We start from the raw sequence: 282,272 nt of genomic DNA, 5'->3' as shown, positions 1-282,272 counted from the left end.
CCGTGAAGCAGTAATGTGTAAATATTACTGTGTTTTGGTCTGAAGGGCGCCGTAGCTAGTGAAATTACTGGACAAATGAGACTTAATATCTTACGTCTCAAGGTCACGAGCGCAATTGTACCGCCGCTCAGATTTTAATTGTTTTTCAAGAATCCTGAGCGGCACTGCATTGTAATGGGCAGGGCGTATCAATAACCATCAGCTGAACGTCCTGCTCGTCACTTCCCTTATTTTCATTAAAAAATTAAATATTCATTATTATTTTCATTAAAAAATTAAATATTTCTTTTTTTGCCATTATATCCTTACCAGGATAATTATAAAATTTTAAAGAAATTTCAACTTACGATACGAGGCGAAAATAAGACTTTGTTAAAAGTCAATGCACCATAGAAGTTTTAAAGAAAAAAAAAAGAAAAAATATATGTTTTAAGAAAAATTATACACGGGCTAGTTCATGACTACTTGTTTTCAGACTATTATATTATATTTCATTATGCTATAATTTTGTTCCTGTGTGAGTTTGATTACTTGAGAATACAGTTTCAATCTTAAATAACCAAGAGAGGTCAGTGTGAATTATATAGGTCAGGTAACTGTGTCATCGACCGTGAACGTAATTTCGTGTATAGGTCAGGCGACAGTTAAAAGGTTCATTGCTCTTTGGTATTGATTCTCACCGAGGTCAGATTAATTACCAACAGCCGACTTATTTGTTTGCCGCAATTTAAATTATAATTTTATCGATCAATGGATCGTTTTAGTGATGTTTAGGATATCATCCCCACCATCTGGATGTGGGGCGGTCCTCCACAGTACGGTTTTCAAGGAGCTTTCTTCCACGTACTCCAAAGCTGTGGAATGAGCTTCATTGTGCAGTGTTTCCGGGACGATACGACTTGAGTACCTTCAAAAAAAGCGCGTACACCTTCCTTAAAGGCCGGCAACGCTCCTGTGATTCCTCTGGTGTTGCAAGTGATTGTGGGCGGCAGTGATCACTTAACACCAGGTGACCCGTACGCTAGTTTGTCCTCCTATTCTATAAAAAAAATGTTTGTATTTTAAACTTATCTAGTAACATTAGGATTAAAAAAAAATATTGCGAATACGGGACGATACATGCAGGACGTTCAGCTGATGGTCATTCATACACCATGCCTATTACAATGCAGTCCCGATCAGGATTCCTGACAAACCCAAAAATTCTGAGCGCCACTACAATCACTCTGAGACATAAGATGTTAAGTCCCACTGGTAAAGTGAATAAACGTATTTGTCTGAATGTATATTTTTCGATATTGCCAAAACTATTTTATTAGGTTAACGTGTGTAACGCACATTTAAATCGCGTGTATATTAATTTAATTTTAATACTAAAAATGCAAAGTTAACTATTTAGTTGAAAGGGTGAAAATATAATTTAGGTTCAAATTAAATTTTCCCCAAAATATATTACATTAAGGTTAACTTATAAAATATGAAATACATTTTACATCTATTAGGCAACCAACAACGATAATTTTTTTTTATCACTAAGGAAATAACTAATTATAATAATGAAAACAGCTGATTCTCTTCAAGATATTATGTGATTAATACACTTTATCAAGGCGCTGTTAGTGATAAAATTTATTTAATCACTATTGTATTTTCTTACGCCAATATAAAAAAAAAAACAAATAAATTTAATTGCATATTTTTATTGATGCGTTTAGTTATTTATACATTATTTCATAACATCCCCCTTCATGAGAGAGTAAGCAAAGTGATAATTTGTATGATTTCTTGATCTATTTTACCTGGTCTGTGCTCTTGACCTTGTAACGCTCGGTTAGACAATTCTATTTCTAATTATTTTGCCTTAGATTTCAAACACTATTCCAAATAAAAAATTTCCCTCAAATGCTAAATAAAATATTAACAATTATTTAAACAAAAATAAATACCATTTGGTTAAGTCGAGTTACTAAGTCTTTTATGGGGCGATGTATGTGCTACTAAAACATCATCCCAGAAAAAGTACAAAACAAATTTGGAAAGTTAAAAAAAAGTTTGTGAGGTATTTTGGGGGAAAATAACGTAAATGATTTTCATAATAATACCACAGGCTACGAATGGAGTACACACCCTGAGGCTATTTAAATATAAATGTTTATTACGTACGATATTACACTGTAACTATATTTTTATGAAAAAAATCTTGTTGAGTTTCTTGGGCCCGTTCTTCTCAGATCTGAGGTATACTATTTTTAATGGGTGGTAGTTTTTGACGTTCAGTGAGTTATTTTAAATCCTATTTGAATGAAAATATTTGAATATATAAAGTCATATCAAGGGTTATATAATAATAATATTGACACACTTTTACTCAAATTATCTTGCCCCAAACTAGGCGTAGCCTATGGGTGCAACACAAAGATATCTATCTATCTTCTATATATATAAAAGAGAATGTATGTTTGTATGTTCCCTAATAACTCCTAAACTATTCGACCGATCTCAATGAAATCTTTTGTAATAGATTCGTTGAAGCTCAAGAAAGGTTTATATATATAATTTATATCAGCTAGTATTTAATACAATATACTTACTTAAGCATACATAAATACATATAAACATCCATGGCTCGGAAACAAACATTTATATTCATCATATAAATGATTGCACCTGAATTGAAATAGTAGTCAGAGTCACTAACTATTCAGCTATATGTCAAATACTCTATTTCTTATCTATTATTATCGGCTTTACTCAGGTTTTTGTCGGTACCGACTAGTTTCGGACCATTCGGAGGTCCTTTATCAGGGTGAGTGTGGTGGGTTCGCGATAACATCCCACTTCTTAAGGGTTAGTCGACACCGACAAAAACGTGAGTAAAGCCGTATTAATAGATAGTTTAATAATGACTCACGAAAGTTTTAATACTCTATTTCTTACTTAAATTGTATAACAACAAAATTTAAACATTAAATATATAATAATAATTATTGCTCCTAGTAACCTTTACAAAAGTTTTAAACAATTCTAGTAAATTTTCTAGTTTTCATGTTGAAAAAACATATACATCGCCTTATAACAGAGTTACAAGCTCCACTGAACCAAGTAGTATTTATAAGTAAATATTTAGTATATGGTGTAAATATTATTTTTATTACAGTTTCTATGAAATTTTGTTATGTCTCTATGTACGTATATAACATTACAAAGTATATATTGAGAGGTAAAAAAGATATGTATTTTTTAACTCGATTCTAAATTTATTCCCTTAGGGCCTTTGTTATAAATAGCCTCTTCCGCAACACAAGGATGGATTAATAGACCGATACCACAGTAGAGATACTATGAAAATAGCCAAACTCGGCGAGACATATCCATATCTGATAATTGATTTATCTTTTGAACACGCCAGAACTGTCTCTTAAACAATCCTTGGATGGATGATGGATTTTTTATTTATGGTATTATGTAATGTGAAATAATTAGTTTTTCTAAATGTAGTTTAAAATTTACAAATGAGCATAGCGCTGAATGTTTATATTGTATAAATAAGGACATATTTATATCAAGTAAGATGTAATTGAATCTACTAATCGCAAACGTTCTTATCTTTTAAGATTATCTCTTTAAAAACCCCAGTTGAAATGTGTATTACAGTATTGTGAATCGAAGTCTCGATAGAGTCTAGGTTGGAGTGATTGAAAATGTATTAGGAAAATTTAATTATCCTGTTTATGTAAGTACTAAAAGTCTGTTTGACAAACTATTAATTAAAGATCTTTTTATCTTGATAGAGCAGTTTGTTCCATTTAAGAAAGATAAGTGGTAAATAAATACGTTAGAAATTGTTATCATAAGATTCATTGCATTCATGCGAAATAGTTGCGTTTAATTAATTAATTTAATGATTTTGTGTTTCATTCATCGTTTTTGATAGAATTTTCTTTTCATTCGATATAATGTATATTGCCGTTGAGGATTTCATTTATGATGTATTAGAGAAATTTTGTGTTTGCAAATACGATTCCTTAATATTTATATATATATATTTTACAATGAATAGTTACTGATGCATTGTTAAGCATACAAATAAGTGAGTGAACTTAATAACTGAATGTTACTTAACTGAGTGAAATTAAGGTTAACTATGAACTTCAAAGTGCTTCCTTGAAGATGTTTTAGGCAATATTCTGTTATTTTGTATGTTTAATATTTTTTTCCGAAGCTTAGAATCCTTCGGAGATCACCACACGGCAACGTAAGCATACCTGACTTCAGTGTCTCGATCCGTGTTTCTGCCCCTTTACTAAACTGTTTTTAAACAAAATAGTTTTTTTATATAAGAGAGGCAATCTGACAAGAGGCTCGTGTGATGGGAAGTTCTCCTTAAGTCTATCGATTCGGAAAAACTGTAACCGATAACTGATTCCAGTGGTTGAGGGGGGCAAGAATTTCTTGCCCCCCTCACAAAGTATGCGGAAATTCGCTTTTCGATGTAATGTCAGGTGGTGTAACTTTGTTGCTTAAATTAACAACCTGAACAGCTCCTCGTGATATTTTAGTAGAGGATGTAGAAAGAATCCACAGCTCTACGCAACGCCAAAGAATCAAGCCGATCGGAGATGAGTTTATCCAAGAAGTAGATTTTTGGTAGTAGACATCATCTGCACAGTAAAAGCCTCCATCATGATGGTTGTGTTTAGTAGTATTACAAAGAGTAAGAGTAAGATTACATTTTTCCCACAACTGCAGAAGAATCAGTCCACTATTTCTTCTCAAGGGTTTTGTTTTACACTATTTATACGACCATCGTTAACGAATTGAGTGCCTCCATTAAGGTCGCTATCCCAAGAAATTGCCAAAATAGCGCATAATTGAAAACATTTAGTTACGGTTTATACAAAACTTAAATATTAAAAAAAAAAGTATATATCCAAACAATATGAGACGAAAATTAATTTTTTCTTTACATTTCTATTTTTATAGACAGTGTTAAAAATAATCACCAAACTACCCCTAACTTTTACAGTTGAAGCCATTCAATCTAGATAAAAATTCTACGAAAATTTATTAATTGTATACCAACACTATTTAAAATGAAATAGTTTTATTAGCTTTGTAAAGTAAATTGTTCTATGTATGTAATAAATAAACGATGCTTCTAACTCTGAATCAAAACTATGGCGATCTTGTGTGAGAGATGTCTTCTTTGAATTCATATAATGAATGCCACCATTCAAACTAATTTCTTATGTATGATAAGATTAAAATATTTTATTCGATTAAAGAGTGCTTAGTTTAAGCCTAATTGAGTACAGCTTATTTGATTTTGGCTTTGAATGTATCAATTCACAGTTCCTTATTCTTTCTGTTTAATTTTATGTCACCCATAAACTGACAAATACCATTATTTTAGGCACATTTCAATACCAAATCCAGTGAGTTCAGTGCATCCAGTGAACAAACAAAAAATAACCATCCGATTGAATAATATTAGTGGACTGTATCCATTATACTTTCCACGATGAATAAACAGTATAAACATTTTCATACAAAATTAATTTACACCATAATCGAGTAATTATCCAGTACAATTCAATTTAATCAAAACGCTACAACACACACATAAACGTAGACACACAAATAAATGATGAATAAACGATGGCAACAATATAATATTGCAATACAATTTTTGCAGGCGAGAAATGTGTAACGATAACATGACTTATTGCGATCGATGTAGAGTTGATTTTACGATGCATGTGTTAATGTTAGTGAATTATATACCTCCATGTCTAGGGTTCCTGGGATTGAGCTTTGAGGAGTTGCTATGGCAACGACTAGGATTAATTGCTCCCCCATTGCAGCCACCCTGCTCTACTCCCACCTGTCTGTGATGTTATACAACATGAGCTAACAGATGATAATTGATATTACATTCTGTGTTGAGTCTTTGTGCTAGGCACTCAAAGGCTTATAATTTTTTGTGGATTCGATTTCCACTGGAGATTTTTGCATGTTTTAATTATTAGATATTCCGAGGGTTGGGAATGGTGAGAAATATGACCGTGAAGTTTGGACGTAGTGACCCTATTTCGCCACTATTAGTTCTATACACCACAACTTCGGCCATATTTTGTGAATTTCCCTTTAGTTTGTGAGGATACAATTATAAAATCGATTGGCATCACATTGCCGTAAGGCACAGCATGTAGGTGAACAACATCATCAGCCTTAGCTCGGTCACTGATGACTGACAGGAAAAACGATAAGCTTTTATTAAAAAACTCGACGAAAAAGTATCTTAATATTTTTTATTTTAAGTCTTAAATCTTTTATTAATTCTAAATGTCTTTTTATAAACAAAAATGAATATTTTAATGATCAAGCTTCTTGTAAATAACAGTACTTGTAAATGAAACTTTACAACTTTTGACCGTATTTGAAAATTTGTGAAGCCAAAGCAGTCAGGTGTCAGTCCCGGCTGCAGTCAATTTATAGTAAAGATCTTGTGCAGTTATCGAATGTTATAGAATAATATCGAATGATTTATATGATTACTAATTGACCCAGCAAACGTTGTATTGCCATATAAAGTAAAAAAAAAAGAATTCCAATAATTAACATTTTTTGTGGTTTCAAAATAAATGGCGACCGATTCTCTACCTACGAAATATACCGTACAAAAAAATTATCGTACTACAATTATTGTATTCGATTGCTATCTTAAAACCCAAGTGCGGATCTGTGGATGGAACAAAATAATATAAAATCGTGATACAAAAATAGGTTGACTTAGGTGGTAAGAACGCTGGGGTGAGTTCGAGTCCCACATTGTCCATACACACTTTTGATACAAATTAAATTTGTAAATATAACATAATTGGCCTTGGTAAACTATTTATTATTAGATAAAATAGCACTGTGTAGATTATGCCCAGGGAAATAAGAATTCTTTGATTCTTATATTTCAGGCATAGTAAATTCTTTATATACATATTTTAAACTATTGTAGGTATATGGCATAGCCTAGTGTGTATATTATCATTAAGTTAGGACTTAAGCAAAAGAGTATTTTACTCACAGTTTAAAATATCATTATATCTTTGGATACATCAGAAAATCCATGTAAAAATGGAATCATAAAATATAGAAAAGTGGATGCTAAGTTAAGATACCATTTGTTTTGCCTATCACAACAATAACAAAGAGAGTGATTTTGTTTTTACATTTATTTTTGAAACGTAAACATTTGGAATCCATTATTGACGACTAAAAGCATTAAAATTACGCCATAGCATTTTAATTAAGATTTCCTTCAATTAAATACGTTTCACAGCGTTAATTAAAAATATTTTCAATACTTCAAATCAACAGTAAACAACTCATGCTAACAGTGGACGAATCTTTGTTATAATTAGGATTTCCTCGTACTGAGATAACTACAATTATGCTCTTGAATTGAACACTTCATTATTGTTAAGGTCGAGAATGTATGCACATACAAGTCTCGTATAAGTTGTGATTGCAAACACTTGAAATGATATATTATTATTTTTTATGATTATGAAAATAATTGTCAAAGTAATATTGATTTTAATGTGATTAAATTATTTCTAAGCTGAGTGAGGATTCTGTCTTGTGTCGAAATATCGAATATCGGGTTCAAATAAATAAAATATATATCGTACCCATAATAAAAAATAACGGGTTACACTCCGAGAGTGCCGGCAGTGAAAATTTGAACATTATCGTTTTGAATATTGTTGTTGAATATTTTTGAGTTTAATTTCATTATTTATCAGTGTAAAAGTATTATTAGTATTAGTATTACTAGTATTTAGGTGGTTAAATAAAACATTAATTTATTGAACTATCGTCCACAAAAATGACAATTTATATTACATACAAAATTTAACACTTCAGAAATATTACAATTTTTTACATTAAAAAGTTTATCTCTCAGAAAAATCATTTTTCATCCATAATTATAACACATGTTACGAATTTTCGACCAGTTCCGAGAGAAACACTTTGTGCCTTATACGATTGTAAGCCATCGATATATCCGAACAAACAAAGCCTTTTCACTACTTTTAATAGCTTCAACCGTCTATATGGTTGGTATACTAGAAGATCGCCTGCTAATTGACTATGGAGAAAGACGTACTGTTAGTTATTGATCATCTAACGTTTTTTCTGGATTGACAATCAAGAGTTGTCATTCTATTTGGGAAGCGAATGGGCACTAGTGGACTTCCATACATTAAAGCTAAAACTTCTTATTGATTAAGTCAAAGTACATAACAATAATAACGACTTTAAGGATAAGTTTCAGCATTTGCTGCCATTTATATACATGTGATACGAATATCAATCGCAGCAAATGCTATTATGTTTAAAATTCAAGCGTATTAATAAACATAATATCAATAATATAAGTATTAGCAAGTTTTAAAAGTTATACAGTTTGAAAAAAATAGAAATATGAAAGCGAAATCCCGAGGTGTGAATACCATGTTACATATTTTCTCAGTCTATTAAGAAATGAATCAACAGATGAGAAAGCGCCACCTTCTCATTCGTAAAGAAATTCATTATTAAAGTTATGACTGTATTTTGAGATTGACAGATTTTTCTTCAAATGGCATCTTGCATATCATTGTGCACTTCACTAGCTCATCTCACAATACTCTGTGATATTTCTTCTACTTTGAAGGTACGGTGTATTCGTAACGGCCCTAATTTAATTAAAAATCACCCCAATGTTTGTTTATAAATAAAGATTGCTCAGCAAATATATCTAAACAGTGTTAACGTACAACAAAACAGATTTGTTGTAACAACTTATTCCATTACTGTGAATATGTAATGTTATGTTATCGACCTCGGATTATGGTCAATTATTGTGAATTATTAACGAATAATCGATTATTGCATACAGTTAGTTACTTTTAATCGATTGGCCCCATTTTTCAAAAGAGCAGTATTTTACATGCTCTTAAAGATGTTGGAACTGTTTGGTAATCTGTTAAAATTAATTGTAACCTCAATAAGGCCAATGTCTATCGGCAGCTGGACTTTTTTTTTCAGAGGACCTACTTGACGTTAGTTTTTTTTTATAAAAGGCGGCAAAACAGGCAAAGGCCCACGTGATGGGAAATGGTGAGACAACGGCCCATGGACATCCACAACACCAAAGGTCAGGAGATGCAATGCCGGCCTTTACTCTTTTTAAAATTTAACACTTAAATGCCATAACACTCACATACTTAGTACTCATATACTTAGAATATACTAGCGTATAAACCACCTGACAATCCGAAAATGCGTGATCAATTTTGATTTGTCAATATGTGCGTTAGCTAGTGGTTTAATATTGACAATTTTAACCAGTGGGAGGCTCCTTTGCACAGGATGACGGCCAGATTATGGGTACCAAAACGGCGCCTATTTCTGCCATGAAGCAGTAATGTGTAAGCATTATTGTGTTTCGGTCTGAAGGGCGCCGTAGCTAGTGAAATTACTAGGAAAATGAGACTTAATATCATCGTAACGTTTACGTTTTGTGTAAACTTTAGTATATTGTAAGTCTATCCCTTAAAAGAATAATTATATAGTGGTGGTTGTTAGTTACTGTCTGAATAAATAAAATTATTATCAATCAATTTTTTCTGCGTACTCAGAGGCTATTGTCGCCACTCAAGCCGACTACCCGAACCATCCCGAATAAAGCCGAGCGTGATGGCTCAGTTAAGACCATATACTTACAATATACTAGCGTAAAGACAAAGAGTTTGAGAGAGAAGAACATCTCTACTTACTTTTACTGTAACCGATTTTCGGTCAGCCACTACTAACATTAGCTCCTTAATATTGTCAGTACTAAACCACTAACTAACGCACATATTGACAAATCAAAATTGATCACGCATTTTCGGATTGTCAGGTGGTTTATACGCTAGTATATCCTAAGTATGTTAGTGTTATGACATTTAATATACAATATCCGGACGACCGAGCCTTGCTCGGATTATTAAAATGTACAAAATTTGAACCAAAAAAAACTAATACCGCATCTGGATTCGAACCGGGGTCTTCTGCTTTCCTGATCACCCAATGTCCCATCTGAGCTATTACAGTCTTGTATATAGTGGCAAATTTACCATTGTATTCTAATGTTATTGTAGCTGTTTCTCATTAAAACACGGATAAAAGTACATTTTTTTAAATTGGAACCTAGCTAAATCGATTTATCGCCGGACGAGACGAGCAGGTCGTTCAGCTGACGGTATTTGATACGCGCTGCCCATTACAATGCAGTTCCGCTCAGGATTCTTGGTAAACCCAAAAATTCAGAGGGGCACTACAATTGCGCTCGTCACCTTTAGATATAAGATATTAAGTCTCATTTCCCTAGTAATTTCACTAGCTACGGCGCCATTCAGACCGAAACACAATAATGCTTACACATTACTGCTTCACGGCAGAAATAGGCGCCGTTGTAGTATTCATAATCTAGCCGGCATCCTGTGCAAAGGACCCTCCCACTGGTAAATCTGGTACTTACAATAAATTATAGTAGCAAAATAGATAAACAAAGTGTGCAAGAGAAAACAACATCTCTGACGGAGATACAGGACATATAGAGAAAAGGCAACCGAATCTATTGTTATTATAAGCAATTTTAATCTACAAGTCGTAATCAGTCAGCTGTGCTTGACGTTAGCTTCTTGTTATTTATATAATAAACTACTAGCTAAAGCACAGATTGACTATTATAATTGGTCACGGATCTGTCTATCTATCTATATTCTAAATCTGTGGTTGTACTACATAATATGATTATTATTTTGTTAACATTCAGGTTTTTCGGCATTCATTGATACTTATACAGTAATACAGCCTTTTACCATTGTAGAGATCTTTATCTATTGTAGATTATCAAATTCGTAAAGAAATGCGTTCCATCTAACTTCCTAATAATGAACCTTTCTATAGTGGAAAGAAGTAGGTAAACGAGTTCACAAAGAAACATAAAAAATCCTTATTGAAGTTATACTTCTTAAGGCGCATTACTCGTATAAAAAAATGATGAGAGTGAAATCTTACGATGCGCGCGCTTCATTGTAACACAAAAGTAACAGAGTGAAGTTGGTTCCTAAAATTTTCTGACGTTTGCGTCATTCGTTACTTTTTTTTGGTTTGTTCGTCCATTATTTGGACAGGCAAAGGATTCAAGCCCATACAGCCGTATTCATTATTTAATGATTAATTGTCAAAGCCAACTTTGCATGACTTTTACAAAATTGTTCTTTCTAAGAACGTAGAATAGCACGAGGAATAAATCATTTTAATGATTTTTGCTTCGTTAGGCCAAATAATTATAACTTCTTGCGTGCATACATAAGTACACACACACTTTTTATTAATATATTATGTTATGTTTTGTACTACGATATGCAGGACGCATCCAGATTCTAAAATATAATTTGCCATCTAATTATTACAAAAACGTTTAACACTTCTATCGGTAATCCCGTGCTACGGAAGCAGAGTAGGGTCATCGTAAGTGAGAATTTCTCATTTATAAATAAATTATTAAGAGTTACTGCTGTAATATACTTACAATAAATTTACTAGCAAAATAGACGAACAAAGCGTGAAAGAGCAACGCAAAGTGTAACGGAGAAAAAGAACATCTCTAACCGAGATACAGCAAGAGGGAAAAGGGATGTAAAACTAATGTTGCTTACTTAGATTAAGGAACGGTTTCCGCTGTGCTCCAACTAGATGCCGCACTACTTAAGAACAATAGCTTTTTTATTAAGGCAACTATTAGATGCTTGTGCGCGTGGCATCTTGACACTCAATGGCATCTTTCTAATTTTCTAACATACGCTTCATGTTATTTTACATTGAAATTAATAAAATACAAAATAATTACGTGATCCCCGTGTCTTTCTTATTTCTTGTAGTATTATTTTTACGAAGTTTTACTACGCAACCAATTTAGTTTCAACTATTAGCAAAGTTTAACAGAACATGTGGCACGTCAACGTCACACATTGACTTTGACATTGACGAGATTGGCTCGAGTATGCCCACTTGGGCGTAGTATTAGTTGCCGCAATTTGCGACTACGCCTGCGGTATCTAGTTGAAGTGCAGCGGAGACCAATCCTTAATCTAAGGTTACTTACATTGTTGGTCTAAATATGCGCTTTTGATTAACAAGTCGTAAGTGTCAGTAGTGCTTTAAATTACTTCCATAGTATTTTGTATATTATACCATTACAAAAGGCACAAATTGACTAATGAAAATTGGTAAAGCGACAAATAATGGAGGCTCTTCCACATTCGAATCCACACACAGTTGTTCTTGTTTGTATTTGGATGTTCTAGTTGGTACTGGCAAAACCTTTCTTGCAATTAGTTCAAATCCGGAAAGATTATCATTCGCTACATAGTACGAACAGCGCACTCAGTTCTCAATTCCCATTAAACTTAACTCATGAGGAAATGTCAGTTTGTAACATTAACAAGAGCAGTGAGCGCAGCAGTGCAAAGTGTTGGTTTAGGATAAACGTACAATATCCCATAAAAAGGCAATCGAAGCCCTAGATCACACAATGAAAGATAGCAAAAGTAACCAGGGTATCATGGGAGGAATTATTAAGATCAGGCTTTGACAAACCAATGGCCCTACGCACACATTTTAAAATCCAAAACGACTGTGAATCCCTGGGAGCGGGAAAAATTTGAATATTTTGATTTTGAACCAACATTTTATCTTAATTCTTATTCAAGATTAATTCGCCATTTGTACTTAGTTTTTATTGAAACGTACCTACGTGCCCGACTTGGAAAATCGTAACGAACATTTATTAATAAAATGGTCAATTGATGTAACAAAGGCATAAATATTAGGTATATCCTACAATACTTCACGTAGATACAACGCACTTACAGCGATGAGGTTGGTGTTTGATGAAATAACGAATTCGGTGAAAATTTAAGATATGTTTGTTCAACAGGTTGTTTTCCTTTGTTAAAATATAATTTAGTTTACATCAAGATGTTCGTATTATTAATTCAATTTCATGCATGTGTTCCAGAGCAGGAGTTGAGGAAAATGTTTCGCAGAATTGCGAATTACTCGCAGCGTAGACATATTCACTCCCCCCGTTTCTCCCCTCTCTATTGTGAATGAAATTATGTTCTCCTTTCCATGCATTTCGCCATCATAATAGAATATGATATCTAATCAAATAAGTCCGAGGGAGTTATTTCTGCCTCGGACTTATTTTATATGTATAAAATTTTCTTTAAATTATATTCGAACTCAAATCGATTGCTCCTGCAGCAATTTAAAACATTTCTTTAAATTCTATTTCAATTTATTTAAATCTAAATCTTTTAATATTAAATTTAGTTTTATACAGTAATTACTCTGACAAAATTGAATATTACATCGAATTTAAACAATTTTAATTTGTAGGTTCTTGATAGCTGGTTATTAAACTGCATACTCAGATAAGTTTTATTTTCAGGTCCATCTTTCGAGCTACAAAAATGCGTCGTACCTCGTGTCTGTGGGCGTGCTTTGCCTATTTGATATACACCATCTCAGCTATTGAGGATTTCAGTATGTACTCTTGTATTTTATTTATTTCGGCCAAAAATACTATAATAAAATTTATATTTACATAATACTTTTTGATTTATCGGAAATATCTAAATCTATTGGACGTTTTTATGTTTGGCGGGACGTTTTCAAAGACCGGGATGAATCCCGGTCTTTGAACAGGACAGGAGTCCATATCTACGTGCTGTTTCCAAAAGGACTGTGCCACGAAAACGTTGTTCTCTGGACAGATTTATTTAATATTAACGTATTGCTAAGAGAAGACAAGGGAGATATACCTTGACTACATATTTTAAAATAAAGTCTTCCACCTCGTCTGTCTGTTTGCAATAAACTCAAAAACTACTGCACCGATATTCATGCTGTTTTCACTAATAGCGTGGTTATCGAGGAAGGTAGTTATAGTAGGTTATAAATTGGATAGATTTTGTTTACGGTTTTGTATACATTAACGAGATTTGAAGGAGGTGTCTGAAAAGATTAGACATCTGGGACATTTGAACGAAAACTCTGGCTAAACCCTTTGAGATACAAAAAACAATGTATTGTGGAATCGGGTATCTTATATAGGTCTACGGTAGGGAGGGTATGTGTAACTTTTAAGTATAGCATAATACTTTCATTTTAATACTTACAAAAATTGGACTATAGAAAAAGTATAATAATATACTTTAGACTAATTATTCCCGAATACTTTATCATATTTTTTTTCTATACAGAACAGCGTGTGTCGGGTCAACTAGTATGTTTATAAAATTCTTTTGAGAAAGTTTACGCTAAAATTCCAACAAATATATTGCTGAGACGTGTCACACCACAATCAAAATTGCATTATGGTACTTTTTGGTCGAAATCTTAACAAAAACGAAACTTAATGACACTTGAATCAAAACATGACCAATGCAGAATGATGTCTGCGCTCATCCTGGCTATTTGCGAAGCTTCTTTGAGACTATAAAGATTATTTTTGCATTTTTTAGTGTTCTCCAGTTACGAATTTTTTAATGCGTATTTAAATCGATTATTTTTCTACCTTTTACCATTTGTAAAGTATTTAATCGATCGAATCGAATTCAGTATACTGCTACATTTTATTAGCACCGAGCCTAAGATTTTGTGTTATCATTGGCGAGACAGCCCTTGAAGGAATCGTAGTTTCTCGTGATATTTTTTGTTTTCTTAATCAGACAGACAGATCTTGACAGTATCAGTAACCTTTATAGTTATGTAGTTAGCCCTGGTCCTTTATGATCCACGACAGAGTATGTTTTAGTATAATTGTTGATAATACTAACACGAAACCTGTGACGAAACCATGTGATTTTATAATTTCCAAAAGAGTTTGATCGAAGTTCTTAAATTGTAATAGTATTTATGATCAGACTTTTCCATATCATTATAGTTAAGTCTCCATTAGCGTATTCATATATTTCTGTAGCAGGATTTGTTATGCTCAATAAAATATATAAAATCTTACGGCAGGGCTATAAGCTGGCGTGGGTTTGCTGATAAATGAACAGGTACTACTTTCCGTTCCAATTACGTTATTTTACGTCAAACCGCTCAGAGTTGTTGTATTACTTTGCAATTGCACTTAATACATTTTCTAGGCGTTTTAAGAGCTAATTAATACTTCTGAATAAATTTAACTATGTTTTATAATATTATTATTATATGAAAGGCAAACTGAATTAATTCAAACAAGTTATGTTTTTTTAAGGTTGTTGTAATTCTATATTGAAATTTCTTCTTTAAAACTAACGACATTCAATAAAAGTGACCTTGTTATATGACAAAAATAATTTATCTAATGGATAACGATGACATATTAGTCCAGGATCGATTGGAATTACTTTCGAACAGATAGATATCTGCTGCATATGATACAGTAGGTGCTTATGATAACATTTAGTTATCCGTTTCACGAACTAACAGGATTTGTAATATAAAATCCCATTTCCCGGGATCTTCAAAACAGAGTTCACGAGCAAGCGAAATATTTGTACGAATATTTGATAAAATCAATTTCGAATAAGCACAAAGTATTGCAACTCCAAAAGTTAAGACAGCGAAGTGAATAATTTTTTCTTGCCAAATACATCAACAGTTAAGTGAAATATAATTGTATATTATGTATAAGTGAGCATCAAATTATTATAAATTCAAAAAGAGTTATTTAGATAAAATAAAAGAAAAAGATTTACTTCATGTTCCAGTGTTTGTTTGACTCGAAGTGTGGGTGTAATGAAAATATTAAGCGAGTTATAAAGGTGTATATTTAAAGATATGATAACTATATAGATATTTATTTTTAAATCTTTAATATCCTATTTTTATTTGATTGTAATTTGTAAGTGCGAAAAAATCCATATTTCTTTTCTTATTAATAGTGTTTAAAATCAGGCAGTTCTGATTGTAATTGTAAGTCTGGGTTCTGGCAGTAGACTACTATATATTTCTTTTGTAATTACAAAATAAGACATTCATTCTTAAAATTTCTGTTTTAATAAATTAATTAATTTCTATATTTATTTTCTATGTATTATATTAAGTACATAGATGTCTGGCACTTATAGTAAAATCAAATACGATAAACTAGTTAAATTCATTGTACTAGTTTGAGGCTAGATAATTTGTGTGAAAGTCTACCCATAATAATTTTATTGTAAATAGTGGCAATACTAGGAACACTTAATTTATTATTTATGAGTAGCTGACCCGGCAGACTTCGTACTGCCTCCATGGATAAATAAAAGACCTAAACTTTTGCATAAAATAAAGTTCAAACAAACTGTATGACTGAAATTTCATTATTATTTTCTATTAATTACACATGATGTTGCTTACTTACAAAACAGAGTTTTCCTAAGATACTGGCTATTTATAAGGTTTCAATTTGATATTGACAGACACACAGAGTTATCATACAGTCTGTTAATCAATTTAAAGCTTTCTTATAAACTATTTTTTTTTTGGTACGGTTAGATTAAAATTTTTTATTTTTTTACAAAACTTAAGATTTATCATTCAACATAAAAATAATCTGATATATAGTTAACAACTGTAGTTAATCTACCTACTATAGTTACCTAAAATTAAGTTTATTTTTACCTCCTGAGAAAGTTAGAAAGATTAAAATTCTAATTAGTTATTCATTTCGAGCTATTATTTTAATTTGATTTCTGAACGACGGAGGCACATTAAAGGAAAATCAAAATCGTTGTTTTTATTTAATTCCGAGCATTTTCATATTTATTCTCCTTTAAAGCCTTCTCTGGAAGTTTCCACAATTAATTTAAGAACAAAGTTAGCCTATTTGGTCCAGCCGTTCTCAATTTTTTTTTATATATGTATATAGATGAAGCAAAATTTGACGTCTAATGATTACATTACTTTTTATAATACGTCTTTGTCAGTGAATAATAAAACAGTCTTTATCGGGTATGCATACACGTATGTGATATAGTTACGTCTCGATTCAAAATGCCCTGCTGCCTTTGTCTGTCTGTCTGTTCGCGATAAAGATTACTAACCTGATTTTAATGTAGAGTTATTCAATTGTGGATACAGTGATTTATAAGAAAGGTTTAAGAGTAAGTGTTAAATGATAAAGTTTTGTGTAAAATGCTCGAATTATTATTGGAAATCAATTAATTGGTTAGGAGAATTTATCTAAAACAAATAAATTGTTGTAGAGTGCAATTGTTACACTAGTTACTATAGTTGTCTAAGAAAGCCACAAAAACAACTTTTATGTATTAAAAAAGAATTAATAACGTTGGGTGATGTTTATCTGGGTATATTATCATCAATTATTAAATCTTATCAAAATATCGTTTATCGCCAGAATATTGTAATGTACTTGATATATTTTGTTCTTTACTGTATGTTATTTGATCGTGTGGTATATGTTATCATGATGTAAGTTACAAGCTCGTTAACGGCGCCGATGTTTAACTTGGCAGTATCATCATCAAACTAGATTTCTTTCGATAAAACTAATACATACTTCTGTAGAAACCAATTTTTGTAATAGTTATACTCTCTGCTCCCAGTGACTAGAGCCTGCATCTTTATTCATGATAATATTTAGCCAATACTTTTTCACGTCCTATTGTAAATATTCAGTATTTTTTGGGTATTTCCTGAACACACATACAAACAAACAGAAAAAATACAAAATTTTTGCGTAAGTGCTCTTTTGGATCCGGTATTGTTTATAGAATACAAATAAGAGTCTGTGTACTTTTATACGCATGCAATAAGTTATAGTTATAAAGAAAAACCCTTAATAAATTTTATTCCTGGTGATATTTGACCACAACGTTTCACAACACATTCAACCAAATGCGTACATGGAGACGCTCTTTCAACAACACCCATTGGATAAATATATCAGTGATAGTTTAGAGAGTCGAAAGAAGTTATTCCTACACTAACGCCCAAACTGACATGTCGAATAATCAGCCTAAACAGACATAATTTTTCTTGATTATATCAGGTAAACATTTCATTTCTTTTTACTGTCATATTTTAAAGTAGTTATGGGTCCTAAGAAATAGGAACGGAAAAAAGGAGTCCACTCCGAATAAATGCTGTTCAAACCTCTATTCCACGTTCTAGTTCTTGTGAAATATCGTGAACGTTTGTTAGTTATAATTGACAGGTAGACTAAAAACCACTCAATAATAATATATATTCAACGTTCAATAATATTTCGTAAGTTCCAAAAAAAGCCGTACACAAACGAAAATTAAATCATCCAAGTAAACAAGAATGTGCAAAGAATGAAAACTGCTGGGCTAAACTATGTTAAATTTTTGTGGGACAAATGGCAACTATTCCGCATTAATCTAAAGAAGAACCACGTAATTCAGATTAAAGATCTCAGCGTAATCGGCTTACATATATAACAAAAATATACCAATCAGACCTCTTCCTTTTTGAAGAGTTAAAATCTGATATAAAATATTTGTTCCTATTCTTTTTGATTTTATAAGCTGATGGTATCTTTTTTAAAATAAATAACTACAAAAGTATAAAGAAAGATACCATTAAAATTTAAGATAATATGATTACTATTGCAATAAGCCCCACCACATATCATACGAGAGAACTTGATTAAAGCAACGTTAAAAAAACAAGCACAACTATTTTCCGCTCTGACAGTTATATACTAAGCATTACAAAAGAACCATAACTTAAGAAAAACATCGCTAAAAGATGACCCGTTGTAGTTTCACTAAACCTTTACGTTATCGATCCATTGTATTCAACATAAGGCTTACAGTCGTAGGTAGTCAGATAAAAGTGGTTTTCAACTAATGGCTGTGACAATTATTCTCTATTTAAAATTAACGATATTTTACAATGGTTGGTTGAGGAAGTTTTCATTTGTAATGCTACGCTCTATAAAGAAGCATGAGTATAAAGTAAATATAAATATTTTTTTTTATTGTGTAGATTTCACGGACGCTGATACATACTTGTCGGTGGTTAACAAGAATGGTAAAGAGGTGTACGTGACAAGAAACCTTATGTATAAGCTCAACGAGGAAGATGGAACATGGCATTGGACGCCCTGGCTTCGGACAAGGACAGCTCTTCAAGATAATGTGCTAACGGAGCTGGCCTGTCCTGAAGGAAACTCTATTGATAGTTTCCCGGACGGGATATTTGATGGTATGTAATATTTTTCTAACAATAATTTCTACTTTAAGAGTTGTTGGGTTGATTGAAAAATTTATTATGCTATTTTTACGATAAGAGATGACGAGACTAGGGAGACGTTCATCTGATGGTGATACGCCCTGCCTACTCAGTTGTCACATACATTGAAGGTCCTTAAAGTTATGTGATATACACAAGTCCTCATAGCCCAGTAATTTTATGAGCTATCGCGCCTTTCGTACCGGAATACAATTATTTGTGCGTACAACATGTTAAGCTGTGTCCGCTACTTTACTTTCTTACAAAATTCATTACTGTAATAGGCTGCTACAAAACAAATTCTACGCGGACAAAGTAGCGGGCACAGCTATAGATGTTGTACCTATTTATTCGATTGCAATTGTTTGTTTTAGATGAGCAGCTTAGACAGGGTGGTTTCATTCTGTACGTTTTGTTTGGAGTCTATGCTTTCACGCTATTGGCAATAGTATGCAATGACTACTTCATTCCGTGTGTCGAACTGATATGTGAAGATTTAAAAATACCGCAGGTACTTAAATATTTTATCTATCGCAAATCAACGTAGATTAAGATATATTTGAATTCTTCTATGTATCTGAATAAAACTCGAGCCCAAACTTGCAAAATCTGAACTCGCCATTAGAGACATGACGTGCTAAGTATCAGTACATCACAGCATGGGACGCCCCCAGAGTTTTAAGGAACTCTCTTCTACATAGAATATAATTGTGTAATGAGCTTTCCACCGCCGTGTATCCATGTAGATTAAGTAATGAATACCTTGAAAATAACTCACCTAAAAGGCCAGCAATTATGGCGTGATTCTTACCCGTATGTTTATTTGTCGTACACTTCCATTAACCTAAGCGCAAACGTCACCTTGAGACATAAGATGTTAAGTCTCATTTGCCCAGTAATTTCACTAGCTACGGCGCCTTTAGACCGAAACACTGTAATGCTTACACATTACTGCTTCACGGCAGAAATCGGCGCCGTTGTGGTATCTATAATCTAGCCGGCAACGTGTGCACAGGAACCTCCAACTTTAAATTCCACTCTTCGTAAAACTAGTCTAAAGATCTTGTGTTTGTAATTTAGCTCTGATTTTACTGCATCCAGGGCTGCAAGTACTGTATAGTAATATAGTCGTGGCATTTTAATAGTTTATTCTCTATTGAATCGAGACATAACAAAAAATTATATTTAATTGCAGAATGTTGCGGCAGCTACCTTCATGTCAGTCGCGACCTCTTGTCCAGAGTTTTTCGTGAATGTGATATCAACATTTATCACGGAATCTGATATGGGTATTGGTACTATCGTGGGTTCCGCCATATTCAATATCTTGGGAGTAGCAGCGATAGGCGGGCTAGCAGCTATACGAGTGAGATATCTTTTCATACTCCATTCTATATAATTTACTTCTTTAAATAGTATTTAACAAACTAGCTTTCATCTTATTGTAAATCCACCTTTTTCTTGTAAGCAACGCAGTAGTTTTCGATGTAGTTCCACCATGATATTAAGATTTAGATCATATCATTTTTCTTAAGGTTTAATGTAAGCAGAAGAAACAAAGTTACCAACCAACTTAAGAAGTACATAAAAATGTAGTAGCTCAGAATTGCAAATCTTTTAAACCCTCGAGAAAACTGCAATAGCGTATCTCTATCCTATTACGGTTGATAAATAGTTTCTATTTCTTTAAATAAGACATGAATTGAAAATTATAATTACAATAAAACTATGCAAGGGCTACATGCAACGCCATTTACACTCGTATTCAGTATGAATTCTCATGTAATGAAATATTAGTGCACATTAAATAAATTTTTGTAAGCTTCTCGTACAGTATAGGATTCTAATGTATACTTTATGAGATATCCAAGATTAAAAAAAACCAGACATTTAACTTTACGGGCTTAAACGTAAGTGTTGAGTGTTTTCCCATAGGCAGCAACTAATAGATAGAATAACAGAGGTTAGGGAAAAACTTTCCTTGCAAACTCAATACATTTTTTTTCAAAGTTTATTTAGTGGGAGTGCCTTAATACCGTTGCTATAGAAATCTTGGGACTTCTGATCAAAAAAAGGAGAGAAGTAGTTTTGGCAGTCCTCTCTCTGATGTTAACTTGACATTGGCAAAATATCGTCGAAGAGGCCGAAAGGTAGAAAGATGAAGATGCAAGAACAAGGCTATATGGCAGGTGCATTTACAACTTCAAACCATACTCTCCTAATTTTGTGGTGAGTGGTCTAGCGATATTGTGATGAATCAATTCAGGCCACTTTCTCTCAACTTCTTTCTGTGATTTCATAAGCTAGTGGCAGAAGAAAACCAAAGCGATGGCTCTGCCCAGCGTTAGAAGCTCATAAAGAACAATGCCCTTCCGAACATGCCACACGGATAGAATCACCTTGTCGAGGAATTTGATAAATTTAAAATATATTTACAAAAAAATGAAAAATACAACACAACACTGACTGACCGTCAGGCTTCACAAACTGTGTTTGAAAGTGGTTGAAACAGAAAGGAAAACAATTGAAAAATTGCGTGAAACAACACTTTAATAATTTGTTTCTTTTTTGTTATGTAAACTTTTTTAATGTTATTAGAACCAGAAAACCAGCCAGACGCAAATAGCACATCTAAAGAGAATTTATTATATTTTTTTCCAAGAATTTTCCCCGACCTATTATGTACTTTCGCAAGTTGCTTTCAAACGAGCTTTGTTCTTATTGTGTATCAAAAGAAACACTTCACAGTTCTTTTCATTTCTAAAATAAACCCGTGTACAGTAATTATATTATAAGAATGAATAGTTTCAAATTAGTTTGGGTTTACATTAATAGAAATATGTATTTAACGACGTAAAATGGTATTCTTGTATATTGCTGATTACATAAAAGAAGTAATAGCAGGCTGACCTTTCAAGCGAGCACTTCGCAGCTATCGATCCACTCGCGATGTATTCCTTTATTTCCGAGCAATTTTTCCACTTTTATTGCATCTCTATATTTTACTCTCTGTAGTTGGAATTCTTTTTACGAGAGTGTAAGTGACGTATATTGACAGGAGAATTGAGATACCATTTACAATATAGCTATGAACTCACTTACCGCGTTTAAAGAGTTTCACTAGACAAATTATATTTTAACGTATTTGAATATTTAGTACTATAATAAGGTGTATTAAATTGGCTTTTAAATCTGAAAATAAAAACGATATTATTATTTTACACCAAAGCTGTAAATCAATGAAGATTTTTGGAGTGAAAACTTCATAAGGTGCAGAAGTAAAGTGTGAAGCATATTAAAGTAATCTATACACAATTATAATTATATGCATTGTAAATGTTATAACTGTATGAATATAGAAAGCACACGAATACCTTAATAATTTTGCAACCGAGATCAAAAGAATAGTCTTTGGAATTCTTATTTATTTGCCGGTGTCTCTGTTTATTCATGCATATTAATATCATTAACGGTACCGATATAAATGAAGTGTTGAATGATGTTGCTTCCCGTAATATTTAATTACGATACACAAATTGCTCTACGAATAAGATAATTCTCATTATTCATGACGTCGAGGTTTGATTTGCTATTAATCATTGTTAGAAACAATTTGAACTGTATATCGGAAACTCTACTGTATGTCCTATTTATATTCGTTTTCTTATCGTATCTGAATAGGTACAATTGATATATTTGTTATTATTTTTTTTATTCAAGAGGAGGCATACGGGTAAGAGGCTCACTTAGTCGTAAGGACCCATAGACATCCACAACAACAGGGTCAGGAGATGGGTTGCCGGCCCTTGAGGTGGGAGATAGCTAATCTTGAAGATATCTGAGTTGTATCAGCTTGGGAGATATTTTCATATATATTTCATAAATGTCACTACATCGCTGATTTGGTCCTGCAAAGGGATTAACTCCCAAAACGTAGTAGTTTTCCAGTTGTTTATTTGGGTTTTGTTTAAATTATTTTGTATTAATTAGTCAGAGAAGACAAGATACAACATATCTAATGAACTACGGGGTATGTCTCGGATCTTATTCGTTCATTAAGTACAAATCGAATAAGCCACTGAATAAATGTTGATGAGTTGTGTTATCTTTGTAGATAAAATTGGCCGCCAAATTGATATATTTTGTGGCCAATTACCGTGTGTCTATTAATATAATTCGAAAAAAATCAATATAATGTTATTATATCTAATCTTATCTCGTTGAAAAGCGTATATCATTATGTGAATGCGTAATCAAAATATCATTTATTGAGACTGATTTGAGTTATATTATCAGAAGTCGTTATTGATATTTATATTTATCTACAAACAACCTTAACCCGCGACTTCGCTCGCATTGATGTTTTTCAATAAGAGTAAAATATCATTGGAATGAAATTAAATTATCTTCATATTTTTTTCCTACTGACCTGTATCTCATGAACAGTCTAGAATGCAAAAATACAATTTAGATGTTAAAAATTTTTGCTGCTAGGGCCCTTAATGAATTTACTTTTGCGGTGCATTTCAAAGAAGACTAAGATGAAAAATAACTCACAACTGATTAAATAGATGTTGATACAACATAATCTCATAAACATATTGCTTAGTGGCGACAGAAAAATGAAAGTATAAGAAAAAGTGAAAAACAAACACATAAACACAACAAATAAAACGTTATCGATATTTTTTATAGAATACAACTCGTAATCAACCATTACATTCTCAAATTGTAAGTTGGGATTTAAAATGGCGGCAATATGTTATTTGTAATTATTAAAATTTCCTAAACTTCCAACGAATTAACATAAAAAAACTTTAAATTAACAAGATGATAAATGTATGACTAACTCCTAACAACTGCTTAGTATACTTCTATAGAATGATTTATAAATTTATCACAAAATGTTTATTTTTAATTTTAACTCACTCACACTGTATACATACTAATGATAATGTAAATACTAAATTTGATTCTTTTTGATAAGCTGTGTCCAACAAAAACATGAGTGTTAAACACAAAAAGGATCTTACGCTAGCCCTCAGACTTCAGCCTAAAGATTCTTTGATACTATTTTTCCTAGAAGCTGGTCTTCCCCGGAGTTCATTTATAACCTCTCCAACCGCAGGACTGATCTTATGAACTGTTTTTCCCAAATCAGAAATCCAATTAAAAAATTACTCAATTATTCAAATTTCGTTGTATTCATTTTACTTTATAAGTAGATAATGTTAAGGACTTATAATCGAATCCTGCGGTCTCTTATAGCATTATATGGTGTTTCTTCTGCTTCCATGCAAACTCTGCATAAAGTGCTATAGGTACCATCAAAAAAGCGCGCACTCAAACACTGTGAGTGTGTGATCACTCAAAATGTTCCTTTTTTGCCCCTCTTCCCTAAAAAAGTGCCATCTGTAACATCATTGCCTTATTGTAATATCTATAATTTTTCAACATATTTCATCCCTTTGTATTATGATCAGGTTACAATAAAACCGCTGTGACGCCCACGGAAATGTATTATTTGTCTCATTTACTATTCACCGTTCTATGAGGTAGCTTTACTTGATCTTTTTAAATTATATAACAAAATTCGAACTATAACCATTCAGCTATATACCTGATCTCAAATTATGCAAAAATATATTTCTTGAACAATTTATCCACGCTTTAAGCCTAATTGATGATAACGATAGCGACCACTATCTTGTTTCAGCCAATCAAAATTGAAGTACGACCTGTTACCAGAGATGCCTTGATATATATGATGAATGTTGGGGTATTAGTGGGTATTGTATGGGATGGCCAAGTCGACTGGTACGAAGCTCTGATCCTGGGGATTCTGTATATACTCTACTTCTTTATCATGTTCAATAGCATGAGATTGTTTGCTTTATATGACAGGATCGTGGCACGTTGCATTAAGCCAAAAAGTGAAGGTTCGTTACTTTATGCATATAAAACAGTAAGGAATATAATGAATATCAATTAGATTGAAATTTTATAGTAAATTAAGCAGTTAGTCCATTGAAATATTACAATAAAAGGAGGCAATTTTATTTTTTAACCCCAAGTTTGTGGGGTTGCCACCCTTGTCCCCCGGCCGCCAACTTGGTAAAAGGGGTGCAAACACCGTTTTCGCGACAGTTTAACTCCACAAACATGGAGTCAAGCTTATATTGACCCCCCACACATGTCCCAAAAATAAAATTGCGTCTTCTGTGAAATGTAAAAATCATGTAACATTTCAATGGACTAAGTTCCATTCAAATAAGTCTAAGATCATCGGTGACAATAATATTTATTATGCTGATTTGAGGGTCAAATTCATATGTTCAAATTTTATTTATGTAATATATTCTAATTTATTTGTTTGTTTTAGATATAGTTTCAGCGAATGGTAAACCTATAGAAGAGGGCATTGAGAACAAGGGTCATAATGTAGAGACACCTTCAAATGACACTTGTACAAAAACTACGGGGGAGATAGGTAAAGTGTGTAATGGAATTTCCTTTTTCCTATTTGCCTTGAGGATCATCCTCTTCATCTACTCTGCGATTGCGGCCCACTATTGCATAAGCGTAACACAATCTTTGGCGACAACACCTTGCTACCAGATGGTCTTTGTAACACTCGCGTCAAGAAGAAACTGCGGTTCGTAAAGGCTGCAGGGCTTGACGACGAGCTATAGTATCAGTGGCGAATACAATAGTTCAATTTTGGACGCGGTGTTACTAGGAATCACCAGGACTAGATAAATAGCAACCCTCTTCAAATATATAATAATATATAATAATAATAAAATGGAGTTTCCAGAAGCAAATAAATATTATAAATATTTATTATAATACGCTAGACGTTCTCAGAAAGCATCTTTGTATTGATGTAATACCTAGACGGCACGTGTGCCATGTTATTATGTTATGTCGGAAAATCCGTCTCCCACGTCTTATTTTATTCTTTATCTGGACGCTGATTGCTTTGATATACTGCGATACAGCCATATCATTATATTTATTTGAAATGCTTCAAATAGATGTTTGTATTTCATTTTGTAAAATTTGTGTTTCGTATATATTTTTCGTGTGGAAGAGGAGGGCAAAGCTTAGCCGATGATAAGTGATTCTACTAGGTATTTTATAAAGTATATAAAACTTGTTTGTGAAATACTTTTTACATAATCACTCAAAATATGTTAGTATAAATAACTGTTATGATTCATTCGCACGTTTCACATTGCACTCATTTCTGTTAATAAATATTTCAGAAGATGTTCTGAAACCAAAGAAAAGCATATTCCGTTTCCCAAAAGAAAACAGCCTCCTTTTTAGAATCTGGTGGGTTTACACATGGCCACTTCGAATAGTGTTGGGTTTCACAATACCGTCACCGGTTACTTACAGAAGATTTTATCCTGTTGCATTTATCATGTGTATAATTTGGATTGGCGCCAATTCTTATTTAGTGTCATGGAGCATGACTGTTATTGGTAAGTATCCCAATATTTGGATTAAGATCGTTTATTTGACCAAAACTATGACTAAATTTTTCTATAAAATTCACGGACTAGTAAAAAAAAATAAGGACTCCGTGTCACCTTACATAAAAGTGTAGCACCAAAACAAGCCGATTAACGTGTAAATAAATAGCTCCACACACTTACTTACACTACTACAGGCCGATAGGCGGCCATTATGAGAATTGTCATCGTCTGTAACAGATCAGTTTGCGTCTCAATAAGATATTTTAAAAATGCCGTCGTGCGTTGTGAAAAAGTGTAAAAACGATATTGTATAAGTATTTGCTATAAGTGATTATTTAAGGGAGAATAAATTGTGTAACTAGTATCCCCTTAACCGCACACACACTAGCATAACGATGCTTCACTTGCTAATATCACGGCACGGAGTCCTTCCTTTTTTACTCGTCTGTGATAAAATTCACTTTATTGAAATTTTCTAGTCTTGTTTAGTTTGTATAATATTCATTAAATAAATCTAGTTAAATCCCATTTCTGAGTGCCTTATAAGGGAAGCGTTGAGATAGTGTTGTACTCTCGACATGTCAAAAAATGCATTTTTCTCGAAACTGCAATTGGTTTTTATTATATCGCACTTACAGGTTAATTTGAATGCACTTGTATCAAATCAAATAATCTATGAGGTAAATAATATAAAGTTCAATGACGACTAGTCCGTTTAACACAGTAAATAATAACACTAAAAATAATCGTTTCTGGATAGGTAGTAGCAGGAAAAGTCGTCGAAAAAATTGTTGTACCGGGTTAATAATTATTTTATTGTCTAAGGTCACATACACACTGCGGTCTTTCTCAGTCAATTTCAAAGTACCGGAAGGCGTAGTGTTGGTAGGCCCCCCACAAGATAGACCGACGATCTAGTCAAGATCGCCGGAGTAGGTTGGATGAGGGCAGCGTAGGACCGATCGTCATGGCGGTATTTGGGGGAGGCCTTTGTCCAGCAGTCCGGCTGGAATGATGATGATGATTCAATTTAAAATACCATCCACTTAAACGGCAGTGACACCTTCTAAGGTCTTCAGGGAAAACAAGAGCTTTGGCACATGAGAACAAGTGCAGCTATGTACATTTTTTCAAATAATTGATTTTACTGTGAAAAATGAGATTATGAGGCGTCACTTTTGAATTTTCCAAACTATTTATTTTTATTTGCTAATTAACATACAATATGACGTACTAGATATTTTAATCCACCCTGGGTATCCATACGATACTCATGGGTATCAAATGACGGGTGAGCTAATTAAAATAAACAAGTAAATATAAAATAAAATTAATTTAAATGAAGCTGTTGATGTTCAATAGCTTCCAATATTATTATAAAAGCAAAAAAATGTTTAAATTAAAGTGTGTAAAGTGGTCAAAATATAGCAAATTCTTTGATTAGCATCACTCTTTCGTGTTTCAATAAAATACTTGTATTTGTAACTGTATTTTAAAATTAACAATGTAAAATACAGTTACAACTATACGCGTTCTAATCTTTGGCCATCATCATCAAGTACATTATCATTTGCTGATTTAATGTTAATTTTAGGTCACACCTTCTTCATCCGTGAATCAGTTATGGGAATGACTTTCCTAGCGTTTGGAGGGTGTTTACCTGAAGCCTGCTCAATATTTATCATGTCAAGACGAGGTAATTTGGATACATATATTATTTACGTAAATAATCTAATTTATGAGTTTTATCACATGATAAACTTTTGTTACTGTTAATATGTTGCATTGCGAATTATTATTTTTAACTTCTGGTTATTTTGGAATTGCATTGTTTCTAGTAATTTTATAATTATAATGTCCCATGTGACCCTATGGGATCCGAAACAATCTTGGATGATATCTTTGATTAATATTTTATGGGATTTTTAATGTATCCAGAATTAATTGTAAATGTTAACAATTATTATGAATTGCGAAATAATTCTAATGTGATTATAAATTTTTATCATCCCAATGTTTATCAATACTTACAAAATGACCAGCATGTCATTATAATACCAGTAATCTTATTATGCAAGCCTTATCACCTTTACGTAACTCCTTTTAATCCTAAATTTATGCAATGTTATTTGCGATTTACGCATTGCGAATTTATTATCGTCGTATAGGTATGTATCTTTGCTTTTCTGTTGTTATAAGAACGATATTTTTTACAGGTGAAGGTGGAATTGGTGTATCAAATGCGTTAGGTGCAAATTCCTTGGCAATTTTATTTGCTCTCGGCGTCCCGTGGCTGATCAAAACTTTAACATATCTCGGACAAGGTGCAGAAGTCACAGCAGTTTTCATCAACTCATCTGGAATCGATTTCGTCGTAGGTTCATTATTGTTAGCAGTAGTTTGTTTATACTTAACTCTAGTTATTGGCAGGTTTTATTTAAGAAGAACAGTTGGCGCCGCTTTGCTTGTTTTATACGTATGTTTCATCACATTTGCCATTCTTGTAGAGACTGGGGTCATTTTGCACATGTATATTGCTACTTGTTGAAATCCCAAATTTGTTACTGTGATTTTATATGGATTAAAAAGAAATATGGTTGACAAAAGTTAGTTGTGGAACATAACTGAATGTGCCAATAGCGAATACGTATTCTGTAATGCATCAGTAACAACAAGGCGAGAAATGAGGACTTATTTTAATTAAAGTGTTAAATTATTGTTTCTAAAAGTATTTAAATACAATATACGTACATAAAAAAGTCCAACTTTGAATTAATTTATTGTTATGTACCTATTTATGTAATGTTACATTTTTGATAAATATTGTTTAGAAATAAATAAATAAATAAATTATTAAAGATAATAATTACATGTCTGTGATGCTCTATTGTATTCATAAATATAAGTAGTTATAATTTAGTCTTATACGATGTTGCGACACAGGGAGAGCGGCTTTTGTTTGTAATAAATTAAAGTTGTGAAAATTAAATTGTTTACGTTTCTCTGTGATAAATTTGAAGGCAATATCTTGTAAATAGTACTTTTTATACTCGTAGTTATATTAATATTATTTAAATGTAAGTCGATATTATGAAAACGTAATAAATTATAATTATTAGTTTAAGATCTGAGTTGTTTGTGATTACATCTGATGTATGTAATGTATTCAGTACGGCATTGGGTAGGTGATATTGGCGTTTTATTTGAAACGTAAATATATAGTTCAAAGTCAGTAAGCCAACACGCATTCTGTAAGAGACTAATGCTCACTTAATATTTGATTAACTTTAAATGAACTGTTATTGGAAACTGTTAAACTTTATTTTTGATTAAATTATTAATTCTTGACAAATACATTTTTCTTCGCTTCGATTCATCCATCCATTTGTTGAGTTCATATCTATCATGAACAACACCTAAGTATTCACGTTATTTTAAAAATACTTTGAGTAAACTGAAGTTGTGTCGGTTTGTTTTCCATTTTATCTAGCCTCCTATTTAATTATGAATAACTACTATTACTATTAATACTACTACTGATTACTATTATTAATTATTATATTTTTTTTATATAATAGGGAGCAAACGGGCAAGAGGCTCCCGTGCCTATGGATAGCGGTGAGGCTACTGCTCATAGACATCTACAACAATAGGTGTCAAGAGACGCGTTGTCGGCCTTTAAGGTCCTAAGTCGTATCGGTTCGAGAAAACAGCAGAAAATTTGTTGTGATTGATGCGATAATGCTTTATATTTTCAAATGAATTTTGTCACGAAAATCATAAAAAGTATATTGTTTACCCCTTACGGAGTTTGACAAGCTGGTCCAAACGTCTACCAGCCTATCAGCCCAGCATACATTCGAATAGAGGACTTTTTAAGTTTGACTGGAAATCCATTCTCTGCTGGAATTATTGTTAGTTTGCGAATGCCAGTCTATGCAGGAGACCCAAGAGGCTGCAGCTTAGTGTGAAATCCGAACCGAAGAGAGTGCTCTTCTCTTACTGTTTACGTCCACTGATTACTGGAAGAATCGAGAGAGATAGCAAGTGGTAACTATTATGTGTGGGAGGTAGAACTGTATTTTGATAGTGGATTCATAAGAAACCTTAACCTTTTTATATTGAAATTAAATATTTTGAAAACTTTCTATATATTTCGTGTTATGTGTCTCCTACTCATATACATATGTTAGGCACTACATAATGTATTACAGTTAACTTTACTCATTTTATGGATACCTTTGTATTCTATAGTGGTCATGACGCTCTGAAAAAGATAATAACTGCGTTTTTATCGAAATAACCTTTGGAGTAGATCATACTAAAGCAGGCTTACTTTAACCCAATACTTTATTTAAATATAGAATATCTGGACGACCGAGCGTTGCTCGAATTTTTGAGAAAGTACAAAGCTTGAACAAAATAAAAACTAATTGGACATCTGGATTCTAACCGGGGTCTTCTGCTTTCCGGATCACCCAATGTCCGATCTGAGCTAATGTAGTCCGTACCTTTGTATTCTAATGTTATTGTAGCTGTTTCTCATTAAAACACGGATGAAACTATATTTTTTAAAATTGAAACCTAGCTAAATCGATTTCTCGCCCCAAAACTACTTGTATACTAAATTTCATTAAAATCGTTGGAGCCGTTTCCGAGTTTCAGATTATAAATATACAAGAATTGCTCGTTTTAAGTTATAAGATAACTGATAGGCGATCTATAAAAGGGTATAAATTCTCAATATCAGGTGTGAAGCACCTTATTATCTGTCACATGTTTCGACGCAAATCTTAAAACTAAATAATGGTCAAAATCGTGAACTATTTCTCATATCTTAAGTCCAAAATGGACACATGAAAATAGTCTTTATATTTGCCATGCCTAGCGAGTCAACAGCAAATGATATATTACCTATTTATATTCTGATATGGTTCATTTGCATGGCTTGGTTATTTAATTTGATTCCATTCAGTTATATTTATTTAACATAAACAGAGGAATAAATCAAACCAACAATTAAATCATTTAATCATTTATTTCATTCAATCTAAATATCGACTATATGCTGTGTTAGGATATTAATACTAACGACAAATATTCACCTTAAGGGTACTTACACACTATAAATAACTTTTATCGATTTCTTGTATGCAGAGTTACAATGACAATGTTATATAATTTATTTAATTTCATTGTCTAGGTACAAGATGGTTAAAAGTTCATATATATTTTATGGCAAGTTACATTAAAACAAGAATGTAACACAATATGCAAGGAATTACCAACTCGCAAATATTTGGCGTGCGGACGGTTATTGGCCCACTAGACGCAGCTAGTATGAGATTCGTCTACTTCAATATATATTATATTCAAATATTATCTTACTTACTATAATTATTATCAATGTTATTAAAATACTTTCTATAAATCAATTAATACTGTTTGGCGTAAATTATAATAGATTTTTCATGGCAAAGAAGGACAAACGGGCGTACGGGTCACCGGTGCTAAGTGATCATCGCCGCTCACATTCTCTTGCAACATCAGAGGTCTCACAGGACGTTGCCGGCCTTTAAAGAAGATGTAAAAGTTGTTTTTGGGTTGGTTTGGTTATTTATATTTTTTTGTTATTAATATATCAAATACACATTCATTGAAAGATAACTCTACAACTATCATAGTAAGTATTAAATTATATCCATAAGATAACGATGATATACATATACATATCATCAAGTTACAGACCTAAAAATACCTAAAAATTGACATATAATATCAAATTCATATTAATTAATTTTAAGATTATCATGGGTTTAAGCAGTGGTCAGTGATGAGGTGCCGTTAATCTTGAAGAACATCGCCGAAAAAAATACATCCTGCAACGTATAAAAATATCTGATATTAGACAAAAATAAGTCGATCAATAATATAAAATTAATTTCAAACACTTTAATTTTGAAAGAGATTTTGAGTACTCGATGTCATATAAAATAAAATCCCCTAGAACCGATGGAGCCGTTTATAGATCTCAAATACAATACAATCATTGAAGTTGATACCGGGGTGCTCCAGGCTAGAGATGAAAGTTATTACTAACCTCACTACCTTTATTTCTTTATTTAGATTAGGTAAATTATTTCACACCCAACTAATTATGTTGGTGTTTTCAGGCGTCGTTCTGATAAAAAAAAACTAACAAATTTATTATCTAACGGCTGTTCCCAATATACTATCTACAGATAGAGATAAATAACTACCTTCTACTGTCAGTAATTAGCTGTCAATAATCTGAAGCTGTCTCAATATAAGTCATTCTTATCGCCTTATATTGGGATGCGTGAATTGCAATTTCCATACAAAATTCTATCGCTGGTAAGCTATACGTCGTCCCATTAGCAGACAGCGTGTACGAATAAAGTGAATTACCGCCGATAAGTTGATTGGGACAGAAAAGTCAACGATATTTACGATTTTTATCTCCAGTAAGAGATAGACTGAATATTGGGAACGGCCGTAAACCTGGCGGTGTGCGATTTGCCTCTTCCTGCCAAACAACTGACATTTTTTTTTTCAAATAAAATCTGGTGCTAAGGTTACATAACAAAGTTTATAATAAAGGCAGTCGTTAAATTATTCATCTTAAACTCTGCGCAATTTTGTTTATATTTTAAAATAGAACATTAAAAAAAAGATGAATGGAATCGATAAGGCTGTTCTCAATCTATAGCGTGATAAGAAGAAATAGGTGTTCATTTTTATATACATTAACGGCCGTTCTACTGACAGTAATTAGCTGTAATCTGAAGCTGGTATCGCTGGTAAGCTATACGTTGTCCCATTGACAGACAGCGGATAAGGTGAGTTACCGTCGATAAGTTTATTGGGACAGAAAAGTCAACGATACTGTTACGATTTTTATCTCAAGTAAGAGATAGATTGGGAACGGCCGTAAATATGCGTGAAAATGTCTTGTACAGTAGGTAAAAAGGTTTAAATTGAAATGAATATAACATAATGTTGACTGTTGGTCACTTTGAAACATAATTTGTTGTATTGTGTAGCGAAAACATTTTATTTTAAAGAAATTCTATTATCTATAGGAAATGCAAACTTTTCCTTGATTAACGCGACAAAAACAAATTTAAATAAAACATTTTTTAACGGATAAATGTGTAATTGTTATTTATTTTTAATTTTTATTTGTATTTTACATTCGATTTTTACGTATAAGTTACATTTTTATTATTATTTTAGTTAACCCGACGTTTCGAGACCTTTCCAAATCACATTTTAAGGGGGACTGCGGTTAGAAACTTTCAATACACGTCCCAGGTATTATGATGAAATACTTACTTATTGGTCTCTAAGCCATGCATTCCACGTTAGATAAATAAAAACGAAGAGTCCGTATGCCAATATTCCGGATACAATATCATGACAGAATCGTATTATATGTCTCCAATCCAAGATTACCTGAAATAAATATGATGCATGTAATTTATAATATACTAGTGGTTGAAAAATCAGTTAATCGGTCCAGCCGTTAGGAGGATTTCAATAACATATACATGAGCATGAGAATTATATTATATGGACGGAGTTGAGAATCTAAACCATTCTCAAATTCACTGAACCACACAAAAAAATCATCAAAATCGGTCGAGCCGTTTAGGAGGTAGTTCAATTTTGAATCTAAGTCATTCTCGAACCCACCTGAAGACACACAGAACGTTTCATTAAAATCGTTCAAGCCGTTTAGAAAGAATTCAGTTACAACAGAGTTGTTTAGCCATAAAAATAATTTTTAGAGTTAGACCGTTTCTTGGACATTGCAACATTACTTTATGTTTCTAAAATTAACGTATCCTAAATTACTCCTTATTACATCAGCTACCTGCCAATAAAAGTCCCGTCAAAATATTTAGCCATTTCAGAGATTAGCCGAAAAAACAGACAGGCAGACAGACAGACAAAAATTGAAAAAAAATTTATTTTGGTGTATGTACCGTATTATTATTATTTACTATATTCATATACATATAGTAAAAATTATTATTTCAATATTACAAACAGACACTCCAATTTTATTAAATGTATTGATAAATATAAGTATACTAGCTGACCCAGCAAACGTTGTATTGCCGATATTAAAATTGCGATACAAAAGTACCTGTTGATCGTAGATGGGTGATAATTTTAAGTTGTATGAATTTTTTAATGCTGACTCATAATCAAACAAATAAAAAAAATGATTTAGGGGATGAAAAATAAGTGTTGTCCGATTCTCAGACCTACCCAATATGCACTCAAAATTTCATGAGAATCGGTCAAGCCGTTTCGGAGGAGTTCAAAGTTTAACACCATGACACGAGAATTTTAAATATTAGATATATGTATATATATATTAATATATATGTATTTATTAAAATATGGACGGAATTGAGTATCCAAACCCCTTGACTATTCACTGGACCACACAAAAAAATCATCAAAATTGGTCCAGACGCTTAGGAGGTAGTTCAATTGTGAATCTAAACCATTCTCGAATCCACCGATTTAAAAGAAAAATTACCCAAAGAGAACACTCATTCAAATAGAGTTTGGAATTCATCCTAGACGAAAATATATACACTCTGATTTAAATAGTGTTGTGAGAGAAGATGGGCGACCATTATTACTAGTAATAATGGTCGCCTAGTAGTAACTAGGTGACCCACATAGTTTGAATTGTATTCCATAAATGAAAATCATATTATGTTGTTAACAAATACCTCCCTTAATACCAACAGCTAAATAATTGTTGTAAATGCATACAGTTTGATGTGTTTGTTGTTATCACAGCATTAGATTTAATTGATGATACTTACTTGGAAACCCTGCATATCAATAGTTTCATAATATAATGCGTAGAAGAATAGAATAAAACAGCAGTTTGTGATAATTATATTCATTAATAAATCGCAGAGGTCGATGCGGAAACGAGAATCTCTTCCATTGTACATCATGACGGGATGTCTGAAAACATAAAAACTAAATTTGCCTGTACATACACATAAATAATTATACCTTTAATAAATGTTTCCCAAATAACATTTGAAAACAAAATTTAATGAACGATGCGGGACTTGAACCCACGACCTATGGCGTTCCGTGCCAGTGCTCTGCCAACTGAGCTAACCTTTCGAGTGACGTATCGTCATGAAATCTTGTATGTTTTGTTCAACTCTCAGGTTGTGGCAATTAATCCTATCCATAACAAATTGTAAAGTTTCCCAAACAAATTTTAAATTTTGTAAGTTTTCAAATTTAATTGTATATTTTCTTAATTTTTAGTAGTTTTATTTTTATGGTGTAAAGCTGTTTGTATGAAGATTATTTTAATGAGAATTTGTTATCCGTTTCATATAATTGGGCTTGAGCTAATAGTTACGAAATTTGTAGGTGCCTGAGTAAAGATAATACCTTCCATGCAAAATTTCGGGGATTGAGTAACAGTGTGAAGGGTATGGTGGGTGGCGTACGTACAGACACGTGGTGACGTACAAACGATCAAGAAGTGACGTCTTTCAATTATATCAGTTCCCGCTTTAAGGTCTCCTTTTGCTCTTAGGCCTGCTGGTGTTGTTGTACTAGCAGTCATTGATTTGAAATAAAAATAAAATATTTTTAAAAATCCTCTGCTGCAATGTCAGCACTAATTGAGCACTAACTTATTAGCTCATGCGAATTCCGCTGCAACTCTATTAGAACGCGGTCACGAACGGTACATTGTTAGCTTAATTAAAAGCTAGCAGTGTTCTCAATTTTGATCCACCTATCACAGCACTAAATATCTGTTTTCAGCTCCAAATTATCTATAAAAGAGCACTAAAAATTGATCTAAAAAACGAGTGATTCTGCCGACTTGACCTTTCAAGCTTTACAGATGAGATACTCATTGAAAAGTCGCAGTCGTCCGTTCGCCCGTCCCACTGCCAGCCAACGGACCGCACCATAATATCGCGCACTCGGTTGTTTATCGTCATGGTCATAACCATTCAAATATTTGTTCAAATAATGTAGTTTAATAGACAAAATACATGCACTAGTATTTGTGTGTATGTAGTAACAAACAAACATTTATACATTTTTAGAAACTTTCGCATATATAATATTAGTAAGATGTATATTTGTAACTCTTATACTTGTACAGTTATTTGCGGTGCACGCACGAATAGTTCGCAGATTGCAAATAAACAATTGAGAGAGTAGTGTTTCACTACAATCCATTCAGCACTTTTTGCGTGATAGAGTAACAAACATTTATCCAGACATTCTTACAAACTTTCGCATTTATTATATAAGTAGAAAATGACAGGTTCGCATCGCTTCACCTAAAAAAATTTACTAACGACTTAGAATATACTAATGTGTATATGACGAATTTTGAGTTGTGAATAACAGCGTAAATTAACGCCTTTATGAAATGCTGTGAGAGTTTTGGTAATATTTTCACTTCAATCTTCTTATTAATTGAATTGGATTTCTCAAAACCGGTTAACGTTAAACAATGATATTTAAATTGTAACATAAAATAATTTAACATTGCAATAGCACACTACATTACGATTACATCTGAAAGAAGCATAGCATGATACAATTATCGGCAGCGAAAAGAGATAAATGTAACTTGTTGATTGCTTCTTGGTTTAAATGAATCAATATAGAGTATTTAATGAGATATGACTTTTACCCGTACACAGTGATTTATGCCTAAAATACGAATCGTATTTTGAGTTAAATTAGGTCAATAAAGTGTCATTGATTTCATAAAAAAATATTTAATATTGATTATAATATACAGCCACATTGATGATATAAATTATTTCTACATAAAAAAAGGGTCTCATTTTTACAATTTTACTAACAACGGCTCCCAAAAATTTGTAAGTTTACAATTATTTTTTGTATCTTATATTATTTATGAATGTCTTTTTGTTCAGGTTTTATAACAATAAGATAAAGGGAGACGAAGAAAATGATCCATTGATTCTTCTTCAGTTAGCAAGGGATGTACCAAAAGGGTCAGTGTTACTAGAAAAACTCCTACGTAAGCAAATAGCACTCACAGTCTACGTCCCCTACCTACCCTAAAACTTGTTTTCGTAGGGATAGTTCAGCTACCTATATACGCACTTGTTTATTAAAAAATTATCACATTTCGTTTTAACATCATCACGCCTTTTTAACATCATTTTCTAAAATACAGCATCAATATTTCGTCATATCTGTACTTTAATCTATATTCGCACTCGAGACTCGAGTGGCGTTCGGCTTGGTGGCGACCGCGTTATTAACTGTGGTATGTAATTCTATAATTTTTTTTACTTTCATAATTAGTGCACCTTCCCATATCACAAGACGACATTTTAATGTTGTACCTATATCTAATTGTAAACATTCTGTCAACAACAAACGCGTGCATACCGTTTTCCTATCGAGAGAGCGACTACGACCAAAGGGACCAATTGTCTCCATTTAGGTGATTCATTTTCGGCGCGCTAGTGATATATCTACCTCTTTTAATATTATAATATCATTGACGTTAAAACTATATATATATATATATATATATATATATAAATATATATATATATATATAAATAAATATATATATATATATATATATATATATATATATATATATATATATATATATATATATATATATATATATAAATATATAAAGTTATATATAATTACTTTACCAAGACCAACAATATCACATAAGTAATAGAATAAAATAAAGATGAAAATTTCCAGGAATATAGAAAAGACACTCAAGTGAAATCGAAGATCTAAACTGAAAATATGGAACAGCGGCTACCCACGGTGTCACGGCGCGGTAACTATAAGCGCACAGGTGCTCTAATGTCCGTGGAATATATTTTTACCTTACAATATTAACACTATAGAAGTAGTCTCCGAGTGCACCTTTTAGATAGGAATAGTTTTGACTAGGAATAGTAGTATTCTTAGGTGTTATTATAATATAATGACTACACAATCGTACGACATAATGTCAGAAACTGAAAAGATGATTGGGAATGTAAATGAATTAAACATTAATGAAACGTATTTATTAATTTAAGTAATATTACAAAAGTAATTTATTATAAATCAAGATTGCCTATTTTAAATTTGGGAAATATTTGATGATGATTGTTGACAGGAAACGGCGACGCTTTTCAAGTTTATTTGCAAATCGCAATATTATTCAGAGCTTTACTGGACTTGCCAATATCAACATAACACGATCTGCACCTGAGCAGCTTTTTTAATATGTTAATTGATCAAGACTACGAGGTGGCAGATAGTTACCACAGCCAGAAGCTAATAAACAATTCGATCAATAGTCTTTTCATCTACACAAGTTTATTTCGCATCTACGGGCCCGTCTGTACGGCAGAACTATATAGAACCGCTTTGAAAAGTAAATTTATAAAGCTATTTAATTGTCCCCAGACTTTGAAAATTCAACGAATTCAATTTAATAAAGAACGCTATAAGTATTGATGGGTGCTAATTGGCTCTAGAAATACGAGCAAGGAATGTTCGCTTCACACGAAACCACTTAAGAAACTCCCACAAAAAATAACGCGTTTAATTAGATAAAATAGCTAAGATAGCAGTACATACAAATTCATATTGTTATTAATTTTTACGTTTCTCTTGCCAAAATTTATTCATCCAAATTCCCCATCTGGTTCTCTGCTCTTGGGTTCACAATATGAGCCCGTTGGAAAACTTACAAAATTCCACCCGATTATCAGGATTTTTTTACTATTACGCAAACGGATTAAATTGCTTCTTACATATCATAAGTGCATTAAAATCTCTTTAAACTGTACCGTGGAACAACATTGAATTGTCCTTGAAGTGTTATATAAAATCTGCCTAACTTTGGCTATCCTTGTATAATGTGGAATCAGGGTGTCCAATCTGATCATAATTATTGACCATATTATATTTCAAAGATCAATTTAAGATCATATTTGACTAATATACAATTTATAATTGCTGATAGGGTCTCTAAATGTTTTTTAGGCAACATTCATTCTTGGAAATGATTTCGTTCAAGCGTTTTTTCTATGCATTTGGACTACCACGAAAAGACCTTTTCTTTCCTTTTTCTGGTTAATAAATAGCTTACGACAATCACAAATAATGTTCAGGAGATCCAGAGATTACCCCTTGCAACCTCACAAAATTTACTTATTTACCCTTATAAGTATACTATGAGGGTTTAGAAGACTTACAATAAAGCTTTTAATATCTCAGAGCACATGTATGGAACTTATAAGATTGAGAAGGTATCATTTACAAGTATAAACGCATACAATAGAACATTTATCGATTGAAAACAGCAACTATTGCAACATAAATTAAACTTTGATAACTGCGTCGAGTTTCTTTGAAGAGCAGTACGCCAAGGTGACCCTATTACGCCGAAGATGTTCGCAGATTTATGAATGTAGATTGAAAAATTGCAACTATAAATAAATTTAGTTTTACACCTCGTTAACGTACATAATACGATTAATAAACTATTAGTAAAATACTTTTTATATTTTACTTAATATATTGTTTATTTTAACTGCCAAAGGTTTCGATTATTTTTTTGATGCATGCCTGCGACTTAAGCAGCTACAATTTTCCGTTAAAACTTTGTTTGCATTCGAAAAAAGATCCTTTTTTCATTGGTGTCGATGTCTTAGTAGCTCTAACCTATTTTATGTTGGATACCCAGATACTAACAGTAAACTAATATACAAAAATCAAAAATTTATTTCACAAGTCTACCATACACAGCTTTAATTTAAAATGTATATTAATATATACATATAAATGCGTTAGAATGGTAATTACAACGTACCTAAATCTGTCCCGACTAAGTCACAAGCTCGTTAAATACTTATAAAAAAATTGACTATTGATGAAGGTTCCAGCCTAAGAAAGCCGTTTTTATAGCTAGGAAACTGTGCATATTAATATTATATTTTTCTATATAATATTAAAACTTTGGATATAAACGTAACCCTATGAACTTTTCACTATTTACAATTTTTAAAAGGAACTAATAACTAGTGATATTTAATAAAAAAAAAGTAATAATAAATTATCAAATTAATGACTTACCGTATTCCTTCTTGAACTCTAGTTTACCACTGTGAAATCTTTACACTGCTAAAGCGTACCACGAAGGTATTAAATAATGAAAGAAGTATACAATATTATAGTTAAACAAACAAATAATAAATATTACGATTGACAACTTAAAACAGGGATGAATCGCGACTTGTTTCTCGGGACGTCCTAACAGGAGGGCGTTTGGAAACGATCTTTCTCGATCCCTGTGCCCGACGCGACGCTACCACCCAATACAAGTATGTATATACTCTGTGCATCAATATATTTATTGAACCTAACAAGATTGATATTAGTACCTAATATTTATTTTTCTACCCACTATTGTATCAGCTGTTAATTTAAAAAAGATTATCAATGATTATTGAACATTCTTTCTGTATTGGATTGTGTTGTATTTTATAAAAAAACTCCCAAATGATATTAAATATTACCTGTTAAAAAACTAAAATGTATCGTAAAAAATGAATTAAAATCTAAGGCCTATTATAATGTGAAAGATTATTTGAATGATAAAGATAGTTGGAATTAATGTTTCTTATTGTTATACTCATTTGAATATTAATGTAACTTATGTACTTTATTCTGACTTGCACTACATAACTTATAAAGTTTTACAGTGAATAAGGATTTTTTTAATTTGAATTTTGAATTTGATTCTGTATTTATTAATTCTAATGCCATGCTTGAACGTAGTGTTTAAATTCTCTTTGAGTATGATGGCATATGGAAACCATTATTTCATGTTTGAAGATAATAGATACAATTATATTTCGAGCTATTTCGTACTTATGTTGTTTAATTCTTAAAACGTTTTTTTAGATTACAGTGTCATCATTCTGTTTGTGAATTTTTACAATAATTATTGTTAAAAAATAAAAACGAAAATAATTTATTTCTTTGCGTTTCTTATCAGTTTTAATGCCATAATATGCCAAATAAAATTATATAATTCACCCTTGCATTTTGAATGGTATTATTTAATACAAATATTTTATTTTGTCTCAAAAGAAAACGTATTATACAGAAAGCCATGTACAAGTTACTACAAAGTTACATACTCATAATACCTACTACACAACATTATACATCACAACCATTAGGTACATACATTAAGAAGAAGTTTACATCGGTACTTAAGTTTGGTAAATGAATCTAGACAAGTAGGTGTTACTGCTAGTACTTTTTAAATAAACTAGGTACATACAGATAGTAGGTTTATGTAAAAGAGACATAAAAGCTTGTGCCTTTTTCCACAAAATATCTATTATGCTGTAGATTAGGTATGTAGTTTACATTATGACAACAATCTACTAGTACATGGCTGAGCTCTAACTCCTAACTAAGTTTCCCTGTGTGTAGGATATCAGTACTCCCCGTGTATCGGTCGGTTATTGGATAGTTCAAGAATGTGTTGGTTTGACAATTATAATGCACAATTTGAGTAGTAGTTTAAAAATTTAGAGAAGGAAAAACAAATAAATAAAATAATATATAGTATTCCATGTAAGTAGGTAAAATATGATGTAAAGGTATGAGTAGTAATGAGTAAATATGTAGGTAGGTAATTATACCATCAGATATTTATCTACATACTAGTGAAGGCTTATTATTGTATATTTTATTATAGGTGGGGAATATAGATAGATATAATATATTCTAAAGGAATATGTGATTATCTGCTGTTACGGAAGGTATCTAAATTATTACCTAGATTTAAATTAACAATGGTTAAATGTATCGGTATGCCTATTGAAATAAAAGTATTAATAATTAATATCGTAAAAGTAAATACATAAGTACCCATTGGTTCCTACTCGATTGTATTATTATTTATTATATACTTTTATTAATTTCTTATCCTGAATTACCAAGTCTATAACGATATATATGTGTCAGATGACGTCAAAGTCTTAAAACTGAATAAATTACATAAATGTTGCTTTAATAGACCAGTGTTGAAGCCCTTGAAAATGATACAAAGTGAAAAAAAGTAGAATGAAACCCTTTGGAAAAGGAAAGAATAACAAAAATGAAGGGGAAAATAAATTACGGACGATCTGAGGCCGGGATGTGAAAAAAGGGGGTGTTTACGGGCAAAAAACGGTTTATCTCGATTTCCGGCGAAACTACAAGTCCAATGGAAAAAAGTTGAATAACAAAGCTGTAGGTAATAAAAACATCTACAATTTTTGTTCTTACGCTTTTTTCACACAGCCTTAGAAAAAAAGAGGAAATCCAATTCCTAATTCAATTTAGTAAAATATAAAATCAACTTCTTTATTAAGATAAATTGCTTATTCTTAGATAGATTGTATTTAATTTTGCGAGGCATTTCCAAAAAGAAAAAAATAATAAAAAAAACTGAATAGGCAGAAGTTGATTTCTACTGATCAAGAAAGTTAAAGCATATTCACTCACTATGATTTACAGGCAATAGAAAAATGAAAATATAATGGAGAGTGAAAAATATGATTAAAATAAAAAAGGTCATCAATATCTATTTTGGATACCTTTGAATACCGTAAATTCCCTCTAGCTCTAGTCCCTTAATTAATAAAATTACTAGTTCTAAAAAAAATATAGTGTTTACAGATAGAGAGATACCATAAGTTGGATGGATACCTCGGATTAATATTGCTCTAAATAACATAATTTTTGTTTCCACAATGCAGAAAATAAAATTACATCGGGTGGGTATAAAAAATAATTCGGCCAAATGTGTCACACCAGCGACACTGCTGTTTTTTATTGTTCTTTCTCACTGCGATACACAGTTGGGATTACTCCTCCCAAGGCCATATATTATTCAATCATCACTGACTTACAGATGGACAATGCACATGACCTCGTTTGCGGGTCGCACTGGCATCCAGCTCAAGGACAAACACCATGACGCGTCCATATATGATTATGAGGGGAGACGTTTTGCGAAGGGCACGTCCAATTAATAAGTACCAAACATCATAAGGAAATCTCGTCCCTTTACCTTACTAAAGAGGAGCAAACTTATATTCTAATAACATAACTTGATGTTATAGTGTTATGACAACAACTTGTTAACATGTCTTTTACTCTATTGAAAATAGTTCGAGAAAATCTTTTTGAAAAACCACCTCGCACCCTATTGATACTCCTTTGGGATCAACTAGGAACTTAGCAATTGACTTGAGAATTCGATATAAAAACCAATACGACTGCAAGTGGGTTATAGTGATCATTATTATTGTAACTCACGTTAAGTGTTAAACTAGTGATTTACTCACATGAGTAATGGTATTTATGTATGTTTAAGTAAGTATATTATGGTATGAAATATGTCGTTGTCTTGCACCCATAGTACAGGCTATACCTAGTTTGGGGCAAGATAATTTGTGTAAGAGTGTGTCAGTATTATTATTATTCAGGAGAGGCCTTCGATACAGAAGTGTAATTTTAATAAAAATTCTTAAGCATTATTTTAGTAGAAAAATAAAAGCTGTTTCGTTAGTATCGCGTAAGCTAACTGCATATTTACGGTTTTCAGATTTTAGATCTCTTGCAATATTATATCCAAAAGTAGATGCAAGTATGTACTTAGATTTTCCAAACTATAACATACTTTTTTCTGATGTTGGTCATAAATTAAATTGTGAATGGAAAGTGGTCTTGAATGGTGGAGGAGTGGGAAGACAGACGATCATTCGGGTCACCTGATGGTAGGTAATCACTGTAACCCATACTCTCTTGTGAAGATGTAAGCGATGCCGAACTTAAAAATCTTCGAATAAACGTCCATTTGAACCGAAAACGGAAGCACATTGGAACGTGGCAGGTGAGAATCAAACCAGGGGGACTTCGTGTTGAGAGCCAACGGTTCAACCTATTGTGAAACCAATACCTACGGTATCTATATAAAATTAATGAATAATATATAACAACATACAATGCATTGATATATTTATTAAGATTCAATATCATACACTCGACTACATATAAAAATCTTATAAATTACACGAAATAGGCACAATTAAGGCTAATTTAAAAAAAAAAAGTTAAGGCATAACATTTTCATTTCATAACAACCTTTTTTACCGGTTAGGCTTGTTTATGCCATTTAATACATCTTTAAAAAATATACGAGATATTATTATTATAAAAAAGGTAATGCTCTTTCCAGTTATCGAATATTAAATAAAAATAAAGATCAAATATTTTCATTCAAAATGGGATTTAAAATAACTTATTGAACGTCAAAAACCTGAGAAGAAAGGGTGCAATAAACTGAGCGGGCTTTTTTAAATTTCGTTAACATATACAATAAATACAATATCGTACAATATAATTCAGTATTCAATGGTCTGCGGTCGTTCACTCCTATCCCAGTCTGTGTTAACATTAAGAAAGTTCTATATGTTATCGTAGTCTTTACCTACCACACAGAATTTTTAACAATTCCATTGAAATTTGTAACACATTTGTTATAACATCTTCTAGGATCATGTCATTAACGTACAATTAGCAACTAAACCTATCGCCTATTAAAAAGTCGTCGAAAATGTCCAAGGGGCGTTGTATATACGTATACACTTAAGTAAATAGATAACATTAAAACATTCATTCGAATAATACCTTATTTCATGACAGCATTATTCAAAGAATACGCCATTAGAATTGTACACGTCACGCTCGAGACGGACGCGAACATGAGGCAAGATCACTTCGTTTTAGCGATTGAAATGTAATAATTTAACAAAATGATTAAAAATTTCAAGTAAATTACACAATTTTGTTAATTTAAAGGAGCACTCACATGAAATACGACACTCCATCCTGTTTAAGTTTGGACTTTGGATATGCTGTTATTTAGACAGTTTTTCTCTAACAACTTTGTAAGTTCGAGGCGTTGTTTTTAATGCGCGTTCATAACACAACTGAACGAAAACTGCCCAATAGACGAGTTCAGCAGAACAGAGCAGAGTTTTGCTTTACAAAATTTGGTTATTGTGGTAGCCCCATACCGAGAGGATTTCCAGGAGATGAAATCGACCTTCTGAATTGTATTACATAATATTTTTTTGAAATTTACATTTGACATTTTTTTTTTATAATAAATACCCCAAAAATCAATTTAAACTAATTCAATGTCCTGATTGTTTTCTTCCTCTGATCTCCGGAGTTTTGATCGACAAGTACTCTTCTTCAGTTCTTCAGCTAAAAAAATATAATACTCAATTACTAAAATATATTATGTGAAATTACACTATTTGATAAGACATGGTATTTATAATTGTTATTTCTCACATAGTATTTACACATATTATTATTATGTCTGTGTCCCAGAGGAGTCGAGAAATATAACGTGCTCCATTAGCCCCTCTCCTGTAAGTATCCCATGGATCCTCCCACAAGCACTAACCCTTTCATACTAAATAAATTCTTGGTACTACCTAATCTAATCGTGGAACGAACCCGGTTCTACCTTTCCAAACACTTTCAATTTAAATCTATTTTCCTCCATTCACTCTCTATGACTAAATCACCCGAATATTTTGTAATCTTAGCTGCTACCACTTTTTCCTTTACTGCACGTAGCTGCATTATGTCAGCATTCACTATCATTAATAAACGTAGGAACCATTATGCCCTTGAGAAAAGACGTTATAAGCACGAGTAAGTTCTGGTCTCCTTTACTTTAGCTCTCCATTGAATGTTACGATTTCACTTTTCACGAATTAAAAAAAATGCAAGATATGCCAAACCTCCTTCAGTCATTCCACTTTAACCCACATTTTACTCTGAATACTCTGGTCTTGCGCACATTCAAAGTAATTCATTTCTTATTTTTTCAAATTCACAAGCAATGGTACCGCAGTCGGCACCTATGACATTTTTTCCAATAATCTTGTTTTTAAATGAGAAACATTTGTATATGTATATGTAAAATTTAGTTCATTATTCAGATAAATAAACTTTGCTTTATTAAAAAAAAATCCTATTGTACAGGAGGACAAACGAGTTTTTGGTTCAGCCGATGTTAAGGGATCATCGCCGCCCGCATTCTCCTGCAACACCAGAGGATCCGAAGAGTCCAACTTCAAGTGTGGCCGGACCTGTACATTGATACACAAGAACGCTAGAACTGGGCTGGTATTATGTGTTGCCCCGTTCTGTTTTCATCCCAGTATCCACTCTCGCTTTGCCTGCCAGGTGACCGCGGAATTGGCAAAAGGTATATTTTAGGGGTTTGTCCAAATTTCTATAAAAGCAGCAGAATCAAGCACTATGAACGATATATAACTTATCACAATAAACCCCTGATTTATTGGAACAAAACAGAAAATGGAAATAATTCCGTTGTTGTTCGCTAATAATAATACTATTAATAGTATCACCATATTTACTTACTAATTTACTTTTACCATATTTACTTCTATGAACGTGAATAATTTGTAATAAAAATGGATATATCTTGAAAAATGACATACCACATTATTGTTTAAATATATAATTTTATATCACTTATCTTTAGCGAGATGAATTCTCTTTAGCGACGAAATCAGTTCACAAAAAACAAACAAAAAAAAAATATTAATCAATTATAAACATATCAGAAACCTGAAAAGATACTCACTGATTTTGCGATTCAAGAAGAACACCTTGATGTTCCTGAATATCTTCTGTAAAATATCTTTGTGGTTGCCGAAGAACTGAGCCAAAAATATTAATCCCTGAAACAATGAAACTTTAATAATAAGATGTAAGTTGAAATCATAAAACACATATGTTATTGCGGGGTCGGTGATACAGAAACGGAGAAAGCGTACTTTTTATTCGGAAATTTTAAATGTATTTGGAAATTTGGGATCATTTTTTAATTGTAAGATAGCCACCGTACAACATTATTATAACAACAATATGGATATCGTCCAAAGGTTTTCGGGGTATTTAAGAACAAAGACATGAAGTAAGTTAATGCGAATAAATGTAATAAAAAATCAACCCATGAAAAGGTAACTTCGGTATGAATTTTGTTTTTAAATAGCAGCTGGTGACTTGTTTTGTTATTTTTATTAACATTTTTTGTAATGTAATCTGTTATTATTTTATTAGTAGCAAGTAGGTTAAATGTAATTTAATTTGTAAATATCCGTTTCTGTCTAATTACTTAAAAACTCCTTTTTTCATGGGAAAAATAGCACTTCTATTTTATAGTATGCAAAGCGTAGTCAATAATAAATAAAGATTTATTGTGCAACTAAGTCGAAATTCCATACGCACGTAGTCATTTTCATTTGGGGCCTTATTATAAATCCAAGATTTTAAAGGTTTTTATTATATATTTATATTTATGAAATATTTAATTAATTTTACTCGCAACGTGATTTGTATTAAAAAAAATCTGGTAGAGTATAGTGCTACATATAATGTTCCTAAGGGAATTTGTACACTTAACTCTGACGAAGGCTTACTAGAAATATACAAAGCGATCATTAACCTTAAGTTAACTTACTTCTGCCCAGCATGATATGTGTAGAATGTACCTGTTGGCATTTACTTTAAAGAAGGGCCCAGTCTCATTAAATTATGAAACATATTTTCATCCACAGTGAAAACACAAATGCCAGACATATTCAAATTCAAAAAAACTTTATTTGTCTGTAAAACTTTTTAAGTAATTTAGTGTAAGTCAGGATGATACAAAAGTTACTATAGCATTCAAATGAGTATAACAATATTTATTAACAATAAATTTAGAATCATTAGTCCTGGTCTTAGATGTTAATTATTTCTTATGATACATTAAATTTTTTTTATTGGTAATATTTTAATATAATTTTTTTTTGGAGTTTATTATAAAATATAACACAATCCATGTTAAATGATTTAGCAATTTTACGAGGCCTAGTAGATGGTATTGTGACATTATGTTTTTCAATTTCTTTGGGCTTCGGTTACTCGAAAACTCAAGTATCTGGGTGTCCATTCTCTCTAAACAAGGGATGCACTATCAAGTATAATGTATACCATTTCAAGGGCCGGCAATGCATGAGCTCTAAGACTATTGGTATTACAGATTGGCTTTGCATGGTGAGTTTCCTTTCCCATCAGGTGAGCCTGTTTGCCTCTTTTAACCCAACAACACTAGCCAGTATTATAAAAATATGATAAACAATTTCTAAAACAAATAAATAGTGGTTGGAGCATGGAATCCTGTGGTCAACTAAAAGCATGACGAAGTAGAAGTTGTTAATCAAGCATAACATGTGATAAAGATAATAATATATTTTAAAATACAACTTACCTGAATAAAAGAAAACACACACGCTATTATTTGGAAATTTTCATCCATACTACGAAATTTATTTGGAAGCGTGGGCAACATCATAAACTGTAACGCGACCTTCGTCATCTGCAATAAAAAGAAGTAAGAATAAAAATCTGTACACACCATGACAATATGAAAAAACTCTCAACAAGGTGAGCATAGTAAGTGTTAATAATATAAAATATTCTATTGTTTTTTTTTTGTATTGAAGTAAAACTTGCTTACGCGCGTTCGACCTGGGGAATAAGATGGTGTATGCGTGACGAAAGCGTTACGAAAAGTGTGATCGCAAGGCAAGTGGAACTTGAGATGGATAAGTAAGTTAATAATTATCAATATAACATATCATTATTTGTGAAATCTATATATGTATAATGTAAATGGTCTTTATTTGAGGCTCAATCTCTAGCCACTGATCGTGGTCGACTATTCGATGCGAAATTTATCCTAGATGGTTTATAGCTACTTATTTGGCGAATTCCAACTTTCCTTTCTTTTATAATTCGCCCAGCGAAGCAGGCAAGCACGGGTAGTATAGTAATAATAAATATAATTAAATCACTAATGAGTGTCGTAAACGTCAAAGAAGAAAGAAAGAAGAGAAACACTTCAATCGCGCGTAAAGATTACACGCACATAGTTTTATATTCATAGAGTAAATAATATAATTTTATGATTTCACTATTAAATTTTGCTCTGACTGATTCCACTCCCACTGTCGATCCGACCGAGCTTAACGCTATTACCAAGCATAGAGTCTCATTAAGAATCTAAACTGTACAGCGTGATGAATACGTAAAATATAAATGATTACCATGATGTTTAAAACTAAAAGAAGTTTCTTTCTGTCCTGTACTGTTACATTAAACCCCAAACAAAGCATATATTTAACTATAATCTTTGTCCATTCACGTGAGATTATATAAGAAACTAGCTGATCCAGCAAACGTTGTATTGCCGATATTAAAATCGCGATACAAAAGTAACTGTTGATCGTAGATGGGTGAAATTGTATGTATTTTTAATGCCACATTATAAAAAAATAAAAACAAAAAATTTCATCCAAAAATTAAAAAAAAAAAAATTAATGGTGAACAACCCTTATTACTTAGGGATATGAAAAATAGATGTTGGCCGATAAGAGATAAGATAGAATCCTATTTACTTCAACAAAACTTGATTGATTCGTGAATAACATGCCATTTAATATTTTTTCATACTTTATTTTTCATTTACTTTAGTGACTATCGTGTGCTAAGTAATATTATCACAAAAATACATACTTGATAGTTACATATATAGAGTATGATAGATTAAGTGGAACTTTTTCATGTTCATCTAAGTCCATAATGTGCAATCAATATTTTGTTTTAAAACATGAATATTATAATATATTTTGCTTCAACTTTTAATTTGAGGGAATCTGATACGGTGGCATTTTCTTTGATGACCTCGTTTTAATTTACAGCAGTAAGACTATAGCCTTGTGCCAATATAAAGTAAGAAAGTCTTATAGAGAGTTACAACTCTATAAAAGACTTTCTATAACCATAAGACTATAGACTATGTTAAGGTAGTGTAGGACCTTTTTATACATGTTGTTCATAGCATACAAATATTGGTACTTACCAATTTAACTAAATTTAATAATGTTTGGTTTATAATGGCACAGCAGGAGTGGTGGGTATCTCTACTCTTAAAGGCGGTGTAGCACACGTGGGCAGCTATCACTAGAAAAAAAACTGATTGAAACATTTCCACATTTACTTGTTAAATAGTTTACTAATACTGACTTCGTAAAAGTTGTGGAGAAAAAAATTCGATTCAGCCATATGAAAATAATATACATAGACACCAATTTAAATATTATTATTATTATTAACCAAATCTAATGTTACTTAAAGTTAATAAAATCATAATTTAAGTTTTAAGTTTTTAACCTTTAAGTTTCATAAAAAAAGTCTCTGGCAAAAAAATGCTTAGCACATTTCGCAAAAGACAAAAATTAAAGCGTAAGTGACAAACACTATATAAATATTATATAATACTCATAGTTAAATTGCATATGCAACACTACATATATGTTAACACAATGTTGTTTCAACACCAAAAGTCAAAATTACATCATTTCACAAAGCACAATAATCCCACGAACATAAAACATATAGACCACTATTTTTGTGGTAGTGAAGTTCGTTTTGACGCATCTCTGACTCATTTTTACTACAATTATGTAATAAACTTTTGAAACAATATTGAATCAACAACAACCGTCGCGGTAGTCTTTAACAACACAATTAATTATGAAATGAGCAAAATAATATTTAATGAAATTCGAAATATTGTATATTATGTCTAATCAGCGATACTTCATAATTAATTCACCTTGTGGATGTGTGAGCCAAGTACAGAACAGAGGGCCTACCATCAACTTTTAATAAGCGATGCGATTCCGATGCAGTGTAGTTTAGGTACCTAAACTGAATCACTAAAATTCGTACCATGAAGTGCCTTTGCCCTTGAATGGCGCTTGGATCGCTAGTGAAGAATGAACGAAATAAATTTTTCTTTGGTCCGCGGTGTGAGAAAAAGATGACGCTCTACAGCCCTTGTATAAGTTTGTCTCTCTTAGTCGAACCATATGCGTTGCGTTTCGAAACCTAAAATGATATGATTTTAGCGGTTTTTTTTGCGTAGAAAATACTAAAAATATATTTTATACCTAAATCTTTCATCAATAAAAAATTCCTTTTCTGTATGTTTTCACTATTTTTTAAAAGTCATTAACAACCCGATTCACTTTCCTCTAAGTTAATTTGAACTTTTTTCGAATTTTTTTATTTCACTTTGACACATAAGCTGTCCAGTTGAGGTTGAAATATCACCTCATGGTACGAATGAATACACGAACTAAATCAGTTTGCGATTCAATTGATATAATTTTTGACATTCAATTGACATTATTGCGATTTAATCAGTTGATTTGACGCCAACCTAAATTAGATAGCTCTAATCACGTCGTGGTACGAAATAGCAAATCAGTTCATTATAGGTTGTCAATTGAATCGCAATAATAGTTCATGGTAGGCCCGCAGGTAAAACCTATGATAAAGCCTATTGTACCCGTTCTGTGGGACCATTTATATTGGTATAGTGGCGGCATTTTCACGTTTTATATCTAGATCATCACATAACGTATATGTACAGCACTTTGAAAAATAAATATAAAATTATAATATATATATATATATATATATATATATATATATATATATATATATATATATTAATATTTTACAATACATACGATATAAGCTGAGTTTTTCCACTAATAACACCACCGTTATGAACTGAAGAGGCGGACATTTTACCATCCAATCTCTGAAAGCAAATAACAATTAATCATAGCAAATCAAAAAGTCAAAAAAAATGTTTTATTACACTATTATGTTATTTATTTTGTCTTTACAAGAAGTATTGATCGAAGAAGTAGGAATTTAAGATGTTTCTCGTTTAAATTTATGAGGCTAAGAGAAATAGGAAGTTGTTTCGTGTAGTAAAACCCTTTATTTTTAAATACCTACTCTACTTATAATTTAACCATTTTTCTTTTAGTATAATTCATAAATATAAATTTTATATTTTATAAAGAGTAATTAAACAGAGTTGTCCTGAAATACGATACAGTCTGTTAATCAATTTAAAGCTTTCTGATGAACAATTTTTTTGTTTTGTTTTGTGGTGAGGTTGGTTCAGAAATTTTATTTCTTGACAAAACTTAAGACTTAATAAATAATTTAATAAAAAGAATTATAAAAAAACTCAATCTAGAAAAAAATTATCTGAAAGATAGTTAGCAACTGTAGTTAATCTACCTACTATAGTTACCAAAAATTAGGTTTATTTTTTACCTCCTGAGAAAGTTAGAAATATATAAAAATTCTAATTAGTTATTCATTTTAAACTATTCTTTCAATTTGATTTCTCAACGACGAGGTTACGGGCGGTAATCAAAGGAAAAACAAAATTGTTGTTTCCATGTAATTCCGAGCATTTTCATATTTATTCAGATTTTAAACCTTCTCTGCACTTCCACAAATAATTCAAGAGCAAAATTAGCCAAATCGGTCCAGCCGTTCTCGAGTTTTAGCGAGACTAACAAACAGCAAATCATTTTTATATATATAGATAGATATTTTACATGAAAACAATCTAATTATTTATATATCAAGGGCTCTATTGCTAATAAATTAAATCATACTTATCCTGTTTTATATTATTATTTATTACTTACTCGTCTACGTCGCCGATAATATGTCTATAAAGACCATATCCAATTATTACCATTGCCGGGTATCCCCAGGCAATGCAATGCATGTATGCATTAAATTTGTTCCAGTCCATAATTTTCTGAAAAAAAAAAAATATTAGACAAATACTTTAGGAATACACTATCGAGTACTTTACATATATATCTTTATTATAACTATTTATTTGTTTATTTATAAATTGCGTTACTTGCGTCTGTGCTTAAATTAAGTGAATTATTCATTTATTATCAAAAAAATCATCCTGCCGTGACAGGTGCCACTTCCCCTAATTCCTCCTTAAATCTTGCCTTGGAGCCCCGGAAGAAGGTGGATACATACCCAAACAACGTGCGAATCATGAGGTTATGTTTTTACGGTTAAATGAAAATAGTCTTAGCTGGCGTACGATCTGTTGATTATTGATCTTTACCCCAAACAACAGTCTCCCCACGCCCTTAGCCGAGCGAGAAGACTTCGGGATATGTTTTTGATAATAAAATCGATACAGTCGTACCAATACAAAGTCGATTAAAATTCTACTTACTTTTGAGACCGCTAGCTCCATTTGGAGCATGTAGCAATAAGCCCATGCGTTGCTGTTGATCCCAAGGTAGTAATTGAGTATGTACAGGAAATTTCTCACAACCTACCAAGAAACCAAAATAAATGTAAGAATGTGTTATTTTAATAATAAATTTATATTTATTTGGTAAATTTACACTATGTACTATTCCCAAAGATATCACAATTCAATTAACAATTAGCTTCTAAATCCATCAAGCATTCAATGAATACCTACATTTTCCCTAAGGATTCTATGATATTCATAATTTAACTCAAATATTTTTTGACTCTAACCTGCCTTAACGGTATGATGTCGCACCAGAATAGCACCACCCCATCTCCTACCGCGGGTGTCGTAACGGGCGTCTAAGGGATACAAAGAACGGAGGAAGAAGGATAGACAGCAGCATCCTTCTGATAGAGCATCAAACTACTGTGATCGCCAATTCGCCTGCCGAGCGTGGCGATTAAGGCAAAACCCCGACACTGTGTGGCCCAGGGCCACAGGCCTTCAACGAAAAACTGGGCATACGTAGCGGCGATGAGTTGAGAGTGGGGCAATTTGGTTATGCAAATCGGTACACCGAGGACAGATGCTGGCTGACTTCATGGAGAAGGAGGATTTCTATATGATGAACTCCTTTTTCATGAATCCAGTACATCTCAAATGGAATTGGATCAGCCGCGATGGTGCCACCAATAATCACTATATTTTGTCGACCAAAAGTCAGATATCCATGATGACTCTATACATCAACTCTATGAAAACTGGCAGCTACATCCAGATCCAATACCCGGCAAACTTTCAACTCGAGTTGCAAAACCGATTCGAATGCCTCAGTGTCTACGTTAACGTGGATGAGTATAACAACAGGTTCGTGAAAGCTGTTCAATTGGCATCATCTAGGTTTTCAAGGCCAGCCGTTCAAAAAGAACGTTAAAAATCTAAGACTCTACCCTTAAATTGATGGATGTAAGAAGCCAAATGGTCCTCAAATCCCCGGATGAAGCTTACAATTATAGGCAGGCTATCTCCAAGTCATTGACTCGTGACATTCGCCAACCAATTACCGTACAAATTTGTCATAACTCATCTAATTTTAGAAATAACTCATTCTCTATAGCATCTGCACGTAATTTTAACAATTTAATTGATTTTCCTGACTTCGACTCGTTTGATGTATTTAGCTCTTAGCCTGACTCATTAATATATCATTACTTTCTGAATATTGATTTGGCCTAATTTTTTATGTAATAAATTTAATGTAAGTTTGAAGTAACTATAGTTCTGCCCCAATGTTCTGACCTTTGCTCTTACTTTATGATCTTTAGTAGTTTGGAGTAAGTAACCATATTTAATTAAGTATTTCTTTCAATAGATTTACCTCGATATTAGCTATTATAAAATTCTTTTAAGAAAATAATGTGTATTTTACTGGTTACTATATTTTACGTTACTGTATATTACAACCATTGCTATTGTTAATACACATAAGCGAAAATTGTATTGTTGTATTCTGTAAGTTTTCCGGAAAGACTAAAACAATATAAAGTAGATAACACAGGTTATATGAAGGCGGCCATAAAACGCTTATGAAGAACTTAAGACCCATATCAGTTCTGAGCTTGTTTTTAGATTCCGAACAAGCCGGATTCTAAAAAGGCTTTAGCACCATAGACCACATAGGTTATACAGAAGATAAAATATGCTTGGCGTTCGTGGATGGTGTATTGGAATATCGAAGCATTGAAATGGTTGAATGGAAATGCCATCATGTAGGTCCGACTCCAACATCAGATCTCGAAGTCTGTGAGTCAGACAAGGCGATGCCATATCGCCGAAGTTGTTCACCGTTGCGTTGGAAGATGTCTTTCTGGACTGGAACGGACTGAGCATCAATATCAACGGTGTATACATTACTCAACTTCGATTTGTAGACGATATCCAAATTGTGGCTGAGACCATGGAAGACTTAAACTATATTCTCGATGGCCTTAATACAGCTTCCCAAGGAGTAGTTCTTAAAATGAACATGGACAAGATGAAGATGTCAAATGTCCATGTCGCACCTACTCTCGTAGCAATTGGGAATTGCACTCTCGAAATTGTTGATGAGTACGTCTACCATGGACAAACAATCAATTTTTTTTTACCAATTTCACGAAATAGATCGTCGAACCCATCTCGGATGGGTAGCGTTGAGGAAGCTCCGTATTACCTTCTCGTCGCTAACTATGGGCTTGATGAGAAAGCTCATGGTCACTCAGAGGACAATGGAGAGGGCTATTATAAGAGTTTCCCTGCGGAATCAAATCAGAAATGAAGAGTAGGAAAACCAAAGTCACTGACACGTAGTTCGACTGACAGATGGCCGATGGGGCAGTAAAGTCCTCGGATAGTGACCACGTTCCGGAAGATGCACCACGTACCGGTAGGTAATAAATACATGATAATGAATGTACTTGTATTAGACATAATAATGAGAAAAATATAATTAATATGAACTAACCCTCAAATGGAATTTAATACTTACATAATATCTTTCTAAAATCGTTGTTTCGTTTTCTAAATAAAAGAATATGATCCACACGCAGTTTGAAAAAAATAAACTCCCCAAAAGATATAAGTCGATGGATATACGGTATTTTGATACATGTGACACCATACTAGGATAACTGAAAAATAAAAAAAGAGAGAAAATAATATTAATAATTTCTTAATATTAAGTTATTAAGAGATGAATTGTTGAGGTTTTTTGGCGTGGTCCATTCAATTTAAAAAAAGCCTTTTCTCGCTTATTGACGAAATTGAATACTTAATATTTCCTTTACTTAATCAATTAATAAAAGCACTGCTAACAAACGAGAGTACTTACAATTTTTTAAACAGCATGATTATAGGTAGAAGCATTAGTATACTTGATATTCCATTTCCAATAAGATAAATATTTTTCAACCGACTATAGCTCTGAAATAATAATCATTATTAAGTTTAAGTAATAAACTTACAAAACTAAAATAACTAACAAAACAGCAATAAAAATTCAATCAATCACTTTATGAATAAAAGTACGAAACGACGGTCTTAACTTTATATTAAGTTACATCGTATCAAAAAATATTTTTATTCATCAATATAAATACTTCATGCTTCATTAATTAGTTCTTATCTATAGAATAATTCCTTGTGGACAGGGCACTTGAGACAAACAATTTACGCATTTTGCAATCCTCGACATTAAAGGACCATTTGATGAAACACCCATAAAGGCTTTAGTTAAGGCTTTAGCCGATAAGACGGCCGACTCTACTACGATCAGATGGGTTGAGACAATGCCCTCGAGTATCTTTATGACATTCGACACTGAAGATTATAGTGACAATCTATTAATAATGATTCAAGAAAAAATAGTTTTATAAGGTCGGTCATTACATTTCTTTTGTCATTTAAATTTTTTTGTGAATCTGAAGGTCACTAAATAATTTGTCTTTCTGTCACTCGAGATATGTCAGTTCACTACTACATATATTACAAGATTCATGAAAAGAATCCATGTTATTAGAGCTATTGTTAAAGTAGCTATCAAAATAGATAAAATTGGTTGCAGTGAATCAGGACTGCACAAAAATGAACAAATACCACTTTACAAACCATAATCATAAAATACTTACATCCAGATTTGGTGTGGATAAATTTATATTCGTCCTGTTGCCGACGATCGGTTTATATCTACAACATGTAATGTAAATCAGTAGCTTAAATAACAATAAAAATAATTATATTTTTTAGAAGGAGATATCAGTAATTCTGTTAAGGTCCACCAAAGCAGTATACATATTTGTCAATTCTTGTAATTATATGCAATAATCCCGAAGTTACAAATGTACGGTATATAAAATACATAATAATTCAATACATAAAATGAAAATACATTTATTATACGCATTTTATATACTTGTACTATAGTAAGGGTTGTTGCAACACAACAATAATCACGGCGATTTCGCACCAGCGCCTTACAAGTTTTAAGTCTTGTTGCTGTTTTCAGAAAATAAACCGCCCGCAAATTGTATCCATACACATGTATTTAGTGTTATACAAATTGTGTGAAAGTTGTGAATTCAATCCTCTCAGCGAACATTAAAATAGATAATAAATAAAATGCAAAATAAATTAAAAAAATCACTGGTATGAATGGCCTTGAAAGTTTCCATTTGTATGTAGTGAACCATTATATATAATTGATTTTTCTGTCTTTATATCATGCATATTAAATGTAAAATCTCAACATTATAATTTTGCTTGCGATTCTAGCCACTTGGTAGCGATATCCATTATGTGATAGTGATCATGTTTGCAGTGGCTATCTTCAACATAAAAAACGAACCGAAAATCGTTCTCTACGATTCCGAGAAGGAAAAGATGATCTTAAAAATAATCCCAAATTGACTCTCTGCACCTCCGAAAATCTGGGACAAGGTTCTCGGGGGTTCACGGGGTGGACTCATATTTGTATTAAAAAATATAATAGCAAAAATTTTCAGTACTTACGTGGGATCTTCACAATCCATATTTGAAAATGTATAAAAGAGTCTAAGAAGTGCTTCACCGCTTGTTGATTTATAAGCACACATGATTTCACTGTCTGTCCCGAATCTGTTACACAAAAAATGTATAATTTAAATTTACTTTAAAATATTTTTTACTATTTATTATTAATATTAATAAATTAATATTATGGATAATCGGCAACAAGCGAAACTCTTCACCAAGTTATCACTTAATTAGTTGCATTTTCCAGCTAATACAAATTTGCTTCCATCTAGATAATTTAGCGTTAAATATAAAAAATAATAATTGATTCTTATTATACTGTTTCATTTTTGTAATTTGTTAATGTTGGTAATCAATCACAGCAACTTCAATGTTTTCTTATAACAGAATTTTCTTGTTTTCTTCTAATCTAATTTTACATGTTTTAATATGAATAGAAAGAAAAACTAAGAAGACATTAATATCTTAAATCATCTAACATTAACTTTCGAAACGAGGCATCTATTTAAGAGCTTTCTTAAACATTCTGGAATATTCTAGATCATTCTAGAAATTTATATTTCTGGGTCATTCTAGAATTTTTTCAAACATTTCAAATATGCTCGATCTATCAGAGCCTAAGAATATTTATTTTGGGATGTTCTAGAATCTAGATTATTCAAGAAAAATTCTGAATCATTCTAAAATTTTGTAGAACAATCCAAATCATTTCAGATTGATCATTATCACGAATTTTCTAGAGATAACATCATCAACTAGCACCATAGTGCACTATTGGGAGCCTTGTACCTATTCCGACATTGGTGGGTGGATGGATATAAATTCAAATCCAAATATTTGCCTTATTGAAAGTCAAAATCTATCACCCATAAGTTGTTTTATCAAAATAAGCCAGTATGCTAACGCGAGTACTTCAGTCTTCTAGCCTTCCTAACACACTAGTTATTTGATTTAATTTTATTAAAAAACAGTCATTAAATAAAAAGGAAAAAACAGATAAAAAGAATAACTAAAAAGGAGAGCAAATATTATCTGTGAATACCAGCTATTAATTATTGAGCATTCGATTAAGTTAAATAGGTTCATGTAACCGAATTAAATGACCATTTTTAATTTTTAATTTTTGTTTACACTGGTTTAATAATTAACTATGGTGCCAATGCTTATTTATATTAGTAAGGTATTATTTATTACAGTCTATCTATAGCTAGACTTAAATAAAACTAAATATTCAACATTTAATCTATGAGTAAGTATATAAGAATAACCTCACAATTTAACATTTAACCACTAAGCACCTTTGTAATTGATATCGCCGGCTGGACGAAAGATAAACAATTACTGTGCCACTCTATAGGAACACTGCACGTCATAATTATCGTAAGTTATATATAGCTCTATCTGAGATATCCCATTAGAAAAATTATTATACGAATATTTAATGTAGAATTTAAGACTGGATTGCATTCTATTCTTCCGTAAGAATAAGGGTTAATGTAAAGTCGTTCATCTATAACTTCAAAGAAAAAGTAAATCAACCATTAAAATTATCTTAATATTTACTTTAAAAATGAATGGTCACCAAAACTCAATATAAGCTTATAAATCACGAGCGAAAAAGTTAAAAACTGAAAGCTCAATTTAAGAGTAAAAGTACAAGTTACACTGGTGTAAAATTTAATATCTAATAGTAATATTATATATCTAATAAATACTACTCTTTTGTTACAAACTAATATATTTTAAATAGTCAAATTGAAAACTTACCCGTGAATAACACAAAACACAAGTTTCTCTCAGTAAATGCGGAGTACAAGACGCAATTACTTATTAAAAAAAAATATATTATTTAATAAAAGGGATAAGTAATATTCAGTACCGATGATTACTATCAGGATCGTAATTTTATTAGAAAAAATTCAGGTCTATTCAGTCCGGAGGCTGGACAAAAACTTCACGGAGTTCCCGAGTAATGCACTATATATACATGACGAGTATACCTACATAATAGGATAGTTACGATATTGCCATAGTAGAAAAAAAATCCCTAATGTTATATGATTAAAAAATATAGTACTCAAAAATGCTGGTAATTTATCTTTCATTTGCCAAACACCAGATCTTGTTTCATATGGCCCGACTGAAACACTACCATCAATGTTCATGAAATAATTAAAAAAAAAAAACGTATACGTGCGCTAAGTCACGTGGGAGTTCAACGTCAGAGGAATATACTAGAACTTCTTTCTCCCTTTAACTGAATGTTTCATCGCGCTCCGTTTTTGTTGCATCATCTTAGATTGTGCATCTTACATATTTAATTACTTTTAAATCAATACGTATACAAACACTTTCTTTGTAGGGAATGTATTTGATACTGATTTATGTGAGGTATTATTTATGAATTCTCACGTAAATTTTACACTTAAGGTTTTTAACGTATCCATCTATATCAGGATGTTATCCTATCTTATTTCCCTTGGCATCGCTTGAGACTTTGTTTGTTTTTATTGAAATATCAAAATTACATATTTTCATATCTTATATTGCTTATAATGTCGACAAAAGTGTTTTTTTTTTTATTTAATCACGAATTTGAAAAACGAATGCGTCATGTGACGTGACGCTGCAAATACATAATTGGCTAAGTAGTTCGTTCTAGCGTGGGCCAGGCCATCGGACGCCGATGCGCCTTGTTGCTTTATGAGCTAGCGGGAATATTTTACTGAACTGGAAATTTGGCGATTGTTATTGATTATTATAAACACAGTGACAACTGGATGAGATCACGTCATTCAGTTGGTATAGGTATTCCATTCGTAGTCTATTCATGCGTAAAAGGTGTTAATTTTCTCGAAATTGATTCCTTTAGGTGTTTTTCGTTCTACGGAGATTCTGTTTGATGTCATTTCTACTTATTAATACTACTACCGCTTCGGAAATAAATGGCACTCTGAGAGAGAAGAAGCGGCGCAAGAAATTCTTTTAATAAAATATACAATATTATACTGTTATTGTTCTTGCTATTAAATAATCATATTCTAGTCCCAGGTCCCCGTCCGATCACTTACATATTCAGCTGTGGAGTAGTAAGATTTACTAATGAGTCATATTTGATAATGCCTGAACAGTGGCTGGGACGTTATTATAAAAGTTTATAAAACTATATTTTATCTTATGAAGCCTACTAGAATTAGTTATAAGAAATCCCTTACTTCTAGTGTGATAATAATAAAAATCACTATTAAGAGCAAAAAGAAGATTTAATGGAGGTTAAAAAATTCCTTTTCAAAACTATTTAATCATTTAGCAGTATCGAAGTAGGCTGTTTATCATCATGAAGAAATAGGAAGCATTTTAAAATACATATCAAACCTCTTATTGTATATTTCTATGTGTAGTAGGTAATTACCGTCGCAAGATCGACTTAATTATTATTTTTTTCACCTATAAAAATTTAGTTGTAATGAGCATGCAGAAATGCATAATATATAACTTTTGTTCCATTTTTGTATTGAGATGAGATCTAATACACAAATAAAATTTGATAAACAAAGGAACGCCAGAGATCGTGGGTCAATAAAATCATAGAAGTGAGGGTTATCACTTTAAAAACATTACAAATTGGTTAGATTTAAAATGTCGCTCACATTTCAAGTCATTTTCCGAATATGCAAACATTGGAGTTGTGCAGATTGTCAGCTGTAAAGAAGATCCTGTACCTGAGAGTTGAACAAACCATACAAGATTTTATGACGATACGCCACTCGAACGGTTAGCTCAGTTAGTTAGAGCACTGGCACGGAACGCCAGAGGTCTTGGGTTCGAGTTTTTAAATTTTTATTTGTGTATTAAGGTTATCAATTTAAAAACATAACAAATTGATGAGATATTTTACATATGGAAGACAAACTAGCATACAAGTCACGGGTTTGAATTTGAAAATCGAACATTGGTACGTGGCAGGCAGGGATCGAACTGGGGACTTCGTGGTAAGAGTCAACGAGTTCAAACTATTGCGGCACCAACGGTGTGAGGACGACATGAAAGTGACATTAAAAATGCGATGATGAACGTTTTACTTTAAATTCTATTGATTATTAACTCAGATTTTAATTTATTTATTTTGTCTGGAGGCTCTCTGTCAAAATTGGTTGCGTTCAGTAGTTTTTGGTGATATGAAATTCCGTGACATATATTCGTTTTTATATATATCTATATAATTTTTCTAATATATATTTCTTGACTACACTTTTATCCCGAATTACGTATAGTTAATATATTATAAATAACACTAGATATAATTGATACTAAATAATTGAAATTAATAATAAATTAAAATTTTGTTACATATAGATATTAGTTTAATTTATTTAAGTATTAGATTTTTTATTGAAAATCTAAAAAAAAATGAGCAAGCAGTGCATATCACAAAGTTTTGTTTTATTTTTAATTTTATCAAATTATTTGTTTTTCTACTATTTTTTTGTTTTAGATTTGTGCATTTGCAAGCGACTACAACATTGTTTTATATCTGCTACGATCGCTACTGTAAGTACTACTCGGTGTGCTACGACGGCTGCTACATGGGTGGTACCATCACCGGTTCTAAAATAAAATCTTTAATAGTTTTGAAATAATTTGAGAATATTTACTTCACAAAACTGAACGTTATCGATGTAATGGTGACTTTCAAGGTTATAATACGAAGCTAGTTGAGTTAAAGACTAAAAAGGCTTGACGATGCATAGTATTATTATTTTCCTTTACTTATATTTGCTTAAGGTAGTAGAAATTAGTAATCGTTGAGTAATATGTAGTTTATAACATTGATTTGATTTCACGAGTTTAAGATCGGGTTTAATTAGAGTTCTCGGCATGAGGTAATAATAATTTGAGACTATTTATGGAAAAAGTTGGCTGCCGCGGAAAGTCCTAACTAATATTATAAATATCAGTCTTACAGTATGGATATCGTATTCAAGATTCTCAGGATTGCAGAGGAAGATTTTAGGATCATTTTTGAAATATGTTGGTTTAATGTATGGTTTCAACAATATGAGGCCATATGATTGGCCTTGGGTTGGAGATTTTATTCATTTCCAGTCTATAGACTACCATTAAAGCTGGCGGATAGTTATGCCAGTGGGAGGCTCCTTTCCACCGGATGCTGTCTAGATTATGGGTACCACAACGGCGCCTATTTCTACCGTGAAGCATTACATTACTGTTTTTCGGTCTGAAGGACGCCGTAGCTTGTGAAATTATGGGCAAATGAGACTTGACATCTCATGTCATAAGGTGACGAGTAAGTTTGAACAACATTTCATCGAAAATACTGTTAGATATTAGTGGTCTTCATAAGTTCCTCTTCAACAAATGTAAGTTTTAGTTATTTGGCATATTGATCTGGTTTTTTCTTCATCGTACTTTTCTTTTCTTGATGCTTATAACCTGGTCATATTTAATACGTCCCCGCCTTTATCGTGGAATTATAGAAGACAAATGTACCCACGATCACATCTTATATATTTAATTAAATTTTATTTATTATAATATATAAGTTCCAAATTATTTTAAATGTGGAAAGTGAAAACACATAGGACTATAAGTCTTATAGTTTAGATTCTAAGTTGAACTCCTATCTCCCAACTGTAGTTTTAAATTTTTACTAATAATTATTGCTGAACTATTTTTATACTACTAAATAAATTAGAATAAACGTATTTTGTATTATATGAATGTACCCTATCAGTACATCCATGATTTGATCATGAAATAAGAGTGTTTTATTAATACTCACTTCATAAATTAATACAGTCATTCATAGTCTCTGTTTAACAAAAAATCTGCATTTGCTCATTTTTACCCCATATTACTCTTATATTTCACCGTTTCTTCGATTATAGATATGGGTATTATGTATCTGTATAAAAATCCAAAACTACACAATATCTTAAAACAATATTTAATCTATTTTTAATACAATCTCTTTAACATCATCATGCATACATCCTTCAAAATTTCAAGTGTCACTTTTGTTTACAAAATAAATCATCATAATAATACAATTTAATTATTTTAAACTTATTTATTTTATAAAAAATAATAATAAAAATGTCGGCTTCACTTGATTCTTCTTTGGACCCTATGGAAGAGATACGGTTTCGTAAAAAACATGGAGCTATGTGGATGGAAATACAAAAGGACACACATTTTTCATTCGATGAACTTGAGCGTAAGTTATGTAAATGATTTTAGTGCCTATTACCGACGGATAGCTACTGTACTTCGTTTAAAAGGCTAATAATTAACATTTAATCCGTTGAGGTCGGTTAATGCATGCATGTGGTGATATGCATTAGTGTAGGGCAGTGACAATCAGTCGTGAGCAAGCACTAATTATTGTTGATTATATATATAACAAGCTGCCCCGATAGACGTTGTTCTGTAGATAATAAAAAGAAACACTGTTTTATAGAAATTTGCCAATAATATTTCAAAACACAAAGAATAATTTCGTAAAAAATGCTCCCTGGTGTTATAATGTAATTGTTTCACAGCGGAACTGTCAAACCGTGCGTCACTAAATTCTGTCATGGAAAATATGTCCATACAAAATAAATGTTGAAAATAAAAATACTTATGGGTTCCAAATCGAAATTAACTCTCTTATCTCTCAAGTTGGACCAAACTGCACTCCATGAAGTAATCCCCATTAAAATCCGTTCATTAGTATAATAGTCCATCGCGGACAAACAAAGTGTCACGTAATTTATAAATACTAAGATATTTTTACTTAATACTCAGGTAATGATTCTGGTTAAAACTTTGTATCCCTTAGCACGATGGGTGGGGGGGGAGGTAAGGCGATGGGGGGATAACCCCTTACCCCTGATACAACTCTCATTACAAGGTAATGGACCGTATCCGAGAAAAATACTATTTTAACCTAGCCTCAAGCTATGGGATTTTAAGTGTTGGGAAGGTCCCGCCCTCTCTAACTTGTAAATGGGGCGAAAAGAATGGGAAAGGGGGGGAAACGCCTACAATTTAGTTCTGGCTTTCGTTGTAACATATTGTGGTTCTTATACTTCTATAATTCTTTCCATATGTTTATATTTAGTGTATCCGTATATGCGTGAATTAGTTTTTCAATTGACTTCTAAAAAAAGTATTATTGTAGATTAAATATTAACTGATTATCATCGAAACCTAATAATGATTCGTTGATATAAAAAAAAAACAGATCGTAAGGGTGTAATTTATCATACTTACGAACGAAGAAGCCCATTTGGCGTTTCAAAATAACTTTCTTTTGAGATTATTTTTCTGATTTCTATAATACCCTATAAAACCCTATTCAGGTCATCGCATTATAGAACATACGATCTACGAAATTCTGAACATGTATTCTGTATAAGGCTTTAAAGTTTTTTTTTACATTTACCAGCAAAAACATTTGACATCAGTTAATTTATAATAGTCTCAATAAATTGATAATAATCAAATTCACATTATTATATATATAATATACTAGCTGACCCAGCAAACGTTGTATTGCCGATATTAAAATCGCGATACAAAAGTAGCCGTTGATCGTTGACGAAAAAAAAATTTGAAGTTGTATGTATTATTAATGCTGACTCATAATTAAACAAATTTAAAAAAAAAATGTCACAAACATTAAACAAAAATTGGCGTGGACCACCCTTAACATTTAGGGGGTTGAAAAATAGATGTTGTCCGATTCTCAGACCTACCCAATATGCACTCAAAATTTCATGCGAATCGGTCAAACCGTTTCGAAGGAGTTTAACTACAAACACCGCGACATGAGAATTTTATATATTAGATAATAATAGTTCTCCTTTTAATATAAGGTACTGAAGTGTACCTTCAATTTAACTGTATCGCTTCATTTACAAGTAAATGTTGCAAAATCTAAAGATATTAGCGACAATTTGCATATAGTTCAGTAATGTAGGCAGTAGACATTACAGTTTCCCTTTCAGATCATTTTGTAAAATTATATACGAGTACATCGCCTACATTACCGAGTAGTAGGCAAATTAAGCTTGTTTTTTCCTGTTGCTAACAATATGACTGTCACCATCTGAATCTTAAATTTTATCAAGAATATCTAGAGAGGCAACTATTAAAATGTTCATTTCTTAAAAAAATCTCTTAATGATTCTTTAGGTTACCTAACTATACATAGTGCCATTACTCTTTAGTTTTTATTATTGTTTTGATCTTTACTTTTATAAACCAGTGGGATGCTCCTTTGCACAGGATGCCGGCTAGATTAAATTACTGGGCAAATGAGACTTGACATCTTACGTCTCAAGATGACGAGCACAGTTGTAGTGGCGCTCATAATATCTGGGTTTTCAATAATCTTGTGCGGCACTGCATTGTAATGGGCAGGGCGTATCAATAACCATCAGCTGAACGTCCTGCTCGTCTCGTCCCTTCTTTAGTAAAAAAAAAGTATTGTTAGTTATGTTTTACATAGACAGCGCAAAAAAGAATGCTGGGAGAGTTTCTTGCGCCGCTTCTTCTGTCCTAGAGCGCTATTCGTTTCCGAAGCGGTAGTAGTATCTAGTATATTAGAAATGACATAAAAAAATTCTAAAGGAATCAATTTTGAGAAAATAAATGCCTTTTACGCCTTTCATATATTAACATTATTCTTCAAAGAGCAATTTTCGTCCTTGTTGATTCTTATCAACATAGTCAGCTTAACGGATGGGCGATTTATTAGCGGACTGATCCTTCTGTGCCTGTACTATTACATATTGTTTAATATTGGTACTGTTCACGATTTCCGCGTTATTTTTGTTCCGACATAAATAAATGATTGATTGTAATTACAATAATTTCATTTATTCCTACGTTTAACTGCCAACTAGAATTATGAATCGATAAAACGCCCCGTGACTATTCCAACAAACATTAAGCTGCTTATAGTGCTTTCTGATTGCTGCCTACATTACTGTTATATTTTTTAACCGACTTCAATAAAGGAGGAGGTTCTCAATTCGTCGGTATGTTCTTTTTTTTATGTTTGTTACCTCAAAACTTTCGACGGGGTGAACCGATTTTGATAATTCGTTTTTTATTTGAAAGCCGGTGCTTCCCGTGTTGGCTCATTGTAGTCAGTGTCATCCAAGATAGGTTTGTTACTACATACATAGTTATAGGTGAGATGTGCTTGAGTCGTGCGGAGGCGAGAGGCGAGAGCGGGTCGCGGCGGGAGGACACCGATTCCAAAAATAACAATAATCGTAACAAGAATTAGATATTTTAACTATATTGTATTAAAAATAACTAATTATTAGAATACTTTTTAGTGCATATTATATCTATTGATATTCTATTTGTCTATGTGAATCTCTGGAAGGTCTAAAATCACTTATAAGTGGTAAACCCAATATTCTAAGAATATACTAACGGCCGTTCCCAATATTCCAGTCTATCTCTTACTTGAGATAAAACTCGTAACTATCGTTGACTTTTCTGTCCCAATAAACTTATCCACGGTAACTCACCTTACCTGTACACGCGGTCTGTCAATGGGACGATGCATAGCAAACCAGCGATAGAAGTTTGTATGGAAATTACAATTGACGCGTCCCAATATAAGGCGATAAGAATGAATTATCGGGTATATTGCGACAGCTTTAGATTAAGACAGCTAATTACTGACAGTAGAAGGTAGTAATTTATCTCTATCTGTAGATGGTATATTGGGAACGGCCGTAAGACTTTTCAGTAGCAATATTGATTCTCTTTCCTTTTCTATCTTACTGTATTTCCAATAGAAATGTTTTTCTCTTCATTAGTATACTGTAAGTTTAGGGTTATAATAATAACGGTTGTGTTCAACGGTATAATATATAAATTTATTCAATATATTGTTTTACAGAAATCATGGTGATTTTTTTTAAGATTCAAAAACGTGATGAAAAGCCCGCTGCTTCTGATTTGATATCCAGGTAACAAAGATTACGCTAAAATTGTCATCATCATCATCAGCCGGAAGACGTCCACTGCTGGACAAAGGCCTCCCTCAAAGATTTCCACGACGATCGGTCCTGCGCTGCCCTCATCCAGCGTTTTACTATTAATATTAAAATTGTAATGCTACGAGTAGTACTAAAATTGTAGTGTGTTGAAATTTTAACACTACGCATTAGCTATGTTTTGTATTAGATCGGTTTCTGTTATGTTCAGTATTAGGTGGATCATTAATTGCTTCTTAAGAGCTTTAGAGTGTTTCTTTATGTCATAATAATAATAATAATCTTTATTGTCATTTAAATAAGGTCAGTTAACAATCGGTCTTATTTTGATTAATCTTAGTTTCTTTTATTCTACTTACGAGGCATGCAAATATATATCTAGTACTAACTCTGACCCAGCAAACGTTGTATTGCCATATAAAGTAATAAGTAACAAAATTCATAATTAAAGTTTTTGAGGTATAAAAATAGATGACGACCGATTCTCTACCAAATATATCGTACATAAAATGTATCGTACTACAATAATTATTAGATTCGATTGGCATCTTGCAACACTATTTCTGTGGATGGAACAGAATCATATAAAAATCGCGATACAATAATAGGTGTTGATCGACGGGGGACACATCAAAGGAAAAACCAAATTTTTGTATATATATATTATTTTCCGAGAATTTTCATATTTATTTACCTTTTAAACCTTATCTGGATTTCCACAAATAATTCAAGACCAAAATTAGCTAAATAGGTCCAGCCGTTCTCGAGTTTTAGCGAGACTAACGAACAGCAATTCATTTTTATATATATAGATAACATTTTCTTTTTCACAATATAAAACATAACCAATAAGTATTATAAACTTCTAAGCCATACAAAGCTCATATAAAATTGATTCCGAGGAATTTCCCCAAATGATGATTCTATAGCACAGTACGGATGACACATTTCCATGCTATTCACATCACGTGACTTATACTGATACTGCCCGTCTTATTAACCTAATGGCAAAAATAAACCGGTCCAATTTATTACAAATGTCTTCAATGTGTGGGTACTTTCCATTAAAGATTTTTATCAATTATTATGCCAAGGAATTCAGTATTATTTATGTTGTCAATTATAGTTCCATTGTATTTTATGTTCAAATTGTTTTTTAAGTCTGTTAGAATTAAAATGGATTATCTTAGTTTTTAATATGTTTAAGTTATTATTATGAAGCCTTTATAATGTAGTTGTATCTTTTTCTTTAATAATTAATGTGGTATCATCGGCAAATTGTTCACATTGATTATTTGTAGAGTCTGGGAAGTCATTGATATATGATAAAAATAAAAAAGGGCCGATAATGCTCCCTTGTGGACTAGCTCAACTTTGATTTTCCCTAAATTCCGAAGTGTCCGCTCACTGGTCTAGTGTAGTAGTTTGCTATTTCATGTTTTGAAAACATTTTGACTTATCCGAATATATCATAAATTATTGCTTAATTATTTTTTTAATACGACAGTTGAATTTTTTATCTCTTATCTGGGCTAAAGTGATTACGACAGGGCTAAGCCATGCCCATGAAGTTTCAATATTTTGCCCTTAACTCATAGACCAATTCGAAGTTTTATAAAAAGTTATGTTAGTTGGTCGCGGTATTATGGACGATAATTTCAAGACTATTCGATTTTTTGCATACTTGTCACACTAATCTTTTTTCAATCGATACTAGAATCACATAATTATAAAGCATAATATTGAGGGTATTGCAGATCCCATTTTAGAGATGTATTACATACCGGCCTAGGTATGACAGATGCCTATATGATGGAAAGGGTAATGGTGGCTTTGGATAGAGGAACCTCCCCTTACGTGACCATGGCAACATTTGCTAAAGCACTGTCCTTGTATCTGAGAGGTGATTTGGAGGAACGTATATCGTACGCATTTACTGTAAGCTTTTCTTTTTTATATATCACTCATATATCTTGTGGTTTTTTGAGGGTTCCATACCTATTAAATAAAACAGAAAAATATGAAAATGCTGTGAAAATGTAAGGCTAACCTACAATGTGTAGACACAGTCGTATCACTGTAGAGTCTCTACAGTTTCAGTCGTAATTTAAATCAATTTTGTTCCGCACTCTGTGTCAGTTTTTGTCTCATCCGTTGATCTATCATCATCATCATCGTCATCACTACCGTGGACCACATTTTCGGAAAGGAAAAAACCTGCACTCGAAGCTGCCATAAGCAGTAGCTTTTGATGAAGACACTCAGTTTCAAAGTAGACAAGGCAACCACCACTTTAAATACTACAGTATGATTACAGATTTATAAAATTTGTCCGATATCATTGTAAGGTTAAATGACTGGTCTTGCTTGTACCGAACCCACCCACAAGTGTGTTAATTTATAGGTTACATGTAAGTAATTAGTGCATTCAAAATATTTTGTACTAGTTGACCCGACAGACGTTGTTCTGTATATCTATACTTCTATTATAAAGAGGAAAGATTTGATTGTTTGTTTGTTTGCATTGAATAGGTTCCGCAACTACTTAACCGATTTGAATAATTCTTTCACTGTTGGGAAGCTACAGTATCCCCGAGTGTTAGGCTATATAATATTTTCAAAAAAATTAGGGATCCCTACTAAAAGTCCAGTAATGTAACCCAAGGTGTAAAAATACGTACGCGAACGACGTCGCGGGGTATCAGCAAGTAATAAATATTTTTTTTTTATGAGTTTGTCAAAAATATATCATAACATCAAGAATTATTTCGTAAAATATGCTCCCTGTTGTTGTAATGAAATTGTTTTACAGCAGAACTATCAAACCGTATGTCAATAAATTCTCTCATAGAAAATATGTCCATACATAACAAATATCGGACGAAGGAGGACACATCAAAGGAACACAAAATTGTTGTTTTTATTTAATTCCGAATACTTTCATATTTATTCACGTTTTAAACCTTCCCTGGAGTTCTACAAATATTTCAAGACCAAAATTAGCCAAATCGGTCCAGCCGTTCTCGAGTTTTAGCGAGACTAACGAACAGCAATTCATTTTTATATATATTTAGATGTATAATAAACCAAATGTTTTTTAACAGTGCTATGATTTACTGAGCGAAGGACATTTGAGAAGAGAAACAATGTATCAGTTGATGAAAAAGAGCTTAGCAAAGGCATCCAGAGATGACGATGTTGAAGAAGCTGTTAAGGTTGGCAAATGATTTGATATTAAAGTTATGTAATGTATTCTGTTTTAAAGGTGGTTTTAAAGAGATTCATCTCATACTTTGCATTGCATTCATTTTTAAAAAGGCCGGCATTGTAGCTGTAGTTATAGGATATACTGTAGGTACATAATATGTGTTAATAAGCGTGTTTTCAGAAATGTGTTTTTTTTTAATGTGATATATTTATATAAGTATATGGTCATACTAGCTTATTAGCTTGCTTTTAGAAAGTATAAGCTGGCAAAAGAAGAATGTATTTCAAATTCAAATATTTTGATTCAAAATAGTAATACCTATTGAAAACTATACTAAAACACTGACAAAAACTACCAACCATGCGAAAATTTTATGACTTAGTACGAAGAAGAATGTTCGCAAGACACTCAGCAGTCATTGTTTTTTATAAAATTTCATCACAGTATATATAACATCGTACAATAATATAAACAGCCTGAGGGCGGTCGATCCATTTCTAGACTTTGGAATCATTTAGAAAGTCATGTTAAAGCAATAAAGGAAAGTAATTTGTTATTTTACTTTTACCACACAAAATATGTTTTCTAGTAATTCTTTTGAATTTCGCAATACATTTATTTTGTACACTGTCTGAGATAGAATATACATCGCATTATCAAGAATAAATTGAGATGCAACAGTTACCATGTTTTTTCCTTAAACTTTTCTTTTAATGATTTCTTACGTTAGATATATCACTCTGAGATTAATGATCCGATTTACGTAATTCTTCTTTAGTTCGATGCGGAATAGATGCCATTTGGTCCCATAAAATTTTTATACAGTTTGGCCTCTTGGCCCAGTAGCTTTCATTTTATGTTCATTGGGATCATGTTGGTGATATAACTGTTTTTTGTGTACGATTTTTTAGGAGTTTTCGTTAAGGTTGATTATTTATTATTATTACTCTTGGTTCCAAATTATAATGGAGTCCCCATATTGTAGTATTGGCTAAGATATTTAGTTCTCGAATATATGCTGTTATAAAAAACAGCTAAGTTTAAAAAAAAACCAAATTCAAGAACTAGAAAATATCAAATAACTAAAAATTTAATATAATACACCTCTTATGCAAACCTTTAATATTAATAAAATACTATTATTTGTATGTGCTACATATTGATAGCTTTGAAGTCGGTGCCAAGCCAAAGGTACATACACTCGCGACGCGTGACTTTGAGCGTGATAGCTTCTTATAGCACAAACAACCCGACCGGACAGACACGTGCGGCCTTAATAATTACAGTAATCGTTTATAATATTAAGTTTTATTTTGTTTAGGGCTTGGCACCGAATTAAAACCTATCAATAGGTAGCACATATAAATAATAGTATTTTAATAATATTAAGGGTAAAGGTTTGCTTAAGAGGTGTATTAAATTACATTTATAGTTATTTGATACTTTTCAGTTTTTGAAGTCGGTGTTTTTCAACGTAGTTGTTTTTTATAACATTATATGTTCTAGAAATAAATTAACTACTCTTAGCCAATACTTCAATATGGGGACTCCATTATTGTAAGGAATCAAGAGTAATGCAATAAATGCACATTCACATACTCTCCATTAACATTTGCTATTTTATAATAGTTTAATGGCGCAAAACCTGTACATACCAGTGGGAGGCTCCTTAGCACAGGATGCCGGCTAGTTTATGGGTACCACAACGGCCCCTATTTCGGTCTGAAGGGCGTCGAAGCTAGTGAAATTACTGTGCAAATGAGACTTCACATCTTATGTCTCAAGGTGACGAGCGCATTTGTAGAGCCGCTCAGAATTTTAGGGTTTTTCAATAATCTTGAGCCGCGCTGCATTATAGGCAGGGCATATCAATTACCATCAGCTGAACGTCCTACTCGTCTCGTCCCTTATTTTCATTAAAAAAAAAACATTACATCAGATAGGACATTGTTTACTTCGTCATATAAATCTTGGCTTGTATTCTTTTTTATTTGAATATATGTGAAGACCCCCATATAGTCGGGGCTCTCAGGAGATATCTTGCTATTGACATCGACAATCGATTCATCCACACATCGATTTTATGAAGCAATCAATCAACAAGCTTATGAACATAAACATGTAATTTAAAAAATAAATATATTTTATACAAAATCATATATATTTAGTCTTAACGGAGTTGTGGGTCCAAATTGAATTAAGTAATGATACATTTTGAGTTTGATAAATTAAGTTCAATAGTTTCACTTGATGTTCACTTTGGAAACATACTTTTCTGATAATTTTTGGATTAAGTCTTGTCTTCAAAGATTAAAAGAAGTTCAAAAGGTTATAAGAAGAAGCTTAATGTTTTTTATGTTGGTGGTTTATGAATGGCTTTGGAGTTGGTCTGGTGAAATAATATAATATGCTCCGGTGATGTTGTATATCATAAAGTTTTTTTTTGTATTTTAGGCAACAGTCTAAATATTTCCATGTAAGAATTCATATTTAGTACACGGTATAAAAACCAGTAAAAATAATGCTTTTCATGAGTATCATATCAAAAACACGATGAAATGAATTTATGAAAGCAGTTCTCTCTTATTTTGTTTGATAACAGTTCCCGTTTACAAGATATTGCGTAAATATATATTTTGCAAAGTTTCAACGGCATTTTGCTCAATCAATCGGTATATTTGGGAATTCGTTAGAGGTCAAAAACAGAATGTTCATGGAAAAATCCATTTATAATCTCATAAAATTGCAATTTTATATTCCAGCGCCATCTGATGAATATACCGGATTAGATTTTGAAGAACCCTGGACATACACAAAAAATAATCAACTTATTATTCAATATAATTTAACTTGTATATATTTTTGTATAGTAGCTATTGACCTTGTTAGATTAAAAATCGCGTTTTTACAAATTAACAAATGAATTGATCGTTAATTTGATACACAGCCTTTTCAGATCAGCACCATCTGTCCAACTTAAGACGAACTATTATAATGAAATATCTCAACAGAATCGGGATGAATAGACATTCTTTAGCTGTGCAACAGATGGCACAAATCAAAAATTTGTACCCCCAAATGTACACCCATCTACGGTTATTTTCCTAATTTCGTACTATTTATTCTTATTCTTTAAAAGTATTAAAAAAAATTATATTAATATTGTTACAACAAAGTTACATTTACATGCGTTTTTTTTTATATACCTAGGTTTGAACATTATTTTCGTTTTTTTTTTGTTAAACCGAGCTACCCCAAACTCAAAATAATCACACAACTTTATACAGAGTTTTAATTTTATGAAATATAATATAGTCAACCTTTCTTTCTTATATTAGCACAAATACCATATGAGTCAGTCTGCAAGGCCTGGGAGTATGACGTGTATTGGAACTTAATTGGAATTCTAATCCTTTATCTTCCAGGAACTAGTTGATATAATGCTGAAGCGGATGGACGCAGATCTCGACGGAGTCATCAACTTTGAAGACTTTCACAAGTCAGTTACAAAAACGCCATCCCTTCTAGAAAGTCTTGGATATTGTCTCCCGGAAAGACCAGCTGTTTACTCATTTATAGCGACGTGGTGCCCGAACTGGGGCAAAATGTAACATAACGCAAACAAATAAAGACTAATATGATTATGATTTCCTTTTTAAAAACATTTCTAGTTGCAATAGAGTTATCTTACGATTCTATTGGTTGGCAAATGTATTTAGGTTTCGTGATACTTCACGTGTGACGTTTATCAGCGTGACGTTCACCAGTGGGAGGCTCCTTTGCACAGGATTTCGGCTAGATTATGGGTACCACACCGTGAAACAGTAATGTGTAAACATTATCGTGTTTCGGTCTGAAGGGCGCCGTATCTAGTGAAATTACTGGCCAATTGCGACTTAACTTCTTATGTCTCAAGGTTGACGAACACAATTAGAGTGCCGCTCAGAACTTTTGAGGTTTTACAAGAATCCTGCAGGGGGCATTGTAATGGGCAGGGCGTATCAATAACTATCAGCTGAACGTCTCGTCCCTTATTTTCATAAAAAAAAACTACACTGCAAATGTCATCTTACTCACTTATACACGCATATTATAAAACAAAGTCCTCCGCCGTGTCTGTCTGTTCGCGATAAAACTACTGAACAGATTTTCATGCTGTTACCACCAATAGATAGCGTGGTTCTTGAGGAAGGTTTTAGTATAGCATTTGTTATGATTTTGTTTTCATTTTCAAATCGGATCGATTTGGACCAATAGATTTTTAAGAAATTTCAAAAACAAATGTGGTGGTATAACTTTGGTAATAACTTTTAGACGACTTTACCGATCGATTCCAAAAATCAGGTCTTAACATCAAAAAATCTGGTTGATTGCTACCAAGCCGGTCAAAATTCGTTGATAGCTTCGTAAGTTATCGTTGACGAAAGAAAACCGAAATAAGTGTTTTTTCGGAATAACTTCGAAATTCCGAGATCGAGCGATCGAATTATCAGACTTGATTTTCAGAATTATTTTTTCAAATTACAACAACATTTATTCATAATTATCTGATGAAATGAATGTTCTGTGGTCTTATATTAAAGAGTAGAGTTCGAAGAGCTCAAAATCGTTATATTATGTACAATTTAAAGCATTGAGGTATGGAATTAGTGGGAAGTTGCAGGGATGGCCTTTAGGGTCAAACGTTTTGATATTTTTTTTATGGAAGAGAGGACAAACGAGCGTACATGTCACCTGATGTTCAGTGATCACCGCCTCCTACATTCTCACAACATTCTTATCACAAGAGCTTTGCTTTTAGCTTGCCCACTAAAAAAATCTTTATTCACTGTAAATTTAAAAGTAATTTAATGCAAGTCAGGATGAAGTACAAAAGTTACAATAGTATTTAAATGAGTATAACAATATTCATTAACAAAGTTTAGAAACATTAATTTCAACTATCTTTATCATTCAAATAATCTTTCACATTATAATAGGCCTCAGATGATTATTTTTTACGATACATTTAAATTTTGTTTTTCTTATAGCTTACTAGCTTATATAACTTTTATGATAAAATCTGGTCCTATTCTATCAGAATCTTTTGTGAGGATATTCGCAGTAGAACTACGGTAACATACACAGCGCAAAAGATTACTGATTTGAAGGGCAGAACCGATATTCGTTGGGTACGGATTAAAACTTGTGTTCATTAGAAAACTTTTATTAGAAGAATAAAAAATGTTAATTCGCTGTTTGTAAATGTATAAATATGTACTCTATTGGGTTTGAAGTTAATCAATAAAATAAAATAAAAAATCGCCCATTATTTCAATTCGAAAAATTGAGATAATTCAATGATAATTCAATAGTTTTTTTTTATAAAATATTTAATCTAAAAACTCCGAATAGCACGTATGCATAGTAGCTATTCCAGTACGTTTCTAACAATAACGTTTAAGTACAATGTTTTGATTGTTATTTACTAGTTGCTGCCTGCGATGTCGGCTGCGTGGACTCTCCAAAGCAGCTAAAATACTTTGAATGCATCAAACATGATATATGTACACAGTACCGACCTTTTTAATATTCATGCAATACTTGAATTAAATTTATTTAGCAGTTTTTGCGTTTTCATAACGTGAAAACATAAAATGAACATGAAAATTCTATAAGGTACTGTTTTGGCTCAGTTATTGTTTGTAAAGTACACACCAGGTAAAAATAAAAAATTCTTTACACTTGATATTTGAATTCAGTAAATATTTGTAATAAGTTGTTTAAATAAAGAGCCTAATGTTCACTCGAATGGAAGTCAGATAGTGTTATTTCATCGAGCAATTTTACTCCAGGTGAAATCATAAGATAACACCAATTTCTTGTTTGTTGGGGTTGTTTAGACGACGATAATGTTTGACAATATTTTTATTGTTTGAGGTCATGTGTTATTATCATCGTTATGAGACCGAGAATGTACTATTTTACTCAGTCAAGTAGGAGAGTTTATGGTTCAAAATGGTAACGGGTACACATAGTCTACGGATGGGCACGACTGGGACGCTAAATCAAGTACACGTGTTTCAAGATAAAAGGTTATTAACCAGTGCGTTTTGCAGTGGTAATATATGGTCATATACAGTGCGGTCATCATCATTATCATTTCAGTCGAGTAGACGTCCACTGTTGGAAAAAAAACCTCCATTACGATTGGTCCAATACGGCCCTCATCCAACCTATTCTGGCGGTCTTGACTATATCTATTTTATGGAGGGCTACCAACACTGCCTCTTCCAGTACATTGCCATACGAATATATAACTGCCCCAACAGCTATCAGTCCTTCGAGATGTGCCAAGCCCACTGCTTCTTGAGTTTCGCTCATCACATCATCTGGGCTATGTGAAGTACAATCTCGCAGGGAATCTCCAAGCATAGCCCTTTCCGTTGCACTCTGGGCGACCGTGAACTTTCTCATAAGACCTATAGGTTGCGACCACGTTTGCGTACCATATGTTATTACTGGCAACACGCACTGGTTAAAAACCTTTGCCTTGAGACACGTGTACTTGATTTACTTCCCGAGCGATGCCCATCCGAGTTGGATTCGAAGAATTACCTTTTTTGCAAAATTTGGCCTCAATATCTGAACGAATATTCAAGGTAAACGTACTCGTCGATAACATTGAGAGTAAAGTTCCCAAGTGTAACGGGAATAAGTGCGACATGGACATTATACGTGAATATTTCTTTATACTTCAAAAGACCTCCGCCTTTAGAAGCTTCCACTACAGCTGTATTGAGGCCATCGAGCATGTTAGGTCTTCCATGGTCTCATCCAAAGAAGTTGTTTGCAAATCAAAGGCGAGTTTTGTATTTTTTTATGGAAGAGAAAGACAAACATAATATTAAACGAGTGATCGCGTCACCTGGTATTAAGTCAACGCCGCCGCCCACTTATCTTGCAACACTTATGCGCTTTTTGAAGGTACCTATGTCGTATCGTCCTGGAAGCACCGCACAAGGAAGCTCATTCCACAATTTGGTTGAACGTTGATGAAATTTCCTTAACAGCTGCACTGTAAAGGAACGTCACACGTCCAGAACATGGAAAACTTTAACTCTAAGTAGAGGTTTTTTGTGAGCAACACATTAGATACATCTAGAGGCAGGCTTATTTATGGAAAAGAAGGACAAACAAGCGTACGGGTCATCTGGTGTTATGTTTACCGCCGCCTACTATCTCTTGTAACACAAAGGAACCATAGGAGCGATGCGTGTACGCGCTTCATTTAAAGGTACCCATGTCGTATCGTCCCGGAAACACCGCACAAGGAAGCTCATTCCACAGTTTTGTAGTACGGAGAAGAAACGTTCTTGAAAATCGCACTGTGGCGGACTGCCACACATCCAGATAGTGGATAATATGATATCCTAATTTGTGGAACACTCCCCGTGATTAATGCGGTAGAAGACACACAATGAATTGACAACGGCAACTTATCCAACAGTACACAGAGCGCTGGATCCTCGACAATTCAAGCTGCTCTACGTTGCACGCGGTCAAATGGATCGAGCTGATACTGGGGTGCACCAGAACAGAGATGACATCAATACGCTATGTGTGGATGAAGCTGCGCTTTGTAGAGCGCCAGAATGTGGGCCGGCTTGAAATATTGCCGTGGTCTATTTATGACGCCTAGTTTCTTCGAAGCCAATTTGGCTATGCCCTCCAGATGATCGCGGAATTGGCATTCGCTCGAGATTTTCTCAATATTTCCATTACTAGGCGAAGCTGTAAGGAAAGTATTGTCAAAGAGCGGTGATACGAGAAATGGGGTTCTGTCTTCTGGGAGTTAAATTCGACAAGGTTTAATTTACCCCATTCCACAACCTTTTAAAGAGAGGACTCGATAGAAGACGCACGTTTCTCCCGGCACTGGTTGACGATTTCCCGAGAGTGACCTGCATGGCCCGTGTATATGGCATCACCAGTGCTGTCGTCTGTATTTTATTATTTATTTATTTATACTATTAATCATTTACAGAAAGAATCTTAAAACCTAACATAGTCCCGCAAAACTGTTTGGACAATTTGTCTGCAGGTCAAGTCTCTTGTAATACATTAATGCTTAATTTATACTTATTGATTTTATACAACTGTAATTAACAAATATTGATAAAAAATATAATAAAAAATCTAATTTTCATTTTAAGGCAGTGTTGACAATAAATATTTCTTAAGTTTAGTTTTGAATTTTCTTTTACTGGTTTCTAGTCGGATGTCCTCAGGCAAGCTGTTTAATAGATAAGGTAGGCGTTTTTTCAAAGTCCTATCTCCGTAGTAGTTATTGATTCTAAGAACCTCGAACTTACCAGCAGACATCAACCGAGTATCGTGGTTGTGCATAGTATGTATAGCAAAGTATGTTGGAGGTGTCCAACAGTGTAGTACGAACTGTATGCTGCGCCCAATGAGGTTGTTGTGGGTACACTTTTATGTGTTCTGGGGACGCTCAAATAATTCAAGTCTTAAGAGAATCACCCTGTGCCATACACGATCAATGCCTTCGCTATATCCAGGCTAACTGTCAGGCCTTCCCCCTTGCTTTCGATAGCCGCCGCCCACCTATGTGTTAGGTATACCAGAAGATCACCTGCCGATCGACCATGGCGAAAGCCATACTGTCGGTCGTTGATCAACTGGTGAGGTATACCAAAAGCTGGCGGTTAATTATGCTCTCCATGATTTTGGAGAGCAGGCAGGTAATAGCTAGGCCTGTAGTTTGCCGGATCCGGACTGTCTCCTTTTTTTTAAATTGGAAAGAGAAGGGCTGACTTCATGAGGCATGACTACGCTTTTTGAATATGAGTGCCAGAATAAACGCGTTAGCACCGGATTCAACTCAGGGGCACTCCTTCTAAGGATGATTGGAGAAATGCCATCCGGCCCACTTGACTTCTTGACGTCCAATGAAAACAGAGCTTTGTAACACTTGCCAAAACATGCAAGCGGTGCTTTACTTAGCCGTTTATTTTGCAGACTCCAATGGGCAGGTTTTGGTATCGCTACTAATTAATCTTCGGACATTGAAGTATATTCTAGATTTAAGAAATGAGGGCTCATTAAAACAAAGATTTGTTTTTGTCATTTTATATTCGCTACTGTTTACATCAATATAACCATTCTAATAGAAATACAAGTAATACACTGACGTATACGATTTAATAACAGGTTAAATATAGTATAGTGTGAAAAGTCTGTCTAATGGTAAACTCAGTAGTTTACACAAATATTAATTCCATCCATTCGTATCACTGTTAAAAATAATAACGAAATACCATAAAATAAGGTTGTTTGTTTTTTTATTATTTGCATGTATACTTTGATGAATAATTAAAATATTTAAGATAAGTAAAGGTAATTTAATCATTTCACGCAACTTGTATCCTGTCGTGGCACTACTTAACTTGTTATTTGTAAGGTTGTTTTTGAAATTACAGCTTTTCAAAGAATAATTTTACAGATGAAAATATATAATTTTACAGAAATGTTAAATTAAAATTGAGATATAAATTAAAACGAATGATCCTTGTGGATGGAAACTATAAACATTCAAAATAGCTATAATCTACATGAGACGAGAGTATACATGTAGTAAGATAAATCTAACGATAACGTTGTTTTACACGAGTCTGCTCAAAGAGATGTTATTGGTTGGTTGGCCAGGGTTGGCATTAATATTAGCGTGAAGAAATGTACTTTACATGGATTGCAGAAAGATATTTTTTTAATTATCAGCATAAATGTTATAATAGGTAATAATAGAGTATATCCACATTATTCCAATATAGAGTTGCACGAAAGAAACTATTATAATATAACATCGATAAATAGTACCTCTATATAACATGTAATACACTAAATTTATTAATAAATTAAGGACCATCTCGCGTTATATGATAATTTTAGAAGATTCAGAAAAGAGATGGCCCCGTTTCTACTATTTTCAAACCCAAGACATTACTAACAATGATATAAAACAGTCAATCTAAGCACATTGCCGTCTTCACTGAAAAGTTATCATCATAAATCATTCATTATGCCTCCAAAACATCATTGGAAATAGTATTTGTCTTAGGTCAAACATTTAACAATAGATATGAAATAGCTCTAAGGAAGTCTCAATAGTTTAAGAAGTCTTATCACCTCTACATTTAATTTAAATAGACAATTAACAATTCAAAAACGCATCATATTATATATTATGTCAAATTATAATTTTATAAGAAGAGTATTTAATACGCTTGACAGAAATTACACGAAAACATTTGACCGCAACTGGTCTAGCTGAAGTATCAAAGAACTGAACCGTTGACACAACCTTTATAATACAAGTATAAAAGGGTTTGTATATAGTTGTATAATTCAAGTTATATGATATAGAGACAAGAAGAAGGTAAAAGATCTAGAAATACAATAGCATATTTAAGTCTTATAGTCCACACGAGAAGAAAAGGTTATGCTAGACTTAAAGCTACATTTAAACTCGAATTTTCAAGTAGACAAGAAGTTGAAATACGTACTTAAAAATTTCAGAAGTATTTCAGTTAGTATTTGTATTGTAAGCAAATGTTACATGTTCATTACAAATATGATTTATATTTCTAAACTATAAAGTGGGTATCGTCTAGGGTACCTCCGTGAAGAAATTATAGCCTCAAGTTGAGTATGAAATATTTTACTAAGCATTATGTACATATTGTATGATATGCACAATTTTCATACAATTATTTATAACTAATTATTACATAAGTATTATGATGTCCTGTGTCCACGATACGAGCAACAGTGTTCATATAACGAGAGAGAGAGGCAGAGTAATAAAAAATCATCTCCAAGAAGCTCCCAAGGATATAAATGTCTTTAAAAACCCATTCACACTGAATACGCATAAGCTCTCGATTAATATATTATTTATGAAGTAAATACAGAATAGTATGATAGTAGAGTATGAAGTAATAAGAATCATCTAAAAGTCTTAAACTACGACACAAATCGTTCAATCTTTCAACTGAGCAATTTGTTTTATTCGCAATTATCAAGCCTGTAAATAACAATAAATTAAGCTGTACAGCACCAGCTTGACTATTTAGCCTACGCGAGACAGACATGACTCAACATGTCTGTCTTGAAATGCAAATCAATAACTTTTAGCCATTTTATTTTATTTTAATCACTATCGCGTGTGTGGTTTAAAGTATTGTTTTAAAGGGAAAAAAATATATATGTTTATTTACGAAAACGCATTTAATCGAAATAACACGGATTGCGTTGCTTATGGCTGTGTAAGTCGTAACAGTGAGAAATCAGATAAAAACGGTATTTGTCATTTATGCGTATTATGTGTATTTAGCTATTTTTGATTTATGTGTTTTAAAATATTGGATTTTAAATTTAATATGTGCAATGCTTATGTTTATGCTTACCGTATTTAAACAAATAAACTCATATTTAAGCCATTTTTCTTAAATATGCTAAATATTGGTTTTTTATGTCATGAAGATATACTTTAAAATTCATAAATTTTTACACATTAAATATATTTGTATACCTATTATTTGCTTTAGAATTGCAGGAATCTTGAAAGGTAAACTGTTGTTTTAGGTGGCGACGAGCAGTCGGAATCTTCTGTATAGCAAAAATGATTCTTCAATAATTTTTTTTCTACGGTGGTTATCTAGAGGCTTAAGATCTTAATGTTTAGTTTTGAATGTTAAGTATTATATAGTTCAAATGTAAAATTTGAGAATTTATTAAGACAAATATCCAACAGAATGCATGTAAATAACTTCTGGTAATTTATTTTTTTTTATATAAGAGGGGGCAAACGGCCAATAGGCTTACGGGATGGGGTGAGGTGAGGCCACCCCCCGTGGACATCCGCAAAAACAGGTTTCAAGAAATGTGTTGTCGGCCTTGAAGGTGGTAGTACGCTTTTTTCATGAAGGTCCCTAAGTAGTATCTGTTTGTATTCATAATTGAAATGTATTTGTTGTGTATAGCTACTGTTACCATATCATATTTTAAAATGTGATAGTATGTTTCTTTGCCCTTTCACCTCAATCTGCATCGGCATGTATTTGTAAATTTTAAATGGAGACATTCAGAGGGCTGACGGATAAAGAGATACATTAATTTGACCCAACACCGTGTTTCTTTATTCACACTGTTTTATTTATCGATATTTTTTCGCTAATATAGTGACAGCCTTACTGGAATAAAAACGGCTACATATGAATTTGAATACCGACCGCATGTCGTCTCTTTCTATCGCACTGCTAGGTGTATTTGATGATAGAGTTCCACAACTAAGAAAATGTTCAATTAAATGCGTGTTCTGCAGGCTTGGTAATTGCTGTTATTTTTTATGTTATACTAAAGTTCATCTATCAAACAGACATAGAATTCTGCGAAATACTCAACGCGTTGTTGCGGTTGGAAGGACTTCGCGAATTCCATGTTCAATACAAGCGAACCGGTGTATAGAGATAAACATTCAAGCGGTACATATCTCCAGTCACACATTAAGCTATTTTTTTATTTATCCTTATTATATACAATGACAGATACAGGCACATACAAACGATATTTGACAAACCGAAAGCACAAAAAAAAATTAATATTGTTGATGATTTTGGGGATGGTTAATCGATTTACTATTATTGAATATAAGAAAAAACTAATGTTAGCCAAGGAAAATACCCACGCAGATGATTTTTAAATTAACATATTCGCAAACAGGAAACTCATTTTCAAAATATCGTAAGCAATTTGTATTGACTGAATTTTATGCAGTTTGCTACTTACTCGAGTATCCAAAGATCGTGAATACATTGCTCTGAACGTAAAAATTTAAAGAAGATATAAATTTAGCTTATTTTTATAATACTACATACAGAGAGTTATCGTTTTATTTAATACAGATCGATCTAAGATAGTTTTCTCTCAAAATTATTGTGACTAAGATTACAGTTGTACACACAACAACAAAAAATTCAGAGATTACAATCTACAACATCAATAACATATTTTTAAATCTATAGACATTATATTATGTAAACTATCAAGTACAGATTTAACTTGAAAAAGTACAGAAGTTAAACTAAATCAAGACGGGTACAAACATTTGCTCATTTATTAATTAATGTTCTTTACAATATTATGACAGAAATAAGCAAAAAAATTTTACCAAGCAATAGTATATTTAGTGAAAGTCGTTAAATTTTTAGGTCTGTTTTTAAATCGCAAAAAACTGCCCAGGAATTACACGTGAACGAGTTTTTACTTAATGAACATATTCATTTGCTTACAAAATACAATACTAGTGATATAGTAGAGCTAATAATAATAAGTTGTTACAGATTATTAAAAGATTTATATAGAACACATTTTTTGTGTTATAAGCTTATAGATTGTGTATATTAGATTTTAATGACGATATAGGTGAAAATAGAACAATAGGTCGTCTGCTATAAACTATGTTAACATTTAACATGACGTATTTAAAGACTTAAAACTATTTCTCACTTTCAAGACATTCATAACAGGTACTTAATAAGGACCTCCCATTACTTACATCACAATACATCAAAAGCAGTGAAATGACATAGAAAATTCCATCTTTAGTAACGTTCTGAAATCTATACAGTAAACATTCATGGTAAAATTCCTTCTTCAACGATATGATTATTGTTTTTACAATTTACTTTTATTATGTATGGTAAAAAAGAAATCTTATTTGGGACTGGTTAAGTTGCAGATGCAGATAAATCAATAATGGTTCATAACATTTATTTCCACAACAATTGTATGTGTGTATAATTTAATTTAATTTGTCACAGATACTACTGTGCTATGATGTTTGATTCAGCATTATTGCATTCATGCATTTGTGTTATTATTTCATAAAGTAATTGCCAATCAGTGAAGTAGTTATTGTGGGATGTACATATTATATATACCATAAATATAAAAATGTATTACTTTTAATATTTGGAAGAGAGGATCGTTATAGGTGCAAAATAAAGTTTATTTCTTAGTCTATAGATACAAAAATAAAGTCTTCATATTTTCAATTCAAAAATATTTATATAAACATCTCTTGGCATAAATATTTAAAATTTTACGAAATAGCCAAATCTTCTCTATATCTATATTAATACATTTTTTAAGAAAAATATGACTTTTAGTCCAGTTTAACCGTTTCTTTTTATATCATTTTTGAGGTTCGTTTATTTGAGGACGATTTGGAGTTTTATTAACCAATCTACTCAACGTTACTTGGCTTTACGAGTGCAATAAAAGTTAAAGATGTTATCTTTACTATGAAAATATGCTCTAACTTTATTATATATTGTATACTTAAGTATACATAATTTTGTTTCAAAATAAAATATTTTATGTAATTTATACAATATATCATATCCACTTACTAACTGCGCAAAAGCGCTCTTTATCATTATTACCCTTTTCAAATTCCTTTTTTATACCAAAATATTCATTTCAATAGTTATTTACACCTTAAGTTCAAATCAGATTTGAAAAAATTAGAACGGAAGTAGATAAGATCACAATCAGTGCGAAATGCGATGAAGGCGATGATAGAACACATCACACATAAACATGCATTATAACAATATAAATATACCTACTTTAAATATATATAAGAAAGACATTATTAGTATGCATAGTAGTAGTGTTAGTAGATGGAGAAATGATCCAGAAAATGTAGTTCTGTAGTTAATCATTTGTAGATAGTCGATCGCAAACCACCCCGAGGAAATAGCTCGATTATGATTACAGCACGTTATGTAAGTCCCGAGAAGAACTGGTGCTGTAAGTAACCATAAACATACGAGTATTAAATCTGTAACTGATACCCGATATATATAAGTAGCTAATGGGCAACAGTTACATCGAGAAGAAGACGAGAAGATATTTCGTAAGCTATTCTCTATTGAATAAAAATAAACCGCTTCTATCTAGGACTTGTGTAACTTACATGCCTAAGAATAAATTTATAAATATACATAAATCCTACACGTACTGCTGAAATATGTTCCATATATGCGACAACGAAAGTACTATTTTCTCTAAAGCAGAACACTTAACACCAAATCGCACGACTAAAAAGCAAAGTACACAAATACTGTTATAAAAAATGATTTATGGTAGAGTGAAAGATAGGAAAAACAAGACAATTCATGCCATAGAATATATACTAGGGAACATTTCTAATGGAGGTACAGCAAAATGGAAACGCTAAGTGAATCTATTGTCACTGTAACCGATTTTGATATGCAAGTCCTATACAGTCAACCACGCCTTGCATTAGCTAGTGAACGCACATACTGACAAACTAAAATTTGTCACGTATTGTGACGAGCTCACAGGTTTTCTATCCGTTAGTATATTGTAAGTGTATGGTTAATACAGAAGAAACAATTATGTAGTTTTAGTTTGTAGTCTAAGCACACTATCGATTATTTTCAATCTTTTTTTAAACAGGAAATTTGAACCCTTGTATCAATTACTAATGCACATGTTTATGTTTAAATGAATCCTATCCATTTATTTCCTTCAGGTACAAGATATAATATGAATAATAAATTGCGGCGTCGCACTTTTAACAATTATAACTGAGACATAGCAATCTGCTCTCTTTCTAAGAATTATTGACTACATGAGAGATACATTATTTGATTATATGTTATTTAAGATACATTTATACATTGTTAATTAATGTTTAAATAATACATTATGCAAGAAAAATTTAACGGCATCATAATTCGGACTTAAAATTTAAGTCTCTCATTTCAAACATTTATATTTTTTTGGTTAATCCCATGAAATTTCATTGGGTTATTAACGTGCCTATTATTTGTTTATTTATTATATCATATATGCTTCGAGCATACATTTATAGTATTTGGCACATATCATTATTGTAATTCCTCATAGCACTCACAACTTTCAATTCAATTAACAGCACACTTGTTCATTATCACAGATTCATTCCACAAAGTTAACAAAAAGATAAGATGATAAGTAATAGCTTAGAATAATTAATTTTAAATACTAAAACTTATCAAAAATAGGATAGAGACACGTCAGTAAACAATCTAATAGACAGCAAAATAAAATTTTAAGCTTATAATTTATGACTACATCAGTATTACGACATTGTTCTTAGGAAAACAACAAATAGTATTGGATAGGAATTATCGGTGATATTATAAACATGATGACTAATAAATCATTAAATACGTTATATAATTTATGACACTGATCTTAAAAAGCTACAAAGAGTTGTATCATAGTTACAATTATTATTATGATACATACTGTACTCAATGTTCAGATTTATAATTTAAACATTACAAGAGATAGTGATGTAAATCTGAACATATCAAGTAATTTTTGGAGACGTTATGTCTATTCATCAAAATAACCGAAGTAACCGCGGTAATTAATTTAAGGTTTATAACGTGAGAAATTCACATTAAGTGAAGGAAATTTGCTTTTAATCATGTCGGTTGTACGACGAATAGCTTCACTAGCATTGTCGATACTGTCCTGATACGTTTGGCGATGACGCCTTGGTGAGCTACCAGCAGATACAGAGCCGGCGGGAAGAAATCTTACCATTTGAGATAGTATTTTTGAGCTCCGCGAATCATCTTCAGCTGATGTACGACGAGGACGAGCGTTTATTGGTGTGGTTAAAAATGGAACGCTGTATGAGGTGTTTGGAACTGAGCCACCCTGGAAAATTAATAAACCGTTTTAGGAATCTTTTCACTAGTGTATGAAACTAAAAGTAGTTTTTGAGAATTATGTTAAGGTACATAGCCAAACAGAGCAATTACAAGAAATTAATAGGATCAAAGCGATTTAAATATTGTCACATGACTCTTTCCGGGGTAAAGTTTAATAATTTGTGTGACGTATTTGTGTCTGTTTGTGGTATTGTTGCTCCCAAACGAATGAAGCGATTTCATCTAGGTTTTTCCAAAGCTTATTTTGCTGGATATACTCAATATAATTGTGTCATCATCATCAGTTATGAGCAAATTAGTGAAAAGGATATTTTATAATTGAAGAGGAGGATCAACGGATCACTTGATGGAATGATCACCGCAGTCCATACTGTCTTATGAACTACATTTTCAACCAGTATAATAAAGTGATTTAAGTTTTAATTATATGACTCAGTGAAACAGAACAAAAAACAGTAGCTAAGACAAGTTTTTTAAAGTATTATTTATTTCATAAGATGCGTAGTTTTTGTTTAGAAATTATTAATAATTATACTATAGATATGATTTTTAAATCTATTTAAGCTAGAGAGACAGCTCCCATTCTACGAATGAAACAACCGAAAAGAACATTACAACAACGACAGATAGATATTCATCAGTTAATATAATATACGATTTTAATAGATCATAATTTATACTCACAGTCTTGCCCCTTCCAAGCTGCGAAAAAGAACAGGACTAAAAAATATGTGTGTAGAAGGGATTAAAACATTGTTAAAATAGTGATTAGGAAAGAGTTGAATTTAGAAGATTTTCAAATGACTTTATGAATTTTCAAGTTCATAACTTGAAAATTCATAAAGTCATTTAAAAATCTTTAAAAGCATTAGTAAATTTCAATGTAGAATATTTAAAGTATATATCGTGTATTGTTTGTGTTTCTGATAATCATTTGAATCAAAGAAATTTGGAATTTGAAACCCAGCGTGAACTGCCAATTATAGTATAATTTTACATAATTAACACAAATCAGACCGAATCAGATTATGAACGGAACTCATGATGGCTTTGAAGTTGATGGATAACCGATGAGGATCTAGTCTCCCAACGAATTCTTCGTGCACATTTTGAAACACGATCTCATGCAAAAGGAATATTTCGAACATCACATAGAGCGATTAAAATGAACGAAGACCATGATAATTGCCCAACGTACGTGCAGCGACAATGTGGATGATAATGAAGACAATTTAGTCGTCACGGTATTGACACAAAGAACTGCTGAGTGAGTGGTAAGCCATTCGACATTCCATGAGATATGGGTTATCTTGAAGAATTAGAAAAAAGATAACTTACACCAGCTCTTGACCTGGCTTGAACAAAAAGGCTTGAACGAGAGTTACGTCCTCCAACCGTTTGACCGCGCTAAAATAGAATGCTTCAATTAACTTTTACTTACAATAAATGGAGCGCAGTCGGTGTTTACGGTTGCTGATAACGTTGAAATGTTATCAGCAACCGGAAAAAAAACGAACGCTGATACCCGAAGGTCTACTCTCCTTCTTACACAGCGCAACTTCGTAAACGAAAGAAATTTAAACGAAGTTTTGGTAGTGTACTCCATTTTGTTTTCGAACACACCGACGAAGTTCGGAGCTATAGAAATTTATTCGTGAACCATTGTAAAGATTAAAACTGCGTGCTTGTTTTAGTTAGTGTTCATCCTCTGTCAATTCGGGAATATCAATACCACCACTTTATATATAACTCATAAAAAACACAGCAGGCTTATTATTTGTTTTAGTATTCTACAAAATCTGTGTCGGGAATTTCACTAATATTAAATTGATTGCACAGGCGGTGCCAGTTCTTTCTACGTTCTAAGCATTCTTCACATAGAGCAGCTTCGATTAAATGCATTTTCCACACTGACTAAATTCGTTGGTTTCGTCAATTTGAGGCTAACATTCCAAACAAACAGTTTTCATATTCAAAATTTTCGTTCACAACATAAATTAACTAGAGTAGGCAGAGAGTCAAAATGTCAAACAATAAAATTATCGTTCGAGACGAAACTTCGGAACGAATGGAACCGTAGTAGGAAACATGTGAAATTTTGATCGAAACGTCATTTTCCGTTGAATTGCTACTCTATTATCTATTGCTTCAAAAATATTTATGGATTATTAAATTTTTATACATATGTATAGTTCTATTACTGAAGGTTGACTGGTCAATGATACTGGCTTATGCGCTTGATGATAGCATTCATAGTCAATTTTATAGTATCATTAATTGAGTAAAAATTATTGTCTTATACTTTTATTTATACTTAAGTATTTCTATTACTTAAGGACATCTTACACAAGAAAATATACGCATGAATGAAATGAATGTATGTTTTATGCAGATGTGTAAAGGATATTTTGTAGGTACTTACAGGTGGTGACATGTTTACTTTCGAACTACGACGCTCCTGAGGACCAATGCTTGAGTGACGGCGACTTGCAGGGCCTGCGGTACCCGGAGTTCCACCAGGCGAAGAAGCAGAGGACGGTGCAACACTTATTTTAGGCGTCATTAAAGTGTTGTCAGATTGACGGCGATTTGGTAAAAATCCATACACGCTGTCTGTCAAATTCTTTGACCCAAATATAAATTGTCCCAATCCTGAACAAGAAATTAATTCATTCAATGTTTAGTATATTATTTATAAGCATATCTTTTTATATATAGTTCTTCTGTACGTGTGTTGAAAGTGAACTCGTCCGAAACGGCTGGACCGATTTGAATGAAATATTCTGTGTGTGTTCAAGTGGATTCGAGTAGAGTTTATATTCATAATTGAACTACCTCCTAAACGGCTGAACCGATTTTGATGTTTTTTTTAGAGTTTTCCACTCAATATGAGATTGGATTAGATTCTCCATAGACTCGACATATAATTCTCGTACGTATGTTAGTGGTCTCCGCCTGACTACTCCTATATATAACGTATTAATAATTATCAAAAAAAATACCCGTTAAAGAATTCAGCTAACAGATAGCAAAACAAGTGTGTTGGTAATGTTAAGTTACAAATTCGACGTAATTCCAGAAAAACGTTCCAAACCACAACCATGTCGAAATTGAGTTATGAACACAAAACTGGTCACGTGATTCATATTAACGGACTGACAAAAAATGGCAGCCCTACTCTTTAAATGTCATCATGACTTAGTAACCCAACCCACATGGAAAGTTTAATATTTATTAAACTTTAAACACGAATCCCTTAAAATGTGATGTATGTGGCTTGGAACGTTTTTCAGGAGCTACGTCCAATTATAAGTAGCAGCGATACTTGTATGATATAATTTCAATTGTGCACTTATGACCACTAACTACTTACTTACCGCTTTTCTAGGCATACTTACTATTACGTAAAGCGGTAATACTCTCAGAAATAGTAGGTGGCTGGGATGCCGACTGACTGGCTGCTGAATTCTTGCGAGCCATTTCTTCTGCACTTGTTGTGGTACGTTGGTTGACGCGTAGATTTGGAATAACAAATGGTGGAGCATTCTCAAGGTTCCTCTGCGAACGTTTCATTTGCAGATTATTGCTAGATGTTGATGCACCTTCTTCTAGCACTCGCTTACCCTGATTTAACTCGACGCTTGAAACCATATTGCGCAGAGCCTAAAACAAATATCTCATCTTTTCATTTCATCGTTTCAGTGCGGAGGTTAGATTCAAATATTTTTGTTGTACTTAATTTAATAATACTTCTTTTGTAACGAGCTTACGATCGTTCCCAATATACTATCTATAGATAGAGATAAATTACTACCTTCTACTATCAGTAATGAGTTGTCAATAATCTAAAGCTGTCCCAATATACCCGATAAGTCATTGTTATCGTCTTATATCGGGACGTGTGAATTGCAATTTCCAAACAAACTTCTATCGCTGGTAAGCTATACGTGGTCCAATTGACAGACAGCGTGTACGTATAAGGTTAGTTACTGTCGATAAGGTTATTGGAACATAAAAGTCAACGATAGTTACGATTTTTATCTCAAGTAGGAGATAGAGATAGGAGATAGTTAGTAACTCGATTGGTTCGTTTATTATATAAGTTCAAATGTTTACTCTATGGTGAGTATTTACAGGCACCAAAGTTTTAGTACGTTTTTCATGTTATATATGTTTTAATGTGATTTCTTAGTCTATATAAATAACTGGATATTGCATTGTTTAGTACTAAGGCCATTAAAAAAGTTACGCTAGTAAGAACAAAATATAATATTGCAATAGTGTTCGTGTTATAAATAAATTAAAATACTTGTAGTACTTGGGTCTGTTTATCGAATAACCGGTAACTCCTTGATCGGCTCCAGATGCTAAAACTTTTTTGTACATAGGTACTTTGTTCATTACATTTATTTGCTTTTTAATAAGAGTTAGTATCTTCTTTTTGTGAAACAATAAATAAATTTATAAAAAGTTTATACGAAGCCTCTTAAAGTTTGGCCTAAAGGATGAGAGTGAAATTATAAGATGCGTGCACATCATTGTAACACAAAAGTAACAGGGCGAAGTTGGTTCCTAAAGTTTTCGACATTTTAGTTTCTTCGTCCATTATTAGGATAGGAAAAGGGTTCAAGCCCGTACAGCCGTATTCGTTATTTAATAATTAATTTTTACAATATTGTTCTTTCTACAAACCTAGAATAGCACGATGAATAAATAATTTTAACGATTTTTGCTTTGTTAGGTCAAGCACACTTTTTTTATGTTTGTTACCACAGAACTTTCGACTGGGTTGAATCGATTAAATTAATACTTCTTTTATTTGAAAGCTGGTGCTTCCTGTTGGCTTTTATTTATAATTTGGTCCAGTTCTGATCTTGACATCCATGAGAAAACTGTGCTTTGGAAAGATAAAATCGCTTGGTAAAATCAAGTTACATCGCAATATCCTTATCATCATGCCGACCTTAGAAACTAAATGCACTTTTAAAAATATATTAAATATAAAAAGCAAGTATAACATTATAATTACTTCAATGAGACTTCTGAACTGGTTGATGTTGAGATTTTCATTTACTGAATGTGGTGCAATGAACGGTATCAAGTCCTTAGCTACCACAGTTGGACTTACATCATATTGACCGCCCATAACAATAGTATTTTCAAGGCCTGAAACAGAATAGAAGCTTTAGAAACACTACACATAAAACACATAATTGTAATAGAGAAATGTTTATATCAGCTGAACCAAGATCTTCTTTTCTATTCCATAAAATATGCTTTAAATATAAATTATGCAATTCTGGTTTATTAAGGTGTACGTCATTACATTTGCGCTTGGCAATGAAATTATTCAGTAGCGTTATATTTCAGAAATTATCTTCGTCATATTGAAGAACAATCATCACCACATAGGTAATTCGATTCCATCATCAAGTACATAACATATCATGTCATGTAAATCTGTATAGCATGTGCAGAAGAAATAAAGAAAATAACTTTTCAAGACATTTTTATTTTATTATTTACAAAATTCAAATGATGTGAGTTTTCTTTAGTGTTAATTCCGCCAATATTTGTCTTTAAACAAATCGACACGTGTTTCGCCTCTAAACGAGGCATCCTCTGGACGTGTTGTCTCGCCAAAATCTGGCACGAGACTGGTCTTATAAAAAAAAAATTGCACTATATTACCGTATGCTTAAAAATAAAGAAAACGATATCATATTATGCTATTAGCAATTACGTTATTGTAATAAGTTACAAATATCTTTTGTATTTGCATCATTTCCTTAACGCTTATCTACCTTACCATAGCACCTAACAAACTAATTTGATTTCTATATTACAGCCACTGTAAAATACTGTGTTTTATTGAATAGACTGGCCGTTGAGTTTCTTGCATGTTCTTCTCACGAGCTCGATTTTTTTTGAACATATGGTAAATTTAGTAATTTAATTTAAATAAATATTTCTAGTGAATTTGCAAAAGCGCTTACTTTAAGGCTAATTGAATAAAGTTTATTTGACTATGTTAGATACTTACTGCCAATGCGACAAATGATGTTTGGATCAGCAAAGTTCATCAACATGATAGTTGGTAGCACATAGTTTGTGATATCATTGCTATCAATGCGAGTAGCCATCTTCTCAAACACTCCAAGAATTAGATTGGTAACTTTGATGTCACCGCTATATTTTTCTTGAACTGACATCAATTTTTTCAAAATATTATCATGTATGACATCATCTGGAAGATACTGTGCCACATTTTGTAGAGCTTCCAATGCGGCCTTCTGTAATTAAATTATTATTAAAACTTTCGTGAGGTATTATTTTTATTTATTTTTATAAGCAAATTAAGGACAAAAGCACATTTACATTACAAAAACACAACTCTTGGACGATTTAACTACTGCACATGAAACCCTAGAAGAATATAACATGGATACACGACCAACCAACTTTTGCGGTATGAGGGGACTGCTTGTCAGATTATGATTTAAGTGGTATAAGCTATATATATAATACTAGCTGACCCAGCAAACGTTTTATTGCCATATAAAGTAATAAGAAAAAATCAACGATCAACAAAAAAGGCACATAACTTGAAATTTCACTATCACAACGGATAACACAAGTAAAGAAAGTTCTCGCGCACGTAGCAGTAATCGTCACCCACAAAGATAAAAGGATGCACTCTTTGTCAAAGGTATCAATCGACATAGACGACATATTGGTTGTCAAATGACAAATATTATGATTAGGTTCGGAAATTTAATTTGTGACAAAACTTATGATTTATTAATCTATATGAAAATAATCTGATAGATATTTAAAACTGTAGTTATTCTACCAACTATAGTTAGCTAAAATTAAGTTCTGAGAGATATAAAGATTCTAATTAGTTATTTATTTTTAACTATTCTTTCAAATTGATTTCTGACGGGGACACATCAAAGGAAGATCAAAATTTTTGTGTTTATTTATTTATTTCCGAGAATTTTCATATCTATTCCCCTTTTAAACCTTCCCTGGACTTTAATACGAATAATTCAAGACCAAAATTAGCCAAATCAGTCCGGCCGTTTACGAGTTTTAGCGAGACTAACGAATAGCAATTCATTTTTATATATATAGATAGATATAAAATTGTCTTGTCGCGGTGTTTGTAGTTAAACTCCTCCGAAACGGCTTGACTGGTTCTCGTGAAATTTTATGTGCATATTGATTAGGTCTGAGAATCAAACAACATCTGTTTTTCATCCCCCTAAATGTCAAAAATAGTCCACCCCAAATTTTTTTTTAATTGTTACATGAATTATTTATTTTTATTATTATTTTAATAATACAACACTAAAAAATACAAACAACCCCAAATATTCAACCCTCTACAATCAACACCTATTTTAGTATCGCGATTTTTATAATATTCTATTTCATCCACATATCCGCAATAAGGTTGCTAGATGGCAATCGAATACAATAATTGTAGTACGATAAATTTTATGTATCTACGATACGGCTGAACTGATTTGGCTAATTTTGGTCTTGAATTATTTGTGGAAGTCCAGGGAAGGTTTAAAAGGAAATTTAGAATAAACATGAAAATACTCGGATTTAAATAAAAACAACAATTTTGATTTTCCTTTGACGTGTCCCCCCTCGTTCAGCAATCTAATTAAAAGAATAGTTGAAAATGAATAACTAATTAGAATTTTTATATCTATATGTCCATTCATCCTCTATATCTACCGATACCTTAGACAAAGAGTGCATCCTTCTATCTTTGTCAGTGAAGATTACCGCTACGTGCGCGAGAACTTTCTTACTTCGGTGAGACATTTCAAGTTACATGCCCTTTTTTTTTGTTGTACTTTAGTGATAGTGACACTTTACTGCTAACTGCGCGAGAACTTTTCCCATTTTGATTAATTACAGTTAACGATGCCGAGGAAAAGACGACCTGAGTTAGGCTCGCAGTCAATCAAATATGCGAAGAGCTACCTCGCCTGCTAACCGCAATGATCACCAGAGAGAGACAGCTCAAGAAAATAGTCGCATTGATATGTCAGAATGTTTCTTTAGTGAGTGACAATGAAGTAGATAGGCTTAGAATGCAACGACTTCGTGCCCTGAACGTAGTGATTAAATTCTCTTTAGTGCACATCAAACACAACAACAGCGATTAATGATCCGGTAATACATTATTGACAAATCGGTAACAATTGGGCAAATGATAATTATTTTTAAATATTTTAAGGTGTTATAATACAGTGATGAATAAACTGGATTATGATGTGCTGGAGGGAAAGTAAAGTTGCCTCAATTGGTGCTACCACCAGATCCTTTACGCTGTTTATTTTCTGGGATAAGAAATTATTCTAAGCGCTTCTTGGCCAACATTCAGAAATATAACAGCTGTTTCCAGGGACATCGTTTGGCGCTACACATTATACAGGATAATTTTAAGCCCATTTTTAAGGCATTAAACGATAGTGCCTAATATGTAAATTTCCCGTGTCGCGGTGTTTGTTACCTTGTTGTCCTACGAAATGGCTGAGCCGATTTGTGTCTAATTTTGTGTGCATATTGGGTAGGTCTGAGAATTGGCCAACATCTATTTTTCATAATAATATCCCTAAATGATAAGGGTGACCCACCCCTAAATATATAGTTTTATTTTTATTTTTTGACAAGTTTTCTTCAACTTCAACAACTTCAAATTTTCATCCATCTACGATCAACACCTATTTTTGTATCGCGCTTTTTATATTATTCTGTTCCATCCACAGAAATAGGGTATATATCGAATATAATAATTATTGTAGTACGATACATATTATGTACGATTTAATAATAATTTTATAGGTCTGAGATTCGGTCGTCATCTATTTTTTATACCCCATAATTTTAATTATTGAATTTTTTCTTATTACTTTATATGACAATACAACGTTTGCTGGGTCAGCTAGTATGAAATAAAAATGACAAGTGAATAATTGAGTGATACAATAAATTACTCCAGTGAAAGAATCCAGTCAAATTACTTATGAAATATCTTCAAAGAATTACATGTAAATGCTCAATGAATAATGTTTAAAATAACGTACTCTCATAATATTTTAATTTTGTTAATATTTCCAATTTTTATTTTATTTTACGACAAAATACTATATTTATACAAAAAAAAAACACAATAGGCTGAATTTGTATATTTATTAAAAATGCAAAAGGGCGCGTTTGGCTTTTTTTGTGATTAGTATTCTCTTCGATGTCTCGCACTTTACTGAAAACACCATATTGCTTACTGAGGTCGCCTAGCAAGACACAGTACATGACTACAGAGGTTAGGGCGTGGACGCCCCTCATCCAGTGTCCAATGGTCAATTCCTCCAAGGAACTACTTTGTAACAGTTTTCCCAAAGATATCAAATAAGAAACCTCATATAACAATCACATGTTTATAAGAATATTAGTATATATAGTGAAAATAAGTTTTGTAAGATTTTGGCAGAATCACCAAGAAAATATTTTTAATTTCTTATTACATCTTCCGAGATAGACCTTCCTCCAGTTTTGAAGACGATCGAAAAAAATAACGAGAGCGTTTTGCGTAAAAAATATTACATCAAAGAAAAACTGCACATAATTTCATTTAGTTTCACAACTATCGACATGGCACTGAGTGATGATATTATGTTGATAAATTGATATTTATTAAGTAGTATTACTTATACTCACCTGAGTTTGTTGAAGACTACAATCTAGCGAGTAGATAAGCATTGGTACCAAGTCATTTTTTATCATTTCCGGGTTACTTTTCTCCATTAGAATTGGAAGATTCTCCAAAAGAAGCACGGTGAGGCGAGCCAATCTTGCCGAATAAATGACTCGTCTGGAATAAAACTTTTGTTCTAAGTTCTTGTAATTAACAATTATTTAGATTAACGTTAATATATTAAAGTAATCAGAAGATTACTCAATGTAACATAAGTAATAAGGAAATCACTGCAACCCAAATTAATGAGAGTTAATAATGATTGTGAAGGAAAATTCAAGGGCTTTAGATAAAAGAAAGAGAGAGAAGTATCAACTGTACCACAAGTTGATCCACAGCCAGGAAAACATCAAACGATATGCTCATCTAAGAAAAAAAAATCGATATATGTCTTCATAATCAGAGCGTCACTCCCGCTATTTTTCAACATCTTCAACAACAACAAAAAGCAGTGGCAACAATCGAACGGCGCTAGGAATCAGACACCTAATAAAAATATAACAATAAATCAATAGAACCAAACTTCCCTAAGCCGGCTGCTCCCCGTGGGGATAACGACCGCAAGTCCAGCAAACTAAAAATCGACTGAAATAAGAGAAGAAACATAAAAAAGTCTCAAGAATGGCATATTTAAAGTAATCATTGGCATCACAAACACACACTCACGCCTTTACCCCGTCAAGGTAGGCAGAAACAACAGACACTTGCTTCTATCCTTACAAACCTCACGCGCTTCTTCTCATTCATTACTCTTTTCAAACATGCTCCGGATCCTTTCCTTTTTCCCTCAAGACGTCCCCCATTAGGTCGACGAATGTTCTACCAGGCCTCCCGCAGCGGACTTGCCCACACACACTTGCCATATATATTTTATTTGTCATATTTTCTGCACTCATTCGCGCTCCACGTGTCCAAACCAATCCAACTTTCGCAACAACAACACAATTTATTGAACTGACATTATCTATGAACTATGCCATAAATTTTTATAAGCAATTATATGAAAAATTAACAAATGCAGTTCATTGCACTATTACAACCGATAACATAGCAGGAAACTTATATAGAGAGGGCTTGAAAAAGCTGGATGTATAAGCCTATACCCGAGAATGGGTTCAAAATAATAATGATGAAGTCAGTATAGTACATATCCAAAGCGATTAATACAAGTATTTTTTTATAAGGATGTAGATAAACATGATATATATGATAAATAAATATTTACATTATTTTATAAAATGGCGTCTATTTGTAGAATAATATTATTCCGTCAAGATAACTTTATGGTATTGGTATACTTTTATAGAAGTTGAAGTCATAAGAGACTTGGGTATTATGCTTGACAGGAAATTGACTTATCTTTACCCCATAGAAAGTGTAATAAGCAAAGCGTCAAAATTATTAGGTTTTATTATGCGACAAGGTCGAAATTTTAAAGAAGCCAAATCAAAAATCTATCTTTACAACAGCCTTGTCCGCAGTCATTTAGAGTACTGTAGCGTTGTTTAGCGTCCACATTATTCAACACTCTGGACTGGAGCATGACCAGAAAAGGTGCATGTGGCATCTATTATACTCAGTGAAGATTTACAAAACCTAAAAAAAGACTGAAAGACCTTAACATGATTACTCTTGAACAAAGAAGACAATTTTCGGACTTAAAGTTTTTATATAAATTGCCAAGAAACAATTTAGACTGCCCCAGTTTACTACATAAAATTAATTTCCGAGTACCATACAGATAAGGCGCCTATTTCTGCCGTGAAGCAGTAATGTGTTAGCATTACTATGTTTCGATCTGAAGGGCGCCGTAGCTAGCGTGAAAATACTATGCAAATGAGACTTAACATCTTATGTCTCAAAGTGACGAGCGCAGTTGAAGAGCTGCTCAGAATTTTTGGGGTTTGTCAAGAATCCTGAGCGGCACTGCATTGTAATGAGCAGGGCGCATCTAATCTGCTCGTCTCGTCCCTTATTTTCATAAAAAAAAAAATTAAAAATATAAGATCCATCCCCACAATATGGACCGACGATCTGGTCAAGATCACCGGAATACGTTAGATGAGGGCAGCGCAGGACCGGTCGTCGTGGAGATCTTTGGGGGAGGCCTTTGTCGAGCAGTGGACGTTTTCCAGCTGATGATGATGATGCAGATATCCCCGTACTGCAATTACTCCGGTCGTGCCTTCACGCAATAGAAGAGTCTTTGTCGCCAACTGCACTGACCCTCGCTTGTGCAAAGTAATAAATTCAGTTCGTTAATTGATATAAATATTCATTCCCCTAACACTAATCGTAAAGTAGTTATTAGTAACCTAGTCAGTCAGTAATGAGTGTTATAGATTACTTTGTGATGTTAGTTATAACATAACATATTTACTCACAACTTACCTTTTTATTTTATGATATATTTATTTAGATTTTTGTTATATTTAGTTGTAATTAAAACACTTATTATTTGTTTTCCTAGCTATCCGTAAAACAATTCTCATTTGGTTATTGTAGACTTTTAAATTATATTTGTATATTTTTTCAGGTTTTTTTTAACAGATAAGTGAAATTAAATCATTTTGCATACCCTGTGCATGTAATTTAAAGTGTTAAAAGTTTAAGAAATATTTTTATTAATATCGCTCGGTAGACCAATAAATAAACAAATAATTTAATTGTTATTATTATTGAATACAACGCAAAAATTTTAATGTAGTAAATTAAAATAAATTTAAATCGCGATATTGTTGTACTATCTACTAATTAATTATGAGTGAGGCACCTTACCTTAGAACAGGATAGATTTTTGATGAATATTCTTCATTGGTAGCATCCTTAACCAGCCAAAATATTGGATGAAGTACTGGCTCAATCATCACCTTTGACTCTGAATGTAGGACCGGCCAAACGTTAAACCATCGGAGTTTCTGAAAAATGTACTCGTATAAGGCCTAATATAGGGCAAACCCATCCTACCACTCCTTCTGATACAGTAAAAAAATTGTAACAGGCATTACTTTGAAAAAAAATGGGGGCATAACAGGCTCGTGGTCTAGTTGCCCGTTGGGAAGTAAAAAACTTTATCATACCTGGACATCCGCAATATAAGAGGTGAAGCAATACGTTGCCGCAACTATTTCTTAGTCGGATCCTCAAAGTGGCTGGCCTCAATGTATGATATTTACATTTGGGATATCTACATTTGGGATTCACGTCAGATCTCCTCACTTGATCTGTGGTTCGTGAGTTCTCGAGTAACTCACCACCGATCATTTGGAATGGTGATCCTTGAAATCGCCGAGAATTTCTACCTCTAATTTTTCTGAACGTATACTAGATCCAGTAAATCCAATTATTTTAATATTTTTAATGACGATTCAAAAGTGCGGGAAGGGGCGGGAGGTGGAGTTTACTCCTTAAGCACGATTATCAATATGAAAAATTAATATATATTTTATTCTCTGTTGCACCGAGAATTCTTAGAACGATATCCATATTGATGCAACTTACCTTGGCAACTATATCCACATATTAACAATGATACAGTGAGTGAAGTGAATGAGCGGGTGTACTCAATCTCCATAATTTTGAAGTAAAAAATGCAATATTCCTAGCGGAAATCGAACAGGCAACCCGTGGCTTTATATCACATTATACAGGAATATCACCAACTGTAGAAGCTCGTAATGTGCCATACAAGTGAGTCAAAATCGTCTGATGATATTGTTAAACAAAAGTGTATTAAGCAATATTGTTCCAAATTTATCAGACTTTTATCCGTGCTACGAGTAAAACATTACATCTATGATTAAACAAAACACATCTGATATCTAATATTTATCGAGAAATTCCAAGACACCGTGTTTCAAGAACTTCAAACAAGTTTACACAAAGTAATTGCTTTTGAAAACAGCTAAATAATATTATTTTTCCCGGGGCTCCTAAGTAAGTTGAAATTAATAATTTTACAGAAAAATAGTCATTTCTTGAAGTGAACATAATATTAAAAATATTTTCCTTTTGTTATTCAGTCTTTAGTAGCAATTTTATTTTCAACAGTACGGTTTCTGAATACTGTTTTACTGTAAAATGTAATGTAAAGAAAATTATTTTAGCGGAGCGATCGTTTCATGTTTTGCCACAATTGGGTTGCAATTAGTAAGCTTACAAATAAAGAATTACTATGAATAAGATCTAGTTTCATTGCAATATTAAAATGATAACAATATTATAACGATTTGTACGATCCGTCCGTACGATGTTGAACTATTAATTTTTACCAAAATCTGAGTTACTCTCAAGTCTCGCAAAAAGACGTTTTACTTCAATAATTTTATATATTTTGGTAACTCTATTTATATTTTGCTTCATATTTATAGAAATATTTTTTGATGAAATTTCTATTTTTCAGTGTTTCTCACTAAATAATTACACTTTTAATGCTTAATGGTTCCTTTTATCCCATACTGGAATTGATGCGAATTTTTTCAAATGGCATACAGAAATATTTTTTATGACAAAACGAATATTTATATTTTTACATTAATGATCATTTAAAGCTTAGTTAATCTTAAACGAATATAATAAAAAAACACGAAATCGTTCTAGACTTTCTTTTTTTGATTCTACGCAATCTTGGTAATAAATTAATTGATTCGTATGTATTTATACACAATATATCTATTTTATTCCAATAAACTGTAATTAAAATATATCTTATCACGCAACATTTATGTACAAAAAGAGAGTTTCCTATAGTGAGATTTCTGTTAAGAGCATGGGTTTTTCGTTAATAACATTGTATAGTTGCTATCGAACACCCATAACATCAGCGAGCTGATCGGAATTAGGGCTACATTTCACCGGGACACCACAACGGTCCGCTAGCTATCAAACACCACCACCAGACACCATACCGACACCAGGGTAGTGACGCGTCCGAGCTGGTCACGCCACCAAATTGGCTGACACTCTAGAGCTGTATACATTATTCTTGATAGCGGTAACTGGTTGCGCCCTGGTGATATATAGCCCTTCGAGTAAATCTCAATTATGGTTAGTTTTCGCATTGAATTATTTATGTACGATTAAAATAATTTCAAATCATTTGCTTTCCAATTCTGGCTCGAATTAAAGCAATGATCGATAGCAGCTATAAAGGATAAATGCTTATAGCGCTACTCGAAAAGATAATTTCATTTTCTTCCCTGTGTGATACTATGCCGTAAAAGTACCTAATTGAAAAGATAGCGAAAGCTATTAGTAAGATTATCTAGAGGGCAGTAGATTAATACAATGAATATTTTAACGACATCGACATTTTTTATGCAAGAAAGCATAAATACAGGCACTTAGTTAAATTTAAATTGTATAATAAATAATGTTTAAAACTGTTCGCTTAAGAAAACAACTCGTAAACTTAGTTTATAAGTAGTTGTTAAGTACTAAGTTTATGAATAATACCTATATAATATAGTGATAAGATTGTTTATGACCCCACTATCATTAGTAAGTAGAAGATAACGGGGTTGATGGTATAAATACCTAATTATTTTAACAACTAGTTATAAGTAACACTGTTTGTAACATTACATATTGTTCTTAATTAAATAAAATAAAATAATATAAAAAGATACCTACTTCAAATCACGTGAGTCTCCTGTTTGCCCCCTCGTATATATATTATATAAACGCATTTTGAATGTACCCATATGATATAGTGCCAATGAAAGGGAAAAATTCGACAACAATGACTACAAACAATAGATCCAAGTTGATGGATAAAATGTTCTTATCTACCACTATTATAAAGTTATCTAATGAAGGGCTTAATAAATAAGAATGCGAAAATAAATATAAACAAAAAGTTCAAGTTATTATCAAATAATTCCTCTACATAAAACAAATTAATGATTTGACACAAAGGAAATAACTTTACAATATTGTGAAGCCAAAAGAGCCTTCTTACGGTTTATAAGCTTTGCAAATTATTGGCTTGCAAAAAAACATAGTTATCATTTTTGTCAGTAAAAATCAGAACACTACAACAAAGTGTTTTGCCTATTACTAGAGACTAATATAAGTGACATTGGGACATTCTAAGTTAAATGATTAAGACTTAGTCATAATATAATTCCTAATTAATAATGATTAAGCCTGTTTGGGTATAATATGCTGTAATTTATTTGCTCCGTGCACCCACTTTAACATACTTATTGGACGCAAATTGTATTTCCACGATAAATTTGCAAACAAGGCTTCGCGATAATGTTATTATAGACTCACCCTTGGAATGTCGGGTAGCGTTTTCACGAGAGTTTCCACGTAATATTCTGCTCTAGCACTCGAATCTTTGTATAAAACCTTTTCAAAGTTCTCCAGAGCTTGGATAGTAGGTTCAGTGGCATTCCTGAAAAAAATTTAATAAAATCATGAAGTTACAAAATAATCAATGTTATGCAAATACTTTAATATAATATATTATATACAGCAATACAACATTTGCATTTGCACAATTTTGTAATAATTTTTCATTCCGAGATTTCGGGTCAACGCCATGTTGTCACAAGGCCAGGATCACCTTTTGCCGCTTCCTACATTATGTCCAGTTCCTGTAATAAGCAAAGGCTGATAGTATAAAAACTACGAACAATAATCAGCCTACCACGTACCACTCCTTATCTCAACATATTTTTCTGTACTACCTACGAGTGTCCGTATTTTATTTAGGTACTATTAAAATATTATACCTTTTTTAGTTTAAAATAGAGTAAGTATAAATTTTTGGGGTAAATTATTTAAAATCCGGTACTAAGGTATTTAATGCATTTAACTATGTACCAAATCAACGTTTATATTGTTGTTTATTTATGTGGGATATTTGACTATTCCCATTGCGCCAAGCAATGAACGGTTATTGAATGACAAGACGGCTGGTAATTTGTACAGACGGTAATTTTTTTATAGAAGTTGTAAAAACGTTCTTTCCACACAGATGTCTTACAGACAGTCATCGGTAGCCCTCTCATCTCTTGGCAATTATCCATCAGTAAAATGACATTACGTTTGGTATTTATAGAAACAGTCAAATACGTCGTAAATATTAATGGGTGTATCAAAAACTATCCGTTTCTTGTAAATAGGAACCGGGCATAAGACAATAACACTGACCTCGATACGCGTCCATAGTTTCTTTTCTAAAAATTGAGACGCTTTAGAAAACTGGCGTAAGACGGAGATCAATAGAGCGTATTTAGACTTTGCTCAGACTTATCCAGCAATATTAGTCGAAGTCCGTATTTAAAAATATTGCTTTGAGTGCGGACAACTCAGTCTTACTTACCACATAAGTCTACAACAATAACAATAACAATTCTTCAGCTCTGCTCAGTTTTACGTAGGTAAAGTCTGAGCAAAGTCTATAAAGACTCAGGTCATATCATCTCTGTCATAAGCAGAAGACGCCATAAACATATGCTACTTCAGGGGCCTAGTCGATTGTGTCACTCAAACATGCTTCTGTGATTGATGATTAGTAAGAACAAAAACAATTCATACATTTTTCTTAATAATTAACATAATACCTTTAAATGTATAATAGTTGACGTATTACTAATTATTGCTTCGAGATATTTACTTATATATGTCACATATCATAAAATATTATGTTATCAGGTGTACACACCTGTTTCCTAGATAGTTATTGCTATTAAATAAAAAAATTTTGAAATACTAACCGGAATAGTTTTATAAGCGGCAACATCGCTGTGGTCGGCCGGTTGTGTGCATCACGATCTAGGAGGCGAGGTAGCGCTTCTTCAAGACTAGTCGGTGCTCGATTTAACAAGGTCGCAACGCTGCGGTCCAGCTAATTAATAAAAATGTCCAATTAAAATTTGAGTGATCGGTCAAATACGGTTTGGTTCCATCGTAGAATATTAAAACCCTACATTATTATTTATTTACTTTTGTGATAGAAACATTATTGTTTTATATTTAAACTAGCCGTTCCCGCTCGCTGAACTGGGCGAATTTTAAAAGGAAATAAATTAATGAAGGAACTTAGCAATTCGATAAATAAACTATCAAGGATAAATTTTGCATTGAATGGTGGTAGGTTCATGTCGATACGATCATTGGTTTAGGCGTGATTGAACCTCAAACAAAGACCATTTTCATTACATATATATATATATATACTGATTCGAGTCGTTGACTGCGAAAAGTTTACTTATCGTACGCAAATGTTGTTTAATTGCGAAAAGTTTGCTTGTCGCACGCAAATTATACTTTGCACGTGCAAATTTCGAAATACCAAAAATGAACTGAGATTGACGCGTCTGGCAGTTCTATTTAATAAACAAAATTATAATTTAAATTACAAAAGTTTAAAAACGAATATGGAGTCGGAAATAATACATTAATCGTCGCATTTGAGCAACTCGTGCGACGTTGTCGATTGGTCATAAATGCGAAGTTGAACGCACGAGCGAACCGGTCATTCGTTTGAGTGCGCATGCGGGAAATGTAGTAACTTGTCGCAATTGTTGCACAATATACTATTTCAATACAGTTGTTATACTCGTATGGCGTATATCACAAACTATTATTATCTTTCATTTGCTAAATCAATCATTAATTTTGCAGTTTAGATTAAATTTATAATACAATTTAAAAAGATAAGTAGCGTGGACTTTTCATACATAGAATAAAATCGAATAGATTTAATACAAATAAAAATGCTTGAGTAGCTGTCTTAAGTATTGAATTATCAAAATACCTTTGAATGTTTTGTTTTGTCATAATTCGAATAGACTTACTAAAACTATGCGTACAACCCCATTGCCTAGATCCGTTTTTAAAATAAGTCCAGTCAAAAGGGGGCCATTTCCTGAAATATTCATATTTTGTATTATAAATAGCAACATTATTTGCTATTTTTCTGTTTATCTATGTACCTACGTATGTTTGTCGAAATAATCATATTTAACTCTTTGATTTGTTTGTCCTATTCCCCACAACTATTTCGTAAACGTCGTGTGATATAGTGACGGGTGTATAGGCCTTTGCTGTCACCGAGCCAAAGGCGCGGGGTTTTAAAGTAATGCGTTACTACTGGAACACTCTTATAGCACATGTCATATCCAATGTACCCAGTATTTTTATTAAAATGGCAGCCATTTTAGAACTTGCCTCCTTGCCTTTAATTATTTGTTATTATCACTATAGACAGACGGATTGATGGCTAGTGGAATCTCAGCAATATAGTTAGTTAGTTACCTTTAGGATCTAAACAATTTGTTATGTTTCTAAAGTGGTAACCCTCACTTCTAGGATTAATACACAAATTAAACTAAAACGTTATCGTTCATAAAATTATAAAACTAAATTTTATGAACGATACGGGACTCAAACCCTAACCTTGACAATAACCTTTGAGGGAGTTCAGATATATAAAAACCTGCCCACAGAAATAAGAAATGCCAAAACATTGACTTCTTTTAAAGCGAGCCTTCAAAGGCACATACTCAATAATTATGAAATTTTTCAATAACATATGTAGGTTGTTTTATGTCTTATTTGTTTGCCTAACATTGAATTGCATTCTGTACCCACCATAATCATTGTTTTACTTTACTTTGTAAAATATTAATTTCTCATGTAAGTGACAATAGGTCTTAATGAGAATAAAGTTATTTAAACCAAAAAAAAAAAACCTAACGGGACTAATCACCTCTAGCGTACCGTGCGAGTGCTCTACCAACTGAGCTAACCGTTCGAGTGACGTATTGTCATAAAATCTTGTATGCTTTGTTCAACTCTCAGGTTGGTTGGCTTCAACTTCATCTACAGGATCAGCTTAGAAATAAAATGGATATCGTATCCGAGGTACTCGAGAGTGCAGAGAACGAATTTGGGATCATTTTTGAAATCCAAGATGACCGCCGCGGAAATTTATGATTTCAACAATATGGATATCGTATCCTAGGTTCTCGAACACGAAACATAAGAAAATATCAGTATTTTGATGTGTTCTTCTTCACTGCATAATATTAATGCAGCTGCTCCATCTTCATGGACTGGTGATGCAAATTAGAACGAAAGTGTGAAGTGTTATATTATAGATAACTTAGAAGAAAAAGGAAGCTATAATGTCTCGTTTACTACATGATTCACAAAGCTTGTGCATATACATAGCAAATAGTTGGATATTTAGCTGGTTTTGTGGTCAGATTTCTATGTCACCACTATGGGCCATTTTTGGAATCGATGTCCTCTTACCGCGGCATCACGTCGCGCGTGTGACTCAAGCACATCTGACCAATAACTATGTTATAAACCTAGCTTGGCTGAGACGGCTTAGATTAATTAATTAGATTGGTTAAAAATACGCAATTATTTTTATACTTTTAGTGCATATTATATCTATGGTTTTAGAATAGTGTTCTTGAAGTCGGTTGTTTTATTTGTTATTTTTTTTTTTTTGATTTTAAGTGAATTTGAAGTACACAAATAATAAATTTCTCTAAATATGTCTTGATCTACTAAATTTAAAGCAATGCAGCAATGAATGTAAGCGCATAGCAATTCTGCCACAGATCGCACCCTTACTTTAAGTCGTTAAGTAGTTCCATTGGTCATCATATTTGACTACGACAATAACATTATCATAACGACGTTGCGGCAGGTGACTCAAATATCCGGATAGCATAAAAAAGATTCGACCGAGTATCGTTTATTTGCTCCTAAGAATAATTTAAGGGTTTCGTTACTTTGTATTGGATCCCATAATCAGAACTTAACCATACTCTTACCAAAGTACCTTTGAAGTATATCCTTTCAAATAAAAATAAAAATGGCGTGCGTACAAAGTACTCATGTCAGAAGTGAAACTTCTTTGGAAAACTAAATTTACAATCTCGTTTATATTAATTATCTGTTCTCTAAGCCAAATGTTTTCTGGCACGATACAACGCTAGTAGGGAAGATGTTCTACTTTTTCGCGGTCACGTGCTAAACCTGCATGATACAACGCTAGAAGGGAAGATGTTCTAGTTACTCGCGGCTGTGCGCTAAGCCTGCACGATACAACGCTAGCAGGGAAGATATTCTACTTATTCGCATCCGCGCGCTAAGCCCGCACAAGACAAATCTAGTAGGGAAAATGTTCTACTTACTTGCAGCCGCACGCTAGATCTGCATGATACAACGCTAGTAGCGAAGATTTTCTACTTACTAGCGGTGTGTGCCATGTCCTTTATGCACTGCGTTCGCTCACTCTATCTCAATTAGTCTCAATCTCCCTCTCCCTCTTCTTGGATAAAAACGTCCCGCACTTTCGTGACACTTTATTGGACACTGAATTTAAAGAATGATCCAAAATTCGTCCAAAACCCTCGAGAACCTCGGATACGATATCCATAATGTTGAAATCATAATTTTGCTCGGCGGCCATCTTGGATTTAAACAAGATTACGCGCGCTATTAGGGATGCAAGCTTTTTTCCAAACATCGATATATACGGCGTACCGTTGATATCGATATTTTTAGGTGCCGATATAATATAAATTAAATTGGTTTCCCGATATATCGTTGCAAGCCTACGCGTAACCGAAAATCGTGACGATTTGCTTATATAATTTCTCTCATACGTCGATAAAGAAGTTTCAATTTAATTAAAAAAAAGGATTATCAAAAAAGGTTCACGCGGTCGAAAGTTTTGAGGTAACAAACAAAAAAAAACATACCGACAAATTGAGAACCCTTGTTTGAAGTCGGTTAAAAAGAGTGGCCGTTTATGTTCTCACGAGCTCAACCTTTTCCGAACAAATTATAAATTCAGTAATTTAAAAGAAATATTCATAGTGACTATTCAAAGCGCTAAGTTTAAGCCTAATTGAATTTTGACTTTGAATCCTTACAACATCGTGTGGCGTCGTACATTATAGCCTCCTATCAATATCTACCAATAAACACAAAAAGCTGTCCCAGCGGAGGAACCCGGGGTATATAGTACTTTCATAGCTGGCAACATATTTTTTTAATGGCGTCTGTTTTGCTTACAAAATATATTGCTGTTTTGACGAATGTATTAGCTTAAATTATAAGTTGTGTAATAGTACTTAGGTGTGAAATGTGATTTTCTTATCATAATTTTTATTATAAGACGCTTTGTGACACCCTGCACAGCAAGTAATTTTTCAACTAAATTTCGCGCACTGATTGTCATGGAATTTGACAGCGTGACACTGACGCGGCGGGAAACGTATGTAGTCTTAAAAGAGCACATTGAAAATGCTTCATTTCGCTTGGGCCTACTCACGTTCTAAGATCCTGTAGATGAAACCACAACCTGAGAATTGAACAAAGCATATAAGATTTTATGACGATACGTCACTCGAGTGGTTAGCTCAATAGAGCAATCACACGGAACGCGAGATGTCATGGATTCGAGTGCTGCATCGTTCATAAAATTTTGTTTTCAAATATTATTTGTGTACCTTTAGTCACGAACGAGTAAAAAAATAAGGACTCCGTGTCACCTTACATAACAGTGACGCACCAAAACAAGCCGGTAAACGTGTAAATACATAGCCCCACGCATACACATAATAAAATAAAGTCGTATTTAAGGATATATGATTATTTAAGGGAGAAAAAATTGTGAAGTGAAAAGTAAAGTTAGAAATGGTATACCCCGTAACCGCACACACACTAGCATAAAGGTGCTTCACTTGCTAATATCATGGCGCGGAGTCCTTCTTTTTTTACTAGTCCGTGCCTACAGTATAAGGAATCCTACAAAGTCCTATCCTTATAACTATACTGCCACATTTGAATTTTCTATTTCAATCAAGCTCTTCTGGAAAGTAAAGATTACGGATCGGATCGCGACTGTTTGAGATTTTATTTCTCGAAATAGTTATTATATTATATTCTTCGAAAAATACTTAAACGTGGAACGTGATTTTTAATGTTATATCTCAGAAAACAGGTTTGATCTGAATTCTTAGTGTTATATTTATCTTTACAATCGTTTATATTATACCCGCATTTTACCTGAAACTGTATTCAATAAATTTTCTAAGTAACACATGTAGTCTTGATGTCTGAGTATGCATCACTTTACATTATTGTAATTAAAATGATTTTCTTCCTTGTTTTCTTGTTAACCGTCGAAAAAAGGGAGGAGGTTTTCAATTCATATTTTTTTATGAAAGACGTGGAACTTTTTACAGAGTTGTCAGATTGTGATAATTCTTTTTTTTTTTGGATAGTATTCCCCCAGGTTGGAAGGAATCCAACCCTTAGAGATATGAAAACAGGAGATGATAGATTGTTAGTATAATATCTATACACATAACTTTATACAGAATAGTCTGATTTTGATAATTTCTTTTTTTATTGGAAAATGTATACCTCGAAGTTGGTCGCAATAAATTTTGGTAAAAAATTGTAACGCACTAATGAAAATAAAATTACTCACACGGGGTTAAAAAACAGGAATGGTTTGTTGTTTACTCACTTATTGGAATGTATGACCACTCATAACTTTTACAGAATAGTCCAATTTTGATAATACTTTTATCGTTGGATAACCCAATTCTCAAAATTGCCTGCAAACTTGGTATTTCGAATGTAACCTACCTTCTAGGACATAGGTGTCAGCTAAGAAATGGATTTAAGAAACTCCTCCCCTATGGGGGTGAAAGGGGGTTGTGTGAAAGTCTTGTTTTCGAAGTTAGAGACGTGAAAATTGACGTTTAAATACTAAAAATCTGTATAATTCTTTTTGGAAAACCCCTTTTAAGGGTGGTAAAATAGGGGGGTAAAGTTTGTTTGGAAAAGTAGAAACTATAGTTATTTCAACTTGAAATTTGAAATTTAGGTGTATCTATAAAGAATAGAGGGCAAGTGCAAAAAAAAGGATGCTATGAAAATACCTTTGGTGGTATTGCGGTGTCGGGGTGAAATAGGGGTTGGAAGGTTGTATGAAAGTCCTATGTTTTTAAAGTTAAAGACGCAATAATCGTAATTTAGGTTACTCGCTATAATTAATGAAAATCTGTGCTTTTACGTTATTTTGGAAAATCTCCCCTTAAGGGTGGTTAAATAGGGGATGAAAGTTTGTATGGGGAAGTTTTAATTATTGTTAATTTGAAGTTTCGTTGGTCTTTTTAGGCAGTAGGTATCAGGTAAGAAAATATATAACGAAAACCCTCCTAAGGGGGTATATTGGGTTTCAAATGTTGGATGAAAGTCTTATGAGGTTCGGTCGTAGTGGTATTTTTTGTATAGGTACCTATATAATTAAAGTACCTTTGCCACCTACGCCTTTTGATAGTAAAATTATTAAATAAAAAAATTGGTAAACTTGGTCATTTAGATGACGCTTGATGGAGTCAAGGCGGCTCATTCGTGTTTCAAATTACTTTTGAACCTGAACACGTGCTTCGAGAAGCCAAAATTATTGTATGAGTGTACTATGGTCCATAAGAAAGGCATTGAAGCTGTTAATAGGACTCTCCAAGATATAAGGAATTGTTATTGGCCTAAGGGCGGAGTCACGATACTATTGGCTGGTGACTTCAGACAGACGTTGCCTGTTGTATCACGAGGGACACGTGCAGATGAAGTGAAGGCTTGCCTTAAGTCAACAGTTCTATGGCCTAAGTAAATATTTTGTCCTTAAAAGTAAATATGGGTGTCTTTAGTCCACATGATTCAAAGGCGGAGGAGTTCTCCAATTCGTTGCTAGACATTGGTGATAAAAACAGCTTGGAGGAGGGATGTATAATAAACATTTCCAGTAATCTTCGTCATGTTGTGAGAGATGACTAGCTTATCGGACAGAATCTACCCCAATCAGCCAACAGTATTAATAATTTTTTAGTTCAAATAAAATATGAATCTTTTGACAGTGTATTGGATGTCGATGATACTGTGCAATATCCTATAGAGTTTCTTCGCACTCGTGAGCCACCAGAAATACTACCTCACATCCTATATCTCAAAGTTGGTGCTCCAATTATTATAATGCTCAATCTAAACCCAAAACTTTGCAATGGGACCAGACTTCAGGTCAAGATCTTGCATAAACATGTGATCAAAGCCAACATTTTTACTGGCGTCAACCAAGGGGAGACAGTCTGTATCCCTAGGATTCCCATGACACCATCGGATTAACAGAGACTGACAGCAGTCTCTAAAATTCTCTATCGTTAGGTTTGTGAAACACCTTATTTGGCTCTATTTCCAAAAGAGCAATACCCTCAAGTATAAATACATAATTCAGTGCCCCTCAGATAGGTTAGCTATTCAAAAAGTAATAAGAAAATTAATCAATATTAATTAGCAGATTATGGCGCCAAACAAGCAGATTAATTAATTACGTAAAAAGAGATGCGTGCGGCACTGCGGTGCGACTTGAAACTGCGAGTACATAGGTACACTTACAAAGTTTAATAACTTACGGCCGTTCCCAATATTCAGTCTATATCTTACTGGAGATAAAAATCTTAAATATCGTTGACTTTTCTGTCCCAATAAACTTATAACGGTAACTCACCTTATCCGTGCACGCTGTCTGTCAAAGGGACTTTATAATATTTTTTATAATTTTTCAGTTTCAGTTGGTTCGGTGGTTTAATTTTGTATCAATCAGTTTTTGTGATACTATGTAGGTATAGAAAGTATTATTCTACTATTCAAAAATTATTTATTTATTTTTATTTCTAAAAATTCTAAGCGATAGTCAATTTTATCGGGGATAACTCCACGCAATTATACCTACCATTAAATAAGAAACCTTGTTAGTTAAAGAAGTGATAAAGTGAGACTAACTTGTATCTAACAATTCTATCTAATTCTAAGTTAAAACAACGAGATTAAATAGAAAGCCAACTTACAGTTATTCAGAAAAGTACAATTGCAAATGAAGTTAAGATGAAATAAAAAAGACAATTATTGTAAATCAGGCGCGTTGAATTAAGTGCCCTGAACAAAACGAAAGGAAGACTAGCGACAGCAATCGACATAATATATCGAGGAGAAGATCTGCTACGCTATATAATATAATAATAATAGACAAACCCTATGGGTAGGTACAAGACAAAGATAGACATAAACATATGAACATGTATGACTCCTAAATAAACATCCATATTCATAATTTAAATGATTCCGGGTTTCAAACCAGGGATCTCTAGCTCAGTGGTCAGAATAACCACAGTGCTGTATGGGTCATCATATAACAAGTATTATTTTTGAATGACTTGTATTAGCTTCATTTGTATCTATTTGAGTAAGGTAGTCTTAGAAAGTAATATTACCCACTTGAAAACGTCGACAAAGTGATTTAACCCACTCCAAAAGATTGACACATAAGATGATGTCTTATTAATCGGAAAATATTAAGAACACCACTGCCTTAAGGCTCACTTTGCGTCGATATGGTATCCAACTAGCTGGCACCCTCTCCCTAGTAATAATTTAGCAATAATAAATTGTTTTCGGATTTTAAACCTTCGGATACTATCCACTATTTTGATTCAAACTTGAATTAAGTGAAGCTTAGTTACTTAATTGGACTATGTAACTTGTAATTTGCGTAAATTAAACATTCCTGCTATTCATGAAAGCAAGATATCATTTATAGTATAGATACCGTCATGGAGAGCAGCCCTTAACGAAGATACGAAGACTTGAAGATTAAGCTCTTTTGTGAGCACATGCGGTATGTAAACAAAACTTGAATTATCATTCAATAATATTTAATTTCTGTTATTCCAATAAACAACTTAGCCTATTATAAAGTGAATTAAGAACAGCTAGTACAAGTAATAACACGTAGGCCTTTTGTTTTCCTCATTCCGTTACAAATGAGTAACTAAATAGTTATCAATTCATCATAGAAATGAATTTATTTATGTTCAAGACTTGCAATTACAGAATACCTTTACGGAATAATTACAAAAAATAATTAGATATGGCTTAGACACGTGTTTTGCTAAACAGTGACCAAACTATAACAACGTCAGTGACCTAAAAATAATGTCGTCTAAAAAGGAGTTTATCGTTTTCTATTGCAAAACAGTGTTTAGCTTGAGGTAAAACTAAAACGTCTTTAAGCATGACTTAAAGTGTGCAGGAACAATTAAAGGAACACAAATTTTGGCAGCTGTCATCTATCTGTCATCATATAATCAAATTTTTTCTTAAGAATATGATCTATCCGTTACACACATCTTAGACAAGCTTTGACTCGTGTTTAAATTTATAAGCAATTTCTAAAGATTGTTGAATGCTACACAACAGAAAGACACAGTAGGTCTACTCTTATTCAACGAAAAACAAATTTTCGATCAAAGTTTTGTATGTTTCCTACTACGGTTCATCCTTCAGGATGAAACTTCGGAACGAATGGGACGTTCACGTCATTGATTGACATTTCAAATTTCAAATTTGCTTGAAATGGTTTCAATAATGATTCTGATAGAGGCTGCTCTACATGAAGAATATTTATAATGTAGGAACCGGCGCCGCCGCAATCATTTTATATTACATAGTAAAATTCCCGACTTAGAGTTTAGTAGGAAACTGAAATTAATTATTGCCTGCTGTGTTTTACATAAGCTATGTATAGGGGGTGGTATTGATATTCCCGAGTTGACAGAGGATGAACCAAAATCTGAAAGAAGCGGTAAGGTAATGAGCTGATACCTCAAGCTATACAGGCAGGTCGGGCATGAGCTGCATTAGTTCAACTGTTAGAAAGGATAAAGGTAGAACTTTATCTTACTTATTCCCTTCTAACAGTAGTGGTATTCCTATCTTTAGTGATATTTATAATAAGTTTAATTTTTGTTATTAATAAAAAAACAAATTTTATTTTTTTATAATAGAAAAATTTACTAACAGCTAACAAAGACTACTCAGATATATAAATTAACAGGTATAGCTTCATCAACGCAGAAATTTAAAAAGATATACCGATATTAGGATGGTATTAAGTAGAGGCAATATTTTAGTGAAAAAACAAATAAGTTCATAGCTGATAATACTTCAAACTTTTTGAAAATATTTTTAGAATAAAGAATTCAAACAATAATCGTAAGTACTAACTTTGTCAACTTAACATTGCGTGTGTAACACAGAGAATTTTGGTTGTCATTAGTTACTACCCATCGTTGGCATGAAATAGAACTCCTCAAATTTGACGGCTAAAAATATTGTACATTTCAGTCGTTCACCATTCGTTCACGAATATTGTCTATGGTTCCGAACTTCGTCGATGTGTCCGAAAACAAAATAGAGTAAGGTAGATACATCGTTAAAATTTCGTTCGTTTACGATGTTTCGTTTCAGAGAAAGAGCGTATATTATAAAGTGAATATATACTATAATAATATATATATAATTCAGATTTGTAATAGAACTTTTTTAAGACAAGTGTCCAACACTTGTTTAACTTTTTTATAATAACACAAAATAGCTCTAAGTAACGAGAGACGAAATTAAAATAGTATCACGGTGCGCCATATGTCTTTTCATGATGATGATATGATCACTGTTAAAATTAAAATGTTTCAAAACGGTTGTCATATCTACTTAAAATATCAACATCACCAACAATTATCTGATAGGAAAATTAATAACTGTAATTTTATTTATTTAAACGATTTTAGCTTTAAACGATATATCATTAGAATCGAAAATGTAAACACGTCTTCAAAATTTGCGAGCAGCTTTCTAGTCTCGGCGCATTCGAAAGCTACTATAAATAACTTCTCATTTGCAATTGTGTGGAAATAATAGATATGAAATGAAATAGTTTCTACATATTATAATTCCTGTACAGAATAATGAAACAGGAGAACAATAGACGTTTACGTTTCACCTAATAACGTAAGCTTCTTTTATGCTCATCGCTTCCCGCGCACTTGTGCAACAACAAAAGGAACCACAATATCGTTTCCGAAGTTTAACATTTCATATCTATTTTAAAGATGCATGCATTTAAATTTGAAAACACCGCGCAAAACAGTCGAAATATTATCATTTGATCATTACTAAAACTCTAAAACTTAATAAAGCACTACATATTATTATTTAAGTACACGTGAAGGCTGAATTAACAAAAAGAAATTATTGAAATACAATTTACAGCAAATTGCAACTGGAGTTTAAACTATTACATTCGTAGCTGTGGTAACTGTAACCGGAGATTAGTCTGCATGCAGTGTTTGCCAGGTAAACTTTTGTTTGTTCACACAACAGTTAATAACTGGATTTCGAAATTTATAGTTAATTACGATACAGTTAAACGAGGTCTTATTCAATACATTAATTAATCAAAAATGACCTCTTTAACCGTTTCCACTCAATTTTGGAATCCGCTATTTATCTGACCTTCTGACTCATATTTGATATCGAAAAAAAATGTAACAATTATTGAATTTGTAAATTTGTTGAACATATTTCTATGTTACATGTCTAAGATTTCTGCGTTTCATTTCTATGTAAATTCTCAACTAAAATTTTCAAAACACACGACTTTCTGTTTTTTATAGAACTGGATTACAAATGAGCTTCCTCATAGCCTGATGGTAATGATCACCAAAGCATTCGATAGCATAAGCAACAACTCTATATGGAAGTCACTAAGCAGTTTAAACATCAACTTAAAGAACATTAATATCATAAAACATACTTACAGCAACTGTACAAGTAATGTGCGACTAGAATCGAGAGGCGAAGCAATATATTTTGAAAGACGAATGAGACATAGTGTACCCATGGTTTTTTTTTGCTATGTTAGAAAACATATTCTAAAACATCGATTTCCAGTCAATGCCAAATGACTAAAACTTAAATCATCCAAACCACAATTTAAATCATCTCAGGTTCGCTGATGATATAGATATTAACAGAATAGAATATATAAATAGTAAACAGGTACCATTTAGCAAATCAAATAACAAAGACGAAGTTGAACGAAGAACAATACATAGGCTGCACTAAAAGTATCGGGAATCGAATATTTCCACTGTTCCTGCCATTTTAAAATATTTTTAACTGAAAACTCCTTGGTTTTAAAAATCGAATACCATTTATTTATTTTAAAAAAAGATTCTCGGTCTTGTCAAACTTGTTTAGTCGTTGAGAAAATAGAATAGACTCGAGAAAATTATAGAGCGATGATTTATTATGACTTTCGAAGTGGTTTAACACAAAAACAGTGTGATGACTGGATGATTTCTGTATTTGGTGACAAAGCCCCATCCAAAACCGCAATTTATCGCTGGTTTGCTAAATTTCAACGTGGACGTGTCAAGCTCAGTAATGATCCTTGTCAAGGTCGTCCAAAAACTGCAGTCACCAAAGAAAACGTTGATGCTGTGCGTAAGCTGATTGAGGAAGATCGACATGTGACATACCGCGAAATTCAGGCAACTTTAGACATTGGCATGAGTCTAATACAAATAATCTTGCATGAACAATTAGGTGTAAAAAAGTTGATTTCCCGATGGATACCGCATTTGCTCTGTTAAAAGCAAAAAGCGGCTTGCGTTACTTGGTGCGTCAGAACTCTCGAAAGATTCCACGCAGGATCCTCAAATGCTGTATACAACATCAGTAAAGAGAACTGCAACCGCCGCATCATCCTCCATCAGGAAAATGCGAGTTCTCACACCGCGCACAGAACAAAATAGTTTTTATAGCAAGAAAACATATAATTATTAGACCATCCACCGTACAGCCCCGACCTAAGCCCTAATGATTTCTATACTTTCCCTAAAATAAAGAATAAAATGCGTGGTCAGAGATTTTCATCACCTGAAGAAGCTGAGGACGCCTACAAAACGGCCATTTTGGAGACTCCAACTTCCGAATGGAATGGTTGCTTCAATGATTGGTTCCATCGTATGGAAAAATGTGTCAAATTTCGCGGAGAATACTTCGAAAAGCAATAAATACATTTTAAAATAGTAATGTTGTCTCACTTCCTTGATTTCCGAAATTTTCAGTGCCGCCCTCGTAGTAACCTGGAAGAAGTTTTGGTCACCCAAAGAAATCTTGAGAAGACTACTCGATGAATTTGAAAAAAAATATATATTGATACCTGCATGTGCCTGCATGCCCTGTTTGCTATATGGCTGGCAAACATGGGTATTCACGACAAGAGCTAAACAAAGGATCAGGACGCAAAGAGCCATGGAGCGAAGCATATTAAAAATAAGAAAACACCAAAGTTAGAAATGAAGATTTTACACGAAAAGTCAAGGTAACTGTGATGCTCTCATGTAAGCCCTGAAATTGAAATGGCAATGGGCTGGTCATATAACTCGCTATAAAGACAGGTAGACAACCACGCAGTGGAAGGGACCTATAGAAAAAGGCCGAAAAGAAGGTGGGCTGATGAAATAATAGTAATCGTAAAATAGTAAAGTTGGAGTTGGATTACCTTCACCCGAGGAGGGTTCATATCCAAAAATAACTATGTATTATATTTTAATAATTTTTAATGGCGATGCCAATATATAAATAAATAAATAAATACATATAAGTAGCACATACTAACAAATAGATATTAAGTAAAATATTTACTAACACTAAAATATAACAATAACTGAAATGGACATTATATTAGAGGGTTAAAGTATGAAATTGCCGATTTGTACTAAAAAATTGAAATTCGTTTTCTTTTAATTTAATAAATTTTGTTTAATCAAAATAATTACCATTATTTTCTATATTTTATCTACACTGCCATCTAATAGGAAGGTGCCTTTGCGATAGAACTGTGGTGATCTAGATTCGACATTGTGTGAAAGCCTTTTGTACTGCCTCCTGAGATATAAACTTTTTGTGATGAGGAAAATGGTCTAAATCATGAAAAAATTAAGTTGGAACAAGGCGTGGTGAATACGGAGGGTGACAAATGGTTTCTAATAGCAGTTACAGTAGTATTAAAACAGTTTCTCGTGCAGTATAAGGCCTCCCGTTATCATGTAGCAATAATGGTGAAGATCGATTCATGAGTCGGGCTAGTTTCTAGTTGCTAGTTTAGCTATCATTGTTCGGAGTTCGGCACAGTAAACATGTGCTATTATTTCTTGACCAGATCAGAGAAAGCTGAGGAATAACACCATGCTGAGACCACCAAACAGTAAATTTTTATTGGTAATCTTTGGTTAGGGACGATCGTAAAGAATTCACTTTTAATTGCATGTCACCATTCGATACAATGTTTCCAAATCCATTTCTATATTGATTCAGCAAGGCAACAATCGTTTCCTTCTGCAGATCAGTCAAATCATGAGGCAAACATTCATTTTTCAAATTATTTAATTTTATTTATTTGACGCAAATGTGTCAATACTGTTGGTAAGGTACTTAATGTTAAACAATGCCCCTAATTCCTACGTAGGTTATCTCTTTCAATTCATTGTAATTCACCAGTCTTCCACGTGGTTAATTCTTCAAATCAAAGTTCCATCACGAAAACATTTAAAACAAAATCTCCCTTTCCAAACTCAACATTTATATTGCGAGTTGTCTCGCTATATACGAGTTCCGCGTCGGAACTCGTATTCAAAAATCAGTCGCATTTTCGAAGTATACATCTTTCTTGTCTAAGCTGAATAAAAAAAACTGAAAGTAGATAATCGATTGTTGCACATATTTTAAAAGAAGAACTACATAGGTCACATGTGAAAAAGTTTCACTTATAAATCTCAAATCATGAAGGTTCTATGTCAATTCGAAGTACCTACTACAATAAAACGGCAATTTCATACTTCAACCCCTATTATTAAGGATATAATTAATTAATTACTTACAATACCAGTGAAATACAGTGGCAGTGTGGGCTCTTAATATAATTATTCCAGCGTGTTTAATAATATTGTGTGGAAATAATAATTTTATCACTAATCCGAACCTTAATAAATGGTTTAATGTAATTGGACGTTTGGTAACGCTCTTTACTTGTTTCGAGGAGATGTTTACCTTATTCAATTTGTGGAACATCTAATAAGATGTCAGCGTACTAAAAGATTGGGAGTATCACACTTTTAAATTTGATTTGTAAGGTATAGATTTAAAAGATAAATTAATTTACTATCGAGTGAACAGTCGGACTGGTCGGTTATTTATACACGTATTTTATAAGTGTATAACCAAAATAGTGATTGTTATTATGCTATTTCATTTATTTATTTGTAAGGTAATAATATTATAAGATTTTAGCTTTCTAAACCTTTTGTAAATAATCACGCAATCTTCTAAACTACTTCTGCTTCACTAGGTTTAATATGAAATTATTTGCGTTATAATTATGTTTGTAATTATACTTAAGACATGTGATTTTTACTGTCCTAATTGCCTTGCTAGGAGTTCTCATATTAGTATCTATTTTATAAGATATCATCATCAAATAATCCATTCAAAAACAACAAACCTTAAAGTGAATATTTATGTATGTATTTTGTAATTTTTACTAATATTGTAAGAAATTATATGTTGTAAAACTAACAACATCAAAAATACTTCGCATATTATACGAATCCTACGATTGCTATACAAATAAATACCAGTTACAGTTATAAGCTGTTTTTTAATTTAGTTCTTGATAATTAAAACAAGGATAGGAAGGGAATAGTTGAGATATTATTGTAATAGAAATTTAGGGGTTCATAGAATCTTATAAAAGTGGAAACAATAAAATTCATTTTCCAGACACAATAGAATATAATTATTACGTACATACACCACACTTCTTTGTTTTGTTCGACATAATTGAACAGCAGAATAATAAAACAACTGAACAGCTCGCATCAAACAATTTTGAATGCAATTTACTTTTGGAAACCTGATTCATGATCAGGTTTTATGATGAAATATCCAGATATATGAATTTTTATGTTCGTCTCATCGTTGAGAGCTTACATTATTCCCGCACTGGAAAAACATGTTGCGTTTTCTTGTACATACATAAGGATGTGCGTTCTAATGATGCTCTTGGTAATATTTATATATTTTATTTGAAGAATGAGGAATTATTATATTTGCGATTGCTTCTGATAATTTGCGGTATGTTCGTGGGTCTCCTACATTAGAATCACTTCCAATGTCAAGAACAATTATTTGAATCTAGATCGAGGCCTTTCTAGGGTACGACGATTGTCTAGTCAGGAGTGTAGTGTTATTCAAACGCACACAGTATCAGTTTGTACTATGTTTGGCATTACACGTCATTACATCGAGAAAGGATGCGTTCTTTTTTAGAATCCAAATTTTGGATAAAAAATTGTAAACTTCATCAATCTGCGTGGCTTGTCTACGGACTAAACATCGGACAGTTTTTTTGAACCTGGAAATCTATTTGGTTCGCAACCTAACAATACTTTGCAACGAAACGCGTTTCGTGGTGAGAAAACGTTAAGGAATAAAGACCGATACTCCAAGGAAAGTTTATGGATGACAAAGTTCTCATTTCGACTATTCCAATTAACACTAGAAATCAGTTGCAATAAAAAGCACAATCACTTAAAGAAATTATTCTTATAAAACGATTAAAAAATCACGTAGCACATTATATACATTATGTTGACAATCCATTCACTTTGTTCGTCGCCGCACCTCACAACTAATTCATAAATGGCATACGTCACAAAGCTTCAATTAATTATATTATTCTGAGTGGAACAATTTGATCTGGAATTTCAAGTTAACACTTCATTTATTAAGTTTGAAATGCTGCAAAGTTCAGTGGGTCAACTAGTACTGGTTGGATTAAATATGTTATCTGTGTGTGGCTACTTCTAGCTTAATAACATATTTAATATATATTTATTATTAATTTTTATTGGTACTTACCATATTCATTTGCTTCACATATAAGTCTGGATTGAAATTGGTGTTGATCAAAGGCCTGCCAACGTTGTAAATTGCTGCCAATATCATTCCCATACTGTACATATCCGAAACTGCACTAGCTTGACCCCTCAGCTGAGTTTCGGGAGCTGAAACAACAAATTAAATTAAATATGACGTAATATATTACATAAGCTTTTCGCTTAGCTTAATTTTAAAAGATAACTAAGGACTTGCATCCTATTAGACGTACTGGTCACCTCTTTACTGATAATTTACAGGTTGAAAAATAACAGGGTGGTAAAATCGAAACAACTACTGAAGCGGTACGCAGTGAGCTCACAGAAAATCTTTGTTTAAAACAAAATGACCCTATTTATGCTCAAAGTTCTAAGGAAGCTTCCCAATTAGTCAGTTAGTACGTTATTAGCAACAGATTTTTTTTTCTTGATTTCAGTATTTATGGCAAGACTAGGTATATATAGTATGTATATATAGATAGGTAGGTTTTTAAGGCCTCAATTAAAAGTCATATATATAGAACCCTTATACCTTGTGATTTTTTTTATTTTTAAAAATTAAAGATAAGCTTAGAGATATACGATTACGTAGACCTGAGGAGGCGGTGAATGCTTTCCAAGACGTCTTTTGGGTAGACTGGAACTGTTGTTCTAGTCTACTGCTTTTTGACAATGGCTCCAAAGAATGCAAAATGTGTACATAATAAATTACTATATATTGGAATAATATAATATCTCTGATAAACACAACATGTGGTATATATATCATTGTTTCAGTCCGAAGGGCGCCGTCTCTAGTGAAATTCCTGGGAAAATGAGACTTGACTTTTTATGTCTCAAGGTGACGAGCGCTGTTGTAGTCCCGCTCAGAATTTTTGGCTACTTCAAAAATCCTGAGCTGCACTGCTTGTAATGGGCGGGCGTATCAATTACCATCAGTTGACCGTCCTGCTCATCTCGACCCTTATTTTCATAAAGAAAATAATTAATAAGTATTCAGAAACTTTTAGTACTACCAGTAGTTGAGTATTATTATAACTCACCCATATAATCCAAGTGCGGCTGACAAATTTTTGAATATTTGGACGACCATTGCGGCACGGACAACATCTTCGTTGGATCATCAGAGTTTAATCGCTCTGCAACAAATATTTAAATTATTATCACTTATCACAGAAATAATAATTAATGAGATCTACTCTTAATCTTAAGAAAGCGTCGGTAGCACATTAGTTTTATCCACTCACCACGAAGCACCCGGATGTGTTTTCGGTTTTAAACTTCGTATGTCGTTTACTCGACGCTTTATAAGGTCGGCAACGCTATTGTGATTCTTTTGGTTTTACAAAAATGTATGGGCTGTGGTGATCACTTACCATCAGACCACCCTTATGCTCATTTGCCTCCTCTTCCATATAAAAAAGTGTTAGTCTCAACCAATCACACGAAGACCTGAGCGGAATAAACCGCAATAACTTAACCCTAACCTAACACATAGCAGGCGTCAGATAAGAAGCGTTTTTATCGAGATTTTTTTTATGAAAATAAAGGGATAAGATGAGCATGATGTACAGGTGATGATAATTGATACGCCCAGCCCATAACAATTTAGTGCCGCTCAGGATTCTTGAAGATCCCATAATTCTGAGCGTCATTACAATTGCGCTCGTCATCTGGATACATAAGATGTTAAGTCTCTTTTGCCCAGTAATTTCACTAGCAAGGGCGCCCTTCAGACCGAAACACAGTAACGTTTACACATTATAGCTTCACGGCAGAGATAGGTGCCGTTATGATACGCATAATCTAACCAGCATCCTGTGCAAAGGAGCCTCCCACTAGTATACACATACTGTATGAAATATTTTTTACATGGAAAAGGAGAACAAACTGGCGTACCAAACATACCAGAGGAGTTATGAGAGCGTTGTCAGCCTTCTGGATCGGTGTACACGATCTCTTTAGATTTCATGGAACCACCGCGCAAGGAAGTCAACATATAAGTTTAATTGTACCTTAAAAACGTAAGTAAGTGTAATAGAGGGGAACGCCACACGTCCAAATGGTGATTATAATCATTAAAGTTTGTGACGTGGGGTTTGATCGTGGAATTGATGGAGGTTGCTGTTTGATAAATACTTAGGAAATGATGATAACTTTGTTGCCTAATTAACACAAGAATAACTATTTAACACAGTTTTTATTGTTAGTATCGTATTGGTTGGATTACCTTTGAAAACAAATGGATGGAATGGAGACCTGGGCCCATTCGAATAAAATCTATACTCAGCAATAATCCATTGAATTGAGTGGCCTGAGCTTTGAGTTCGAGATAATGTTAAGGAGTTTTCAGATAGAGCTAACATTGTTGGCATATATTTATGTACATATCATAAATAGTTTTAAACCAATTTTGAAAGGACTTCAATCCAAACCCCTTTTACTCGGCGATATTTAATATGAATAAATGAATAGCGAATTTGTTCGAATATTCTAAAGTTATTCGATATTAACTTTTATCATTACTTTATATTACAAATGTAAAATTGGGTGATTTAATTTTCACTATCATATAAATATTTATCTATATAATAGTGTAAGCAGTTAATTATGTACTATTTTGTATGTATATACTTTTCATAATATTCTTATGTTGGGTACTGTGTTTATTTCATATAAGATCCCATGACCATAAGAAAAATGAAGGCATTAGGTAAAACATATAATATACTACCTGACCGGACAGACGTTGTTCTGTACATAATAAGTAAAATACTGTTTTTTAATGAATAAGTCAATAATATTTCATAACATCAAGAATTATTTCGTAACATATGCCTCCTGTTGTTATAATGAAATTGTTTCACAGCAGAACTGTCAAACCGTGCGTCAATAAATTCTCTCACAGAAAATATGTCCATACAAAACAAATATTGGAAATAAAAATAATTATGGGTCCCAAATCGATATAAAAACTATCCTATCTCTCAAAATGGACTAAACTGCACTCCATGAAGTAATCCCCATTAAAATCCGTTCTTTAGTTTAGGAGTCCATCGCGGACGAACGTAATTTATATATATTAAGATATCTTTAGTTAGTGTACTAGCCTGCGACCATAAATACACATTAAAGTGTGGATCCTGTTCACACTATTTATTATATTAATTATCGCCAAGCCGATCCTACCTATTAACACTATACATAATATAAATATAATTTCCTTAGGAATTGGCTAAATACAAAAAAAAAAAAACTATTTGAATTTTATTTAATTAGTTGATTTAAGTAAACCATAAAAGATTCATTACATATATTATTTAATCGATTCCACAGTTATTATTAAAACTATTACAAAAGTTGGATCCACTTGTTCAACAAAGTTATTTTATTTAAATAAAACACCTTTAAAGGATTAAAACGCGTGTAATTGTAACTGTGTTGTTACATTAGATTTTTGGTTTAAATATATATAAATTCAGATATTGTGAGAGTAGGGATCAATTTTGCTAAGTGAAAGTGTGTGGTTAAAGAACGATAATGAAAGAAATCATGTTTGCAATATACATGTTAGTATTATACCTTTAAATTAATTAATATATCCCTACCTGGTAGACGAATTCTCTAAATCGTCCCAGCAGCAGTTTCGCAGCACGAAAACTCTTTCGGGCTGCTATCATAATATGTTGTTATAACAACTCTGTTATAAAAACAGAAGGTAATCAATCAACTTTACGTGATTCAGAGAATCAATCCTCGAGAATTCTCACTCCGGTGATCCATCGTATCACGGAGATGGTGTAGACTCGTTTATCAACATATCAAATCAAAGCAAAATATATTTATTTGCATTATTTAAAACAAACATCAACATAATTAAGGCTTGTGTCATCCGGTAAACGATTAATGCCTGTATTGAAAGACACCGCACTTCCTCCTATTAATCCTTAATGTAGATACACATTATTCATGAATTAACTAAAAATGGTGAATGAACATAATATTTATTTAAATTACTACTAACTCAATTCATTGGCTTAAAATAATTGTATGTGTGTGTGTTTGTGTGCGTGCGTTTATCGGCGAGAATAGACAAGAAATAACAGTATCATCGTATATCTTCATACGAAATTCAACATCAACTTGTGACTAATAAACCAAGTTGTCATCTACGCGTGTTTCTACAGATCTCATAGTCATAATGCAATAATCGTAACGCATAAAATCAGCTAATGACGACCTGCTTGGACAGAATGCTTCCGTTCCTTCTAGATAAGTGTGCCTATATCGACAATGCCAATAGGATGCACTGGAGCCAGGTGTGTTTTTATCATAATTTAGCCAGAAGGCAAAAGATCGAAGAACATTTAAGATAAAAATAAACTACGTTTAAAAAAAACGGCTTCAAAAACTAAAAAGTAACTAAAAATTTAATTTAATACACCTCTTATGCAAACCTTTACCTTTAATATTAATAAAATACTATTATTTGTATGTGCTACCTATTGATAGGTTTTAACTCGTCGGCAAGCCCTAAACAAAATAAAACTTAGTACAATTATAAAGAGCTTACTTACTGTAATTATTAAGGTTGTCTGGCCACGCGTGTCTGTCTGCTTGGGTTGGTGTTTTCTAGACGAAGCTATCCCGCTCAAAGTCACGCGTGGCGAGTGTAGGTACCTACTATTACATTTGGCTTGGCACCGACTTCAAAGCTATCAATATGTAGCACATACAAATACTAGTATTTTATTAATATTTAAGGTAAAGCTTTGTATAAGAGGTGTATTAAACTAAATGTTTAGGGGACAATTTATGGGACCAAGACGTCGCATCTATTTCGTATCGAACTAAAGTCATATTCATCATATTCATTGTCAATCTTCAGTTAGTCATCGTGATAGGCAAGTAGCTATTTATTCAGATTGAACATAATTAATAGCTGTTTTTAATCTTTCTATTTTCTTTTCTTGTTATTATTTATTTGATTTTAGAGTTTATAATTTCATAATAACATTTGAATTTTTTTCTTTGTCTGACCTATATTTCCCCTAAATATTCAAATATTCACATAGCAAGTATTAATAAAATATTATCAATTTATAGTATACTCCCCTGTTATTATAATACGATATAGTATTAAATCATCATCATATAGATATGAGTATATCATATGAATTAAAAAAATAAAAATTTATAGTTTTTTATTAAAATAAGCAATAATATAATGAAATAAATCCAGCAACGTATTTTCCTTTAAGGACGCGTTTACGAATCCGATAAAAATAAGATATTTTTCGGTAGAGTTTGTGATGAAATGAAACTAAATCTAACAAAACTAAAAATTGCCACAGGTAGATTATTTCTTTATCTCCAATTAGCGGGAAATATTTGCTTTAAAATTTTGATATTTTATGTCGTAAAAACGATTATCAGTGACCTCTTCACACAAAATTGACGAAATGGGGCTTCATTCAGGATCAGTTTTCTGCTACTACTTACATAATTTTGTCTCTTAAAAATTACATAAAGAAAGCAGATATAATATTCTCAAAAACACGGAAAATAAATTAATGAATATGTTATAAATAATCTAAGAAAAAATAAAAATTAATCGTCTAAAATTCATATATTTTTCTGATAAGCATGAGCTTTAAAGTGTGGTATTAAGGGTTATTTTATTTTGTCCCTCCGTTGCGCAGAGCGATCTATCGAAACAACGTCAGTCCGCGCTCGGTCGCCGTCGTGGGTAGACACTGTGTCGGTTGTAAGTAGCAGCTCGTACTCGGAAAGATCGCTGTACGAACATGAATATTTTTTATAAGCTCTACAATACTGTCTTTGATATTTTACATATTTTGTATGCAGTCAGATTTTCAAAAAATTATGTTTCTGTATTTTTTTTAAGAATTAGTGACTTATTTTCATCTCTAAATATTAGGTCCATATTAAATCGAAATCCAAGATGGCGCCTACGAATTTTACCAACTTCTCTTCATGGTGTCATTTTCATGGTTTTCGGGGTCAACAATAACGAATATCGGGTCAAAATCGAAATCCAAGATGGCACGTATGAAAATTTACCATCTTCTCTTCATGGGTGTCATTTTCATGGTTTTCGGGGTCTACAATAACGAATATCGGGTCAAAATTTTACCAACTTCTCTTCATGGGTGTAATTTTTATGGTTTTCGGGGTCAACAATAACGAATTTTGGGTCAAATTCAAATTTCAAGATGGCGCCTATGAAATTCACCAACTTCTCATCATGGGTGTGTCATTTTCATGGTTTTTGGGGTCAACAATAACGAATATCGGGTCAAAATCGAAATCCATGATGGCGCCTATGTAATCTACAAGATTTTCTTAATGGGTGTCATTTACATCTCCAAAATTAGAATTCATTCATAAACTTAAATTATATTACAAAAGGCCTGTCTAACAATATCCCACATGCTAAATTAATTCTTCCTTCCCTAAAAATATACAAATATTTACGTTTCGACTTTTCACCCACAATATTTACAAAACACATTCCCTTACCAATCTAATTAAAAAATCTCATAATTTGATTTTGAAAGACATTAAATAGGTCTTACCTACTAGATACCTATATATTACATAAATGTAACGTACATCTTCCTTAATCCCACATTATTTTCAAAAGACCAAAGGAAATGTCATGTATCAAACCTGAATCTAACTTTCAAAGACCTATCCAATGATACCCCACAAGGTATGTCTCCAGTATTTAGGAAGCTACGTCCAAAGCACCAGACAACACAAAAAATGTCGTGCGTACAAAGTACACATGTCAGAAGTGAAACTTATTTGTGAAAACCAATTTTTAAATCTCGTTTATATTAATAATTATCCTAATCTGTTCTCTAAACCAATTGATTTTTGTCAATATTAGAAATTATTAGATGTTTTACTAATTATTATTACTCATTAAACCTGCACGATACAAAGCTAGTAGGGAAGATGTTCTACATACTCGCGGCCGCGCGCTAAACCTACATGATACAACGCTAGTATTGAAGTTGTTTTACTTCATAGCGCTACCGACTGCTTCATGCTACATTCGAATTTTCTCACTCTATCTCAATCAGACTCAATCTTCCTCCCCTCTTCTTGGATAAAAACGTCCTTCATTTTCGTGACACTCTATTCCGTTTCATTCGTAAAAATTTTACCCTCATGCGGGCAAAGTAGTTTCACTTCAAAAATTATTCCAAATTCGTTCTCTGCGCCCTGGAGAACCTCGGATTCGATATCCATAATGTTGAAATCATAAAATTATGACCTCAACAACCGCACGGCGGTCATCTTGGATTTAAAGACTAGATCAGGAGTTATCCTACTGGATTTAGAGTCGAATGTATGACGGAAAAAATAGATTGATGCTGGAAGGTTGAAATTACTCACTGTTGGACACATAGTACAGGGCGTCCCGAAAGAAAGCGTTGAAAATCGTGTCTATGTACGGGATGCGCTAACTAAGCACCTTATGTCACTGTTATTCAAAGCGAAAACCCAACTTAAAGAATCCTTTCAGTATATATGGTGCAAAGATGGTAAAGTGTGTGTTAGAAAGTGTAGTGATAGTAAAATATATTATATTCGTTCAGTGCAAGATATAAACCTCCTTGAAAAGCAGTGTTCGATCTCATCTAATTTTGAAAAGAAACTGAACGGATCTACCCCTCAATAAGCTATTAGGTACAGTTTTTGTTTCTTTTTTCCTTACATTTGATAAAAAAGTTCATTAAATTCTCGCCTGTTTAAGTTTGAATTTATATAAATATATAATATGGATACACATATAAAAGAAATACGAGATTGTAACACACTTAATAATTTTTTACAACATATAGGTACCGCCTAAAAATACTTTAAAACTGTCATGTCTACATTTTAATATCAGGTCTTTAATTAAAAATTTCAGTAAATTAGAACAAACTATTCATAAATGTACTTTTCCAATTGATTTAATAGAATTGCCCGAATGTGGTATCTCGAATAAAATTTGCCATTTGTTTAACCTTCCTGGCTTTAACATGTACTCACAACTACGAAAAAATAAAAAGGGAGGCGGCATTATGATATACATCCGAAATCACATAAAATTTACAAAATTCAATCATAAAACAAGCACTTTTGAAAGTCTAACAGGGTCGTTTAAAATAAATGATTGCCAAGATGTATTTGTTTGTACAGTTTATCGCCCACCATCAACAAAAAGAATAATTTTGTAAAAGAACTACGTAACTATCTTTCTATATTTGAGTCAAAACTAAACTTACTAATAATTGGTGACATAAACATTGACCTAAAATCAATTCAAAAATTCAACGACATATAAAGATTCATATCTAGCAACACTCAGCGAGCATGGATTAATGTGTGGTATATCCGATTATACGAGAATTGAAATGAAACAAAACAATGTAACCAAATCTTGTATCGACCACATTTTTGCACGCTTCCCCACATTAAATCCGTACTCGGTGGCGTTAGATATTGTACTGGCGGACCATCGAGGCCTTGTCTTCGCTTGCATTGGCGATGAATAGCCCGAGCGTACACGGGGTGATATCAAACAAAAAATTAAAAATGACATTCTTTTTCGGGAACTAAAAAACGTAAAATGGTCTGTGATAAACGAAATCCCCGTATGATATTTATAATTTTATTTGTCGATCCTTTCATAATGCTAACAATGCGGCTACAAGTACTATAAAAAAAAGGATAGGTTTAGATAATGGTAAAAATAAATGTAAGCTGCCTTGGATCGATAAAAATATCAATGAACTTTGTAAAAAGCGTGAGAAACTCTTTCGCAAATGCAAAAATAATGATTACGATCCTAAATTAAGATTAGAATATAACAAAGTTCGTAACAAGATACACAAGGTTTTAGAAGCTAAAAAAATCATATTACCTAAACGAAATTAGTAATAACTTTAGAAATACAAAAAAAATGTACCAAATAATAAACCAAATGTTAGGTCGTGTGTCATCATCTATTGATTCAGCAATTCTTAATGCATTTAATGCGCAAGGGTTGCATACTGAAATCATTGCAGATAACTTTGCGAAAAGCTTTGATAATGCAGTGAATGATATTAGTCCAACATGCAACATAAATCTTTATAAACAAAATAATTGCCGCCAACCAAATGATTCCAGTATCTTTTAAAAAAAAGCTTCAAGCGATTCGGTCTATAAAATTATAAAAAACTGAAACTCACGTAAGGCACCTGGTCTGGATGGTATCAAGGTATCAGATATTAAATTAATTGGAAGAGATGTCTCCACGGCTATTGCAAACTTAATAAATTGCAGTGTAAGCAAAAGTCATTACCCAAATGAATTAAAAGAAGGCTGTGTGAGGCCTATATTTAAAAAAGGTAAACATAGTGATTATGATAACTATCGACCCATAACAATACTATCATCGATTGCTAAAATTGTTGAAAAACTTATATGCGAACAAATACATGGTTTTTACAGGAAACATGAAGTACTACAACAAAATCAATTTGGATTCCAGGCTGGTAAGAGTACTTCAAACCTTTTATCAAAATTTACTGACGAAGTGAATAGTCACTTAAATCTTAAAAAACACGTTTTAGTATTATTTATAGACTTCTCTCGCGCCTTTGATACTTTGTTGCATAATCAACTTATTATTGGAATCATTACTGGAATGGTGCAGTGACTATCTAAAAAATCGGATATACAAAGTGAAAATAGACAACACGTTGAGTAAGCCAGTCATGGTTAGAAAGGGCACCGCTCAAGGTTAAGTATTAGGGCCGCTTCACTTTCTTTCATACGTCAATAACATCAAAGATTGTATAAAAAACTGCACTTGTTTCCAGTTTGCGGACGACACTTGTCTCGTAATCGCGGACAAAGATCCAATAAAGGCTTGTGATTTTATGCAACAGGACCTCAATAACCTTACCCGGTGGTGTCATGATGTAGGCCTTGTTCTTAATCCAAATAAAACTAAGCTCTTATTGATAAAATCACCGTTTATTAAGAAATTACCAATACAAAATATAACAGCTCACGAACATGTCTGCCCACATAAAAAACTATCACTCATGTAAATGCACACCCTTGGAAATAGTTAGATCTCACACATATCTTGGGTTAATAATAGATGACAAATTTAAATGGAGTAATCATGTGGACTATGTATGCAACAAACTTAGACAATTCCTTGCAAGTATCTCAATTCTTAAAAATCGCATACCCTATAAAGTCAAAATAATGCTCTATAACGCGTTAGCCGAATCGTACGTTCAGTATGGACTGAGCAGTTACGGTCGTACATACAATTCGTACCTTGACAAAATTAATAAAATTCAAATTCAAATTCTTAAAAAAATAGTATCAAATCAAATTAAACGTAAATTTCAGGGTAACGAAAGCGGGCTATTTAAGCATTGTCAAGTGTTGTCAATATTTAAGCAAATTGAATATGCAATACTAAAAGAAAATTATTTTAATAATAAATTAAAAACAGCCATAGATCACCCCGTGTATACGCGCGCTGTTAGTCTAAACCGGCTGCACATGCCTCGGGCATCCAATGCGTTCGGTGAAAGAACAACAGCTTACATAGTACCTAGACTGATTAATAAACTGCCGCGTGACTTGACCGACTCGTTGACTGAGACTAATTTAAAACAGAATTAAAAAAAATAGTTTTTAAGACTTGACTGACCACCGATCAACTTATCGTGCTTAACTATTAATTGTATCAAGTACTTTTACTTTTATTTGTATAATTATAATGTATAGCTAAGTGATTCTGAACTATTTTTTCTTTTATTAATTTAACTTTGATGGTGTAGACTTAATTTAGCAATTGTACAAACCTCAGTGGTTTTAATTGCTTGGAAACCGCAATGTAAAATTTGTTTTTTATTAATAAATATAATTAAAAAAAAATATAACTAAGACAAACAATTCATATAAATAATTATTGTGTAACAGAACCCTGAAAATTTTTTTTTTTAGGTTTTTTCTAGCCGTCTGTTTTTATGTGCATTTGCATTTAGCACGCTTATCTTAGAAACTGCTAATCAAATTTATATTTGATATTAGCTAGTTAGAAAAATAAGCGAGATTTTATCAGTCTCTAATTCATAATTTAATCCCATGACATTTGTATACAACAACAAACAATTCAGTGGTCAGATATCCACGTAATCAAATTCAACACGGGCATAATTATCGGCACCCGCTGGATAGCAAATATTACCTTTATTACCTTAAACTAAACCAAACTGACATCGACATTTCCACTCGCAATATTTCATGTCCAATTAGTTGAAATATCGAAAGGACTTAATAATCAACTAAATTAAATTGAAGTCTCGCGACAATTCATTGGGTAATCCGTTCGGTATCATTGATAATCTATAATAAATACACGCTTTTATGTGAAACAAGTATTTCCATGAAAATAGGATCACTTTGCTGTATATATTCAAGGAAACTCTTTGTTGAAAAGTAGATTGGAGCACTCTCCTAAGTACTACTAAGAAGTAGTACTTGTCTGGAAAACGTGATGAACATGTTGCGTTTACGCGAATCTTTATAATGCAACCCATTGTGAGTTAAATTTTCAGTGGAAACATTTCATATATTTCAACGACTATGGAATATGTTCTTATTAGAATACTCTAACTGATTAACGGCAGTTTTCAATAACCTATCTATCCTTAGTTTAAGTTACTGGAGGTAGACAAATCTATCCTTTTACGCTTACTTACATTTCAATAACCTATCGACGTAAACCATTGGATATAACAATGATATTAGACATAAGTATGGATAGATAAGATCTTGTCATAAAACGGTGAGAGCTATGTATCTGTGAGTAGAGATACGTTATTGAAAACGGCTGTCTCCGATCGACTTGATTCTTTCCTGATGATGATGATGCTTTGATGCGGGTTCTCTATGCATCTTCTACTGCAAATATTACGGGGAGTACTCAGCGGGTTGATACCAGCACCCGAATTCTACCAATACAAGTCAACCCGCGTTTCTTGGCTGATCTGCAGAATAACATATCTGATAATAACACATTTTTTATTTTATTGATTTGACGCAAATGAGTCAATATTGTTGGTTAGGTGTCGTTAAACCATGTCGCTAATTCCCGGGTAGTCTGGCACGGATTGGCTCTATTGTAATCTGCTATCTCTTTCAATTCATTGTTATATACCTGTATGGGCGGTTTTCAACGTTAACAAGAACGGTTCGTTCATCAAATTAAAGTTTCCATCAAAAAAGTGTTCAAAACCATTAAAAATCTTCGTTTTAAAAAACCGACTTCAAAAACTGAAAAGTATCAAATAACTAATAATATAATTGAATACACCTTTACCTTTAATATTAATAAATTACTATTATTTATATGTGCTACCTATTGATAGGTTTTAAATCGGTGCCAAGCCCTAAACAAAATAAAACTTAACATTATAAACAGCTTACTTACCGTAATCATTAAGGCTGTCTGAACACGCGTGTCTGTCCGCTTGTGTTGTTTTGTTCTAGACGAAGCTATCCCGCTCAAAGTCACGCGTGGCGAGTGTAGGTACTTACTTATTACATTTGGCTTGGCACCGACTTCAAAGCTATCAATATGTAGCACATACAAATACTAGTATTTTATTAATATTTAAGGTAAAGCTTTGTATAAGAAGTGTATTAAATTAAATTTTTAGTAATTTGATACTTTTCAGTTTTTGAAGTCGGTTTTTTTAAACGAAGTTTTTTTTTATGTTTTACTTTTTAGTGTCAGTTAATAATTATAATATATAATCAACCTGAATGAAAACTCATAAAAAGTCGTACAAAAAAAAATATATAATCGAGGTAAACAAAAAATTTTCATAAAATGAAATCTTCTGGGCCAAACTCTGTAAAATTTTTGTTGGACTAAATGGCATATATTCTGCATCGAACTTACTAAAAAAGGAAACTAAGGAGAAATTACGTAAATCAGATCATAAATCTCAGAGCAATCGGTGTACATACATAAAAAAAATACCGATCGAATTGATTTTCTCCTCCTTTTTGAAGTCGGTTATATCACACGGTGCGTTCATTAGCAGTTCCCTCTCTAAACGAAACATTTATATTGCGAACTGTTTCTGTAGCGTTAGTTCCGCATCGGAACTCGTATTTAAAAATCACCCTATTTTTCGAATTACCAGAATTTAGAGAAGAGGTAGGTAGATAGACGCCATTCTGGTACCGACAATGTAGCCGGCATCCTCCCTCTGGTAAATGTCCTTAATCGCCTCTTACGACACCCTTGGGCCTGGGACTTCCTTAATTTTTTTATGCTCCTGGGAAGCACAGAGCATAATGACGTACGTGTACACAGTACGTGTCTTATAGGCTTCAAGTTCTGAGTCATCTTTTAAAATATGCGATATGGTTCTAGGTCCTATCTTCATCTCCTGAGATAAAATCTTTTTGGACAGGTTTTTCTTCACATTCTTCCCCTTACTGCACTGACCACCTTTTTTGTACGAACACTACATGGATGGCCAGATCTTTTTCTGTCACAAACAGAGAAGGTCTCATTTTACCTATTAATAGCCCGATACTCCAAAATTTTACGAATACACGTATGGAGAGTTTTAAATACCTACTTTGTACAATGCAATCACAGTGATTCGTTTCTCTTTATCACCCCACTCCATTTTAATATCGCAAAATATTTTTCAATGTATTGGTGCCAAAATGAGAAAACACAATGAACAATCATATAAGAATGACAGATTCCAAATGCAAATGAAATATTTTGTTTATTTTTAATTGTAACAGCATTTCTGGTCAGACTAATAATATTGGACTATATCCTACTAATGCATGTCGCAATGCTATGCACATGACAGTTCTGGAGATGCTGTATCCAAAGCCCACGTAAGTCACGTGAAATAAGGAGATTAGTGCCAGAAGTAATTTGTGTCTACTATCAAGTATGACTTAACCACGAAAAAAAGCTAATTTGACGTATTAACGCTCGTCAAAACCATTCCTCTTAACGCCTCACCTAGTTTCTGGGGCTCGATATTTCGAGACGCAGTGAAACATCTGTAAGGTAAACATAAATTGGCATCAAGGAAACTAGGAGTCATAAATAGAGCAGTGTCATGCCCAGAAGTTAATTCGTCCAAGAATCATGTTGCGATTCATTATAGCCTAAAAATGTGCAAAAATAGTAATGTTCTAACCCATCACTCGATAGGCTGACAGTAATAACTCTCAACCAAAATCTTGCCAGACTACTTCGTAATTTCAATATTCTCAGTCAAATCAAACAATATTTATTCGTATATTCTGATGGGATTAATGTCTGAATCGCCATTAGCGGCCCTGTACTTGGGTAAATAAAGTGTTACAGAGATATATGCAGAATACTTTTTTGTTGACGGCTAAGATAATAATATAATAAAATAGATGTTAAAAAAACTTTGCGATATGAAAACTTCATTTATGCGAAGGTAATACAAGACACTATAATTTTATTGTTCTATATACATAAATTACTAAATAATATAATTTTTAATATGCATTATTAATAAGTGTACATAAAGAACTCTGGTAAGTTTTACTGAAACTGGTCGTAGCACGATCCTAAGGGGACAAACCCGACTTACCGAGCCAATATAAAATATTACAGAATAAAAGCTTAGCGCGCTAGAAAAAGTATTTAATTCAAAATTTTATAACGTGCTGAAAAAACTCAACCGTCCTCTGAATTTAACAAATTCAAATAAAGCTGTTACTTCTATACGATAGCACGGTTATTATCATATCTTTAGCAAAGCAAACAAAGGCTCATTGCATTTAAAAACCTCGAGCTGACAAGATTCAAGGATGTAACAACGTTACTTAGTTTCGGGAAATCTCTCACCATAAGATGTGTTAAATCATAAAAGGTTTTACAAACAAGAAATTAATTCAAATATACACAATTACTAAAAAAAAAGGTATAATAATAAAGTCTATTGTTCAATTTTTACATTTATTGGAACGATGTTCCTTATGGGACGATGGCGAGAGGTACCCTAACCGGAAAAAAACGTCGGGAACGAAAGACATGAAGTTTGACAACTCTCTTCGTGTACGTCGAAGCGTTAGTAAATAAAATAACACATTTAATATGAAAAAGTTTATACCTCGAATAGAACTTAATATTAATATTTTTATTATATTATATTAAGGAACGTCGTTCGTCCCACGACACCACACGGTTTTTTTCTTTCAAAATTCTTGCCTAATATAAAGAACATAATATTCACAAACATCATAAAAATTCTAAATATCGTTTCATAAACAATATTTGCACACGGGAAACCTTGCCGTGTGTGTGGGCGAACTAGCGCGGGGCGCTTTCCTTTTCTAGCGCTTCTCGTCGAGGATTTATCAATAAAATCAAAAATTGTTTTACAACTTGTCAATTATAAACTGTATTCGTTATAGTTAATTGAAATTAATATTTTTTGTTGATAAATAGCAGCAATATAGAGATTCTTAAATATATTTTGAGCATAGGACTGTCCTTGCGAAACTATTCACAATAAATCATATAATATTGTTCAAATTCGGCGTAAATATCGGGTAAAGTTCCAGACGAATAGAGAGGGATAAAGGATTTTTGAAAGTATCTATTTATATCAACATCAAAATAATCGTATTCGACGAGGTTTAAGAACGATTTGGAATATTGACAAATATATTTTTATCCTATAACCACCGATTTGGAAGAGTGCGTTAAAATTTTGAGAAGAATCAACACGAAAATCAAAATTTGCTCTTTCAAATATTAATATTTTCAATACAATTTATATAAGTTTATTTTAAGAATAATGTACTTTTATTATATTAGTAATAAAAATTATATACACAAACCTATTTAAAATAACAATATTTTAAATAAAAAAATACACAAATTTGCGCGTTTACCACTTAAAAACCCCTTTTGTCACCGCTCTTCGACAACAATTCCCTAAAAACCTTGCCTAGCCTTGGAATACTGCGTCTTGAAATCTTGAGCTATAACCAATTCCGCGGTTATCTGGATGGCAAAGCAACATTGGCTTCGAAGAAGCTGGTCGTCATAAATAGAGGACGGCAATACTTCAAGCCGGCCCATATTCGAAAGCTCTACAAAGCGCAGGTCCAGCTACACATTATGGAGTATTGCTGTCATCACTGGTCTGACGCACCCCAGTAACAGCTCGAATCGTTTGACCGCGTTCACGCAGAGCTGTTCGAATTGTCAGGCATCCAGTGTTCTGTGAACGGCTAGATCACTTGGCGTTGCGCGGAGACGTCGATTTATTGTTTGTTTTCTATCGCATTTATCACGGGGAGTGTTCCGAAGGACTGTTTGGCCGTATTCCTGCCGCCGTATTCCACCTATGCACGACACACCATATATAAAGATATCATCCCCTCCATCTGGATGTGTGACGTTCCTTCACAGTGCAGTTTTCAAGGAATTTACGTCCATCCAATCTGTGGAATGAGCTTCCTTAAGCGGTTTTTCCAAGACGATACGACACGGTACCTTAAAGAAAAGCGCGTACATTTATTTAAAAGGTTGGCTTGTATATCCTCCCCTTCCGTTAAAAAAAGCACTTGACCAATCAACTTTTATATATTGTTAATTGGCAGTATAATATGATTTTTTACTTAAATTCGTTTCCTCGCCGTTTTATTAATTAAGTTATTTATAACAAACTCACAACCGAAACATGTTTTGGGGTCACTTCATAAAAGCTATGTAATGCTAAAGATTTACATTAACGATCGCACCGTATGTATGGCTCCAAATGAATCTAGTTAAGCAGATGGACGAAAAACAATTTATTGTTACTCCCACGATCACTCCAATTTTTTAAAGTATTTCAGTATCGCGCGATGGTATTATAGTGTTGAGTCAATTTAACGTGATTATTTTCTTTAGGCTACACAAATCAAACAAAACAATCCGTCATATCGACTGCGATTGTCATGAATTCAGCATCATGTTACTATTGTAATTGAATTATGCAATTAAGTGCTTTGTGTGAAGGGCCCGAGGGATTAGACACATATTGAATTAGATAGTAACAATTGCTGAATTTCCAATTGAAATGTTCGTTTCCGATCGTGATTGAATTCCGTTTAACAAAGCCACACATACAATAATGACAAGCTGGATTTACAGGTCTGGTACTTGATTATTAATTAGTTAGTGAGAGGCTCCTTTGCACAGGATGCCCTCTAGATTATAGGTACCATTTATGTATTTATTTAGTACACATTTCTGCCATGAAGCAGTAATGTTTATGGCGCCGTGGCTAGTGAATTTACTGGACAAATTGACTTAACATCTTATGTCTCAGGCAGGGCGTATCAAATGACCATCAGCTGAACGTCTTGCTCGTCTCGTCTCTTATTCTCATAAAATAAGTTAATTTATAGAAGTGAATAGCACATACAGTAATGTTAAATTTTATAAAAGTAATTTATTTTTTCGGCAAATAAATGCCACTAAAAATAAACCTTCTTGTTGAGTGTGAGCTTGAAAATGAACTTCTTTAATTTTAGAATATTTTTGTTTCTTTCATCTTGAGAGTTATTTGTATGTATTTTTCAGGAAAATAACGCTCTATAATCTGTTGACGCGGTTTCCACAATTAAAAAACCTGGCAACTGCTAAAGAACGCATCCAGTGGCTTTAACTTTGTAAACATTTTAAGCGGAATGCTAAGCATAAGCAAGTCAACATGTTGAAAAACGTGTAAATTCTTAAAAAAGTGTCTAATATATGAGCGATGGCTCAAACGATTCGGAAATACTTCTAGAAATATGAAGCGAAAGTGTATACACACTATTAGCAAACAAAATTTGTAATTGTTATTAACAAACTAAGATGTAAAAAATAATTTTTTATATCAATTGAAAAAATTTTTTAAAAGAATTGTTAAAAAGTGTCTGTGTGGTAAAGATTTATGATAACAAATGATTTCCTTAATTACAGATTGGGAATTGAGCGAACAGCCTAAGGCTATTTAATTATAAGTGCTTTTTGTATGATATTACATACTTTGTAACAAAATTTAATAAGAGACCCTAGAGTTTCTTGCAATAGTATATCTCAGATCTGAGGTATTATACTATTTCGAATGGATGGATATAAAATCTTATTTTGAATGGAAAAATATTAGTTTGAAGTATACTAAACACGATAGCAAGAGCAAGTTGCTGATATATTCAATAACGAGATAACTAAATAATAACTATCTTATATATAAAATTCTCGTGTCCCAGTGTTTGTTACCAAACTCCTCCGCAACTACTACACCAATTTGTTTGATAATTTGTGTGTATATCGGGTAGGTCTGAGAATCGGCCAACATCTATTTTTCATACCCCTAAATATTTTTTTGAAAATATTTTTTTTTTTTTTATTTTATTATGATTCAGTATTTAAAATACATACAACTTCAAATTTTCACCCGTCTAAGATCAATACCTATTTATGTATCGGGATTTTAATATTATTCTATTCCATCCACAGATACACAATAAAGTTGCAAGATGGCTATCGAATATATTATTATTATTGTAGTACGATATATTTGGTAGGTCTGAGAATCGGTAAAGTTAATATAGTTGACCAGAATAACAAGTTCATATTTGCATTGACGACAAAAGAAAACTTTAAGCACGTGATTAAAATCAAAACTAATGCCAATAACTGGTCACATTAAACCCAATCTAAACTAATTTAACTATAGAAATGTGAACATACAATCACGATAAGTTTCATGCTATCTGTCGGTTCCAAGTACTAGAAGTACACTTCAAAATTCATGAGACGACATCCGCCCCATCTCCGCAACTAATCCTTTTGAAATAACATAAATCATGTCATGTTGTGAAGTCCTTTGTAGCGTAGCGAACATTTACTGTATCAGCAAATGAATAAATATTTTATTCTGTGTAGTTGCTGTTATAAAGCTTTTGGTACGCTATATTGGTGTATGTTACATTTATCAGGTCTTTTCATTTAAGTATTGTCATAATATTTATAGTATGATACGTAGTTAGATTTTATGAGTGATAGTGCATTATTGCGTACTAAGGTATACAATCGAATCACACTTAAAACCCGATGTATTTACTTCGACCTATGATCCGGAGGCTTCCCCCCCCCCCCCCTTGACTCTGGATGATCATAGTATTGACTAGACTAGACCTATACATAATGGCATTTTTTGAGCCGGCCCTTCCCCTGATAGCGCTTCGAAAATGTGCTCCAGAAATGTCACTCATCCTTACAACTCACGTTATACTCTCATCTCATCAGACGTAGTCCCAAAATTATGAAAGATGGTTTTGATTATTGCACAGCTGACCCCTAACGGTGCACACTCGAATACATACAACTACAGCCTTATTGCCATTTCCTCAATTTTTAAATAGTTATGGATACCTATAGGAACACTAGCTGAACAGCGATTGCCAGTACGGTTTCCATCAAGGTCGCTCAACTGGTGAATTTTCTAATATAAATCACTCAAAAATCTAAACATAGCGAAAGCCTTCGATAGAGAGTGTCATGACAAAGCCCTTATAGCAATACTGCCATCCTATGAGGTATACCTGAGAGGTTGTGCAGATAGGTCACAATTGGCTTTTAGCAAATCAGAATGTGAAGGTCATTATCGGCGATACATGCTTTGACTTAAATACTTTAAAGTCCCGCAAGGCTGCGTGCTATCTATTACACTGTTTTTCTACATATCAATGATGTTCTGCATATCAGTGACATTCTTTGATATACTGCATGCAGATGACAGCAATATCTCTCGGGATAGCGTCGAAAAGAACCGGCACAAACCTGTATTTAAAATAGAGACTATGCTATGCAGAATCTCAGAATGGGCTTGGAAAAATTTAGTCCAGTATAACCCTCTCCCTTTGTCCTCTGCCTTCCATGTGAGATTACTCCTTTAACTGCCACAGCTTGTATCGGCATACTTAGCGTTGATATCTCGGGTAAGGGTTAATTTCATGGTTACTTGGAAGAGAAGGTCAAATTGGCCTCTATAAAGCTTAACCCAGTAAGCAGAGACAGCTGTTTTGTTGCTTTAAGGCTTTTCAATGGAGATGTTGAATGTGGGAGGGAAGGGAATTCGATTAGACTTATTATTATACACTAGCTGACCCGACAGGAGCTATTCTGCCAATAAAAAAAATGTATTCGAGAATAATATAGTCTAACACCATTGGAAATGTGTTATCAAAGTTTATAAGTTAAAATGAAACAAAAACGTATTTCTGAATGATCTAATAATATGGAGTAATAAAAAGGACAGGAGAGGCCCAGGCAAAAAATAGTGGTAAGAGGCGATTAAAGGCTTTTAGAAATGGGAGAATCGCCAACGGACTGGACTCGTCCAGATTAATTACCACACTTGGCACAGAAAACCGGCGTAAAGTATCTAGTCGGTCTAGTACCGTTATGTTTCGCATAGGTTAGTGTCGAGGACCAGAGCCCATCACCCCGTCCCTCCACCAGAATAAGTCAGCGGTCCTAAAAACGATTTTATCGCAGGAGGGTACCCAGCTACGCGAGAGTCGAAGACTCAAGCCCATTTTCGCACTGCCGGCTGTCCGTCGAAGCTGCAACACCACGGCTCCTCGTTCCACGCTTAATGTGGACTTTTGCAATATTAGTGGAGGCTTTCCGAGAAGTGATGCAAGTGGACCAACAGTTTCCCTCACTGGGCGCAGCAGATAAATCTTTATCGACGGTTATAGCTCGAACCCGAAGCCAGCGAACGCTGGAGTTCCCCAAGGCTGTATATGCTATCTCCGACAACTAAAGAAACAGTTCTTCTGCATATCACTGATACGTTGGACGCATCCAACATACATTGCTATGCAGACGACAGTACTGGAGACGCCGTATGCACTGGCCATGCAGATCTCTCTCGGGATATCGTCGACCTATGCCGGAAGAAAATTGTGTCTTCTATCGAGTCTTTTTTTGAGAAGGTCGCGGAATGGGGTAAATTGATCATTGTCCAATTTAACCCCAAGAAGATTCAAGTTTGTGCGTTAACCACTGAAAAAGCCCCATTAGTCGTATCACCAGTTTTAAAGCTTCGACTAGTATCGGAATGCTGGGTCTCGAAATCTCAAGTGATTCCTCAGTCATTTGGAAAGCAAAGCCAAACTGGTTTCGAAGAAGCTGGGCGTAAGTAATAGAGCACGGCAATACTTCAGGTCCGACCACTTATGATGTAGCAAACTCGCAAAATGGTGGCCCGTGCCACATTGGGAATTTAGACAGGCGTGGTCTAAAGATGACGATGTTGAAACTTTCTACTAGATAATAACAACACAATGCACGTACGTACTCGCGTGGTCGAAAGGATCTTGGAAAAGTTGCGCGCTCGCGACGGTTTCGTACCAACCGTTGGTTTTCAACTAGCGTTGACAGACGTGTGTAGACTGGGGGTGCCGCGTCGGAGTGCGTTCACTCTGACATCTTTCAAGATCGTCGTGCATGACAGCTAGTTTTAGCTGCATGTTGCCTTGCACTAATTTCATATGTCATCTTATTGTTCATCGGTGGCGCGAAATATAAAATTTAAGTGTAAAAGTGCTATGATAGCGGAACATATGGAGTAACAATGAAACAATGATATTTATTCAGCACTTGTGTATTTACATACACTTGTACTTGTTAAAATTATAATTGGCTTCGCCAAGCAACCACGAGATTTCACCATTTCGTCATTCAGGCCATGTGTATCAGTAACAGCCTTTTTCATTAAAATATGATTGCAATTGCAATTAAAATATTATTATAATTGCATTGCAATTATTGTAGGCAAATTGGTTTTTCATAAAAAAAAGATTGTGCCTTTTGGAGACGATAATAATCAGAACACAATTTATGATTGTGTCTTGTGTTGAAAGTATGAATTTCACTTCTCTTTTCAGAAAATTTAAATTCTGATGCACTTGCATTCTATTCGCATAAATATTTTGATTGGCAATCGTTAAAATATATAGATATTTAAAGTCCTTAAAAACTCCCTTAGGAAAAATCTTGAACGTAGCTGATAAATTAATCGAACCTGCCGTTTTTGTAAACCAAAGATGCCGTTCATAAAAGTACACCAATCGGGCAGTTTCAACATTTATGATAATCTCTCTAATCTTCCTCACGGCATATGGAGCAGAGTTTAACTTTTCAGCTAGACAAGATATATGCCTACCCCATCGAAGTTCCATATCCAATGTTAATCTAGAAATAGGATGGAATCGACAGTTTTTAACACCTCATTGTTCATTACTAGATTGGGACCCAGGTTGCTTACGTTAGTTGTGGTGAATTTTACACGTTTAGTTTTCTTGGCATTAGGGACTAGGCTATTTACTGACAACCGAGAATATTGCGAGAATATATTTGGTAGGTCTGTTACTCAGTCGTCATCTATTTTTTATACCTCAATTTTTTTTACTTTTGAATTTTCTTAATTACTTTATATCGCAATACAACGTTTGCTGGGTCAGCTAGTATTTATATATAATATGTATATCTAATAACACTTTTCTGTTTATTAAAATCTCTTCACACTCACCATAAAAGACCTGTGGTAACTGCACGGATGTAATTATAAATCGAACACGTTCAAAGGCTATTGAGAATGGATGGATAGAGACCTCAAAGCATAATAAGTCAAGCTCAATTGTTGCCAGTCAAGGTTTAAGTTAAGCTCGAATGGTTAGTATATATTTATAAACAAAAATTATATAGCTTTTTTTTATGAAAATAAGGGACAAGACGAGCAAGACGTTCAACTGATGGTAATTGATACGCCCTGCCCATTACAATGCAGTGCCGCTCAGGATTCTTCAAACCCCCAAAAATTCTGAGCGGCACTACAACTGCGCTCGTCACCTTGAGACAAGATGTTAAGTCTCATTTGCCCAGTAATTTCACTAGCTACGGCGCCCTTCAGACCGAAACATAGTAATGCTTACAAATTACTGCTTCACGGCAGAAATAGGCGCCATTGTGGTACCCATAATCTAGCCAGCATCCTGTGCAAAGGAGCCTCCCACTGGTACCACATAGCTATGTGGAACCCGTGACCATGAATATAAATAATAGTCTGGTATAGTAAATAGATAATAATAGTCTCTATAGTGTTTGATTTACAGTTTGATGTGGCCACCACAAATCCCGATGAGAATTAATGCTTGATTTCAATTAAAGGATCAAGGTATTCAGTTACTTATTTAACTTTTTGCGTTAAATAATTATAGTATTTATCTCCGTCTGGCCATAAAGTAAATTTTTTTTAAAAGATTTTTAATTATATATTATATAGCATATTTTCGGGAACAAATTATAAATGTTGTCTCAATGAAACATTTTAAACTTTAACAAATGATATAGGTAAAATTTATATCGACAATGAGTTTCATGCATGTTAATTTTGTTATTTGTTATTGATATAATTAAGCAGCTTTTGTAATCAATGTTGAAGCAAAATCCAACCATAAATACATTTATCGATCAGTCAAGTATAGTTATAATAATGATAATAATAATATAATAATGAAACTTTATTTGATTCCATGCAAAAATAACAATTGTTTAATATTACTCAAAGTTACTATCTCTATCTTTTGTTTTATATGGACCCCTTTTGGGTAAAAGCCTCCTCCAAAGAACTCCATTTAGTTTTGCTTTTTGCAGTCTCTATCCAACTTTCCCCCGCCACCTTCACTATTTCATCTGTCTACCTACCACAAGGCCTGCCTCTCTTTCTAATGCCTCGAGGGCCGGACCTGGTCTTTTTTCAAGACTCGGAGGAGGAGGAATTCGAGATACCCAGCTGTAAGTCTGTAAATACTTGTATATTGACACCCTTGGTAACAACTGGTCTTCATTATCGTCTTCAACGACATTTGACTCAAGTTCTTCCATGATTTCGGGGTCAAAGGTTCCATCTTCGTTAATGTCGCTCTGATATGGTATAGCATTGAGACAAGCTAACTTACTAATTACATTGGCCACAAGCTAAACAGCATTGCAAGCCAGCTTTCCTGCATCCGCATCGCGAACCACAACCACTCTTGCAGTTGCAGAAAATTGTATTTAGCAAATCATGTCAATCAATCAATGCATGAAGAAAATGATAAAATATAATATAATAGTTAATAAAAATTTACAAATATTTATAATCATTGATTTATCGATAGTTCATCAACTATATATGGCGCGTTTTCGACCGGAGGCACCGGTTCAACTGAAGTGATGCTCTATCTCGAAAACGGTTCACCGTATAATTTTTTTTTTAAACAAATTTTGTAGAGAATTTTGTATTCTACAATATTGTAAGTAAATATAAATAGCAAAAAACCCATAGGAAATGAGATATTTACAAAAAAAGCGCAAAAAACCGACTTTTGTGACCTTTGACCTTGAAAGTTAATAGTTGCGTACACCCTACCATATGTAGGTTTTGAGACAACTTTTGGGGTGTCAATATACAAGTACTTACAGACTTACATCTCGAATTCCGCAACTTGCTATAATGACTGGACTATTATACACTTTTTTCCTCAATCGTTCTTCATTCATTCTCTTGACATGGCCAAACCATCTCAGCATACTTTTTTAAATTTTTGTCACAACATCTTTCAGACCACGACGTTTCCTTATCTCACTATTTCTTATCCTATCACTCAGTTTAACTCCTAGCATATTTCTCAACGCTCTCATTGCAACTGCATTTATTCTGCTTTCATGTTTCTTCTGCCATACCCAACTTTCACTTCCGTACATGAGTGTTGGGACCAACACCCCCTCAGGCACAGCCAAACGTGCTTTGTTAGACACCTTCTGCCTGTTCACAAAGTAGTGCAAAGCTCCATTCACCATGTTTCCTGCATTCACAATTCTTTCAATATCACTCTTATACTTTACATCTCTTATAAATTTAGAACTCAGATACACAAACTCATTCACCTGTTCAATTTTTTCATCTCCAATCACGATATTGCAGTCTGTCACTACCTCATCTCTTTCAAACACCATCACTTACGTCTTCTTTACATTCATCTTCTTTCCCTTTCTACCAAAAGCTCCACTCATAGCATATCTCTTGCAAATCCTCGGCGGAAGACGCAAGTAATACTTGGTCATCAGCATAGAGAAAACATTTGACGAGTAACTCATTCATTCTCGACCCACTTTCATTCTCTTTTAAATCTATCAAGCAATTGTTCATGAACAGATTAAGCAGCCACGGTGACGCTACACATAGGGATGTGAGTACAATATCGAAAAAGGTGTTAGACCCCTGTCTATTATATTAATATACATGATATATTAAACCATTCAGTGTATGCCCCGTTTATCCTTATACAAGCACTAGAATCCCTATAAAGAGATTGCAATGCTCGAATGAGGATATTGCTCATACCATTGTGTGGTAAAAGTTACTATAACATAAATGACTTTTTTAATGATACCACTGATAAGATAGAGCGATCGCCCACAGGCTATTAAATAATTAAATGTATTGTTTGTTTTTACATTATAACCACATCTTTAAAAAAAAAGAAGCCCGCTGAGTTTCTAGCATCTGTTCTTCTCAGTTCTGAGGCATACCTTTTGGAATGGGTGGTAGTTTTTGCCTTTCAATAACTGATCCTATATTAAATAAAAATATTTAAATTTGAATAATTGAATGGTTCAACCCAAAATAATGAATTCCAATAGGGATACGAAAAACCCACTATTCACCAATGGATACTAAAAATATAAAGAAACTCTATTGAATTGTTTGTTATTTGAAAGCAAAGCGGACGATTCTTCTCAACAATACAATATAACATATTTCATTATATAAAACAAAGTAGTTCATATTTTCCATAACGCATCTCCAAATTGAATTGAATGAAAGTAATCTATTAGTGACGATAAGTTGTCAAAATAATAAACAAAATAATATGTCAAACAATATAAGCGTTAATATTCCACGACTAAATCTCTCTTTACTTGCTGATTTTTACAAATCGAATGGACTTCTGAATACGTCGGGTTGAAATATTTTAGAAATATGAATTATATCTTTTGAAATAAACTCATTTCTCTTGAATAAATTCTTATTGCTTATTGAAAATGATGAAGAAGTCAGAAAATCAAACTTTTCAGCTTTTGTCAGCTATCTTGACTGACTGCCATTTTGTGGTCACGTATTATTAACGGACCAGTATGCTCCGTTAATAAAAGCTGACATATGACTTAAATCCCTGATATCTATATATCCTTACTAGTTGACCCGACAGACGTTGTTCTGTATATAATAAATAAAATAATGTTTTTTTATGAATATGAATCATAACATCAAGAAATACTTCGTAAAATATGCACCCTGCTGTCGTAATGAAATTGTTTCACAGCAGAACTGTCAAACCGTGCGTCAATATATTCTCTCATAGAAATTATGTATGGACACATCAAAGGAAAAACAAATTTGTTGTTTTTATTTAATTCCGAGCATTTTTATATTTATTCAAAACCTTTTAAACCTTCCCTGGACTTCCACAATTAATTTAATACCAAAATTAGCCAAATCGGTCCAGCCGTTCTCGAGTTTTAGCGAGACTAACGAACAGCAATTCATTTTTATATATATAGATATGATCTCACTGGGATAGAGCTTCAACGTATATACATGCGCAATTCATAACTACCACAAGATCTTAGCCAGGGTCTATTTCGGATTGATCATTCCCTTTCACTACCTCAGTACTGCACAGGGTCCAGGGATTTTATTGCCACAAACTGAAAATAATACCTAGCAATTTTAAATAACGTTGCGTTTTTCCTTCGGAAATTGCTCAACATTTCTCTAAAAGCTAAATCTCGACGTGTAAGAGGACGCACTTATTGTAATGTAATATTTATAAAAAAAGAAAAATATTTAAACTAAAAAAATATATAGTCTTCATACGTAAGTTTATTTTAATACACAAAGACTGTTAACTCAACCCCGATAATTTCATATTAGGAAATTGACTTGAGATGTCATGACTTCCAATCACGTGAGCAGCTTGCACATTCTCCCCCTCTTTAATAAGAAATATATGAGTCATTCTCAAGTTTAATAAGGCATTGTTACCAGCACCGTGCATCTTTTAGACTCAAGAACTTTTTTTTATTCTGACCTGAACCCGAAAACTATGATCATCGTAGGAATAAGTACATATTCCTTCGCTTTAAGGTTTCTATCCATCAGTCTGGGTGGCTCTTTCACTTTTTCCTTTCCCAACCGATTCTAATTAATTTTAGTATTAACAATAGATATAGTATTCGCTAAGGTGATGAACACTCCACGCAAGTAAAATACAGGTACAATTCCGCTAAGTTTATAGGCAAGGTAAAATTTCAATAATTATGGAAAAGATAAATATTTACCGGCAAATTCAAGCCCGAACAGCTTCCAGATGCCTCGCTTTGTGACGAGGACATTATACGGGCAAACGTTGCGATGCACCATTTTCATCGTCAAATGCATGTACTGGAGTGCTTCCGAGATCTGTAATAAACATACAATTTAATTCACGTTGAATTAAAATTTAATAAGTACTCGTATGTCGTGGAATTGGAGAGTCGAACTCACGATCACAGGTTGGGCTTCAAACATTACTGGACATCGCTCATGGATTTTTTTATTCATCGATAGCAGAGAAAAATTACCGCTTTAACCGTTTACCACAAAATCTTGTTAATCTGAATCTTGTGAAATAAATATTAGATTTTTGTTTTACATTAATTACACTACCGCGTCCCCGAAAACATCCACAAAAATTATTAATTAACATCAACTATTAATGTATATGGTCCCATAGATGCGCTAGTAGTTTTGGTTATTTTTTTTTATGAAAATAAGGGACGAGACGAGCAGGACGTTCAACTGATGGTAGTTGATACGCCCTGCACATTACAATGCAGTGCCGCTCAGTATTCATGGAAAAACCCAAAAATTCAGAGAGGCACTACAATTGCGCTCGTCACCATGAGACATAAGATGTTAAGTCTCATTTGCCCAGTAATTTCACCAGCTACGGTTGTAGGTTGAAGTAATATTCAATCACTTTTGGATTCCACACCCAAAAGAAATTTCCAGTGTCCGTCCGTCCGTCTGAATGAATGGCGCTATAGCATAAAAAGCAATGGTGTGGTTTTATGAACTAATGCTAGTGAAACTTTTCATCATTAAATAACAAACGAAATTAAATATATTATGATTTCCTAATTCATTAAATAAAAAAAATGTAATTAAAGACTCTACCTGGGGTACGAACCCACGCTCCATCTCGGGAATCACATATAAATACTTATCCTTGGACCATTTGGGCATGCAATTAATAATTCAAATTCACCCTAAATTAACCTTCTTAAGTAATAAAAACCAAGATAACGAACTCAAAATGATTACCATACAAAATAACATAATTTTATATCTTTTAGTACGAAACTCGCGTGCAACTCTCATTCCCTTTGAGTAGTTTCTGACACTGTCGTTAATTCCGTGTTATCAAAATATGCAACGACATGCATTGCCATCCTTTAGAGTAGGGTTATAAGCATGAAGGATTCTAAAATGTACCAGATCAGGAATACTTCAAATGACAGTAGACGAAAAGCCAAACAAGGAGGCTACATACCATTAAGGTTTTTCTCCTTATTGCTTGCCTTGACTTTGCCTGTGTTCAAAGTATATATAACCTGGAAAGTCAACTAAAAAGATTCACTCCGAAGTTTGGTTTTGTGTGGAGGGTAGATAGTTAAGAATCCCACTGTATTATAAAGAGCTATATATGGAGATTATCTCAATATTTGTCCAATGAATTTTAGCGTATCGCCATGCAAGAAATCGGAGGCAGTAATCAGGACCAGTTCTTTGGAACACTTATAAGAGATAAGGTGAAGTACGCACAAGAATGCAGCATAAATGGCCATTAACAGAGTATGTTCTTCCAACAGTTATGATGTTATGATTAAGAGAATATTCTATTATGCAAACGCATGAACAAACGTAAAAAAGGTTTTAATAATTCTCATACTTTCTAACCCTAACCCTCTAAAAGGAATATTAATACTAGGATTATAGATTTTTTATTATCACATGAAGTAATGGCCAACAAATTCATGTTATACATTTTATTTCCTATTCTTACACAATATTAATTCAAAATACGCAACCAATATTAATTTTCATAAAGTGAAAGTTAAAGTCGGCAACGATCTTGTACTTCATCTAGTGTTTCAAGAGAGTATTAGCCGCCGATGACATACCATCTAGTGACCCGTATGTGTGCTCGTTTGTCTTCGTCTTTCATAAAACAAGTTACTTTCCAAGACTGCCTATTTCAACTATACTGTTAAACAGCTTGCGCTATTTTAATGAAAGTTTCACTGTCTTATACCTCATGTTTATGAAGTTACCGCGCACTACAAATAGAATCAATGAATTTGTGGAGAAAGTCTGATATAATAAACAATATACGCGTGAAAAGTCGCAAGCAGTTGCTAATTAATATCGATAAAAATATGTACGAAACATACTCGATCTCCACGAAAATTGTTAACTAAGTATTATTTAAGCACAATTGTATATGATGATGGCATTCTTAACAGGATATAGAAAATCAGTAGAACAATTTTTCAAAAGCAAAGTGAAAAAAACTTTATTTAAATAGACTTCAACTAAGCGCTTTTGAATAGTCATTATAAATAATAGGGGTTAACTTATAAAATTGCCGTTTTATTGTAATAGAACCTTCATGGTTTGAGATTTTTGAGTGAACTTTTTTCACATGGTACCCATGTAGTTCTTCTTTTAAAAATGTGCACCATTTGATTATCGACTTTCAGTTGTTTTTTTTATTCAGCTTAGACAAGAAAGATGGATACTTCGAAAAATTGAGTGATTTTGAATACGAGTTCCGACGCGGAACTAACGCGGCAGAAACAGCTCGCAATATCAATGTTACATTTAGAGAGGCAATGCTGCTAATCAACGCACCTTGCAAATTTGGTTGTACCTGTTAATAAATGATTTATTAACTATTATTAACAGGTCGACCAGGCACCGCAAGCAGCACTCATTCACGAGTTCACATATTTGAAGGAAGGAGACGACCCGGCACACGGCCTGACCTCAAGCATGTAAAATTAATAATCCCGACTTGCATACTGATTCTCGATCACTTCCGACAAAAGTGAACACTAATGAGAATTAATCGGAAATTTCACATCCTCATGGTGAAAAGGAAATGTTTTTATGAGTTGTTCGTCTGTTTTGAACAAAAAAAATACTGGGAGTGTGTGGTTCACGCTAGTTATTGTGCCAATTGGCTATAAACCAAATTGAATAAATATTATTTCCTATAATTATTCCAACAACTTCCTTCAATTAAGGTGTCGTTTCTAAAAATAACCAAATGACCAAATAATATGACTCATAGATATTATAAAGAGACCCTAAAAGTTCAAAAAAAATTTATGATCTTTTTTGTGTAAGCTTTACGCATGTCTAGAAATTACAATAAACTTTATTGTTAATGCTGTTTGTTAACAGCTGCAAAATATCGCAAAGCTATAAATAACTATCTAACAAATCACGGGGTTTCATTCACAAATTCCAATAATGTGTAACATGAATTTGCATAGCACTTCAAAATAATTCGCAATCTTAAAAATATTCGATCAAACATTACAACAAATCGTGGTAATTTTCCATTCATCAAATAAAATCAATAACTCCGTTTATTATAATTACAAGCGGCACACAAACGGCCTGACAAATAAAAATGGCATAAAGTTATAACTAAGTATAAACCAAGAATATGTCAAATGGTTACAATAGACATTTTGCCTATGGTTTATTTATTTGGACGTATATATTCGGAAAACTTTAGAATTATCAGTGTATTGACAGTGTTGTCAACAATATTGTAAACATTTTTTTTGTTTATCATCAGTTTTACTTTACCGAGTTTATTTGTAAGGCTGAAAGTGTTTAGAACTTCAACTATTACGGAAATTGTTGTGAAGAGAACTAAAATATGGCATTTCAATAAAAAAAAATGCTTTTTGTTAGTTTTTTTTTCACAGTTCTTAGTTAATGTTGTTGATTTATATTCAAAAGCGACTAACGTCAAAAAAAGATAAAATATTTATAAATAAAATATTTTATATTATAATTGAACGGTAGATTGTAAATCGACTTCATTTCTTACAATTTAACGGCCTGGTTTTAGTGACATTGTATTGTCACGTGTACATATATAATGGTATAGTGATATTATACTAAATCTAAGTGCTTAGCAGTATGAGACGTCGAGCATTTTGATTGGTATTTTTTCTTTTCAAAACAATAATTAGTAATATAATAGGAGCCGGTTATTACCACTAAACAATGCGGAACATACAAATTTGGCTCATAAACATAGAGCTGGTTTTTAGAGCGTGAAATTAGAAATATACAATTCATTACAAATTTTTATACTATATAGAGTCTCTATCGGATAGAGTCTCCTTTCGATTTCTTCGCATTATCTCGCTTTGCGTGTATATTGAATGGGTGAATATGTATATCGAAACAAATATTCAGAACGTACTATAAATAACTATAATTCAATCATTTAAATGAAAACGCATAAAAGTCGTGCAATAATTGTTCTATAACACATTTTTATGGTTCAGACACAAAAAGGTTAGCACGTTAAGAGGAGAATAATAATCGAAATTTTGTGTAACTTTATTATATTCCAAGTTTAAACAGATTTTTTGACACTTTAAGGCAAAATATTTGTATTTATTTACTTTTTTTAAATCTATTGGGCAGCATGCTTCTTAGGGTATTTTTTATGTGAGCACATCATGTTATCTATATCCAAATTTTCTATTGGAATTAAATTATTAAATGTAATGAAGAATTATTATTACCTGGTAGAAACCATGACGTATTTCTATGTCCAAAAAATCATATTCCATCAGGAAAACTGGAACCGTTGGAGTGGTCGGTGGAGTCGGCTTGGTGTTCGCAGTTTGCGCAGTCGACGTAGCTGTTGAAGTTGATGCAGCTGGCGAAGGCGGGGCAGCAAACGAACCCGGCGAGATCGTGGCAGTCGACAAACCCAGCGAAGTTGAGGCAGCCGACAAATCCAGGGAAGTTGGGGCAGCTGACAAACCCAGCGAAGTCGGGTCAGTCGTCCAACCCAACGACATAGAGGCAGCCGGTGGAGTCGAGGGAATCGGCGGAATCGGCGGAAGTGGCGGAGTCGGCGGATTAGGTGTATTTGGTGGAGTCAGCGGTATCGGCGGAGTCGGTGATGTTTGTGGAATTACAGGCACTTGGCTATCCGGTAACATTGGTTTCGCTTTCTATAAAATAATAATTATTTAATTATTCATAGAAGCATTTGTCTTAGGCAATAAGCTGGGGAATAGTTTGGTGTCAAGTGTTTCCAAATGTTGTCCGTTGTGATTCGTAAGCGGTATGCAACGCTCCTATGACCCCCCTAGTGTTGCAACAGAACATGGGCACCTGTGATCACTTACTATGATAAGTACACAGGCTTATTATGAGTGTAGTGTTTTGTCAACCTTTTTTTTTTCTTTCAATAAAGGCAATATCTCACTTTATAAAATACTTTTAACCGGTTTTCTTACTATTTTCGTATAAATGTTTAACACTCAGAAAAGTTAGTTACAGTCTGTTAGTTGCGGCTTATCCCCTTTGTCTAGGCTTCTTTTAAAATATTTACTAATATAGTAATAGTAAATTTCTTCTTATCCCGAAATTTTTAAGGGTTACCAAGATTACGAATGACGCAAATGCAAGCTATGAAAGAAAAGATAATAATCTCCAAGGTTCTCAATGTTTCCAAAGAATGATGTAAAATGAATTTGGGCTTATCTGTAAAAACCAAGAAGGCAGCCGCGAAAAAACCAAACTACATTTTTAATTACTATTGTTATATTATTTGTCCTCAGTATGTGTAGTCATTGACATAATATTTTATTTCCTCCTTATCTACTAGGATGGCTATCTCTTACATGTTTGACAGGATTTGAGTTTTTGTTTTATTTTAGTTGTAGTTCTATTCTAATTGGTGGCGTGTCTTGCGAATGTTGAATTCAGCGGAATAAAAATCAGGTCAGCTACAGCTCTTGAACACAGTATTGCGTTACTAGGCGGGTTTAAATGGAAGTGTTGTCAAAGAGCGGTGATAAAACAAATGATATTTTTCGTGATAAATGCGCCAACATGATATATTTAAATTTCATACGTGAGCAGACTTTTAATGCATAAGTTCCTAGTTTATTTAAAAACAATTCGAAATAGGAAGACTAGTTAAAGGTTTCTCGTACTATTTACCTTTTTAAAGCAATTTAATATGTATTATCTCATATACTCAGACATTTAGCTTTTTAAGTAAGTGTGCGCGATCGATTTATTGTCAGAGTATTACTCTCCTTTGAACTGGTCTCTATAGTTGAGTCATCTTATACATTTATTAAGCGACAAAGCCCTTATTACTGTCTCGTTCGTGTTTATTGATAATATAAAGTGTTTGCCCAGTGGTCTTGTTTAAGATTTATCAATATCATCAAAACAGTAGTAATTCTATACACCTATCTAATCTTATGGTACAATACACACCAGCGTATGTATTAAAATATATTTTATGTTGATACCACAAGGTAATTACAATATATTTATAACTAAGTTCTGACTCTATTTGATTTCGTGTTTCTCCGTTTATCAACTAGCTAGCCGCTGAACATTCAGCTAGACAGCCGACTTCCTGCCAATTTGTATAAGTATCCTACTAATATTATAAATGTGAAAGTTTGTATGTCTGGATGTATGTTTGAACTTCTTTAACGCAAACACTACTGAATGGATTTTGATGAAACTTTGCAATAATATAGCTTACACACCAGAATAACATATAGACTATAATTTATACAAATATTGTGTGAATTATCTATACATTTAAATTAAATTGGATTTATTGAAATAACCGTTTTTACTAAATGTATATTATGAATACATATACATACACCAAAATAACATTTTTTACAATTTTTGTCTGTCTGTCAGTCTGTCTGTTTGTTCCGGCTCTCCGGCGACTTTTATTTGCAGGTAGCTGATGTTATAAGGAGTACCTTAGGCTAAATTTATTTTAGAAAAATAAAGCAATGTCCAAGAAACGGTCTTACTCTAAAAATACACTGGCCTGCAAACGTAAGTATCACACTTTTCAAATAAAATTTTTTTCTTAACTATAGAAGGTAGAGATTTAAGATTAAAAACTTTTGTTGCAAATTTTATAGGCTTTAATTCTTAGAAACTAAAATTATACATTAGTAACATTTTTAACTTAAAAAAGATAAAACAATGAAAATAGACATTTTTAGTTTAGTGTAAAAAAATTCAACTAAAATGTATTACATGTTATTTAATTTTTAATAACTGGTATTGCCGCCTCGAGCTCTGATTACAGCTTCGAGCCAGTTTGGCATACTGAACACTAGGTTTCAGAGTCAATGTTGGGGAATATTCTCCCATTCTTCTACCAGGGCCTGCTTTAGTGCCCTGAGGGTAGTAGGTGGTGGTCTGCGATTTCTGACTAGCCTCCCAAGCTCATCCCAGGCGTGTTCAATCGGGTTGAGATCAGGACTTCTTGATGCCCAAGCCATCACGTTGATACCGACCTCCTGAATATACTCTTGTACGATATGAGCCGTGTATGGCCGGGCATTATCATGCATCAGCATCGATCCATCACCCATATTTGCTAAATACGGCCCTGCATACTCATTGAGAATCTCTTGAGCATATCTTTGCCCAGTGAGGGTGCCATTTTCTATGGCTACTAGCTCTGTGCGACCTTCTGAAGATATGCCAGCCCATACATGTACACTGCCTCCAAGGTATTGGACTCTTTCTGAGATGCAGGCTTGAAGGTATCGCTCACCAGGTCGCCTGTAAACACTTCGCCTTCAAGTGTAAAGGGAGAATCGAGACTCATCTGCAAACAAAATTCTTGACCATTCTTCTTCATTCCACTGCATGTGTTCACGGGCGTATCGCAGTCTCGCTACTCGATGCTGTCTCTCGAGTTTTGGGCCACTCGCTGGTCTTCGGGGTTTCAAATTTGCTTCAGCAAGTCTTCTTCTCACTGTACTGTCACTAATGTAGTCCCTCCGGGTCTGAAGTAGCTGTTGCTGGACTTCAACTGCATTTTGGTGGCGATTTCTTAACACAGTGGAAATAATATAACGATCTTCTCGGGCACTGGTACACCTGGGTCTGCCATTACAAGGTCTCCTCAGATGGTGTCCAGTTTCTTCGTACCTTCGCTTTACCTTCTGGACCGTCCGTACCGTCACACCCACTATTCTTGCAGTGCGACGCATACTGATGCCTAGTTCCAGAAAAGCCATGATCCTAGCACATTCTTCAACTGAAAGAGGCATGATAAAAAAATGTTATGTGCTTTTTAGCATAAATTTTTAAAACAAGACCCATCGATCTTGAAAAAAATTTAAAACAGAAAGAAAAATATGAATGGTAAAATTGTAATTCGGAAACGTCCACTTTGAAAAAGGAATGGTTTTGTTTTTGAAGTTTTTTTTCAGCCAATTCTTATAAGAAGGTTACCGACTATAAAGTTTTTATGAACAAAATTAAAATCTCTTTGGAGTCCTTTTTATTTCGAAAGTATATCTTGTGAACTTAAAACGTTATCCCAATTTTAAAAGTGTGATACTTACTTTTGAAGGCCAGTGTAATTTAAATGGCAAAACAACGTTTGCCGGGTCAGCTAGTATTATTATATATTATTTATATATAAAATGATTAACTCACATGCCAGGCTAAAATATTATGTAGACTTGAGTAAATCCTTTCGCTAGCAAATGCAATTGTGAAGGTAGTTTCTTCTATAGGATGAATAATCATCAACATCCTAGGATGTTTCAGTTTTTCCAGTTCGTTTATAGAGGATCTCATGCGGTCCAGCATAAGATCCTTCTTCTTGGGACGGTAGAGCTTGTCCACAACGCGTTTGTCAAAAATGAATATGGAGCATTCCTGAAAACAAAAATAAAATTTATATTGCCATATTGTTTATCAAGTTTGGAGTGAAGGATTTTATGGGTCACTTTGTAAAAAGCACTGAAAATGTTTGTATACTCGTATACGCAGACATTTCCAGTGCTTCGAATTAACGTTCATTGTTTATGGCTTGGGCGATCTAATTCATAATATGAACCAGATTATATTCTACAGATCTACCACATCGAAAACCATGCTGTTTAACATTGAATTATTTATAATAGAACCTTAATGATAGGCCATGGTATCGAATAAAAATAATCAACATAAAGCACATTTCATACGACAACCTTAAATATAAAATAGGTAATTAAAGTGTACTCTTTAACGTAAATAGGATCAATAAATATAATATGAACGGTTTACTGTTAATGTTCACGCGCCCAGCAGTTTTTTTAAAAACGACCATTTTGTCTTAGTTTGCCGTATCAAATGTTGCAATATTACACGGTTGTTACAATGATACAGTTTTATTTTTTTTTTCTTTGAGTAATTTTAGCTATTCTTCATAGATTCTGATACTGTTACCGAAAAATGTTGTAATGCCTAATATTCTATTATATTATATTAGCTATTTAAAATAACTTCAAAGGCTTGCACCGCAATCAGAGGAAATCAAATTAAAACAAAAAAGTCTCTGAGACATTTCGAATGTTTTCCCGGACAATACAATTGGTTTGTACTCGATTTGTTTAGGAACATACTGGAACATACGGGAGGCTTCCTTGAAGAGGATGAAGGCAAAGCGGCTCCAAGAGCAAGGTTATATAATGTCGTGAACCAGTAATATTCAATCACTATTATGTTCCGGTCTGAAGGGCGCCGTGAGGCTATTGAAATTACTGGCCAAATGATACACAAAATCTTATTTGTCATGCGATTGGGATTCCTTTGAGAACACAGATATATCGCCCACCACCAGGTTAAATTCTTGCATATAATTTCCCTTTTTTTCATAAAAAAAAAGTATGGAATACCCAAGGTCACATTTCCAGCTCCATCGACAGACCCTAGTAATTTTTCAGCACCAAAGTCCTTCTACTCATGATTCCAAATTGAATGGGTCCTCTCTGGCCACCTTTCGACTTTGACATCAACCCAGCTCTACCCTACAGACTATGGTACCATATATCGTCAAACACGTGATTGTAATTAACTAGTGATATTATAATTTTATCGGTAGATTGTCAATCGACTTCATTTCTTAATTCTTAACACCACATGGCGAGTTAAATAAGAATCTATAAAAATGTTTGATTCGTCTGAATAACCAAAATTTATTAATGCATAATATTTTAGAGTAATTAAAAAAGGCTTATGAGAGATTTCTTAAGAAAAAATGTTTTTGATGGTGATGCCAGACCGCATTGCTTCCGCTCTTCCATTACGAGGTACAAGCTATCCCAAGTGCAGTTATTACATATCAGCAAAGAGATTAAATTATGAATTAATGTGTAGTAATATGCAACACCGTTAATTCAATAAGCAAATAATTGGTGCCCTGATTGCTTCATGACGCAATGTAAGGACAGTTTCCGTAACCGAATTATCGCTAGCTCCGTGCTACATCGCAATCATTAAGGTTACAATTAACTACATCCGTTTCTGTACGCAAGTGTGAGGAACATTTCCGCGTTCTCTCTCATATCTCTTCGGTGAATCGACTTTCCCCGCAATGCCACTGTGTTTGATTCAGTTGCATAAATTGTCATACTATCTCATATGGTAAGAGGATCTTTTCGACACCACATAAACTGTGAGTTGGCGGCGCTTTATTATGAGGAAACTAAAAACCTACCTCTTAAGCGTCAACAAACAAACAAAATATAGTAATGAATAATTATTTATTTTTAAATTTTTATTATTAATAGTTTGGTTCGAATCAGGACGTACAAACCTTTGCATGATGAATGAATTAATATTTATCTGCGAGTCGTGGATGTTTTTATATGTTTTTTTTAATGTTTATTGTATTATATATATCTTTGTCTGGCACCCACAGTACAGTCTATGCTTAAAATGCCTAATTTTAGGCTAGAAAATATGTGTGAAGTGAAATTAAAATAAAATTAAAATTAAAATTATTGTTAAAATATTATTGTAAAATATTATTGTTATTTGTTATTAAGGAATTTCGATCGCATCAAGTGATTTATTTCAAATGTTCTGGTTGTACAATTATATTATTTATTTCATCCTGCTTCCTTGCTGTTGGTATTTAGTATTTTTTTTTTTTCAAATCAAAATATTTTATTGCAAGTCACATTTATATATTTAAAAAGTCACCGTTCTCAAGCTATTAAGTTGAAATTGGTGAAAACAACTATTAAAGAATCCGTGACACATGTATAAAGAAGTGTTTGAAAACCACCATATCCCATCGATTTAATGAAATAAACTATAAAATAATATAAACATACAGTTAACAGTGATTGGCAAATTAAAATTTTAATATTTAGTTCTCAATCTGTGTCTCAGATAAGTAAAGGCCAGCTATTCTATTACTTATGAACGGGTTCATAAAAACCAAAACGCAATGGTATATATTAAAACAATTTATTTTTTTGTTGATAGCAAACACTAAAACTTACAGATTACAATGTAAAGTATTAACATAGTGTTCTAATAAAAATGTAGTCAGATACGCTTTCAGAAACATTCTACTTCAAACGCATACCGCGACGTGCCTCAAACATGACGGAGATAAAATTCCGGCATGGCGCTTTAAGTAAGGCGCTTTCCCCGATAGTGTTTTTTTATGAAAATAAGGGACGAGACAAGTAGGTAGTTCAGCTGATGGTAATTGATACGACCTGCCCGTATTTGCCCAGGACTATTTCTTATTAAAATCATTTCTTAACCATTCCAAAATATTTAAAAATGCAATATTTACGTTTTTACTTCTACCGGCACTCCCGGAATGCAACCCGTTATTTTTTTCAGTCTAAAACCGATGATAATGTTGTAATAACAATTAATCGGTGTATTTGGACGCGCCCATAGTCTTTGGCACAAATACAAAACCGGGTATAAAATTCTCGTGTCCCGATGTTTGTTACCAAATTCCTCCGAAACGGCTGAATCGATTTGTATGAAATTTTGTGTGCATATCGGGTAGATCTGAATATCAGCCAAAATCTTTTTTCTTCTTTTTCATACCCCAAAATATATTTTTTTAGTTTTGGGAGAATTATTTTTATTTTATTATGATTCAGCATTAAAAAATATATACAAACTTTCGTCTTTTGACGAGCTACAACTTTTTTTGTATCGTGATCTTTATATTATTCTGTTCCATTCACAAAACTGCTAGATGATTCAAGATGGCAATCAAATACAATAATTATTGCAGTACAATAAATTTTATGTGTGATATATTTGGTAGGTCGTCATCTTTTTTGATACCCCAAAAATTTTAATACTTAATTGAATTTTTTTTTATAACTTTATATGGTAATACAACGTTTGCTGCAGCTAGTCTTTGTTACCAAACTCCTCCGAAACGGCTTAACCGATTTGTATGAAAATTTGTGCACAAATCGGGTAGGTCAGAGAATATACCAAAATGATAACGGTGAGACTCACCCCTAAACATTTATTTTCTATTTTTATTTTATTAAGATGCACCATAAAAAAATATATATAACTTCATAATTTCACACGTCTACGATCAACTCCTATTTTCGGTTCGCGATTTTAATATTATTTTATTCCATCCACAGATACGCAATAGAGTTGCAAGATGGCAATCGAATATAATAATTATTGTAGTACGATAAATTTTTGCGCCTTATCATCAAATTCATATGATATTTACGTAGTAATTATAGAAACATAGAAACACCTTATGAAATTGTTATTTGTATCGAATAAATGAAACTGCTGATAGTTCATGTTACAAGGAGTCAATTGACTTACTTTTACTCACGGACTAGTAAAAAAGAAGGACTCCGCGCCGTGATATTTGCAAGTGCAGCACCACCAGTTACACAATTTTTTCCAATCTATAAATATTTTTTTGTTATTGTTTTTACACTTGTTCACAACGCACGACTGCATTTTTAAAATATTTCATTGAGACGTAAACTGATCTGTCACAGACGATGACAATTCTCATAATGGCGGCCTATCATCCTGTAAGTGAGGGCTATGTATTTACACGTTAATCGGCTTGTTTTTGTGCTACACTGTTATGTAAGGTGACACGGAGTCCTTATTTTTTTACTAGTCCATGCTTTTACAATTAAAAATTATAAGAGTACCATGCAAAAAATAAAAACCAACGTTGTTGTTATAGAAATCTGATCAATGGACATTGGCTTGTAAATGAAAGCTTTGAGCGGTGTATTTTGTTGGCGCTCGTTAATATTTTGTATTGACTACTACCAATATCAGAGAAACGTGGATACTGTGAATAGAATACGGGCAACCAAATTCAATCAAACGTTAATTAACCATCTCGATATCTTTACTCTCCATTAATAATAGTTCGAACATATTGCCATTCTAACTCAAATTTAATTATAATTACACTTAAATGTGAAAGTTAGGTTGTTTGTTTGTTACGATTTGACGTCTATATTACTCAAACAATCATAATGGTATTCTGCACATACATTGTCTGGGGTACAGAAAATATTTATATACATTTGTACTAGTGCGCCTAATATGTTAGGGCAATTTAAATAAACCTTTTTGTAAGAATTGTGCTATACTTCAGGGTGGGTCAAAAGTTTCTGCAATTTATTTAAATTAAAGAAAATACTCAGGAATTTTCCATCTCAGGAGGACTCCATCTCGCTGCTGGCACTCTTCAAACCTGGCCCTCAGATCTTTGGGATGGTTATGGTTAGGTATGTTAGCCGTTTATTGACAAATTTTTTCGTTTAATTTGGGTATTGTTTTCGGTTTATTCACGTAAACTATGCTCTTAAGATAGCCCCATAGGAAGAAAATAGATGGAGTAAGATGTGGACTACGGGGAGGCCATAGAATATCCCCTGTGTGCGAGGTCAATTTGTTAGGGTTAGGTTAGTTCCTTTATCACGGGTAAACTCTCGTTAGATGTACGGGAGGTGGTTCTATCTTGCTGCATCTATGTCCTTCTGCTGTATCTTAAAAATGCTGTATTTGTGTTTCAAAATAATCCCGTAGCATGGTCCCATAGAATTAATAGTCACTGAATTACCGTGTTCATTTTCAAAGAAGGATGGACCAATGCTTAATACTTACGAAGTCTTTGCCGCCCAAACCATCACTTTTGGAGAATGCAAAGATCATAAATAATTATGTTTTTAAGCATTTATCATCCCGGAACTTTAACATAGTAATTATTATGACAGATACGATCACGATATACAATATTTTTTATTAATTTGATGCCTATATTTCGATCCAATTGCATGAATCGTGAACGCAGCGGAACTGTGGAGGCGGCGAGAAACTCTTGATACATTGACACTTGACACTTATAGTATAATCGATCTGTCCGCGTGGTGTCTAATTTTTTTTTTGGTCTTTGATTCCCTAATTCATGACACACACTACTGACGACGTCCACACTTCCAGGTCTTATAATTTAATTCTAGTTACGATTATTGTTATTTTTGGAATCGGCCACCGCGACCCGCTCTCGCCGGTCGCCTCCTCACGACTCAAGCACATCTCACCTATAACTATGTATGTAGTAACAAACCTATCTTGGATGACACTGATAGAAACCGATAAAGGAGCTTCCACAGCTGCAGTCAACTTTATAGACCCCGGGGCACTGGTATGGAATACAGTTTTTGGGCGAATATAGGTAGGTAACCATTTTTGTGAGGGGTTGAAAAATTATTTTTTCTTTTTTCAGTATTCTACCTATTTTATCAGTGACCCTTTTCACGTATGGTATATATGCCACTTGCCGTTCCACCATTGCGTTTCGCTTGTGTGTACACTTGCTAACGCCGTTTTGTGCCTACTTTGACGAAGGACTCCGTTAAATGTCATTTTAAAGAAAATACATTCAACGGAATGTATTTTCTTAATATGTAAGTAATATGTAAGTATGAACCTAATATAACGATATTAGGAAGTACCCAGAACCGAGACAGAGCGCTAACATATACATCTATATATCACTATCACTGTAAGGCACTCAGTAATTAGAACGTTAGTAAACAATGATTCCACATCGAAACTGGCCATTGTTTCACTTTTCTCTTGTTTTCTAAATGATGTTTATGAAATCTCGGGAGTCTTTTTTAAGTGACGTTGTACTTCCCACCAAAGGTTGCAATACCTTAGCAACAGCCAGTTCATAAGTGTGCCAATCGATTTGGCTGACAATGGTCTCAGCGGGACGTCATTCTTGTGAACTTTAGGTAGATCATAAAGTTTTGGTGATTGAACAACATAGCATCAAATTAATAAAATATATATCATGAGTACCCATCATAATAATTACTATGCAAAGGTCATGTCTTAGTAAAGAGTTTTTTACACACCAAAAGCTGTTATTTTGCTTGTGCACGTGCCCATCTTCGTGGAAGTGGGCGACCTCAGAAAAGAAAATGTTGCTGAAGTTGTATTATATATATAACTTCAATATTCGACGCAAAGATGTTCGGGGTATTGCTAAAGATCCCGAACATTTGCTCGCATACAACCTTGAATCGTCCCGCAGTTTCCACGTTCCGCGTTTCTCGTGCTCCGTGGCCGCCTTGTTTGATATTTCACAATCTATCCGGTTGCCTCGAAGTTTGTTTGAATAATAAAATACTTCTGTTAACTTTCGATATTCAATTGAGTATAGTATATAATATATTCAAATAGCTATTATCATTGTTTTTTTTACACGCTTTTTATTAGCTTCACCTATATGTATGTTTATTTGCAACTGACTCATTTGGAGGCGATTGTGGCCCACTTCAAACTTCGTAGATTTATCGAGGACCGATAACAAAACAATAATTTGTTAAAAATTATTCCATTTTTCAATTTGCAAAATAAGATTTTTGTTAATTTACATATATTTTTTTCATTCATGAATTAATATTCATTTTAAATTTCAACTCAACCTCACCCTTTCAACCATAGCGTGTTTTTTACTTTTTTTTTCAACTACTTTTATTTCTATTTTACTTATAAAATATAAATGAGCGCTAAATCAACAAGAAGAAAAATACGATAGGAGGTCAATAGTAAAATTAAAACAAAATAGTACACTCTCGAAAACATAGCGCTTAGAACATCCAAGGATCATCTAAAATAAATGTATCTGTGGTGTATTGCCCACCTATGCACACTAGCGCTCAAAAGATCAAATTATCATCTAAAATCAAAGTATCTGTGGTGTATTGCCCACCTATGCATACTAGCGCTTAGAACATCCAAAGATAATCTAAAATAAAAGTATCTGTGGTGTATTCCCACCTATGCACACTAGCGCTTAAAACATCTAAATATCATCTAAAATAAAAGTATCTGTGGTGTATTCCCACCTATGCACACTAGCGCTTAAAACATCTAAATATCATCTAAAATCAAAGTATCTGTGGTGTATTGCCCACCTATGCACACTAGCGCTCAAAAGATCAAATTATCATCTCAAATCAAAGTATCTGTGGTGTATTGCCCACCTATGCATACTAGCGCTTAGAACATCCAAAGATAATCTAAAATAAAAGTATCTGTGGTGTATTCCCACCTATGCACACTAGCGCTTAAAACATCTAAATATCATCTAAAATCAAAGTATCTGTGGTGTATTCCCACCTATGCACACTAGCGCTTAAAACATCTAAATATCATCTAAAATCAAAGTATCGGTGGTGTATTGCCCACCTATGCATACTAGCGCTTAGAACATCCAAAGATAATCTAAAATAAAAGTATCTGTGGTGTATTCCCACCTATGCACACTAGCGCTTAAAACATCTAAATATCATCTAAAATCAAAGTATCTGTGGTGTATTGCCCACCTATGCATACTAGCGCTTAGAACAACCAAAGATAATCTAAAATAAAAGTATCTGTGGTGTATTCCCACCTATGCACACTAGCGCTTAAAACATCTAAATATCATCTAAAATCAAAGTATCTGTGGTGTATTCCCACCTATGCACACTAGCGCTTAAAACATCTAAATATCATCTAAAATCAAAGTATCTGTGGTGTATTGCCCACCTATGCATACTAGCGCTTAGAACATCCAAAGATAATCTAAAATAAAAGTATCTGTGGTGTATTCCCACCTATGCACACTAGCGCTTAAAACATCTAAATATCATCTAAAATCAAAGTATCTGTGGTGTATTGCCCACCTATGTATACTAGCGCTTAGAACATCCAAAGATAATCTAAAATAAAAGTATCTGTGGTGTATTCCCACCTATGCACACTAGCGCTTAAAACATCTAAATATCATCTAAAATCAAAGTATCTGTGGTGTATTGCCCACCTATGCATACTACCGCTTAGAACATCCAAAGATAATCTAAAATAAAAGTATCTGTGGTGTATTCCCACCTATGCACACTAGCGCTTAAAACATCTAAATATCATCTAAAATCAAAGTATCTGTGGTGTATTGCCCACCTATGCATACTAGCGCTTAGAACATCCAAATATCATCTAAAATCAAAGTATCTGTGGTGTATTGCCCACCTATGCATACTAGCGCTTAGAACATCCAAAGATAATCTAAAATAAAAGTATCTGTGGTGTATTCCCACCTATGCACACTAGCGCTTAAAACATCTAAATATCATCTAAAATCAAAGTATCTGTGGTGTATTCCCACATATGCACACTAGCGCTTAAAACATCTAAATATCATCTAAAATCAAAGTATCTGTGGTGTATTGCCCACCTATGCATACTAGCGCTTAGAACATCCAAAGATAATTTAAAATAAAAGTATCTGTGGTGTATTCCCACCTATGCACACTAGCGCTTAAAACATCTAAATATCATCTAAAATCAAAGTATCTGTGGTGTATTGCCCACCTATGCATACTAGCGCTTAGAACATCCAAAGATAATCTAAAATAAAAGTATCTGTGGTGTATTGCCCACATATGCACACTAGCGCTTAAAACATCCAAATATCATATAAAATAAAAGTATCTGTGGTGTATTGCCCACCTATGCACACTAGCGCTTAAAACATCCAATGATCATCTAAAATGAAAGATTCCGTGTTGTATTGCCCACCTATGCACACAAGCGCTTTAAACATCCAAGAATCATCTGAAATGAATGTATCTGTGGTGTATTGCCCACTTATCTGCACTATACCAGGGCAACAAGATCATTTGTGGTAGTCATTAAAATTTCTTAACATGAGTTCTGTAGCTCCAGAAGAACATGAAATAAACCTCAGATTTTCCTCACTTTATTTATTGATTGTTTTGACGCAAATACAGCCTAATTTTTAGGTATTGAATAAATATGTATAGCTTGTATGTAAGGCCCTTTTTTATATAAGACCCCATATGTCGACTAATTCCTATTATTAACGAGATGTGTATAAAAACTACGAACGATAATCGGCCTACCAAGTACCACTCGTTTTCAGTGTTGTGAAGAATGTTTTAATATGTTTAGTTGCCGAGAGATCTTTCAGAATCTTTTTCACGTTTCGTTCCAAAAAATTATTTCGTATATATATTTTTTTATGATATTATGTAGTATAGTTTAAAGTTTTCACATCTCTAAGGAGGTTAGTTAGTTCGAATAGAGCCGTATCTGCTAGTACTGTATGCATGCTGGTAGAAAAAAAAGAAATAAAGAACTAAAAGTGAAAAAAAAGCAAAGAAAAAATAAATTACAAGTTAATTAACTTCAATATTATGTTTTAAAACAAGTTTTTTATTGCTTTTTGCAGTCCATATTTAATTAAGTATGTTATAATTTTTTTATCATATTTAGATATGCTTTGTTTATTTCGTTTCGCTATTTGCAAAGAAATAATTTCTTCTGTAATTTATAATCAAAGCTCTTTCTCTAAATGCTGAGTAGGCGGAAATTAACAACAAAAATAAAATAACTTCCTTAATTACTTTCTTAATCTATTTGCAGAATATTGATCTTGGGAGTTATACATAGCTTTACTTAATCAAAATCGACGACCTAATTATTATTATTGATTTAAGCATTAACAAAAAATCACTACACTAATGTCCACGAAAGATTTCAATTCCGATAAGTAAATATTGGTACAATTATGCAATGTTTGGTATTTTTTATTTCTTTTAGATATATTTAAAGACACACATTATAAAAGTCCAGTCACTATTCAGAGTTCATATTAATACACTTTAATTTATTCATTATAATACACTATTGATTATACACAAAACATAACGAATTATAGTTATAACTATAATTTTAAATCTAATATTATAAAAAACAAAAATAAAAAATATACGTTTTCCGCGAAAAAAAGTCAAAAGTAAAAAGTGGATATACGCGTACGAATCCGAAACAAAAAACCAGTCACGAGTTTGGGTGTTCGAAAATGAGTTAAAGCCAACAAAAATTGTTCGTTCACGGAGTGTTGCAAAAAATATAGTGGCCTCGTTTGTCTCCAAAAACGGCCATGTTGCGACTATTCCTCTTGAGGGACAAAGAACGGTTAATGCAGAATGGTATGCAAGCATTTGTTTGCCACAGGTCGTTTCTGAACTCCGTAAATAGAACTGCAACCGCCGCATCATCCTCCATCACGACAACACGAGTTCTCACACCGCACACAGAACAAAAGAGTTTTTAGAGCAAGAAAACATAGAATTATAAGACCATCCGCCGTACAGCCCCGACCTACGCCCTAATGATTTCTATACTTTCCCTAAAATAAAGAATAAATTGCGAGCTCAGAGATTTTCATCACCTGAAGAAGCTGTGGACGCCTACAAAACGGCCATTTTGGAGACCCTAACTTCCGAATGGAATGGTTGCTTTAATGATGGAACAATGGAACCACCATTGTATGAAAAAATGTGTCAAATTTCGCGGAGAATATTTCGAAAAGCAATAAATACATTTTTAAATAGAAATGTTGTGTCACTTCCTTGATTCCCGAAATTTTCAGTGCCGCCCACGTATGGCATCTAGCGCAAGAAACTCCTGCAGTCATCTTTTTTGCACTCTAGGAATCTAGCTTTAAACAATTAAAACAGCACGCGGCTGCACTGATCTTTTATGGTCCATGCCGCTCAGGATTCTTGAAAAACCCCAAAAATTCTGAATGGTACTACAACTACGCTCGTCACCTTGAGACATATGATGTTAAGTCTCATTTGCCCAGTAATTTCACAAGCTACGGCGCCCTTCAGACCGAAACACAGTAATGCTTACACATTACTGCTTCACGCCAGAAATAGGCGCCGTTATGGTACCCATAATGTAACAGAAATCTTGTGCAAAGGAGCCTCCAACTGGCAACGACTGATAGCTATTGAAGTGTCTTGAAAATGAGCGACGGCATGCTATAACTCACCCAAACCTGGAAGTCAGCTTTTCTGGATTTATTCAGGTGAATACTGGCCCTCGTGTAGTCCAGATCTGATCTATATTATATATCAAATTGTTTTCATTTGAAGAATAAAGCTCGCTCTAAATAACACACCGAAATCGAGTCGCTTAAGAAAAGGTAGTGGCAGATTTCCAATTTAAACATAAATAACAGTTTAATCACAATGTTACATATCCGTAGCCAGACAGAACACAGAACGCTATTTGAAGAATTTTTGACATACTTAAAAATTTGAAAGCACAAAGATAGTACTAATTCAGTAACATTTAAATACATAGAAATACGAAATCTCCATATTACAGTCGGTGATAAAATAATAATAATATGATATATTATATATAATATTGATTAACAGTATCAATTAATACCCACACAATCATATACACAATATTCTTTAATTATCCTTATAATGTTTAGGGAAAAAAAATGTTACCATGACAACAGAGAACTTCTGCTTAACGAATACTCTTTGTGATATAAATTAAAACCACGCTTTTATATTATATGGCTTGTCTTATGTTATATGAGTTAAATCAAAATAAAGTAAATTAACTGTTGTACAGTTCAAGGAAAACTTGCCAAATATAAGATTGTAATAAAGTTCCCGAGATATTAGGTAACATTGTGAAGAAATTGTGAAGTTTGTGATTTGATATTTTTTGGTGACAAAGGGTAAGTACCTAGTTGCTAAGTTGTTTCAACACAGAAAATAAAAATCAAACACGTGCGAGTATGTCTCACACCACGGGTTCTGTTGATAAAATAATAAAAAAAAATACGATTTTAATATGCATTGCGGCCGTTTAAGTATTTTTTTATTATTGAAATGTACAATTCTGAGCGGCACAGCAATTGTGCTCTTCACTTTAAAACTTTAAAATAACAATATTTTAATTAAGTATGTACTACCATAATAAATTTGTGAGTTATTCATAATAAATAAAGTATATACTTTGAATACATAGCATGTTATGACGCACGCCTGCCGTGCTACTGATAGCACGTCCAGTTTATGCGCCTAAAGAAGTTTTAAATTGGAATTTACACAATGTAGGTTATGATTTAACAATAAAAACTTATTAGTTTCTGAGTAATCAAAGAAAACTATGTGTTAATATAATCGGCATGTATGTGGACCCTGATAATCTCTTTTGCCAGACTCTGATTTGCCTCACAATTGTTTGAATGTTTCAATATTGATGGTTCGGAAATTCAAGTCCATTCATTCAACTACCATATATATACTTAATTTTTCTTCTCTTCTAAAAAAAATTATCATAAATTTAATAACATTAAATTTAAGTAAGTAAGTTGATAAATAACGTTGGAAAAATTATTATGAATTTAAATAAATCATTATCGTTATATTTGCTGAATACATACGAACTGTTTACCTGCCGTATCTGTTCATGTATGTTTGAATAGCACTGTTATTTATTGCTTTGTCTAAAAATTAAATTAAATCTAATTACATAGTACCTACGTATGTATTTGTAGGAATGCAGTGCGATTGAGCCATGACGGCTCGGCTATGTAAAGATCGATCTGTAAAGTCTGCTCGGTTCAACTTACGGCCGTTCCCAATATTTAGTCTATCTCTTACTTTGATAAAAATCGGAACTATCGTTGACTTTTCTGTCCCAATAAACTTACCGACGGTAACTGACCTAATCCGTACACGCTGACTGTCAATGGGACGACGTATAGCTTACCAGCGATAGAAGTTTGTATGGAAAATGCAATTCACGCAGAATGACTTATCGGATATATTGGGACAGCTTCAGATTATTGACAGCTAATTACTGACAATAGAAGGTAGTAATTTACCTCTATCGGTAGATAGTATATTGGGAACGGCCGTAAGGGAATAAGGGAACTCGGGGACAATTCCCACCTATTATTTTATGACGACACTTGCACTTGCATTACGTACACCGGTAAGAATCAAAACATAATTCAAAAAGAAATGCAGGGTGACTATGAGAGCGATAATGGAATTATTAGTTAATATAGAATAAATCAAATGAATGGCTAATTATTCAACCCACAGCCACACAAGGGCTGTAAAATTATTTATTATAGAACACACATAATGAAAGCCTACACAACAACGTTGATTTAATCAACTGTAATTAAAAAGCTATTGGAATTGAATGAATGAATGGAATTGAACAAAGCTATTGACTGGATACCTACCTGGAATTGACAATCATTTTACGTGGAATTTGCATGTTGATTACGCTCCATATTGCGAAAATAATAGAATTTTCATTTTCACTAGAACGGTATTGCATATGTTATACTTTGCATTGGCTGATTGTATAATCATTTTTTTTTAAGATAATAAGGCATAAGACGAGCAGGACGGTCAGCTGATGGTTATTGTTACGCCCTGTCCATAGCAATGCAGTGCCCCTCAGGTTTTTTGAAAAACCCAAAAACTTTGAACGGCACCACAATTGCGCTCTTCGCCTTGAGATATAAAATGTTATCTCATTTTCCCAGTAATTTCACTAGCTACGGCAACCTTCTGACTGAAACACAATAATGTTTACAAATTCCTGCTTCACGGCACAAGTAGGCGCCGATGTGGTACCCATAATCAAGCCCGCATCCTGTGCAAAGAAACCTCCACTTACGGGCAAGGGGTGTATGGGTTAACTTTCCCCTCACATCTAAACAAAATTAAACAGTTACAAATTAAAATTACAAAACCTCTAATTGCAACTAATACGAAAAATTTGTTGCAAAAATATTATGAAATATTATTCCAAATATACAACGACATTCACGATTAGAATACAAATAAAGACAAATTAGTAATCTCCATAATTATAAACCACTTCGGAAAAACACAAATCGTTTGTTAGTCCCCACTGTCACAAATGAACTACCACAGGATTTGTTGAAAGATCTCTTTACAAAAAAATCATCTTAAACACACTCTTTAAAAACAATATCCCTCACTATGCCCTTGAAATGGATTTATTTAATCAGGTATGCAACATAATTTTAGAATTGCCTCACTAATCTTAATAATATATACAAATCCAGCGTCCTGATGTTTGTTTCCAGTGAACTCCTATTCATATGAAAGGCTTTTAATGGGGATTAATTACTTAATGGAGTGCAAGTAAGTCCAATTTGAGAGAAAGGATAGTTTTCATTTTGATAAGGGAGCCATAATTATTTTCATTTCCAATATTTATTTTGTATGGACATATTTTCTATGAGAGAATTTATTGACGCACGGATTGACAGTTCTGCTGTACAATTTCATTATACCTAGGTAACACTGAAAATGTTTAGAAAATTAAAAACGGCTTAATGTAGAAATTTGTCAGTATTTTTATTGTTTTTCGAAGTAATCTCCATTCCTCTCTACACATCGTCGCATTCGATGGAACCACTGAGAAAAGCAGTGGGCCCATTCTTCCTAAGGGGTCTCTTCTATGGCATTTTCATACGCTTTCACCGCATCTTCAGGGCTCGTTAAGCGAATACCTTGAATTTTATCTTTAGTTTTTGGGAATAAATAAAAGTCGCAGGGCACCAGGTCAGGACTGTATGGTGGATGACTCATTATCTCAACACCTGTCATAGTCAAATATTCAACAGTCCGTTTTGGTGCGCTGAAGTATTGTAGTGGTGAAGGAGGATCCTGCTTCGAGAGCGCTGCTGTCGAATTTTTCCAAGACAACCGGCAAACAGCGATTGGCATACCAGTCTGCAGTAACTTTCCTTCCATCTTCAAGTACAACTGTCGCGAAAGGAACTTTCCGACCAAAGAATGAGGCAATCATCTTTTTACCTTGACTTCTTCCTTTCTTTACCTTAGTTGGCCGATCCTCGAAAGAAAACACCCACTGAGCTGATTGTCTATTGGCTTGTATATTCGGGTTCGTAGCAATATATTCAACTTTCATCACCTGTGACGATGTCAAATACAGAATTTGAGCCACCACCGTTGAACTTATCTAACATTTGGCGACACCAGTCCATGCGAAGGTGTTTCTGGTCGTCGGTTAAAGTATGGGGAATCCATCTGTACAAAGTATGTATCCATCTGTATCAAGTACAAAGCTTCGTGACGCCTAAATGTTCTTGTAATATTTTTTGAACTAGACTCATACCAATGAATAGGCTTGCCCGTATCTGCTGATAGGTCACTCTCCTATATTCCTCTATCATGCGTCGCACAGCACTGATGTTATCTTCAGTAGTCGCTGTTAAAGGACGCCGTTCACGCGGATCATCATTGAGATTGCTACGTCCACGCTTAATCTCGTAAAGCCAATTGTAAATAGTTGCACGAGATGGGGATTCATAAAGAAATGCTAATCGCAGACTATCATTGATTTGTTGTTGAGTAAGCTCACAATGAAAGTCATAATAAATCATTGACCGAAAATTTTCTGGCGATAGGTTCATTTACACGTGTAACAAGAGTCTTAAATTTGCCGCCAATTCACAAAAGCAAATGACAAATGAATGCAATATAGCATTAGGTCACCAATTCGTGAGTTCTAAAATTGAAATTATAAAATTTTTCATGTTTCTTCACGTACGTTTTCATTTTTCAGCAATGTTTCTAACTGGCGAGTTCTGAACATTTTCAGTGTTACCCACGTAACAACAGGGAGCATATTTTACGAAATAATTATTGATATTATGATATATTATTGACAACTTCATAAAAAGAACAGTATTTTATTTATTATGTACAAAACAACGTCTGTCGGGTCAGTTAGTGTTAATATATAAGTTTATTACTGTAACATTAGGATTAATATAAGTAGCGTTATTGTTCCATGAGACAAACAGCTTACGAAGCTGACAAACTACTTACGAAATTTGGCAGATGAAATTGGTAATGGCTAAATGAATAATTAAATAAAACAAAATACAATAATATACCACCGATCTAATTCATTGAAATAAAAGCGTGATTGATATACAAATTCGTACCTTCATTTATTTATAGTATTTTGCTTAACAACTCTTTGTGAATTTAATTTTTAACTTAACCGTGTAAATCATATCGCTTGAGTATTTTTTCTTTCACTTGACATAAATTGTAGTAAAAAAAAATAAAAAAACTGTCTTTAAAAAAACTTAATAAAGCATAAAATAACATAATTAAGTTTAATTTAATACACTTCAAGCAAACCTTATATCTTTAATTTTCTTAAAATACTATTACTTCTATGTGCTTTCTAGTGATAGGGTTTAAGTCGATGCCTTCCCGCTTGGGTTGTTTTGGTCTAGACGAAGCTATCCCGCTCAAGGTCACGCGTGGTGAGTGAAGGTTTTCCGAATTTTATCAAATTTTACCGAAATTTTATTTAAAAAATGTTATTATCAGGTCGACTGCGTATATACTGAAATATTTTAGACTCTGTGGTAATTGACATTCAATAGGTGTAAGCAATTTGTTGTGTTTAAAGTGATTACCCTTACTTCTGGGATTAATACACAAATACAATTTGAAAACAAAATCACTCACTCAATTACAAAGATTCACTCGAACGCGAGAGGTCGTGGGTTCGAGTCCCGCATTTTTCATAAAATTTTGTTTTCAGATTCAATAGGTGATTCAAGTTCATATTTCAATTTAAGTTTTGAAATAAAAAATATTTAAACCGACTTGAATAAATATTAACAGTCACTTGAAAATACTTCAACGTCCCTTATCTTATCTCGTTTTGTCAAAGTACGTTGTGTATTTAAAGTATTCCACATCATTATAGTCGAAATTCGCAACTCAGGTCACATAGCTTTGCCAGATGTATACATAAATAGGTCAAAGTATTGCCGGTTTTTTTTAAGTCAGCTCTTTAAATCCTAAAACTCTGGAAGCCTCCATAAATAAAGTAATGCGATGGCTCGGTTATTTTATGATAAAGGATGAAATAAACACCGAATCTACGCAAATATTCTTTACAACACATGTTAAGTATATACCAAAACTTGAAGCAAAGTGTATTTTTATTAATTGGTATACATTTTTTAGAGCTTAGTATAATCTCCACTATACAGGGTGTCCCAAAGTTATGGGACATGAAGGGAAAGTACCTTAAATATCGAAGATAGGCTATTTTACTGAAAGAAGACTTTATGTTATTTTTAAAAGTTAGTAATTCTACATTCAAAGATTTTCTAAAAAGTTACTTGCCTCGTCTGGGAATCAAACCGACTTAAATGTAAAAAGAAACACCCCTACTCTTATGATGCCAATCGAAATAATGGCCACAACGGCGCCTATTTCTGCTGTGAAACAGTAATATGTAAGCATTACTGTGTTTCAGTCTGAAGGGCGCCGTAGCTAGTTAAATAATTGTGCAAATGAGACTTAACCTTACGTTAATCTTACGTCTCAAGGTGACGAGCGCAATTTCAGTACCGTTCAAATAATAAATAATTTAATTTCTAGGTTTCATCTTAACTGTCAGTTTAAGAAAAGAACAGAAACGTTATCTATAACAAAACTTAATACATGTTTATTATTTATTAACGATTTTTTAAATTTAATATTTGAATTTGAAAAGTAGCTGTAATTCAAATGCTTAAGTATAACTTTGCGAGGTTTATTGAAAGCTGTGATACAACAGATGAACAAAGTTAGGTATAACGAAAACTTTATATAATTCTTCTTCCTCAAAATCCTTAAACCCTTATCAATATATTATTGTGTGTGTGACTAATACGAGTAGTTAATAGTACTTCAAAGTCGAATATTCATTCATTATTTCATTTCAAAATTCATTATTAATAAATGATTAATACAACAGAAATGTACAGCGATTTTCATTTGCACATTAACCATGAGAATAGAAAAAAGAAGGTATTAAATGTTAACGCTATTAAAGTTTTAATAGGCATTGGTATGAGTCAAGTTCAAATAATATAACAAAAACATTTAGGCGTCACGAAGCTTTGTACCAGATGGATTCCCCATACATTAACCGACGACCAGAAACACCTTCGCATGGACTGGTGTCGCCAAATGTTACATCAGTTCAACGGCGGTGACTCAAATGCTGTATTTGACATCATCACAGGTGATGAAAGCTGGATATATTGCTACGAACCCGAAACCAAAAGACAATCAGCTCAGTGGGTGTTTTCTTTCGAGGATCGGCCAACTAAGGTAAAGAAAGAAAGAAGTCAAGGAAAAAAGATGATTGCCTCATTCTTTGGTCGGAAAGGTCATTTCGCGACAGCTGTGCTAGAAGATAGAAGGAAAGTTACTGCAGACCGATGTATCAATCGCTGTTTGCCTGTTGTCTTGGAAAAAATTCGACAGCAGCGCCCTCGAAGCAGGATCCTCCTTCACCACGACAATCTGAAGCATTGTCGCACTCCGCAAAACGGACTGTTGAATATTTGATTATGGCAGGTGTCGAGATAATGAGTCATTAGCCATACAGTCCCGACCTGGCACCCTGCGACTTTTATTTATTCCCTTATATTAACTAGACATAAAATTCGAGGTATTCGCTTTACGAGCCCTGAAGATGCGGTAAAAGCGTATGAAAATGCCATAGAAGAGACCACTAAGGAAGAATGGGCCCACTGCTTTTCTCAGTGGTTCCATCGAATGCGACGATGTGTAGAGAGGAACGGTGATTACTTGGAAAAATAATTAAGGCTTAATGTATAAAGTATTGGCAACTTTATGCATTAAGCCGTTTTTTTCATTTTCTAAACATTTTCAGTGTTACCTAGGTAGGATCTAAATCTAAGCAAAATTTTTAGTTCTTTTTCAACGAATTTCAACGAAAGTAATGATCCCAATCGAAACAATCGAGGGAAATATTACGAGTAGAATGAGACAAGTATGAAATTAGCTTTTGAGTCTTTGAGACCCAAAAGAAAGGTCATCCATGGCGCTGCCTACTGGGTCCTTAAGGCGACTTTACATTGTAGGATGTTAGATAGTAAACAAAAATCCAAAGGTAGTGTATAAAAGGTTCAGAACCTTACACCAGAAGTTGAAGCTGAAATGGCGACACATAAGAAATTTTGTTTTGTTTCTTTTATTATTATGAAAGAAGTTAAGTTTTGTTTTGTTTTTTCTTTTAATTATGAAAGAAATAAACTAAAAAAGTTTTGTTTTATTTTTGATAGTAATTTAGTTTGTAATTCTCGTTGTAACTCAATCTAATATAAAATACACATCTCAATAGTTAAGATTTTTCATTTTGGTTTCTTTTTCATCAAATTACAATGGACCAGTAGTGTTATAAGACTATGTTCCAATGAGTGAGAGACACTAGAGTTCCAGTTCAAATGGTCCATTCAAAGAAACATATCTAATAATAGTAGATAGTAGATAGAAGTAGTAAGTTAGGAGATTGATAAGCCGATACAATCACGTACTCATTTGCGTGATTGTATCGGATTATCATGTCGAATAAACTTCATTCAATTAGTTATTAACTAAACGCTTTTAAATCGTCACTATAAATCTACCATATGGTAGGAAAAAGTAGAGCTCGTGAGTAGAAAATACAAGAAACTCACCGGCTGCTCTTTAAAAGTATTTTAAATATCAAATATTTCATAAAAAGTTATAAGAGTAACCTGTATAATTATAAATTGTTCTATAATATTGGATGCATCACTTTTAGAGCTTAAATTCATCGTTTGTGTAAGGATGCTTCATGAACATAATGGTCGTGATTACAGTCATAATTAGTAATCGCATTCAACAAATACAAAGATTTAATAACTATAACAGGTCGACCTGGCACCACAAGCAGCACCCCTTCACAAGTTGACGCATGGACCAGCCATCGTTCCCCTAACACATAATTGAGGGAACAAGCAGTGTCAGTTTATTAGTCATGATGGACTGTGTAGCACACACTGATAACTACAAAATTAATGTCATTATGGTTGTTTCATTAATTCTCTGTTGTATTCATGAGATCATACAATCCTAAACTGAAGAATTATTATTTGGTTAACCAGGAGCATCTTTTTACAATACATCTTAATCTCTCTATATATTATTTAACGTATAATAGGCTGTTTTAATTTGGCTATTCTTAATATATTATGTCAATTAAACATCTGTTTGACATGTTATATTATTTGGAATTTAATTAAAGAACACGGAAAAAAACAAATCTAATTAGTATTTTACAGAGTCTCGCTTTTGGAATAGCTATTTAAATTTTAAAACTTTTGTTGATAGCATGTTTATCTTTATTTTGGATGTATTCATCCCTTCTTTTATAAACCATACATATATTATTATAAATAATTTATTATTTAAATTCATCAATCTAAAAAAAATATTGCTACAATAAAGATACACAATATAATGTTAGTTATAACAAGACGCCATGACTGAGAGCCTAAGAGTTATTGCCGTCTCAAATTGGATGTTCAAGATGAGGGTTTCAAATTAGCTTTTGAACTCCGACATTTCTGTGCAATTTTAAAATTCTTTTAAAGTGTGTATTTTATGAACAGTAAGTACATGTAAGACGGAGATGAAACTAACCAAGGAAGCGCTCGGGAAAGGATTCATGAACTCTTTTAAAATAAGATTAGAGTATAGGTATTTCTTAGTACAACTTATTCAAATTATCTTTCGATGTTTAGATACGCATTAGTGTTTCTAGGAATCATTGATCGTACAAGATATAATCTATTTTTACTGGATCTCCGTGAAGAGGTAACAATATGATTACTGTATATCGAATGCTGCTACAGGTAAACAGCGACTCTAGTATGGTTTCTTGCATGAGCAATAGGGGCGTGTCCGAGGGCAAGAAATTCGTACCTATCAAACATATCTGAAACTTTTTCTAGCTGGGATTGATTAGAAATCACGACATCCTTAGAAAAATAAATCAGTTTCCGTTATTCTATTGTACTTAATACTACGTAAAAATAACTAAACAAGCAACGATAAAACTTAATAAATAAAATACAACGATAAAATTGTTACGATTACCACTTTTCTTTCTTTTAGTTTTTTTCGTTTCTTTTAACTATAAAACAGATTTTATAATATAATACACTATACAAAAGAAAGAGCGATCGGGCGAGCCAAACGTTTGGTTTGTTTTAAGTTAGATTTATTTATTTAGAGCATTGGTAAAGAGAGACCATTAGCTCAAACCAAAATACAATAAAAGAATAATAATTAAATTTTCATTGAATATCGACTTTATAATAAGGTTTAGGTTTATGGACAAAAAATATTATTGATGTGGAACAAGATATTTTTTTGCCCGTTAACTAACGAATAAACTTAAAGGTTAAAACAAAAAAAAAAAAACAAAAAAAGCGAGACCTCAATATTTTTGAGATAAAAAGTAAGGGTACGGTGACATTCTGCAACATTTATCAAAAATAATGAAAGAAAATGATAATATAGACTATTTTTCCTACACCTAAAGCTGAAGGTATATTATTTATTAAACCATTTTTATGTGAAAAGATTTATTAACATAGTAATTTAATTGTCTTAGAAAAAGAAACCGGCTTTTTACTGACTAGAAGTTTAGTCAAGCTCTAACTCGCTTTAGAGAACATCGACGAACGATCAACATCCAGTTCGACGTCCAGCTGACATACCTTTGTGAATATGAAATTCAACAGCGGTAAGCCCGAAATCGAATTCAAGGCCAGCTCGACGTCGAGCTGATGGACATTTGTGAGTATGAATTTCAGCAGCGGTAAGCTGGACGTCGAATTCAATGCCAGCTCGACGTCGAGCTCGCCATCAAGTACAGCTACGAATGTTTACGTTAGAGAATTGCAAAGCTGAAGTTTTCGTCTGTCATTTGATATTTTATGAGCTATAATATAATATTAAAGGTATTAGATTTGCATAAGAGGGGTATTCAATGAAATCTTTATTAGGTTATTTTAATTTAATGCCTAGGCTTGCCCATATCTGCTGATAGGTCACTCTCTTATCTTTCTCTATCACGCGTCGCACAGCACTGATGCTATCGTCCCTCACGCGGATCATCATTGAGATTGATATACATATTATATATTGACATAAGGACTATATTATGAAAGGCTCGTGACAATTGTTTAGTTCACATTCTCAAATTTTGTTACACAAAAGCGGAAAACAATTATGTGATGATTGATTTTATTGTGTAAATAGTGGTAGAAGTCCAATTGAGAAATAAGTATATACAAATAGAAAACTGCGAAATAGTATTCTCATTAAGCTTATGTTTCATTATTCCGTATAAGAAACAGTTTTTTTTAATATATTCATTTCGTGAAACGGACCTATTGAGTGCGTAGTTGCCAGACCGATCTGCCAGATAAGACATCTAGAAATTAAACATAGCAGTGAAGTGATTGTGAAACTCAATCTGTTTTAACAGGAACTTTTATGTAGACATTAATTTATCTAGCTTATGACAACCTGCCACTTTACTTGGAGATTGTGGAACAGCCTGTTAGACGAACAAATACCATGAATTTTGAAGTTTAAAATAATTTGCATTTTGAAGTTTGAAATTTATCTGTACTCAATGGCCATATTATAATCAAATTGTAGATTTCTCTATTCTGTAGGTACATGAATGTTTCTTACAAAATAATTGGAGAAAGCGCAGAATTAGTAAGAGAACTTATAAATACTTTGACAATTGTCGTTCTGTTTGGAGTGTCGGCGTCTCACTAGGATCAAAATTGGCCCACTGATAACTAATATGAGACCTTTTATTGAGATATTTTAACTTAGAACTTAACACAGAGTAGGAATCCTTCCTAAGAAATTATATTATTAGAAACCTTATAGTGTAAAGTACCATCTCGTAAGCTGTGTCGGAGAGCAGCGGGAAAGTCGCGCTCATACCTCGTTAGTTTAAAATATACATCCCATTGGGATGATTGTATAAGGTTTTTATTTAATATATTTATTTTACCGAACGTTGGCAGAACTTATTAAAACTAGGACCACAAACAACTTATTTATAATATAAAGATGGACTGCAATTTATCTTCTACAACTGGTAAAAACGAATAAAAAATATAGAAAAAAAATATGAAATATTATAAAAAATGACGTAGCATTTGTATTATAAACTTTAGTTACTTATGTTAACGTGAAAACAATGTGGAAATTATTATTGTACTATTAACATTCATTTAAAATTTATACTGAAAATTTTGGAGGACCGTTCAGGCTCATTGTTCATGAAATGTTTCTTTTCAAACATTTAAAAAAAATTGTTTACGTTTGAAGTCCTATAATAATTAAAATAGAACCTTCTCAGATTACCTAATATTTGTGAAGATATTTTTATATTATCAGGTTGTTATGCTTTTACCTTACGTAGTTTTCAAGTTATTGGCAAAAAATCAAAAATATTTTTTGTCTAAAACTCTAATTGCCTATCTATTTATCATTTCTTAATCTTTTACATTTTTAATTGTAAAACACATTAACTTATTAAGTAATAACTAAGGTATGGTCATTCTTCCTTCTCAATTTACATTAATAGTGATTGCTGAAGCTAAAAATAGTGAAAACTAACCTCTTTTCTGAAAACTATATAGGAATTCATAAAATAATAGATGGAATATCCCGTTAAAAATAGAGATCCATTATAAATCCAACGCTCGCACTGTATGCAATAGCCTCAGGCTATCACTCAGAGGTTATATCAACAACAATTTAAGCTCGGGGATTAAGATACCAGCCATTTTATTACTGAACCTTCGAGAGCAATCTATTAATGAAAAAGCAAATTGAGATGGCCGACATATAACTATCGAAGATATAAATATAAGTCGAGTTTACTTTCTACTCTATTGCTCTTGTAAATTGTTAGGATTCAATCAACAAAATGGAAAATCTAAGCACTTGTTGTGTCCAACAAGAGTTACTTATAGCTCCATTTTCTGTCCATTTGTTAGTCAAGTCTAGATGTATTACTAATAAATCAAGTAGATATGGAATATAATAGAAAGAAATGGCCATCAATGAGTTATTGTTATGTCTGCTACTCGGTTAATACTAAAAAAGTCCTTTAAGTTTCTTGCGCAGAATACTTTCCGGTCTGATTCGAATTGTCGATTTTGGGATTTGAGTGATTTTAAATTACTTTATTAAATACATAACGCCAGATAATTTTATATATTTAAAGTATTTATTGTTGTTGAAATGATATGCTCTCTATTCGATACAGAGACGCAACGCGGGACGAAAAATATAAATAAGTTTAGTTTATTAATATTATTACAGTTAGAAGATACCTAAGAGCTTCTTACCTTAGAATGATGATTGCTTCAATTAATAATATTTAATAATTCAATTACTTATACTGATACAAGAAATATATGTAAAGCGAAAACAGAAATAATTCTAAAACAATTTCCAAATATGTATCGTAATTTCGTGTTGGTCCGTATGACTTCACAGTCTTGTCAAACGTTATTGTCTACTTTGTATCGCAACGAATCGAGCCGTATCAATTTGGTATCATTCAATAATTTTATATTAATACTTGTAATGAATACAGTTGAATATCAATATAGCATTTCAATGTTGTCCGTCAAAATTGAGTCTGCGATGATTACTGTATTTTAGAAGTAAAACTTTATTTCAGTGCGATAATAACTTTATCTTGTAAGTGAAAATTTCGTTAGGTGTGATTATTACTTTATTTTAGAAGTTATAACTTCTTTAGTTGCGATGAATACTTTACTTATTAGTGAAGACTTTTGTAGCTGCGATACGATATTGAATACAGACTGAGTCGTCACGGTCAAATATGTAATGTCAAGAACCTCGAGGCTCCCTCAGGAGCGGGATCATTCAGAGCAAGAAAGGAGACCGAAAGCGGTCCATCCTATTTTGGGTCCACATTAATGTAAGGGCATAAATGTATCAATGAACAATAATTCGAAATCTTGAGGATATTTTCCATGTGGGTGCTGAATTATATGAGATTTTGTAAAAGTTAGGTAATCTTGTGGTTAATGTCAGACAACATCTTTCGCTCTGCTACACTATGGTCCAGTTTTCAATTATAAGAATATCTTGGGATCCCAACTGGAGTGAGGACACATAACTCGAGACTTACTTTTGTAGTGTACGCCATTGAAGAATCACTGCAAGCACTCTTTTATCAACTAACTCCCAGTATTGAAAGGCTTGAAAAAGAAAAGAAACTTGTGGCGTCTATAAATTCAATTTCACATTCATATATTTTTATTCAAAATAGGATTCGGAATAAATGAAGGTCAAAAACTACCACCCATTCAAAAAAGACTACCTCAGATCTGAGAAGAACGGGAGCATGAAACTCAGCAGGCTTTTTTTATATAAAAATATGGATTACAATGTGATATCGTACAATAAACATTTATAATTTAAGAGCCTGAGGGTGTTCTTTTTTTTTATCATAATAAGGGACGAGACGAGCAGGACGTTCAGCTGATGGTAATTGATACGCCCTGCCCATTACAATGAAGTGCCGCTCAGGATTCTTGAAAAACTCAAAAATTCTGAGCGGCACCACAATTGCGCTCGTCACCTTGAGACTAAGATTTTAAGTCTCATTTGCCCAGTAATTTCACTAGCTACGGCGCCCTTCAGACCGAAACACAGTAATGCTTACACATTACTGCTTCACAGCAGAAATAGGCGCCGTTGTGGTACCCATAATCTAGCCGGCATCCGGTGCAAAGGAGCCTCCCACTGGTGTTCGCTTCATTACCAGTCTGTGGTGTCATTAAGATAATTTATCGTATAGTAACCTTTCCCACACAAACGTTTTTTAACAATTCTTTTAAATTTTAAAACACATTTGTTTTGTACATTTTCTGGGATCGTATTGTAGAAGCATATACATCGCCCAATAAAAGACTTTTTAACTCGACTTAACCGCTTCGTAGGTATAACAAGTTTATGTTTCTTCCTCGTGTTAGCACTATGAATGTCATAGTTTCTAGCTAATTCCTCAATGTGCTTATGAACATATAGAACATTATCAAGAATATATTGAGAAGCAACAATCAAAATGTTTATTTCTTAAAATTTTTCGCTTAATGATTCTTTAGAACCTAGGTTATAAATAGCGCGAATAGATCTCTTCTGCAGCACTAAGATGGTATTAATATCGGCCGCACTGCCCCATTACAATATACCATAGGACATAATACTATGAAAATAACTAAAGTATACTTGTCGTGCCGTATCTTTTTTTTTTGTTTTTATTATGAAAAATAGAATTACAATTTATTATTATATAACAGGCCAAAAATCACAGAGGTTTGTCCGGCATGTTAGAAGAAATACTATTATCGATTACAATTACAATAAATATTAATATTAACTTATAAATACACAATTTAATAATATAGGTACAATACAAACGAAAAAATTAATGTAGGTACAACAACAACAGTACTTATTGTAGCACGGGTGAGTCGCATATCCAGCCACCGCAATGTATTGAATTTTTGAATGACCGTCTGTTTAGATATATTAATTAGTAAACAATACTCAACTTTATAACGAATAGTTCAGTACTCAATTGCGCATAGCACATCACGCTACGCACTAATCATGGCTTCGACAATGAAAGGCAACTCAAGACATAAAGTTATGACCAATATACAGTATGTTTAAAAAGAATAACTTTAATTTAGTTTTAATATTTTTTGTATTTATATTGTTTCTTATTTCAGGATTGATTGTATTAAGTAGGCGGGGTACTAAGTATGCTGTAGTTCTCTCACCGTATACTAAAACTTATTTGTTTGATTGCGTGTAATGGTTTCATGATTATATTTTTGTATAATGTTCTCATTGAACATTTGTTCTTTTAATATATTGTAGTAAAATTTAGATTGTACTGGTAGCACCTTACAGTGTTTGAATAAATTGAACTTATCATTTTGGTTAGTTTCTTTTATGTTTTTTGAAACAATTTGTTTTAAAATTCTGTTTTGCAACTTTTCGATCTCATTTAAATACGTTTTGTAAGTTCTACCGTACGAACTAATGCCATAACTTACTATTGTATCGGCCAATGTGTTATAAAGCAACAGTAAAATTTTATAAGGTAGTTTACTTTTAATTATTTTAATGTTTGCGAGGAAAGCTCTAAGCTTATCACAAATTGAATTTATTTGAGGGTGCCAGTTAAATTTATGGTCTATAATTAATCCAAGATATGTGTGCGTTTTAACCGAGTCAATTGTAGGACAGCTGCAAATACTAGGGTCCAAGTTGTGGTGAAAGCAAATGTGACTATGCGCTTTTACTATTTGGGTAGTATCAATTGTTGATTTTATGTACGGGGATCGAATGTGTATTAGTTTGGTTTTTTTAGCGTTTAGGACAAGTCCGTTGTCATGGCACCATTTATTGATTAAATCGAAGTCGCTTTGAAGTTTATCGAGAGCGTCTTTGACATTCTTTTCACCTATTAACAGACATGTGTCATCTGCATATTGGTATGAGGTGGAGTATTGGTGGAGGAATCACCTTGCTAGAAGCATTTCCCACTTTTACATAATATGACCTATTTTTGAGGTAATTTCCACACCATTGAAGTAGATGACCTCTTATACCGGAGTCTTCTAATTTGTTTATTAAGCAACCATGATCTAAGGTATCAAAAGCCCTGGAGAAATCTATAAATAGTGCTAGCACATGCTTCCTATGATCCAGGTATTGGATAACAGTATCCGAAAAATCTGATAGAAGGGATGTTGTGCTCTTTTTTGGCTGAAAACCATATTGACACTTGCATATTATTTTATGTTTAGAATAAAATGACTGCATCAAGGCACTTATGTATTTCTCCACTACCTTATCGATGGCTGATAGTATAGAAATGGGTCGATAATTACTTACTTCATCTTGTTTACCATTTTTATATAGGTTAGTTAACTGTCTAATTTTTTAACCGCATATGCTGCAGAACTAAGCTTATTCGTCAATCCTTCTATATGGGGGCCCCATTGCAATTTGGAATCAAGAGTAAATTAATGCCAAGAAATTATTAAATTATTTTTTTCACACATGACTGCCAAAATAGCTTGCACGGAAAAAAAATTAGGAAGTTCATAATATCAGTGTTAGGAAAATACGTCCTAACGTTTGCTGAGAACTTTCCTTTTTGCGAATCGCGCTGCTGCCTCGTTTTCTAGTTATTAAATAATCCTTACATGTTTTAAAGCATTAATATCTCTGTGTTTATTGTTTTTTTAACATTAATTATATTGTTATTTTTTCTTTTCTTTATTTAATGTTAATTGTTCAAATCTATTGTAATTGTAAAGAAATTGGTGGCAGTTTTTCGCAAATAAAAAATTATTATTATTATTAAATATAGCAGATTCCACCGGTTTTACCGACTCTGCGTTTAATAAAAAATTTGCATCTACATTTTTGACATTTGGCGCGGTAACTATAATATATTTGGTTTTATAATTATTTAACAATAAGTTATTCGCGCTAAACGAGTACATGATGTCAGATAGATCATTGTTTACTTCATCACATAAAACTTGGCTTCCTTTCACTTTGAATATAAATGAAATGTCATCCACAAACAATACATTTTTTTTTCTTCAAGGTTAGGTACATCATTTATGTATATAAGTTAGGAAGAGGAAGGGTGCAAGAATAGACCTTTGTGGTACCACCATACCGAGAGGAGTCTCTCTGAATTCTATTATTTAAATATGAGATCAGAAGATCGAGCGCAGATCCTCTTATACCGTAGTAACATAGCTTCCTGACTAGCGTTGAATGTTGAACACAATGAAAAGCCTTAGATAAATCACAGAAGATACCAAGTACATTCTTTGATTCCTCCCAGGCCTCAAAAATATTCCTGATGAGTTCAACACCTGCATCCGTAGTCGAGCGTCCCCTAGTAAAGTTTGAACCAAATTGTTTTATATGAATTAACTTATGTGTTAAAGTGAGTAAGCAATTGGCTTAAAAAGATTTTTTCAAAAATTTTACCAAGGGTCGGCTACACCGAAAGAGGGCGATAGTTCGGGTCAGAAGTTAGTCCCGATTTAAATATTGATGTAATTTTACTATATTTCAGAAGGTCAGAAAACACGCCATGTTCAATACTGCTATTAAAAACTAGTGCTATATATGGTGCTGGCTATAACGTCAATAACTGAACTTATTATTTTTACAGATATGCGCCATATATCAGCAGTTTTTTTCATTTCTTAAGATCTGAAAGTTATAATTATTTCTGCTGAGCCAACAACACTGAATTTGAAATTTTGTTTAAATTCTTCAACATTTTCCAAAAGAAGTGACTCGGCAACACTGGTGGAGGAGACAAGAGTGCTTGTGATAGAAACTGGAATGTCAGATAAAATAATCACAAGCTACTTGAGTGGATTTTAGTATTGTTTATTATTAGATTATATTCAAAATTGCAGTCTTTCGCTCTTCCAGATTCCCATATATATTCCACTCTTGAGAATTTCACGGAATGGTGTAAAATCAATTTGTCCAATTTAGTCCCCAAATAACTCAAAATTGCGCGTTTTAAAAATATTATCTTAACTAATATTATCGCTCTTTGACAACTCTTCCCTAAAAGCGAGTCCTAGTATCGGAATCTATCGGTCTCAAAATCTTGAGTGATTGCCCATTCCACGGTCACCTGGCAGGTACAGCCAAATTGGCTTCCGCGCGTTATAAATAGAAAACGGCAATACTTCAAGCCGGCACAATGCTTTACTTACAGTTGATTTAAATATTTTATAATAGTCTTTTTTGATGGTGGCTTTGTCTTATGGAAATCCATCAAAGCTTTATCCCTGTTAACACCTGTGTTTTCTCATACTGTTCCTATATAGTTATATATGACAAACGAGCGTACGGGTCACCTGTTGTTAAGTGATCACCGCCGCCCACAATCTCTTGCAACACCAGAGGAATCACAAGAGCGTTGCCGGCCTTTAACGAAGGTGTACGCGCTTTTTTTGAAGGTACCCATGTCGTATGGTCCCGTAAACACCGCACAAGGAAGCTCATTCCACAGCTTTGTAGTACGTGGAAGAAAGCTCCTTGAAAACCGCACTGTGGAGGACCGCCACACATCCAGATGGTGAGGATGATATCCTAACTTGTGGCGTGTCGTGCGAAGGTGGAATTCGCGGGCAGGAATTTGGTTAAACAGCTCTTCGGAACACTCCCCGTGATAAATGCGGTAGAAGACACACAATCAAGCGACGTGTCTACGCAACGCCAAGTGATCCAGCCGTTCACAGAGCACTGGGTCCCCGACAATTCGAGCTGCTCTGCGTTGCACGCGGTCAAATGGATCGAGCTGATACTGGGGTGCGCCAGACCAGAGATGACAGCAATACTCTATGTGTGGCCGGACCTGCGCTTTGTAGTATTGCCGTGCTCTATTAATGACGCCCAGTTTCTTTGAAGCCAATTTGGCTTTGCCTTCCAGATGACCACGAAATTGGCAATCGCTCGAGATTTCGAGACCCAGTATTCCGATACTAGGCGAGGCTTTGAGGGAAGTGTTGTCGAAGAGCGGTGATACGACAAATGGGGTTTTTTTAGTGGTAAACGCGCAAACTTGAGTCTTCTGGGGGTTAAATTGGACAAGGTTTAATTTTCCCCATTCCGCGACCTTCTCAAGAGAGGACTCGATAGAAGACACAAGTTTCTCCCGGCACTGGTCGACGATTTCCCGAGAGAGACCTGCATGGCCCGTGTATATGGCATCACCAGTGCTGTCGTCTGCATAGCAATGAATGTTGGAGGTGTCCAACATATCATTGATATGCAGAAGAAACAGCGTGGGAGACAGCACACAGCCTTGGGGCACTCCAGCATTCACGGGCTTCGGGTTCGAGCAATATCCGTCGACAACGACCTGTATGCTACGCGCAGTGAGGAAGCTGGAGGTCCACTTGCACAAGCTCTCGGGAAGCCCAAATAATAGAAGTTTGGAGATGAGCGCCTTGTGCCATACACGATCAAATGCCTTCGCTATATCCAGGCCTTCCCCCTTGCTTTCAATAGCCGCAGCCCATCTATGTGTCAGGTATACCAGAAGATCACCTGCCGACCGACCATGGCGAAACCCGTATTGTCGGTCGTTGATCAACTGGTGACCCTCTAGGTATACCAAGAGCTGACGGCTAATTATGCTCTCCATGATTTTGGAGAGCAGGGAGGTAATAGCAATAGGCCTGAAGTTTGTCGGATTCGAACTGTCTCCTTTTTTTTGGATCGGATGGAGAAGGGCTGACTTCCATGAGTCAGGGACTACGCCTTTAGAATAAGAGTGCCGGAATAAACGCGTTAGCACCGGCGTCAACTCAGGGGCACACGTTCTAAACACGATTGGAGAAATGCCATCCGGCCCGCTCGACTTCCTGACGTCCAACGAAAACAGAGCTCGCCTAACAGTTTTCTGTCTGAACTGTACTTCAGGCATAGAGCTCTGACACCGCGGGATGGTCGGCGGTGTTTTTCCGTTGTCGTCAATCGAGTTGGAGGCGAAAAGAGTGCACAAGAGATCGGCTTTCTCTTTTGCCGTATGGGCCAGGGTGTCATTCCTCATGTGCAACGGCGGCATGGACGGCTGGCTGAAGTTACCAAGAGCAGCTTTCGACAACGACCAGAACTTGCGTGTTCCGGTCGGGTAACTGGAAAGCTGCTCGCCGATTTTGACGACGTGTTTTGATTTTGCACGGGCGATTTGCCGCTTAAAAAATCTGGAAGCACGGTTGTATTTCCTCTTAAGAACTATGCAGTTCGGATCCTTTGTGCCCAGCGCCACAACCCAAGCTCGATACGCCTGTTTTTTGCAGTCAGATGCTGCTTTAACTGACGCATCGAACCAGGGCTGTGATCTGCCACCGATGGGTACTACAGAGTTTGGTATAAAAATATCCATACCCTGTAGTATCACATCGGCTACTGCAACGGCGCAGTCACTAGGATCATCCAAAGGGAAACAAACCCTGCTCCAAGGGTAGGATGCAAAAAAGGAACGCATCCTATCCCAATCTGCTGACTTGTAGTGCCAAACGCGGCGGGTCGCTGGTGGTCTGCGACGTTGGCGTCGGATAGGCACTACACTCCTAACCAGGCAATGGTCGGACGTTCCGAGAGGGGCGTCGACAAAGACCTGGTAACCATCGGGATGTGTTGTCAGCAGAAGATCCAATAAGGACGGCATGTGGCTATCCACATCCGGGAGCCGCGTTGGCGACTCAACCAATTGGGACAGACCATACGCCAATGCAAAATTATGCACAGATCGCCCTGCGTAGTCTGTGGTACGTGATCCAAGCCATTCGGCATTGTGCCCGTTGAAATCACCCAAGGCTACGATTTCAGCGGAGGGGATCTGAGCAAGCACGTCATCAAATGCCGCTTGAACGCAGCCCATGAGGTGATCCGTTTCTGCGTTACCACTATGGGGCCTGTAGACATACGCATAGATGCGGACGCGGTCCTCTAAATCTACGCGGAGCCAGAGAGTGGACAGGTCCCTACCCTCAAAATTGCCGAGACGGCCACAGCAGATATCCTCCCTAACGTACACACATACCCCGGCATGAGGCAAAAAATTGTGCTCAATTTTGTACCTGGGGTACGTTAAATATGACGTATCGCTAGGTCGAGATATCTGCGTCTCAGTAAGGAAGCACAAGGCCGGCTGCGCCGTCTCAAGGTGGTGGTGGACGGCGTTTAAATTGGAGTGAATTCCCCTGATATTGCAAAAGTCCACGTTGAGTGTGGAGCGGGGTGCCGTGGTGATACTGCCTCGTTTGTCCTTGGTCATGCGCGGTTCTGTGCCCTCCCCAGAATACGAAGGGCAGCCCGAGCTAGAGTGCCCGGGGAGGGATTCTCCAACTCTGGTAGAGCCGGTACCCTCCTGGGGTAAAATCTTTTTTAGTACCGCTGTCATATTCAGGTGGGGGGTGAATGGCCACCGGTCCTCGACACTAACCTATGCGAAACATAGCGGCACTAGGCCGCTACTTCACGCCGGTATTCTGTGCGAGTGTGGTAATTAACCCGGACGAGTCTGGCCCGATTGTGCTGACGTCAAAAGACGGCAGCGTGACTCTCCCACTTCTAAAACGTCCTTAGTCGCCTCTTACGACACCCATGGGCCTGGGACTCCCCTATTCTTTTTACGCCCCGGGAAAAGTACAGGGCAAATGATGTAATCCTTTAGTTGCGGGGTCCTCCCTATACAATCTCCACCTGTATTGCTTGGATTCACCGCTCCGACACGTTCGGCAAACACAATGTTGCATTCGTCTAATGTGATCTCCAACTGCTGCTGTTGTTGTTGTTTCCTTTTCACCTTTTATTTAAACACTCCGGACATGCCCATACGCTGACTGTACTTCGACTGCTGTACAGCTCTACACACTTCTTATGATATACACAAGGGCACCCTGAGCATTTATTTGCCATTTTAAACAACAAATTTTGGACTAAACATACAATACTACTGCTTTTTAACGTTTTTTGGAAGGTAGCGTATAATTTTAATATAAGTTTTAGTTTATTTATATTCAATTTATGGAAAAATATAATGGAAACCGAAATATTTATGTAAAAACATAAAAAATATACTGTGAAATGTTTAATAATTAAAATAGTTCAAAAGAAAAACTCTCGTCACTACACAAGTCAGCCAATCGTTTCGCACGCGCGACGTCTTGGAGACTTCACGTTAAAGACAGAATGAATCTTTAACGTAATTTATCACAGGGAGTGTTCCAAAGAGCTCTTTAACGTGATTCCTGCCGCGGAATCCCATCTTGGCACGTTACGCCACAAATTAGGTTATCATTTCCTCCATTTGGATGTATGGCGATCCTCGGCAGTGCGGAACTTTCAAAAAACTTTCTTCCACTTACAACCAAGCTATAGAATGAGTTTCCTTGTGCGATGTGTGCAGCAGGATACGACATGGTTACCGTCAAAAAAGCGCGTAAACTTTTATAATAGTCTGACAACGCTCTTGTGATTCCTCTGGCGTTGCAAGAGAATATGGGTGGCAATGCAGCAATGTTTATTTGACGTTATATTGGACAATTTTGAGGGAGTTGCCAAAAATAAAAATAATTTCATGTCAAAATGTTAAAAGATAAGTTTATTTTTATCTTAATATGATATCGGAAGCCCTATTTGATTTGACTATTCTGCAAAATTAACAGCCGTGTGAGTTAAATATTATTGTGATCAGCCTTTCGGAAACCGGGGTATCGCAAATGACATCACAATGACCATTTTAAATTAAATTAAAATATATACCACGAAATACGTATATATAGGGACCCCACATTGAAGAATTACCTTTAGTTTACCTAATAGACTTAGTTCTGCAGCTTGTACGGCTAAAAAGATAAAACAAAAACTATATAAATATTAACTGACAGATACGGCGCGACTAGTATACTTTAGTTTTTCTCATAGTTAAACCTATAGTTAATTGTTATGGGGCAGTGCAGCTAATAGAAAATATATTTGTGCTGCAGAAGAGGGCTATTGGCGCTTTTGTAACCTAGGTCCTAAAGAATCTTTAAGAGAAAAAATTAAAGAAACAAATATTTAAACTATTTCATCTCAAAATATTCTTGATAATGTTATGTATGTTATAATCATAATGTTAACACCAGAAACGAACATAAACTTGCCTACTACATGGTTAAGTCGTCTTTTGTAAGGTGACGATGTATACATATTATGGGTTATATACTTTTACAGTATGATGCCAGATAATAATAATAATGTAATAACCCAATAAATGTGTTACGAAATTTAAAATAATTTTTAAAAAACGTTTGTGTGGTACAGGTTACTATAACATAAATGACTTTCTTAATGATACCACAGATTCGGAATGGAGCGACAGCCCTCAAACTATACTTACCTATGTATAGCTTGAGGGCTGTCTTATTGTATATTATTTTATTGTATGATTTTATATTGAAATGAAGTTTTTTTTTAAAAAGGAAGCTGAGATTTTTGTGTACTTTTTCGAATGGGTTCTAGTATTTGATGTTCAATAAATGATTTTAAATCCTAGTTTGAATAAATGACAAATAAAATAAATGAAAAATAAATCAATCTCGGCAAAAACCACAGTTGCTTGTCCGGCCTTTATACACTTAGATTGACGGTCGGTAAGTAGTATCGGTTCAAAAAAAGAGTAACCAGCAGATGATTTGCAAACTACAATTAAAAAAGTTTAAAATATTTGCTAAACAGAAACTTTTAAAAAAAGCTTATTATACAATTACAGATTTTATAACAGATAAAAGTGCATGGGATTAAAGCAATGTAAATAATTTTAAGGTCTGCATACTATTTTAATTTATAAGCAGTAGGACTGTATTATTCTATTATTTGTATATTTTCTTGTCTTCAAAAAGTGATGCGGTTATCCTATTTTGAGAAATAAACTATTTGAATTTGAATTTTGAATTTGAATTTTGAGTCCATAAACTGGCTGTCTTAACCAAAAATTGTACAGTGAAACGCGTGGTAGTAGAATACCAGACATCAACGTAATGCGACTGGACTTACGCATTTTATCATAAATTTAATTAATTAATATTTGATGATTTCCAATTGTAAACAAAATTCGATTCAACTTGATCCATTCCCGTGGTTCATTAATTGAAAACGAAACTTACGCGGGCGAAATACAGAAATATTATGTTCTTGTGTTATTCTTTATCTTCCGATATCACGCATGAACTTCTAGCCAAAATAACATTTATCAATAATAAAGACTAGAGATTTATTGAAGTATTTTCTTACGTACTGAATAGACATTTTTCCTGTTATAACTTTTAATATTCATGTAGACCTTGTAACAATATCAGATACAAATTGACTTTCGCCTTCTCAAAGTTTTATCTATAATATATACTTAGTCGGGCCATAACTACAATAATTATATCATTAAAAATAAAAAATAAATAATACATTTTAATTAAGAAGCTGTCATTTTATATTAAGTTTTCTCATTTTGGCGCCAATACATTGTACAATATTTTGCGATATTAAAATGGTGTAGGGTGATTAAGAGCTCCGAATCGCTGTAATTGCATTACACACAGTAGGTATGAAGGCAAAAGCAATTTTTAAAACTTGCATCCTATAAGAGACGTATTGGTCATTTCTTAACTGATATTTAAAAAAAGAATAGGGTGGTTATTTCGAAACAACTACTGAAGTGGTAAGAAAAGAGAGGTAATAGAAAAATTTTAATCACGGATGAAATTTTTTTTACAATTGAGTTTTTTTTTACAATTGAGCAAACATATGGACCGTATTTATGCAATTCAAAACTCTAAGGACTAAACGCAAAAAAGATGCGGCGCAGCGCGTCCCGAATCGAAGCGAACGCGATCAGCAAGAAATTCAAGGTGTAGGTATATCGTTTTAAATTAAATTCCTAATGGGACAAATGGAAAATTCTTATTCTTCAGACAGAGGCACTAGCATCTAATATGTTGGAACTCAGTTATTGCCCTACTTGTTCTCGGGTATAAAATATTTCATGAATTCCGTAGAGCTATTATTTTCGTGGTCAATATCTTTAAATGTTTGTTAATAATACTAACACAAAAATCAAAATCAAAACAACTTATTGAAAGTTGTATACAATACACTTTTCCTAAATTACTTCATAATAATACTAATAATACTTAATAATACTACTTCATAAATACAATAGAATAATTTTAATTAACACAATCAAAATATAGAACACGCCACGTCAATTCTACCTTGTATATCTTTGCTTCATAATGTTTCCAATTGTTTGTTTAAACATTGATATGCAAACAATAAATTGTTTATATTAAAGATTCACAAAGTTATTTAAAAAATAAACAATTTTAATTAGTATCAATTTGCTTTTTGCTAATTAACCGACTTCAAAAAAGGAGGAGGTTCTCAATTCGTCGGTATGTTCTTTGTTTTAAATTTGTTTTTAAATTTATCATCCAATTTGCTATACATACGTACGCTATATATTACGAATAACTCAATATTGCGCCAACCGATTTCGATGATTCTTTTTTTATTGGAAAGGATATACCTCAAAGATAGTTTGGTGAGAGTTTGGTTAGGTTCTGATTACGGAATCCATGACAAAGTAACGGAACTCTTCAATTCTTAGGAGCAAATTAACGATACTCGGCCGAATCTTTTTTATGATATCCGGATATTTAAGTTATCTACCATAACATAGTTATGGTCAAGTAACTGTCGTAGTCGAATATGATGATCAATGGGACTCCTTAATGACTTACCGTAAGGGTGCGATCTGTGACAAGATTTCTAACTGCCTGTAATGTAAGTGTACTTCAAATTCACTAAAAATCATAAAATAAAATAAAAATTGACAAAAAAACAACCGACTTCAAAAACACTAATCCAAAACAATAGATATAATGTTCACTAAAAAGTATAAAAATAATTGCGCATTTTTATACAATCTAATTAATTAATCTAATTTTAGTTTCGGTTATTGTTATTTAAGAATGACATTTATGTAGAAGAGTCCCAATTAAATAATAATTCTTACATTAATTATAAGTAAGCTAATTTATTGGTTAGGTACATTAAAATTTTGTGCAATTCACATACAAATGAGCTAACGCCACGGTGCTAGCTAGCTAGCTGTCAAGTTCAGAATTTCGAATTTGTACATATAAATATCGCATGCATTTTGCGGCCAGCAAACACAGCAGGCCTAGCCAAGTTACAAACGCTTTGTATCGATTGTCTTTCTACAATCGTTGACGATTTGATGTGAGCGATTGTAGAACTTGGTAGCCAAATTGGCATGAATGAGTCAATCGCTCGTTCTCCAATATCTATAGAAAACATCAATATTTTAGTCTATGGTGAGCTTTCATTCAAACATCAAACCTATCAATGTCGCAGTTTTCAGAGATGAGGACAAACGTGATTTTGCTATCACCGTGACTGTCGTTCCAGTTCCATAAAAGTCACCGTGAAATATCGCCGTGAGTTTGTTACTTCGATTCCAATGTCGTCATCGCTCCGTAGAGCTCCGTTAATAACGGTGATGATACTCGATACATAGTAATCTTTGTATTTAAGTAGTATTCTGTTTATTGTGGTAAACAGTACCTAATTCTTTTGATAATTCTAATGTAGTATTAATTATTATTTAACTTCCGTATGTTTAATAGGGCATAAATGGTGATTCTAACCTAGTATTGAGCATTATTAAAATTAACCCTTTTTTATACAAATAATTCAAGGATATAGTAAATACTATAATAATAATAGAAACTAATAAAATATATTATTCAGTAAGTACTTCAGTTATCAATTAATTATCAATATAGGTTTTTCTTACGAAGCGTTGAGCCGTATTATGCTCGTAGGCACAAAACAACTGTGAATAAATACGTATACAAAAAATATCAGAAATTAATAAAACAAGTAGAACTATACCTACTTACTGAAAATAAAAACAGTTTTAATTGAAATTTACTTTTATATTTTACTAACCTTCATATTATATTATTATCTAATCAAATAGTATGTTAAAAATGCCACTACGAGTGAGCCACACTTCTTCATTAGGAGCGCATCACAACATATTTAAAGTATACATTTTATATACGAAATGGAATACAATCCAAAATAAGTCTATTAAACACAGCTGGATCAAATAAACGCCAATGACGCCATTTTTTTATCGGTGTCTAGTGGGTCTCGGCGAACGCTAAGTGGTCGCAGAAATACCACGTGGTCGTGTTTCGTTAGCGCTTGTCAAACTTTTACTTGGCTACGATTTAATATGAGATGTAGCGATTTTAGTCTGTGGTAGCAATCAAAATTTTCGTAACGATTACATTTCTATTCTATCATTTTGAACGATGTAAACTTCTCTACAAATTTTCTATTCGTTTGTTTTGACCACGTGGCTTAACGTTATTGTGACGTTATTCCCTTATATTTGATTAGGTTTCTATTAGCGTTAACCATTGTAGATTGTCAACTTGGCTAAGCCTGCAGATATATGACGGAGCTTTGTGAATATCAAGTTCTAACTATGGAAGGAAATTCAAACTGTTCATTAACTGTAACGACTTGCAAACGCTGTTATTTCGAACCTTAGGTTACACTATAGTGGAATTATTTAACGTTATTGAATATGTGTTAACAAAAAGGCTTATTAGCTTTTGCCAAATTTATTTCATATTAAAGATTAAAAAATGTAAAGATAAAGTTTTTAATAATACATTCTTTTGCGGATACTGTGAGACGTGAGCTGTCATGCTCAGCTATGTAACGCACGCTCGGGTACTTAGCTGGATTCGACTAAAGGAGAATCGTTCGGAACCTCGCCTTGATAAAGTTCTCACATATTTTGTCGTGTGATCTTAAGCTCACACATTCATTTTTTATTTTATTTCATAATGTGGCCAGCTGATAATATTATATAGGTGTGGTTTCCTGATACCGATACGTTATTATCTGATATGATTTATGTATATATCGCTAACTTAGTGGCGTCCCGTATTTTTATAAATCACAAATCATTATTCGATTTTGCGTTGGTACAAAATTGAATGGAACGAGTCGCTCAAGCTGTCGAAGTTTACAAGCGGCGGGAAAAAGTAATACAACCTGTCGCTAGGAGGACCCGGCGCGAACTGATCAACCATCACTTGATCCGTGACCGACAAGTGGTGGCGCGCGAATATTTTTCATGTTCCTAAAATAATTGTGTAAAATAAATGGGTTCATAAAATTTGCTGAAACAAAACGTTTTATTTAACAATAAATAATATTTTAGTTGTTTCAATACAGATACTGGTTAAAGAATATGTTAATGTGAATCCACTTTTGTATTGCTTTTTTAACATAATATAATGTACAAATGATTTAAGTTTTCTTATAAGATTTTGGCGAGACAACACGTCCTGTGGATGCCTCGTGTAGAGGCAAACACGTTTCGAACGCGTTTAACACTAAAGAAAATTTAAGTGATTTGTATAATTATGGATTTCCGCAAAGTAACGCCTAATTCAATAAATTTTCGTAATATAATGGCCATATTTTCGTTATTGGGCTCTGTTGTGTTCTTTAAAAACTTTGTTTCGCTGGACAAACACAAAATAAAGAATTATAGCATATTACAATAGTTGTATTCGTCCTGAAAGATAACTCTGGAAAAAACTCAAAAACATAAAGTTTTCAATACCTACGACGCCTGCTGTCGTCACGGAGACTGTTGATATGACACGGTTGTGTTAATCCTTAGTTTAAAAGTAAAAATCTTTTAAATTAAATTTAAAAAATGTACTACCAAATGTGCATTTACAATTTGATAGCTCAATGAGACATTAGTAGTAATGAACGCTTGCTTGATAATCAAACCCCAGTCAATACGTACTTAGTAAGTCTTTCAATCACTGTTTTGCAAGAAAGCTATTAAAAGGGAAGTTTGTAATTTAGTTTCCTTTGAAATTGAATGTTGCATGCAGTTCATAAGGTTGCTGGAACAATTTTAGTCTATGGTGATATTTTGCATACTTGAGGAGGTTAAGATGATACTGACAATTCAATTTAAGTAATGTAAATGTTAACTTATGAAATGCTTGGATGGCTATGAAGATTCTATTACTTGTAGTTAAAATATTAAATTATAAGCGATAATTAAATAAGATAAAAAAATAATACTCCAAAATTATTGGAATTTAAGATAATAAGTCAACATCGTTATTTTAAAACAAATATTTTTGTATTTAAAATAATATTAATTTTGTTTATATTAATTGCTAATTCCGCTATTGCTACCTATATATTATAATGCCCAGGGGCTTGCATATCATAAAGGCATTTAGGCAGTACATCGTTACAAACTTAAATAAATATAGCACTAGTGTTAAAGTTAATTTAGTTATTATTTGGTGCTATTACTTTATTACCAAACTTCTATTGAACGCCCACTCGTAAAATGTTTTCTTACGGTAGATACTAAATACCTTCGATAAGGAATCTTTACTTATTCCAAAGCTCAACTACGACTAGTTAGACTATCCACAATACCTACCAAGAGCGTGCATTGGTTTTCTAAGCAATGCACGCCCCTGATTATGACACTGTCATCTGAGGATTAACTGCTCGATGGCAGACCGTATCTCATGTCCTCTCCACCATTATAGCTTGAACGCGAATTTACTAATGCTTGTCAAATTTCTTCTCATATTTATTAAAGTGAAACTTTTATTACATCGTCTCAAACTTTTTCGTCTGTGTGTTGCATGTCGAGTGACGGTCGGGCGGCGCCTAAAGTTCGCAGCAGCTGACCGTGTATTGTATAGACTATTACGCATTTGTGTCAGTGCTCCACGCTATTTTGTTTGTTTTTGTCAGTGTTTAATATAAATGTTGTTATTTATTAAAGTGAAACTTTTATTTGCTTTTGGTAAACAACGACACAGCAAATAAAAATGTAAAATTAAGATTGATAAAGTGATTTTTATTCCCTTAATGGAATATTATTTCAAAAATTTTTAGTTTAATGTCTATAATGTGAAAAAAAAGTTTCACTTTTACCGTGGTTCCATAAAACCACACAATCCTTTTTTATTATATTGTGGCTACTGGAAAAAATTAAACAAAGCACAGCGTTCTTGAGTTTCGCTTGATTAAAAGTTCGCTTGTATGTAAATAACTTCGGCACGACGTGGATAAAAGAGTTATTAGAACTCTCTTATTGACTCTTGATGGCGTGAATGTGCCTTCTGGGTGGATGCTTATACCAAAGTGTGCGATAAAGTAAAGAAAGTTTGTCGTATTCGACACATTGTTATGCACTTGTCTTCCTGAGTCAGTCTCAGGATTCAGGGGAGTGCACGGCGTGAGGATGGCCTGCCAGCCCCAGTCTACTAGATAGTGAATGCTCGCTGGAAGAATATTTTTTCTTCTGCATCCTCCAAGTGTAGGTTATATTATAGTATATTTTTTCCTTCCCAAAAGATCGGAGCTCAGGTTACATTTTGTGTCTTTTAAGAGTAATATAATTTTCTAACAAAAAGTACGTGGCAGTCTTTATATATATAATTGTTCAGGACGATAGAGCTTGGAATAAAATATTTTTGTTACTATCAAAAGGGCTATGTGTGTTCTTCCACAGCTTTTATTGTAAGTCATTTATTTTAATGAGTAAAAGTGTAGAACACTCTCTGGGGGAAGTGTAAAGCTTATATATTAGAATACTGACTTGTTTACCGAACCACTTTAATTTATTGTTTTTTTCTGTTTAACAGATAGTTTTTGTGCAAAAATAAAAAGTGCAAGAGGTGGCCTCTCTTGACAAAATTTTCCGGTTTATATTCAAGAATAGTGAAAGAAACTGTGTCAAATGCCGTTATAAATCAATGAATACAGTCAGACTGTTGAATGATGAATGAGGAATGTTGGTTGAAAATCGAGAAACAAGATTTTCGACTTAACACAACGTTGATTTTAACATATTATCAATCTATATTTTTTTTGTACTTGTTAGTTACTCTTGGAAGTTGCATAGGCACAAAATTTTATAAATCAAATTTCTCCGCCGCGTTTGTCTATCTGTTCGCAATAAACTCAAAAAATACGGCACCGATTTTCATAGTGTTTTTCTCAACAAAGATTAATTATATGTAATTTGTTAACTTTTTTTATAAATTTTTGTAAACGAAAACGCTGTCTAAGTCCTTGAGATTTAACAAAATAATGTTTGGTGGAACGGTGGCGTATGTTATATAGGTCGACATTAAAAATTATACTATGCTACTATATCCATTTTAACACCTTAAAAAATTGGCGATTATAAATCGGTAATGTAAAAGCTGTTTACACAAATACGATATTAATCCTTATCGTTTTAATAAAGTTAGATATTTTACTTTTATACACCATAAAATATAAATGAATATTATATCTTTTATCTTATAATCTAGGATTAATCGCTTCGCTTCATGCGATACGACTCTATCCTTCACCGTCTTGTCAACTACAAACAAAGAACGATAGTTGAAGGGTATGATCATACAGAAAATATATGTTTTTGTTTTATTTTTAAATAATTAAATATGATAGCACATTTCTGATGGCTTTAAGACTACATTATTCCCTATACTTATCATATTTCTTTATCTATTGGCCGAACAGAATCTGCAACAAGATATAACTTGGTATTCAAGTTTAAGTTTTTACGCAAAAAAAAAATATGACGGCGGCCAACGTATTATTTCCATGACCGATTGACATGTAAATATTACGCAATAAGAGGAGGATTGAAATAGTAATTACAATACTTACATTACGGATTGGTCTCCGCTGCGCTCCATCTAGAGACCATACTACCTAAGAATAATGGCATTTATATAACGTTTATGTATTGGCTATTTGTAAAGATGCTTGTGTGCGTGGCATCTTGACACTCAATGGCATCTTTCTAATTTTGTAACAAACGCTTCGTGTTATTTTACATTGATACTAATAAAATACAAAAAACTTACTATTAGTATTATTTTACAAAATTTTACTGCGCATTCCGGCATTTTAGTTTCAATTAAAGGCAAAGTTTAACAGAACATAATATGGCCAGTCAACGTCACACATTGTTTGAGACTGACTCGAGTAGTCTCACTTGGGCGTAGTATTGGTTGCCGCATTATGTGACTACGCCTGCGGTATCTAGTATCTACTATACTTATCCTTAATCTAAGTAATAATTATAAGGCGAGGAAGTATAATCGGGCTAAGTTTAAAAGCGAACAGTTACTTAAATCGTAATGGATTTCGGCTATCTCCGTTTTTTACTAGACAATAGCCGTCATCTGTCAATCTATCAATGACTGCACGTTTCAATTACGTTTTATGCATATGGACATATCATTTGCAGTCTGATAGCGGAACGGGAAAACTGTGCTTAAAGACAATGTAAGCACGCTTTTCTCCTTAGGCGTGTGTCAATCAAAAAGTCTAAGTATTCTTTAGAAAAGTACTCAAATAATACGTTAACGACCCAAAAGAAAAGATGGTATTACTTATTACCGGTAAGTTTATTTTATTCATATAAGATGAGTTGGCAAAAAGAGAAAATAATTTGGTAAAACGAATATGAATATGTTACAATTATTGCCAAGTATTCACATCACTTTCTCTCCCGCTTGTCAGAATGAGACAGATGAAAGGACGCGACAAGCGCAGAGTCAGAAATGAAAACAATAGACTCGCTCATTTTATAAAGGCCCAGTAAACAATGATTAGAAAATTGTATTTTTTGCACAGGAATTCACTGTCAGTGAATCGGCTTACAAGAACGTGAACTTCTACAAACTAGTGCTATTTACACGGTATCACAGACGTATCGTAAACTAGTGATAATTGATACTTATGAACACCGCAAATCTGTAAGACCTGATCTTTTCAGCTTTTTCGTACACGAGATAGTGAAAGATAATTGTCGCCAGTTGGCAATAGCAAGAGAGAGATGTGAAAAAAAATTAAATAATTCGTGTGGCATTTGGCAGAATCATTTCTTCGAGGTTGATTTATATAAGATTTAGGCGTTTAAGAATTCATACTCAAAAAGTATGATAAAACTTTTTATAATTTATCAATTTAGTCAAATTGATGCACTTATAAAAGTCTGATTAGCCATATTTATAATTTGACGAAAGTTGTCATATCAAGATATGTTATGGTCCGCTTGAAATACGAATGCCAAGAAGATACTCTGGAACAGATTTCTATGTCAGACAGATAAAATTGAACAAATTAAAATAATTGTAATTAAAGGGAACTTAACATTTTAATAACCAGTTTCCCGAACTATTTCAGGTAAATAAAAATATTTATATTTGAGTGTTTGTTTCTCTCATTATAGGTTACATTCACTTAATAGATACAAAATACATTTAGAGAGTTAAGTAGTTACAAATATACGCACAAACTAATAAATAAACATACAAACTTTCTCTTTTTTAATATGAGTGTTATTTTTGATTAAAAACGTAAAAAAACTCCGACTGATGTTTCCGGGACGATACGACATGGGTACCTTCAAAAAAAGCGCGTACACTTTCCTTAAAGGCCGGAAACGCTCCTGTGATTCTTCTGGTGTTGCAAGAGATTGTGGGCGGCGGTGATCACTTAACAACAGGTGACCCGTACGCTCGTTTGTACTCCTATTCCATAAAAAAAAAACTGAACAGATCTTGATCAGAAATTAGGGACAGACTGACAAACATAAAGTTTATAGCAACCCTCATTTTTGTCCGGGTTTAAATAAATAACTAACTTGTACTCCACTGATGTCACTGTCCTGACTGACCTGAACTGAAAAATTGTTTACATTACCTATTGGCCAATAATATTTTAAACAACTGGAGTAAACGCAGAAATATAATATAGACATAGAAGTCGAACCTTATTATGGTGTCGTTTGTGGCATATTTCGGCTTTGATTTTGTATGACGTGAATTGTCTGTATGTATAGAACGTCATAGGCACGTTTCATACCATCGCTTTTTTCTTAGAGAGTTTCATTAGGCTAATATCCATGGCGGTACGCCAACAGTTTGAAATAATACCAAATTTTCCTTAAGACTGACAATGTATTTCTTTAATTTATTGTTAAGGCGAGGTTTTCCCAACACTTTAGGTAAAAATTGCGCGAACGTTAGATTCGATAGGTACGCATGGACACGGGCGTCGGGCATGGCTGAGAACGAACCGAGCGATGCGAGTCAACGACCGCCGGTCCCAGGAGGAACGCGTAATATTTTTTAAAACTTAACGTTGTGCTAGAGTACGGAATTACTGTGATAATATTTTTTATGCATTTTTAAAGTAAATCTTTTTTATTGGCGTATGAGAGAAATGTTATATTACTCGCAAAATTATGATTCCAACATTATGGATATCGTATCCGAGATTCTCGAAGGTGCAGAGAACTAATTTGGGATCATTTTTGAAATCCAAGATGGCCGCCGCGCAAAATTATGATTTCAATAATGATGATGAATCGTTATCTGCACCCACGAGAACCTCGGACACGATATCCATATTGCTGAAATCATAATTTTGTGCGGCGGCCATCTTGGATTTCAAATATGATCACACAATCGTTCTCTGCACCCTCGAGAACCTCGGACACGATATCCATATTGCTGAAATCATAATTTTGTGCGGCGGCCATCTTGGATTTCAAAAATGATCACAAAATCGTTATCTGCACCCTCGACAACCTTTAAACACTATATCCATATTGCTGAAATCATAATTTTGTGCGGCGGCCATCTTGGATTTCAAAAATGATCCCAGAATCGTTCTCTGCACCTTCGAGAACCTCGGCTATGATACCCATAATTTTGTAATCATAATTTTGCGCGGCGGCCATCTTGGATTTCAAAAATGATCCCAAAATCGTTCTCTGCACCCTCGAGAACCTCGGACACGATATCCATATTGATGAAATCATAATTTTGTGCGGCGGCCATCTTGGATTTATCTAACTTCCCTAAAGTACATATATACAAAAATCCCGCGTGGCATAATATTCAAAATAATATTACGTAAATTTTTTTTAGTACTTTCCGACTTACATTTACCTATATATTTCAACAAATACGCTGTCGCATCATCATTATTTTTTTAACTATGATTCCCGCTTTGTACTTGTTTGCTAAAATCTTACGTAATGTGAGCCCGAGAGACACGAACACAGTACCTTCTTTGACAGTGGTCAGGGGCGTACTGCTGGATTGAGCGAGCATGCAACCAAGGCGTCGCGTTTGGTTTATTACGAAAAAAATTAATATAAAATAATTCACTAAGCTTATTGATAAAACCCACAATGAAAACTTATAAATACTAATAAACTATCGAATAAAATAAGTTTTGTGTTTATAGCTATCATAGTTTTATGATAATATAAACAATTCAAATAAAAAAGACTATTTTTCAAAAAATAAATCTATCGAGATTTTTTTTTCGTAATCGTGTTTTCGAAACAGCGATAATTTAGATAAAGAAATGAAGATAAACATGTCAAAAAATTGGAACCGTAGTATTTGTAGAAGTATTTTAAGTAGATTTTTTAAAATGTTACTTTTTAGGACTATAGCGCCTTAAGAAAAATATTTTTATTATTCTAACAATAATACTTCAAGTGAAAATAATGAAGCAGTAAAGTTATATTTCAAGGTAAAATGAAACGTAGATCATTACTTGGTTTATTGAAGAGTTAAGTTATCGTGCAAATCAGAGAGGATGCAGTTTATCTTTATTGAAATACATAACTGTGAAGGGCACAGTTAGCTTAAAGATTACTACGCCGTCAAATACAAAATATAAATAGCTTTAAAGTAACACTCGCGTTAATCAAAGAAAATACTAATAATAGCTTGTACATGCTTTATAATAGCTTTACATCGCTATCTCATTTAGTAAAATGCAACACGACTTTGTTTGAATGACAATTTTGCTACAACAGTTATCAAACACCTATGAAAACATGTAGCCCATATTAGTTTGAGATTTTTTATCAAATAAAAAAATGTAACAAGAATTTAATTCCGTAGGTTTCATTTGATTCCAATGTGCCCTTACAGACAAAAGAATTTTAAAAATGTTGAATTGAAGATTTATCTACTTTGTTTTTTTTTAGGTAAAATTTACACATAAGCTATTGCTCAGTGCAAGTTCCGTTAAAAATAGTCTTATTAATTCGGAGAAAATCCAAAAATTTTAGAGACCGATATAAATTTCAAAAGTGTTATTTAAGAATAAGCAACGTAAAAAAAAATCTTAATAAGCATATCTTGATGTAGTAAATACATTTCGATTTTCAAATTCTATATTTATTGTAATATGATTTTAAAATTTAAAGTTTGTGTGATAATTAAGTATAGAAACTGTACTACTAGATCTCTGTTTTAATTATTTTGAATAAGTAATATTTTATTTCATAGGGATTACCAAATGAATACACATTTTTAGTTTTACCAACATATTACTTCTATCTTTCTCCATCGGCCTATTATTCATAAAACAGTTTATAGTTTATAATTGTTATAGTTTATAATTGATAATTATATTACTAATACAGCTTTTAGAGGCAATGATTGATATCGTAGGCTCTTCTATTTCGTTCGGACTTACAACAATGGCACGCACTCCAACTCTGCACAGATTATTTCATTGGTACGTTCAAAAGAAATACCCACAATATTTTCATGTTATTTCAATTTAAATAATCCCTACTAATATTATAAATGCGAAAGTTTGTGAGTGTGTTTTTGTGTTTATTACTTCTTCACGCAAAAACTACTCAATGGATTTTAATGAAACTTTACAATGATATAGCTTACACATCAGGGTAACACATATCGGTGGGTACCACATTCAGGTGAAGAAGTGACCGTATCAAAACCTACGAGATCTTCGAGGAAAACCTACGGAATAAGTGTCTGCAGCGTGGCACCTCTCAGTTGACAACGTCATACACTTGTGATAACCACAAATCCTTGATGTATCCACAAAACCGTTGGGTTGCCTTGTGGAATCATGAGAAGACACGTACACCGGCATACACCACAGATCGAGCGTGATACCTCTGATCTAATCACGTGATAAACGGTATTTAAAGCAAATAAAAATTTGTCTCCTGCACTAGATCACTTGGACAAATATTTAAATGGTTATGACGATGACGCTAACCATCCGAGTGCGTGATATTATGGTGCGGTTCAGTGACCGGCGAATTGAATTTGAGTTATTTCCCACGCAGTTCCCATTAAGAGTTAGTTGCATTTTCAGTGACTATCAAAAAATCGCTGGGAGGTAGCTGGCATAAGTGGCTTGCAAAATCTGCATGTTAATGCTGACAAAAATAAAAATTTTACATAGTTTATAGGATATATCGCCGTTATATATATATCTATTGGAAACAGAAATTTTAAAATCGATTCAGTAGATTTAGGGATTATCATTATAAGAAAGTATTTTATTTTTTCGACAATATTTCCATGTTTTAATATTACTTAGCTATTCGGGACGGAATCAAGTCCAACTAATTAAAAATCATGAAAATCAGTCTAGCCGTTATAAGTGTTCGAATAATTATATAGCGATATCTCCTAATATGCAAATATTAGGTTTGAGCAGGTTAACTGTAAAGGATATCCTGTATATGAAGCCACAACCTGAGAGTTGAAATGAGCATACAAGATTTTATAACGATACGTCACTCGAACGGTTAGCTCAGTTGGTTAGAGCACCGGCACGGAACGCCGGAGGTCGTGGGTTCGAGTCCCGCATCGTTCATAAATTTTTATTTGTTATTAATCCTGGCCGGCAACGCTCTTGTGATTCCTCTGGTGTTGCAAGAGAATGTGGGCGGCGGTGATCACTTCACACCAGGTGACCCGTACGCTCGTTTGTCCTCCTATTCTATAAAAAAAATAGAAGGTTATCACTTTTAAAACATAACAAATTGTTTATACAGAGGATAGACTAGACCTTGGAAAAGAACATAGACTTCCTTTAATTGTGAAAAAATAAATGGAGGCGCTGAAATAGGGGATGGAAGTTTGTATTAGAATTCGTCATTTTCGGAGATAAAACCATAAACTTCGTATTTAGGCACTGGATAAGTAGTAATTTATAAAAATTTGTTCGAACATTTTTGCAACATTGACCATGGGGATGAAATACGATATTAAAGTTCGTAGGGAAATACTATTAAGCAGACTGTCCACAATGACAAGGGATATCCGCTTAATCATAGAAGAGCGCCACCAGCAGCAGAAAGAGCAATTTGTATGTATATTATTTGCAAAGTATTCTAAAAGATGAAAATGCTGCTCAAAGTAACTATTCCACGCGGACGAAGTCGCGAGTAAAAGCTAGTTTATTTTTAAGCATGAGAGAACAACTACACGTAACTTATTCTCAAAGCTTTTTCTGAAGTAAAAAGTAATATATTTAAGACTGAAAATATGTTTTAAATTAAATAATGCTTGAAAATTGATGATAAAAATGTGAACTTTGATTGTCGAACTTCTTTATAAACATTGTTTACAGCCTAATACTAATTATTGTACTATGCACAAAAATAATGATAAAGCTTAGAAAATGGCTGATAAATAGAGGCACAAATAAATGAGTGACAACATAATGTGATAATTTCGTATTTGAAAGAAAGAAAAACATTTATTTCAACACACACACAAATAACAAAATGAAGCTACTTAAAATATATACAAATATAAAAGCGTGAGGTGTTTAAAAAGGAGGAGGAAACGAAGGAAGGAACGATACGGTATGTGCAACAGGTAACACATGGCATATCTTGTGCCCTATTAATATGCAAAGCTGAATTTACTACAATATAATATGTAACTATAAAAAAAATATTTCGTAACAAGTCTGTCTAGTCTGTGCCTTGTTTAAAACATTAGTAACAGAATATTGAATAGCACAATTGTGCACAATCAATTATTCAACTAGAAATGTTTTGAAGGCTTCTTACGTGATAGAAACTTGTATTTAAGTTTAAGTGAATCTTCACACAGTTATAGGTACATGCAGTACTCAAGGGACTCGATTAAGATTGGCTACAAACTTACTAGAGGGTGCAAATCTGTTAATCTATTTTGAATTATTGATTGAGTAAAACATAAGCTTACATTTTTATTTCAAATTACCTCAATATAACATCGATCATTTTTGGAATAACAAATCGTAGTTACCTACTTAACCAAATTTTGACGTGTCTTTGTGTGATATTATCATAATAGTCTTTTACTATATTCATATATTTATTCAATATAGAGTTCTAAAACTGGGAACTAATTTATATATTTGTCTATCTGTTTCTATAATTTTTAATTAGAAAAAAAAATACGAGATCTACAAGATGTCTACCTGATGGTAAGATCGCACCAAAATTTCTGCTCGGCACAGCTCAATACCGAAAGTATTGACATGTTAAGGAGTTAACTACTTTGTAGTTAAATATCATAATTATTTCAGCTGGAAGACATCCATTGCTGGACAAAATATCATTATACTGCGGCGTAAATAAAATCAATGATATATTCGGATAAATAATAATACTGGACAATAACGCTGACTTTACAAACCAATTTATTACAGCTATTGTAAATTACTCATTGATTTAAAAGTGTGGCCATTGAGTTACTCACTCGTATGTTCTTCTCACGAGTTCTACTTTTTCGGATTTTTTTTATATGACAATAAGGGACTGAATTGATGCGCCCTGCCCATTACAACGCAGTGCCGCTCAGGATTCTTAAATACCGAAAAATTCTGAGCCGCACTACAACTGCGCTCGTCACCTTGAGAGATAAAATGTTAAGTCTCATTTGTCCACTAATATCACTAGCTATGACGCCCTTCAGACCGAAACACAGTAATGCTTCACGGCAGAAATAGGCGCCGTTGTGGTACCCATAATCTAGCCAGCACCCTGTGCAAAGGAGCCTCCCACTGGTGAGTGATATACACATATGGTACATTTAGTAATTTATAAGCGCTACTGACGATCAAATCATCTCGTTAGAATATGCAATGGTTGTTAAAACTTGGGAGAACTATGTTCTAAGTGACCATTGTTGGCATAATCCAGTGAATAAACCTCATTTTCAAGTTTTTGATTGACTGACTCGATTTTAAGGTTTTTCTCTAATTGTAAAACTTGATTATAAGCAAGTGTGGTTGCTGAGTAATAAAAAATCCAACGCCGCCTTTGTGCTTTGTGTACAGATATTTTTAATGATGATTCAATAGCGCTTATTTTATGCTTATTCGAATAAAGTTTATTTGAAAGAAGGTATATTTTTAAGAAGTATTTGGTCAGTAAGTATAACTTTACATTTTTCCTGCGTTAAAATATTATAAATTCAAAAGTATTCTTATATAAATATGAGCATATTGAAATGTGAATTTAATCTCATATTGCTGCAAGTAATCATCCTACTGCGGGAAGATTCTTAATCAAAACTAGGATGAGGTAAATAAGATACTATATTACATAATATTATAGAATAATAAATATATATTTTACGAACAAAATATGAGAAAACAAAGTTTTTAATCTTTACTTTTTATTCGTCAGCTTTGTATTTTCAAAATAAATATATAATTTAGCTATATCGCTAAATCTGCCACCAGTCATTCAAATGTAAATAAATCTGATACATGTCCTATGTAGTCTAATGCATGTATATTATTAAATTACATAGATGTATTGGTTTTAGGTGGTAACTATAGTTGTCATTCAATGTATATGGAAATAAAACAAGAAATAAATGGAAATAACAGAAAAAAACAAATAGTTATCCATATTTTTGTATTAGATTTATTTATTTACTATAGTTAAAATGTTATATTTTTACTATCACGCAGAATCATCGCTTTTATCCTTATATTTTTATTATTCCGGAGACCATTAACCAAAACGTCCAAACGTAAAATTACAATAAACTTTAAAAAGTATTTTATTTGAACAAAACCTTATCAAGAGAATAACTCAAATAGTTTAGAGCGAAAAGACACGGACAACGGTAACTGCGATTGTATCGCTTAGTTTGATAAGAGTTATAATAATTGATATAAACTGATACCCAAAAAAAACATTAACCATGTTAATATTAAATCATCTAAAGGGATTAATTAACTCTCTTATCGTACAAAATTTAATTGCTATAGCATTTCGTTGCTTCGTTGTTGCTAGAAGAAACAATAGAACATGGATTTTTGGCGGCTTATACATCGTTCACTCTTCGTTCATCATTGACTTTTAAACCATAGGAGAACGGTAAATATCCAAGGGATAAATGAAAAGAGTAATATTATACCTGTATAAATATTCTCGTGTAACATCGTGTTTGGTTGAACCCGCCCTTAATGACTTAACACCTACTTTTTTCTGTTCTGTGCTTGTTCAATGTTGCTATTCAGTGAATTTTTAATATAAAGCCCATAAAGCTTCGATATTACCTAACATACATCTCCAGTAATGTAACTCTTTATTTTATTTAATCAATTTAGATGCCTTTTTTTATAAACTGTTCCTCTGTATGTTCTCTCTTATTTCCTTGTTAGTTGTTGTTTTATCAAAAAGCTTAGTTTCCCGAACGCATCAAAACAGTAGAATTTTATTTGACATGGTAAGCAAAATTTCCTATACCCGTTGAAAAATGTAAGCAGGACTATTTTTTTTTGTGATCGATGGACGCGTGGGTTTCATAACTTCGCACGTTTCATAGCAGTTGGTCACAATAACACATCCACTAAATTTATATTTATGAAAATTGACACAATGAAAATGAAGCGTGGTCTCTATGTCAAGATTCAAGAGTTTTATCGCGATATGGCCTTTCGAGACAATATCAAGGCATTTTTTTTTTAAATTCAAATTACCTTCTAAGCTAAAGAATTAAATTAGCTGTTCTAAGGGGAGAAAATTGTCGTCATGATTAGTTTCATAATAAATACTATTGCAACTTATATAGTGTACTTTAGCCATATTTTTAATCGACTTCAAAAAAGGAGGTGGTAATCAATTCGGCGGTGTTTTTTTATGTTTGTTACCACAAAACTTTCGAATGGTTCAACCGATTTTGATAATTCTTTTTATATTTGAAACTGGTGCTCCCCGTGTGGTGCCATTGTAATTTGGTCCAGATCTGACAGTGACATCCATGAGAAAACCATAAAAGTCTTAAATTTGCTATACGTATGTGAACGACAAATTAACGAATAACTCAATATCACGCCGACCTTTTTTTATTGGAAAGGATATACTTCAAGCTAGGTTGGTGCCAGTTTGGTTAGGTTCTGATTACGTTATCCATGACAAAGTAATGGAACTCTTCAATTCTTAGGAGCAAATTAACGATACTCGGCCGAATCTTTTTTAAGCTACTAGCATTCACTTCACTCAAATATGAGTCACGTACCGTAACGTCATTATGGTCAAGTGATTGTCGTATTCAAATATGATGATCAATGGAACTCCTTAACTACTTGGGTGCGATCTGTGGTAGAATTTCTAACAGTCTGTAATCAAATTGCAAAGCGCTTACGTTAATTGCTGCATTGAGAAATTTTGTATATCTACACATATTTAGAAATATTGTTAGTTAGTGTATTTCAAATTCACTAATATTCCCGATTCAAAAATTACAATAATCGTAACTAGAATTATATTAAATAATTATATCATCATGTCATCTGGTGTTAAATGATCACCGCCGCCAATATTCTCTTGCAACACCAGGGGAATCACAGGAGCGTTGCCAGCATATAAGGAATGTGTACTATGTAATTTTTGTGTAATTTTTTTTGAAGGTACCCATGTCGTGTTGTCTCGGAAACACCGCACAACCGCCACAAATCCATGACCATGACGAAGGTTGAATACTGTAGCAGGAATCAGGTCAAAAAGCTGTTCGCAACACGCTGATAAAAGAAGGTGATTGTGACGTGTCGTTTGAAGGTGGAATTCGGCGGCAAGAATCAGGTGCAACAGCTCTTCGGAACACTACCCGTGATAAATGCGGTAGAAAACGTACAACAAAGCAACGTCTCTTCGCAACTCACAGTGTCACCGTTCAGAGAGCAGTGGTTCCCCGGAAATTCGACCTTCTCTGCGTTACACGTGGTCAAATAGATCAAGCTGATACTGAGGAACACGAAACGAGAGATGAGAGTAATACTCCATAGTTGTGGCCGGACCTGCGCTTTGTAGAGCGGCACAATTTGAGACCGGCTTGAAGTATTGCAGTGCTCTATTTGTAACGGCCAGCTTCTTCGAAGCCAATTTGGCTTTGCCCTCTAAAAATGGGGACTTTTTAGTGCCAAAAGTGCAAAATTGAGTTTTCTGGGAGTTAAAACGGACAAGGTTCAATTTACCCCATTCCGCGACGTTCTCAAGAAAAGACTCGATAGAACACAAGTTTCTAATCTAACACACAATGTATGTTGTTGGTGTCCAACATATTATTGACATGCAGAAGAAAAAGAGTAGGAGATTGCACACTTGGGGCACTCCAGCGTTCACGGGCTTTGGGCTCAAGCAATAACCATCGACAACGACCTGTATGCTGCACTCAGTGAGGAAGCTGGAGGTCCACTTGCATTAACTTTCGGGAAGGCCAAATGATGGAAGTTTTGAAAGAAGCGGATTGTTCGCGTGTGTTCTAATTATGCATATTGAATTTACTTGAAGCTGCTTTTATAGATAACTCTCAAAATTAAACCTTAATGTGGTCAACTATTACCTAATTATAACTTTAACTATATATCGATATAATTATTACATCTATACTAACTGACCCAGCAATACGTTTGCCATATAACATATTTAAAAAAATCATTATTAAAATTTTAAGGCAAACGATTCTCAGACCTACCAAATATATCGTAATACAATTATTTTATTCGACTGCCATCTTGCAACCCTATATCGGTTTGGTGGATGGAACAGAATAAGAAAAAATCGCGATACAAAAATAGGTGTTGATCGTAGACCGGTGAAAATTTGAAGTTGTATGTATTTTTTAATGTTGAATCATAATAAAAAAATCCAAAAATTAAAAGAAAATGTAAAGGGTGATCAACCCTAATCACTTAGAGGTATGAAAAATAGATAGTAGCCGATTCTCAGACCTGAATACTGAATATGCATATAAAATTTGGTGAAAATCAGTAAAGAAGTTTCGGAGGAATAAGGTAACTAACATTGTGACACGAGAATTTTATATATAAGATTTAGTCCATATTTATTTGTAAACTTTTAATAGGTTAAAAATGTAGCTTTATAACCAATAAAATGTCAATTTGTTTCAAGTTACTAAGCAGGATTGCTGCTGGAATCCCTGATATAGCCTATTTTGCTTTTATTTCTACTCGACTGGACTTACTTGAAGATCTTTTGACATTGACGTCTACTAATAAATATCTAACATGATAGTAACTAACACTTACAGCAACTAAATTAATACTATTTTATTAACTTGGCGACTTACCTTTAAATCCACCTTCCGAATAGCGTTGTAAACTCGCCAAACAAGTCCGGTCCCAACATTACATACTTCTTCGTTAATGTCAAAATATTGCAATATTGGATTATATTCCAAGGGTCCCTCCCTGTGATTATCATTACTATTATTAACAATTCCAAGGATCATTGCAGTACTTTTCATCTTTGTGAGTAATGTTGACGGTGATGGAAAACTTTTTGTGATTGTAGTCAAAACGCTTTGTTCTTTCGGATTTTGAACTTCTGCCGTTGTTTTATTATTTTGTAAAGCAGACATTTGTATTTGTGGGATTAAAATTGTTTGTATATCGGGTTCATGGTAAACTTGCTGTTCTCTGAATAAATGTATTTGCATTTGGGAATATGACATTGATATAATGTAGGGATTTGTTAGAGGTTTCGTTTTAGTAGTATCGTTATTTTGTACTAGTACTAGTTTTTCTGCATTACTCTGACTGGAAAGTTGAGGTGCCTTTTGGGGCCCTAATTTATGTTGCCTTTGTGGTGTCTGTGAGGCAGGTTGAAGCTGGTTCGGAAGTGATCTCTGTGATGCCCATTGAGGTGGTACTTGGGGTTCAAAAAAACCTTGCCTCTGACCCATCCCATAAGTTTGGATTGCACCATGAGAGTGTCTCTGTTGAAGACGCTGTGTTGAACCACTTGCACGTTTTCGCTGCGGCATCATTTCAAATAATGATGCAACACTTGGTTGGTCTCTCCTAGTATTGTCTACTGATGTACTCGGTATAGCTCTCATAGTAGTATCTCTTGATGTACTTGGCTGATCTTCTATAGTATTATCACTTGATGTACTCGCCTGAGCTCGCATATATCTTGATGTACTCGGTATAGCTCTCATAGTAGTATCTCTTGATGTACTTTGCTGATCTTCTAGAGTATTATCACTTGATGTACTCGGTTGATTTGCCAAAGTAATGTCTCTTGATGTACTCGCCTGAGCTCGCATATATCTTGATGTACTCGGTATAGCTCTCATAGTAGTATCTCTTGATGTACTTGGCTGATCTTCTAGAGTATTATCACTTGATGTACTCGGTTGATTTGCCAAAGTAATGTCTCTTGATGTACTCGCCTGAGCTCGCATATCTCTTGATGTACACGGTATTGCTCTCATAGTAGTATCTCTTAATGTACTTGGCTGATCTTTTATAGTATTATCACTTGATGTACTCGGTTGATTTGCCAAAGTTATGTCTCTTGATGTACTTGTTTGAGCTTGATTTCCCAAGGTTATGCCTCTTGATGTACTCGCTTGAGCTCGCATATCACTTGATGTACTCGGTATAGCTCTCATAGTAGTATCTTTTGATGTACTTGGCTTAGCTCGCATATTATTATTTTCTTCTGATGTACTCAGCTGGGCTCCCATAGTAGTATCTCTAGATGTACTCGGCTGAAATCTCATTGTATTATCACGTGATGTACTCGGCTGAGGTGGAGGTAACTTTCGTGGCTCAGGTAACTTTCGAGGCTCCCTTTGTTGCACTTTTAAGTTATCTGGTTGTGGAAGTGTCCATGGTTCTCGTGGCTCTCTGTCTGTCATTGGCAGCCTAGGTTCTGATTGTGTTCTAACTGCTGTATTGGGTATGACTCGCAACTGACCCTCACTTTGCTGGCTTAGTCGTCGGACCTCCTCTGGTTGTGGTAGTTGAAGATTCTGCTGACTATACTGTGGAGGAATTCTCAGCCGGAGTTTCGGTAGTTCTATTTCTCCATCAGCTGTAAGTCTAGTAGGTCTTGAGACAACTTCCATATAGTCTCCAATTGCTGGTTTAGGTGTGGTAGTTATTTTCGCCAATGGGTCACTTCTGTCATATTGAGCCGACGTGCTTTGGCTTTGAGTCTCAGGCTGACCTGATCTTATCGGTTCTTTTTTGTTGTCTGTGTCATCTTCGATGTTTTGGTTATTCTTTGTTCTCCTTGTTTTAACTTTTCTTCTTTTAGCTGTAACAAATATAATAATAATTATTTTATTTTATTTACAAACACAACAAGAAATAGATGTTTAATACCCTAAGGAATTAATAAAATATCTGACACAATATTACATTAAAAAGCTATTTATCAAGGCACCTCTGTTAGAGAAATGTATATAAAATACTATTATTTCTCACTATTCCTTTAAATTTTAATACAGATTCCTTTAATAAGTGAGTGAATAAATTCCTCTTCACTTTTTGTATCTCCATCTTAATGTTATACTCGTATAGCACGCATTTGTTTAATTGCTACGCATGCATTGGTAAAATGATTAACCCTATTTCTTTGTGGTAATTAAAACAGTGGCTTTCTATAATCTACAAGCATAGATCAATAACATACGATAAATTCGAACTAAGTGTTTTAAGCCTGGCTTCGTAGAAACTGAACATAATTTTTAAAAATAACATTTTATAGGTTTGTACATATTATTCTTAACACTTGTGGCAAAACCCTCCCTTAAAGCATAACATGAGTGTTTGTGCCAGGAGGCTCCGCTCTTCCTTAGTCTTAATGAATACATAAGAGTAAATTAAATATGATAAATGTGGGCGTGTTTATGCTGTTTTATAAAAAGAGCCAAAGGTGGAGCCGAGAAAAGGTGGCCAGAGGCTCAAGTGATGGGAAGTGGTGATTACATGCATGAACAACAATGATGCGTTACAGAACTGCCCAAGGACAACCGCAACACCAGAGGTGTTAAGGTTAAAGAATTATGCTCTAAGCTTTAAGGTTCATAAGTCATAACGGTTCAGGAAAACTCAAGCCAGTTATTTAAAGTTATTTGTAATTTTGGCTGTGCGAGACAAGAAGTTGTCGCAATACGAACGGTTGTACAATGCAAGACGTCAACATGATGCGGGTGGAATTTCGCATTTTGAGGTAATGCTAGAGGTGAAATTCGGACAAATTGGCCTTTTCTTCCAAATAACAATTCCAAAAGTGTTGCAAATTTGGGCGGAGATGATCACTTAACATCAGGCAATCTATGCGCTCGTTAGGCCTACTCTTCAAAATTACTCCAGCTACGGCAGCTTTTGTGCTCCCTACCATAATTTTGAGTCTTCGCATGATGAGTAGGAAAGCTGGAAAACGGGTCAGGACCGGAGGAGTACATGTCCGCAGCATTGTCGGGGGAATGCAATATAAATCAATTCTATATATTCTATATATTCTATATATATATATATATATATATATATATATAGAGACCAAGTCGAAGCACATAGGCAGAATTGATTCATATTGCTTATGCTATTTATATTGCTATGGAACCTATAAAAGCATGCGTAGATTCGCGAATGATCATCGCAGTCTACTCGCAGCCAAAGAACAGACAAGTCCTATTCTTCAAGAATACTCAGGCGTCGAGAGCAGCCATCGCCTTTGATGTAACACATACACCAGCTCGTGCTATAAAGGACTTTTCCAAGAGGTAAGATGTAGGAGTAGTAGGAGAGATAAGTTTTTTCAGCTACATTTATGCAATTGAATGAATTTTTTTACTCTTCTTCGTTTTAGATGATTTTTGGTTAAGTCATCATCGCCGCCCACATTCTCTTACAGCACCAGAGGAATCAGAGGAGCGTTTCCGGATTTCAAAAGATGTACGTTTTTTCTTTAATTTACGCATGTCGTATCGACTCGGAAACAAAGAACAAGGTCGTGCAAAGGTAGAATTCGGCGGCAGGAATCAGATCAGCAGCTCTTCAGAACACTCCCCGTAATAAAGGAAGAAAACACACAAGAAACAACGTCAAAAAATATTATAGAGAATGGGGAGTGATTGGAAGACCCCCGACTGAATTACTGGGCTACTGATCGATATTATTACCGTCACTAAATCTAAACATTACACAAATTGCCACAAACAAAAATATTATCCTCTGTATTTGGATTGGTGAATCAAAGAACAATCTCCTACAGTAAAAAAAATCGCGTGGTTCCTCTATGGCTCGCGATGCTTCTATTTTTCTATCCATTACTTATTATCATTGCAGGCGCGCTCGTTTTCTCTCTTTTGCCATAGAAACATTGACAAATGGTGTATGTTGTATGGTGTAAATCGGACCCGGCAAACGTTGTTTTGTTATATCAAATTTCTGTAGAAAGAAAAAAATGATCAGAACCGAGTCAGGGGGATGTAAGAAGAGACATAGAACAGGTCCCTATTTTTTTGGAATTTCTTATATCGCTATCTGTTAGTCTGTTTGTAAGAGCTAATCTCTGGACTACAGCACTGATTAAATTGAAATTTTGCATGATGATAACTTACATCCCCGATCAAAATCTTAGATGCGTTGTACATGTCCCCCTTTTTCAAAAAAAAATAGGTTTAAAATATTAAGACTGTACACAAACTAGACCAAAGCTATAGTAGCGATGAATTTCGCTGTCATATTGTCATGTGCAGGTAAAATGATCAAACAAAATAGCAACCCTTTGATCATGACTTTAGAAGTACAAAGTAAAAACCCCACGGTTCTGTATCTTTGGAGAGTGTTAAATTAACAACTTCACACTGCAGAATTGAAACGGAATTTCACTTTCAGGCTGAATTTGACGGTCCATAAAAATCTTTTTAAGTAACAACTGGTTTAGGTGCACTTACAACTGTACTGTAATTTCGGAAGAGACGAACGATCAAGGCTACACGCCGTATTGCGCGATTGATATGGTCATTCGACCTGTATTTATAATAGATATTATATAAATTACTTATTGTTTTTATTAAATTATATCTTAGGTATACGATCATAAAAAAATTGGGGCTGTTTAACAATATACAAGTAAAGCAATTAAGAATAGGCTTCTTGCTTCTTATCTGATGAATAAAGGCATCATTATCTGCGTTTCAAAGTGTATCTAGCAGTTAAGCGCCATTTAAAATTAAAATATCGATCTAGCAGCGAATATCATAATTATCTGCCGGGTAATAAATAGCCTGGGATTGAATTATGAAGGTTGGATGCTAAAACGTAAAAAAGTATGTCACATCTTGAAACATTTAGCACTTGGCTGCTCCACGGCCACCGCACCATTCCGCAGTGGTCCGAGATTCCCATTATTTAATTATTTAATGAATTTTACACTATTAGTGTGCGCTTAATATTGCAATAATTATGAACACTAAATCCCGGTTAAAAACGTAATAAATACGAAAGTCATCTATACTCTTTGTTATCAGTTATTAGTACTGATACGTTTGGATATAGTTAAAAAAATAAGGGTGGTATTCCACTCGTTATAATATATTCACGTGGCGACATTAAAATGTAGATAAAGTCCGGCTGACATCAGTTTTGGTTACTAATTTTTAAATAACAGGCACTATAAGTAAGTGCACTTCATAGAATTAATTAATTGAAAATTATAATAAATTAATAACAAAAATTGTTGTTTCTGATAAATTCCATTGTTTGCCTATTGTCCACCTGACCGAAGAAATATTTAATTTTGTAGGTCATCTGGATCTAGTTTTGATCTGTATGTCAGGCAAATAAAGGCTAACTATGAGCCTTATGACAAAGCTCATGGTCGCTCAGAGGGTAATGCTCGGAGTTTCCCGATCGAATCAGAAATGAGGAGATCCGTAGGAGTACTAAAGTTACCGACATAGACCAAATGATTGCGAAACTGAATTAGCAGTGGGCAGGGCAGATAGTTCGACGGACATTACTGCCCCAACGGCCAGATGGCTCGAATGGCGAACACGTGACGGAAGACGCATTGTTGGCAGGCCCCCCACAAGATGGACCGATGATCTGGTCAAGATCACCGGAATACGTTGGATGAGGGCAGCGCAGGGACGATCGTCGTGGAAATCGTTGGGGGAGGCCTTTGTCCAGCAGTTCTGTACTATTTCATATCATCATCATCCGGCTGATGATGATGCTGATATGAAATAGTTTTTGAGTTGTAAAGGAGTCAAAAGTGGCTACAAATGGTTCGAGTAATATTACACAGGTGCTACCAGCCAGTTCTATCGATAAGCTTGAACTTGGCTTGGCAAGCGAAAAAAATATAAAATATTTAAATAAATGAATAAGTTATGTGATTTAACATATTCAAATCTGTGACTTATACACCTAGCTTGCGTTGCTTGTATTTAATTTTCCCACATCGAAAGTATCCTTCAAATAGAACTATAGAACTGCTTGAGAAGTTTAGAGGGCTTTTGTTATAGGCTTTAGAGTCCTTTTGTTATAGGTCTTAGACGAGACCGTATTAAAAATAATATAACACCAAACACTTACAAAACCAATTACCTTATCTTGAAAATATAATATAACTTTGTAGGTATGTAACTATTTAAATGCAGTTTTACTTTCAAGAGAACCTTTCTATTCGAACACGTCGACACATAAATGAAAATGGCCGGAATTACCAAATATAATTAATCTTTCTATACATACTTAAAACAAGTCGAATGAGATATTCTTATTTTCATGCAATGAAGCATATATTCTGATAATAATGTTTATTAATGTAAGTACTATTTCAAAATTATGAAATCAATGTTTCTAAGTACTCCTTCATATACGTTGAGTTATTACTAACTGTTATTACCTAATCTTTAATATTTTTTGGTTTAAACTTAACTTACACTTGAAAGCTTTTTATTAGATACTGTAGTGGCAATATAATTTATCGAGAAAGAAAATTGTTTATAATTTACAGTGTTCCCTAATAGTGCAATATGAATCATTCCTGAAGTTTGCCTAACGTTTTGTTTGTTACTAGCTACATGAATAAACCCTTAATTAAGCATCTAACCTCATATTTCAAGATGATAAACATACGTGCTTCATTTCGAATTGATTTAAATAACAAACATTTTTTACAGTGTTGTGAAAAATTAACGCGTAACCAAAAATATAAAATGAACAGTCTTAAAAAACATCTAAATATTCACATAAAAATCAATACTTATATTTTTTTTTCTTATAAATATTTATTTAAGGCGCTATAGTCCTAAAAAGCAACATTTTTGAAAATCTACTCAAAATATTTCTACAAATACTACGGTTCCAATTTTTTGACATGTTTATCTTCATTTCTTTATCTAAATTATTGCTGTTTCGAAAACACGATTACGGAAAAAAATCTCTATCGATTTATTTTTTGCAAAAATAGGCTTTTCATATGAATTGTTTTATATTATCATAAAACTATGATAGCTAATAATATAAATAATAATACTAATAACTGATAAATAATAATAAATACTAATAAACTATCGAATAAATACAAAACTTATTTTATTCGATAGTTTATTAGTATTTATAAATATTCCACGTGGGTTTTATCAATTCGCTTTGACGTGAATTATTTTATATTAATTTATTTCGTAATAAACCAAACGCGACGCCTTGGTTGCATGCTCGCTCATTCCAATTTCCAGCAGTACGGCCGTGACCACTGTCAAGGATGGTACTGTGTTCGTTTCTCTCGGGCTCACATTACGTAAGATTTTAGCAAACAAGTACAAATCGGGAATCATAGTAAAAAAATGATGATGATGCGACAGCGTATTTGTTAAAATATATACGTAAATGGAAGTCGGAAAGTACTAAAATTAAATGTACGTAATATTATTTTAAATATTATGCCACGCGGGATTTTTGTATGTATATACTTTAGGGAAGTTAGATAAATCCAAGATGGCCGCCGGGCAAAATTTATGATTACAACATTATGGGTAATACCTCGCCTTAACAAAATGTCTTTGAATATCTATTTCTTACGTATACTGAATGGAATTTTCAATAAAATGTGTGTGAAAACAATACAACACAATTCTATTTATATTAACAACATCATTCGCTATTTATTGATAAAAACACTAGAAGCCCTAAGGCTATGTGCTAACCAAACCTATGTTTAAAGAAAACAACACAACTTTTTCTGTTGTATTGGAGAATCGTTATTTTATCAGGGGAAAGGAAAAAGCTGTAGGAATGATTTAGATGGATGCAATAGTAATAATCCCTTTGATTGCACACACATAATCAACACAATAACACACACATGACCTAAAAATTGTAAGAAATTTGTGAGTTTCTTGTATACGTAGAAATACTGAAACCGGTTGGAAAATTATTTTATCGTTACAACGCAATACTATTCCCGAGATATATAAGCTATGATTTCCCACGAGAAAGTATACCATTGTCCACGTCAATGTAGTAGCGAGAACCAGATGTACAAAGTTATCTAATGTAATATGCAATTCTCATAACCATACATTTAAAACTCATATCTCCATAGCACACACATATTATAAAAGTACATAAATCGTAACTGACATATATATGTCCCGTTTTGTGTTATAGGAGAGAAACCAGCTGAGACATAAACATGACATTTGATAACCATCATCATCATCATGAAATTATGATCATTTAGGACAAGAGCCGGCGACGAAAATACGTATCGCCCATACACACCATTTAATAAATCTAGACGCTTAACAAAAAATTTACTACAACCGATATACTATTTTTAATGACCACATATACCTGTAGCAAGTTAAATTATATTTGTGTGAATAATTCTATACATTATAAAAAAATCACGGAATTTTACTTACGTTTTCTGTGATAATATAAGCTTTGCCAATATCAAATATTTGTTTTAAAATAAAGGATTCAAAATCACTTATTGCTTTTTAAAACATGGATTACAATGTAATATCGTACAATAAACATTTATAATGCAATAGCCTGGGGGTGTTTGATCCATTCCCAGTCTGTGGTATCATCAAGAAAATAATATATGTTATAAACTTTACCCAATGACGTTCTATACAAATTGACATATCATTCGCAGTCTGAAAACGGAACGGCAAAAGTATGCTTAAAGACAATTTAAGCACACTTTTCTCCTTAGTCGTGCATCAACTGTGTGTCAATCAACAAGCCTAAGTATGCTATAAAAATTGCTTACAAAACCATAGAGTCGCCCTTTTTAACCGACTTCAAAAAAGGAGGAGGTTCACAATTCATCGGTATGTTTTTTTATGTTTGTTCCCTCAGAGCTATCGACTAGAATCTAGATGAACCGATTCTTAAAATTCTTTTTTTACTCGAAAGGATATATTTCAAAGGTAATTTGGTTAGGTTCTGCTTATTGGGATCCATGACAAAGTAACGGAACTCTTCAATTCTTAGGATCAACGATACTAGGCCGAATCTTTTCTATGCTATCTGGATATTTGAATATCCTAGCGTAACGTCGTTATGGTCAATTATTGTCGCAGTAAAATATGATGACCAATGGAACTCCTTAACGACTTACAGTAAGGGTGCGATCTGTGGCCGAATTTCTAACAGTCTGTATTAATATTGCAATGCGCTTACGTTCATTGCTGCATTGAAAAATTTAGTAGGTTAATTTATTGGTCAGTGTAGTTCAAAGTCACTAAAAATCTACGAATAAAAAAAAAATAACAAAAAACAACCAATTGCAAAAACCCTATTCCAAAACAATAGATATGATATACACAAAGAAATATAAAAATAATTGAGTATATTTAAACAATCTCATTAATAAATGTAATTCTAGTAACGATTATTGTTATTTTTGAATCGGTATCCTCCCGCCATCCTCTTTTTCGTCTGAGTTTAAAAAATACCTAACTGCTACTCCACTGATGTCACTGTCCAAATCGGGTTCTAAATTCAAAATACGCAGCTGAAACTGAAGTAATGTTTACATTGATGCCTATTGGCCAATAATATTTTAAACAACGCAGAAATGTATAGACATAGCAGTCCAAGGTTATTATGGTGTCATTTGTGGCATGTGCCATATTTCGGCTTTGATTTTGTATGAGGTGCATTGTCTATATGTATAGAACGTCATTGACTTTATTACCACATAAACGTTTATTGACAATTCTTTTAAATTTCGTTAAACATTTGTTTTGTACATTTTCTGGGATCATGTTGTAAAAGCATTTGCATCGCCCAATAAGAGACTTAATTTCTCGACTTAACCGAGTAGTATTATCTTGTTTATAACTCGTGTTAGTTAATCTTATGATTTTGGCAGTTTCTAGCAAATTCATGTCAGTTAAAATCCCATCTGCTTACCATATCAAACACTTAGTATTACCCGAAGCTTTCCATAAATACAACAGTGAAAACTTTGTTACTATGGCCAGACATTTATATTAGTCTTGTTCGTCTAAATTTATATGTGAAGGGATTAATAATTATTGTTTATTTACATATATTATAGGGCAAAATAAATAGAGATTAAAATATAATTAAAAAGATATCAAGAATAAATTAATAATAAAGTTTAAGCAAACTTTTTATGTTATTCAGACTGCCTTACAGTTGAAGTGTTCTGAAAGTATATTTTATCACTTTAACATTAAGTAGGGGGAGAAGGGAGAGTTATTATCAGCAACAAATTTTTATTTTTATTCAAAGCTTATTTTTATTAAAATGTATCAAGTGTGTAAAAAAGCGTGTGTGCTTTAGCTAAATTATAGTATAAAGCGTATATTTTTGTACAGTTTGGGTTTTCGTGTGCGTACCGGCTACTGAGTACGCTTCGCTTCGATATCGCGCTTCCTAGGATACTCTTAATTTAAACTAAATTGGCGGTGTAAAAGTTTTAGAAACAAAAGGTCTTTTCAGGTATGTTTTTCATAATAATTATCGAGACCTGTTTCTGACATTTAGCTGCTAAGCCATAACAGCAAAAAAAGAAGTGACAATCTATTATCTATCAAGATAGTTCAAAGTAAATTTAAAAAAAAATACAAATATACTTTCATAAGCCTACAGATTGGACCTTTGTGAATAAAAAAAAATCCTCTCATCTCATTTCTTACCTTTTTTCAACTGATCTTATACTATACTTAGCACTCAGAGCCCGTTACAGCCCAGCCCAGCCAGTTACAAATGATATAATAATAAAAATATTATAATAATGAATAATGATAAAAATGACATCCTTGCTGCCACGTCACATCCTTGAGCAACTCAGCTAATCATATGAATTCGTCAAATGAAATTATAGTTAAGCTCCCGAGCAATAAACTTCATAATCAACAATAATTTCATAACCCATTGGTAAATTTACAAGCTGCGCTGGACACTTTAACTTGCACTATCGCCAAGAGTAAGGCGTCGGCTCTTCCGCCTACGACTTAACAAAGATAACTTCCAAATAACAGGGCACATACAATTGCATAAGCAGAAATTCACAATCAGCCCCAAATGCAAGTTGTAATCCTTGAATGAACTTAGGTAGGCCACCAACAGTGATGATCCTCTAAATGCTCTGAAAGTTTGTGACAATCCCAGAAAAGAACTGATTGGTGTAACCAGAAATATTTTTTCGCAAAATTGGACCATATAAAAAGGACATATTAAATACCGACAATATTTTGATATTAAATTTTACAATTAATATAACGTAACTTTGCCCAAATCACTTTATTCATCAATTACAAATTGAAACCTTTAATATGAAACAGTTCAACTCGAAGGCAATCTAATATTAATTTACGATTCATTATATAGGCCTAAATGGGATTCATTTCATGGTAATAGCTGGTTCACCTTGTAATATGTCTAAAGTAAATGAATTTGCGTAATTCTATACATAATTTAGACACACGCTGCTTGATGCTGAAGTCTTGAAATATCAAGACTTCTGCAAAACTGTCCAAGATATTCCATACCACTATTTTACTTAACTAAGTATTTAGGGCCTTACCATTTACCACCACTTCGCAAAGTTGAACTTTACTGTTAAACTGATTGCTCTTCAAATATACAAATGTAAATGTTTTTAAGTCATCGTCAAATTTTTTTTTTGCTGAATCTATGGTATTTGCAGACAAAACAAGCCACTCAATACATAAAATAGACTTTATTCTCAACTTATAACTGATTATATTATTAAAAATAAATCGTGGAAATTCTTCTAAATCTATATTTATGGCTCAACTTTAACGACTCCTATAGCCTAGTGGTTAGTGACCTTGCCTACGGAGTCTAGCTCCGGTCCCGGGTTCGAATTTATATCGAATGAATATGAATGTTTGTTTCCGAATCATAGATGTTTATAAGTATTTATGTATGTTTAAGTAAGTATATGGTATTAAATATATCCTTGTCTTGTCCCCATAGTACAGGTTATGCCTAGTTTGAGGGCAAGATAATTTGTTTAAAAGTGTGTCAAAATTTATTGTGGTGTAGTGGTGGTAAAAGGTTGTTTATTTTATTATTTATTTAATTAGTCTAGAGTACAAACAATGCGAGATATTGTAGTTTAGTACAGTATAGGTTCAATTTGTCTCGAATTCTATGTTTACAAAACGGACATTGAAAAGTTGAACTATAGTTGAAAAGCATTGACATGAAACTCATCAGTCTCTTCCACTACGCTTTTTGAAATAAATTCGCAACTTGAAACATTTTTCACGTTTCATTCATGTAACCGTTCCAGCCAATCAAACACTTTACATGATGCGAATATTCAAGGAATGCAGTTGAAATGCAGGAGGATATCATTCCATAATAGTTTGTATAGAATAAGAGATAATTGGAATAGTTGAGAGGCATTCATATAGCATAGTATTAAGATAGTTGTAAACAAGCAATGTAATATTTTTGTATGAAATATATTTTTATATATTATAAGGAATTGCACAAAACTTGTATTCAGATACAGAACCGTCCTTGATATGCAATCCTTATTTAAAAAAAATGCATATATAAGCCAGTATTAATCTTCTGTTCCTACTGGATGTTACTACAAGATCGATAACTCGATTAACAGCTAAGGTTTGTAGTATGCGGGTCCACATGTAACGAACGAAACTAAAAGACAGCTTTGGAACCGAACTGGGAATTGACCACATAATACTTTTGTCCCGTTTGAAAAATTGTAGGTACACAAAAATGCTTCGGCTTTTCACCGAAATATTTTTATTTGTGTGTCACACGAGCTCACTGAAGAAAACCTAATGAACAGTGTACTCATTTGTGATTCTTTATTGAGATGTATTTAGAAAAATTGGTAGTGGTCAAAGGTCGGTGGAGCTTCCCGGGTTAGATCGCAATAATGTGATACTTGGTGTATGGTGCGATTGGTAGGACATTTTTCATTAAGAGCTTTAACCGCCCGACAGACCCATCGATTCGTATTTCTACTGCCCACAACTGATGAGATAAAAGAAAGAGGTTAAGAGAATGTGGCCGGAATTGATCAAAAGGAAGGGTGTGTTCTTTCAACACGATAACACTGGGCCACACACATCTTTGACCACTCAGAAAAAATTAGGATATATATGTAACTAGGAGGTGGTAATGTATCCGCCATATACCCCTGACCTTGCACCTTCAGACTTCTAAATGTTTCGTCTCTTCAGAATTCTTTAAGCAGTGTCAGGTTGACACTAAGAGAGAAATAATAAGCTATTTGTCGCGTTTTTTTTAAATTAGAATTCCCAAAATTGCTACAGGGTGTACTACTCGTACCTACAAGATAGCAAATCGTCATCTAATAAAATGGCACATATATACTGAAACAAAGAAAAAGCAATTTATATTGCAAATAACATTTATGTTGTGTGATGTTCTGCGTTGCACGCGGTCAAATGGATCGAGCTGATACTGGGGTGCGCCAGACTAGAGATGACCGCAATACTCCATGTGTGGCCAGACCTGCGTTTTGTAGATGATAGTGTGGGCCGGCTTGAAGTATTGCCGTGATCTATTAATTACGCTCAGCTTCTTCGAAGCCAATTTGGCTTTACCCTACATATAGCCACAGAATTGGCAATCGCTCGAGTTTTCGAGTCCCAGTATTCTGATACAAGGCGAGTCTTTAAGGAAAGTGTTGTAGAAGAGCGGTGATACGACAAATGGGGTTTTTTTTAGTGGTAAACGCGCAAACTTGACGCTTCTGGGGGTCAAATTGGACTAGGTTAAATTTACCACATTCCGCTACGTTCTCAAAAGAGGACCCGATAGAAGACACAAGTTTCTCCCGGCACTGGTCGAGGATTTCCCGAGAGAGACCTACATGGACAGTGTATGCGGCATCACCAGTGCTGCCAGGCCTTCCCCCTTGCTTTAGATAGCCGCCACCCAACTATGTGTTAGGTATCAAGGGCGTATTTACGGGGGGGGGGGGGGGGGGGTTAATAGGGGTAACTACCCCCCCCCCCCCTCAAGAAATCAGGAAACAAAAACGAAAATCGGGTCTCAAATAATATTTGAAGTTTGACAAAAACAATGGAATAGATGAATCTTAAAGAGAAAACAAAATCTAAAGAGAGATTTGTTGAAAAAAGATTTGCCAGACAATGTTATAAGCACTTATGCAAAATGCGATGCAGATATTTTTCCGCACATCAAACTAGCGCTCCACATAGTTACTACAATGCCTGTAAGTGTTGCGTCTTCAGAACGTAGCTTCTCAACACTTAAAATAATAAAAAATTGGCTGAGAGCAACAATGGGCCAAGAAAGAATTTCAAGTTTAGCTCTTTTATACATACATAAGTTTGCTACTGAACAAAAAAAGAAAATTAGATTTTATCTGTTGAAATAATTATTTTATATTTGTGATATTATGTATCATTCTTAGGTATTATGTTGTATTTTATTAAATTACAAAAAAAAATACGTTTATGTTACTTTATTATTAATAATTTTTAATAACCATTATGTTCCTTAAAACCCTAAAGTTTATTCATGTAAAGTGTTTTTATTTTACATAGAGATTTAAAATTACAAATAATAAAGTGTTATTAAAAAAGTGTTTGTTTTAATTTTTTTTCCTTTAACCCTCTCTTACAGTTACAAGGCGACTTCTTGAAGTTATTACCCCCCCTAAGAAAATGTCGTAAAGACGCCACTGTTAGGTATACTAGAAGATTGCCTGCCGACCATGGCGAAAGCTGAAATGTCGGCCGATGATCAATTAGTGATTGATCTTCTAGGTATACCAAGATCTGTCAATTATGCTCTCCATGATTTTGGAGAGCAGGGAGATAATTGCTATAGGCCTGTAGTTTACCGGATCCGAACTGTCTCCTTTTTTTCAATCGGATGGACAAGGTCTGACTTCTATGGGTGAGGGACTACGCCTTTTGAATAATAATAAATCTTTTATTTAAGGTAACAAGCATACATAATTTATATTTTTACGTTAACAGCCGCATTAGTCGCAGTTATCAGCGCCCAGACTCTTATGCTTACAATAATAAATGGAATACAATACAAGAATACTAAAATTAAGCCTGGGTGAGTGCTAAAAATGATGGCGTACTATATATAATCTTGATTGATCCGTCTTGAAGACTTTGTCAGTTCTCCTTTTTCCTATGTGAAAAGCAGGATCATAAGAGATTTGACAGTGCTTATGTAAAACAGTACGATTTACAAAAAGTTTTCTTATTTAATATACTTTCAAAAGAGCGTACAAGTCAACCGTACGGAATCTAATAGGCTTATTGGCTATGACCCTAAGAACTGCTCTTTGCGTTCTTGCAAGGCGCAGCATCAAGGTTTATAGCTGCACCCCATGCAACAATATAATATGATAAGTCATATTGGGCTAAAGCAAAGTATACCGTTCTTAGACCATCTATTACACTAGACCTCAATTAAAAAAAAAAAGATGAGTTTCCTTGTACGAAAGATCACTGCTTCAACGTGGTGCTTCCAGGATAATTGGGAGTCAACAAGGACACCAAGGTATATATTGAAGTGGACACGCGTAATAAAATAACAGCAATATGTATCAAGTGCAGAAGAAACACAATTATAAGCCTGTAATACGAAGGAAGAGTTTGGTTGCGAGGACAACAGAGGTGCAAAAGTGATAAAACTTTGTTATTCCCAGATTAAGTGTTAGGAGGTTTGTAGATAGCCAGCACATAACAACGCGCATGACTGACTCATCTTTTACACGAGCCACATCCCAATTTTCCCCACAGATCAACAAAACAGTGTCATCAGCATATGTTACAATTTTCGTATCTGAAAATTGGAGTTTACGTAGATCGTTCATATATGTCGAAATTAGAGGAGGACCTTGCACACTACCCTATGGTACACCATAGGAGATCATGACTTCACAATATGAGTGCCAGAATAAACGCGATACCACCGGCGTCAACTCAGGGGCACACGTTCTAAGCACGATTGGAGAAATGCCATCCGGCACGCTCGACTTCCTGACATCCAACGAAAACAGAACTCGCCGAACAATTTTCGGTATGAACTCTTCCTAACGTACATACATACTCCGGTATGAGGCAAAAAGTTATGCTCAATTTTGTACCCGGGGTACGTAAAATATGACGTATCACTAGGTCGAGATATCTGTGTCTTCGTAAGGAAACACAAGGCCGGCTGCGCCGACTCAAGGTGGTGGTGGACGGCGTTTAAATAAGAGTGGATTCTCCTAATGTTGCAAAAGTCCACATTAAGCGTAGAGCGGGGTACCGTGGTGTTGCTGCCTTGCTGTTGGGGGATGGGCTCTGGTCCTCGACACTAACCTATGCGAAATATAGCCGCACTAGGCCCCTACTTCAAACGTACGTATTCTGTGCGAGTGTGGTAATTAGCCTGGATGAGTCTGGCCCGATTGTGCTGACGTCATAACACTGCAGCGTGACGCTCCCACTTCTAAAAAGCCCTTAGTCGCCCCGGGGAAGCACAGTATATTAGCCCATTGTATATTCTATCTAATAGAAAATTGATAAGGCTAGATTAATTGTCATAGATAACAGATGAGGTAAAACTTAGATAAAAGATAACAACAAAATAAATAAAAAATTTGACATATATCTATAGTTATTTAATTGACAAGGTTTTCTATACGTACTAGTTAAGATATATTGGGAAGATGTTGAAAACTCTAAATAGAATAGTAACAAACTTAAACCCATACACGAACTATCCAACTATACTCACATTTAAATTAACACGTATCACTTAGTAATTAGGTCGCTTGTGTAAACTATTAACTGTATAATAAAATACTGTTTACAACAAAAAATCATATATAAAATAAAAGTCAGTAAGGTGAAGTGATTTCCAGGACAGGGTTGCTTTTAGTTATAAAAACTTCTAAAAATATATTTAACATAAATTTCTGTTACATAAATTACGGTATTATTAAGCAGTACTGTACTGCTGTAGTACGGAACCTACGAAAACTAGTCGCTATATCGCATATAAAATATACTGTATATAGTATCATTCCCGACTTATGGTCACACCAGTAATATTTTTCCTCCCACACCACGGGTTTTACTACACGTTTTATATCTTAACGTTAGTGATGTGATAAGTACAGTCTGTCAAAAAGGCAAATATGTATAACTTTTGTGCATAGGTATAATATTAATTAACTTAGTATTTCCATAAAATGGCCTAAAGACAATGTTGTATATACATATGGACATGTCATTCGCAGTCTGATAGCAAAACAGAAAAAGTGTGCTTAAGACAATGTGTTTTCTTCCTTAGTCGTTGTGTCAATTATGTGTCAATCAACAAGCCTAAGTCTGCTATAAAAAGTGCTTAAATAATACGTTTACGGTCCAAAAAAAGCGAAGGTGTAAATTATCAGCGGAAAGTTTCTTTTATTTATAAAAGATTGGTTTGCAAGAACCATTAAAAATTTAGTAAAACAACTATTTTTTCAATACGCTACCATTATTGGCAAGTATTCACACCCCTTTCTTTCCCACTTTTCAGAATGAGACACAAAGCACACAGTCAGAAATGAAAACTATAGAGTCACTCTTTTTTTTAAAGGCTCAGTGAACATTAGAAGTATTGTATTTTGTGTATAGAAAATCATCGCCGGCGCATGTGAACAGCTTACAAGAACATGAACAATTACAAACTAGTGCTATTTACACGGTATCATAGATTTACTGATAAGACGTAGTGATAATTAATACATATTTACACGGCAAATCTGTAAACGCTAATCTTTTTCAGCTTTTCCTTACACGAGATATTGAAAGAAAATTGGCACCCGTTGCTAGCAAGAGAGAAATGTAAAGAATTTTACAAACCCAATAAGTAGAGTATCATTTACTTAAATCATTTCCTCGAGGAAAATTAATAATTCACCGCTTAAGGATTGAAGCGTTTAAAAATTCAAGCTCAAAAATTATGATAAAACATTTAAAGTATTAAAATCTCTTTCGAAATTGAATGTATTTAGTCAAATTGACGCACATACAAAAGTGCAAATTCACAAAACCTGTCATACAAAGATATGCCAAAAAATATCATAGTAAAGATGTCTAAAAGACTAATTAAACGTAATATTTAATTTATTTCAGGGAACTTAACATTTAAATAACCAGTTTACGAAATTATTTTATGGAAATAAAAATATTATATTTGAGTGTTTGTTTGTCTGATTACTTTTTTTACCTTTACTTGTTAGATCTAAATCCATTTGGAGCGTTAAGGAGAAAAACCAATAAATAAACATACAAAATTTCGCCTTTGTAATATGAGTGTGATTTTTTATTAAAAACCTCCGACTGAACAGATTTTGATCAGAAAATAGGGATAGACTAACAAACGTAAAACTAATAGCAGCCCTCTATTTCGTCAGGGTATAAAAAAATACATAACAGCTACTCCACTGATATCACTGTTCCAAATCGGGTTCTAATTTCAAAATACGCAACTTAAACTGGAAAAGTGTTTACATTACTGCCTATTCAGCAAAATATTTTAAAAAACTGGAGTAAACGCAGAAATATATAAATATGGCAGTGGCAGCTTATTATGATATAGTTTGTAGCATGTGCCATATTTCGGCTTCGATTTTGTGTGACGCGCATTGTACATACTTATATATAGAACGTCATTGTCTAAAGATATATAGTTATCAATAAATTTTGTTTGCGTATTAATAACCAATTTATCTATTTCAATTTGTCTCTTTTTCCTTGGGCTTTTTTCAATGTCAATTTCCATAATAGTCTTTCATATTTGAGCCAGCATTCAAATCTTTAAAAATCATTTCTAGAAAGTACTCTAATATATAATGAAACAAAGCTGCGAACAGACAGAGAATAGGAATCCATACGATACTTTGATTCGAATGTAAACAAAGCACTAATGACTAATTAATTTTATCAGAACTCTTAGTTTTCCATTACACTAACATACTCAACAGAGTGAATATTAAATTACATTGGAAATGAAAATAAACAAGTCCTTATCTTGATCCTTATTCTTACAACCATCACAAGAATGGAAACTACAGTGCCGGCTGTTTGATTTAATTATTTGAGAAACGCATAGATTTTTGGTGAAATAATCTTTATAGTTATAATTTTCTTCTTTTATTTACAGTTCTAGATTTTCGTTCGTAAATTGTTGTTAAAAAAAATATCACTTTCATATAAGTTTAATTTTAGAACTTAAATGATTTTGGGCCTATGAAATCCTTTTTGGTTATTGACTTCATGGTTCATGACTAACATGCACGACATAAGTATTTACTTTCCGTTTGGCCATTGGCGTATAATAAACATCTGGACTCAAAATCACGCTCAAAAGTTGTCTGAAGCAAAACTCTGCCTACGCGTCTATTAGACAGAGTTTTCGTTCAGTTGCGTTTCAACCGCGCTTTTAATAAAACGCCACGTAATGTCAAAGTCTTTAGTGAAAAACTGTCTAAATAACAGTATATCCAAACTAAAAAGGATGGAGTATTTATTCTTACTGCCCCTTAAATTACAATTGCTAAAACTAAATGTTCTTGCATCGTGTTCGCGTTCGAACTTCCAATGAGCATTTACAATATACTTTGAACTGCTATTACTGCCACGAAATAAGGTGATAATTTGAATGAATGTTTTAATATTATCTGTATAAGTTAATGTATACGCATTTACAACGCCGCTGGATTATTTTTGGCGACGTCTCAATAGACGATTGGTTGATTAACTTTTTCTCGACGTAAATAGTAGGTATCTTTCGATGTCGCACTTCTTCCATACCTTTACGATTCTTACATTTTATTATACCACCACCATATTGAAATGGAACTTCAGATCCAGATTATTGTGAGACTTTAAACTTTTTTTTCTATGGAAGAGGAGGACAAACGAGCGTACGAGTCACCTTGAGTTAAGTGATGAGCGCCGCACGAGGAAGCTCATTCCACAGCTTGATTATACGTGGAAAAAGGTTCCTCACAGTCCAGTGGGACCTTTGCACAGAATGCCAGCTACATTATGGGTACCACAACGGTGCCTATTTCTGCCGTGAAGCAGTAATGTGTAAGCATTACTGTGTTCCGGCCTGAAGGGCGCCGTAGCTAGTGAAATTACTGGGCAAGTGAGACATAACATCTTATGTCTCAAGGTGACGAGTGCAGTTGTAGTGTCTCTTGCCATTGCATTGTAATTGGCAGGGCGTATCAATTACCATCAGCTGAACGACCTGCTCGTCTCGTCCCTTATTTTCATAAAAAAAAATCCGCACTGTTGAGGAACTCCAGACATCTCGATGGTGGGGATAATATCCTAATTTGTGGAGCGTGGTTGTTGCGGAGGTGGAATTCAGCGGCAGGAATCAGTTTAAACAGCTTTGGAACACTCTCTGTCATAATAATGTGGTAGAAAACACACAATGTAGCGAAGTCTCTACCCAAAGCCATGTGATCTTCCCGTTCACAGAGCACTGGATCTTCGAAAATCCAAGCAACTCTTGTTCCGTCTCGTTACACGCAGTCAAGTGATTCGAAGTGATGCTGGAGAGTTCCAGACCAAAGATTATCATCTTACTACTATTACTAACAGCAATACTCTTTATGTGGTTGGACCTGCGCTTTGTAGAGCGCTAGAATGTGGGCCGGCTTGCAGTATTGCCGTGCTCTATTTATGACGCCCAGCTCCTTCGACGCCAATTTGGCTTTGTCTTCCAGATAACCGTGGATTTGGATTGTCGCTCGAAATTTCAAGACCCAGTAATTCGATACTAGGCGAGGCATTAAGGAAGTGTTGTCGGAGATCGGTGATACAACAAACTGGGAGCATATAAATAGAGTTTCCTCTAAGATGATGATCATTAATTCAAAGTTCAGAAGCGAACTAAGGTATACAAAGCGATAAAAGAAATAGATTTAATTACTCGTTTATATTTTTGAACATTTCATTATTATGTATTTTAAATAATATTGGTCATAAAAATATTAAATCACACTATAAGTTTGGTAAATGAACAAAAATATATAAGCGGTTGATGAAGCAAATAACTGAACTTTACGTTATATATTTAATGTAATATTATATATTTCTAAAAAAGCTTTCAGGAATTTAAGATTCGGGTTGCGTAAAACTCGTAGTATTTCAAATATTAAGGTTTCAATAAAAATAAAACGCAACATGGATATGTTAATTGTTTGCCCAAAACCGAGTTTTTCGCCTTAAGTTTATAGCTGAATGACCAATATAGCACAAAACAATACCTATTCAATGTAACGTGGAAATGGGAAGAGAGCCTTCGGATTTATACAATAGTACAAATATATTATTATGAAGATAAACTGCAAAGTCTAAACAGCGTAAACGACCCCGTTTGAATAACAATTTACCGGTGACGCGGTTTTAAAAAGGTTATACTTACGCCGACATCTCACATTTAATGATTTAACATTCCGAATTTATCTCGACCGACAATGTAATTGCTTAGTAACTTAGCCTTAATTATCATTCGTCAATAAAGATTAAATCCTAAATGGAGTGATTAATTTATGTTGCGAGTAATTACTCGCAGACGAAATCGACTGACAATACAAAATTCAACGAGTTATCAATTATTACTCGTTGGATTTCGTATATCTAAAAGAATTTTATTAATTAAAAGAACGTTTCAAAATGCACGGTTTTCATTAAGATTATAATTTATAAATATAATTACTTAATTATGATATAATATATGATGATCGATATTTTTTAATTAATGTAAAAAACCATATAAAATATGTGACAACCATGATTAAATATTCTATGTACTACAAACATAAATACATCAGAGGAAGCTAGTATAATGTGTCTACAAAGGCATCGTTATAGGAGCACTTTATTGTCTGCCTGTCAAGGATTATTTTGTAAAATAAGTAAGAAGTTCTAAAATTAGAACATTGTCGCTATAAATAGGCAACACTAGCGGGAAGACGCTGCAGTGCGATGGGAGTAAATGACGCATGCCGGCGGTCACGTAGATATCGCTGACGAAGCAATCGGGATTAGCACCTCCGATATTAAATAATAATAATTTAATTAAAAGCTTGTTTGACAATGACAACTTACTAAAGTTAATTAGATTACATAGAGGATAATGATTCATAGTTCTTGTCTGGTTCTGCACAGGCCACATAAAATAATATAATAATATTGCTGAGATGGTTTTCAATAGAATCGACTACAAACTAGTAAAAAGAACTTTTAAATTTAATTAATAAATAAATAATTAACATAAAATAAATAGACCTAAATTAAAGTATTTCACAAGGCCTGACTATTTAAGCTTATTTAAATTATAGATTATTTAAATAATTCCTACCGGCGACTACTTGTCTGATATATTTTAGCAAGCTCCATATTACATGTGGCTACATTAGTGGACTACGGGGAATATTCGTATTGGATAGATCGTTGCAACGCGTAGTATTTCGGGCGAAGATGATGTAATATTGGGGTACCGTCGGTAAACTGGCACGCATCTCACGGATTTGTCGCGACAAATTTGGCATGGGTGGCTGCATCTACTTCTCTACGTCTAGACTTTGATTCGGGATGGACCTGCAGGTTCTATGAGTAGCCTACCCCGTAGAACATACTTATTGCTATAAGGTCTACAAACGTCAGAAGTTTTTTTCAATAGCAATGCTTTTTCACTTTGCAATGCTTCGTAATAAATTTAGAATGTATTGAAATTTTTCAATTGATTTTCCAAAGAAAAGAAATGAATAGCTGAAAACAATATTTTAACAATTGTTTCTTTTTGAAATGTTATACTATTTAATATGGCTGGCTGGCCGGTGGGGCAGAAAAGTCCTAGAATGGTGAACACGTACCGGAAGACGCAGTGTTGGTAGGCCACCCACAAGATGGACCGACGATCTGGCTTTGATCGCCAGAATACGTTGGACGAGGGCAGCGCAGGACCGGTCGTCGTGGAGATCTTTGGTGGGAGGCTTTTGTCCAGCAGTGGACGTCTTCCGGCTGATGCTGATGATGATGATGATACTATATAATGTCATCAACACCAGCATCAAGACAAGCAATACAGCCAAAGAGATTTTATTACAAGTTTATGCATACTTTTTCCCATACCTAATATACAATAAAATGCGTTACATAAAGGCGATGGTTGTAAGTAGATTGTCAGCACAAATGAATAGGATAAATGAGGAAGGTGACGTTAGTTTTACCAGTGGAAGGATCCTTTGCACAGGATGCCGGGTAGATTATGGGAACCACAACGGCGCTTTTTTCTGCCGTGAAGCAGTAATGTGTAAGCATTATTGTTTTTCGGTCTAGTGAAATTACTGGGCAAACGAGACTCAACATCTTATGTCTCAAAGAGACGAGCGCAATTGTAGTGCTAATCAGAATTTTTTTCTTTATCAAGAATCTTCATTTGTAATGGGCAGATCATTTCAATTATCTGCGCGTCTCTTCCCATATTGTCATAAAAAAATTAACATATTTACGGATATGTACCGAAAATCAGCTTGGTAATGAATAAGAAAAGTTGCCAGATAGACTTGATACCACTATAGTTTGTCGAGCTTAAGACAACTAGGGATGTCTAATATCTGCCTACAGCGGACTGCTAGTGTGCTGCGTAATAAGCTTGATTTTATGATTTTCTAATTGAAGCAAATGTCCATTTTTGTGTCGTTGCTAAGGTTGTCCAACCGGTTAATACCAAATAGGATATATTGTTCTACCATCGCACGATGAACTAATCATACGATGGAATAGCCTCGGAGTTCCTAGGAGTAAGGTTATTAATTGCCACTTTTTTAACTTTTATTTCGACAGCTACTAAAAGGGCACATTTAATAATATACTATACTACTTTATAGTTTAAAAAACAATAGCTCCGGTTTTGATGGAGCCGAGTTCAAACAGCCATATACAATACGCTGGCATTTTTAAAAAGATCGCGGAAACATATAAGAAATATCGTAAATAAGTTGCACCGTAATTCGACTAAAAACAAGCATTACTTTCATTTTCAACCCCGGGCGAGCTACTAGTTGTTAATTACTGCAATAGTTTATGTCAGCAAACAGTGCAGGATCTAGTAAATATTCAAACTTAATCAAATATTATCTATCAAATATTATATCATGCAATACGTAATGGAGGTTACGACTCCACTTTCAATTTAAATTACTTGTTAGTTGACAAACGTGCTTAAACCGGAGCCCAATGTGTTTGAACTTCCAGATACATCGAAAGTTCTAAAACTGATGCTGTAGTAGCGTGCGAAAGCGACACATGCCATGGCCTTCAGCGTATTTAATGTCGCGCAACTTAATCAATTACTAGGAGTATCCATAGCATCCATAGATTAAAATACGACCACCATTTATAATATAAATAAAGAATAAGAAATTCATTTACGTTATATCATAAAACATAATCGGTGTTATTATAAAAAATAATTTAAACTATACAGGCGACATCTAAAGATTGACGCTAAACAACAGAAAGACGCGGATTTGTAATAGAACTTTTTTTAAACAAGTGTCCAACACGTGTTTTACTTTTTTGTAACCGAAAATGTTTTATGAAATAACGTAATCGTTATTAACAGTAGAGAAAAGTGACCACTTTTATTATCAGTGCAATCAAGTCGTAACACGTTCTTCTTTTTTATTATTGTTTTCTTATTTATATTTATTTATTAATATTATAAAATACCTTTTAAAGTATTAAAACACGTGTGATTGTAACTGTACTGTGGCAGTAACCTCGGTTTGAATAAATAATAATAATATATTATTTACGCACAAACATAATGTACACAATCGCACGTTGTTTAATCCCTTAAGAAGGATTTCATTTAAATTAATTTGTAACAGTTACATTTGTAAAATAAAATATTGAGTACTTCATTTGTATTTTATTTCCGTATTGACATATTAACACGTTTTGTTAGTCACAAATTGCATACACACAATTCGGCCTTACTAATTAACTTGCTCTAAAGTTAATCCTGATAATAAACTAAGAATTTGCAAAATGTTTACAAATAGACGATTTGATTATGATTAATTTATTCGGATGTATAACGTATCCCGCGTTTATAGGTAAGACTTGCTTGACATTAGGAAACCTTCAGAATTATCATTCTATTGACAGTGTTGTCAGCGATATAGTCAACATTTTGCATATTGTTGGTTTATTCTCAGGTATAAATTTATGTCAAGTTTATTTGTAAGGATAAGGAAAATAGAAAGTTCGTTAAAAGACTTCAAATAGGCCTCTGCTCTCGGTACAATTCATTTTTATGGAAGTTTGATGTGAACAAGCTGTGAGCTGCGATTAACATTTTACTCGTAGCTTTAAAGCACTATGCACTCGGGGGAAAGTAGAATTTCTCTTCAATTCTTGTTTAATGGTTAGATTAAATTAAAACTATCATTACGTGGAAGTGTACCAAGAACTCAGGTGTATTAAGGCGCTCGACTTCGTCTCGTGCCTACAAAGTAAGCCCTTATTAGGATTTGCATGCTATTAACAATAATAGCTCTCTGCCATTGATCCAACATTATGATTTTTGTTTGACATAGTTAAAAACCTCTAGAATTTATTGCATGACATACAAAATTTAATTTATTAATTTTTAATATGTTTCAATGTTATTTCTTTTGGCTTTTTCCTATTTTTATATCAACTATTCCGAAACTTCTCAATATTTTAAAAATCGTCTATACGCTATATATAGTAATATATTTAAGACTGTGGACCCAACTAACATAGTGCTGTCTTAGCTATGAATATTCAGTCGAAATTGATAAACAATAAAACGATAATTATTTCTATCGTTGCGATAAAGTATTAACAAACAGTTTTGGTATACTGGCTCTTTTGAAATTTGGATTGAAATAAAACCTGATCTTTTCGAGATTTAAAATAAACTTTTCCACAGAAAAGGTAGATCATATCAGATTTAAAAAATGTTGGATTGGACAGCATGATATGTTTGACTTTGGTTGGTTTTGACAGAGAAGTTGGATGAATTTAAAATATGAGAAATTTTTGAATACGAGTTATAGCGTGGATTAGTTCCATTCCAATATTCAATTATTCCGCTCGATTCAGCTGTTAAATTCAATTTGCGGTGTGCGATATGTCAGTCACACGTACTCAAACGTACATGCGTTAAAGCTACATTAAAAGATTATGTTGACTTTTTATTAATCTAGCGTATATAAAGCTCTGAATACAGAACAAACCAGAAACCTTCAACGCGTTAAATAGTGAGGCACTGAAACGTAGTGGCGTAGTTTTAGTGCCTACAACAAACATAAACTTGTTATGTTTGTTGTAGGCACTATTTTTCCTATTTTTATATGAACTATTCCGAAACTACTCAATATTTTAAAAATCGTCTGTACGCTATATATAGTAGTATATTTAAGTATGTGGACCCAAAAAACATGGTGGTGTCTTGTCTCTACAACAAACATAAACTTGTTATGCTTGTTGTAGGCACTGAATATAAAACCTAATGCTAATTAAGGGAGAACTCGAAAGAGATTGTTAAGATACATTAAGAACAAGTAAATTTTGAACTAAAAAGTCATGTTACTAAATGATATAAGGTTGCTATTTTTTCTATACAAGAGGGGGCAAATGGACCACCATGGCACCATGGGTGTAGTGAGGCAACCGCACATCTGCAACACTAGAAGACAGGAAATGTGTTCCCCTTAAAAGAGATGTATGCTCTTGTAAGGTAGAAAATCCCTAAGCCGTATCGGTTCGGGTTACACAGCCGGTAATTGTTTCTTCAAATTGGCTGTGCGAGGCAAGAAACTTCTTCGAAGCATTCCACTATTGATCTTCTACTGAAGCTGAATTTGCATCTTTATGCTTCTTTTTTTTTCTTTTCATCTTTTATGGAAGCTTGCTGTATATTAAAGATTTTATGCGATTTATTTATAAATATTGAAATTGTGTGTGTAACTACTTTTGAAGATAACCAAAGTGTTATTAAATCTATTTGAAATCTTGATCAGAAAAGATGAAGCACGTATATGTTAAGTTTAATTTTTTAAATCAAAAGATTGAGCAGAATTTAGATATAGCCACATTCCGTGCTCACCACTCGGATCCGAGTAAGACGGGGCTATAGTAGCAGCGACTCCCACTCGGATCCGAGCAAGCGTCCCGTTCATTTTGTAGTAGTCGGTAAATTGCCTGCGTTTAAGGCGAGTCAATGTTACTTACGAAACGACTTACTAAAACGACTATACATTTATCCATATTTTCAAACATTCATATGTACCAAAAAATTAAAAACGAAATTTGATTTGTTCCTGTTTCGCCCCGGGTTTTCGTACCACATTCCTGTTTCGTCCCAAATTGATTTTTTTTATTCCTGTTTCGTTCCACTTTTTAAAATTTTATTTTAGTAAAGCCAGAAAAAAAATGTGAATTACAACAATATTCTAGATATATATAAGAGCAATAGTTTACCCGAGACTAAACGATGGCAAAATATAAATCTTAAGGAGGTGCCCTATGAGTTAATTGACTTCCCTTACCATAGTGAAGTGGAACAATCTGACCAATAGAAAAACGATGGTAACTTTTTGTTTATTCATACATCATGCTGTAAGTCACTATAATAGAACAACATTCGAATACTCGACGTGTTTTTTTGATAACTACAGTGTACACACTTTATAACGTTATGCTTTTTAACAATAAACTCCCTGTAACGATGAAGTGAGACCAACTTGGTAGGTTTACGTTAAAACCCACATATTGAATCACTCTTTACATTCTCTATTATGAAGATATGTGTTCATATTTGTAGACAGTAAATATTTATTATCGGTATTATTGTTTATGTTATGTTATCAGGTAACAAGAGACTTTGAAGCTCCGAAACATCCGAGGTCGGTCTAGCTTTTGTTATCCTTAATTGACTTGAACACGTGCAGTATGACGCATTGTTTTGCGGAAGTGATGGTCTTCGACCAAGCATACTGGGAACCTATCGTATTATCAGTCGTAAACCTACTTTGAAACTGTTAATATGGCCAGTAGACGGAAAGCGATTAGTGTTGACGAAAAAGTTTGTGTGATACATGCGATTGAAAAGGGAGAAAAGAAAAGTGACGTTGGAAAGCGATTTGCACTAAGTCAATCCTCTGTTGCTACCATTTGGAAAAACCAAAAAACAATTCTACAGGGGGCGCTGGAAGGAAACTCTTCAAAAAAATTAAGAAAGCCAAAATTCGAAGACTTAGATCAGGCAATGTTGTCGTGGTTTAACAATCAGCGCCAGAATAATGTACCCATCCGGGGCCAATTGTAAAAGCTAAGGCTGAAAAGTTTGCCAACCAACTTGGCATAATTGACTTTAAAGCATCTGAAAGTTGGCACAGAAAATTTAAGCACCGTCACCAAATTACGTACGGTAAAATGAACGGACAGGCGCAGGATGTCGATATGAATGTGACTATCAATTGGATTAGTACAGTGTGGCCTAAATTAAAGATGAAGTACTCACCAGAAGACATTTTTAATGCAGATGAAACTGGCCTTTTTTTCAAGCTGACTCCTGACAAAACTTTAAAATTCAAAGGGGAAAAATGTGTTGGAGGAAAACTGTCTAAAGAGCGTATTACAGTTCTGGCAGTGGCACAGAAAAAAGAAAGCTCTTAGTTATAGGCAAATCGAAAAACCCTCGGTGTTTCAAGAACATAAAACAGTTGCCAGTTACGTACAAAGCAAACAAGTCAGCTTGGATGACATCGCAGATTTATGAAGAGAAGTGAGAAAATGGGATGCTGAATTAAAATCACGGAAAATCTTGCTTCTAGTAGACAATTGTCCTGCTCACGCAATCATATCTAATCTTCGAAACATAGAGTTAGCATTTTTCCCAGCTAATACAACCAGTATTTTACAACCAATGGATCAGAGTGTAATTAAAAGCCTAAAGGGTCACTATACACGGAAAATGTTGATGGATATGATTGAAACTGACGGCAAGGTCTCGATCAACATGCTGCTGATCAAAAAGCCTGGCAAGAGGTAACAGCAGCCACTATCCAACATTCTTTTCGACATGCTGGATTATGTAGTAGCCAAGAAACGAACCAATTTGACAGTGAAGACAATCTACCATTGAGTGAATGGATAAGCCTACAATCTACCGCAAAGGCATAAATGACCATCCCGTGAGGTGGAAGAAATGTATACACATACCCTACAAATTGAAAAAAGATATACGATACAAACAATATGTTTGAAATTTTCGGTCCAAAAAGGCAATTTTAAGCTTTAACCTCTTTTAATAGTTTTCACTAATAATCTGGTGACTTACTTTTACAAAAATATTAATGTTATTAGGTCAGATTTTAGTGTCGTAAAAGAGTATAAGAGGTAATTAATGATTAACGGTAACTACCATATTTAGGCCCCGGCACTCGTTTGTCCTCCTCTTCCAAAAAAAATAATCCGTTGCAAATTATAACGATCCAAAATTATAAAATAAACGCTCAATTTGAAAGGTTAAAAGTTAATCTTAAAAATATGAAACGGCCGACGATTAAAGGCCTTGATTGTACTATTAAATTTCACAACAACACACATTTAACGAGAAATAGTATTGCACTTAAACGAACATTTTGTGCGAGAGTGAGTGTGGAGGCGACCTTAATTTAAACGGTCAACGTAGACGAAAATTTAACCAACTAGTAAATTAAAGGCTACGGTAGACATCGCTGTAATTTATAAATACAAACAGGGCATCCCAACATGAAATTAAATTTAAATTTAAATATTTTATGTAATGCTGAAAGTGTGTATCATTAGCTGAGTTAGAATCTTATATATTTATATATTTGATAATGTGCTATTTGTTCATAAGCACATTGAGGAATTTTCTAGAAACTGTGACATTCATAATGTTAACACGAGGAACAAACATAAACTTGTTATGCCTACTGCTTGGTTGGGTCGAGTTAGTTAGCCTTTTGTTGGGCGATGTATATACTTCTACAAAATGATCCCAGAAAATGTACAAAACAAATGTGTTACGAAATTTAAAAGAATTGTTAAAAAACGCTTGTGTGGAAAAGGTTACTGTAGCATAAACGATTTTCTTAATGACACCACTGACTGGGATTGAAGCGAACACCCTCAGGCTCAAAAATACGAAAATATATAATAATAATACGTATATATATATATTTCATGCTTATGTATATTTTCTAATCTATTAGTGTCCTATACGACTAGTACGTAAATAGACATGTCTTAAAGCTAAAGAAGATGAAAATTAATACGGCCCAAAGAATCTGGAACTTTCTTAAGAGAAAGGGTGAAGGAAATAAAATTTGAAAATCCAAATAGATGAATCATTACTCGAAATGCCACATAAAATAATAACAACAAGCTTTAGTATATATATTATTTCATAAATCTATGTATTATGCTAAATCTAGGTACAATACAAAATTTTGCTAGTTAACCGAACGCGAATCCTTATCACTTCATGAAAAACCATATTTTTTGTAAAACAAAGGCGACAATGAAGAGATTTTTGGATTTGTGTTGAAACATTTCTTTTAAATCTTTTGTCAGCAGGATCCGCAATACAATGGCGTTCAACTTTATATAGTTGAATGCGAGCTTGGAAAATTCAATGAAACTCCATTATCTGTGTTCGAGGTTACGCGTAAATATAAATAAAGTAACAAAGTTAATTGAAGTTAATCGAAACACTTTGATGAAAGAAAGAAAAATCGTTTAATCACTTAGGTCAAAATGACACTTATGAGTGTCGAACATCGCAAAATCATTTCGGAAAAGTTGATCTTTAATGAGAAAAAGCAGGCAAGAAACTCATAACCACTCTTTTAAATATATTTACAGATTCAACATTTTACATTGTATTTTATACAATGTATGTAAAGTGATGTAAGTAATTTACTCAAATGTTTTGACTTACTTGTGTAAGTTAAAAAAAATAAAAGAGTCTTTAATCTTTTAAATAACTCAAGTAACGAGTGCATTAGATGTATCAATTCGTATGCACTGTAAATAAGTAAAGTTATTATTATTATAGATAGAATAATTACATATATAGATAAAATAATAATTTAAAAGGTCTATTATCAATATAAAAATCACCGAATACGGGTACCACGAGCACTGCCCGTATAGACCAGCCATCGCTTCTCTTGCACATATGTTAGGTAAGGTAACGACCCGCCCCACGACGCAGCCACGAGGAGCAGATGTGTTTCTTAATGTGTTTCTTGATGTTCATATAGCATACATGCTTCTCCTATGTCATATACAAAGGAAATCTGCGTTAGTAAGAATAAATAATACGATAAAATATCGTAATCTTGAACAAAGTGACTGAAGTGACAACAACGATAAAATATTTTATTTTTCGATCGAATTAGTTGTTTTTGGTCGGAACGCCAAAACATCATAATAGTCTTCATCAAGTTTAATGATTAAAAACACCATTTTAAAGCTTATGTTTGACAAAAACAGACAAATATACTAAAATTTCGTCGTGGAGATCTTTGCGGGAAGCCTTTGGCCAGCAGTGGACGTCTTCCGGCTAATATCATGACAATAATATTAAAATTAGAGATTTAAAAAAAATAACAGTGCAACTGTATTGTTGATTCTTTTCATTTAGTCCTTGAAAATATTTCACTTGGTTCACCTAGTGATACGAGTTTGTTAATATTCATATTATAGTTCAGATTAAATAGATTAAAACGCGACGCGAGTGTTATGGACTAACGGCCGTTCACAATATACTGTCTACAGAAACAGATAAATTACTAACCTTCTACTGTCAGTAATTAGCTGTCAATAATCCGAACCTGTCCCAATATACCCTTATTATATTATATAGTCATGCTTATCGCCTTATATTGGGATACGTGAATTGCAATTTCCATACAAACTTCTATCGCTGGTAAGCTATACGTCGTCCCATTGACCGACATCGTGTACGCATAAGGCGAGTTACCATCGATAAGTTTATTGGGACAGAAAAGTCATTGATAGTTACGATTTTTATCTCAAGTAAGAGATAGACTGAATATTAGGAACGGCTGTAAGTCATTAACTGAACATTATACATACTGCCCGGGTATTATAAAATATGTCCAATATGAGGGGACAATGCGGTAATCACTATTGAAATAATTAAACTGCACGGACAGTATTCATGATCAATATCAGTTGTACGGTTTTATATGATAATTAAATGATAAAGTTATAGAATAAAATATGTATGATAAACTATTGTTACTACATTTTTATATTATAATGCTTGATTCATACGCGGCGAACTGTGAGATAGATCGCGCGGAGTGCTGAAGGTCTATTACCAAAAACGAAAGCCGAAGTTTCGGTCTGAAAGTAAAGAACGACGAACTTCGAATTAAATCCAATTACCGAAATACTTCGGTTCCGAATACTGTGGATGGGTTTCGTTTCGGAACCATAGACATAACCATAAAAAGTGAAGTTCATGTGATCATAATAATGAATATAATATAATTATCATCATAATAACAACGAAAAAGTAAATGTCAAGTGAGTTTGGAAATAAGGTAAATAAGAAAGACAAAATGTCTAATCGCGAACTTCGTATCGATCTTCGGATTCGAATCACTTTCGTAATAGGAAAATATACGATCCGTCAACAGTTACTTCGTATTTCGATTTTGGTAATAGAGCTCCCGTATGACAACTACTGAATGTCAGAAATACAATATTAAGTTGCGCTGCGGGTTTCGCTGCGTGTCAGCATAAAACATAAACTACATGTGATGATGATCGTACACCACTCCTCATGTCAGTGCTATGCGACGGCTTGTTTGACGCACTAGACACTACACTTACGGCCATTCCCAATATACTATCTACAGATTGAGATAAATTAGCTGCCAATAATCTGAAGTTGTCCCAATATACCCGATAAGTCATTATTATCGCCTTATATTGGGACGCGTGAATTGCAATTTCCATACAAAATTCCATCCGCTGGTAAGCTATAAGTCGTCCTATTGACAGACAGCGTGTACAGATAAGGTGACAGAAAATTCAACGATAGTTACGATTTCTATCTCAAGTAAGAGACTGAATATTGGGAACGGCCGTTAATCATTCTACTTCCATGCATGTCAGAAGATTTAATATGTTTTTATGTAATTCCCCAATTTTAGTTAATTTTTCAATTCTACTTTTGTTCTTTATTTGTGTTGATAAATTTTTGGAGTGTTTTGTGTTTGAAAATAAATTATTTCTTTCAGACTAATAAAATGAAATGTTTTATTACTCTTAACGTATTCCCGACATTAGATCAAAATAATTTAAAACACAAAAAAATATTACTTCGTTTTATAGATAGTATGATTATAAAATTTAATATGACGAGCAATATTTATAATAACTAGAGTGTTATGAATAGTGAGGCTTAAAAACAATTTATCGCTTGGCCCGATATAGTTTAACATTGTTTATAACGCCAAGGATTATAAACATTTATAAGTATTTATTAAATCAAAGTTTCAATTTATTGCAATTCCATAAATACATTCCTTAAATATAACAATTGGAGTAAATACTGTAAATTTACAAGGAAGTATTATGGAACCCAGTTTGGGTATCACCATTTGGTCTGAACAGCAGACCATAGTAGGGACCCATATTTTTATTTAATTTTTATTTGAGTCGTTAAGAAAATCATTTATAGCATAGTAGCACTTTTCTAATGAAGTGTTTTATATTTTGTTAAATTTATTTTCGCTGTCTACGTTTCGAATTTTGTCTGCAAATAATTATGTATTTTAATGGAAATTACGTAAGGACTCGAGGTATGCAGTACTAATTTGATTGCGGGAGATGTCTTTCGGGAAATCGACGAGGTATACTTTCTTTTATTTTGCATAATAATGTAAATTTCATTTCACATATCTAGATATTTCGAAGATATACTATATAGGGTAAGATTTTTAAATTTTTTAAATGGGGTAGACATGAATTTGTAATTTTTATATTGACGAGTATGTGTATGCACTTTTATTGTAATATAAAGAGATCGTTTGTGCTATTTCCCCAGAGAATAATAACACTTACATACTTTTGATCTGAATATGTTAAAAAGAGAAATTTGTTCAATGTTATCTAGGCACTCAAGATTATTGTTATTTTACTCTTATATTTGTAGATTTAATAATAAAAAAAACGTGCGTACAAAGCACACATGTTATAAGTGAAAAATGCATTGTGCATGAACCTCTAAACTGCATATGTAGTCCTAGTACAACATGTTGATAGGATGACACATGATTTCAATCACTATGAAAGATATTACAATCACCGCTACCATATATATGTTCTCCTGGTGTCTCTGTAGTAAGACGACGTGCGCATGACGTCAGAATATATTAAGGGAAACTCGCGTCATACATAAGACAATCTCTTCTTTAAAAAAATATTCTTGGTGTATTTATGTAAGAGGCTAAAACTGGTTAAATATGAGTTTAAGATTGAATGAATATTAGGTGAAACTTTATCAATATGAGTTTATTAATACAAATCGAACTATATTTTTATATTGTACTAAGTTATAATATTATCCTATTATCGTGCGCAAAGTTCGATTTTGCGCATGCATTTGCGTTCGATGTATGCAATGACGTTCTATGTGTAGTAGTAGATTTTAATAGTGTCATATAAATAATGCACCCATTTATTACTTGGTCTTCAACGTACATTATATCTAGGCCCAATGGTACAAATGCTAGTGATTTACCACGTAGTCGTTTACTTTCAAGAATTGATTTAATTGGTAAGCAATATTAACATTAGTTAGTATCGTGGTACCATTTTTATTTTAAACCTCAATTAGATATGCCAAACTGTATTGGGTACCCACTGTGCCTAGTCATTCGCCAACCGGATGAATACGTACGACTAGTCGATATTTAAGGTGTTTTTCTTAATAATTGATGGTTTTTTATATACTCTCATAGGCTAATGCCTACCAGTATTGATTAGTGATAACGGCGTTGAGAGATGTGCTTAAGTATATTTCCAGAAGCATAAGGATTTTAGTTACGTAAAATAATAATATTAACTCAAACAACACGTGAAACTTAGTACAAATATAAAGCAAGAATCACCAAAAAATTGCACGTTGCTCGGTTCCCTTTTCATTTTTATGAAGACAGGAAGAGGAGAACAAAGGAGCATACAAATACCAGAAGAATCATAACAGCGTTACCGGCTATTATAAAGCGCCGAAGAAACGTTGATATTTTACCAGTGGCAGGCTTCTTTGCACAGGATGTCACGACCGGTGCATATTTCTACCGTGAAGCAGTAATGTGTGAGCATTAGTGTGTTTCTGGGCATTCGTGAAATTACTGGGCAAATGAGACTTAACATCTTATGTCTCAAGGTGATGAGCGCTATTCTGGTGCCGCCCAGAGTTTTTGGATTTTTGAGAATCCTGAGCGGAACTACATTGTAATGGGCAGCGCGTATCAATTACCATCAGCTGAACGTCCTGCTCGTCTCTTCCCTTAATATCGTAAAAGGAAATATGAATTTGTTCTAAAATGAACATTATAACCATTCTAATTACAAATGTTGGAATCAAGTGAGAATTCAATTGATATAGTATAATTAAAAAAAATACACAGCCAGAAGTAATCTACATTGTTTCAAATTTGAAAGGCTTTCCCTGTTTCGGATTGTTACATTCAGCGCTGTTTCTATAGACAAAAAACGGATAGCTTTTTGTTTATGGAAACAGAATTGACTGCGAGGCGCATTCTAAAACTTTCCCTATAAATCAACTGCTAGTCTAGTTTTAGTCACAGGTCATTACTAACGGATGAACGGGTTATCGACAACTATCGGTTAGATATTCGTAAGGGGAAAATGCTACTTGCATTTCTGTAATAGTTTTACAGTTATACTTCTTTGGCGCGTTAGGGCCAAACTACCAGAGTGAATTTTTACGATGCGCGTACACACCGATACCCAAATTCAATACTCTGTCATTAGATGGTCTACTAGACCATTTATAGGTATCATTCTTCAGTTACCAATAACCTCGTTTAACTCATTCGTCTACTAAACCAACAAGCAATGAACGAGAACTAAATTTATTACGTGTAAAAGTTGTAAAAAAAAAAATCTTTCTAATTCTATGAAGATAATATCTATAGCGTCGGTGGCGCATTAGATTGAACTGTTGACTCTGACCACGGAGCCCCGGTTCGATCCTCACCCACCCTGTACCAATGTGTTTTTGGTTTTCGATTTCATATGGACGTCTATTCGACCCTTTATAAGGTCGGTGAAACTGACATCCCTCTTTTGTCGGCCAAGAGTAAAGATACCGTTTGGCGAACAACTAAAACCGTATCAAACAAGTAAGGCCAAGAGACCGGTTATGGGGTTTTGTGGCGGTAGCAGCGACACTATAATATCGATACTATTGAAAGACGGACTCTACTATACTATCCAGGAACACCGTTGTAATCTAGAGATTATAAGGAATTACTTAATTTATGAATTGAGATGATTGCGAAACTGAAGTGGCAGTGAGCAGGGCACATAGTTCGACGGACAGGTAGCCGTTGGGGCAGTAAAGTCCTCGAATGGCGACCACGGAAGATGCAGTGTTGGTAGCCCCCCACAAGATGGACCGATGATCTGGTCAAGATCGATGGAATACGCTGGATGAGGGCAGCGCAGGAGCAATCGTCATGGAAATCTTTTCACGTGTCCTGACGCGAGTTTAACATTTTATACCCATCCTAAGAAAGAGTGTTCACCTCAAAAAATTGTTCCCTTTGGAAATGTCAACTTACCAATTATCATGATCTGATACTGAAATGGCAACGATGTCTTTATTCGATACATTTGTCGCAAGTAGTCTATTCGTAACTGTAAGACTACTGTACTGTTTTAACTTTGTTATATTATATTATATGGTGAAACCGGGCCTAAAATAAATAATGTTAAGATCATGTTTTACTATATATATAAAATATTTAATTTTATAATGCCAAACTATATTGCATATTATTTATAGAAAAACCTATTTCGGTCAACGGATCAGCCTAGCTTATCCAACGCAGAAATGCTGCCGGTATTCTTAGTAGTCAGTATTTCACGTTTTGATAATTTAATATTATAATGCAATCTTAATATTGTAAATATATATTATAAGCTATAGATTAATAGTAATAGTATTGGTCTCCGCTGCGCTCCAACTAGATACCGCAGAAGTAGTCGCAAAGTGCGGCAACTAATACTACACCCAAGTGGGCGCACTAAAGCCAGTCTCGAACAATGTATGAGGTTGACGTTTCACATATCATCATCATCATAAGTATTTTGTTTTTTATTCATTTCAATGTAAAATAACACGAAGCGTATGTTACAAATTTTGATAAAAGCCATTGAGTGTCGAGATGCCACGAAACAAGCATCTAATAGTTACCGTAACATTAAAAAGCTATTGTTCTTATGTAGTGCGTTATCTAGTTAGACCGCAGCGGAGACCAATCCTTAATCTAAGTTGTAAGCAATGTTTTGCTAGAATAAATCATATTTTTATTCAAAATGATTTCGATGTATTATAACTAATTGCCCCGCGACGGCTCTAATATTATTATAGGCCACAGTCTTATATATCAGATTGTATCATTAGAATATCCATTATAAATTTAATCAATTTTATTGGATATCTAAGAATACTTACAAATTTACTATTATAAATTCGGATCTAATATTATTTCCGTAATATTTCAATTTTATGTATGTAAAGTGACATCTGAAGAAGACGTTCATTATTATTTATTACATTTCTATCTTTAGAAAAAATGTCATTTCAGTAGGAACAGTCTTGAAACCAGAGATGAGAGAAATACTACATCAAGATCACATTAACATCCTTTATAACTCAAAGCTTACAAAAATAAGGAGGAAGAATTAGAATAATATGGGGATTTTCAATTTAGGAAGAATCTCGTTAACTTTCCATTTTTATGTTATTTTTTCATGCGTTTTGCTTTTTTAACGTGATTATGACTCACATATTAAAAAGGGAACCACGAAACTCCTTAAAAAGAAGCTCAATTTGTACCTACTTGTCTGAATTATAAAAACTTTTATTATAATAACTTTCAACAGAAAACTTTATTATTTTCGTTAATTGCTCAATTTAATGTATATTCACGGCTGTTTTTGTCAAAATAATGTTATTAGCTTTTACTGAATTTATAAAATATTACCAATTATTTCTGATTGCGCGCCTAAGAATATTGTTTTTTATAAAAAAAATATTTTGAAAATTGAAATTTATCGCATAATATTTGAAATGAAATAGAGAGTTCAAACCGATAATTTTGTACAATTATAGTTGTGCAGTAAAAACAGCAATTATTCTAAATTAAAAAATATCAAATAAAACTTATCCTCTGTGATGCTAAAGTAATTAAAAAAAATTGTAAATGTTAATTTGACACTTGGTGCTTATTATTATTAGGTATTAGTTATACAATTTAAAAAATAAACTTCTAAAAGCGATGCGCTCTTTTCGTCGCTACTCCGTGATTCTACTCGGAACACAGAGGACATCGATCGTAGCCCGCGGCATTCTCATTCAATTATTCTCAAGAAGCCTCTGAAGAAGATAATTCGGTGTAAGAACCTGTCCCAGTAGTCTTTTTTTTAATAGTAGAAGTCGATGTAAAATATAATGTTAGAAAAATCAGGGGAATAGTTTATTTTTGCAAGTTTAGTACTGCATCTGGTGCAGGAATCCTCACTTGAGGTATTTGCGCTACATCACAAAGTTTCTGTATAGAAATGTTTTGACTTGGGAGAACGACACTCGTTTCTGGTTCAATCGTCAGTTCGGAGTCTTTTTCTTTCTTATTGCACGTCAATAAATGTTCAATAATAATATGTTTTTGGTTTCCTTACCTTTTTTACAATCTCCGTTGGTAGATATGTATGTATCTCTAACGATTTTCTTGCTATATTTCGGAACTTGTAATCATAGATAAAGAACTTGTTGGAGCTTCATAAATGTAATTTTTTACCAAAATGTTTAAATGGTTTTTCATCATACTAATACTACCAGGTTATAACATAATTCTAGGTAGAATTCGACATTACGATTTTGTAGTCCGCGAGAGTCGTAACATCGAACGTGTCGCTTTGTAGCATACTTGTGTGCTACTTTATACCGAAATATCTATGGCTACGCCGCTGTGCTACAGACTTTTAACTGACCAAGAGTAAACTAGTTAAAGACTAAAAAAGTTCCACCGTACGGTGGATCTTTTTTTTAAACTGAATTATCAAGATTAATAAATTTTATAAATACTATTTAGTTTTATGTTTTAATTGATAATCGGAAGAGGAGAAAATTTAAAATTATTCAGTATGATGGCTTAACTCAATCATTGTATATTAAAATATGCGAGTCCAGCTTGTGAAAGGTTGGATAAAGGCGAGGATGGAGGAGCTGAAGGTGTATATCGACATTTTCACCCCAACTGAACTCCCTGGGGCTTTTACACCTCGAAGAAAGGCCTTCAGGACTCGCATTATTAGATGCACAATTACTGAAAAACAATTTTACCAATTATTTAGATTAGAACAAAGTTAGGTAAGATTAGTGTTTAAGGAATTTATGTTGCCTATACATTTTAATAAAATCAAACTGTATATCAAGTAGCTGGAACCTTTTATAAAAAAAAATCCCAACGATCGTAAAAACAGTACACGTGGTTTGTTTACTAAGCACTGCCCGATCACTAATGATGCAAATGAAAACGAAAACTCTAAACTTTAAAATAAGAATAAAAATTACAATGATATGTAAATTAAAACCGTAACTTTTGTTTAACATTTGTAACAACAACTTCAACTTAAATTAAATTAAATTAAGCAAGCAAATAATGTAGATTATTTGAATTTATTATTTTATATTAGTGTGTACTTTCCAAAAGGACATTTAGCATAGGCATAGGCTTTATCAGCTTAACGGATCAGTGAATTTACTACTATGATTTACAGAAAATAAACAAAAACAAAATAAACAATCACAAAATAGCAACTCACGTAACAATTTATTTCTAATAATGTGATGGTACAATTAAGTACTCATTAGAGACAATATATTTTTATTTGCTAATACAAAAGTTAAGTCTTAAATATTGACGGTAGCATGAACTTATTTTCACAAAAATGAATTTCTTGTAAATTCAAACTCTTAATTCAATTTTTACGTATTGAAGGTGGCGAAAAAATGTATTTTCGGTATCAAACGGCTTTGTTAACAGTAGCTATGAAACTATTTTTTGGTTTTAACCTTCCTTCAAAAACAACATCGACAAATCGGTAAATTACTTAATTACCGATTTTTCGATTATTATTTAATTACCAAATTAAGTGATCTTGAATCCTTTACACTTCTGGTGACAAAGAAATAACCTCCGTATTGTTTTTTAAAACTGCAACGTCACCAGGCTGTCGACGACAAGCAGCGTAACGACGTCCTAGAGGTCCATACCGTACGCTCGAGCACGAATGCCTCGAGTACCGACAGTGGAGCCAGACCCCACAGACGTTGTTCTGTTAAAAAAAACTCTCGCCGATGGAATTTCGTAAAATCCGTTCTTAGCTGACCTCTACTCGACGAAAGGAATATTCCTATCAAATTTCAAGTATATTGTGATAAGTGACTATATACGTGGAAATCTATATATATATATACAGGTTGGACCAAAAGTCCGTTTATAATTGAAATGATGATTAAAAAAAAACTAATTACAGTAGATCAAAATTGTTTATTGTTTTCGATAGTAAACAAAAGAGAAATTTATTTCTTAAAAATCACATCATACATATGCAATCCTTCATTATTCTGGCATTGCTGCAATCTAGAGCGGAAATTTTCGATAACAGCTTTACATGTTTCTGTTGAGATGTTTTGGATTTCTGTGCGAATACGATCCTTTAATTCGTCAAGAGTTACTGGGTTAGTTGGCTGGAATGCAGGGGTTTTTGATCACCATGACATAGTGTCACTCCAATAACGACAATTTTGTCTATTAACATGCCCATTTAGGTGGAAGTGTGCCTCGTTGAGAAAAAAATGTTTGTAAAACTGGTGAATCACTCTACCATTTCGTTCGCAAACTGCAACCTAGTGGCATGGTCCTGAGGCCTTAATTTCTGCACCATTTAGATTTTATAGGAATGTAGACTTAAATCTTTCTTGAGAATGCGGTTTAATACATCATGATCTTGGCACGATAAGGACAGCAGACCGCTTTCGAGTTGAAAGTCCAGGTTGGTCACGAACAGACGATTTTTCTCGTTCCACGTTTTCGGGGTCCCTCGACGTTCTAGGCCGGCCAGATCGAGATAAATCCATTATTGAACCCGTCTTCTCAAACTTGAGCACCCATTTTTTAATTAACACACCTGATGGAGCTTGATTTTTGTGTCGTATCTTGTAATGATTGCAAAACTTTCGTTGAGCTAAGGTCGCAGAATCGTTGTTTCGATAGTACTCGCGTACACAAAACGCACATTGACTACCGCTGAACGACGCCATGGTACTAAATTCCTATTGCGGCCAAGAGCGGTCTTGCAATGCGTAACCCCTCCAGCCCCCTCCGCCGCCGCTGCTAGACGCGGCAACCGATTCAAATGTTAACGAACTTTTGGACCACCCTGTATATATATATGGATTGAGCATGGGAAATGGATTTTCTAGATTCAGACCACAAACTTTCCACAAAATATATATATATATATATATATTTTGTGGAAAGTTTGTGGATTATTATATATATATATATTGACCATGGGAAATGGATTTTCTAGATTCAGACCACAAACTTTCAAGAATTGGCCTTGAGATTTGTTAATGGTCATGGCGAATGCGAGACGGATCGGAAATGAAAGACATGCGCGCTAACACGACATGCAAAATGTTCATGAAGTAGTTGCTGCAGATCATGAAGAATTGCTATTATCAATGCTGTATTGATCTCTTCATGTCGTTATTCCTCCATGGTGCCCATGAAGTATAATTGTAAAAATTTATGGTGTGCATCTTCGAGAGATTGCAATGATCCAATTCGATGGTGTATCTGTCCTTGTATCTACAAAATCAAAAGCAAAGTCCGTATTAATGATTTGTAAACACTTATTTTTTAGTATTAGCATAAATAATACATGCGAATAAGTATTGTAGGTATGTTATTCTTCTACTGTATTGTTTGTAAGAATATAAATAAATTAATACCCTGAATGTCGGAATAAATCGTCGTTCTTAGATAATGTCTGCCCCAAATGAGGACATTTGGAAACAATCATTGTATTTTTGAGTGTTTGCTAGAAAATGTCGTGATTCCGTTGTTGTCCGTTGAACGTCCATTGACCCAAAGTGAACGCTAGTATGCAAGCGGTATCGAAACGCTGCTCGATTCAAATCAGTACTTCATAAATTAACTTGTGCGTTGAAAATTATCTAGTTGTTGATCTCTGAGGTTTACTGGCTGCCTCGCTTTGCTCTTGTGATTCAGAAACACAACGTCGAGCCCATACTAACGCGGTGCCTTTTATCTGCAATTTCTTATTCTTCGTCAGTCCAATTCGCAATGTTTCGAATCATAGTTGCATTACGTCTATGTCGGGAAAGATGGCACAATAAGCTAATAGAAACTCGAAACAAACACACCCCCCCAATGACATTCTATACATAAGAACGTCATTGCACCCACCAGTCAACTTGAATAACATGACGTGCACTGTCAGTTGTATTTTATTATTAATGTGGCGTGAACCTAACAAAAAACTTCATTGAATTCTTTGTATTCTCGAGATGTCATGAAAATGTCAATCCATACAAAATGTATGAGAAAATAAATGTTTTTATAATTATATTTTTTTGTGATTTTTTCGATATTTTATTACTTATTATCCTATTCCGGACTAAGAGAAACCCAAAAAATCAAACAACAGAAAAAATGGTCTAGCCGTTCTTGAGTTATAAATGGTGTAACTAACACGACTTTGTTTTATATATAAGATAAGATAATATAATATAAGTAGGAAGTAGGGTGATTATGTTGAATTTTATATGTACATTTAGATAATGTTACTATATATTATTAACTATTACTACGCATTTTAGATATAGATAGAACTTATGACTAGACTAGGTATATGTTAGAAGGGATATTTACCAACAAAATCAGTGATGCGTTTCGTAATAGACCATCTGCTTCTCAAACTGCCTGAGCTGCTGCTGCTTGAGATCGATCGATTCGACCTGGGCTCTAAACAAAAAAAAATTTAGTTAGTTATGGTACAACATAACTATATATTCTTAGTTTATTCTTTACTAGCTATTCTAGCGTTTTCACCCGAGCACTATATTTTTTTACATAAGAACAAAGCATATGCAATTTTTTGTTTACTTAAAAAATATTTTTATCGGATTATCTTGTTCAGTTAATTATATCAACAGTATTAATGGTGAGACACTAATGATACTCGAGCACTGGATATTGGCGATGATACATGAAAAATAAATATTAATTACTACTTAGTAAACTTAAACGAAAGTTAAGCAATATTTTACTTTACTTGCGTACATATTGCGATAACAACACATACTGTTTATAGTTACTTATCAATGATAGAGTTATTTTTTTATGGAAAAGGAGGACCAACTAGAGTACGGGTCACCTGATGTTAAATGATCCGTCATACCTTTTGATATGGATCGGATGAAAAAGCGTTGAGTTCCACAAGTCCGGGATTACGCCTTTGTATACCTGAGTCAAAATTTCGCTACGTGCTAGTGGGGTACCTCTGATGAAAAAGCATAATCCGTGTTTAGCTTCCTACTTTGATCGCGTCTAAGCTTCGTACATGAATAAAGTTTAGTCAATGTTTTGCAAAAACCACCAAAATAACTTAATCTACGGTCGTAATCGCTGATACAAACATTGAGAATAACTCTATGTATATGTATTTGGCAGTTCGAAAATATCTCCCTATACAAATTAATGATATCTGGCAAATTTTATAAGCACATACACATCAACCATATTCAAGTACCCTGCGTTTGTGTGTTGATAATACATAATTATGTTATCTGTGTCCACAGTGCACACACGATACACAACGGATTGCACGTATAAGTATTACAATTATTTTTATGGGATTTATTAGTTTAACTGTCTAGATAATATCACTATTTAATCAAATTTAAAATTAATTTTTATTACAATAAAAAATGTTTTATGTGATCCACTGTCTTTAAGCGGAAGTCTACCATACCCAAACTCTAACGGTCGCGCGAATACATATTTTCGGCTAATTAAACTAATAGAATATAGTGGTACAGTTCCAGATATCGAGACTTTTTCATTGGAAATTGCAAATCATTTTTTTATATTAATAATGTTTGAGTTATTGGCGAAAAATGAAATATTACATTCTTTTGTCCTAATTTGTTAATAGCAGTTGCAATTTATAATGTGCTCACACATCCTCGAGATACATTTTTCGTCATTTACATCGAATATTAAAACAAATACATATCCTTTTTCTGCCACAATGTGTAAGCATTATTGTGTCTCGGAACATCCAACCATTGCCTGGTCAGGAGTGGAGTGCCTATCCGACGGCCACGTCGCAGACCAGCAGCGACCCGTTGCGTTTGGCACTATAAGTCAGCAGATTGTGAAAGGATGCGTTCCTTTTTTGCAAGTTTCCCGACTGGAACACGCAAGTTCTAGTCGTTGTCAAAAGCTGCTCTTGGTAACTTTAACCAGCCGTCCCTGCCACCGTTGCATGTGAGGAATGACACCCTGGCCCATACAGCTAAAGAGAAAGCGGATATTCTGTGAGCAGCTCTTTTTGTCTCCAACTCGAATCTTGACGACAACGGAAAAACACCGCCGACCATCCCATGGTGTCAAAGCTGCCTGATGCATGCCTGAATCACAGTTCAGACAGAAAACTGTTGGGCGAGAAGTCGACCAGGTCGGATGACATTTCTCCAATGATGCTTAGAAGTGTGCCCCTGAGTTGACGCCGGTGTTAACGCGTTTATTCCCGCACTCATATTCAAAAGGCCCTTACTCATCCCTAACTCATGGAAGTCAGCCCTTATCCATCCGATCCAAAAAACAGAGACAGTTCGGATCCGGCAAACTATAGCAGAGCAGGGAGGTAATAGCCTATAGCTATTACCACCCGGCTGTCCAAAATCATAGAGCATACTTAACCGCCAGCTCTTGGTATACCTAGGAAGTTACCAGTTGATCAACGACCGACAGTAAGGCTTTCGCCATGGTCAGTCGGAAGGCGATCTTCTGGTATACCCAACACATAGATGCGCGATGGCTATCGAAAGCAACGAAGGAGGCCTGGCACTTAGCCTGATTATAGCAAAGGCCTTTGATTGTATGGCACAAGGCACTTCTCTCAAAACTTCCATCATTTGAGCTTCCCAAGAGTTTATTCAAGTGGCACTGCAATGGGCAGGGCGTATCAATTACAATGAGCTGAACGTCCTACTCGCATCGTCTTTTATAGTCATAAAAAAGCCACATGACCTTGTAAAGGGGCTTCGACTTGGAAAGTATGACATGAGGAGAAAAAAGGAGTAACATAAGTTTTTTTGTATGTGAAGCGTGGATATACTTACATATCATACTAGCTTCTGCTCCCTAGTTTGTTTAATTCTAAATAATCGGAAGTTCGGAATCGGAGTTACAAAGTACCACGTTGAATCGTTGCGCTCTCTTAGTTTAAGCAAAAAAGCGTTACAAAGACAACTTGACGGCTTAGTCTCAATCGGTACAGCATAGAAAATACAGTGCTCAGTGAACCTCTAGCCGTTTTCCACTCAAAAATATTAATAGTTAAAGTTTCATGACATGCATTTTACCAACTTTGAAAGAAAGAAAGCAAAAATATTTATTTTAACACAAAAGAAAAAGAAGAAACTTAAAAATATACAAATATAAAAACGTGTGGTGTTTACTTTCAATGGCAGAAATTATATCATGTCATAATGATTAAGATTTTATTGAATCGGTCAAACCAAAATAGTACCATTAAATTTTATAATAGAAAGTCTACATTTTTATCATGAAAATGAAATTATGAAGATTTCAATGTCGATGTCATTATTACAGGAAAACCAACAAGTATTCCATTATTCAGCCTTAAACGCGCCCTAATTGGCGAGCTTATAAAAGTGCATGCTATACGAGTACGCCTATTTCTATCCTGCTTTATTGTATATTGTATATTAGGTCCTATAAATAACTATTATTACTTGTTGTGCCAGATTACGTTACCTGAGAGTCTTCAAGGTTATAAATTATTTTTCATTTCTCATACTCGGAAAGTAATGTTCTTTTGATCTGATTATTGGGTGGAAAATGCTGCTTCCCTCTATAGAGAGGGAAAAACTCATACAAATTACTTTCGGAATGAACTTTAAAAATAGAACTGCTGTCATTTGTCAAGAGTTTACGTAAAAAAATTCATTAAAAAAGTCTACGGCCATGTGACTTTCTAAACAGCCAGTGTGAACTTAGCGCAAACTTCTTTGAGCGGAATAGACCGCAACAATTACGCGGTGAGTTCCATATATAAAATTTAAACAGTCGACGTAAATTATCCTAATTTGACAATTAATTTTAAATAGGTACTACTAATATTATTATATATATTAACAATAAATAGTTTAGATAAACAACTAGTTTTATTTTCTTCATATTCGAAATGAAAAGTAGAGTGTTTAACACGGGTAAAAGAATCAATTCCTACTCGGACCAAAGTCTAAATACCTCGGAAATTGATTCTTTCGACCCTCGGTTAACAATCTACTATTTCACTTCTGTTGTCATTCCCGGAGTGCAAGTGAGGTATCCTACTTTAGTCAGGATTGACTAACGCACGTTCCCAATATTATATCTACAGATAGAGATAAATTACTACCTTTTACTGTCAGTAATTAGCTGTCAATAATCTGAAGCTGTCCCAATATACCCGATAAGTCATTGTTATCGCTTTTAGGACGCGTGAATTGCAATTTCCATACAAACTTTTTATCGCTGGTAAGCTATACGACGTCGCATTGGCATACAGCGTGCACGGATAAGGTGAGTTACCGTCGATAAGTTTATTGGGACATAAAATTCAACGAAAGTTACGATTTTTATCTCAAGTAAGAGATAGACTGAATATTGGGAACGGCCGTAAGCAGTTGGACTTCTTTAGTTCTCTTGAAGACAGTGCTACTTATATCGTATTATTGTATGTGAAGCGTGGATATACTTACATATCATACTAACTTCTGCTCCCTAGTTTGTTTAATTCTAAATAATCGGAAGTTCGAAATCGGAGTTACAAAGTACCACGTTGAATCGTTGCGCTCTCTTAGTTTAAGCAAAAAAGCGTTACAAAGACAACTTGACGGCTTAGCCTCCATCGGTACAGTATAGAAAATACAGTGCTCAGTGAACCTCTAGACGTTTTACTTTTATTATTTATTTCAGCTATTTACCCTTTTTCAGGCATCTATATCTATATCAGGTTATATGGTCGATGTGTTTGTGTTGTTGTTCAGTACTGCACAGGTCTAGTTCGTCTGTCAGGTAGGTCGTATCGATGACCCTAAGGCAAAAAGCAGAGTACATAGTACCAAGAGTTGTCTATGAATGTCCGCAATCGCAGCGTGAAAGTCCGTTTACGGCTTCACATTCTTGCCCGGTAGCGTTTCTGGGTTTTATAAAGCAACTATAGATGAAGAGGACTAAATTTGTCATGGATAAGTTAAGCGTAATTCACGCCGTGGTAAATCGTGGACGCGATATAGTGGCAGCGGATACCGGATGCTGTTTGTAATGAACGCCGTTACTATGAGACGCAGAACAATAGCGATATCTGACAGATGTTATTTGGCCGCCATTTATAGTATTTTTTTAATCTATTATTACGAGTATTAACAATGTTTTGTGTTAGTGTTAGAGATTTGTGACAAGTAAACTTCTTTATCACTTTTTTGTGTTCGCAAATCGTGATATGTTGAATTGATTTTTTCTCATTTTATTGTGGTTCTCTATGAAGATATTTTCTAATCTATCCACACTCTTATCATACATGCAATGCATCAATTCATTTATTAAACTAGTCAAACACGCGCTCTCCGCAAAAACGCAAATAAAGGATGATTGAAGATTTTACAATGTTTAACAGAAATAAAATCTCTTTGGAATATTTTTTAAGAATTATTATTTTTGAAGAATAATCTGTCTACAAGCTCACGTTAATGAGTTTTCAAAACATCAGAAGAGGAACAAGTTGGGGAGTGCTGAGCTTAAAGCTTGGTCGATGAGAATTTTTTTAATTGAAGATAATTTGAAATGTCTTTTATGACCATAATTTGTTTATTTTCTTATCAACCAAATGCATTTCAGCAAAATTTAACCGATAAGTCTTAAAATCCGTGATTTTCATTGAAGTTGAAATGAATGTACAACATGTATTTCGACGTTTTTCAAAGCATTCCATAAGGTGGGCTTACGTAGTAATTTCGTCATTAATTTTGAAAGAATTAAGTACTAAACACAGTGAACGTCGCAATGTTTGCCAGTAAATGTAATAAATATAGAATTGTTCTAATGTGTGTACAGGTAAAGATTATATTTTATTTCAAAATTTGAAAATTATTCCACTCAAATGTCGCTATATCTCGAAGAGACAATAGATGTGATTTATTGAGAAACCACACAACGTAGATTTATTGCTGTGGCTGAGACCGCCTGCAGTGAGATAGTTATAAAAATGGAGTCATAATGAAAGATCATCAGTCATATTTATAGAACAACGGAAGTATTTATAATACACAATACCTTAAACACACACATTAATAATACTACCATAGGCAATATGGTCAAGATCGATAGTCAGTGAGCCGAGCCATTCGGCGTTATGGGTGTTGGAATCGCCAATAATCACGATGTGTTCGGATACTGTAGCCATTAGGATGTGCTCAAGGATCTAGTCAGTCACTACGTTAACACAATGTGAATTATAAAAGCCCTTAAGATGGAACATTTAATGAGCATGTGAAGAATCATAATATGAAATACTTTATCACACGTCACTTCTTCTACTTATTTTCTCATTGACTGCTAAAAAACTCACTTGAAGAAAACGCACTTCTTAGGTTGTAGTTCGCAGATCGTAGTATAAATTTAGTGAATTTGTTATAAATTAGCAAAGCTATTTTACTCCGTGGTTGTTCTCGTACTAGCATAAGCAATATTTATGCTACGTTACGTAAACGTCTATCCCATTTAATATCACAATATAATAAATATACATCAACAACACCAGTGGAATCAAAGGAGAGTTGCTGGGGTTTTGGAAAAGTGTACAAGCATTTTTTGTATATCGTATCGTCCTGGAAAACACCGCACAAGAAAAAACATTCCACAGCTTGTTTGAATGAGGAAAGTTCCTTGTTTTCAAGGCGTTCCTCCACAGTGCAGAAAACCGCCAACCTATCCAGATGGCTTAAGATTTAAATTAAATTATTTAAAATTCCATGCAGATTAAAACAAATCGTCTGAAATACCCTCGAGTCATCAAAAATCCATTGATTGCGTGTTGGTGTCCTTTACTGCATGTATTTCAAGTTCTATCGATTCTTACTTTATTTAGGTATCGTCAAGTTTCCACAAAGAGAAATATCATTCATTTTTCCAGTTCAGCTAACTGGAATGCAAAAATACAACGATATAACGAGCTTGGAACGGAGCAACTGTTGGATCAGTAAATAGGTTTATTCCTAAAACTGGTAGACTAACGTTTTCATACAGAAGACATTAATATATAGAAAAAAGTATGAAACATGAAGGGTTTATATATATATATATATGTAAATTTTATAAAGCATTTTTCTGTATAATTAAGTGAAGGTACAAGTAATATTCTTAATTACATGACCAAAGAGTTAACAAATGAATTTCATAAAATAACATAATGGAAGTTAATTTATTTTATTTTATTCATTTCGTAGGTCAGTAAAAGAAAAAACATCTTAATGTGTACTGGAACTCATAGCAGAAGTGAAACTTCAACGGACAAAGCTTTACAACAAATATATCACGCCCCAGTGATTCCACTGGTTTTGCAAGAGGATGAAGGCCTCGGTGATCACTTAAAATCAGGTCTCTCTCATCCTCTCTTCAACAAAAATAAAAAAGAATAAAATACAGCTTTATATAACTGACAATACAGAAATTTCTATAGACTAATTAAACAAAAACTATATTTAAGAAAAGTACTCGGTAGTCGATTCTCGAGCCTTGCTCGGATTTTTAAAAATGTACAAAACTTGAACAAAAAAAAACTAATCGGACATCTGTCTTCAAACCGGGGTCTTCTGCTTTCCGGATCACCCAATGGCCCATCTGAGCTATTACAGTTTTGTATATAGTGGCGAAATATACCTTTGTATCTAATGTTATTGTAGCTGTTTCTCGTTAAAACACATATAAAACTATTTTTTTTTAAATTGAAACTAGATCGATTTATCACTAAATTTTATGAAAATCGTTGTAGCTGTAGTTGAGATTCAGATTATATTTATACAAGAATTGCTCGTAGAAAGATATAATATAATAAAAATAAGCTTTTAATTCTAGGACAAATTGTGCATTGAGTTACTTAATGTTCGGCTAAGTTTACTAAGTAATTAATCATAATATTAACATATTTATTTGTCATATAATTATCACATTCTTCAGTATCGTTGTATAATATACTTAGTTACTTTTATAAATGTACATATCTTAACATTTCATGCAGTGTCGAATTAAATAACGCCACATGCATATTCATTACGATCGTCCACAATCGTCCACGGTCACAACGGCAATAATCCAAGATTTTGGGTACCGATTATCAGTTGGGTAACCATACCACGATGAACCGATTGCAGTTGTCGGTACGAATGAAAAAAAAATATTTTTGTGTATATCTGTATATTTTCTTCTACAATATTTCAAAGTGACCTTGTTTCCAAAAACCCTGAGTTTGCCATTCTTCAACGGCCACCATTGCCACTCCATTTGAATAATAGAGATCCTATAAATATTGATGAAGATACTAAAAATATGAATGTGCCGTTTTCAAAAACTTATATAAGCATTTGCGCTAAAAATATTTGCCAACTGTTTTTTACGCCTTTATGCCTTTTGATGGCAACAGAGACTTGTGTTCATCACATTGTTTTGTTTGATAAATAAACGTGAAAATCACTGAAACAATTTTGCAATATTTTGTCTATCTATCTGTATCTTTTCATGACTATATTCTAAACACGACTTCGTCCGAATGAAATTCAAAACCCCCTGATTGACAGGAAACCTTAAAAAATTTCGGGATACATTTAAAAAAAAATTATAAAAAGTCCTTTAAATCTTGAGGTCAGTTATTAATAGAAGCACGCACACTTTCCATGGGAAAATTCTTCACAGCCAATCGTACGGATTGCTTTAGGGACTCCAAAGTATAATGGCGTTGAGAGCAAGCCTTACTCTCTAAAACTGACCATAAATCTTAATACAGTGGATTAAGATCGGGACTAAACGACGGCCAGTCTTCAGCTCTTATCAAGTCCGAAACGTTCGTTTCCAACCAAGACCAAACCAACCTACACAAACATTTTACTAATACCAAGCGTATGGAGACTTTTAAAAAATGCATACCTACTTTGTGTAATGCAACCAAAGCGATTCGATTTTCTTCATCAACCACTCCAATTTCATATCGTACAATGTATTGGCGCCAAAATGAGAAAACTCAATGAACAATCATAAAAAATGACAGATTCCAAATTCAAATGTAATATTTTGTTTATTTCTAACTGTAACAGTGATTATGGCCAGACTAAGTATATAGTCAGGGTAAGATAACCAAAATATAATAATTACGTCGGAAAAGTTAAGAAGTATAGAGCTTTTGACAGGTGTCAGGTCGGTTCGGGAACACTGCCGTTGATAAATAATTCCACAAACAGGCGAGACAATCATGAGTAGGCAAGAAGTTCCTCGCAAAATGCACGATACAATCAAATGCCAGAACACACAACCCCAATAAACATAATGGTAACATAATGTTAAAAGAGCAATTGATGTCAGTGGATTACAATTTTTATATTTCAACAACAAATTGCAAATATTGTAATTTCAATATACTTTCTTTAGAGATTTGAAATTATTGTCATCGTGTGAGATCTGACCCCAACAAACCCAAGCAATATCTAGAGTTTATGTTCAAGTCAAATAATCTTTATTCAATTAAGCTTAAAATTATCTCTCTGCCATATGTTCGGAAAAGGTAGACCACGTGAGAATAACATACAAGAAAGTCAACGGCCACTCTTTTCAATCAATAGAGTATTTTACAATTGCTGTAATATACATAACAAATTAGTTTGTAAAGTGCTGCATCCAATATATGAATCGTGTTCAAGGATAAAAGCGTTTTAAATAAAAAAAAATACATTCTTTTGCAATCTTTATTACATTTCATAAAATGTAATAAGGAACAAATTGTTTTAATATAAATTATCATATTTGAATGCATCAAATTTAAAGCTTGAAATAATTGTTTGTGTAAGAAGGCTTTGTGAAAGAATTTTCAATTTCAATTCAAAGAATTTTAATAATGTAATGTTAATAAGAGTAAGCAACGATAGTGAATGACTATTTTTATTTGGTAAAAATGCCACTGATTTATAAAAAAAAAACTTACATAGTGATCAAATCAATAAATCACATACTTGAGGCAGTTGAAATTTCAATTTTAAAATTTGTGTACAGTTATATCAATAAATTGTTTGTGGATGTTTGAGATTCGATATAAAAAGCCTCAGCAAAAAGCCTCGATGGTTTTTGTATTTTTTTTTTATGGAATTGGAGGACAAACGAGAGTACGGTGTTGGTTTTAAGTGATCACCACCGCCCATATTCTCTTGCAACACCAGAGGAATCACAGGAGCGTTGACGGCCTTTAAGGAAGATGTACGCGCTTTTTTTGAAAGTACCCATGTCGTATCGTCTCGGAAACACCGCACAAGGAAGCTCATTCCACAGCTTTGTAGTACGTGGAAGAAAGCTCCTTGAAAACTGCACTGTAGAGGACCGCCACACATCCAGATGGTGGGGATGATATCCTAACTTGCGGCGTGTCATGCGAAGGTGGAATTCGGTGGCAGGAATCAGGTTAAACAGCTGTTCGGAACACTCCCCGTGACAAATGCGGTAGAAGACACACAATGAAACGACGTCTCTTCGCAACGCCAAGTGATCCAGCCGTTCACAGAGCAGTGGGTCCCCGATAATTCGAGTTGCTCTGTGTTGCACGCGGTCAAATGGATCAAGCTGATACTGGAGTGCGCCGGACCGGAGATGACAGCAATACTCCATGTGTGGCCGGACCTGCGCTTTGTAGAGCGCTAGAATATGAGCCGGCTTTAAGTATTGCTCTATTAATGACGCCCAACTTCTTCGAAGCCAATTTGGCTTTGCCCCTCAGATGGCCACGGAATTGGCAATCGCTCGAGGTTTCGAGACTCAGTATTCCGAAACTAGGCGAGTCTTTAAGGGAAGGGTTGTCGAAGAGCGGTCATACGACAAATGGGATTTTTTTAGTGGTAAACGCGCAAGCATGAGTCTTCTGGGGGTTGGTTTTTGTCTTGGAGTAAATCTTTTTTCAATAGAGTAATAGCAAGAGGCCAATGAAATAATCTAATTTTATAGTTCTATTTTTAATATGGAACTTAAAGTGTGATATTCAATCATCTTTGAATAAAACACGCGGTAGCATGTCCAGCCAAGTTAACAACTGCTAAGCAATACTATTTGTATGTACACGAACCATTTGGAGCCATTTTGACCCCCTCATACCTCAAAACCTATCAAAGAGATCACATACTCTAACAAACCAAATCAAACCAACATAGACCTACAACGACCTAGAACATCCACACGTAATCCCATAATATAATATAAAAAAAACCCTGAATTATTAACATTCAATCTACCCCAATAACCTGAAAATCTCATCACCACTCATTTGTTTTATTCCTAACCAATGTATATGAAACGTCAACAATGATTATAAATAATCTCAAAGTTAATACAGCCGTGGACTCTGATATTATTCCCGCAGAAAATTTTAAACCAACGTGGATAATTTATAAGAGCCAAGTCAAGGATTCACCCGATTCATAAGAGTGGGGACAGAGAATGTCGCAATAACAATGGACCCTTTTTAAGAAGGGTTCATCGGTTGGTACGTCAATACTAATGTACGGAATCGCCACATGGTGAGAAGCACCAGTAAAGCACAACGGTACCAGAGGTACAACACAAAATCACACCAGCTTACAGACTGAGTGCTCTCCGCGTAGCTTTCCGTAAAGTCTCGGGCGATGCTGCCTTTGTCATAGCTGGAACCCTACCCCCCAGATATAGTGGCTAAAGAACGTAGAGCGATGTTCTATGACAGGAAAACGGAAACCCCAATGTTGCCACCTGAACTCAAAAACAAACAAAAACAGAGAAGTATCCAACGATGGAAAGACGGTGGAGGACCTGCCGGCTGATACTCGAAATTGCGGCATGGGTTTACCACAAGTATTAGTAAATAAGGGGAGGTTAACTACTACCTGGTCCAGATGATCTCTGGTCACCGATAGATAGACAGTAGCTCCACAGATTTAATCACGAGGCCTCCCCAGATTGCCTAAACTGCACAGACGCGATCAAACATGCGCATCATGTATTTTTTAAATGCCTTCGATACATTGCCGCTCGGGACAAATGGGAGAAGATAGTAGGTAGAAGCATTACACCTGATAACCTTATCAGCGTTGTGCTTACTTCTGAAGTAGCCTGGGATGCAACGAGTGCATATGCTGCAGAAATACTAAAAGATTTGTGTAGGGTAGAGAGGCCAAGAAAAGCCACTACAGTAACTTTTTATTTTTTTTAATTGGAGATAGCAAAGGCTAGATTCTTCCACCGTGAAGAAATTCTTTCCTAGCTATAGTACACTTGTGGAGTGTTTTACAAATACTGTTCCTGAAATCTAGGGGTGAGGGTATATGTGATATAGGGTCAACCTACTTCTGACATCAGCTACTGACAAGCACTTGCTGTTTAAAATGTAACATTTATGTAGTAGCTTAAGATCTTTAGTTCGGGTTCGAATTGATCCTTTATGTATGAGAAGAAAGGAGCAGACCAAAATTTAACTATTCAATTTTATTATAAAAAAAAACACAAAGGCTAAATTCTTCCACCGTGAAGAAATGCTTTCCTAGCTGTAGTACACTTGTGGAGTGTTTTACAAATACTGTTCCTGAAATCTAGGGTTGAGGATATATGTGATATTTTTTTTTTAAGTCATTATCGGCGTCAACGCCTTCGAGAATCATAAAAGCAATTATAAAAAGTTGATAATTTTATGTAGCCACCATATAGGATTTATATTTTGACAGCACTGTCTATTTCAGCACTTACAGTTTGAGCACCCACAAAAACCATGAAACCCATTATGCAAAAATTGTCAAGTTCACGCGGCCGCCATCTTGGATTTACATTTTGACAGCACCAGCTATTTCAGCACCCTCGAAAACCATAAAAATGACAACTGTGCCGAAAGAGTTCATAATTTTTTGCATCCGCCATCTTGAATTTTCATTTTGACAGCACTAGCTGGTATTTTTTCAACACCCACGAAAACCATGACAAAACACATGTAGGTAAATATTTTTTGTAGAAAATAAATAAATACTTATAAAAAAGCATCCTCGTAAACCAAACCACACTCATAAAAAAAATTGAAAATAAATATTGCAGACGCCATCTCAGCTTAACATTGTGAATTATGTTCACGAATTTATTATAATCGAACTCACGAACTTATTATTCGAATACCTACTAATTTATAATAATAATATAACAGTAAATCATACTTATAATATACTATAATTCTACTTTGTAGTTTAAAAACGAAAAACCAAGAGTTTTGATGGAGCCGAGTGCAAATAGCCGTATACGATTCCACGCAATGCGCTGGCATTTTTAAACAACGTGACACTCGACTCGTCTTGACCGCGAAAACCGCTTAGGGGCCTCGTCGATGCGCATGTTTGTCTGTGTCATTTCGAACGTTTGTAGGGAGTTTCCGTACTGGTACATATGTCTACTGTGCCATATTGCCAGGTTTCGGGTTCGAATCCCGCTGTTATACAACCCATAGCAAGCAAGATAAATAATTCATGTAAAAGTATTTCAATATAAAAAAATGAATTTCAGCTAAAGTTAATCAAAATTAGAGTGTTACGCTAATTTCACGTAACTTCTTTTATATTTTAAGTCTCTTAATAATTTTTCAAACTGAAACTCAAGATCAGATTTCAAACTCATTCTAACAATTATTAATATTTAAAAAAAATGTTTTTTAAGCTTTCTTAGAGAAAGAGTTAATAGAAATGCTTCAAAATAAACGAACTTCAGGAGAAAGTTCAAAAATATCGGTTTCAACAACAGTTTCTATATTTAAAAATCATTAATAAAATAACAATTTAAAATAATAAATTAAATGAGAAACAGAACCAACTTGAAAAACAGTATTCGCAACATATAAGAAATGTATATTTCTCCGTACAAATATAAGAAGCGAATGATAAATGACAGTAAGATTTAATATTATTGTTTCCACCTGTTGACTTACCCGAAGATCCCGAGGAGTCGTCACCGCGGCCGAACTTGAAAACTTTCAACGCGTTCGAAAACATTATCGGGCTTTTGCCGGCCGCGAACGGCCAATGGCTGCGCGCGAAAACGTACCCCGAACGTCAAACTGTGTAGACAGCATGAAAGCTGAAAACACAGTGAGAGCTAGAGAGAGGCCGCTCACGATCCTGGCTCACCTTTCATCCCGCACCCCTCACCCGTCGAACACCTATCCTATACACCAATCTTGTCCCGAATTTATTGTGGCAAATTAAATATTTCAGAACAGTTTCACATAATATCTCAATGTACTGGTGAGCTAACGGATATATTTGGAGATTGGACTTACAATATAATAGCGCGTAGACAAAAGAAGCGCGCGAGAGAGAAGCACATCTCTAACGGAGATACACCAAGATGGAAAAATACAGCGACTGTAAGCTATTTTGACTGACAACCCGCAAATAGTCAGCCACGCTTGACATTAGCTCCTTAGTATTTTGAATATAAATGCACTAGCACACGCACACAATGACTAATCAAAATTGGTCACGCATAATAGGACTGTCAGGTCGTGTAGGCGTTAGTATATTCTAAACCTGTGGTTTAAGCTACTAATATTAATAATAAGCAAAGTACGATGATGAGTATGAACATTACTAGATTATAAACCGGAATAAATAAGTGTAAGTTGACTGCTATCAAGTTTAATTATTTAATTCGTTTTTTTAATTGGAGACACGATGTAAATGTGCTTAAAACTTTGGTGTACTTCAGTTATTAGATTTAATCTAAGCAATGATTGTCTTTGTACCTTGAAATTTTAATAGACATATATAGATATTCTACGGTTAGGTAAAATCATGAAAAAAATATAACATGTCACATAATTTCTTATTAAGAGAATCAAGATAATATTTATATAAATATGAAAAATGCGAACTGTTTTTCTCTCTCTTGTGTTGCACTCTGAAATGTATAAAAATATATTCAGGCATGTAACAGATGCGCATCGGATGCGTAGTAATGGTTTCTTGAAGATACCTAATGAAGACTTAACAAACAATTTAAAATTTTCTATTTAAGAATCTATGTTGTCGTTTACGTAAATTACAATGCAACAGAACTAAGAATTGAAAGATGAAGTTTTGTTATTACAATAAATACGATAAGGCAGTGTTTAATTAATAATACCCATCTAATTATTTCGATAGACTTGCGTTACGGAGTAATTAACATTTCAAACTTGATGAAGTACTAATATAAACTTAACATAATGGGGAAATTTCCTCGTGTTATACAGTTTACAAGTGGCTCAGGTGCGAGGTGCTACTGTTATTAACAAATTGGGTTACTTTAGCTACAGGAATGCAACAGCCGAGCAGATCTCATTGACTTCACATTACTATATAATAAAAATTTCAAAGTTCATAGATAATAACAATAATAATAACTTTATTTCCCAAACATTAATTAATAATAGTTAGTAGTTACAAGTTACAAATAGTTCTAAATTATATTATTAATTATTAACATACAAAACAGGGAGCAAAGACAGCTAAACAGTATGAACTGTATTTCAGCTGTCAGAGACTTCTCGGTACAAGATATCATTACCTACATAGTCAATCAAATTATCAAAATCAGATAAAATAAAATAAAAGTATAACTTCTAAGAATATGTGTGTATGTGTGTGTGTGTGTGTTATATTATTTCCATCTATGTATTCAATACGGTATATCTGAAACCATAAAGCTCAGAGACTTGGAACGAGAATGACCATCCGCTTAGGAGCTTCGGGTACCCCTAAAAAATATTGTATCACTATAATTTTTACTTTGTTTCATAGACAAGTACTTAATTTGTATTCTTATATTCATCAGGGTATTTCCATTTATTCACCCAGGTTTACAAGTAATATTATTTTTTAAGTTGCTAATATTGAGGTTCCGATGACAGGTTAGTGTTTCTGTTATTGTTATATTTTATTTATTTCGAGCATTAGTAACAATCATCAGCTTACACCAAAATACAATAAAATATTAATATTTTAATCATTTTTAAAAATACTAGATTACAAGAAAGAGCCCCCGTTAGATTAATGGGCAAAAAAATCTTTATGTAGGTCTTTTTTTAAATATTATATCCTTTATTGTTTTATTAATATCTATATAACATTTCAACAAAAGTATATAATTCATCATCTCATATAAAAAATAATGAAATAAAACTTAAATAATCTAAAAAAAAAAATTATATAATTATTTTGTCAACCCTTAATTCAAACCGATTAACAAAATAATATTAACATTTTTAAACTTAGTTAATATCGTTTTTGTTAATGGTTAAATTCTTTATTATACTCATATTAGAAAGAGGAATATTAGTTTGTTTGTTTAATTATTTTAATTGTTTGAGCTCCGATACTCCTAAATCGATTTTAATAATTCTTTTACGATTATAAAGCTTTATTCATTTAGAAGTGAGTGAGAATAATTTCAAGATTTAAGTAGTTACGAACTTTAGTTAACGCGGGTGAAACCACGAGTAACACCTAGTATTCAAATAATATTATTGATTGCCGTATATTGAAAAAAATTTTTTTTTTTCAAAATACCAAATAAAATATTATTTTTAAGTTTATAATAATTTATGTGTTTTTTATTACTAACCAACAATCAATTTTAATTCGATTTTTAAAAATCGATAAAAATACATTTTCGACCTTTGTGATAAATATAGAATTTAACGGTTTAGTTGGTGGACGTAGGTACCCATAATAAGTAAAGTAACTATTTATTTTGTTTTTCAATTCTAGGGTGAAATAATTGTTGTTATAAAACATATAAACATATAAAAATAACACATTTTTTTAAATTAAAATGTGGTTATGATATAACGTGTTAAGTGTGGGGCCGTCCATGGGCATTGTCCTTTGGTAAGTATATTCCTTTTGTCGAGTTGAGGTTTGAAATATTACCCGCTAGGAGGATGAGCACGACAGACCTGGTAACAGATACCAACCGGTACAACTGATAAGATTCTCATAATGATTTAAATAGATATCTTTAGTATTATAGATTATAAATAATCAAATAGTAGTAATGGACTAATAACTTAAAGTGCGATAGATTTATATTACGTACTTAATATGTCATATTAGACTATTATATTTAATTCCAAAGATCTGATTACTTAAAAGTTAAGTTAAAGTTATAAGTAAGACTCTTATGTGTTCATGGACAATAAAGTATATGTCCGTCTTATTATTTATTTACATAGGGTACTAATAAGAATAAATAATGTAATAAATGTGAAAATACACAGGAAATAAGCATACAACTGCACGATGCAGCATTCTGTAACGTCATTGTGCCCGATAGCTGCTTAGGGCCAGTATATATACTCCGGGGGTGCGGAACGAGATAACTATTTCTATGCACTTCTCAGAAAACTCGCGTAATTCCGTAAACAAGCGGCGCCAGGTGCTATGTTTGAAGAATAAGGGTATGTAAGATATTGTAATATGAATAACATTGTAATATGATTATTATATGAAATAAAGTAAAATAGAGGTTTGAGGGGGTAAGGCATAGAACTTTAGAGAATAATTTATAATTATTAATAGAAAGATATAGCATAAGAAGCGCTTTTTGACATTGTGAACGTTTTTTCGCGTGATTCCTGACTCAGCCCCCATGTCGAGCAGTCGCTATAACCGCTCTGTGCTCACGTCGCCTACAGCGTAGGAGACGGCCCTACGCTGCTATGCTACGCCTATGCCACTGCTACGAAAAGTATTGTATATGTATGCAGTTTCTTTTTCTTTTTTTCTTTTTCATACCGGGAGGTCTGAGAGAAACCGGCAGACCCGATACCATTGAACTTGGGCTTTCTCATAGATGACGGTTTACGGCTATATCCAGTAGGGATAGCCGCGTCACTACCGACCAAAAACACCTGGTCCGCCCCTGCCAGGTGCCTAGAACCTCATTCCACCAAAGAAGTGCAAACGCACACGTGTTGCGGACAGTCCTCCCGCATGCGTGCTCTACGGGCAGGTAGGACATCTCGCGAATTACCGTGGATGCCCCCGTGCCACTCGTCCCTCTATGTCAAAGGCTGCTAAAAATTAGCCTTCAAAGCTACCTCCGGCCACAGACTCGATCTTTCCTCAACTGTGGAATAGGACTACCAGGCCGTTACTCTCCAATTCATAGAGACATTTAATGCCTATTCCCATACCACCCCAGCCACCTTCAGTGACCCCAGGCGGGCAGTACGTCCCCAGCCTTAATCAGGAGTGCATAGCCCCCTGAATGACCTTGAAGAGGTTTACGCCGCAGTGCGGAAATTTGACATCAACGAGTTCTCCGTACTGGCACGGAAACTCCGGTCAACTAGGTCCTCCAAGGAGCGCCTCGAGGCGCTGATCGAGCATCACCAATTGGTGACCTCACAATAAAGTTCGAAGCACTATTCTGATCCGTATGAGAAAGCATCTCTTTCTAACGGACGGACCTGCCTTAGTAAAACTCCAACAATTTGGCTTTCAAGATCAACACTCATGCCCTCAACAAGTCCACCACAGTAAAGAGTACATCTATAACGGTTTTATCCGAAACTTAAGGAGACAGTCGCTGTCTTTTTCGATGTTACCAAGGCTTTTGACAAAGTCTGGCATGAAGAACTTATATACAAACACCACTCTCTAGGTAACCCAGTCCGATTAGTCCGCATAGTGGCTTCATATCTCCACAACTGTACCTTTTGTTTCAGACACGAAGATTTCGTCTCTTCCCCACGCCTGCTCACGGCTGGGGTTCCACAGAGCTCAGTTCTCACCGCTTCCATACATATACCAACTATATTGCCATCCCTAGTAATGGAGTACAACTCTCTCTCTTCACTGACGATACCGCCCTCTACGTTTAGTGACAACAGATATCATTAGTCCTCTCCAAGCTCCAACACTCAGTTATTGAGCTAGGAGCCTGCTTTAGGAAATGGCGTATAAAGGATAAAAGCTCAGTAGTCCGTTTCGACCTCAAGCGCAGATGCTTCTGCCAGGATCAACCCATTCATCTATTAGGTTCCCCTATCCCTTTCACGTCCACAGCCAAGAACTTGGGTGTGACCCTCGACTCCCAGCTCACCTTCAGGCGTCCGGAAAATGACCGGCACTTCGACGTGACGTGACATTTATCTGTACCGCCTAAACAGAATGTTAGGTAGGCACAGTAAAATGTCTTTAAGGAACACTCGAACACTCTTCAAGGTTTGCATTCGAACGGTAATGACTTACGCCGCTCCAGTCTTCGCTCATGTGAAACCCAACATTGTTTCTACGTTAAACATTTTTGTAGAATACTTGCTGTGAGTTCCTAAATCAATACCAAAACCAATTAAATGCTTTATAAATTTTCCGTCTGTTTGTGTGTAGGTCCAGGCAAAACGCAAAAACGAAGCAGCAATCATGAAGGGAAACAAGCTGATATTAAATACTTACAAGTCCTGCTTAAATCTGTCAAGTAAGCCTATTTGCGGGTTTATCTCAAAGGCCACCTAACAATTTGGCAGCCATCTCCTTTATAAATTCAACCATGATGTTCAATTACTTTCTTATCATATATTTTTTCCGTAAATTTTGTTTAGGTCCAGATTTTAATATGCGCAATTTTAAAAATCAAATTGTAAAATAATTTCCCATTTTAGGAGTGAGTGATTACCATCGCCCCGGAACTCCCTCAAACCGGGATGAATTAGGGTTGACTGCACATTTGGAGAAAATTCAAGTTTTCAGAGGAAATTATTTTTGTGCACATAGGATTATTAAAACACTTTTGATATGTAAAATACATTTTAAGCATTAACACCAATGCGAAAACTGTGAATGTAGTGAAAGAATGTGGCGAAAATCTAAACATATAAAAATTCAAAACTATAATAGTCAAAGCATTTAAACTTTAATACACACAAAACATATTTGTTTACTGTGACTTATTTATCGTTAAATGAGCTCAAAATTTATGTGTGCATTATTCATTGACATTCATTCAATCGTTTCATCATGATTCAGTAACAAATATTCATATCTATAATGTTAGAGGAAGCAACACTATAATAATGATGTAACGAAAAAATACAAACGGAATAGGTTTCATTAAAACGGTACTGTCACAACGAGTGCGCACATGGTTAGGAACTGATTACTACATAGCTGACCGCAAAGCTAAAAAGGAATTCAATAAAGATTTGAAGCTCCGTCGCGTACATCACTCAAAAAGAGATCTTGAACTGAAATAACGTGGCCTTATCGGCTTAAGTATAAATCAAAACAATTTGTTATTTTTAAAGTGATATCCCTCACTTCTATTAGGAATTTGACTTGAGATGTCGCTCTTTCAAATCTAAACAATTTGTTTTTCTTAAAGTGATATTCCTCAATTGTGGGATGAATTAAATTGAATTTGTAACCAAAATTTGAGTAAAAACCAAACCTGAGAGTTGGACAAGAAATACCAAATTTACGAACCATACGTCCCTCGAACGGGTTTCCCGCATCGTTTAGTTTCTTTCACATTATAATAGGCCTTAGATGTTAATTTATTTTTTGCGATACATTAAATTTTTTTAATAGGTAATATTTTAATATCATTAGGGAGTTTATTATAAAATATAACACAATCATAAGACAATAACATTGAGGTTCAATACTAGTAAACAAGTAACTAATAACCAATCGCTTCAATTAATTTCTATTCCAACTACTCACTGGGATAGAGTACAAATAACAGACTCAGGGGCAAACATTCAAATTAAATTGAAGTAGTATCGACGTGGCTCGACCATATTGTAATCCCTTATACCCCATGAGATTACAAGTGCACAAAGCAGTCCAGTCGCAATCATTGTAAGTGCCATTTAACAGTATTTCAATTTGTGACAATATAAATTAATTAAGATAAAAAAAGGATTGTGTGGATTTATGAAACCACGGTAGAAGTGAAACGTTTTTTCACATTATAGACATTTAAATAACACTGACAAAAACAAACAAAATTGCGTGGAGCACTGGCACAAATGAGTAATAGTCTATACAATACACGGTCAGCTGCTATATAGTTCGCAGAAGCCCGACCGTCACGCGACATGCAACACAAAGACGAAAAAGTTTGGGACGACGAAATAAAAATTTCACTTTATAACGTACCTGCAGAGTTTTATTCAAATGCAGACAAAATCAACTAAACTAAATATTAAATTCAAATGATGCGTTGTTTGATAGTCAAACGGTAAAATTATTTCGAAAAGATTTTAATTTATGAGAAAAATAAATGATACGCCCTGCTCATTACAATCCAGCGCCACTCAAAATTATTGAGTGAATCCAAAATTTGTGAGCCGTCACGGGACGCCTGGCAGATGTGAAACATCAAAATTATTTTGTACAAGTAATAGGCACAAAAGTACAGATTATGACAGGAACTAAATATGGCATGATAAAAAAATACAATATTACGAATTTTCTCCAGAAAATGAAGACAGTTAAATTTTAACCTACCAAGAGAGTAGATTATACAATTACTATATTTTAACAAAATATACACGTTTTTAATGCAGGCATATGCACACTTGAATCATAATAATACAATTTCCTTTCTGATGACTTGGTATTGTATCATAGTGCGATTTTGCTTTCTTTGCAGGAGGCAGAACACTTTCACTTTCTGAATTATCGCTATATCGCTATCAGACATATTTGATCGTTATATATAATACTATTATGAATGCGCACCTTCCGATTGATATTCAAAGTACGCAAATTTATTGACTGGTTCATGTTTCTTCTTTAATTGATAAAAGATTTGCTGTCTGTGACAAATACGCCTGATCAAGTACAGTGAAAATATTTTATTTGTGTCTCTTCTTAAATTGTTATTTTCCGCATAAAATTATTTTAAACACGACTTTTGTATGTACTTACTAAGAATAAGTATTTCCTAGAATATATGTACTTACCATCACATTAAGAGGTGAAATACCGATTAATGATAGATATACAACACTATGAATTATGAATCGAATAAAAAATATTTAAATCCAAAGAATATAGAAATCAAACTGGTAAATACAGAGGAGACCGTTCAAAGAAAAATTTCAGATTCATAATATTAGTAATTGTTATTTAGATAGGATTAATTGGATTGATTTAGATGACCTAAATACATTATCATTATTGTCAATGTATTTAAATACTGTATAAACATATACTGGTCTGTCATATTTTGACAGTAATTGTCAGGTATGTTAAAGTTCTCACGCCAAAATAATAAATCAAGTTTAATCTTATAATTCCCCTCAAATGTATTTGTGATACACAACGTAGGAAAGCAAAATTATTGAGATGAGACGGGACTCAGATGCAAAATAATTGAGACGATACGGTTTTATAAAGTGAATTTTCCACCGCATTAATCACTTGATCGATTCTTGCAATTTCTAGTTTCAAGGCACTCTATTTCTAGTGCTGTTAAGTCCAAGACAATGAAATACACACAATTTCAAATCGCATTACAACTTCCTTCAAACTATCAATAGAAATACAAAGTCGTTGAAGAATGGATGAAACAGAATGAAGCAACCGCCAAGAGTATAAGCTGTGTTACATCAAGCTTAATAAGTCAGAATGCCTGTTGAATG

The 282,272-nt window shown here is 33.6% G+C and overlaps 3 protein-coding genes and 1 long non-coding RNA gene across 4 annotated transcripts; 2 read left to right on the top strand and 2 right to left on the bottom strand.

The window, feature by feature from the left end:
• The first annotated feature begins 3,663 nt into the window (after positions 1–3,663).
• LOC126978502 (sodium/potassium/calcium exchanger 3-like) lies at positions 3,664–30,189 on the top strand. The gene is made up of 10 exons (XM_050827342.1): positions 3,664–3,733; positions 13,550–13,644; positions 19,108–19,326; positions 19,728–19,864; positions 20,549–20,719; positions 25,070–25,292; positions 25,736–25,843; positions 26,622–26,843; positions 28,432–28,533; positions 29,054–30,189. Coding segments are annotated over exons 1-10 (1,611 nt in total). The 5' UTR covers positions 3,664–3,731; the 3' UTR covers positions 29,386–30,189.
• A 1,697-nt stretch (positions 30,190–31,886) lies between these two features.
• On the bottom strand, positions 31,887–41,207 carry LOC126978523 (uncharacterized). Its single transcript, XR_007732631.1, has 4 exons — positions 41,019–41,207; positions 35,708–35,855; positions 34,194–34,313; positions 31,887–32,716 (listed from the first exon to the last, which is right to left on the bottom strand). It is a non-coding gene; the product is annotated as an uncharacterized LOC126978523 (long non-coding RNA).
• A 23,575-nt stretch (positions 41,208–64,782) lies between these two features.
• LOC126978516 (calaxin-like) lies at positions 64,783–75,642 on the top strand. The gene is made up of 5 exons (XM_050827368.1): positions 64,783–65,002; positions 68,696–68,765; positions 70,550–70,730; positions 71,897–72,007; positions 75,426–75,642. The coding sequence occupies exons 1-5, from the start codon at positions 64,882–64,884 to the stop codon at positions 75,609–75,611; spliced, it is 669 nt and encodes a 222-aa protein (XP_050683325.1). The 5' UTR covers positions 64,783–64,881; the 3' UTR covers positions 75,612–75,642.
• Positions 75,643–88,515: 12,873 nt separating this feature from the next.
• Positions 88,516–273,630, bottom strand: LOC126978987 (uncharacterized). The gene is made up of 16 exons (XM_050828125.1): positions 273,567–273,630; positions 216,387–218,365; positions 159,518–159,742; positions 155,584–156,021; positions 151,045–151,165; positions 124,532–124,627; positions 123,472–123,617; positions 106,326–106,456; positions 104,875–104,998; positions 101,377–101,516; positions 98,562–98,715; positions 94,864–95,113; positions 93,850–93,986; positions 92,219–92,483; positions 91,243–91,472; positions 88,516–88,806 (listed from the first exon to the last, which is right to left on the bottom strand). The coding sequence occupies exons 1-16, from the start codon at positions 273,628–273,630 to the stop codon at positions 88,516–88,518; spliced, it is 4,791 nt and encodes a 1,596-aa protein (XP_050684082.1).
• Positions 273,631–282,272: the final 8,642 nt, after the last annotated feature.

The sequence above is a fragment of the Leptidea sinapis genome, chromosome Z (genome assembly GCF_905404315.1).
Source record: "Leptidea sinapis chromosome Z, ilLepSina1.1, whole genome shotgun sequence".
In the NCBI taxonomy this organism is placed as follows: domain Eukaryota; kingdom Metazoa; phylum Arthropoda; class Insecta; order Lepidoptera; family Pieridae; genus Leptidea; species Leptidea sinapis.
The sequence above is the reverse complement of the archived record's forward strand: the minus strand, read 5'-3'. Positions and strand labels throughout refer to the sequence as shown.

Bases quoted from the DNA above. Each gene is read 5' to 3' on its own strand.
- LOC126978502 (XM_050827342.1), top strand. The intron at 25,293-25,735 runs GTTCGTTACTTT...TGTTTGTTTTAG, and splicing joins CATTAAGCCAAAAAGTGAAG to ATATAGTTTCAGCGAATGGT. The intron at 28,534-29,053 runs GTAATTTGGATA...TATTTTTTACAG, and splicing joins ATTTATCATGTCAAGACGAG to GTGAAGGTGGAATTGGTGTA.
- LOC126978516 (XM_050827368.1), top strand. From the start codon at position 64,882: ATGTCGGCTTCACTTGATTCTTCTTTGGACCCTATGGAAGAGATACGG. The intron at 68,766-70,549 runs GTAACAAAGATT...AGGGTATTGCAG, and splicing joins GCTTCTGATTTGATATCCAG to ATCCCATTTTAGAGATGTAT. The intron at 72,008-75,425 runs GTTGGCAAATGA...TTTATCTTCCAG, and splicing joins ATGTTGAAGAAGCTGTTAAG to GAACTAGTTGATATAATGCT.
- LOC126978987 (XM_050828125.1), bottom strand. From the start codon at position 273,630: ATGTTTTCGAACGCGTTGAAAGTTTTCAAGTTCGGCCGCGGTGACGAC. The intron at 159,743-216,386 runs GTAAGTCGCCAA...TTTTGTTTTCAG, and splicing joins TTCGGAAGGTGGATTTAAAG to GAATGCTCCATATTCATTTT. The intron at 91,473-92,218 runs GTAAGTATGCCT...TTTCTTGTTCAG, and splicing joins TATTACCGCTTTACGTAATA to GATTGGGACAATTTATATTT.